This window comes from Bombyx mandarina, chromosome 08 (genome assembly GCF_030267445.1).
Source record: "Bombyx mandarina strain Sakado chromosome 08, ASM3026744v2".
In the NCBI taxonomy this organism is placed as follows: Eukaryota; Metazoa; Arthropoda; class Insecta; order Lepidoptera; family Bombycidae; genus Bombyx; species Bombyx mandarina.
The window spans coordinates 969408-1210401 of NC_143215.1; the positions used below are offsets into that span (position 1 = coordinate 969408).

General features: G+C 38.9%; 8 protein-coding genes and 5 long non-coding RNA genes across 21 annotated transcripts; 6 read left to right on the forward strand and 7 right to left on the reverse strand.

Moving 5' to 3' along the window:
- The first annotated feature begins 1840 nt into the window (after positions 1 to 1840).
- On the forward strand, positions 1841 to 72456 carry LOC114244964 (uncharacterized). Of its 6 annotated transcripts, none has more exons than XR_016323370.1 (21): positions 1848 to 2014; positions 2635 to 2814; positions 3909 to 4035; positions 4313 to 4419; positions 5096 to 5252; positions 5683 to 5796; positions 7132 to 7234; positions 7453 to 7576; positions 8228 to 8344; positions 9052 to 9204; positions 9815 to 9904; positions 11209 to 11296; positions 11937 to 12027; positions 12683 to 12781; positions 13554 to 13656; positions 19223 to 19344; positions 19607 to 19931; positions 59951 to 60024; positions 71080 to 71176; positions 71505 to 71744; positions 72288 to 72456. XR_016323370.1 is itself a non-coding variant. In XM_089728973.1 (21 exons), exons 2-21 carry the CDS (start codon positions 2752 to 2754, stop codon positions 72385 to 72387), a joined length of 2466 nt encoding a protein of 821 aa, XP_089585099.1. In that variant the 5' UTR covers positions 1857 to 2014; positions 2635 to 2751; the 3' UTR covers positions 72388 to 72456. The 6 variants fall into 6 exon arrangements, 3 of the variants coding, with proteins under 3 accessions (XP_089585101.1, XP_089585099.1, XP_089585100.1); XM_089728973.1 differs by having other exon boundaries at positions 1857 to 2014; positions 71533 to 71744; XM_089728974.1 differs by having other exon boundaries at positions 1857 to 2014; positions 2739 to 2814; positions 71533 to 71744.
- On the reverse strand, positions 20179 to 58340 carry LOC114244937 (transforming growth factor beta-1-induced transcript 1 protein). Of its 2 annotated transcripts, XM_028176897.2 has the most exons (7): positions 58185 to 58340; positions 37279 to 37338; positions 28668 to 28841; positions 24001 to 24096; positions 23390 to 23524; positions 22789 to 22823; positions 20179 to 21378 (listed from the first exon to the last, which is right to left on the reverse strand). In XM_028176897.2, exons 1-7 carry the CDS (start codon positions 58185 to 58187, stop codon positions 21360 to 21362), a joined length of 522 nt encoding a protein of 173 aa, XP_028032698.1. In that variant the 5' UTR covers positions 58188 to 58340; the 3' UTR covers positions 20179 to 21359. The 2 variants fall into 2 exon arrangements, with proteins under 2 accessions (XP_028032698.1, XP_028032697.1); XM_028176896.2 differs by lacking the exon at positions 22789 to 22823 and having other exon boundaries at positions 58185 to 58339.
- Positions 72457 to 74162: 1706 nt separating the features above from the next.
- LOC114244988 (cationic amino acid transporter 2) lies at positions 74163 to 97138 on the reverse strand. The gene is made up of 15 exons (XM_028176988.2): positions 97017 to 97138; positions 92589 to 92727; positions 91972 to 92123; positions 91465 to 91593; positions 87048 to 87203; positions 85945 to 86049; positions 85081 to 85238; positions 84677 to 84793; positions 83281 to 83378; positions 81203 to 81342; positions 79119 to 79221; positions 77784 to 77905; positions 76936 to 77078; positions 76139 to 76247; positions 74163 to 75720 (listed from the first exon to the last, which is right to left on the reverse strand). The coding sequence occupies exons 2-15, from the start codon at positions 92675 to 92677 to the stop codon at positions 74300 to 74302; spliced, it is 3042 nt and encodes a 1013-aa protein (XP_028032789.2). The 5' UTR covers positions 92678 to 92727; positions 97017 to 97138; the 3' UTR covers positions 74163 to 74299.
- A 576-nt stretch (positions 97139 to 97714) lies between these two features.
- Positions 97715 to 99083, forward strand: LOC149502402 (uncharacterized). Its single transcript, XR_016323377.1, has 3 exons — positions 97715 to 98023; positions 98266 to 98417; positions 98806 to 99083. It is a non-coding gene; the product is annotated as an uncharacterized LOC149502402 (long non-coding RNA).
- LOC149502403 (uncharacterized) lies at positions 99081 to 100006 on the reverse strand. Its single transcript, XR_016323375.1, has 3 exons — positions 99917 to 100006; positions 99586 to 99833; positions 99081 to 99481 (listed from the first exon to the last, which is right to left on the reverse strand). It is a non-coding gene; the product is annotated as an uncharacterized LOC149502403 (long non-coding RNA).
- A 31-nt stretch (positions 100007 to 100037) lies between these two features.
- LOC149502404 (uncharacterized) lies at positions 100038 to 101627 on the forward strand. Its single transcript, XR_016323376.1, has 3 exons — positions 100038 to 100580; positions 100826 to 100977; positions 101350 to 101627. It is a non-coding gene; the product is annotated as an uncharacterized LOC149502404 (long non-coding RNA).
- On the reverse strand, positions 101625 to 102592 carry LOC149502405 (uncharacterized). 2 transcript variants are annotated; one of them, XR_016323374.1, is made up of 3 exons: positions 102463 to 102592; positions 102132 to 102379; positions 101625 to 102027 (listed from the first exon to the last, which is right to left on the reverse strand). It is a non-coding gene; the product is annotated as an uncharacterized LOC149502405 (long non-coding RNA). The 2 variants fall into 2 exon arrangements; XR_016323373.1 differs by having other exon boundaries at positions 102132 to 102580.
- Positions 102593 to 114352: 11760 nt separating this feature from the next.
- On the forward strand, positions 114353 to 153860 carry LOC114244935 (cationic amino acid transporter 3). The gene is made up of 11 exons (XM_028176892.2): positions 114353 to 114508; positions 143382 to 143607; positions 144289 to 144573; positions 145305 to 145409; positions 148101 to 148387; positions 148885 to 149122; positions 149465 to 149567; positions 150055 to 150209; positions 150543 to 150700; positions 151310 to 151418; positions 151882 to 153860. The coding sequence occupies exons 2-11, from the start codon at positions 143382 to 143384 to the stop codon at positions 151980 to 151982; spliced, it is 1767 nt and encodes a 588-aa protein (XP_028032693.2). The 5' UTR covers positions 114353 to 114508; the 3' UTR covers positions 151983 to 153860.
- Positions 153861 to 159668: 5808 nt separating this feature from the next.
- On the forward strand, positions 159669 to 188323 carry LOC114244933 (cationic amino acid transporter 3-like). Its single transcript, XM_028176891.2, has 11 exons — positions 159669 to 159823; positions 172341 to 172572; positions 172951 to 173235; positions 173817 to 173921; positions 175153 to 175439; positions 176008 to 176245; positions 182742 to 182844; positions 183564 to 183718; positions 184187 to 184329; positions 185260 to 185368; positions 186482 to 188323. Exons 2-11 carry the CDS (start codon positions 172341 to 172343, stop codon positions 186589 to 186591), a joined length of 1767 nt encoding a protein of 588 aa, XP_028032692.2. The 5' UTR covers positions 159669 to 159823; the 3' UTR covers positions 186592 to 188323.
- A 3363-nt stretch (positions 188324 to 191686) lies between these two features.
- LOC114244992 (cationic amino acid transporter 2) lies at positions 191687 to 236145 on the reverse strand. Of its 2 annotated transcripts, none has more exons than XM_089728981.1 (14): positions 235856 to 236145; positions 222022 to 222270; positions 220099 to 220227; positions 218733 to 218888; positions 217319 to 217423; positions 216214 to 216351; positions 216000 to 216148; positions 215744 to 215841; positions 213148 to 213287; positions 212782 to 212884; positions 212509 to 212600; positions 211266 to 211432; positions 210515 to 210623; positions 191687 to 192905 (listed from the first exon to the last, which is right to left on the reverse strand). In XM_089728981.1, the coding sequence occupies exons 1-14, from the start codon at positions 235947 to 235949 to the stop codon at positions 192763 to 192765; spliced, it is 1872 nt and encodes a 623-aa protein (XP_089585107.1). In that variant the 5' UTR covers positions 235950 to 236145; the 3' UTR covers positions 191687 to 192762. The 2 variants fall into 2 exon arrangements, with proteins under 2 accessions (XP_089585107.1, XP_089585108.1); XM_089728982.1 differs by lacking the exon at positions 235856 to 236145 and adding an exon at positions 227791 to 227891.
- Positions 194018 to 195501, reverse strand: LOC114244993 (lipase 1). Its single transcript, XM_028176995.2, has one exon. It carries the CDS (start codon positions 195366 to 195368, stop codon positions 194148 to 194150), a length of 1221 nt encoding a protein of 406 aa, XP_028032796.2. The 5' UTR covers positions 195369 to 195501; the 3' UTR covers positions 194018 to 194147.
- Positions 205076 to 206508, forward strand: LOC114244994 (lipase 1). The gene has a single exon (XM_028176996.2). The coding sequence runs from the start codon at positions 205208 to 205210 to the stop codon at positions 206402 to 206404; it is 1197 nt and encodes a 398-aa protein (XP_028032797.2). The 5' UTR covers positions 205076 to 205207; the 3' UTR covers positions 206405 to 206508.
- LOC149502406 (uncharacterized) lies at positions 232652 to 234464 on the reverse strand. Its single transcript, XR_016323378.1, has 2 exons — positions 233618 to 234464; positions 232652 to 232725 (listed from the first exon to the last, which is right to left on the reverse strand). It is a non-coding gene; the product is annotated as an uncharacterized LOC149502406 (long non-coding RNA).
- Positions 236146 to 240994: the final 4849 nt, after the last annotated feature.

Below are 240994 nucleotides of genomic sequence, written 5' to 3' on the forward strand. Positions count from 1 at the left end.
GGTCGGGTATGTAGTTTCCAGCGGCTACGATGAGAGGGTTCTCATGTCGTGCCGCCTTCTCAAAATGACGCAGCGATGCCGACTGTAGATACTTACTAACTGAGTTGAGCTCCAGGTCATCGTGGAGATCCACGTTCCTCAGGAACCATGGTGCTCCGACGGCTATCCTGCAGAATCGGGATTGAATAACCTGAAGAGATTTCAAGTGGGCGCGGGCTACGTGAGCGAACACTACGCTTGCATACGTCATGAAGGGTGAGGATTAGTAATGACGTGTTTAGGGTGACGTCGACCGCTTACCATTCGGTCCACAGGATCGGGTATTTGTACCAAATAAAAGTTTTATAGTGCGAACGGTTAGCGTGGTATGGACATGTGGTGCATAGAAAGGAGATGCATGTGACTAGGAGATGTATGGCAATGGTAGTGCAAGATAGAGGGGGAAGAAGTCGAAGAAAACATGTATGGAGTGTGTGAATGATGATATGAGACAGAGAGAGGAGTGAGTCTTGAGATGACGGCTGATAGAAGAGAATGGAATAGAAAAATTCGCTGTACTGACCCCACCTAGTGGGATAAGGTGAGACAAAGACAAAATCTACAACGTAAATGCGCCACCCACCTCGAGATATAAGTTCTAAGGTATCAGTATAGTTACAACGGCTGCCTCGCCTTTCAAACCGAAACGCATTACTGCTTCACGGTAGAAATATATAGGGTGGTGGTACCTTTTTTTTTTTTTTTTTTTTCGCGTAGAGGGCCGAACCTCCTACGAGGTCCCCGCGCAAAAGGGGCGCGCGGGGTATGTGAGACTCAACGATCTGCATGGTGTTGTGAGCAGACCGCGGGCCCAAGGATTTTAGAGCCCACCCACTAAACGACTCCCCTGCACTCTTACACCCGACGTCCGATCCCCTCCGAGGTCAGAACCCGGATGAGGTAGGGGGGCTACCGCGGTCAACACTACAACCAGACGGCGCGGCTCACCCCAAGGACGCCCAGCCGACGGAGCCTTCGAGGCGAATCGAAGGCTCTGAAACGTCGGCCGTCTCGGTACGGCAGCCCGTCGGGCCGCCCAGACGGTGCCGCTGGTGTCCCGGAATACCCCGCTGGACCAGAACCAGCCAGCCGGGTCGGGACGCGATACACCGTCGACCGGTCGCTCTATTCACTCCACGGCAGCGCGCTAGAGTGCTGGTAGCGCGCCGCGCGGCCTCACCCCCTCAGGTCGCCCCTTGACCTTCACCGGGGGGGAGGCCACCACCTACAGGGGCCGGGACGTACGGGCGTATTCCCGCCTCCGTCCCGTTTTTTGATAACGCCATCTTGTTGTGTCTTTAAAGCGGTTAATTGTCTTCAATTAAGAAAAATATAATTATTATTCGCTAATAGATGTCGGGAAGAGCTCATTATTGAAAACACGAATAAAACAACATTTTCTAAAAATGAATCGTAGCTAGATCGATTTATCGCCCCCGAAATCCCCTGTATACTAAATTTAATGAAAATCGTTGGAGCCGTTTCCGAGATTCAGATTATATACATATATATTAAGATACAAGAATTGCTCGTTTAAAGGTATAAAATACAAAAAAGTATAGTTAAATATTTCGGTTCATTTGATTCACTAATTACTGGATTATTTATGTTCCTACTGACCGATGGAAAGATTAACGAGCAAATATTGAACCATTTCTATTCTATGTTATAGCTGAGTACACATAATCTGGTAGTTTTCAATAATTTTCAAGTAATCACTTTAACTGTAACATAACGATGTAAATTATGCACGCGCCACGCTGCCAATTGTCGTGGTTGCCTAGCAACAATGCTGTTTACATCATTGTTGTCATGGCAATGGTTACATACCACAAGCATTTTATTTTGCTTTTGTACTTTTTAGGCATCGAATACATTCCAGTCTTGAAGTAAAATATTATTAATTTTACAAAATGAAACTGTATATTATTTCTGTTTTAATTATTTATTAATACGAACAGAATCGTTTTTTGATGTGAGTAATTTTTATTATCACTTAAGTTCATTATTATTATTATTATATTATGTGACGTGTGTGGCCATCGTGAAATTATATATTTCTTTTTTAGATTAGTGGATCTAAACTTTTATTGGCCTTTAAAGGTCTGGTATCCGTCACCGCTGTCAATCTTTTAGCGATCTTTTGAGAAAGCGAAATTTCAATTGTTTTTTTTATCAATACTGTCTAATGGGCGAACCATTGATTGAAATTCGAAGACAAGCACTCACACTTCGTGATAGACTTAAAGTTCCTTGTAAAGTTGAACTTAAAGTTCGTCAATAATTATAAAAGAAAACAAAAAAAGAGAATATTTTCACGAATAAATCGTACTTAACTGCTTTGGTTTTGATTTAAGCTTTTCTCTTTAAAAAAAACTTCTCGGCTTCCTCGGGAAAGCTATAAGCACATTAGCACATTATTGTGTGCCTTGCGCCCTGTTGTAATTGTAGTTGTAATGTAATCTTATCAACATCAATTTATTAAAAAAATACAGTCTAGAGGTCGGGAACAGTTGGATGCAGCTACAAAAATTTTTTTTTATTTTTATAAACTGTTTTTTTTTTTTTCAAAAATTACATTCGACCTTCTTCCAGCTCCTGTCAAGAAATGAAAGTTGATTGACATTCAACGTACAGTATTTATAACGTATTTAATGACGTTTATCGAACATAATAATAAGAGCTATTAATTGATTCAGTATAATTTGGAGGATGGATACGTGTGTCAGAGGTTTCTCATTCATGCCTGAAGATAACGCAGCCAACGAGTTAAAGGTATGTTGTCTTTTTGCCTACTTCTTGCTAGTAGCCTCGACGAATTATAATAGGTTCTCCGAACTTGTAGGCCATCTCACAGAGTTCGGTCTGGAAGACTTTGATAACAGCTTGGTTTATTAAGAGTACTACTTCACCGAATTATTACTGATGGTAGGACGTCTTGTGAGTCCGCACGGGTAGGTACCACCACCCTGCTTATAAGCAGTAATGCATTTCGGTTTGAAGGCCGGGCAGCCGTTGTACTATCACAAGTGAGATCTTAAAACTCATGTCGCAAGATAGGTGGTGGCGTTTACGTTGTAGATGGCTCCTGTAACCACTCAACCCCACCTTTTTTTATTGCTTAGATGGGTGGACGAGCTCACAGCCCACCTGGTGTTAAGTGGTTACTGGAGCCCATAGACATCTACAGCCTAAATGCACCACCCACCTTGAGATATAAGTTCTAAGGTTTCAGTATAGTTACACTAAGAATCGGAGCTCAATGGTTCGAATGGACATCGTGAGTGCCAATAGTTGCTTTGCGAGATTTCGATCTCATCTCGAATAGTATTGTTAATGTAATGCCGTCCCGCCCTAAAAACTGCCAAACATTACTGTTCCGCTTCAAAAATAGTTGGGATAGTTGTCCGGTACCATGGCGGACTTACATTCATAAGCATAATCGTGTATATGAAGCAGATGATATGTATAAACCGGTTTTAAAAGAGCCTCAAAGGCATACATGTTAACGACACGACTAAGCCACAAAGCAACTTTGTGGATCTTCATTTGAATAATATATAATTAAGCGGGCTATAAACACCGTGGTATAGAGTGCAATCCAGAGCATGTTAGTTGCTTTCAAATATAGATAGGCCCTGCTTTGAATGATCATCACTTATGGTCAGATAACGAGGTGCGGGTTCCAACATGTTCGTTGGGTTCGGTCAAAGTTTGGTCATTATATTGTAGGTATTGTAGGTATATTATGGTATATCACATGGTATATATTGTAGGTATACCGCAGCTATAGCGTATAATGCAGATGTGATAGCGTTTCTCAAAGTAACCATAAATGAAATCGTCTTTGTAACTAATCTTTTTTCCAGTACATTGAAGGCGAAGAGTTAGAAAGAACCTGGAAGTCTACTAGAAGGTTACGAGTAAAGAAAAGAGAAGAAAAAATATGGGATGAATTCGTCAAAGAACAAGATATCGTGCATTCTGTGTGTGAAGGTAAATATTTAAAATTAATAAGAGCGGGGTAGTTGAGCTTACTCGTCGATCAACATTAATGATAGGTTAAGGTGAGATCAGAGAGTAAATTCCCTTTTGTTTTGTTCTATTCGTATTTATGTTATAATTATATTACTCTACTCAATTGCATCATAAACAGTACTAGAACTTAACTTCTTCTAAGTGGTTTTGTTAACCCACCGCTTTGTGACATCAAGCCACAGCTCCATTCTTATCTCAGACACTATTAATTTTATTTTATCTCTGAATATTTCAGATGATCCATATCAATTCTTAGAAGAACTTCCCGAAGAATGCTTGAAAGAACTAATGAAATCTGAACTGCAGAAAATGAAAAACGAACAAATTCTTGAAGAGCTTGAGGTATGGCAATAGCAGCATCGACTGAATTGCCTACTGATTTTGTTTTGTCGATTCTCCTCATGACTGTGTATAAAATGTTCCAAACACATACTCATGCTAAAATAACCAAGTCGGCTTAATCCATTTCACTATAATCTGAGACATAGAACAAATTTTATAAATAATTAAAGGCTTCGTCAAACAGAACGCGTAATTAGCGCGCGTCAGAGCGCTACGCTATGACGCCGAGATATTAGCGCTGGCGCTCTGATTGACGGTATGTTACCATAGTAGTACAACACATCGCGGCGTCATAGCGCGGCGTTAGTTTAGCGCTCTGGCGCGCGCTAATTACGCGTTCTGTTTGACGAAGGCTTTAGTAAATGTACAGTACAGTTAAATACAGTATACAAAGATCCAAATACAAAATGGCTTCCAGAGTCACGATGGACAACAATTTGTAGTGGTGTGTATGTGCACCTAAGCTTCAAGCATTTCTGATGCTAAACGACTAGCAAATACCATAGATAATGCAATGTGAAAATCGCCCCCTGCTGAATATCTCGATGATGGGTTATCATCTTCTAACTGAACTTTTTGACAAAAACACACCTAAGTCAAGTCGCGTCCTTCAAAATTAACTCTTACTATCCCCAAAAGCTTGCTACGACCATTAGAGAGAACGGATTTTCTGCAGGCCTTTCAATCTGATGATGCACAACAATACACGGTAGAAGATGACGTGCAAGCTCCACAACACGTAGAAGAAGTTCACCATATCAGTTACAATGAAGATGACGAGGGAGACGATGGAGTATTTCATATTTTCGATTCAGAAAAGGACGAAATTTCTGGTTACTATAGAATTACATACTTTTCTTTCTTCTAAAGGTATTTTTATTCTAAGGGTTGTGACTTCTCAGAGCTGCTTCTATTTCTAAACTAGTCTAATTAATCCCTAATTAGCCCTATCCAAACTCATGACACTGCATTAACATCCCCCACGATATTTAATTTTTACATGCTACATTTATCACATTACAATATTTACCGCCATATCGGATTACCGGATTTGTATAATTTTTACGTGTGTAATGCTTATTGTGATTGTAATGTTTATTCCTCATGTTCTCTTTCCGATGTGTTCATATTACTAGTAAGATGTGTATTAAATGTTTGGTCATGAAAATCTTGACAACGTTCTACTGAATTTGGCCAACACTGCTTATCTGCGTGCATATTGTTGTCTTTAGCAAATTGATTCCCAAAAACATTTTCTATTAGGCCAAGAAGACAATCAAATTGATTCCACGGGCAGTCCGTGCACAGTCCGCGAGAATAAAGACGACGCGCAGTCATCGACGGACTCTCCGGAACTTCGGTTATCCGGGAGAAAAGGTATAAATAAAACACCGATATAAAAATGAAAATACACCGTAATGTGCTTTTCATAAAGAGCAATTTGTAATGAAAGTCGGTAATCGTTATGTTATTTATACTGTTATATTATAAGTATAATAACTGATTTTGATTTAGAATCTCTAGATCTTCACCTCAAACCTTGAAACTGTTGGTTCCAGCGTTATGCCCATTTCTGCTATGAAGTATTCTCATCCAAATAACCTTAATTCTAAAATTTCCAGAATCGTCCAAAAATAGAATATTTAACTATGTTTATTTATTTGGTACGGTTGATATATTTGAACTGTTGCAATTTTGAACAGACTAAAAACCTGGTGCGCTATCTATTGTGAATTCATGATGCTAAGTCAGAAAATTTCACACAGTTATCAATTTTTACTATTAAAATGTACATATCTATGCATTAAGTGCACTATGCATCAACTGAGTGAGCCTTTGCTCGCCCACCTGCCCACCTGCCCTGGTGAAACTGAAAAGGCCTCCGGGCCACCAGTAGTCCCTCAATCCTAAAAAGAAAAGCTATGCATCAAAGATAGCGATCAGATATTACTTTATAAGAATAGCGGTTTTAAATTTTAAAATAAAGAATTATTTGGACTTAAAACGCTAATATGCACGCTGCGAAGCCGAATGTAAGTGGAAAACAATAAATGGCTGCCTATCACTAAAAGCTCTTCTGAAACAAGAAGGACTTTGGTACTCTACTGGTGGTAGGACCTCTTGTGAGTCCGCACGGGTAGGTACCACCACCCCACCTATTTCCGCCGTGAAGCAGTAATGCGTTTCGGTTCGAAGGGTGGGGTAGCCGTTGTAACTATACTGAGACCTTAGAACTTATATCTCGAGGTGGGTGGCGCATTTACGTTGTAGATGTCTATGGGCTCTAGTAACGACTTAACACCAGGTGGGCTGGGAGCTCGTCCATTCATGTAAGTAATAAAAAAAAAAAAAAAACTGTATGCTTATTGCGATTTTTTTAACGTTCTCGATAGCGTAAAAGTTAGCTCATATTTGTATGGAATGGGATCGTTTGCCTACGTTTGCCGCTAGGGGCGCTGTTCCAACTGCATACAAAATTAGGTTAACTTTTACGCTGTAGAGAACGTTAAGAAACTCGCACTAAGCACACTGATCATACTTACCAACCAGCCTTCTTGAAGAGTGGTGTCTTCGTCCTAAGAACTGTCATAGGTTTCGTCTGCTAAGCTCGATCATCCTATTCGCCCCTATGATATTTGACGATGGTGTCAATAATTGTGGCTTCTCCGACAAATACATAAAATGTCTAAGACACTGTTTCTTTTATTACAGAGAAACCGGCCGAGAATGTGGCCCACGTGATTGAGAGCAGCATCTACTGCGCCAAAGTTAAAGATTTAAGGACGAAATTATGTGAAGAACTCTCGTCTATAGTGTGAGCTCTTTATATTTCAGTACAACCTATTAGTACAAAAAAAGGTTTCTTGTTCCAACATAGCGTTTTCACTAAGGCCTTTTCTTCCATTTGCCAATGGCTCACCAAGAATTGTAATTACAGGAGCGGAGTTCATATGTTCCTAATGCCGAAGAGCCTTTAGTCGTTACGCCGATATAAAACATACAACTTTATTGACTGTTCTGTCTGTGCTTCAGAACCACGCTGGAGAACCAAGATCTATCGTCGATTGAGGGTAACGAGTTGGCCAGAATGTGCAAGAGGTCCAATGAATTCTGCATACGATTCAACAGAATACATATGTACCAGTTGCAGAGGCAGGTCAGTGGGTTCGATCATGATTCCATCTACCAAGTTCATTTCGCATGTTCTGCTAAGGCCTGGGATCTTGAGTCTTGTTCTCACGAGGGCGAAGTGAGGTCATCCGCCGTATATCCAATCATTGGGTTGCTTTCAGTTACTACTAGCCCGTTCTTGTCGTAAATCAGCCAAACGCCCCAAATTTGATAGGTATGTTTATATGGGTACATCCGTCTTAAAACACAGTTCAGACTTCATGCCTCGAACTGGGGTCAGCATCTAAATTGATGCTACCTATAGGTTCTGGTAACTACTTAACAAACTCACCGTAGTCAAACTATTCAGATAGACGAGCAGATAAGATTTACTGGTTGTAGGATCTGATTGTGAGTCCGCACGGATAGGTACCACCACCCTGCCTATTACTGCCGTGAAGCAGTACTGCGTTTCGGTTTGAAGGGTGGGGCAGCCGTTGTAACTATACTTGAGACCTTAGAACTTGTATCTCAAGGTGGGTGGCGCATCTACATTGTAGATGTGTATGGGCTCCAGTATCCACTTAACACCAGGTGGGCTGTGAGCTCGTCCACCCATGAAGCAATAAAAAAAAGGTGTGATCCGCTGGGTTAATTATACTTTTGATTATAAAGAAACTTAAATTTATTTATCCAGCTCCAAGACTTGAAACGTCACACGAAAAATGCTCTGCCGTTTGCCAAACACACCCAGTTTCAGTCATTGATGGTGAGGGTGGTGTCCCTGCATCAGAACATGTTTCAGGCTTACCAGGTGATTGTGCTTATCATTTTAAAGATCTAAATAACACTCAAATTCCTGGAATGCCCATTGGATGACCTCGTGGTACCACGGATATCTGTGGTGCTCAGGTCGCAGATTCTTAGCTGTAAAATGAATATAATGTTATCAGTTTATTATGTGTCGAAAACACGATATTAAAACGCAAAGATGAAAATCTCAATCACATTATCATAATGGGGAATTCCTATAAAATGCATGAAGACTTTGTGGCAGAAATAGGTAGGAAGCTGTTAATAGCTGTTACGAAGTTACGAAACATCAAGAGTCTTAATGTCTAGTCATTAACCTGTATGGCAAAGCAGCGTCAGCTCCTTAAGAAGCGTCAAGTGTTAACGTTGCACGCTCGCCTGCAAGTAGCTTCTCACAATTGCTGGATGTACCTTCCAGTGCAAGTTCACTACCCCCTATCGCTGATAAAAACTCCTTCCATTTGCTATAATTTCCAGCGGGCACGCTGATAAAAAAATTTTTTATTACTTAGAAGGGTGGACAAGATCACAGCCCACCCGGTATTAAGTGGTTACTGGAGCCCATAGACATCTACAACGTAAATGCGCCACCCACCTTGAGATATAAGTTCTAAGGTCTCAGTATAGTTACAACGGCTGCCCCACTCTTCAAACCGAAACGCATTACTGCAGTCTTATCCTTTAGGCCACGACGACACTTCTCTACAGGTCTTCAACAAGTCAATAGAGCAGACGGCTTGTCTACGTGAGAGTTCACAAGTGCTCGCATCGCTCATCCAGGCGACTAGACAAGCCTCTGACCTTTGCAAATGTGCACCAGTGCCCAAAGACTTCGCCGCCGTTACTGACCTCTATAATGACGTGAGTCTAAATTACTGATATTATTATCAGTGTCTTTTTATATTATTTATTTTCCTTGTTAACTTTTTTTTAAATGAATGCAAAAATGTATTTTTTTATTGCGTAGATGAGTAGATGAGCTCACAGCCCACCTGCTGTTAAGTGGTTACTGGAGCCCATAGGCATCTACAACGTAAATGCCGCCACCCACCTTGAAATATGAGCTCTAAGGTATCAGTATAGTTACAACGGCTACCCCACCCTTCAAAGCGAAACGCATTACTGCAGAAATAAGCAGGGCGGTGGCACCTACCCATGCAGGACTCACAAGAGGTCTTACCACCATTAATTACGCAATTTATAATATTTTTATTACACGATGTTATTCCTTCGCCGTGGAAGTCAATCGTGAACATTTTTTAAATGCGTATTTCATTAGAAAAATAAGTACCCGCCTGCGGGTATTCGAAGACCGGTACATCGCAAGATACGAATGCACCAGACGTCTTATCCTTTAGGCCACGACGACTTCAAGACTAACTAAGCTCAAAGCTGTGCTAGTGTAGATCGGATGCCTTAATGAACCGACATCGTGAATAACGAGGAATGATTCAGTATAAAACTTTGGCAGGAATTACTGGTGTCGTGCCACGAGTTAGAAGCATCGATGCATGTTTACAATTCAAAGGTCACGGAATACATGCAGGACAACGATACTAACGTAAGTTGCATGTTCGTGGGGATGTTGTGAGCGTAGGGCTTTTTATTTGCACTGTACGGGTGAACGATCTTACAGCGCACCTGTTGTTAAGTAATTACCGATGCCCATGGACATCAAAAAGTTATGGTGGTGGTGGGTAGCCATCATAGAATACAAGATATTTGACAGATGAAGAGAATCTCGCTTACGACATTTTCAAGATAAGCTTGCATTTTTTTTTTTTTTTTTTTATCGCTTAGATGGTATTGCATATATACAAGTTCCGAACAATATCATTCGGGGACACATCATTTCGGATCCTCCCGATCCACTAACAGTGCTTTTAGGTACCTCAAGCACCGGTCATCGTTCTCGTCGAACCCGTCGCTTGCGACGAAGTGCTCGAGTAAATTAACTCACAGACACAGCCCACCGAGTTTCTCGCCGGATCTTCCCAGTGGGTCGCGTTTCCGATCCGGTGGAAGATTCTGCGAAGCACGGCTCTTGCTAGGGTTCGTGTTAGTAACGTCGTCAGGTTTGAGCCCCGTGAGCTCACCTACTAGTTAAGGTTACGCTGAAATAGCCTCTCAAGGCTTCAGCTAGGTAGAAAAAAAAAACAACATTCGGATCGTCGGTCTACTGAGCAATATCACCCCTTCGTCGTTTAAGCCTTCCACAAAGTGAATACTACTACCACGTACCTTTAGATTCAAAGTTTCAATTTTAAAATCTAAAGTTTGTTCCATGCCATAGTACATTTCATACATTTTTTTTCACAGTAGCATGTCAAAGATGATTAAAAGTTAAAATGTTCTAAAATTTAAAGAAAAAAGATTGTTAATTTTATTTTGATTTTGGGACACCCTGTATGTAAGCTTATCTTATAGATGTCGTTAGCGCGATTCAAGTCTTTGGCTGACTTCTTCTATTCTAAAATGACTTATGTTAACCCACGCTTGTCTTGTTGTCCTGATTGTCAGGTGTCCCTCATGCTGGTTACTGAGTGATTCACAACCAAATCACTTAATATTAAGTAGACCGTCAGCTTCGTCTGAATATCTACAAATCTAATCTAAATCATAAAATGCTAATATTTCATCACATCACAACATTACTAGTCATCTCGTTGGCTCAAAGTGATAGCGGTTAGTAAGTACCATCGCATATTGACAGCGAAACTGTAAAGTCACTAAGTCTGAAGTATTAAAGATAATGATCATCGCTTAACAATTGAAGTAGGTAAGGTAATAAATTGAGAGAGACTCTTGAAAAACAAACTAAAAAATATCAATTGGATGATGTTTCGGAATAAAAAACCTTTGCAGAGCATAGCCACCTCAAGGAAGTCCAACAGAAAGTGTTTCGGGAAGAAATCAGGTGTCAGAGCTTGGTCGAAATCTGATCCCAGATCTGGTAATTTATTTCATTGACCTTAAAATAAAATATTTTAATTAGTCTCAATTAGATTTCCATGGGTAACTTAAATGTCACTAAATGTCCCAATGTCACTGCTATATACTTGTATCTTGAAAGCTAATTTACGTTTTTTTATTTTTTAAATGGGTGGATGAGCATACAGCTCACCTAGTCGTGAGGTGGGTTGTTGAGCGACAGGAGGTTTTAGTCGGTTCGACTCCGACATACCCCGCCCGCGATCCCCAGTGGAGGGTGGGAGTCCGGCGATTTCCTCCTGACCAAAAAAAAAGAAGGACGTTTTGGATTGGAAAAAATGGTGCCTACAAACAGGACTCGAACACAGGACAGTCGTTTCGCTGTATATAAATGCACCGGGCGTCGTAACCACAATGATATCGACACTTAGAACTTGGATTCGTTTGTGTAAAAGGCCGCTTTGACCTTACTAATTGAGGGATTGCCCATATAATTACTCAACACTTTGTTACTCTCTTATCCTACACACTTTCAACTCCAAACACCGCTCGCAATCATTTTGCCTTTAGAGACAAGAGCCTTAGTACGGATATTAGTCCACTTATGAACCGCGCAAGATTTTCAAAGTACTTGCGAATACAACTAACAAACTCATTTCCAGGTACAGAGGAAAGATTATCCATGTACTCTTTAGATACTATTCGTCACAACTTGAACGCTAAATCTTCTAGTTCAAGAGAAAATCAGTCCAGGTAAGATAATGCTAGCCGGTTCATTTGTTAATCTACACTAACGGAGCTCCGTCGCAAACTCTTTCCATGAAAGGGAATACTTTTTTTTTTATTGCCCTTGTAGGCAGACGAGCATACGGCCCATCTGATGGTAAGTGGTCACCGTCGCTCATGGACGTCAGCAAAGCCAGGAGCAGAGCCAAGCCGCTGCCTACCAAACGTTGAGTAGTAAGAATTTACTCTGCAAAATAAAATTTTATATTGTGCATTAACTTGTGGAAGTTCATATTATGAGTCCGCGTGCATGGCCGGCATATGATATTTTTTGTGTTCTGATTTTAGGAGTGGGATTATGTGGAGCCACTATGTTCTTGAGACTTTAACCTCATGTCCCAAGATCTCACTTTCAAATATTCAATGGAATGCTCTAGGCCTAACGATAGATCGTAACCATGTTCATGTAAGCCAATAAAAAGCAAAAGAAGCTTAAAATGTAGTTCCAAAGAGTATAACTATCATTACTGCTTCTAGAAAGATCTAAGACTATTGTAAAATTGGTGGACTAGTGCAAACAATATATCATCCAGGATATTACTAGTAGTGTTTTCAACAAAATTGCGGCCGTATTCTTGTGTTATTATTCGTAACTTTTTCTAATAAAGTATATTTATTTTAGAGGTACATCCAAAGTGCACATATCCAGTAATAATGTTGATGGAAAACAGACTAATCATAAAAGTGAAGGTGCAAACAAGACGAACAGGAAATCTCCCAGGTGCTATCGTAGAACTATTGATAAACAAAGTTAACAACTGGTAGGGTCGTATCAGCTTTTAGGAGTTATTTTGGTAGTGGTCAATAATGGTTCAGAGCGTTATCGGAAGTGAGATAATTAAATTTTACTGGTGGTAGGACCACTTGTGAGTCCGCACGGGTAGGTACCACCGCCCTGCCTATTTCTGCCGTGAAGCAGTAATGCGTTTCGGTTTCAAGGGTGGGGCAGCCGTTGTAACTATACTGAGATCTTAGGACTTATATCTCAAGATGGGTGGCGCATACATAACAACCTGTGTCCAGATAACAACATTACTAAATAATCAGTAATCCGGTTACCCCCCGGCAGTACTGAATTCCACGAGCGATGATAACCATTCGCCATCGGCTCAGTGAGCATACCACTTTCTGCCTTAGAAAGTGATCTAATTTCCTTTACCGCTGGATAGTTAGTGATAACGTCATCTCTAATATAGACTTTGTCCCAAAAAATATACTAAGCAAAAAAAGATCCATATTATATTAGATCGACGCAATACATTTCAAGTTTATCGGTTCCACAATCGATCCTTACTTTCATTTGTTCTTAGTGTGAGTTTTTTTAAACAGCGCCCCTAGCGGCAAACGTAGGCAAACGTCCCAACACCATACAAATATGAGTTAACTTTTACGCTGTCGAGAACGTTAAGAAACTCGCACTAAGCACACTGCACTTACTTCATATTTCAGTAAGTTGTCTTTCATAATGTTACGAGTACTGTATTTGTGTGCAGATTCCGCCGTCCGCTAATGCGAGATCCTCATCAGGGGAGGCCTCGTAGTCATAAACACCAGAAGGATACAGATATCCAAACCATGGTCGAAGCTGTTGAACCGGTAAAGTTTATGTGCCTTAGATTAACGTTGACGTCACACAGCGGTCGCATTATGACGAACTATAATATAATTGACGGCCATTTTTAATAAGCTTTTATATTATTATTAGCTTTAGACGTATGTATGTTAGTATGTAACGGAATCTATGAACATGATTTTGACCCCCTTCAAAATGACGGATTAACTCGAAATTTGGTATACTTATTAACGACCGATGACAATTCAATATTTAAAAAATATATGTAAAAATTGAAATTCAACTAAAAAATGAAATATAAATTATAGTTTTGTAGCGAGTCTGAGTGCGGCCCTGCGCTGAGTACGGCCCTGCGCTGGAGCATCGCACTTTATATAATATTCGTCGGTACTCGCAAAAGGTGGTCATTCGGTCGAGTTCGAGACAAAACATACGCTGGTGCTTCGCTATTAACATTTGTATTATTTGATCGCTATTTAATTAAATATAAAATTGTAATTAGTGGTATCATTTCACTGCAACAAAACCATAGTTGGTACCACAATTGGTGACGCCGAATACGAACACGGAACATGGAGCCACAACAAAGAAAGCAGCCAGCAGCGATGCCGGACGAATTTTTGGACACGGAGGGTACCTCATATGCTGCCTCGCTAGAAACGTCGAGAATCGGTTTCCGTCCACCCCCGTTTTGGCCAGAGGAACCAGAGCTATGGTTCGCGCAGGTGGAGGGCCAATTCGTGTTGGCGAATATCAAAACGGACTCCACAAAGTTTTATTCCGTCATCGCCGTTTTGGAGCACAGACACATATCGGAGGTAAAAGATATTATAACCAACCCTCCGACCGAAGAAAAATATAACAAACTGAAAACGGAATTAATTAAACGGTTATCTGCATCTCAAGAACGGAAGGTAAAACAATTATTAATGCATGAAGAGTTAGGGGACCGCAAACCGTCTCAGTTTTTGAGACATTTGAGTAACCTGGCAGGACCTTCAGTGCCGGACGATTTCGTGAAAACGTTGTGGTCGAGTCGATTGCCGAGTAATATACAGACTATTGTAGCTTCCCAGTCGGATCTTCCACTCGATAAGTTAGCTGACCTGGCGGATAAAATACACGAACTTGCACCCTCTGCACCATACCAGGTAGCGAGTACAGCCCACTCCGCGCCTACTTCAGCTCAAGGTATGCCCACAACAATTATTGAGACTATGGCCAACCAGATTAGTGAATTAACAAAGCAGGTAGCATTGCTCACTACAAACATGAACCGTGGTTATCATCATGCACGCCAACGGTCACGGAGTAGGCAGAAAAGGGATAGGTCTAGGTCACGGTCACGATTACGTCAGCCACCTGAAAACCACCCTCATTGTTGGTACCATTTTAATTTCTCTGGTCGAGCAACAAAATGCCGGAAGCCATGTCAATGGCAGTCGGAAAACTCCATGGACAGCCGGAAGTAGCGGCCTATGACTGTCCAACTAATTCAGGCCGACTTTTCATATCTGACCGACATTCTAAAATACAATTTTTGGTTGATACAGGGTCGGACCTGTGTGTGTATCCTAGATCAGCTATGAGAACACCCTGTACGCAAGCCAAGTATAGCTTAACTGCCGCAAATGGTTCAGTAATACATACCTATGGACAGATACATATAACATTAGATTTGGGACTGCGCCGTGCTTTCTCTTGGAAATTTACCAAGGCAGACATTGCAAAGCCAATTATTGGTATTGATTTTTTAAATTTTTACAACCTGCTAATTGACTGCCGTAATCACAGAATTATAGATGGGACTACTTCACTAGCTGTGCCAGCATCACATCAAAAAGTTCCGGATAGCGTGGCATCAGTCAAGACAATTTCTGGTGATTCAGTATTTCACCAGCTTCTACGTGAGTTCCCAGAAGTTACACGACCTGCGGGTACTGTAAGTACACCTAAGCATAACACTATGCACTTTATTAAAACTACGTCTGGACCACCAGTTACGAGTAGACCTAGACGGTTGGATCCCGAACGCTTGCGACACGCCAAGAAAGAATTTGACGACATGCTAGCATGTGGCACGGCAAGGCGTTCGTCAAGCCCATGGTCCTCACCGCTGCACTTGGTCAAAAAGAAGGATGATGGCTGGAGACCTTGTGGTGATTACCGTGCACTAAATGCTCGTACCGTGCCCGATCAATATCCTGTACGCCACATTCAGGACTTTAGTCAGCAGCTTTCTGGATGTACTATCTTTTCAAAAATTGATCTTATTAAAGCTTATAATCAGATTCCCGTAAATCCCTCTGACATACCCAAGACAGCGATCACCACACCCTTTGGCATGTTTGAGTTCCCGTACATGACATTTGGTCTAAGAAACGCAGCTCAAACTTTTCAGCGGTTTATTGATGAAGTGCTCACAGGCTTAAATGACTTCTGCTATGGGTTCATGGACGATTTGTTAATTTTTTCCGAGTCACGTGATCTTCACATGACCCATGTGCGACAGGTACTTGCCAGACTTAAGGAATATGGCGTTCTAATCAACCCAGCCAAATGTTCTTGGGGTAGAAATGAAGTCAGTTTCCTCGGATATCATGTTTCTGCTGAAGGTACACGTCCTCTTCAAGAGAAAGTCCGGGTTATCCAGGAATTTCCTGTACCACGAACAGTGAAGGAGCTCCGAAGGTTTCTCGGTATGTTGAATTTCTATAGAAGGTTCATTCCTGATGCAGCGACTATTGAAGCACCTCTACACAGTATGTTGGCAGGAGAGAAGGTAAAAGGGTCACAGCCTGTCCACATGACCCCACTACAGCTGGAAGCCTTCGAAGAATGCAAAAGAGCATTATCCAAGGCTACACTTCTGGTACATCCCAATATGCAAGCTGAGTTGTCTATAGTTACTGACGCATCTGACGTATCTATTGGAGCGACTTTGCAACAGCGTGTACAAGACCAATGGGAACCACTCGGGTTCTTCTCCAAAAAATTAAGTCCGAGTCAGAGGAAGTACAGTCCATATGACAGGGAGTTACTAGCGATATACGAAGCAATTAAATATTTTAGGCATATGGTAGAAGCTAGAAACTTTAGTATATACACCGACCACCGACCACTCGTTTACGCTTTCTCTAGGTCAAAAGATAATTGTTCTCCAAGACAGTACAGGTATTTTGATTTTATCGCACAGTTCACCACTGATATAAGGTACATACCTGGTACGCAGAATATTGTGGCAGACACGTTGTCACGTATAGAGGAGGTACAAGCCATTGACTTCCATCAGTTAGCCCTCTCACAGGAATCAGATCCCGAACTACAAAACCTACTCAGCAAGGGATCGTCACTAAAGCTACGGAAGATAGCTCCAGCTGGATCACACACGGAACTGTACTGTGACATGTCAGTGCAACCGCCAAGACCCTACGTCACACCTGATTTTCGGAAGCAAGTTTTCGACTCACTGCACTGTCTTAGCCATCCAGGTGGTGCTGCTACAGTCCGACTTGTGACCGAACGATTTGTATGGCCTGGAATACGTCGCGACTGCAGAGATTGGTCGAGGAATTGCTTGCACTGCCAGCGATGCAAAGTTACCCGTCACACAACAGCCCCACTTTCCCGTTTTCCTTTGACCACGTCGAGATTCTCCTGTATCCATCTCGACATTGTAGGACCACTAACCCCTTCTGCTAATTACAGATATTGCCTTACCGTCATCGACCGCTTTACGCGATGGCCTGAGGCAATACCGATGATGGAGATCACTGCTGAAGCTTGCGCAACTGCTCTCGTATCAGGATGGATATCAAGGTTCGGCTGTCCCACTCAAGTTACCACCGACCAGGGTCGGCAGTTCGAATCAGCTCTCTTCAAGTCCATCACGTCCATGGTGGGAGCCAGGCATTTCCGTACGACATCTTACCATCCTAGCTCTAACGGGATGATTGAGAGACTCCATCGCCAGCTGAAGGCAGCAATAATGTGCCACAGTACTAGCCAATGGACCGAAGCTTTACCACTGGTGCTGCTCGGCATCCGTACTTCTTGGAAGGAAGACATTCAATCTTCTGCTGCCGAGCTGGTGTATGGAGAACCTTTACGCTTACCTGGGCAATTTCTATTTCCATACGAAGATCACACTACCAGTGATGTTACTTCCTTCGCGGTACGTCTAGCTAAACAGATGTCTAGCCTTACACCTACACCAGCGGCATGGCATAGAAAAGGACCATTTTACGTACCAAGAGATCTGCAAACTTCTACCCATGTCTTCGTGAGACAGGACCATGTTCGCAGACCCCTTGAAGCGCCCTATTCTGGTCCACACAAAGTGTTGAAACGTTACGAAAAATTTTTTAAGGTTGAAGTCCACGGTAGAAAGGTCAATTTTTCATTAGATCGGCTGAAGCCAGTTTTTATAACTCGAGAAGCTATAAATGTTGCAGATACACCTCCTACTCCATCCCCAGCAGCCACTTTGTCACCTGCACCAGAGTCCGAGAAGAAGACAAGAAGTGGAAGACGAGTGCGATTCCCGGACTACTACCAGGGTTAGCTAGAGCAGAACTTCGATCGCCGTAGCGATCTCGGAGGGGAGTGCTGTAGCGAGTCTGAGTGCGGCCCTGCGCTGAGTACGGCCCTGCGCTGGAGCATCGCACTTTATATAATATTCGTCGGTACTCGCAAAAGGTGGTCATTCGGTCGAGTTCGAGACAAAACATACGCTGGTGCTTCGCTATTAACATTTGTATTATTTGATCGCTATTTAATTAAATATAAAATTGTAATTAGTGGTATCATTTCACTGCAACAAAACCATAGTTGGTACCACAGTTTAAAAACTAACAAAATACGCTTTTATAGAAAATCCAACTAAAAAATTAAAAATAAATTTTAATAAATTTTAATTAAAAATAGTGTAAGAAAAAATCATTTTACTGTAAAAAAATCATGGGGTGCATGGTATCAGTAGTTATAAATATTTTATGAACAAATATGAGTAGAAGGGTTATTTTGATAATTTCCTGAAAAGCAAATAATTATTAAAGCAAAAGCCAATTACTAAGTAATTGTCTTAATGAGAAGTGAGAATGAAACATGGTTTGACGGATATATGGACGACATTGAAGTGGCGAAAAATTACTTAATTTAAACAGAAAACAGTTATAATTTACTAAGCCACGGCCAAATAGCATATTTGTCAACTTAAGAGAAATGGTTCGCTGACTTTTCACCGTGCTCACAAAATAATTGAGCCTAACCTAAATGTTAGTTTTCGGGAGCTACTGCAGCTTTTTTTTATTGCTTAGATGGGTGGACGAGCTCACAGCCCACCTGGTATTAAGTGGTTACTGGAGCCCATAGACATCTACGACGTAAATGCGCCACCCACCTTGAGATATAAGTTATAAGGTCTCAGTATAGTTACAACAGCTGCCTCACCCTTCAAACCGAAATAGGCTGGGCAGCTTACTAAAGAACACACCCATTTTACTTTCTGATGAACAGGCTGCCTAGTAATAGAAAAACAATCGAATTTGAGAACCTCCTATATTTGAAGTCGTTCATGTAATGTTTTAGTGTGCTTCAAGTCACATCAGTCGCGAGGCGAGTCCCCAGACAACTCCTCAGGGTAGAAGCAACGAGACAACGCCTAGACTGAAAGAGCGCACGTGTCGAAACCCAAGCAAAGATCAGCAGAGGTTCGTAATTGAGATGCTGATGTAATCAATTTCTTGTACAAAGACTAAGTATTACTTCCTCTACTTCTATTTATAGAGCTACTGGCTATGAACTTGTCATTGTCTGGCTGTGGTCATCACTTTTAGACTCTTAATACTCACCGTGTGTATATAGCACCACAGTCTTGAACCCACGCTTTTGTTTTAAAGGCGTGCAAAATGCCCCTTATTTTACGGAATAGAGTAAAAATTTGATGTAAAAATATCGGCATTTTTTTTTCAGAAAATCTCAACCCCCTACTCCTCGTTCGAAGATTCTTCCACAAAGTCCTCAACTAAAGAACAACAGTGGAATCCGAAAAGCCGTTAATTCAAGTTCCAAAACAGCTCGAAATTCTACACAAACGCAAGAAACTGCAAGAAATGAAATTGAAAATATTCCTAGACTTAATTTAAAAAGTGGACGTGATTTAGATAAGGACGAAGGAAATAATACAACAGGGATTGATGACAAATCTCCTAAAGTGAAGACTGGAGAAGAGATTAGAAAAAACGGAGCTGGTGAAGATCTGATTTTGAAAGAGCAAAGAGCTAAAGGAGGAAATAAGGTAAGTGTGTAGTAGACTGTAGTAAGCCATGTTAGAAAGAGCTTGTAATGTTTGAGATCATTCAGAGATTGAGGTCAATTACATCTTAATACTATCTATCTGATAATACTTACTATCGAAAATTGTATGAAAGCTTCTGATACAGTTATTAATGGACAGCTAAGTTAGTTATAACCACAATGAGGTGAGCAAAGATTTACCTATCTATTAGTGTTCGGTAAATAAAATCAGTAACAAAAATAAAACATTTATTGTCGAACAAAAAAACATATTTATTTCAAAAACTTTATCGAAGCGTACAAAATGAATCTTAGCTTAGTAAAAAGTGAAACGAAAAACAAAAATTTAGCCCAAAGCTTATTAAGCATCACAGTGTGCTTTATTAATCACAAATATTTAAATTGTTTTCAATTTCTTATTCTAAAATTTTATGTCTTTGACATTAAAACAGTACAATTTTGTACTGGAACTTATAATTAATTGTTTGTAAAAAAAATTTCTTTTTTCACTATAATACGTTTATGGATTTTTAACGGATTGCTCTAAGAAAGTAAAGATTAGACACATCATTTACATAATTGTAAGTGAAATGCACTAGCGTCTCCACTGAACCCTGTTTATTTGGTGTCAATTCGCACAAACGTTTGTTTTTTTCATTATCTTGGATTTTAAGGACAAACCATATTTCTAATTGTCTGTAGTGCGAAAAAATAATATGCTTTGAAATGTAATAATAATGTAATACTAAAAGTTTATTTACACACGAAATATTGCGCGTGAGTAATTTATCTTTGGTGCGTTCTTTTTTTCGTTTGTTTATTGAATGACATAAATTCCAGAGAAAATCATCATAATTAAAGATATTTAAAAGTTTTCTATGAACTAAGACAGATTAAAATTATGTAGATAAAATATATTAATCACATCTTTAAAATTGAAAGTGACACAAAAGTTTTGCTTCAGCGTACCCTGATAACTGTCGCTAACAACTGTAAGGATGTCGATAAAATGGGGACTGAGCCTTATAGGTAGACCGATTAGCTGATTTTATAACTTGTAAATAATCATGTGACAGTGCAATTAATTTAAAAAATCTGACACATTACTTTTAGTTACCTAAGCTTAACTAAGCTCTTTTTTTATATATTATTTAATGTTGATGTGCAATTAGTGTGAAACATTACAAATAATCTTCATGTTGTTATTAGCGCAGTGCTATGTTTTACGGTAGCCCTGTCAGATTTCATGATATTTTTATTAATTCCAACATTAATTCACTATACATTTAAATAGTTACAATTTATGTCACATCAATTCTAAAAGTGTTACTATACATCTCGATGGGGGATTTTATTTAAATATTTGTGATGAATTAAGCGCATTTACCGCAGAGTGGCTGGTTTTCCATCACGGAGAATGTCGAATCGGTCACTGGATTCCTGCACTTCTGTAATTTATGAACATTTATAACGTTAATTTAATTCATAAATTTAAGAGGTTAAGTGTTAGTTTTCGTAAATAGCTTTTGTTAGGCTTTCAAATTTTAATTTTTGGGGAGATGCAGCCATTAGTTTCGCCAACTCTCCACAGATGTGATCTTCCACCGTACGATTTTCCTTAGTTAAAATTTGATAAGACACAATAGTATCTTGAAATATCAGGTACGAAGAAGCTTCAATTACATTTACTTATGGGAATAACGTCATAATATATGTTTTCTTCTTTAATTTGGAACGCGTGACGGTTCGCGACTAGAAAAATCCAGGAATATACGTATAAAGGTGGAATCAAGATAGGAATTAGTGGCGAATACGGCGGGAAAATAACGCGAAGTCCTGCGTCTGAATGGATAACGGGAGAGTAGTCGCTAAAAGAGACTTTCATATCTACTAAATAACAGTCAGAGAAATTATTATAATTTAGGATTCTTTCCTAATGTAAGAAGGTATTATAGACAGAGGAGAATACTTTCACATAAGACCTTTGAATACGGAGTACTGAACTTATAAAGAGAGCCAAAAATTTGCTTAAAATGCAGATTCTACTATATGTAACGCATTTCATATCTAAATATTATCTAAAATAGCAAAAAACGTGTGGATACTCAAAACCCTTGTGTGTGTTAGAAAATAGCGTATTATTGGAATTATTTAAAAAAAATGTTTCCTGTCTACCACCAAAAAAAAAATCGGCGCATTTCTTGATTTTAGTGCGTTGCTGATTTCAATGAAAAATATAATCTGCGTTTTATTAAACTAATGTTATTTTTCATTAAATTGCGTATCATTGAGTTATGGGATGTGTACTATACAGAGACAGCAGCGTGGCTTTAAAATTTAAAGTAATTTTATCGTCAATAGTATACATAGGCTACTGATCAATACATCAGCTTTCAATTTGCAGGGTAATTATTCATCTAACCACCATAACTTGAGACAAGAGTCCGAAATCTCCCACTGTTTGACGGCCGGCATAGATGTTACTACCGCAACTACCCTCTTACCCGTAGTTATGCCGTATCCATAAAATGTTTACATTCGTTTTTCATGCCGCGCCCACATACTCTATTTCTCCAAGATCATCTATTTTCCCACCTGATTCTCTAAATCCAATAAACCCTCAAGGAGACCTTGAACTCATCATAAGTCATCCAATATCACCACGCTGCCAAGATTTTGTCCAGAACGTATTATTATTTAGTACATCAAAACATAACTCATTGTTTTTATGTCTTTATTTTGGCAAGAGCGCAAAGTTCTATGTTATTGCCGAAGCTTTGGCTGTTTTAATGATGCCATTCGCATTTATTATCTGACACCGGTATGCTGTTTCGGAATTGCATTATGCCTCTACTCACTTTCTCTCAACGATCCGAATGTTGCTTCTATCCGCCTATCGAAAGATTGTTGATAAAGTATTTGAATAAATTCAGTTTGATGCAAAATTTACTATTTCTAAATTTCGAATTGGGGTTTGTTCCTTTTGTTTGTCACAAATACATACATTGTATTATAGCTAGGGGAAGACTGTGATGTTGCTTTACCATAAAACGTGGTACTTTTAATTTTTGCAGTATCTATTAGTTTCTTAACTAGCGAATTAACTAACTTCTTTGGCTTCAAATGTTGCCCATTACCGATTGGATTCACTCGAAGAGCTCTATGCGATCTCTAACTACTTCAGGATTATGTATATTTATCTGAAGTATGTCCGGCATTTCTAACAGAACCCATCAACCTTACGGCAAACAAAATGTCTACCAAGTATCATTATTTCCTCTGGTCAAGCATTAGACAACTGACTCCGGCAATACAATTACCTAGCTTTGGCTATAAGGTCGTTTGGAGCAACCAAGTTCAGGGAACATTATATTTGCTCATAAAAGGGCTTTAACTTTTACCGTTATCGTTGTAAGGAACAAACCCCTGCAATATATACACGTTAGAATGCATCGTTACCATGCACGTGAAGCAATCGCGGTGCCACTTAGCGTCAAGCGCGATGATGGCTTTATCGACGATTGGATTTCCGCACCCCTTGCAGCGAGTGGCGAACTTGTCTGCATAGCAATCGGAGCAATAGGGACGGCCAGCCTGGAAATTAACAATAGATTTATGGGTAGATGAATAGATGATAAAGGAGTCTCTGGTATGACCAGCATAAGGGTAGAGGTATATTTCAATTTGGTTCCTTCTACCGCAACCCCAAAGGTTCAATTTAATGGTTTCCTTATTTGGGAATTTTAAATATCAATTATATTTGTTGGTTTTAATCTAACTTCTTATCGCACCTTAGTAACGATTCGAAATTTTTCTAGTCAGGGTAAGTTTATCCCGAAAATTATTATATCAAGGCATAAATAGATCCTATTTTAGAATTAGAAATTAAACTTGGCTATAACTGCTTAATATTTGTTGTATCAAACATACAACAAGAGTGTCTAGCGGGTCGATTGTTCAAAACCCCATACCAATAATTTGTCTATAGTGGATGCCGAAACATCGCTTCAGGATTCGCTTATGTAAGATCAGCGATAAGTATCATAATACAAGGCACATATTAGGTATACCTGTTCCATGAACCCTCCACCGCCAAGCTCCTTCTTGCATCCACCGCAGACGAAGTGGTGAGCGTGCCACGACACGCCAAGAGCTTGGATCACACGCTGAAATGCAAAATTCTAAATTATTTCCACGAAGAGTAGTTTAGGATTATGAGTGGTCATGGAAACAGCCTTTATTTCTGCTATCAATCGGTATATGAGTATATCAACCAGTCTTTCGTCTACAGCATCCATTCCTAATAGTATATTTATACCCTAAACCATTTCCATATCTAACCAGCCATTATAATATATGTATATTATAATAAATTTAACGACAAAATGGAATACAAAATCTTCTATCAACCTTGTCTAGTTGAGTAAGGACAAACAGAAAAAGCTTTTTATTGGTGGGCAGACAATCTTACGTCACATCTGGATCGGAGCCCATGGACATGAACAACGTGAATGCCACCGCCCATCTTGGGAGATAAGGTCAAACTCTCAATTGTAATATATTATGCTGGTCCCATCCTTCAAACCGATGATCCATCCAACAGCTTCCCTGCAGCATATGTAAGTTAATAAAACCTCCCCCGTAACAGCACGCCTAAAACCCAATAAAGTTCTAAATCACTTTACATAATTATTATATATGCGTTATAAGCTGCTATTTCTCTGTCAACATTTCATGCTTACTAATAATATGCCAATTATCGACTTGCGGTCTCGCGTCGTTTGTTTTCTATAACTGTATTATGATGTCATTTTTGTAGACAATAGAAACGTATTGTTGGATCTAAAATACATACTACAGACATGTATGTATTTATTGTTACGTAAGGTACGCTATTGTAAACACGATTTACGACTGTGAAAGATACATTAGTGTTGTTTTCGATGGACTTCATGAAAGGAAGATTTTTGAGTATTTGAATGTGACTTTATGATTTATTAAGTAACCAGCATGAATTTGATAAAGATTTGACGTAGAGTCCTTAATGCATCGACGAATCATCGTAGATAAGCACTCCTTAGAGCATACAATGTTTCGATCTTTGCAATTGGTGAAAGATACGTATTTATAGTAACTGTCCACTTTGGGATATAAGATGTTCATTGAAACGTTGTCTCTTCGGTAAAAAGAAACTGGTGGGAACAAAGCGATGATATTACTCATGGTTCAAAACAAGCCGCGTGAGGATATTAGTTAGTTACTGGTAGGAGGGTACGTAGGGAGAGCCCTACATACCACCGTCCTGATTAATTTGAATTTTCTAAAATGGCAGTCATTTTAGTGCAACATAATCTTCGTCGTCACTTGTCGACGTCAGCTTTCGGCATTAAAGTTCTAGTAACGCCTGACTTCGGTTGGACATACCCTCCGACTGTTGACGGTGTTAAAAAAACTATATTTATTTCGTTTGTAAAGCATTCATCACGTATGTATCCCTCTTGATTGGGTCTAGTTTTATTTTCAACGAATGCCCTTGTGATCCTACCTAATTATACACTTGATGGATCTTCACGTCCCATTTACGGTAAGCGGAAGATGCATGAGTCACATTTAACTCTCATATAAGACCTTGGATGGTTCCGATACGATGTCAATTGGTCGTATGCTTGTTTTGTTTTTGAACTCAGATGTGTTTTACAAGTTATCATAATACAGTTTCAAAAATCTTAATTCAAATATATGTAATTATGAAATAATTAGGAAGCCAAACGGACGCATGGTCGTTTTAAAGGTGGATTTTTTTTTAATTGCTCTAAGCTTTATAATGTACTAGCGACCCGCCCTCGCTTCGCTTCGGAAACATTAAATTTTATTATTGATAGCTGAGTCTCGCGATGTTACCCGCGATTATTGTCGTACTGCAGGTGACGCCGCGGGGCGAAGCTAGTCTAAAAAAGTAGCCTAAGTTTCTCCTTATATCATCAGTTAACCTATCAGTGAAAGTCTCGTCAAAATCGGTCCAGCCATTCCAGAGATCAGCCGGAACAAACAGACAGACAGACAAAAATTATAAAAAATGTTATTTTGGTGTATGTACCGTATATATATTCATATGCATGTAGTAAAAAGCGGTTATTTCAATATTACAAACAGACTCTCCAATTTTATTTATATGTATAGATGACGGAATATAATGGAAATGTGTATTTTAAATATTTAATACAGCATTAGTTAGATACGCGATTTAAAAAAAAACGCATAGGAAAACGAATTTGCTTTCATTAAAGATAAAGAATTCTTAGTACGTAATGTCTATATTATATCTACCATCAACAGGAAATGACCTTCAAAAATAAATAATGTTTTTAAAGTTTTTCAAAGAAAATAGATTAAAGTATTATAAATCAGATTTGACTTATCCAGCTGATAGTGTTTGTCCTTGAGAAGAGGAAATAAACAAACAACAAACAAATAAAGGCATTAATGTTAAATGTAGATAACAGTATAAGACTATGTGAAGGTTTATAGGAAAATATATTGCTTGTTTTAGTCCTGCTCTCAAAGTTCGCTCACAGTTGAGGTTTATGAGCGTAACACTGGCCTCGATGAGTGGTCACCCCTTTTGACGATCAGTGTGCATAGTGCGAGTTTGTTAACGATTGCGATAACGTAAAAGTTAACTCAAATTTGTATGCAGTCGAAACAGCGCCCTAGCGGCAAACGTTCCAACTTCATACAAATTTGAGTTAACTTTTACGCTATCGAGAACGTTAAAACACTCGCACTGAGCACACAGTGCCACAGTGAAGCCCGGTAGTAATTACAGTGTCAAGTTGATCAGACACATGATCGGTCCATTTATCGGACTGCGCTTCTGGATATTTCTCCCCCTTTCATCACGCAATGTTTGTCCGATGTGAGATTCGAACCCAAAACTTTCGGTGAAAGATTCAGGAGCGCTCACTAATGCATCACCGAGTCGGTCTTATATTAGAATATAGAAATACCATACGTTGTTAGTTGCAAGCTTATATTTAAAACTAGCGACCCGCCCTCGCTTCGCTTTGGAAACATTAAATTTTATTATTGTAAACTGAGTCCCGCGATGTTACCCGCGGTTATTGTCGTAAGGCGGGTGACGCCGCGGGTCGAAGCTAGTCTAAAAAAGAGTAGCCTAAGTTACTCCTTATATCATCAGCTTCCTATCAGTGAAAGTCTCGTCAACATTTGTTTATATTGGTGAGGACCTTTAATTGGCTCTTTGTTTCTATTATTTGTTATATTAATACACTATGTTAGTTGGCTGTTGGTTCTCCTTGTATTAAATAAATAAATAAAATCGGTCCAGCCGTTCCAGAGATTAGCCGGGACAAACAGACAGACAGATTTGGTGTATGTACCGTATGTATATATGCATGTAATAAAAAGCGGTTATTTAAATATTACAAACAGACACTCCAAATTTATTTATATATATATATAGATGTTGCTAATCTAGCCTATACTTGGGATTGGAAATGACTACTAGCCGAGCAATAAATAGCTACGTGTTACGTGCATAGCTTACTAAATGAAATAAAAAATATAAAATACGTTTAAAATTTACAAAATATTTGTGTCTTTTATAATAATTAATTCATTTAAGGAAGACAAACGGTTTAATTATTACATTGCATAAATTATTGGACTGAGAGAGCATGATGAAGGTTTTCCCATGTAAAAATTACAATCTATATATATATAAATGAATTGCTGTTCGCTAGTCTCGCTAAAACTCGAGAACGGCTGGCCCGATTTGGCTAATTTTGGTCTTGAATTATTTGTAGAAATTCAGAGAAGGTTTAAAAGGTAGATAAATATGAAAATGCTCGGAATTAAATAAAAATAACAATTTTGTTTTTCCTTTGATGTGTCTCCCGTCGGACAGATTCCTTTTGTTTGTTTTAAGTTTATTTTATACAAAAGTTTAGGTCTTTAATTTATCGATTGAGGCACTACGAAGTCTGCCGGGTCAGCTAGTAATACAATAAATTTATTTCTGTCTAATTCCTATATTTGGTCTAAACGTGGAAGAACCTAATTAAGCTATTAAATTTTATGTAATAATATAATGTGTTAGGTAGCATCTAATGTCGCCAATATCATTCTACTGGTTCACATAGGTAGCTCTCTTCATTTATATACCGGAATAACTAGAGTGCAAATTCTCTTGAATAGATGCTGCCAATCGTATAATAATGTACTAATTGAGACGGGATGACGACATGCCATACATAGATTCTGTGACCGTATTTCTAAAAGCGCCCTTTAATCTAATTCAGGTTTTGTTCCAAAGTGATTCGGATGCTTAGATATTGGAGCGATGTGGAGTTCTAGTATGTTTTATTTCTACTATTTGCTGTCACATCCCCTCATGCAGACAGTGAGGCCATCCAATGATCGTCTCCTTAATGGTGGTAGGACCACTTGTGAGTCCGCACGAGTAGGTACCACCACCCCACCTGTTTCTGCCATGAAGAAGTAATTAATGCGTTTCGGTCTGAAGGGCGGGGCAGCCGTTGTAACTATATTGAGACCTTAGAACTGATATCTCAAGGTGGGTGGCGCATTTATATTGTAGATGTCTATGGACTCTGGTAACCACTTAACACCAGGTGGGCTTCCACCCATCTAAGAAATAAAAAATAAAAAGATACTAAAAAAATATCAAGTTTGATAGTGTGAAGGCATCACTTACGTCAGTGATGGGGTCACCGCATCCATGGCACCGCGGGCTGTGATGTTTGGTGAAGCAGGGCACGCAATGGACACCGTTGTTGTGCTGGTGGAACTTGGCTCCATCGATTGGCTTACGGCAGGTGTTGCAGACAAAGTGCTCGGGATGCCATTTTTTGTTCAGCGCCGTCACGATCTGTTGAAATAGAGAAGAATTAGTACGACTCAGTGTCGATTTTAGGTTTAAGTTGGATATTTTTGAAATGAGGTTGGTGACAGCGGCGATAACTTGACACATGCTATATCTACATTTTACGATGAGAGAAAGTGTCGAGCACTGCAGTTGAACACCACAAGCACCGGTCACCGTCCTCGTCGAACCCGTCGCTTGCGACAAAGGGCTCGACGAGCGAATTAACCCATAGACACAGCCCACTGAGTTTATCGCCGGATCTTCTCAGTGGGTCGCGTTTCCGATCCGGTGGTAGATTCTGCGAAGCACTGCTCTTGCTAGGGTCAGTGTTAGCAACTCTCCGGTTTGAGCCCCGTGAGCTCACCTACAAACGTTAGGGTGAAGCTGAAATAGCCTCTCCACGTTATCAGCATAGGTAGAAAGAAAAAAAAAAACCAGTTGAACTGGGAACTTTCCAGTTTGTTTTCCCTCTTAATATCACATGAAATATTCTTATGGTAAGGTCATGGCGAGAGTATTTTAGTAATTACGCGAGTGAAACGTTGAAACGAGGTGATGATCGCAGAGTGACGGAGCCCGGCTATTTCCGAATGCCGAGTAAAAATACAAAGCACGTGTTTTAGTGTATCAGTCTCGCAGTAGTACGTTTCACAGTGCAAAGTTTTGGTTTTTTTTTATTGCTTAGATGGGTGGACGAGCTCACAGCCCACCTGGTGTTTACTGTCTACGACGTGAATGCGCCACCCACCTTGAGATATAAGTTCTAAGGTCTCAGTATAGTTACAACGGCTACCCCACCCTTCAGAAACGCATTACTGTTTCACGGCAGAAATAGGCGAGGTGGTGGTACCTACCCGTGCGGACTCACAAGAGGTCCTACCACCAGTAATTACGCAAATTATAATTTTGCCGGTTTGATTTTTATTACACGATGTTATTCCTTCATCGTGGAAGTCAATCGTGAACAGTTGTCAAGTACGTATTTCATCAGAAAAATTGGTACCCGCCTGCGGGATTCGAACACCGGTGCATCTCTCGATACAAATGCACCGGACGTCTTATCTTTTAGGCCACGACGACTTCAAACGTAGTAGACTAGTACGTTTTACAGTGCACAGTTTTGGTTGAGACTGCTTTAATTAATTTCTTTCTAACTTGGCCTGTGCACTTAGCGAACATTGTCCAGTCTATGTGCACCGCGAAATCCATGCGTTTCAGTTTGTATTGAAGTCATATGTGACACATGTGAATGTTAATGTGAGCAGCAGTATCTACTGAGTTTCTCGTCGGATCTTCTCAGTGGGTCGCGTTTCCGATACGGTGGTAGATTCTGCGAAGCACTGCTCTTGCTAAGGTCAGTATTATCAAAAAAATCAAAATCAAAAGACTTACAAACTCAAAGAATCACAGACCGACAAAATCAAAGACCCTTACAAGCAGAAAAACGCGATCTTACAGCAAAAGAAAATAAAAAGCTGCATGTCCATACTTGGCACACAATGCGACTTGACCTCTCTAAAGAAACCGGTAACTGCGCAACTAGCAAGGCATTCCTTCATCGCGGAAGTTCATAGTGAGGATATCGGTACACCGGGCGCCTTCATTATTCCGCCGTGAGCACTTCACATTTTTTACACTGTGTAAATCTATAAAAATATTTAAAATTGGGTTTCTGGGCGAGATATTCGGTGGCGAATCTCTTTTTTATTGTGTATCTCACTATAATCTGAACATATATTTGGCACGTACTAATTTTATTTATATGAACGTAGGTATTTTGAATTGTTCTAAGAATACGTACGTAGGCGTTAGCGATAATGTAATGTTTTAAAAGAATTTTTTTGTTTCTAAAGCTGGCCAGACGAACTCACGGCCTGCCTGATGTGAAGTGGAACGGCAAAAGCAAAGATTGCTATACGTATAAAAAAAATAGCGTATCTACTAAAAAATGGAGCATATCTCCATAAAAAAACATAAGATTTTATAATTTATTAGCGACCCGCCCTCGCTTCGCTTCGGAAACTGTAATTTATTATTGATTTCTGCACTATTTAATGGATGTTATTATACATATAAATGTTCTTCTTCAATCACTCTATCTATTAAAAAAACCGCATCAAAATCCGTTGCGTATTTTAAAAGATTTAAGCATACATAGGGATATAGAGACAGAGAGAGCGACTTTGTTTTATGCTATGTAGTGATAAAAAAAGTGTAAATAAAAAACTGGGAAACGAAGTCATCATCGAATAGGCTAATGGAACCTAACGTGAAGACCTACGATTTTTAGCTTTAGCACTAGTCTATACTAATATTATAAAGAGGAAAGATTTGTTTGTTTGTTTGTTTGTTTCGAATAGACTCCGAAACTACTAGACCGATTTGAAAAATTCTTTTTCCATTAGAAGCCGACATTGTCCCTGATGAACATAGGCTACTTTTTATTATTTTTTTTATTATTTTTTTTTGGTTTCATGTGTGTTTTAATGTTTCCGAAGCGAAGCGAGGGCGGGTCGCTAGTAAATAAATAAAGAAATTAATTCAAGTTATCTAAATTTCTCTGCAATAAGTTTACAAAGTTATAATATTAGTTCCTTCATAGTGAATGGTTTTCGAGCCTCGAAGGGTTATCCTAGCTTCCCCGGATATGTGTGCGAGCTCAAGAGGCTTAGCCTGGCAACTTTGCTAACACTAGCCCTAACGAGAGTGAACGGATAGTTAGTCTGTGGATATTCTTTTTTTTTTTTTTTTATTGCCTTTGTAGGCAGACGGGCATACGGCCCACCTGATGATGAGTGGTTACCGTCGCCCATGGACTTCAGCAATGCCAGGGGCAGAGCCAAGCCGCTGCCTACCGCTTAATACTCTCCATAAGCCTCGTTTGAAGAAGGACATGTCATAGCGCTCGGGAAACACCGTGGAGGGGAGCTCATTCCATAGCCGGATGGTACGTGGCAAAAAAGATCTCTGGAAACGCACTGTGGATGACCGCAGTGGCTCCAGGTAGTATGGATGAACTCTACTCCGGTGGCGGGCGGTGCGATGGTAAAAACGAGATGCTGGTATCATCTCGAACAATTCCTCAGAGCACTCCCCATGGAACATACGGTACAAAATACAGAGGGAACCGAAGTCCCTCCGCAGACCCAGAGGCTCCAAACGATCCGAGAGAATGGGATTATCGACAATCCGAACGGCCCTCCTCTGTATGGAGTCAAATGGAAGAAGCTGGTATTTGGGAGCCCCGGCCCAGAGATGGGAGCAGTACTCCACGCGAGGCCGGACTTGTGCTTTATAAAGCAAAAGTCTTTGTCCAGGCGTGAAGTACCGCTTCGCTCTGTTGAGGACTCCCAGCATTTTGGACGCCAACTTGGCTTTGCCTTCCAAATGACTCCGAAACTGGACATCGCTCGAAATGTCGACCCCAAGTATCCCGATACTCTCGGAAGGTTGCAGGGATACTCCTTGGAATTGCGGCGCCATGACAAAGGGGTCCTTCTTCGCAGTGAACGCGCAAACCTGTGTCTTCAACGGGTTGAATTGAACTAAGTTCGATTCACCCCATTTGGAGACTCGCCCCAGAGAGTTCTCTACTTCAGACACAAGTTTTGATCGTCTCTCTTGCACCACGCTCCGAGAGAGACTCTGATGGCCGATATATCGCGCATCCCCCGTGCTATCATCTGCATAGCAATGCATGCCATCAATAGACAGCATGTCATTGATATACAGGATGAAAAGCGTGGGGGAGAGCACCGAACCTTGTGGAACGCCAGCGTTAATGGTCATGGTATCAGAACAGTCACCGTCTACAACGACCGTGATGCTCCGCCCATCCAAAAAGCTAGCGATCCACTTGCAGAGACCCTCGGGGATTCCGTAAGATGGTAACTTCGATAGAAGTGCCCTATGCCAGACCCTGTCGAAGGCCTTCGCGATATCAAGGCTCACAGCAAGAGCCTCGCCCTTGCTCTCCAAGGCTTCAGCCCACCTGTGAGTAAGGTATACAAGAAGATCGCCAGCTGAGCGACCGTGACGGAAACCGTACTGTCGGTCACTGATCAGCTGGCGATCTTCAAGATACTTCAGGAGTTGTGTATTTATAATTCGCTCCATTACCTTGGAAAGCAAGGAAGTTATCGCGATAGGCCTGTAGCTCGATGGGTCCGACCGGTCACCCTTCTTGGGGATAGGGTGGACGTGGGCGGTCTTCCATGAAGACGGAACCCTGTTAGTGCAATAAGAGAGGCGATACAAACGCGTTAGCGCAGGTGTCAGCTCAGGGGCACACGTTTTCAAAACCACTGCGGGGATGCCGTCTGGCCCACTCGACTTATGGACGTCCAGGAGTCTGAGCTCCCGCCTGACTGCACACTGTGTGAAGCAGATTTCCGGCAGGGAGCTATCACACCGGGGGATGTTCGGTGGTGTGGCACCCCCGTCGTCCACAGTCGAGTTCGAGGCGAAGAGTTTGACCAGAAGGTCAGCCTTCTCTTTCGCGCTGTGGGCCAGATTGTCATCGGACTTGCGCAGTGGTGGGAGACTAGACCTGCAGAAGTTTCCTTCTGCAGCTTTGGCGAGCGACCAAAAAGCACGGCTCCCGGAGGGATAGCTCTTCAATCGCTCGCCAACTCTAGCGACGTGCTCCGACTTCGCCTTGGCAATTACCTTCTTGTAGGACCTGGAAGCGGCGTTATATTTCCGCCTTTCCCCTGAGATGTTAGGATCCCGACGTCTCCTGGCATTATCCCATGCCACGTATGCGGACCGCTTGAGGTGTGCAGCATCCCTGCTGGCATTGTTATACCAGGGTCTGCTGCGACCCCCAACGGGCACTTCAGAGGAGGGAATAAACAATTCCATCCCCTGGAGCACCACGTCTTTAAGACGGTCCGCACAGACGTCAGGATCAGCAGAGGAAAAGCAGAACCGCCCCCATGGGTAGGATGCGTAAAATTCACGCAATCCATCCCAGTCTGCTGACATATACCGCCAAACTCTTCGATACCCGGTCGTCGTTCGACGATCAGGACGAGAGAGTGGTACGGCAGCACGAATAAGGCAGTGATCAGACGATCCAAGCGGAGCGTCGACCACCACACTGTATCCGGCCGGATCTGTGGTCAGCAGAAGGTCCAACAAAGAAGGCTCGTGCCCCTCGATATCTGGGACACGGGTGGGCTGTGTCACCAGCTGGGAGAAGCCGTAGGCCAAGGCGAAATCGTAGGCAGTCCGACCCGGGAGGTCAGTGGTTCTGGATCCCAACCACTCTTGGTGGTGAGCGTTAAAGTCTCCAAGAACCACCACCTCCGCAGATGGGTACTGCTCAAGCACGCGGTTAGTCCCCTCTTGCACATGCTCAAACAGAGCTGAACCTGCATCACTGCTGTGGGACCTGTACAGGCACGCGTAGATTCGGCTACGGCCCCCGTGATCTACGCGCAGCCACAAGAGGGACAGGTCCCGTTGTTCGAGGCCCCGAAGACGGCGACAACAGACATCAGCCCGGACGAATACGCACACCCCGGCTTTACGCAGGAAGTTGTGCTCCAATACGTAGCCGGGGTATTCAAGGTATGAGGTATCATCCGGAGCAGATATCTGCGTCTCCGTTAAAAAAAGCAGGGCAGGCTGCGCCGTCTCAAGGTGGTGGTGTACGGCGTCAAGGTTGCTATGTAGGCCCCTGACATTGCTGAAATCCACATTAAATGTGGAATGGGGGACCGCCTGTGAAACCCTTTTCTTTTTTTTCTTTTCATTATTCTAACGCGGGCGGACAGAATTTTGATCTCTATGAATTTAGGCGACTGCTGAACTTATGGATCTCTACATCACTGGATAATAGACAAAGTGAAAACGTAAAAGCTGTCCTTGTAGTAATCACAAAATGTCTGTTTGTTCGTAAGCCGTGCGTTCGAATATTACTTATCTGATGAAATTCAAACTCGACGCAATTGTTGTTGGTACTATCAGGAAACGTGTCAACACACGGCAGGTACTATTTTATTTTATTATTGCTTAGATGGGTGGACAAGCTCACAGCCCACCTGGTGTTAAGTGGTTACTGGAGCCCATAGACATCTACAACATAAATGCGCCACCCACCTTGAGATAAGTTCTAAGGTCTCAGTATAGTTACAACGGCTGCCCCACCCTTCAAACCGAAACACATTACTGCTTCACGGCAGAAATAGGTAGGGTGGTGGTACCTATCCGCGCGGACTCACAAGAGGTCCTACCACCATTATACGAGTAGTAAAAAATATATAACACATATATGAAACAAATTTTAATTTGTATTTACAATTTATTTCTAAATTATTTGAAATTTGTATTTACAATTTATTTCTAAATTATTTGAATTTGAAAAATTATTATGAATTTATTCATTATGGGGTAATGAATAAATTCATAATAATTTAGACAAATCGCTTAGTACAAATTTAATTAGCAAGATGTTGTCAACGGAGCGGACATACATTTTTGTGTTTTTCGATACGGTTTAGATTATACCATTGTAACATACGTCACATGTAACTTATCAACTTTACGTTATCACTGATAATACATTAATGCAATAACTCGATATCTGTATGAACGAGTCGGGAGTGATAGCTTATCGCGGGTACATTAATGGACATAAATGTAATGTTTCCGAAGTCAATGCGGACGTTGCAAGGACGATAAGTTTATATGGACATATATAATTTTGGATGTAAATATAGATTTTTTTATTGTCCTTGTAAGTGGACTTCCTGATGGTGAGTGGTTACCTTCGCCCATGGACGTCAGCAATGGCAGAGGCAAGCCGCTGCCTACCCTTAAGTACTCTCCACAAGCCTCGTTTATAGAAGCACTTGTCAAAGCGCTCGGGAAACACCGTAGAGAGGAGCGCATTCCAAAGCCGGATGGTACGTGGTAAAAAAAGTACTTAATTCCTGTTTTAAGCATTTTTGAGCTCTAAGTGGTGTTGGAGCTTTGGACATGATAACATCAAGTTTGAGGAAACTGCCAAAGACGATGCAAATACCAGAGAAGTTTTGTGACGAGATCGAAAAAAATAACGACATCGGCGGCAGACGAGTATAGGTTCTACCTGATGTTAAGTGGTTACAATCAACCATGAAAGTTGACAATGCCAGAGGTATAATTAATCTGCTACGTACCGAGACATAGTTTTTTTAAAACTGTTATAGCGCTCAGGTAATTATGTGGAGAGAAGGTCTTTGCAGACTCGGAATCTAAATAGCAAAAAAATTCTTTGGATTGACAATATGGATAAATGCAGCGGTATATACATGAGGAATTGGGACGAAGGATCGAAAGCCAATATAGATGGTGGTGACGCGACAATAAAATCGAATCGTCTGATTATTCAATTCCAATTATTTTTGAGTCACATTTAGTAACAATAGTTGACTAGATTATTAAGCAATGTTGTTACAAAAAATACCGTGACTACTGGGTAAATAGGAAGCATATAAGGAGGATTGGGCTCCAGACTATTTCATTACCTTCGGTTTTTTTTTTCAATCAATCAAATTCTAAAAGATTTTTTTTTTAAATCTAAATTCTCTTAAAAAACTATCTGTTAAGAAACCAGATATATACATATATAGATATGAATAATTACGAGTATAGGAATATAAAAAGACAAGACCGCTTAATTTTTTTTTCGCCGGTTCTTCTCAGGACTGTGTCTTTTTAGATCTGAAGGTAGGCATTCCCACCACCCCGCCTATTTCCGCCGTGAAGCAGTAATGCGTTTCGGTTCGAAGGGTGGCGTAGCCGTTGTAACTATACTGAGACCTTAGAACTTATATCTCGAGGTGGGTGGCGCATTTACGTTGTAGATGTCTATGGGCTCCAGTAACCACTTAACACCAGGTGGGCTGTGAGCTCGTCCATCCATCTAAGCAATAAAAAAAAAACATAACGTTTATGATTCGGATAACCAATCAGCGTTGTGATTGCTTGTAAATTGAATAATCGCGCCTATGAAATTACGGTCACATTGTGTGTTCTATTATCTATAGGTACTTCTATATCTATACTAATATATAAATCTACACTGGTTTGTGCGGATGTTCCGTTATAACTATTGAACCATGCATCCGAGTGACTTGAAACTTGGTATCCATGTAGAAAATACATGTACTTAATGGATAGGCTAATATTTATATGAGTGTTGGACTACCTACACCAGTTATGAGAATCTTTGTGGGGGTGACAAAATTATAATGTTAATTTTAAATTCCCAGCGAAGCGGATGAGTACAGCTATATAGTAATAATATAAAGCTACATATGTTCACGTGCTAAATAGCTGGCAAACTCGTTAGCAATGTATTAACATTGTTAATGGCTTTATATTTCAATCGTGGCGGCGCACTCGTCTGCTGTAAACTATGAGATGTAGTTAAATTCTGTTCTATACTTACTCTGCCTTGAATCACTTTGTCGCAGCTGTTACAGACGGCGGGGGCTTCAACCTTTGTTGACTGTAACAAAGAAACAACATGTTAATCTTTGATCTAAGCAATGAAATAAATGTTCATAGGTTGATAAATAAGACGGAAGGTGTAATTGTATTTAAATTTATATCGAGGGGTAAAATACTATTTGGTTTTAGCGCCATTTTTGCAACTTTACAGAATAGCCTTTTATTTGAGTATAAAATTTGAAAAAAAATATAACAGAAAAACTTCAGCTATTTGATTGGAGTAAAATTAATTGTACTGGTGGTAAAACCTCTTGTGAGTCCGCACTGGTAGGTACCGTCACCTTGCCTATTTCTGCCGTGAAGCAGTAATGCGTTTCGGTTTGAAGGGTGGGGTAGCCGTTGTAGCTATACTGAAACCTTAGAACTCATATCTCATGGTGAGTGGCGGCATTTACGTTGTAGATGTCTATGAGCTCCAGTAACCACTTAGCTGTGGGCTGTAAGCTTGTCCACTCATCTAAACCAAAAAGGGTGCGTGTACTTATGTACGCGCGTAAGAAGTTATACTTTGTTTTTATTAAATTTATTTCTTTTTGTTTAAATTTTAATCGATTTGAAAAAAATTGATAAAACAACTCAAACACGCATATTGGACATCCTTTTTCTTGACATCGTGTAAATTCGGTAATTCTCGGTACGGTTCTGAAAGTTCACCTGCGGCTATATTCAGACTCGCCAAGTTACGTCGGTCGCATTGTAATGAGCGATTTACTGGGCAACTTCATTTCTGTTAATTTTGTGTCACGGTGCGCGCGCATCGTAAATTTTCACTCTCATCAATTTTATGCGCGCCCAAAGAAGTACAACTTCAACAAAAAAAAATTGTAGTTCAATTAAAAACATCGAACTGTTGATTCTAATACCAAATAAAACGGATCTTTAAATACAAAGATAAATGTCGGGTATTCAAATCAAATCAAATCAAATCAAATCAAATCAAATCAAATCAAATATTAAGCGAAATGTCGCTTAAACCAAACAGTATTTTACCCCTCGATGTGTATATAGCCCTGAAATAACTCGAACAGTTGGATTGATCAGTTATCTTACTTAAGTGTTACGAGTCAGTCGTACGTTTTTTTTTATTGCTCTTGTAGGCAGACGAGCATACGGCCCACCTGATGGTAAGTGGTTACCGTCGCCCATGGACTTCAGCAATGCCAGGAGCAGAGCCGAGCCGCTGCCTACCTATGTCAGCTGGTATTCCAAATTAATGAAGTCATCGATCTCATAGCTCTGTATATTTATATAAATAAGAACGTTTGGAGCCATGAATGTAACAATACCGACGCCCGCTTTAACAAAAGGCACCAAATTCAGTGGAAGCCCTTTTTTGGATCTTAGATTTTCTCTCAAGAGGATTCAGTAAGCTTTACACATTTTAGGCAAGTAGGTACAAGCAGGCCTATATGTAGAGAAACTGTTTTCGACCAGTGTGCTTAGTGCGAGCTTCTTAACGTTCTCGATAGCGTAAAAGTTAACTCAAATTTTGTATGCAGTTGTAACAGCGCCCCTAGCGGCAAACATAGGCATACGTTCCAACTCCATGAAAATTTGAGTTAACTTTTACGCTATTAGGAACGTTCAAAAACTCGCATTAAGCATACAGGAATCAAAAGTAACCCAAATGTCACACATAAGGGAATCACTAACCAACAAAGCGATCGATAATTACTAAAGCATAGCTAAAGCATTAACGTTTTTACAGTAATTCAAATTGGAATCTTAGAGCACTTTATATTTAACAACGAAAGACTAAAAAATTGGTTACAAGTTTACAATAATCGCATGATGCGAAAATCGTTCCGTTTGTTTGTTCATATCTGATTTTTTTTATTTTTTTTTATTTTTATTGCTTAGGTGGGTGGACCTTGAGATATTAAGTTCTAAGGTCTCAGTATAGTAAATTGTTACTCGCGAGTATTCTTCGAACTTTATCATTTTATAAGATTAAATTTTAACTTGTGTTGGTAGTTATTGTCATTAGTTACTCAATTAACCTAAAGCAGGTGGCCGCGTTTAGTTTCAACAACAGTGTTTTTTTTACGCGACCTGAGATCAACAAATGAATAAATAATAGTTTTAAAAAACTAACAAAATACGCTTTTATAGAAAATCCAACTAAAAAATAGAAAATAAATTTGAATTAAAAATAGTATATGAAAAAATGATTTTATTGTTAAAAAGCGTGGGGTGCTTTTCAGGATATTATCATTAAATTTTTTAGATATTTTTCATTTTTAGTTGAATTTCAATTTTTCAATATTTTTTTTAAATTTTGAATTTTCATCGGTCCTTAATAAGTATATCTTTCGAGTTAATCCGACGTTTTGTAGGGGATCAAAATCATGTTCAAAGATTCCGTTACATACTAACTTATGTACGTCTGAAGCTAATAAAAGCGTATTAAAAACTAATTAATATTTTTATAATACACACATTTGTAAAACACATAAAAAGATTTAAAACATACTATTACTCTCTATTCTATCTACTCTCTGTGTTATGCTCATATGTAAAAAAGAAGCACGGATGAGGAGAGATTTTTGCGGATTAAGTTCTAAAACTATGATTGTGAAAATTCCATGAATTCACACAGAAAAGTGATTTACGTAAAAATCGAAATAAAAATTTTGTATTGCCAGTTTGTATGTCACTTTCTCCGTTTAATTATTTTAATATGTTTTATTGGACACATAAAAATTGCCAAAATTTTCGTGATTTCGTAATAATAAATTCACTGGAACCAATATCAGATCGGAAATATCGATTATATCACTAAAAATTCTCATATAAAGGAATCTAAATGCGTTCGGTAATTTATTATGTACAAATTTACAGACTGTGTGGGGTGAAAACATTATAGTTTTTATTCAACGTCGAACAGAAAGATATAGATAAAAACCAAGTGATACCACAATAAAAAGCTACTCAGCCACTGATGTGTATCATGCATTTATATGATGACATCATCTTGTTTATAAATAGGTCTCATACCTGTACTGTAGGCTCTCTCTGTATTTGGCCATGTTTTTGTTAAGCTATTCATAAGTGATTGCGATGGAGTCATTTCCTATGTCCGATGGTTTTTGAGACTCAACGACAGGATACATAATGATAATGTATTCCGTCTGTCTCTTGATACATTGTGATAGCATTGCGAAGGTCAAATTATCGTACTGGATAAGAGGCTGTTCGGTCATGAATTGGAATATACGTACATGACTGTTAATATAATAGACCCAAGACAAGGTGGAAGGATGTAGTGCTTTAGGACAAAAGAGAATGCAATGTTGCTGACGAGGATGTCGAAGACAGAGCGAAGTGGAGGAGTAAAGTGAAGAAAACTGAACCCACCACCATGTGGAATAAATAGCTGGGGAGAGAGAGAGAGAGAGAGAGAGAGAGAGAGAGAGAGAGAGAGAGAGAGAGAGAGAAAGAGAGAGAGAGTACATAAATGTGACTGCTCTCTCGAAATAACCACTATTGTCATATTTTCGGTTCGTAGTAGTAAATAGAATACCTTTAATTTATATTCTTTCTAAGCTAAATCTTCATTACTAAGAGCAGAGCTATTGATTCAATCTTGAACCTTTTTTTCATATTATAGTGATGTATTCAAATGTTGCTATGTCATATCTAAGGGTTCTGTGGTAGCAACTTTTCAGGGCTCAGGGTAATGGATGTACATTATGCGGAATGATGAGCACTGCTAATATCCGCATATCAAAGTACTAGAGTTAAAACAAAGCATTTACACTTAGATGATAATAAGAACAGAAATAAATGAACTAAATACGACAAAATATTGTGCCAGTGAAAAAAAAGGAAACTGTGGGCGAGATCCAGTTAATACTTGACCGGAGTGGCTTAAGTTGGATTAACAGAAATGAAGCTATTTTTTCTGTTGATTGTTCAATGAGAAAATAGCATTTTGCTAAAGAGCTACTAAGCATCAGCTCGGTTGATGCTCTCAGTCGTATGGACTCTTGGCAGAGTGGTCGTGGTCATCATTTCGGGTGGTGGTGCGCTGTTTCTTTTTTTTTTTTTTTTATTGCTGAGATGGATGGACGAGCTCACGGCCCACCTGGTGTTAAGTGGTTACTAAAGCTCATAGACATCTACAACGTAAATGCGCCACCCACTTTGAAATAAAAAAAAAAGTTGATACTAAGTAATAATAAATAAGGAAACTATCACGGATTATTCACGGAGTGTCGGAACACTTATATTAATTAATATAGATGTAATGCAATTTTAGTAGTGGTAGGTACTACTACATATTTTGGCCGCGGAGCAATCATGCATTCTGGTTTGAGGGATGAGGCAGCCAAGGAACAATACATTTGAAACTTCCACCTCATGTCATAAGATGGATAGCAAGGGGTATCCATCGTAAGCTTTGTTATGTATATAGACTCGAGTAAAGACTTGTCTCTAGGCTAGGCCGTGAAATCCTTGACCAACCGATGAAATCCAAAAATGGTACATTAGGCCATTCAGTGTTAATCAGTGTTTTAAACATAAAAATGAAATGTAGTTACATTAAGTTCATTGCATTCGCGGTAGAATTAGGCAGAGCCTGTGTACCTGCGGGCATAAAAACACACGTGATGGAATCAACAACTGCTTGTTATTATTTAATTTTCTTTTGTTACTCAAGGATTGCGCGCGTTCTAAATATAGGCATAGAACAACGTGATGCGACCAACGTTTATTACGAGAAACGTTCAAACTATTCTCGTGGCATTTTATATGTAATTGTCGCACGCGAGCGGGTTCAGTAATTAAATCGAATGTAATGACAATTATATGAGACAAGACTGACTCGGTGGTGCGGTAGCTGGCGCCCCGGACTGTTGCACCGAAGGTCGGGGATTCGTGTCCGTTCATTCTTCTCGTACTATTTATGTTAGTAAGATTTTTTTACGTATTGTTATGCCGGTAAGCGCAACGCAATTTATCATCAAATAGTAGAATATCAAAAGATCTAGTAAAATCGAGAACGCTCGAGAAGTACAACGCCATCTATTATCGAATAGCGGAAATCGAAACTACTCGACTTGTCAAGAATGTTCTCGATAATCCTAGGGATGTCGTATCGACGTAAGCGTTGCAGAGAAAACACAAAGGCAATAAGTAAGCGGTTCTAGTCGAAGCGAAACAGCGAACGGATCGCATGAAGCGAAGCGGAAGAAGTGAATTGAGAATTTTAAAGTGTTCTAAGTGGTAAAACAGATTCAATTTGGTCAAATTTTCATTTATCCCGAACCCTAGCGCGTATCATTGTATTCTATTCCAGATTTCCCCTAAAAACACTGTTTATTGATGTTTAATAGAAGCCATGTCGCAAACAGGGAAGCGACTTTGAAGTTTATCGACTACGGGCCCTTTTATAGGGCAGTGAAAACAAGTATTTAATTAATATTATGATCACGTTTATAAAGACCCACAACACAGCGGCATAAAACCGTCCAGCTGTGCACCGGCCCTTATTTAAGGACAAGACGAACTCGTTAGGAATCGTGTCACCGTCTTTATTCGGAAGCCGGATAACTCGTGCTATGAATATATTAACGTTTGTATTGATTAACAAGAGGTAGCGGATGATTCGAGTTTTAATAATTTCGGGCATGTTTTTTTGTGTTGTAATTATGAACGAATATTTATGCAACACGTAAAGAATAATTAAAAAAACGTATACGTAATCTTAATTTAAATAAGAAAAATAGTGTTATATTATTATACTTTTTAATTAATTGCCTCATTATTATGAGCTATTAAGGATTGAGTGTATATGAATAGACTACATAAAAGAAGACAGGTATTAGCGTTTTCGATCTATTAACGGTGCTTTTAGGTACCACAAGCACCGATCATAGTCCTCGTCGAACCCGCCGCTTGCGAACGGCGAACACTTGCGAACAAAGGGCTCGAAGAGTATATTAACCAATAGACACAGCCCACGGAGTTTTAATTACAACGCAAATTAATTTCGGTGTCACGAAGATGACTCTTTCTCTCCCTCTCTCTAACTACCACTGGTGGTAGGACTTCTTTTATGTATTCTATTTCGGCCGCGAACCAATATAGCGTTCCGGTTTGAAAGGTGGGGCGGCTTATAACGCTTCAGCTCATAACTTAGGGACGTTGTAGGGCGCGTTGCAAGGTCAAGGCTGACACAATCTCGACGATTTTAGATCGAATGAATTTGAGAAATGCTGTTTTATTATAATACACGACTTCTTGTATGTCTACAACACGTTAAAGATATTTTTAGTACGACAAAGGTAGCACGCCACGTTTAGGCATTATAACAATCGATGTTGATAGTATTGTAAAAGAAACTCAAACTAAAAGATGACTAATTTTATTTTATTTTTTCTATAATTAGATACAACCACATTTATTTACCCAAAACCTTAAAGTATTTTTTTTAAATTACGTTACTAGTCTAATAATAATTAAATAAAAGAACATTATTTTTGTTTGATAATTTTGGTTTCCTGTTATGTTCCTTATTTATTTTTTTATTTATTTTGAATTAGAATAACTTATCGCATAGTTAATGTGGCATAATAATTTGATATTAATTAATATTTTATTGAAAATGAAATCAAATAACACTATAGATATATTTTATTTTTATTGAATGAATAAACGTTTTGTATGAATGTAATACCATATTGAGAATTTTCATTAAAACATTGAGTTTATCCATAGCATAGATAACATTGTGTGTTTCACGATAATATAGCTTAACCCCCAATTTAATGTAAATTCGATTTTAATGTGAAAGTATTAAGGGCTTTGACGCTTGGCTGCCCTAATTGGATGGTTGGATATTACTACTTTAATTGGTTAATGGAGCTTACAGCTTTATTTTAGCTACATTATTATTATATTATAATACATTGTGTATTACTGTATATTTGGTACACCGCGCGTAGTTCGTTTCCAAACGATTCTTGTCCACCTGATGGTTGTCTGGAAGAGATCGCTCTTAGCGATAAGACCGCCAATTGTACTTTTTGTGTTTAATGTATCGCACTGTTTATTTGTTTTTTGGTGTACAATAAAGAATACTCTCTCTCTCTCTCTCTCTCTACAGCGTGCTTGATGTTGAGCTGTTACCGTAACCCGTAGACATGGCATCGTACGTATTGAAGCGTGAGGCCGAAAATTCCAGTACATTCCATTGGTGGTAAAACTATTGGCTGATAATACTTTATTTGGCCATAGACATAGTGGTCTGTTGCTGTACCTACTAGTATATGACACTTTCTACCACTAGAGAAAACCGAGATTTGATTTAGTGTTCCCCCAGTACTCGAAATTTGACTATAATTAATTGAAATTATAAGTTTGAACATTACCAAGGTTTCTAGCGTCAAAGACATGTTATACTTCTATAATCACAGATTCAAGACACACTATAGACAAACAATATTAATCTATTCTCAATTTGACCACAGACTTTAAACACTAACAAAAGATTGACAATATACATGGAGTATTTATATATCTATTGTGTCAAATACATTTGGTAATGTGTATAATATTTTTATGCATAATTAAAAAAATATTAGCATGCACTCCTTCTCTATATTGTCCATAAGTGTGGGAAATTTCATACTCCTCCCGTCTGCGCGATTTTCGTAAAAAGGGGTACAAAGTTTTTGCTTTACCTATTAATTATTATTGGTGGTATTGGTGACGAAAACACCATACTACGCATTCTAATGTTTTATAATATAAATATAAATGAATAAATGATATAAATTTGTCATGAAAATCTTTTTTTTCGCCCTACCTATTCGTTGGTAGCCTAAGGGACTATTCCAGCTTTTAAATATTACCTACCTAATTTTAAATCAGGGATAACTTAAATTATGCTTGACTGAATAACTTCAAGCTGCCGGTCATCTCACAGCACCGAATATAACTAGTCAGGTCATAAGTATTGTCACACAGTTAAAACTTTTCTTTTAGAATGCTGGCCACAAAAAAGTTTATTGAATTCGAATTTCGAATTGTTCATGAAAATAAAAATGTATACTTTTAGAATTTTACTCATTTTTAAATATGGAGTGGACGCTTAAAGAAGACCGTGTTGCAGTTATTGCGTTGCATCGTTCCGGTTACGCGCCAATTCAAATTTTTAACATACTGAAAAATTTGAATATAACCAAAAGATTCGTTTATCGTACCATCAAACGATACAATGAAGACTCTAGTGTAGATGACAGGTCAAGTAGTGGTCGCCCTCGGTCTGTTAGGACTCCAGCAGTGATAAAAGCTGTGAAGGCGCGAATTCAAAGAAATCCCAAACGTAAGCAGAAACTGTTGGCCCTTCAGATGGGGTTAAGCAGGACCACGGTGAAAAGGGTGTTAAATGAAGACTTAGGGCTTCGGGCATATCGAAGAAAAACAGGACATCGTTTGAATGCTCGTCTAATGGACCTGAGACTGAAGAGATGCCGCGCTTTGTTGAAGCGGTACGCGGGAAAAAAATATCGGGAAATTCTTTTTTCGGATGAAAAAATTTTTACCGTAGAAGAGAGCTACAACAAACAAAATGATAAGGTGTACGCACACAGTAGTGAAGAAGCGAGCAACCGTATTCCGCGAGTCCAACGAGGTCATTTTCCATCCTCGCTCATGGTATAGTGGGGAGTTTCTTATTGGGGCTTAACAGAGGTACATTTTTGTGAGAAAGGTGTAAAAACGAATGCAGTTGTGTATCAAAATACAGTCCTGACGAACCTTGTGGAACCTGTTTCTCATACCATGTTTAATAACAGGCACTGGGTATTCCAACAAGATTCAGCGCCAGCTCATAGAGCGAAGAGCACACAAGATTGGCTGGCGGCGCGTGAAATCGACTTCATCCGGCACGAAGACTGGCCCTCCTCCAGTCCAGATTTGAATCCGTTAGATTACAAGATATAGCAACACTTGGAGGAAAAGGCGTGCTCAAAGCCTCATCCCAATTTGGAGTCACTCAAGACATCCTTGATTAAGGCAGCCGCCGATATTGACATGGACCTCGTTCGTGCTGCGATAGACGACTGGCCGCGCAGATTGAAGGCCTGTATTCAAAATCACGGAGGTCATTTTGAATAAACTTTAGTGTCATAAGAATCTATGTTTTGTTAAGTTCATTTTGGTATATGAATGGTTACATAATGAATAAACTTGTTTCAGTTATTTTACATTAAACATGTGACAGAATTTATGACCTGACTAGGTACAGGGTGTATTATCCTCTTAGAATCGGTCGCTGTTTTTTTCTGTTATGAATCATAGGAAATGGTTTTCCAGTAATGTAATGATAACAATAATATAATCTTATCGTTCGTGTGTTTGTTGGATAAGTTATTTAATTTAGAGCTGTCGCAAACTGTCAGCAAATTCTAAATTGCATGGGGGTAGTGGAATTTCAAGGTGCGTGGCGACATTCGCGGTGATGTGATGTGGACTCTATCATTATATCGCCACAATAACTACAGCCGTCGAATATTAATAAAATCGCATTTTTATCGATTTAATCTTCTATCTATCTATATATATAAAAATGAATTGCTGTTCGTTAGTCTCGCTAAAACTCGAGAGCGGCTGGACCGATTTGGCTAATTTTGGTCTTGAATTATTCGTGGAAGTCCAGAGAAGGTATAAACGGTTTAAATAAATATGAAAATGCACGGAATTATATAAAAACAAACAATTTTGTTTTTCCTTTGATGTGTCCCCTGTCGGAATGATTCCTTTTGGTTTTTTTAAGTTAATTTTATACAAAAGCTTAGGTCTTTTATTTATCGATTGAGGCACTACGAAGTCTGCCGGGTCAGCTAGTTCTTAATGAAAAAGGTAATTTTAAAATATTGTCATTTATTGGATTCAAGATTTATTATCATAAGTTGGTCTTTGCTCTGTCGAAGGCTTGTATTTATAAAATAATTAACTCATTTTGAAGAGCTTTTTGTTCGCTAGTACAACAAGAACCCATAAAACATACAGTTGTCACCTATATAGAGGTCTATAAAAACTGTCAATAAACATATTTGTATAAGAGTAAAGTATATTATTGACTCGAACGATTATCTCACACATAGTAGGCGTTGTGGGATTTATGTGTTCACACAGAAACATTTCATTATAAAACTTTTGTATTTCCATTTTTTTCTTTTCAAATAAAAAGGTGTTAATTTGTTTTTAAAAGAATTAAAAGATAATGTGTAGTAATAAAAAAGCTATTTTATTTTATTGGAACCAGAGGTAGAGATGTTTTTCAACGAATTCGTGCTTTCTATACCCGCAATCTAAAGCAAAACCAGCAATCCTTCGTCCCACGAGGTCTTTGACCTTATGCATCAACTGATTTTCGATTGTGTTACATTGCGTGTGATGAAGAAAAAAGTTGATGAATTGCGTTTTTTTTTTTTCAAATAATATTCTTAAATTCATCTTTTATCACTGGTAACCGTACTCTTAAGCTCTTTATAATCGACGCATGTCTACTTACTAGGACCGCACACGATACTGTGAGGACTAAGCGAGTGATTGTACAAAGTATATTAAGTAAATGATTTACTGCACACATGGAACTGTGTGATGAATTAATGTATCATCAATTATATCGATGCCAGCATGTTTATCGCGTCATGCTTGATCATGCTGATGCTTGTGACAGCCGCATCGTTTCTCATGATATTACTGTGCTTACTTTCAATCACGAGTATGGTACAATTGTATAAATGACTCAATGATCTAGCTATCTTTATTTGGAAACAGGATATTGAGGAAATTTGAGAAATTGGAATTTGTTTAGCAGCATTTTGCTAAACAAAGAAACTGTCATTGGATAAGGGCTTTTGCAAGCTATATCTTTTCCCCTCAGATAAGCACTAATTGCAGATAATATACAGTTCATAAAAAATGGGATTTGGAGAAAATTGTGTGGCACGGCTATCTGATTCTCGTACCAAATTCACAAATACGACATTATCATCACAGTATCATACTAATACCTATCCAGAGAAGAATGAGTAGATGGGGACTATTTGCGGGCATAAAACAGACCTTGTGCCAACTGGTTTAAACCTCTATTACCTATATCGCTCTCAGTCAATACTCAATAATGCATAAAGGCCGATTCACACCAGAAAAGTTACGTCTGTACTATTTATATACTATGATAGAACTACGACTTATTGAGCGAAAACCAACTGTGATATTATGAGACTATTACGGTCATCACTTTTTCATCATAACACCTCTTAGAAGAGTTCATTGCGACTTGGAATTGTTACACTTGTGTGTGTGTGTGTGTGTGTGCCCCTAAAATTTCACCAATTTGTTCATCTTAGCTAAGGAATTTAAGGATGTTACGCAACGGTATTCGGTAACCACGCGATCAGTCATGAGACGATGTGAACAAAATAGACTTTGCGGGATGAAGAATTGTCGTATGCATTAAGAGTCCGACGAAGAGTTCGACATGCGAACTAGCCCTTAGACACGTCTTCTTTGCGCTAGGCAGGGGCTTGGCTCTGCCCCTGGCATTGCTGAAGTCCATGGGCGACGGTAACCACTCATCATCAGGTGGGCCATGTGCTCGTCTGCCTACAAGGGCAATAAAAAAAGTGTGTCGCAATTCCGATCCGGTTGTAGATTCAGCGAAGCACTGCTCTTGCTAGGGCTAGTGTTGGCAATTCTCTCAGGTTAAGCCCGTAAGCTCACCTACCGGTCCGCGCTAAGTTGGAATACTCCCTTAGGCTAGCGATTAGGTAGCGCATAAAAATAAAGAAGATCCGTCAGTACTCGCGTCTGATTTTACACTAAAGTATATTTTACTGTGTAGATCACAAGCGTAAATCTAAAAATGCAAACAAAAAAATAAACATTCAGATTACTCAGTTTTCGGTCGTTTCACACGACACCAATGTCGAATAGTGTAGCGTAACTATAATAGCGTCGGATCGCGATCCTGCTGTCGTGTCGGAGGAAAATAATTCGCTGTGTGCTTAGTCACCGGAGTGGTGCCGTGCTATTGGCTGACCACCTGCCCGTTTATCATTGAACTGTGTCAATATAGGGCTGCCAACTACTTAATGGATTTATTTTTTTACTTTTTGTGTATCTATATATTAATACGTGAAGGAAAAACTTTGTATCCCTTTTTACGAAAATTGCGCGGACGGAGGAGTATGAAATTTCCCACACTTATAGAGAATATAGAGAAGGAGTGCAGAATGTTAATATTTTTTTTAAATTACGCTTAAAAAATACATTAAATCAAATCAAAAAAATCAAAAAAAAATATTACACACACTAACATGTATTTGACGCACGCAATGCACACACGCATGCATACTATTTAGTTATTGTCAAACTTTTGTTCTTGACGTCTGTGGTCAAATTGACAATAGATTAAATATTGTTTGTCTTCATTAATATTTTTCTATAGTGTAGTATAGTGTAGTCTTGGCTTTGAAAATAGAATCATAATAGTGTACAGACTTATAATTTCAATTAATTATAGTCGAATTTCGACTACTGCGGGACCTCTAGTTCCATTAAATTCAATAATAAATAAGGCGTGTTGATGACTTGCGCGTATTATCTATCCGGTTTCATCGGAATCTACCGCAATATTAGCTTCGGTAACGACTGATTCTAGATAGGTCTTGTCATTATAACATATTATTATGATTGGATTCGAGGCAAATCGATTATTATTATCCGAAACAAAAGGCAAGGATTCGTCTTGCAGAAATCGTCACTTAAGGAAAAAGCGTTCTAAACCTCATCTATGCGAATTCCTCTCTATATAGATATATTTTTATATTGTCTATGTATGTAGATGTTTTTGCGTGAGATGAAATTCGAGCAAAAGATTATTGTGCTCTTACTTTGGTTGCATAATCAAAGTTTTATTTATAGCTTATTTTTTTATTACTTACAATGCGATATATTTTAATAAATTAATATTTCTCCTAAATAATAAAAACAACTTTTTCTTTCTTCATTTCTATCTCTCTTCTATCTTTTCGATAATAGACAAAAACTTTTTGATAATGGATGATCGACTGCACTTCTATTTTGGATTATACGATTTAGGAAATTTCAACCCTAAGAATCGAATAAATATAATCGAAAGTGGAACGATACTAACAAGTGGGTGCACGTGAGAGACGATGAAAATTTTGTAATTCTACGTAAATACTCGTACTAGGCGGAGTGAGTAACGCGAATTGAGTCATATACATGGACGATATTATACTTATACATCAATTACTATCATTATTTTTAGATTATCTCGAGACAAAAGATACTGTCACGTGCTGGGGTTCGGGATAAATAAATGCAAAGTACAACTAAAAACTGTAGGTATTCAACACTTAGAACAATTAAAACACTTCACAAACACTTTAAAACTCTCAATTCGCATCTTCGGCTTCGCTTCAGGTGATCCGTTCCCTGTTTCGCTTCGAGTTCCGATTACTAACTAACTGCGTGCCATCTCTGCAACGCTTTTATAGTCGATACCACATCCCTAGAATTAACGAGAATATTCCACACATCGCTAGTATTATGTTTCCGCTATCTGGCAATAGATGGCGTTGTACTTCTCGAGCATTCTAAGTGCTACTAGATCCTTCGATATTCGTTCGACTATTCGGCGATAGATGGCGTTACTCTTACCGACGTAACTATACTTTGTGGAAGAATGTAAAGTTTTACTTTTCCGTAAATAAGTTAAAACTATTACACCTTTAATAAATACTAGTGGTGACGCAGTAGTCAAAATTCGACTATAATTAATTGAAATTATAAGTTTAAACATTATTATGGTTCTATTGTTGAAAACTATTATACTTCTATAATATAATCAAGATTTCGCCAAAACTACATTAAAGATAAATGATATTAAAGACAAACAATATTAAATCTATTCTCAGTTTGACCGAAGACTTTAAGCAATAACAAAAGTTTGACAATAAAGTAAAATAAAGAGTTTATATTATGTTTGTGTGTTGTATCAAATACATGGTAGTGTGTGTAATGTTTTTTTTTATTGATTTAATGTATGTATTTTTTATGCATAATTTAAAAACATATGGACCTCTTGTGAGTCCGAGCGGGTAGGTACCACCACTCTGCCTATTTCTGCCATGAAGCAGTAATGCGTTTCGGTTTGAAGGGTGGGGTAGCCGTTGTAATTATACTGAGACCTTAGAACTTATATCTCAAGGTCGGTGGCGCATTTACTTTGTAGATGTCTATGGGCTCCAGTAACCACTTAACGCCAGGTGAACTGTGAGCTCATCCACCTATTTAACAATAAAAAAATACATATGTATGTATACATTAGGTAATTGAATTTTATTTTCCGTAAATCGCTACTATTATGAGTGAGTTAGAAACTCATTCATTCATACACGGCAACAACAAAAATAAAATATATTTTAGTACCGACGTGTGAATCGTCTTGCTAAGAATTGAATTTGTCTTATCTTAAGATTATTGGAAGTGAATCGATTTATCGTTGTTGCTAACGTCTGTATTACCTCATTCTGGAACGGGGTTCATCGATCAATGCTTTAGTGGTGGAACAGAAGTTGTAGGTCGTCAAATAGGATGTCACCAGTTCCGAATATATGTAGTTTTTAATGATTTTAATAATTTAACTGTCTATTAGATTATCTATACTAATATTATAAAGAGGAAAGATTTGTTTGTTCGTATTGAATAGGCTCCGAAACTACAGAACCGATTTGAAAAAATTATTTCACTGTTTGGAAGCTGCACTATTCCCGAGTGACATAAGCTATAATCTTTTTTGAAAAGATTAGAGATCCTTACTAAAACTCCAATTATGTAACCCAAGGTGTTAAAAAATTACCTATAATATTCTTTACATCGCGTGCCCTGTGAAAACTATTGATGATATAATATAATAATGTACTACGACTTTGTAGGAAACATTATTATTTACAAAAAGTGTCGCGACAGCATATATCTAAACATTATAGTTATGCCGTAATAAGTGTTCTTTTATTTAAAAAAATAAAACAATGTCAAATATCGTAGAAATTTTCGTTAAAGACCCGAGCGGAGCCGGAGCGCGCGGCTTGTTTTTAATAATTTAACTGTCTCATAGAAATAAGTTGAAAGATTTATGTTAGGTAGAGAGACGCATAGAAAGCACATTATATCCTTCTTAAAGAAAATTAAACGTAATCATTTGGTACAAAACTCTACGTAAAATTCATCGTATTTAATCAGCACAAGTATACCTACGTTCTGTTTATCTGCCTGGATTCGAGCAAACATTTGTATGTGATACGGTCTCAATAAACGGTTTATATGTCTCTCTATAAATTGTTAAAACTAGATGAACATTTGGAAATTAGAAACGAAATGTCAATTCCGTCTTTTTAACATTAATGCATTATTAGTTCGGACTGCCGTTGTATCCCTTCATACTCTGCACGAGGAGGTTGGATTGAACAAATAGCAACAGAATAGTAAAAGCCTATATTCTTCATTTTATCACCTGCGTGTGCTCTAAAAATACTGCTAGTTTCTTTCGGCTAGACTAATCATTATCTTTCTGCGGATACCGTAAAAGGCTACTAAAGGATTCGCTGGCGAATAGATATCATGTGCTTAGTGCCAGTTATTTAACGGTCTCGATAGCGTAAAAGTTAACTCAAATTTGTACGTAGTTGGAAAAGCCCCCTAGCGCGCAAACGTAGGAAATGTGATCGCCATACGGTGTAAACCAGTAGTAGTACAACGTAGTTTTGAAGTCAGCAACAGTATAAAACCACTATCTCCCAAATATCTGCCGCGAATTAGTCATGTGTTCAGTTTGAAGGGTAGGGCAGCCGCTAAAGTCAATAAATGGAGGCTTTCTAAATCGAAAATTTACTTTATTATTTATTATTTTTATTGAAACAAACAAACACAATTATATTACAAGGTAATTTAATAAGTTTATCGCTAATGGTGATTACATTAACCAACTATTATCTTTTATCGTTTCACTGACCGGATATTCTCCATTTAATGGAAATAAATAACAAACAATATTTTAAATTAGGTTTTAGGCATTATCGGTTGAAGTTAGTCACGACACGACCCACCTAGCGCTAAATGGTTATTGAAGCCTATAGATATCATAACGTGAAGCCGTCACCCAACCTTGAGATATGAGGTCGAGGACTCAATTGTAGTGTATAACGCCGTCTTGTCTTTAAAATTGGAATGTTATAATTTAGAGAAGAACTTACGTCGCCATCTTTGAAAACCCTTGCGAGTAGATCGTAAGGCCAGCAAAAGTAAACTGGCGCTCTTCAGTGCTATAAATACATTTAATGGATCTTATTGTTTTGGTTTAAAAATAAATGATTTCAGGAAAATTCCCGAAATGTCTCTGGTGTTTTATTTGCGATCTCATTTTCGTGAACTAGAAGAGAACATTAAATACTTTTTGTGTCCCAAATAAACAGGGATGTCCTCAAAAAAAAAACGAACATCAACTATCTAAATTATTGTTGTTTATGTTAAATTCGAAATGTTTTTTCTTTCTAAAAAATAACCGTATTCGTTTTTAATTTGACCGAGCCTACATAAATAATGAGTTATATGATTAAACATGATTAGATATGATTATATGATTAAAATATGATGAAATTAGAAGTACTTTTAAAGTTTATCTAACACCTGGAATTCTCTTATCGTCAAGATCAAACAAGCTATCAAACTTCAATATACAGTTAATTCTGTTTAAAAAAAATAAAACGTAAATCTCAAAAAAATATATAAAAAATTAGATATAATACTGTAGTTAGCACAATATTTAGATTTGAATAACACTTTAGTATAGTTCCGCCTCTTCCTTGGGTCGTTCTCCTCATTACTGAGGGTCGTGGACTCCCCAGCTGCATCACTCTCTCTTGTACGATCGTACTCCATCTGCTTGGCCTCGTGGAGGGCATCGTGCAGCTTGATCCAGACAAGCCCGAATCCTACCGTCTCCTGGGACCGCGTCCTCTGGGACGTTTGCCCTCTATCTTGCCCGTCACCATCAGCTGCTATCGAGCAATGTGTCCAAAGAGCTCCTTCTACGAATCAATATTGTGGAGAGTCTAGTAGTTTTAACATTAAGCTCCTTTTAGTACAGATAGGTAGAAGTTATATAGCTAATTTCGGTCACTTCCCCAGTTCAACTCTGTTTCTAATTGTCACGGTGTGTCGTGTGTGGCTATCATCTCAGCCTGTCCACTGTCTAATGCTGAACACAGGCGTCTCCAAGTGACCTCCAGTGCGGCCGGTCCGTTGCCACTGGTATCCAACGTGACCCAGCGATTCTCACTAGGTCGTCGGTCTATCTTGTGATACTGCCAGTACGTGGTCTCCACTTGAGGATCTTTCTGCCCCATCGGTCGTCCGATCTTCGCGCTTTGTGAACTGCTTTGGTTAACATAGCCGATCTTATTTCTAAACATTCGTGCACATTGCGAACAAGTGACCACACTCGTTGTTACTCGTACAGTAATTGTAAGAGATATCCGCACACACAGCCCACTGAGTTTCTCGCCGAATCTTCTCAGTGGGTCGCGTTTTCGATCCGGTGGTAGATTCTGCGAAGCACTGCTCTTGCTAGGGCCAGTGTTAGCAACACTCCGGTCTGAGCCCTGTGAGCTCACCTACACGTTAGGATGAAGCTGAAATAGCCTCTCAAGGCTATCAGCATAGGTAGAAAAAAAAGTAAGATATAGTACAAGGCGTAAGACGTAAAACATTACATTTTTCGAAGTACCTATGTCTGTTGAACGAGGTTTCCGTGATCTTTGTATTTTTGCAGCGGCGAACAGGAATCTAGAACCCTTAGTCAATTGACCACGGCCTGAGAATATCAAGTAACAGGTCACTATTGACCCTGCCTTTTTCTAATTCAGCATACAATGCATCGACACTATTACGTATTTAAATATAACCGCATTCAATCTATTTTTGTTTTGTTTTATTGTTTTCCTCTTTATTAATTTGCTATAAACTAAAGCGATGTTTTTTCGTGTGTGTGTTTGTGATGTCGTACGAAATTGAAAATATTTGTTGTTTTTTTTTTTAAACTTCATCGTTTCTTCGTGGGTTTTGTGATTAATTGTTTCATTTTCATAATTAAAATGTTAATGTCGAATTGTGTAATGTGAATTTTTGAGAGCGTTGAAGAGTGTTCTAGAACTTATTCGAAGTACGTGGCAAACTCAAAATATGGTAGGTATATGTTATTGAAAAATTTATGTTCACTTTCATAATGACGTTTTTGCCTATTTGACATAATTTTTTTCTGTGTAGACAAATACACGAAACCCACAATACCCTTAGGTGTCAACGTGAATGCCAACTTACTCGCAAAATTGAACTGCGTGTCTCAGTATTTCTGGGGCCATGGACAACTAAACCTACAAACGACGTATGCTTTATGTACAGCACATAGAGATAATACAGTTAATGGCGAGATAAAATCCTACCTAACCTGGTAGCCTTGAGAAACTATGCCAGCGTAACCTAACGAGTAGGTGAGCTTTAGGGGTCAAACCTGGGGACGTTGCTAACACTAGCCCTAGCAAGAGCAGCGTTTCGCTGAATCTACCACCGAATCGGAAACGCGACCCACTGAGAAGATTCGGCGATAAACTCAGTGAGCTGTGTCTATGGATTAGTTTACTCGCCGAACCCTTCATCGCAAGCGACGGATTCGACGAGAACGGTGACCGGTGCTTGATGTACCTAAAAGCACCGTTAATGGATCGGGAGGATTCGAAATGACGAGTTGTGTGGCGCCATCAGGACATAACACCGTAGAGACATGAAAGTCTTTTAATATAGTCAAATTAAATCTCGATATTAGTAAAGATTATATGAAATATTTTACTAATGAAAAGATAAATTGTCTTTTAAAGTGTGACATCATCTTTTGTGCCTTCCCTGAGGTTTGACAATAAGCCCTATCATGATTATCTTATTATTCACAGCAAATTTGGTTACAGCAATTTTAGATAACGGGTGTTAATAATGTTAATAACAACGCCCGATAATATCATAATGGACTAATCGTGTTGATTTCTAAGTGGTTGTGATAAAGCTTTGTCGTTGCCAAAACAATTGAGACTTCGAACATGTCCTAGTACCGGCTGATAGACGACGTGGACCATAAAGTGTAACCGCTAATATTGAACAGTAACAAAATGCTGTCGGGAAGGCAGCCGCAGTTCTGACCACCGATAGTCGTCGTAGCCTATAGGATAAGACATCCGGTGCATTCGTGTTGAGCGATGCACCGGTGTTCGAATGCCAGGCGGGTACCAATTTTTCTAATGAAATACGTACTCAAAAAATGTTCACGATTGACTTCCACGGTGAAGGAATCACATCGTGTAATAAAAATCAAACCCACAAAAATTTAAATTTGCGTAATCACTGGTGGTAGGACCTCTTGTGAGTCCGCACGGGTAGGTACCACCACCCTGCCTATTTCTGCCGTGAAGCAGTAATGCGTTTCGGTTTGAAGAGTGGGGTAGCCGTTGAAAGAGTTAAATTGATTTCTACAAAAGAGAAGAACGGTGTTGTTTCAAAAAAATATACGTTATTTTAATTATAACTATACTTGAGACCTTATAACTTACATCTCAAGGTGGGAGGTGCATTTACTTTGTAGATGTATATGGGCTCCAGTAACCACTTAACACCAGGTGGGCTGTGAGCTCGTCCATGCAGCTAAGCAATAAAAAAAATGGATTAGGTACTAACAGAAATCAATATAATTACTTCAGTGCGCCACATAGGCTACCGATGACCTACACGGCAGTCAAAGGGTTAAACAGGCATATTTAAAAACATCGTATAAATAATAAATAAACACGTCTAGTTTCTGATATTCTATTCTTCTTCTAGTTCTCAGTGCAGCTGATCTCATGCTCCAAAGTGGAGTTCGGCCTTGGCCTGGCTGTACCGTGAACTTCGTGCATCAGAATCTACACAGACGGGTGCAACCGCATACCCGCCACACGTCATTACGGATCTTCCCGATTCATTAACGGTGCTTTTAGGTACCACAAGCACCGGTCACCGTCCTCGTCGAACCCGTCGCTTACGACGAAGGGCTCGACGAGCGAATTAACCCACAGACACAGCCCACTGAGTTTCTCGCTGGATCTTCTCAGCCTTTCCGATCCAGTGGTAGATTCTGCGAAGCACTACTCTTACTAGGGTCAGTGTTAGCATCACTCCAGTTTGAGTCCTGTGAGCTCACTATCCTACGCACCTACTAGGTAAGGTTACGCTGAAATAGCCTCTAAAGGCTATCAGCTTAGATAGGAAAAAAAAAACCCGCTATTTTATACTCCCAAATCGCGTTTGACTCCTGTGTCCCGCGTGCTATCGATGACCGCTTTTAAAAATAAAACTAAAAAGAATGCAGTTATGTACTGCCCACAACATTGACGAATCTATTTCTTTTTTTGTGTATTACGTTAAATTTATTGAGCGTGAGAATTTCTTCTTCGTTTAAGAATAAAAAAAATAACGCGCTTTAATTATTACGAAACTAAAATAATCTCTAAAAGTAACGCATACCTACTAAATTTAAAGAATCGTCGAGAAAAATATAAGCGAAAAAACTGCATGAAATCTCGAATTTCTAAACAATCTAAACATAGAACATTCGTTTATATTTTTTTTTGTTTTTTTTAAAACAATTTATAAATTTTCGTGAGTTTTGTGAGGATTAAAAATAACAAATTTGAAAATAGAAGTTTAAAAACTCACCATGATTGTACCGGTGATTGTTTTTATATTTTTTTACTTTCGTGTTGTGTTGTGTTATTTTGAAATCCGCGTACGTTTTGTCCGATGTCGCGTCGCGTACTGAAGGATCGTGCCGCGCCAGTAGCCGAGCTCCATATACGTGGTCGTCGCTCTGTTATCGAGGGGTGACGTAACCCTGCCCTCCTCACGTACGGTTGTTTTGGTCGTAACCGTCTCTGATCCTTTGGCAGGCTAATTATTATCGCGATCTCATGTGTAATGGGCGTTCTAAGCAACCGAATGTCATCAACTTTTAATTGTATCATCTTAATTGTGTGTCGTTTAGAGAATACCTACATTTGTTTGGTATTATTGAGCTTAATATATCGGATGGTACGACGGATCTGCAACGAGTCCTGTACAATTAGTAGTTTGGTCTTTTTTTATGTTTGAGGGATTACTGGTGGTCCGGAGGCCTCTCCAGTTTCACCAGGACAGGTGGGCGAGCAAAGGCTCAACCAGCGCCTCCAAAGGCGACCTAACAACTCAAGGGCAGCTGCTTCGCGAATGAATCTACTACCGGATCGGAATCGCCAACCGCTGAGATGATCCCGCGAGAAACTCAGAGGGCAGATGGTTAAGTTAGGTTGCACGTCGAACTCTTTGCCGAGTTCGACGAGTACGGTTACCAGGGTCCCTAAGTCTGCTTCTAGTGTTAGAGCTGAAGGCGTCATTTTGGTCTTTGGAGACGCGAGGAATGTTATTATACTTTACACTTAAATTATGATTTTAGTGATACTAGCAATACGTTTTGCTTGTGTACGTTTTTTATTCGCAGATGGGCGGACGAGCTCACGGACCACCTGGTGGTACGTAGTTATCGGAGCCCATTGACATCTGCAACGTAAATGCCGCCACCCACCTTAAAACACGAGTTCTAAGGTGTCAATTTTAACAGTACTATTGTTTTGTTTTTATACTGTATTGTAAGCCTGTAATAATTTATATTATTTTTTCTTTAAACCGACTTCCTAATGACAGAGGAACATTACTCATATACAGTGTACTAGTATCGATATCATGCGACTGTGTCCCGCATGCGTTTACATAAATCGTCACGTGATGAGCCTGCACGGGTATGTACAACCATCCCGACTATTTCTGCCACGAAGCAGACATGCAGCGTTAAATGATAGGATCCATCATGCCATTGCGACTTTGGTTCCTCTCACATATGGTTTAAGGACTGAAGTAGCCTCATCGTAAGGTGGGCTGTGGGATCATAAACAATAATAACAGTTTCACGATTCAATAGTCCATGTGTTTTTTTCTTTTAATCTTTGTAAAACGCTTCCGCCAATTCTGAACCGTTTTTTGCTGGTGGTTTTGATTCGGTAAGGCTGTTCTGCGAAGTACGTATTTTAATTTAGTCATGATCGGATCATTGCCCTAGCAACCTAAGAATCGGTATTCCGTTCCACATTATCGGCAGCATTGTAGCCGGCTCAGAATCCAATATAATGTTATTATATTAATGATATTGTAGTCCATTCTCCAAGAGCACATGACCACGCAACCCACCCTGTAACAAGTCAATGTCAGGGACACAGCCAACGCGGCGACGCTGCCTATCTTCGCTTAGCTCCCCTTAATGTATTATTTCTATAACTCTATTGGTTGTACACAAATATATACATATACAGATAAGTCTCCATAATAAGACTAGTAGCATCGAACAAAATATTAACTTGGTATGATATAATTTTTAATATATCACTTCGTTCCAGATACCAAACGCGATACCCACAGGTTGTGAAGTAACACGTCTCTTAAAGCAGCTGTGCAGTGGAGACAAGGCTGGGTTCGTATTGAGATTTATTAGCTAATGCGGGTAGATATCAGGGCCAGTCTAGTATTCAACGGCTACCATTGCTGAGAGACAATACGGAATGACGTCACAACACGAGGCCAGGCTCTCCATTTTATTGTGTAACCGCTGTCCTAACCTTCAATCGGGATGACTTCTTCCAGGCAGATAAGCTGGGTTCGTATTTAGATTTATTAGCTAATGCGGGTAGATATCAGGGCCCGTCTGGTATTCTGCGGCTACCATTACCGAGAGACAATACGGAATGACGTCACAACACGAGCCTGAGCTCTCCATTTTATTGTGTAACCGCTGTCCTAACCAAGCTGGATGACTGCTTCCCACCAGAAGTACGAGTATGGTAGACAGGATAGTGGTACCCATCGGGCAGTTAATTTAATTTCCAGACTTAATTTCTCAAGATGTAGTTATTGCTTTACGTTTGGTGTCCTTCATGAACACTTGTAATCCACTTAGAGATCTCTTAGTTTCTAGAATCTACTTAGTATTTTATATTAAGTTTAGTTTTCGCAGTCGTCGTGTCCTAAAGGATAAGACGTCCGGTGCATTCGTGTTGAGCAATGCACCGGTGTTCGAATTCCAGGCGGGTACCAATTATTCTAATGAAATACGTAATCAACAAATGTTCACGATTGCCTTCCACGGTGAAGGAATAACATCGCGTAATAAAAATCAAACCCGCAAAATTATAATTGGCGTAATTACTGGTGGCAGGACCTCTTGTGAGTCCGCGCGGGTAAGTACCACCACCCTGCCTATTTCTGCCGTGACGCAGTAATGCGTTTCGGTTTTAAGGGTGGGGCAGCCGTTGTAACTATACTTGAGACCTTAGAACTTATATCTCAAGGTGGGTGGCGCATTTACGTCGTTAATGTCTATGGTCTCTAGTACCCACTTAACACCAGGTGGGCTGTGAGCTCGTCCAACCATCTCAGTAATAAAAAATATATATAAAAGCCCGCCGAGTTCATCAAAGCTAGGGGCATATTCTGGCATAAGAGGAAACGTTTGAATTGAGTTGTTTAGTCGAAGTGTGGCCGATACCTTAGCGAATAGACCATGCGCACAACACTGCTACTAGATACCATTTTCTATGTTGTTTTATTTATTTAATTTGTCCATAAAAATCTCTATTCGAACACCAAATCCGGTTGAGCATGACCGGATGATTGTAAGGTCAAAATACAAATGATCAAATAAACATTTATTAATACAAAAGCCCTCTCTCGCATACTTGATGCGAGTGAATGTTCTGAAAGACCACCCACATGACGACCCTCTTATGGGGAACAGTGACTAATTGAACTGAGGTACTTGTCCGAACCGAACGGTAGACTAAATTTGGCAAAGCTACGGTCTTTCGTGTTGATCGTGGTGCGTGGGAGTTTCTCTGAGTCATTTAAAAAAAATGACGGGTTTTACCATAGGTAGCATCGGCGCTAATGGCTCTATGGCTCTCTTTAATTATTCACATCGATACGATATAGGGAGCGTTTTGATTTTGGACTTGTTTCACCCATACCTTAACTAACAAGTTCCATGAGCAAAATTAGATAACGTTGACATGTCCATATATACGGAACAGGTGTAGCAGTCGTTCGTTCCTTTTTGAAGAATGGAACAACCATAATTTGTTACATCTAGGACTTCTTCCTCATATCTCCAGGTGGTATACTCGTTTTGTCTACCAATGGACTAAGTTTTTTTTACCACGATAGACGACCATACTGCCCACCTAATGGTGAGTGGCTACCTTCGCCCAGGGACGTCAGCAATGCCAGGGGCAGAGCCAAGCGGCACCCTAGAAAGTGCAATGAACCAATGAAATCAAAAGACTCATAATTTAGTAATTATACCAGTTACTGTAACTTTGTAAGACTGTCATAGACTGTGACGTAGGAAGCTACATCTAATTTGTTGCTCTGTTAGTAACGTGCGATATTAATTTATTACAAAAATTAGATTTGACACTCATAAAATCTATGCGGCCAAAAATCTATGAAGCCAGATCTAGTAACGCTTATCTTGCCGCAATTTGCTTACGGACCTCAACAAATGTTCGCATGCATGGGGCTTAGCAACCTTGTTCTAGTGCCAACATCTAGGGAAGATTATTAATATTTAAACTTCAAATTTGTGTCTCATTGAAAGAGCAGGCGGCAGTATTCAAAATTTGTTGCCCTCGAATACCTCTAAAGCCTCTTAACACTGAGTGAGCTGATAAAATCATCAATGATTCTATCATTTCCTGATATGTCACGTTTCCGAACAACATCCACATCCTAACAACCTCCCTAATATAATAGAAATATTAAGTTAATACCATTACTAAAACCCAACATGTACCAAAAAAAAACCAAAACCCAATTATCTCAATATTAAAACTCGCAAACCTTCCTTAAGTGAAACGGTTAGGTAGACCTTTGTGTTATGGGTAGTCAGCTCTTTTAGTTTTGGGACAATCCTGCATTGTTCTAGTTTAAATAATAACCATTTCTTCAAATGAAAATATAGACTTCATGCTCAAGATTGACGATGTAATGTAGATCGGTAGTATTTAGTATCCTCTCTGGTTCTAGGCAAGCTTCATTCGTGTGTGTGCACTGTTATGAACCTTAAAACAAAAACAAAAAACAAAAGCCATGACTATAGTTCAGCGTTGCAGTACCAGCCCGTGTCAGTCCCGCTATCCCCTATCGACTTGGAATCTCTACTTTCCGCGTGCGTCCTTGGCCAGGTCGACGGTAATGGAACAAATGATGTCACGCTTATTTCAGTGGTTTCCGTGACCGCATGCAGTTTGTGGAATATCTTTTAAAATAGATTGAACGATGACTCCGTAATTGATATGGTTGTGTAAGGACTTGTGAAATTGATACGAATGGATTAAGTTGTTGTTGTGATGGTTGGGCGAATTTTGAACCTTATTGGAGAGATACCTTATCTTACATTTTTCTACCAAGAGGTAATGATACATACCGGTTCTAAGGGTGTCCAGTTTATTAAATAAATTTGTAGTTTGTTGCTAGGTTTGCTAGGGTTGCTAGGTTTAAACATTTTTATGTTGTTACTTTTGTTGGAAGTAATTTGCTAGCAAATACTATAAAGGGAACGTATCTGTTTTAAAAAATCTATGTTTTTTTTTTGCTTAGATGGGTGGACGATCTTACAGCTCACCTGGTGTTAAGTGGTTGGTACCCGCCTGGGATTCAAATACTGGTGCATCGCGCAACACCAATGCACCGGACGTCTTATCCTTTCATCTTTCATTCTTTTTGTTTGTTATTTGCTATTTGTGTATTTTATAAAAGTTTATTTTGTTCCTGATATTCGCTAGATCCCACCCGTAGTTGACATATACTGGTAATAGGTAGATTAACATCGTTAGCAAAATTAACATCGTTGTCACACCTAAATCTGCAGAGTAAAATTTTAAATAAAATAATTTTTAATAATGCTTGGAGTCACATAGCAGTCTCTTTATACGAAAGTTTAGTTAAAAGACTATTCGTTATAATCAAAATGAAGATTATTGGTTTGACACGTGCCATCCGGCTCTGGAATGAATTCTTCCCCACGGTGTTTTTATTTTTTATTGCTTAGATGGGTGGACGAGCTCACAGCCCACTGGTGTTAAGTGGTTACTGGAGCCCATAGACATCTACAACGTAAATGCGCCACCCATCTTGAGATAATAATATGAGTTCTAAGGTTTCAGTATGGTTACAACGGCTGCCCCACCTTTCAAACCGAATCGCATTACTGCTTCACGGCAGAAATAGGCGGGGTGGTGGTACCTACCCGCGCGGACTCACAAGAGATCTTACCACCAAGAATTATAAACCAAAGAATTATAGCTCAGAGCGCTTTATTTCTTTTTATCTAATAACAATCATAAATAATAATTATCGATCGGTCGCATCTTTGGTTGCTCCACAGAGTTTACTGTGACCCAGACCTCACATAAATAAAAACAACACCAGCCTTTACGTGTCTTCGCTTTTGGAGATAGCCCGTTCACAGTCTGTGGAAGTGGGTGTTGTGCATGACAGAACACAACGTACATCCATCCCGTATAATATTACACATATTATGATCTGAAATATCCTCGTAAAGATGATTGAAGTTAAACTTTTGATGCCCCGGTGACATCAGCTGAGACGAGGCCGACTTAATGTAAGATGCATTTAGAGAATCACATGCCTTGATTATCTTTTGTGATAAACGCTATTATTAAATCTGTGATGAACTGATGTACCAAGTTCTGAGGAAAATTATATTTCAGTGGCGGGTAGCAGACGGCACAGAAGGTAAATAGATAGTCAATAAACAAACCTGCCTATTTCTGCTGTGAAGCAGTAATCGTTTCGGTTTGAAGGGTGGGACAGCCGTTGTAACTATAATTGAGATCTTAGAACTTATATCTCAAGGTGGGTGGCGCATTTACGTTGTAGATGCCTATGGGCTCCAGTAACCACTTAACACCAGGTGGGCTGTGAGCTCGTCCATCCATCTAAGCAATAAAAAAAAAAGTAAAACCTATTGTGTAGTTTTCGTGGGCCGCTAATTGCGATTGTTATATTTTTTTTTTTATGATTGAAAGATTACTGGTGGCCCGGAGGCCTTTCCAGTTTCACCAGGACACGTGGGCGAGCAAAGGCTCAGCCAGGAGGGGTGGGATTTGCTAACAGCTACCCGAGCGCCTCCGAAGGAGACCTAACAGCTCAAGAGCAGCTGCTTCGCGAATGAATCTACTACCGGATCGGAATCGCGACCCGCTGAGAAGATCCGGCGAGAAACTCGGCGAGCTGATTCATGGGTTAGGTTGCACGGCGAACTCTTTGTCGAGTTCGACGAGTACGGTTACCGGGGTCCCTAAGCCTGCTCCTAATGTTAGAGCTGAAGGCGTCTAATGCAAAGGTTATTGGATCTCATGGATCCGTAAGGACGTGTCTAGGGCGTCGACGGTGACTGGCTCCTGCGTGATCAGGATTCGGGGAGTAGTCAGCGGCGGCAACGATAAGGCGATTATCATGACGCATAGCCTTATCGAAGTACCGTTCCGACGCTGACTTCATGTATTTCTGGATAGATTCGAGGCCCAGGTCGTCGTGTAGGTCAACGTTCCTCACGAACCACGGAGCTCCGACGGCTAACCTACAAAAGCGGGATTGTAGAGATTGGAGGGTGTCTATGTGTGTGCGGGCCGCGTGAACGAACACCACACTCGCGTAAGTCATGACGGGCCTTATGCAAGTTTTGTAAAGTGTCACCTTGTTCCGAAGGGACATTTCACTCCGCTTACAGATCATGGGGTAGAATCTACCGAGAATAAACGCGGCACGGTCACTGACTGATTTTATATGCGGGCGGAATGTCATCGATGCATCCAGGGTAACACCCAGGTACTTGACCTTCCTCGCCCAGGGTATGGGTTGTCTAAAGAGAGTAATCGGGGGTATTGTTATATTAATAGTATCATCGTGTCAGTCATATCGTAATGCTCTATATATTTCGTGCTAACGTATCAAATGCGATTGGATTACAGACTTAATGTAAGGAATGCCAGGAAAGACCTTCCCATAGGTCAAAGTATCGGCTACTTGTATGAACAGATCCGAATCTCAAGATCCCCCGAATAACCACGCGTTCCATTGAATGATCGTTATAAAACTCATTGTGCTATTAGCAATACAATACGTATGTAGTAGGTATACGAACACAGCAATAACTATTAATATTCGACAAGATCGTCTTTATATTATTTATTACGCTTCATGTAAAATTTACATTGGCGGACTTAATGCCTAAGGCATTCTCTACCAGTCAACCAAAGGTAGTGCAGACTAAATAGTGGTAGTTGCAATGAAATTTATATTAACTTACAAATACATACACTAAAAAGTATATAAATAGATATATACACAATCACATATACATACATACATACATACTTCCATATATACATACATACATACATACATATATACATGTAATAGTTTATACAGTATTAAAAGGAATATATTAATAAATTCCCTTGACAAATAACTTCATATTATTTTATATTATTTACTATTATTTTATTTTATACTTTATACTTTCAACATATTATTTTATACTTTATATTATTTTCCAAATTTTTTTCCACCGAGCACCGTCCTGTTGTGATATTTCCAAGCAACGAATTTCTAAAATGCAACCAAAGTCGAAAACTTAAATGCGGAAAAGAGTAAATAAAATCTTTTTGAGTAATATTTAGATCTTTGATTTCAATAATACCTCTAAATAGAAACCAGTTAGTTAGTAAAAGATAGTCGATTAAAATTTTTGTTGTGCGACTTTAAAACACTTAGTGGGTCACATACGTACGATATTATTACTTCAAAGGGTATATGTTCTCCACTCTGTTCCTAAACTTATATAAAACAATAATATTTAATATATTTTTTCGTACATTATAAGCTTTTCACATGACACGTCTAGACGACGCGCCCCTGCGGTGCCACCCCTACGCGTCTGTGTTAGGGCTGCTTACATACATAGAAATGTATTGAAACTTCGAGTTAATAATCGCTCAATATCAGTTGACAGAATTTGGGATTCTGTAAAACTTTTCTGTTGTCTTTACTTTGACAGACCAATTGTGGGATTCGAATGGTTACCTCGCATGGTTGTTCGTTGTCTTGTTTATATTAGGAATGATATCAACATCGTACTTGGTATAGTCAGTACTGGGTATAGTAACTGTTACTAGGTATAATGACTGTCGTGAGCAGTAACTAATTTTTAACAGGATTTTCTTATCTTGACTAGTGTGTATGTATTTAGCGGAACCTTTCATTGGAATTTTCCCCAACTTGAAGCCGTCTGGTTAAATTGAAAATTTGCTAACGCATCAAGAAGAGATGACTACAATAATACGTAATATATGTATTAATGGTTCGTTTGGATAGATGGACTAAACGAAACACTAAAAAAGGAAGAAAAACCCATCGCAGCCGTGCCATGGCACATTGCAATGGATATATTATGGATACAACCCAAGAAAGGTTCACGTATGACTGGCGGTTGGTCATGAAACTCATGCCAAATTCCTATTCTTAAGAGAGCATGCTGCATCAACCCTACATAATATGAGATAATAAGGACACTAAGAAGAATTTTGATTTGGTTTTTAAACACGTGTATTTAAAAACCAAACTATTTCATTAGTATTTTGGACGAATGGTAGTGATGGTAGGACCTCTTATAAGTCCGAACGGGTAGATACCACCACCCTGTCTATTCTGAAGGGTGGGGCAGCCGTTGTAACTATATTTGAGATCTTAGAACTTATATCTCAAGGTGGGTGGCGCATTTACGTTGTGGATGTCTATGGGCTCCAGTAACCACTTAACACCAGGTGGGCTGTGAGCTTGTCCACCTATCTAAGCAATAAAAAAAAAGAATGACGTTCGAATTACTTAAAAAGGCGAATAGCAGAACTTACCGCGCGAACTCATAGTACTCTTTCATTAGTTGCTATTAATAATAAACTCTTCATCTCAGTCTACTGGCTGAAGACTGTACGGCGGGATTTGAATTCGATTCCGGGTCGAAATGAAAAGTTTTCCTAAGGGTAATCGTGGTTCGAGAGTGCTTGTGTTTAGTTTGTGTTTACGGTGCCCTAAAGGGTTCTAGAAGAAGAGAAAGTCCTAGTTTGGTGCCGGTGCGGGTGGAACGTCAATCCACGGCCTCGTCATTTCCTATTTTTATATTCATTATCAAAACTCCTAAACTTTACCCCAATATAATTAAAGTTCTTGAAGTGAATCACAATTGTTTCCGGCTATATTTCGATAATTTTTTTATGCGTCAACTTAAAGTAAAAAAAACACTACAGCTAGTTTATTTTATCGTAAAATTAATAGATATTATCTACTCACTAAATTACTCATAATATACCTACATGATATATCATTATAAATGTTTCGTTTGAAAGTTCGAGAATTATTTTCATTAATTTTCCCTGAACTGGACTGCTTGGGAGCATCGATTGCTTCTCCTTGACAGAAAATGTTACAAGTTTAGAGACACTTTTTTCCCCTCCTACCTATGCTGATAGCCTTGAGAGGCTATTTCAGCGTAACCTTAGCTAGTAGGTGAGCTCACGGGGCTCAAACCGAAGTGTTGCTAACACGAACCCTAGCAAGAGCAGTGCTTCGCAGAATCTACCACCGAATCGGAAACGTGGTCCACTGAGAAGATTCTGCGAGAAACTCAGTGGGCTGTGTCTATAGGTTAATTCACTCATCGAGCCTTTCGTCTCAAGCGACGGGTTTGGCGAGGACGGATTTAGTGACCCTAATGTCTACTCCTCACTATGCAACTGGACGACAGAAATTTTGATCGGTGTAAGCATAGAACACTTATCTGATGAATATCTTCCCTTGATAAATTTTCCGTCGAGTTGATAGAACTGTTGCCGTCCATGACCGTACGTAATTACTTCCCATTAATTAGACTGTGGGTCTGTCTTCCTGCGAAGACAATTAAGTAAGCGCTTACGATTAATTAGTTTTTGACGCTACTGTTGGCAGAAATAGTTATTGATTAAATAGCTAATAGTCGTCGTGGCCTAAAGGATAAGACGTCCGGTGCATTCGTATCGAGCGATGCACCGGTGTTCGAATCCCGCTGGCGGGTACAAATTTTTCTAATGAAATACGTACTCAACAAATGTTCACGATTGACTTCCACGGTGAAGGAATAACATCGTGCAATAAAAATGAAACCCGCAAAATTATAAATTTCGTAATTACTGGTGGTAGGACCTCTTGTGAGTTCGCACGGGTAGGTACCACCTCCCTGGCTATTTCAGCCGTGAAGCAGTAATACGTTTCGGTTTGAAGGGTGGGGCAGCTGTTGTAACTATACTGAGACCTTAGAACTTATATCGCAAGGTGCGTGGCGCATTTACGTTGTAGATGTCTATGGGCTCCAGTTACCACTTAACACCAGGTGGGCTGTAAGCTCGTCCACTCATATAAGCAATAAAAAAAAAACTGAATAAATTGTCCAAATATGATTTAATAAAGCTATGCTAATTTAATGAACGGACAACCCTATCTCATGGTGACATTGTTAGTCCCCTAACGATATAATACATTTGATATATTATGCTAGCAGCTATTACTTTTGTCTGTGTCAATAACTATCGGTACTGTGGCGTGAAATTATAGAATCTTGATTTGATCATCACGTTGATAATCGAACCTAGAATCTTTGGGTACTACGTGGTTCGTAGCAGTTCTGACTGACTTCTGTACCATGATGACCGGGTTCGATCCCGACCGGATTATATTATTGTAGAAGATTTCTTCACTTCTCTAGATGGATGAATGAACTCACGGCAAAACTGCTGCTAAATGGTTCCTATAGATTTAGGAACGGAACGGAGCGATATGGATGAATGACAGATATGGAGCATGACTGAGTGAGAGAAATAGGAGATGTCGTGTTAGGAAGTAAGAAAGACGGCGAATGAGTGCGGAACACACGACGGCAAACCCGGAAGGCGAAAGATGTTTATATTTGAGTTACTTATAATAAAACGAAATAAAGCATCAAATTGTTGTGAAATGATCAACAGTTTCACTGGCCCACCATAAATATAAAACCCCACATAGATATCACACAACATGAATGCCGACACCCACTTTGGAACTTTGATCAGATTCTCAATCTTAATGCATGAAGCGGCACAAAAACCCATCACTAAATAAAAACATATGTTAAATCGGTTTTTCTCAGCTATGATGTCATCGTATTACCAATTGTATTACAGTAATCAATGATGTCAATTTATTTCTTGTTCAATAATTTATTGAAAATATAAGTACCTACTTACATACATAGTCTCATACTAATACTATTTAGAAGTATGAAACTGTTTGTCTTTGACGTTCTCTCACGTGGAAATGAAGGATCGACATAATATTTTTAAATTAAATAGGTCTTAGGTCAAGAAAATAGCATTGGCTACCACTTATCCCGAAAAAACACCGCATTCCTAATGCTGGAAACTGTTTTATTTTCTGTAAAAACATTACGTGACACTAGAGAAAATATATTGACACGTTTTTATGAGCACGCGGGTGAAGCCGCGGGCAACAACTAATATTATACCTTTAAACGAGCAATTATTGTATATATATAGATATATATATATATAGGTATAATCTGAATCTCGGAAGCGGCTCCAACGATTTTCATAAAATTTTGTATACAGGCGATTTGGGGGAATCGATCTAGCTACGATTTATTTTCAGAAAATGTTGTTTTATTCGTGTTTTCAATAATCAACTCTTCCCGACATCTATTGGCAAATAATAATACTATTTTTCTTAATTGAGGGCAACTAACCGCTTTAAAGACACAACAGGAAAGCGTTATCAAAAAAAAAACCGAGCAAAGTTCGGTCATCATCTAGTAATATTATAATTGCGTAGCGGACTGTGTTACGCTCTTATGTCTTAATTAGGTTCGGGTTAGGAATACTTTTTCTGGACTGTTTGCTGTCCAGAACACAAAATTAAAGCCTAATTTGAGGCCGTAACACTAATAACACCGCTACGTATCCCCACGCCATTACGGATCCTCCCGATCCATTAACGGTGCTTTTAGGCACCACAAGCACCAGTCACCGTCCTCGTCGAACCTGTCGCTTGCGACGAAGGGCTCGACGAGCGAATTAACCCATAGACACAGCCCACTGAGTTTCTAGCCGGATCTTCTCAGTGGGTCGCGTTTCCAATCCAGTGGTAGATTCTGCGAAGCACTTCGTTTGCTAGGGTCAGTACTAGCAACACTCCGGTTTGAGCCTACACACGTTAGGGTGAAGCTGAAATAGCCTCTCAAGGGTATCAGCATAGGTAGGCGAAAAAAAATACGAATCCCTAAGAACATGTTATACTCAACGACCTTGGGTTTGCGATAGTGACCTCTACCTCATTCTATGAACCTATTACAATTACAAAAACCTTTCAGAGGGAGACACGAACGCGTCAGTGGAACTAAAAACGCCCAGCTGGTCTGCGTAAGCGGCGGGAGTCCACGTCAGCCCAACACCCCTCAATTATTGAAGGTAAATTTAAAGACACCGAATGAGTAATAAAACGCACAGATTAAGCCTGGGCGACTCTCTTACTGAGCATTAAATGATACTATAATTAGGTAGCCACCGGTCATCTTGATGGTATTGACCGGCAAAGACACCGGCTTTTAGGCAGCGGCTTGGCTCTGCCCCTGGCATTGCTGAAGTCCATGGGCGACAGTAACCACTCACCATCAGGTGGGTTTTATGCTCGTCTGCCTACAAGTGCAATAAAAATATATCTTGACTGACAATTATAACATTTTGCAATGACGGACGACATTCAGAGTAAACATGACCACGGTACCAATCCGTACAGAATTGCAACCTGATCACATCACCCTCAGATCCTAGAAGAAACAATACAGAAAAAAACTCCGAGATCGTTGTGCCAAAGGCCGTCACCAAAGGACGTGGACAGGTTCCGCTTGACCTTCAACATTGATGAGCAGACGACCAACAATCTGTTCCAGTACAGAACCAAATTCGTCCAGCACATGCTGACGAGTCCTATGTATGCTAACAGCACTATTGGAAAACCCTGGGAGACTATTGGCAGGCGAGTGATTTAAGAGTTGATCTTGTTTGTTACATTTAAGAGTTTGGATGGGTGGACGAGCTTATGGCCTTCTCGGTGTTAAGTGGTTTCTGCACCTGATAGACATCAAGGACGTAAATGGCGCCATTTGGCTTGAGTGAGACATTAGTTCTAAGTCTTTGTTCTATAGTACGGTCGCCCCATCCTTTAAGCCGAAATGTTACTCCTTCGCGATAATACGCCTAACAGTTTGTTAATGCCATATTATATGCCATTTAAAAAGATATTCTGAACTGAAGAACAATTTAGTCAGTAAGCCAATTTAAAACACATTTGCCATGCGTTTTTTATTTTTTTTTATTGCCTTTGTAGGCAGATGAGCATACGGCCCACCTGATGGTAAGTGGTCACCGTCGCTCATGGACGTCAGCAATGCCAGGGGCAGAGCCAAGCCGCTGCCTACCAATTTCATATTAAACTCTCAGCTGTTCCAAAAAGAGTCACTATTCTGAGACGAACTGGCGCAATAAATCCTTATAACTATTAAGAATTACCATTTTTCAGTATATCAGAGAAGATTATAGATGAACTTCTGTTAAACTGCGCCAAGGAAATGGAGATACGTAACTTTGTCGATGAAATATACAAATTTGAGACTTCTTGAGATTATCTAAGTTTTGTAACTGTTATTGAATTTTTAAATGGGTATTAATTAAATTTGGTTTTGGGAAAACCATGTTTCATTTTAGTACATACTTAAGTTACATACTTATTCGTAGCTATTAGTACCGATTTTTGGCTTAAAATGATTTTGACCGTGGCCCGTGAGAAAATGGTGTTATTTTTTTACTTTTATGATAACCGGAGTTGCGGCAAGTTCAAGTTAAATTTATCCTTTAAATCGGAATACACTATCGCATAGCCGCTGAATTAAGCAACTCAATAGTACCGTTAAACCAATAATACTAATATCAGTCACTATTAGGATCTGACAATTAGAGTGGCCTACGCACGCAATGAAATCCTCCACCACTAGAAATGTGAAAGCTCTCTTTGCAACCATCGGTGAAGGAAGACTTCAAGTATTGTTTTTATTTTATGCCGTTTATTTAAAACAGTTTTTTTTATTGCTTAGATGGGTGGACGGGCTCACAGCCCACCTGTAATTGTTAAGCGGTTACTGGAGCAGATAGACATCTACAACGTAAATGCCGTCATCCACCTTGAGATATAAGTTCTAAGGTCTCAGTATAGTCACCGAAACGCATTAGGGCTTCACGGCAGAAACAGGCAGGGTGATGGTACCTACCCGTGCGGACTCACAAGAGATCCTACCACCAGTAATTACGCAAATTATAGTTTTACGGGTTTGATTTTTATTACAAGATTTTATTCCTTCACCGTGGAAGTCAATCGTGAAGAGTTGCTAAGTATGTATTTCATTACAAAAATTGGTACCTGCCTACAGGATTCGAACACCGGTGCATCGCAAGGTACAAATGCACCAGACGTCTTATCCTTTAGACCACGACTTCAAATTTAATCTGACTAATGGAAATTCTTCTTTAAGAATTGAGTGTATTTCTTTTAAACATATTGCTCCATTCATTTGAAAGGTAGGTATATCTTTGAGACCTAACTATATCTTTGGAAATTTAAATCAAAAACAGATCTTCATTATCAAAAAAGTGATAACATTAGAGTCGAATCCGAGCGATATAAACAAGACTTAACGTACTCAGTTTGGTTACGATGGAAAATTAAAAAAGCCTACTTAAAAAAGGCGGGATGCGTTCCCAATTGAATACCTCCTCATTGTCTGTGAATGGGTATAAACTACTCACTTTAAGATTCAGGGTACTACACTTTCCTGCCTTCGATGACAGTAATAAGCATAGAATATTTCAGACATATGATAGTGTTGACAAACTTACTAAATATAGCTTTTGAGGACTTTTAAATGAATTAAAACACGAGAAAAATAATGTAACAATGTTTTATTACAGTGATTTTTGAATTACCAATTAGATTTATATTAATAATTAACGCGAAATTACTAAATGTTTTAAATAACGCGAAAATATATAAAGTTGCTTGTGACAATTCAGTCTTTGGCAAAATGGCTTACTAAATAGTTATACCTATATAACAAACGATAGAACTTAAAAACTAACTCGTGTCATTATTATCTATGGTTAGTCACTGTACATGATAAATAAGGCACTTGGCTTAGTCTTATAATAATAAATAGTTTGCTGCGTTAACCCAGACTTGGAACTGGGATCATATCATTGCGTAGTATGTTCGTTGGACAGCATCTTCAAGTAAAACATGCTGTTGATCTGGTAAGTGTAAGTATTTCCGTCACTCTTCGAAGTTCCTGCAAAACTCTCCAGGTATCCCAGTAGATTGCAACGATAAGTTTGAGTTGCCTGACAATAAAATTTGCTGCTTACGTAAAAGTATTTTTAATTATATTTACGAGTCGCGAAAACCAAACTACCACATGTTTTTCTATACAATTTCGTAGATCCTCAACGAATGGACGACCGAGCAACTAAGACGCTAGTCATTCCTCAAACTGCATCGTCTTTGTTAAAACTGAGCCTAAAGGAATTCAATACTTCACCGAACTTAGCTTTTTGACGTTTTAAAGTATCATTTTTGTCCAACTTCGCTAATTTGGCAATACTTTCTGTGCTCGATGTATCAGTTTGATATGCTTCTTCAGGTGTAGGAGGATTAGATTTCATCAGCCTAGGTTTCAATAGTTGAGGGCCGCCCGCAGCGAATATATTCTCTAACTTAGATTTTAAATCTGCTCTTGTCAATTGTTTGTCTTCTTCTGTTGATTCTTCTTCGGTTTTCGTCTCGTCTGGATTGACAGGACGCAAATTCTGAGCCACTTCACGAGAGACAATCTCCTTTTTCAAATCTAGGAATATAGATGGACGACTTACAGTGAAAGTGTTGTCTTCAGGTGCATTTCCAGTCGACTGGGATCTTTTTCTTGGTTCTTCATCATCATCCTGGTTATTCGTTATCTTGTTTTGAAATATATCGTTTAGCTTACTCATGAAATGTTTTTGTCTATCACTACCAAACGTAATATTGTCATCGCTATGAGAGTTATTCGACTGAACGCTTTGTCTTGGAATCTCTTCTGCTTCTTCGGACATTTCTTTTTTTAAAGGTCTCGATGAAATTGTATAAGATTTCTTAAAATTTGGACTTCTAAAAAAATTTTCATCTAATGGCGGTGGCACTGGTATATTAGGAGCCTCTTCTTCATCCCTGTCCTCTTTCTCTTCAAGAGACTCACTGAAAGGATTTCTATCTAACGTGTCAGAATATCCAGATTCATCGGTCCTTGAATTGGTCTCACTGTCATTAAAAGCAGTGATTTGCTCGTGTTGTTCTGTTTCTTGTTCTAGATCATCGTCATCATCTCTTTTTTCTTCTTCTTCTTCAGTAACCTTAGGCAGATCCTCTCTGTGGACCTGCGCTATTACATCATATTTAGATAATACTTGATTACCTGATGATACATCAGACCCTGCGTCAGAAAGCTCGCCTAGTGATTTTCTGTGGATAACTTCTTTGACATCAGGAGCTTCTTCTATATTTTGGTCTTTCAGACTGATAGCTTCTCCGTATGTTTCTTCTTCAGCTTGCAGGACTTGATCTAACAGGTCTATTATTTTAGCTTCCTTTTCTTCATTATTCTCAATAACCACTTGATGTTTGATTTCCTCGATATTGGATGTTTCATTTCTGACATTACGTATTTGATCGCTACTTTGTTCGTTCTCTTCCAGTATAGTATTGTCTCCGTGGCTACCAATTCTATTAATACTATCAGGCGGCGTAGGTGATTCTACTACTATTTGTACAGGTAGTGGTTTCCCATTCTCATCGGAGTGTGGCATAACTATATCCTTTTCTTCTTTGTCTTTCTTTTTGAAACAACATAATCCTAATAAGTAGACTGGTATACCTAAAAAGTTTATTACTTCTATTATTTCATTTATTTCATTTGGAATAGTATCAAGGCAATCGAGTCTCTTAGTAGAATGGGTGTCCGTAAGTGGCTTAAAGTAAAAATCATAGTATGACACTTCATAGCTACGAGTAACAAGAGTAACGGTAGTCAGAATCTTATGGGCAAGGTGTTGACGACATTCCCAGCCTGAACCAAGATGGTACTGAGTACATTTTAATCACGTTGCTAGTGCATACGAGTTTAAGTTATAAAAACAAAATATAGTTACATCTACTAAAACTTTCTTAAATAAAGAAGTTCTCTAAAAACACTCTAAACCTAAACAAGGTGCTGTTTTAATTTACTGATATTAATTCCATCAATACCGTTTTCAATTTTATGTAATTAAAATAATATATGTAATTATCCTCACCTATGGCAAGCCAAATCAGGACTCTAATCCAAGTCTGAAGTTTGATGAGCGCCATCAAGTGCACGTTCACGTATATGCTCAGACAGGGAATCAAAGGCACCAGAGGAGTCTAGAAAACAAAGATGATTTCCGATTTGGAATCAATAAGGCTCCTTTTCTAAAAGCTTTACTTAAGCCATTCTTAATGTTCTTAAAAACATATTTATATTATATATACGTATTATATATTACGTATGGTAGGGCGTATCGTGAGCAGGCTCATTTAGGTATCACTATTCTGCTTTTATCTGCCACAAAGCAGTCATTCCAGGTCGAAGGTACCCCGCGAGCCCCTAAGGCGCGGGGACCTCGTAGGAGGTTCGGCCCCCGGCCCGAAAAAAATAAAAATTAAAAAAAGGTCGAAGGGTACTACAGCCTTTCGACAATACAATTGAGACTTGGATCACGTGTATCAAGGCAAGGAAGGCGTTCACATGGTAATATCTATGGACTGTGAAGTAGTTCATCCATCCCGATTTTGAGGCCATAAAATTAGGTATCACTACTTTATTTATTTCCAGCGTGAAGCAGTTAATACATTCTAGCTAGGAAGGGTGAGACAACATTTTCCAACACAATTGATACCTCAGCGAATTAGCGGCGTGACTTCTACCAGCTCCGATAACAAGATAGGCCCATGCGAACCAAATGTCCAACTAACGGAAAAAAAATCAATGGAGTGGCACACATTTTAAGACCACTACTATTCCGTGCGTTCGCGTTACTAAACGGTTCTCTAAGCTATTATATGAACTTACCTTAAAAGCTACCTCCTCCTTCGCTTTAGGCTGAAGCGACATAATAATGACCAGCATCAAAGCCAGCACGTGTAGTACCAGCAGTGGTACGAGAGGCCTTTCCACGTGAGTCAAGATGAGTACCATAGAGACACATAAGCTTACTGAAAAAAATCATGAAAACTTAGAATAGGATATTAACCTTATGAAATATTTGCAACAAATTATGCCATAGCGCATCGGTTGGACAAATACTACTTTGGTATAAACATGGTATGAAAAAAGGCAAATCAATGCGCTTGAAAAAGACTGATTAAGGAGATTGCCCCAGACTCGCATGATATGTGACAGAAACAATACCAAGAAACGCATTTAGTAACATAAACGTTGGAAGGATATAACCAAATCGAACAATTCATTAAATCTCTCACCGTGACATAATTAATGTACAGATAGCTTTTTTTATTATTTAAAGATTACTGGTGGCCCGGAAGCCTTTCCAGTTTCAACAGGATAGGTGGGCGAGCAAAGGCTCACCCAGGAGGGGTGGGATTTGCAAACAACTGCCCGAGCGCCTCCGAAGGAAACCTAACAACTCATGAGCAATTGCTTCGCGAATGAATCTACCACCGGATCGGAATTGCGACCCACTGAGAAGATCCGGCGAGAAACTCAGCGGGCTGATGCATGGGTTAGGTTGCACGTCGACCTTCTATGTCGAGTTCGACGAGTACGGTTACCGGAGTTCCTAAGCCTACTCCTAGTGTTAGAGCTGAATACAGATAACTGAAAGTGAATCGCCTCCATTAGTTAACTTTTAGTTCTCCTTACGTAATTCTTTGACTTAATCTCGTGTGTAAAATACGTACTAAATAGAAACAAAACTGCGTAAACGATCCTGGCAGTGCTACGTGTGGCGAGCTTGAAGCCACAGCCGAAGACTTCTTTGAAGAACCCTGGAGACGATTGAGGAGCGTATTCTGAACGAAACCTATAAATAGTAAATAGATATTATATTTCGTTGCTCTGATAGATAAACAATGTTGTTTAATTTAACCATAGTTTGTGCCTTTCGTACGACAGACGAGCTCACAGTTCTGCTTCGCGGTCAGAAAATCTATGTTGTTCTGGTTATAATGCCATTCAGATTCTACCTATGATATTCGAAAACTACTGCTACTCCACTTCCTTATATCATTCGTAGTAAGAGCCCCTCTCCACCCCTTTAGCTGAGCCTTTGCTCGCCCACCAATTCTGGTGAAACTGGAAAGGCCTCTGGGCCACCAACAACCATTCAATCGTTATAAATATATAAAGCCCCTCTTCACAAAATTCTGGTGGTAGGACCTCTTGTGAGTCTGCACGGGTAGGTACCACCACCCTGCCTATTTCTGCCGTGAAGCAGTAATGCGTTTCGGTTTGAAGGGTGGGGCAACCGTTGTAACTATACTGAGACCTTAGAATTCATATCTCAAGGTAGTTTGCGGTATTTACATTACAGATGCCTATATACACCGGTAACCACTTAACACCAGATGGGCTGTGAGCTTGTCCAATAAAAAAAATGTGAAAATTAAATATTCTCCTTCGCAATTTTTCCTACGCTCCAGTTCGTTTTTTCCGTTCCTAACCGCTGATAGTCTACTAATCGGCTACTAACGGACTGGTAGGTTAGCTCACGAACTCGACCTGAGATAATTTACTAAGACGTGCCCTAATAAAGCCAGTGCGTCGCTGAATCTACCATTGGATCGGAATAGTACTCCACTCCAGACAACATCCACTGCGCTACATTCTCTTCAGAAAAAGGACTTTAAATATTATCAAGGCAGAAGAGGGATTATTGAAAAAAAAAAACTATCATGATACATATTTAATAAGTATACCAAATTTCGAGTTAATCCGACGTTTTGAAGGGGGTCAAAATTATGTTCAAAGACTCCGTTACATACTAATATAGATACGTCTGAAGCTAATCGGTAAGAAAGCGGTAGGCAGCGGCTTTAGCCGTAGGCAGCGGCTTAGCTCTGCCCCTGGCATTGCTGAAGTCCATGGGCGATGGTAACCACTCACCATCAGGTGGGCCGTATGCTCGTCTGCCTACAAGGGCAATAAAAAAATATACAGATAATAATAATCAAAGCGTATTTATTATACACAGATCATGTGGTAAGCGATATGCGGTAAGCACTTTGAATATTTACCTTAATACGATCACACAGACAGCCACTACGGTGTAAGAGAGCAGCGTTGCAATGCAGAGCATCAGTATGAGTTGTTCTAGCTCCAAAATTCCAGCAAGTATGGCTGAAATACACACGAATATATTAATTAACTAACTGAATGACAAAGTGTGCCGTGTTCATTGCGAATTTGTTTACAATTATCGAGACAAATTTTCACAAAAAAAATTGTTGACAACTCCATTCTATTGCATATGTTTATAAAACACCATACCCATTTATGTTATGGGCTATTTCATAGTTTTTATCGCGGGCTTTAAGCGCTGCGACCGAACCAAGAAATTCCGTAACGAAAATAAAACCTAACACCCCCCACTCCGCCTACCATGTAGCTCGCGTTCAACATATTCACATGTTGCGCTTCTGTATAATAGCCGGCAAACTTCTTGAGCATTTGTTGACGTAGTGGGGGTAAGTTCGCGCATGGTACACTCACGTGCAAAAACATTCTTTACTCTGCGTCATAATGCAATTAAATTATTAAAATCAACATATGTATTTATTTATATATTATTAGAACATCAACAAAAAATATAGTTTAATAATTGTAATAATTTAATCTTGGGGTAAAATAGATATTCCTTCTATTAAGTCAAAACTAGAGCTGTTGCCAGGTCTTGGCTCAGTTGAAGCGAAGCTAGTATTTGTAATTTTTTTTCGTTATCATAATCTTGACCATCACCATCATCACTGTTTTCACCACCCGAGTCGCCATCATCGTGATGAGTCGACATAGGGCTCATCGGTGTAGCTTACAACTCGGTCGGCTCGATCTTCTTTTTTGTCTATAATTGATTATTTTTTGAAGATATTCGATTCGTAGTAATCGAATGTTACTTTTTTCAATTACCAGCTTCTGATTATTTTCTGTTTTTTTTTCCATCTGAAGCCTAGCTCTTTCATAATTCGTCGTAAACTTCATTCCGAGCCATTAAAATGTATATCTTCTTGAAATTTTTCGAAGCCTTTCTACGGTACGGAGTTTCGCTGCTTGTTATGTAGTTATTATGATTACATCTTTTTATTACAGATTGAACGAAACTATTCATTCCGGTAACTTTTTCTTCCCTGATTTTTTCTTACCCGGAGTCCCAAACACGGCGAGCAAGCCAGAGCCTTTAGCTTCGTTAATAGTGCACCTAACAGTACTCACTGATGTTTTTGTTGCTTCCGAAGTCTGTTTTACTTTTTCCATATCATTCTTCCCCTGTTTTATAATGAAGCAATATACGTCGTACACAATTTTTCTACCCTTTCCTTTGAATACTACACCAGTTTGTCGCGGCATAGTGTATTTTTTATAAAAAATCAACAAACACTCAACAAATAGCAATGGCAACAAAGTCAACAAGCAATTATAACAAATAACTTAACGATTAATAACGATAGACTTTTAACTGTACGCAAGCGTACTTTTGGGAGCAAGCGGAACGAGGGTGCGGTGCGGGGCGCAAGGTTCGACTGATCTACCAATAACGCGGTCGATACGATTTCCCCTGCCGTCGCGCCTCACCCTCACCACCAAAGTGATCTAAAATTCGGTTCTGCGCAGTCAAGGTCATTTGCTCAAGATGTTTGCCGGTTACTATACCTAGTGTTTGTGAATAAGCGCGCGGCGTAACGTCGCACTGCATGCGCATCATGAAAAATCTGCCCATCTCTCTCTCGAGCAGTCTAGCTTATGAGTGTGAAGGGGACAGTTAATGTTTTGCTTTTGTTAATGTTTGTAAATATAGCGTGGTCTTACTTTATTATTGTTTTAATATTAAATTATTATTGTCTAATGTATTAATTGCATAAGTCGATAAAAATGCTATACAATAGCTTTACCGCCCAGTCCCCGAGTGCCACACGTGTTTTTTTTTAATTATTATTAAGTCTCCACGCCACCCCATAACTTGACAATTCTATTGTGGGATTTGTATTCTGCATTTTCATATCTAGCCTTAGAGCTCAAACGCTCACAGCTCATAATCCGCCTGGGCGACCAATTTGTTTTTGTAAATGTGAGATCCGGTTAAAACTAGATATCAAAACATACAAACCGACAACAGCAGCTGATGAAACCGTGGCAAAAACAGGAGACTTGCGCGACGAAGTTAACTTCGAAAACCAACTGACCAATAAGCCGTCTGAGGACATCGCGTACAACAGCCGCGGGAGAGGCAGCAAGGCCCCAAATAAACTGGAAATACAATGCAAGCATTCAAATCATTTGAATTTAGAACTTTTTTTTTTTTTTTCGGGTAGTGGGCCGAACCTCCTACGAGGTCTCCGCGCAAAAAGGGCGCGCGGGGTATGTGAGACTCAACGATCTGCATGGTTTTGTGAGCAGACCGCGGGCCCAAGGATTTTAGGGCCCACCCACTAAACAACTCCCCTGCACTCTTACACCCGACGTCCGATACCCTCCGAGGTCATAACCCGGATGAGGTAGGGGGGCTACCGCGGTCAACACTACAACCAGAAGGCGCGGCTCGCCCCAAGGACGCCCAGCCGACGGAGCCTTCGAGGCGAATCGAAGGCTCTGAAACGTCGGCCGTCTCGGTACGGCAGCCCGTCGGGCCGCCCAGACGGTGCCGCTGGTGTCCCGGAATACCCCGCTGGACCAGAACCAGCCTGCCGGGTCGGGACGCGATACACCGTCGACCGGTCGCTCTAATCACTCCACGGCAGCGCGCTAGAGTGCTGGTAGCGCGCCGCGCGGCCTCACCCCCTCAGGTCGCCCCTTGACCTTCACCGGGGGGAGGCCGCCACCTACAGGGGCCGGGACGTACGGGCGTATTCCCGCCTCCGGCCCCCGGCTCGACGGCGACGGATCGGTGCGGAAAGGGAAGAGCTCTCCCTCTCTCGCTCCGCCGCCTCCTTCTGCGATATGGTGGACTCGCAGAAGTCGAGCATCGCCTTCCAGGACGCGTCGCTGCCGAGCATCGTAGCCACGACGCGCGGCAGCGAGAGGTCCTCTCCAATGACCGCGACGAGGGCGGCGCGTTGCTCGTCGAATCCAGAGCAACGCGCCAGCGTGTGTTCCGCTGTGTCATCCTCGTCGCGGTCCGCGCAGTGGTGGCACTGCGCCGTCGGTTCCCTTCCGGCTATCTTATGCAAGTACCGGCCGAAACATCCGTGGCCGGTAAGCATTTGCGTCAGCCGGAAGGTGAGGCATCCGCGGTCGCGGCCCACCCAGTCCGCGAGAACCGGGCGGACCGCCTCGACGGTACGGAGGCCGGCCGACGGGTCCGCCAAGCGGCGAGACCACGCCTCCAGCACGGACCGCCGAGATTGGAGCCTCCGCGCAATTGAATTTAGACCTAAATTAAACTTTTTTTGAATTTAGACTAGACTAGATTTGAATTTAGACCTAAATTAAACTTTTTTTTTGTAGTGAAACTTCTTTAGAATCGTTGTGATTTCAAACTCGATGAAACGAAAAAATAAGTCCATAGAGACACAAACACATAAATGTATAGGATTCAGCCGGCGAGAGAACGAGATAGAACACATTAGACGTTCTCGGTCTCCTCTTTGTGCGACTCTTCGTAGCATCCCCACTATCGACTACTAAATATTGTCCATATCTATGCTCCTGTGTAGTGGGATAGTCAGTATATTAGTTATTCATAAGTTTCACTTCTACCGTATGGACTTGCACACACACACCTGCCCACCTGGTGTTAAGTGGTTACTGGAGCCCATTGACATCTACAACGTAAATGCGCCACCCAGCTTGAGATATAAGTTCTAAGGTCTCAGTATAGCTACAACGGCTGCCCCGTCCTTCAAACCGAAACGCATTACTGCTTCACGGCAAAAATAGACGGGGTAATGGTACCTACCCGTGCGGACTCACAAGAGGTCCAACCACCAGTAATTAAATGTAAGTAATTGTAAGTTTTTTAATTACGTCTTAAACAAATTACAGTTAATGTTTTTTTTGTCTGAAGTCTCATATTTTTTGAGCTTTTCTTTTTTATTGCTTAGGAAAAGCTCACGGCCTTATATTAGACTGTTATCGGAGTCCGCAGACATCAAGAACGTAAATGTAGCTGCAATCAAAAAGAACCTTATCGCGTTCTTTGAAGAACTTTAAAACTATTTTTAAGTCAGTTAACAAATTTCAAGTAACCTGGCAAGGATCCCAGCAAAGGCACCAACAAATACCACCCACTTCATCCACTCCCATCCGATGAAAATGAACGCTGACCCAATAGCATCGGTGGAGTTCTGTAATTTAGTTGAAGGCATTTTAAATTAAAATCACACAACACTTTATTTGTTACTAGTATCTATCTAGTCTATATATTAATACATGAAGCAAAAACTTTGTAGCCCTTTTTACAAAAATTGCGCGGACGGAGGAGTATGAAATATCCTATACTTATAGAGAATATAGAGAAGTGCAGAATACTATTTTTTTTTAATTATGCTTAAATAATACACTAAATCAATAAAAAAAGCATTACACACACTACCATGTATTTGACACAACACATATATAAAAATATACTCTTTGTCTACTGTCAATTGTGAAACTTTTGTTATTGTTTAAAGTTTGGCGAACACTGTGATTGTATTATCGAATTATAATAGTCTTTGACAATAGAACCATAATAATGTTTAAACTTATAATTTCAATTAATTATAGTTGAATTTCGACTACTGCGGGACCACCAGTTATTATAAAAATGCTATTTCCATAATATCGTCGTGGCCTTAAGGATAAGACGCCCGGTGCATTTATATCGAGTGATGCGACTGTTCCGATGTTCGAATCTCGCTGGCGGGTGCCAATTTTTCTAATAAAATACGTACTTAAGAAATGTTCACAATTTACTTTCACGGTGAAGGAATAACATCGTGTAATAAAATCAAACAAGCAAAAATTATAATTTGCGTAATTACTGGCGGTAGGACCTCTTGTGAGTCCGCACGGGTAGGTACCACCACCCTGCCTATTTCTGCCGTAAAGCAGTAATGCGTTTCGTTATGAAGGGCGGGGCAGCCGTTGTACTGTAAAACTGAGACTCAGAAGTCACCTGTCACGCCACGTTAACTGGTTCCGTGATAAGTTCGTAAAGAACTTGTGTTAGAGGTACCAGATAACGGAAATAAATGTAAGATTTTTATTATACACATACATATATTTAATATACATCCATAACCCTAGAAAAGACATTTATATTTATCATACAAATATCTTCCCTTGGTGGGATTCGAACCCGCGACCCCCTTGTGTAGAGACCATGTCACTTACCACTACACCAGTCGGCCGTTTGAAAAAATGTATTGTAAATTGAATTTAACATGACATTTTAGTGTCTCTTTTTTAAACGCCGTATGTATATCATTATTAAAACATTTTAAACGCAAAAAAAAATTATAAAATTTAAAAAAACGAATGAATGCCTGACATCTGCCAATCTACATAAGAATGAAATGCGACAGATAATTGGAAATTGAATGGCCGAAACGAAATAAAAATGATTGAAATTCTCTAATAATTGTTTAATAATCCAAATTACCTGCAGATAGTATGGCACCATCATTGTCAAAACAATAGAAGTTCCGCAATAACAAACAAATGCAGTAAGCAGAACTATCAATATTACCATTGGAATGGCTTCTTGAGGTTTTCGAACCTGGAACATAAAAATACACAATCTATATCTATACTAATATTATAAAGAGGAAAGATTTGTTTGTTTGTTTGTTTCGAATAGGCTCCGAAACTACTGGACCGATTTGAAAAATTCTTTTTCCATTAGAAGCCGACATTGTCCCTGATGAACATAGGCTACTTTTTTTTTTATTTTTTTTTTGTTTCATATGTGTTTTAATGTTTCCGAAGCGAAGCGAGGGCGGGTCGCTAGTTATCAATAATTAAATTCAAAATTACTCCCCTGCAAATTACTTTAAACAAATTTACCTCTTCGGCCGCAGCGTTAATGGTATCGAATCCAACAAAACCATAAAAGCAAATCGCAGCGCCCTTCAGTGTGCCCCATACGCCGTATGGGAAGAATCCTCCAGAGCCACTACCTTGCGGAACGTCCGTGGATGGGATACTCCAGTTAGCTGAATCGGCTAGAATGAATAATTGCAAAGGTGGATGAGCTTAACATTCTCCTCTAAAACGGCTATTATCACTACAACTCAATGCCACTGGTCATCTCTAAAAATAAGATCGAAGCTTTTATTGCATTCAAATTAGAGCTATATTTCTTTTCAATTTAGAAGGCAAGATTAGTTTTCCCGTAGGCTTGTGATAGGGAAAGTGGCAGTACTGACCCGTGCGGCTTCACAATTAACGACAACTCGCATTATCAACTATAAAAAACTAATCTTATGTCCCGCTATGTATGTACCATAACCCGTCTACTTAGCATCAGCACATTTTGTCTTAATAAACGGCTCAAATGACTTTAGTTCGTTTAAGGCATATATATATATATTTTTTTTATTGCTTAGATGAGTGGACGAGCTCACAGCCCACCTGGTGTTAAGTGGTTACTGAAGCCCATAGACATCTACGACGTAAATGCGCCACCCACCTTGAGATATAAGTTCTAAGGTCTCAGTATAGTTACAACGGCTACCCCACCCTTCAAACTTTATCCCTATTTTGATCCCTATCTTTCCCTATTTTGAATCTCTTTTCTTTAAGAAGCATAAGACCCATTTTTTTAACTTTTGTTAAGCATTTGGAAGTCACGAGGACTTTCAAAAATACACCATCTAAAAACAATTGAATAATAAATAGCACGTACAGCAAATGGCACAAGAAACTTACCATTGATAGCTCCAACGATGACAACAAGTATAATCACTAACAAGTTCAGCAAGACAAACGCCATGTTCACGGCGGACGACTCTCGACCACCCACTGTTAGCAGTACTGTAACGATACGTTTTATTAGTGTTCTTTCTTAGCGACCAAACTATGCCACAAAGATGAGAATTGAAAAATAAACTGAAAATATATTGGTAATTCAAATCAGCGATTACCTTACAGCAAAAACAGATGAGGGATGGAACTAACTCGGGCGGGCTTAAGACATATCAGTCTTTTTTTTTCCTACTTATGCTGATAGCCTTGAGATGCTATTTCAGCTTCTCGTTGACGTGTAGGTGAGCTCACGGGGCTCAAACCAGGAGTGATGCTAGCACTGGCCCTAGCAAGAGCAGTGCTTCGCAGAGTCTACCATCGGATCGGAAACGCGACCCACTGAGAAAATCCGGCGAAAAACTCAGTGGACTAATATCAATCATTAACTAGTGCGCACTATTGTTAGTCGGGGAAGAACTAAAAGCTATGTAGGAAAGCTTATGAAGCAGTATTGGTCGCGTTATCTTATCTGCTGATCAAGATTCAATCACAATAGCATCATAAAAATCCACACCCTTTACATGTTAATGCCGAAGGCGCTGTATACTCTAGCGATCCAAGATGGCTTACAACAAATGCCACTACATATGCTCAAGTCGAGTTAAAGTAAATTGAAACCATGCGCGAAGAGGAAGTAAAAGTAATCTTCTTCGACCCGTGTCCGTGTCCACCCAATGCTGAGTGTAGTTTTTTTTTTATGTTTGGAAGATTACTGGTGGCCTGGAGGCCTTTACGGTTTTACCAGAGCAGGTGGGCGAGCAAGGGCTCAGCCAGGAGGGGTGGGATTTGCTAAGAGCTACCCGAGTGCCTTCAAAGGAGACCTAACAACTCAAGAGGAGCTGCTTCGCGAATGAATCTACTACCGGATCGGAATCGCAACCCGCTGAGAAGATCCAGCGAGAAACTCAACTGTCAGGGGGACGGTATATGTGGCCGGCCTAAAGTATTATTATTATATTATTATTATTACGAGTATAATATTAATATCAAAAGTAATGAATACATACCTCCAATGACAAGAACAAACGCAAACGCCAGCAGATCAAAGTACGGTGACAAGAATGAGGAAGAGATCGGCATTGTAACTGTTGCCCATTCTAATATTGAATTGTTGCACATCCCGTCCACGTACATGCTGAGACCGCGGCCCAAGCTCGCTGCGCCTGTGGAGTATACATCAGGAATAAGAGTGTGAAGAAATAAGAAGCTACGTTATGTACCTCAACTAATAAACAAGGAACTTGTCCTTGTTCAAACGAGGCTTGTGGAGGGTACTCAACGGGAGGCAGCGGCTTGGCTCTGTCACTGGCATTGCTGAAATCCATGGGCGACGGTAACCACTCACCATCAGGTGGGCCGTATGCTCGTCTGCCTACAAGGGTAATAAAAAAAATGGAAATATAGCCGAACAAGGAAGAGGAGAAATTATTGTAGCCAGTTGTAACGTTTGGTTTTGGCTTTATTAGTTAATTAGTTTTATATAAATATAATGATGGTAAGGCGGTTTGAAAGCCCGTGGGGGTGGGTACTACTGCCCTTTTTTTTTTTTTTTTGGTCAGGAGGAAATCGCCGGACTTCCGCCCTTTTCTGGGGATACTGGGCGGGGTATGTCAGAGTCGAACTGAATAAAACCTCCTGTCGCTCAACAACCAACGTCCAAACCTCGCATGAGACAGAACTCATGACAAGGCAAAGGGGGGAAAGTGAAGCGTTTAGTGCGGAGCACATCTCTCCCATCACCCTCCCCCTCGGGACGCCGGACTGGCGGTCGTCGGCGCCACGACCACCAGCCCTCTCGGTCGGCAGACTGTCCGAAGCCCGCCTAGATGGCGCCGGTTAGAGTGGGTTACCCTACGGAATACCCCGCTGGGCCAGAACCAGCGTGGGTCGAGGATAGCCGGCCTTCCATCACCCGGATGCTCTTGCGTAAAACGCGTGCAGAGCAGCTTGCACGTCGTCTTCTTAGGCCCCCCTCGCCGGTCCCCAGACCGACATGTGAGGGGGACCCGAAACACTTAGAGGGCCAGGGCTTGGGCGAGATCCGCCTCCCTGGCCCCCGCTCGACGGCGGCGGGATTGTGCGTCTCTCACGCACCCCGCCGCCTCCTTCTGCGAGATGGTGCACTCGCAGAAGTCGAGCATCGCCTTCCACGACTCGTCGTCGCCGAGCATCGATGCCACAACACTCGGCAACGACAAGTCGGTTCCTATTTTTGCGACGAGGACACGGCGCCACCCCTCCCATGCGGGGCAGGCGACGAGCGTATGCTCTGCCGTGTCCAAGTCGCAACCACAATGGTGGCACTCTGCCGTCGGCTCGGCTGTGATCCGGTGCAGGAACTCACCGAAACGGTACTACTGCCCTACTGATTTCTGCCGTGGAGAATGCAATTTGCGCATGCGTAATGCGTTTCAGATTAAGGATGGTGCAGCCATTATAATATAAAACTGAGACTTAGAACGCATGTCTGAAAGTGGGTGGCGACATTTATATTGCTAATGTCTATAGGCTTCGGTAACAACTTAATACTAGATGGTTCGTCGACGCATATAAGCAAAGAAAAAAAATACAGGGTTCGGGTTTGGTTACTAGTACGAGTCCGTCTTTGACGTCCGAATGTACAAAATGTTTTTATTATGTAGATTTACAAATGTGTTTTTATAACACAGGAGAAAATGCTAGCTTGGATTTTTAATTATAATTAAAATAGAGACACTGATAAGTTTCAATAGTCTCATAGAGGCAGATGATGCTACACTCATGGAAATCATTAATGCCAGTTGAACCAAGCCGCTACCTACTTTCTGTAATTCTAGGTATAATATTTATGTCGACCAGCACACTGCCGCCCGAGACATTGCACCGGGTGGTCGGGGGTCTATTTCCGGACTCATCCCGAACGGCCTTCATCCCCCCTGTAATGGCAACGGCGCAGGTCGCTGACGGCGGAGAGCTGGAAGGTGTGTCCCAGGCGGAATTTGAGGCGGCAGTGGCGAGGATGCGCGTGAAGCGTACAGCACCAGGCCCCGACGGCCTGTCGAGTCGAGCATGGGCTCTCGCTTTAACTGAGGATGGTTTGGGACCTGCACTTCGAAGGCTGTTTAGCAGGTGCCTCCGCGAGGGCAGGTTCCCGGAGCCGTGGCGCACGGGCCGGCTGGTGCTTATCCCGAAGGACGGTCGCCCTAGAGACGAGCCCTCCGGGTATCGCCCGATAGTAGTGTTGGACGAGGCCGGTAAGCTCCTTGAGCGTGTGGTTGCCGGGCGTCTTGTTCAGCACCTGGAGAACATTGGGCCGGATCTCGCGTCCAACCAATATGGCTTCCGGAGAGGTCGGTCGACCGTGGACGCGGTCTTACGGGTCCGCGATCTTTCCGACCAGGCGTGCTCTGGGGGAGGTGTACTGTTGGCTGTATCGATTGATATTGCCAACGCTTTCAACACGATCCCCTGGAGCACGATCGTGGAGTCATTACGGTTTCACCGCGTCCCCACCGGTCTCCGTAATTTGATTGTGGATTATCTCTCAGGGCGGGCGGTGATCTTCCCCGAGCGGAGTGGGTGGGGACGAAAAACAGTGTCGCGTGGGGTTCCACAAGGGTCGGTACTGGGTCCACTCCTTTGGAATATAGGCTTTGACTGGGTCCTCCGCGGGGCTAACCTGCCTGGCGTCGAAGTGGTTTGCTACGCTGACGACACGCTGGTGACGGCTCGCGGAGACGACTACCGGTCAGCAGCCGTCCTGGTTGTGGCTGCAGTGGCAACTGTGGTAAGACGAATAAAGAGACTCGGCCTCGAGGTGGCCCTCCAAAAATCCGAAGCAGTGTGCTTCCACTCAGCTCGGAAAGGGCCACCTCAAGGCGCGAATCTCGTAGTCGGGGGTGTCACCATTGCTGTCCAGCCGAAGCTCAAGTATTTGGGCCTCGTGCTGGACAGCAAATGGAGATTCGACCACCATTTTAAGGCGCTGGTTCCGAGGCTCATGGGGGCGGCAGGTGCGTTGACCCGTCTTCTTCCCAACGTCGGAGGATGCAGCGCCGGTACTCGGCGACTGTACCTTGGGGTGGTGCGCAGTATGGCCCTGTACGGTGCTCCCGTGTGGTCGCCCGCACTCTCCGCGAGAAACGCGGCTCTGCTGCATAGAGCTCAGCGGGCGCTTGCGGTGAGGGTCATCAGGGGGTACCGCACCATCTCTCAAGATGTGGCCTGCGCTCTCGCCGGATCCCTACCCTGGGACCTCGAGGCCGAAATCTTGGCTGCGGTATATCGGCGTAAGGCGCAGGCCTTGAGTCGGAGGCGGTCGCCCGGCCCGTCGGCTGTCGGTCGGTGGAAGCGTGCTGCGCGTCATGTAGCATACGCTAAGTGGAGAGAGCGATTGCTGAAAGAGCTTGGCCAAACTTCGGCCACCCGCCGGCGCACCCTCGGGGCCCTGGTGCCCGTGCTGGAGGCATGGTCGGATCGGCGTCACGGCGTACTCTCCTTTCACCTTGCGCAGGTCCTCTCGGGACATGGCTGTTTCGGGAGGTACCTGTGGAAGGTCTGCAGGAGAGAGCCACACCCGGGCTGCCACCAGTGCGGGCACCCGGACGATGACGCGCAGCACGCGCTCGAAACGTGCCCGCGTTGGGAGCACTCGCGGCGAGATCTCGTCGCGGTGCTGGGGAGAAACCTCTCCCTGCGGGCTGTCGTCGCCCGCATGTTAGAGGATCAGGGCTCGTGGGAGGCCATGGCCAGGTTTTGTGACCTGGTAATGGCGTCCCGTGAGGCTGAGGAGCGTGAAAGGGAGTGGGATCCCTCTTCAGCACCTCAGCGCAGAAGGCGGGATGGCCGGCGCGGGCGTGAAGCTCCCGCTCAGCCCCCGTAGGGACTATCAGGTGGCGGGTGCGGGGGCGCCCGGTACTCGACTGTCGGTCCAGTGGTGGGGCGGTGCAAGGTGGCTCCTGTGCGCCGCCCACGGTGTATCTCCCGAAATGACGTCCTTCGGGATTATCCCGGAGATGAAATCCCGTCTTATCATCAGGACGGGTACCGGCGAAGGCAGACTTTCGGCGCGCACTGCGGTACCGTATGTCTGGTGTAGCCGGTGTGGTGGAGCTCGATGGGGTTTAGTCGGTAGTCGTTCTGCGGGGCAAGTGCTTCGCGCGCCTTTTTCAAGGCGTAGTCTCTTGCGAGGAATTCGGGGAGGTGGAGGACCTTCTCGTCCCCCTCTTCCTCTCAGGAGGCGCCGGAGTCCGACATAACACGGTTCGTTACCCCCCGGACCGGGTATCCGTAAATGGATTCCCCAGCGTTAAAAAAAAAAAAAAAAAAAAAAAAAAAAAAAAAAAAAAAAAAAAAAAAAAAAAAAAAAAAAAAAAAAAAAAAAAAAAAAAAAAGGTATAATATTTATGTAATGAATAGGCATCTAAGCCATGTGACTCAACTTACCCATTGCTGCTTCAAGAATATTGCACCAACCAATAAAGAAAGCCACCGCCTCCCCAATGGCCACGTAGCTGTAAACATATGCTGAACCAGCTCTCGGTACTCTGGCTCCAAATTCAGCGTAACACAAACCTGAAAGTAACATGCAAGACGATCAATCTAAATGTTTGGTTAATTTTTTCTCCGTTAGGCATACTGGTGGTAGGACCTCTTGTGAGTCTGCGCGGGTAGGTACCACCAGCCCACCTATTTCTGCCGTGAAGCAGTAATGCGTTTCGGTTTGAATTATGGGGCAGCCGTTGTAACTATACTGAGACCTTAGAACTTATATCTCAAGGTGGGCGGGGAATTTACGTCGTAGATGTCTATGGACCCCAGTAACCACTTAACACCAGATGGACTCGTCCACCCATCTAAGTAATAAAAAATAAAAAAGCATAAGGTTCCGTGAGGTATAAACTATGACAACACAACTGTTAATATAATTTTCTAAATAACAGTGAAACTTACCGGAAAATAAAGCCGCAACTCCAGCTATCAGGAACGAGAGCACAATTGAAGGTCCTGCGTAGTTGAAGGCTGCATAACCGATAATGACGTAGACACCAGCTCCGAGAGTACTGCCCACCCCAAGGGCTGTCACGTCCCAAAGACTCAGGCATCTAGAAGGGAATAACAAAAGTAAGAAATGGAAAGAGTTTACGATGGTAAAATTGATATAATATTTTTTTTATTTCCCTTGTAGGCAGACGTGTATACGGCCCACCTGATGGTGAGTGGTTACCGTTATCCCTGGACTTCAGCAATGCCAGGGGCAGAGCCAAACCGCTGCCTACTGTAAATACTAAGAATAGAAGAAAGTGTCTTATGGGTCAATATTGCAGAATGTATAGTCATGATATTTGAAAGAAAATAGACTCGCACAGACAATAATTTCGTTAAGTCTCGTCCATTACACAAACTTTATACCTGAGGTTTTTCTGGTCAAAAACGGCTCTATTCCTTTATAATGCTTTGTATTCTTAAATACAACCTAAGCCACTTCGTACGCGTACTTGTATTTTGATAGACTTTAGCTCGTTTAAGATCGTGAGGTTGAAATCTACGTAAATTATAAGATTGCAGACCTTTTCAAATTTCCAGCTTCAAGCTGATGAGGCTGTAAAATCTTCCTCCGGCGCACGACGTCGCAAAACGTCCACTTCCCACCAGCCATTGGTCATCTGCGCGTTCTCTCCACCCTCATCCCCCAACGCAACCGCGCACCTGCAACACCAAAACATATTATAAAATTAATTTGAAATTAGAAGTCGTCGTGGCCTAGAAGATAAGACGTCCGGTGCATTCGTATGTGGCGATGCACCGGTGTTCGAATCCCGCAGGCAGATCATTTTTCTAATGAGGTACGTAATTAACAAATGTTCACGATTGACTTCCACGGTGAAAGAATAACATCGTGTAATAAAAATCAAACACGGAAAATTACAATTTGGTAGGACGTCTTTGTGAGTTCGCGCGGGTAGGTACCACCACCCTGCCTTTTCTGCCGTGAAGCAGTAACGCGTTTCGAAGGGCGGGGCAGCCGTTGTACTGTTAAAATTCAAGGTAAGTGGCGGCATGGCGGCATTTACGTTGTAGATGTCTATGGGCTCCGGTAACCACTTAACATCAGGTGGGCCGTGAGCTCGTCCACTCATCTAAGCAATAAAAAAACGGCATATCGAAAATTGAAATACTTTTTATAACATATTTTCTTTTTATTAATTTGCAAGGGAACGAAAATTGTACATTTAGGAAAGTACTATGCTGTAAATTTATACATACAGCCATGTCTATGTTTACATTGCCAAGTTAAAGGTAGTAATTATGATGCCAAAAAATTTGTTGCTACATCCAAGCTTGGCCAATATTATTATTATTATGATTAAAGTACCGTCTGAGGAACTATTGCATATTTTTCTCTACCTTTTACCGATATGTATTTTTATTTTATTTACCCATTTATTATAGATTTCCCATAGTCCCACAAACAAGTCATAAATAGTCCTTAATATCTCGGACCTAATTACAGACAAACACAGCATTCTTGATTAACTAGTTTATAATATGTATTACCTATGCTCTTGATCATACTGTTTTTTTTTATTTCTTTTTATTGCTTAGATGGGTGGACGAGGTCACAGCCCACCTGGTGTTAAGTGGTTACTGGAGCCCATAGACATCCACAACGTAAATGCGCCACCCACCTTGAGATATAAGTTTTAAGGTCTCAGTATAGTTACAACGGCTGCCCCACCTTTCAAACCGAAACGCATTACTGCTTCACGGCAGAAATAGGCAGGGCGGTGGTACCCACCCGCGCGGACTCACAAGAGGTCCTACCACCAGTTATTACGCAAATTATAATTTTGCGGGTTTCATTTTTATTACACGATGTTATTCCTTCACCGTGGAAGTCAATCGTGAACATTTGTTGAGTACGTATTTCATTAGAAAAATTGGTACCCGCCTGAGATTCGAACACCGGTGCATCGCTCAACACGAATGCAACGGACGTCTTATCCGTTAGGCCACGACGACTTCGAAATCGTGGTTAGCGCAGGTTTTTGTCGAATTTCTTCTATTTTATTACGGCTGTCGTCACACCCATTTGTTTGTTCAATCTAATTCGACAAGTGCAACTCGAAACTTATTTGCGCAGCTACTTTATTACACACTAACTATGACTTTACTCATTACGTCACATTGTAAAGAATTATTCGAAAAGAAGCAACGATTCACTCAGTCAATATTTGTATTAATTCACCTTCGAATACAGTACAGATACAGCTTAAAATTCATTTATCAGTTTAACGCAGAATCCGCAACGTTCGTAATCTCAGTTAAATCTTATCAAACAGTTAACCATGAGTCTCTTACACAACCACGCTATCAAAAGATGCTTTTGGAACTAAAGTTACCTCCAATCTCTGTCGTATCTAATGTCTTTAATATCTCGATGCCGAAGGTTTTTCGAGGATATTTGAATTAGCCAGAAATTATTTTCCACCAAGAAATATACTAAAGCTAGCCCCCTATGCGAGATAAATGCTCGTATCAAAGGTTATACGGCACGTCTAGTTTATTTCAGTTATTTTCATAGTGTTATGTCCTATGGCATTTTGCTATGGGGCAATGCTGCCGATGTCGAAACGATTTTCATCCTGCAGAAGAGGGCTATTCGTGCTATTTATAATATGCACCGAGGGAATCCTTGAGGGACAAGTTTAAGGAAATCAAAATTCTAACTTTAGCGTCCAAATACATTTTTGAAAATTTATTGTACGTGCGTAAAAACATTGTAGATAGAATTCCCCAGAGTCTGCGATTTGCACAATGTGAACACTAGGAACAAACATAGGCTTGCGTTGCCGGCGGCTCGAATTAAGAAAATAAGCAACTCTTTCAGGGGGCTGGGTGTACAATTTTTCAACAAGATCCCACAAAACGTTCAACTACTACCTGTTCATAGATTTAAGAAAACTGTCAAGGAACGTTTGTGCAACAAGGCATATTATAAAGTTAAGGATTTTTTACTAGATGGCACTACGTGGGAATGAGGCGTTCGCTCCTGGCCTTTTCATTTTTCATTATTATTATTATTTATTTGAATTGTATTTTTTTTCGTATACTGTAAATATGTTTTCTTGTTTAAAAAAAAAAAGAAAATATTTGAGCAAACCCAAAAAAAAAAAAAAAAAGCCCGCTGAGATTGTTTCGCCGGTTCTTCTCAGGACTGTGGCTTTTTTTGGAACCGGTGGTAGAGTTAACATTTTCTTTTACATTTTGACATTCAACAAGTGTGTTTTTGATGACATCCAAGTTTAAATAAATGATTTTGAATTTGAATTTGATTGAGTCCATCATTTGATGAAGTTTGTTTATTGACAGTAGACACCATCTTGGCTCTGCCCCTGACATTATTGACGTCTATGGGTAACAGTAGCTATTCACCATCAGGTGGGACGTATGATAGTCTGCCTACAAGGGCAATAAAAAAATTAAAAAATTATGCTGCTGTTTCGAATTTCGCCATTAGAAAGACAAAATTTAAGACACACGATTTATAACTCTTTTTATGGTGGTACTGATCTGAAACTGTAAATGGACTTAGTCTTAGTGTTTTTGATAAATTTTGACTACTTTTAGAATTAGTGTACTGAGAGTTACTCTTTTAATTTGTAACCTGAAATTTGTAACTCAGGTTACTTGAGACTCTAACGAAATTACGAAGGTATTCCTACCAATTTTATTTTTAGATTTAGCTATGAGAAACAGATCAAGAGGTAGATCCGACCCTAGTATCGTTCTGTAGTTTTCTTCAGCAACACTGTATGTGATAGTTTCTGACGTTGAGAACTGTTTGCTTGCTTGCTTGATAATATTGCTTTTATAATGACATATACAATTTTTACTGGTGGAAGGACCTCTTGTGAGTCCACACGGGTAAGTACCACCACACTGCCTATTTCTGCCGTGAAGCAGTAATGCGTTTCGGTTTGAAGGGTGGGGCAGTCGTTGTAACTATACTGAGACCTTAGAACTTATATCTCAAGGTGAGTGGCGCATTTACGTCGTAGATGTCTATGGGCTCCCGTAACCACTTGACACCAGGTGGGCTGCTAGCTCGTCCACCCATTTAAGCGATAAAAAAATATAAAAAGAACTACAAATCTAGCATTCTGGATCAAAACGGATCTTTATTAAAAAGCAGTTTCGAAGTCTATAAAATTTTGTTGTTTTAAAATTGGCGCATCAAACACTTCGCTTCTGATTTTTATGATATTTGTGATTGTCATCCTATCCAAGAGCGGCGAATTCTAATCTATAGTTAATGAATGACTCATAGTTGTAACTGTTGTGAATGGGTGAGCATTTGTTTGTTTGTTTGCCCTTCAATCACACAGTAGACATGAATCCTTGCAAAAAATTAATTTCCGGACCAGAGAGTCATATAGGCTACAATTTATTCCAGAAAATGAGACTTGTGCGAAATAATAAGTTTTTACGACGTCGACAATATCTTACCGGCAGGGCGTGTTGTAAGCACGCATGAGTAACATCACCTCACAATGTGGGTGACGGCATTCCTGTTGTGATGTCTATGGATCACCGTGATCACTTAACTCCAGATAGACCGTAAGCTCGTTTATCCATCTATGCATTAAAAATGAAAAAAAACTCTCGACAAAAACTCAATATTTTTAAAGAATTTGACATATGTAGGTAATTATGTATATTAACATTCTAATCACGTGTTTGTTAATTGATATTATTCAATTGCCCGATATTTCGATTAGTTTTCATATTCAAAGAAGAGAGAAAATATTTTTTCACGATCTAAAACCGTTGAAGAATTTTAATTGCGTGAAATTTTAATATAATTAGGGCAAGACGAATTCGTCTACAACCATGTGACTGAGTTTGTCTCGCCCATATGATCACGGCTTCGCTCCTCAATCACAGACAGAGACACAAAACTTACGAACAAGAAATACAATAATGTTTCCACTCACCGAAAAGATTTTATGACGCGAACAAATCCATTTTAAGTCAAGTGCACGTTATACTTTGCTCTTAGAGGTTAATTAATTGGTTCACACGGCTTGGTACAATGGTTCTGTGCGCCTTACTAAACAGATAACGTGTTTTCACGGCGAGATAAGATAATGGAATTTCATATCGAATGATCATAGCCACTTGTGACAATGTTAGTGTTTTTTTAGTGTTTGATAAAACGTTTCGCTCGCCTTCTCTGAAAGCGTTTTTTTTGTCATTCGAACACTGAACAAGTGTTATTTGGCACAAAACTTTTATGTACTTTATTCAATCTATACTAATATATAAATCTACGGTGGTTTTTATGGATGTTCCGTTATAACTACTGAACCATGCATCCGATTGACTTGAAACTTGTTATCCATGTAGAAAATACATTAACGGCCGTTTTCAATAACCTATCTATCCCTAGTTTCGGTTACTAAAGATAGACAAATCTATATTTTTGTCCTTACTTACGTTCCAATAACCTATCGACGGGCAGCAGTTCCTATCGGATTTATCTATCCATCGTCGGGAGGACGGATAGCCTGCTAAAGATAGAACGCTCATACAAATCGTGCTTACTTCCGTTTCAATATGAGTTTTAAGTAACTCTCCGGTAGGCGGCGCTATCTCTAGTATGGGCATCACTGAAGTAGGAAACTTATTCGCTTATCTGTCAAAATCGGCCGGTTACATGTTTATCTTTCGAAAGTAAATCGCTATAATTTAATAATTGTTTCTCTTCATATTGGCATATTGTAGCAGTGATGATAGTGATATGGAATTATTTCAAATGATAATGGATTGTGATGCAGATAGTGATAGTGAGGCCGATATCATATGGTTAGGAAAATAAAGATCGTCTGAATTACATGGCGAAGATCAATAATTACGAATTTGACTATAGATTTCTGAGCAAAGGTGTTGTGAATGAATTGATTAATTTAATGAGACCATATTTGAGTGTAACGTCAAAAAGGTAAGATAAATTTTAACCATAAAAGTACTCGTTATTACAACTTATATTTGTTTATAGCAATAGCAAAATTATACCTAATTTTTGTTGTGTTACAAAATCACACTCAACAGGAATTCTATAATACTGCTGGATTCCCATGGTGCCCTAAATGACATTCATATACTAATACTATAACCTGGTAGGCTATTTACCTTCATTCTTATTACACACTGATACCTCTACATTTTATATTTGTGTTACAGATTCAAATATAGGAGAGGAATTTAGAAATAGAAAAAGAGTATTTTGAATGGGTAATTTGTGTGCAATGCATCATTGATGTTTCAAAATGTTGTTGCTTGATAGCCTGGGTCTACTCATGATACAACTATAATTAACCATTCCGATTGAAAAGGTATTTCTTATTTATATTACCTTATTTATATTATTATTATTATATATTATTATTATTATATTTTTATTTATTTATATTATATATTTAGGTGTTTATATGAATTTAATATTACACTATCATAATAAATTATCTACATATCAAGAGAACATTGATAACAAGGTGGACTTGGAAATTGCTATTTGCTTGCCGATAGAGGCTATCCCCACAACCCTATCTTTTAACGTGATTAATTAACCCACATACTCGATCGGAACGATTTAAAATGAATCACATATTAAAACAAGAAATACTATAGAGAGGTAATCTTTTTTTTTAGTTAAGAGCTTGTTTTAGTTATACAGTATAACAAGCAGTACAATACAGTATAAGAATAATGTATAATTTTCAGATGCATTGGTGTTTGTAAAAGAAGACTCCCTGTATATCATTGAAAAGTAGATTAAAACTAGAAAATATGCAAGCTGTTATTATAGCTGCCATGCTGCATAATATCGTCAGAAGTATGAATTTAGGAGAATTAGAATCAGAAATTTCAGTCGCAGATACATTACAGGAAAATAATATAATCGTTCGTAACAATTTTTCAAAACTTACATCTGAAATACAACTATGTACTTATAAATAATTGCTTCCAAAGATAATTTATAAAATAAACTCCAAAGATAATTTGACTATTTTTTATTTTCCAAAATGATAATTACATGGTAGTTAGTACATGCAAGATATTTAATTTAGAATTTGTACATATACTTAAAAAACTATCTAACATAAAATTATTATTGCCTACTTAATTTATGAAATTTAATATTCCTTTTAAGTAATTTTTAATTTTTTAAATTATCTAAATCTAACTTAACTTTTGCTACCCTTTTCTTTATTTTCCAAGTCAAGTCTCTTTTTTGCTATTAGATATTCTGCGAATGCATTGTCCCTATGCTAGCCTTGCATTTCTTTTCTTCCATCTTGTTTCCGCTTGGCTGTAAAAGTGTTAAAAATATTATGTGACCTACAACAATGTGCATGCTTTATCCAAAATTTCATCTGCAATCCTTACCACCTCCAGCCTGTAACAAAGAGCATAATTATTTCAAATACTACGGCAACCTGAAGAAAAAATCATGTTTATCAATGTGTTATTAGAGACAAACAATCAACTAATTATACTAACCTTACTAAGGTTGTTTCTTATGTTGCCGTAGCGTTCTTTAAGTTTTCCCATTTTAGTCGAAGCTGCGATGGAGTTCGTGGGAAACGACGAATCGACGAATTAAAATCATTTACAAGGGTTTGCCAAGCCTGCTCCTTCAATTTATTGTTTGTGGCATTTGTTGCCTTATTATTGAAATGTTTTTTCGCCGCCACAAGTTCTGCTAGAATCATCGTCTCATCTTTTGTCATGGGTGCTGCCTTTCTTGACTGAAAAAGATATATTTTCTAAACTTGAACTCAAAGTTTTCAAAGTAAAATTATTATTATCAATGTAGTTCATAGATACTTACAGAATTCATTTTATTTCACTGTAGCTCTTTAATTATAAACACACTTAGAATTATAAACGAAAGTTTTAAAGCGTTTTGGAGGTAAGTCATCATCTGATATACGGCCGTTTTCAATAACCTATCTATCCCTAGTTTCGGTTACTAAAGATAGACAAATCTATATTTTTGTCCTTACTTACGTTCCAATAACCTATCGACGGGCAGCAGTTCCTATCGGATTTATCTATCCATCGTCGGGAGGACGGATAACCTGCTAAAGATAGAACGCTCATACAAATCGTGCTTACTTCCGTTTCAATATGAGTTTTAAGTAACTCTCCGGTAGGCGGCGCTATCTCTAGTATGGGCATTCGCTTATCTGTCAAAATCGGCCGGTTACATGTTTATCTTTCGAAAGTAAATCGCTATAATTTAATAATTGTTTCTCTTCATATTGGCATATTGTAGCAGTGATGACAGTCATATGGAATTATTTCAAATGATAATGGATTGTGATGCAGATAGTGATAGTGAGGCCGATATCATATGGTTAGGAAAATAAAGATCGTCTGAATTACATGGCGAAGATCAATAATTACGAATTTGACTATAGATTTCTGAGCAAAGGTGTTGTGAATGAATTGATTAATTTAATGAGACCATATTTGAGTGTAACGTCAAAAAGGTAAGATAAATTTTAACCATAAAAGTACTCGTTATTACAACTTATATAATTTGTTTATAGCAATAGCAAAATTATACCTAATTTTTGTTGTGTTACAAAATCACACTCAACAGGAATTCTATAATACTGCTGGATTCCCATGGTGCCCTAAATGACATTCATATACTAATACAATAACCTGGTAGGCTATTTACCTTCATTCTTATTACACACTAATACCTCTACATTTTATATTTGTGTTACAGATTCAAATATAGGAGAGGAATTTAGAAATAGAAAAAGAGTATTTTGAATGTGTAATTTGTGTGCAATGCATCATTGATGTTTCAAAATGTTGTTGCTTGATGGCCTGGGTCTACTCATGATACAACTATAATTAACCATTCCGATTGAAAAGGTATTTCTTATTTATATTACCTTATTTATATTATTATTATTATATATTATTATTATATTTTTATTTATTTATATTATATATTTAGGTGTTTATATGAATTTAATATGACACTATTATAATAAATCATCTACATATCAAGAGAACATTGATAACAAGGTGGACTTGGAAATTGCTATTTGCTTGCCGATAGAGGCTATCCCCACAACCCTATCTTTTAATGTGATTAATTAACCCACATACTCAATCGGAACGATTTAAAATGAATCACATATTAAAACAAGAAATACTATAGAGAGGTAATCTTTTTTTTTAGTTAAGAACTTGTTATACTGTATTGTAAAATAATTTAAGCGAATAATGTATAATTTTCAGATGCATTGGTGTTTGTAAAAGAAGACTCCCTGTATATCATTGAAAAGTAGATTAAAACTAGAAAATATGCAAGCTGTTATTATAGCTGCCATGCTGCATAATATCGTCAGAAGTATGAATTTAGAAGAATTAGAATCAGAAATTTCAGTCGCAGATACATTACAGGAAAATAATATAATTGTTCATAACAATTTTTCAAAACTTACATCTGAAATACAACTATGTACTTATAAATAATTGCTTCCAAAGATAATTTATAAAATAAACTCCAAAGATAATTTGACTATTTTTTATTTTCCAAAATGATAATTACATGGTAGTTAGTACATGCAAGATATTTAATTTAGAATTTGTACATATACTTAAAAAACTATCTAACATAAAATTATTATTGCCTACTTAATTTATGAAATTTAATATTCCTTTTAAGTAATTTTTAATTTTTTAAATTATCTAAATCTAACTTAACTTTTGCTACCCTTTTCTTTATTTTCCAAGTCAAGTCTCTTTTTTGCTATTAGATATTCTGTTAATGCATTGTCCCTATGCTAGCCTTGCATTTCTTTTCTTCCATCTTGTTTCCGCTTGGCTGTAAAAGTGTTAAAAATATTATATGTGACCTACAACAATGTGCATGCTTTATCCAAAATTTCATCTGCAATCCTTACCACCTCCAGCCTGTAACAAAGAGCATAATTATTTCAAATACTACGGCAACCTGAAGAAAAAATCATGTTTATCAATGTGTTATTAGAGACAAACAATCAACTAGTTATACTAACCTTACTAAGGTTGTTTCTTATGTTGCCGTAGCGTTCTTTAAGTTTTCCCATTTTAGTCGAAGCTGCGATGGAGTTCGTGGGAAACGACGAATCGACGAATTAAAATCATTTACAAGGGTTTGCCAAGCCTGCTCCTTCAATTTATTGTTTGTGGCATTTGTTGCCTTATTATTGAAATGTTTTTTCGCCGCCACAAGTTCTGCTAGAATCATCGTCTCATCTTTTGTCATGGGTGCTGCCTTTCTTGACTGAAAAAGATATATTTTCTAAACTTGAACTCAAAGTTTTCAAAGTAAAATTATTATTATCAATGTAGTTCATAGATACTTACAGAATTCATTTTATTTCACTGTAGCTCTTTAATTATAAACACACTTAGAATTATGAACGAAAGTTTTAAAGCGTTTTGGAGGTAAGTCATCATCTAATATAGTAGGTAAACAATAGAAAAACCAATGAAGTAGGAAACCTATGGAAATGAAACGTCAACCAAAATTTCGTGCCACTGTGACGTCATCTGGCCACAAAACATGGCGGCTTTAGTGCTGTACAAAAGATTTCAATGTTATCAGGTTTTATCGATAAACGTTCTTGGCTCATTTTATTTTAAATATTGTTGAGTATTATTTATTTGTAGAATTGTGCAAATATGATATGATTTAGATGGGTGAAATCTAAGACAAGTTCGTCCTTCGAATTTGCCAAGTAAACGATATGATGATTTTTAAAAGTTGCTACACTGATTTTATAAAGTTGTCGTTTGTCGCAAAACATAAAGATATGGCGTAGTTCAAAGCCATCAGCCCATTTCCAGCATGCTAAATGTTATCGTATTTTGAGTACGTGTTTTTCTTAGACTATTACAATCTATTTTAATTGTTTTGCTGACTCTAAAGTCCGTAACATACTACCGCAGCGCACCTCAAGGAAGGTGCGCCGCACCCTTTGAATCACTTTCGCTTGAGAGTGATTCAAATTTTAAACTTATCAAGGGACCGCGTGAAAAAAAAAACACCTACAGAACATTTATTCATTAATTACAAACGTCATTCCTTGTGACTTCCTCTCTAAAATCACTTAATTATTAAATATTTAACAAATTTACAATAGTGTTTTACTCACTGCGGAATAAAACTATTTTATTTAAATAGTTCCGAAGAGATTTTGTCGGTAGCCTTTTTCCCGAAATATCTAAACAGAATGTCTAAATATGTTTTGATGACATATTTTAAAGTGGTATTTATGATTAGTGTCATGATCAATAGATTCCGACCGAAAAATGGATTTTTCGGATGAGGGCTCCATAATTAATTTAAATACATATAGATAATAGTTTTAGGACATCGACTTTCTTGAGATCCTATAAAATAAGTTTTAATAATTATTTTTGTATGTTTTAAGCATGATAAATTATGAAATTTTATATAATCAATCATATTAAATCGATATCATAGTCAATAAATAATGTACAACCCAAAACAGACGGCCGAACTGACGTAACAATGACATTTGGCGCGCTAAACATGGCGGATTTTCGGCCTCATTAGACGGAGACGGAGATATTTACGTATATTCATGTTTCATTTTATGTACGCACTGAAATACTGTTATATTGTTTTCCTGCGAGTTAAAGTGCTGAGTAAGAACGAGATAGATATATATTTATGTATGTGCCTTCAAAATGGGTGCTATTTATATAAGCAATTGTACGTATAGAACAATATGTCGTGTCCCTACTATATAGGTCTATGAGAAAAACAAATAAAAGAAACTGATCACTGCTTATTGGCAAACGGACTGTCAAAACGTTTCGTTTCATAATTTCGATTAGGATAAAAATAGCAATACGTCCAATTTAAAAAAATCTACATATGTTTTTATTACTTTTTGTTATAAACAAATGTGTTTATGATAGTCTACAATATGCTGGTTAAATTATAGTTATAATTTAGAATAAAATAAAATAAGTCTTGATCCTGATGTTGTTTCGTATTTGTAGTAGAACGAAACGTATCAAGAGGCTCGGATAAATCGGAGGGAAGAAGCTATCTACTGTTGGTTAAAGAGAGATAGCACTTATCCGTGATTGTGAAACGCAAACTAAGGATAGATACGCTCTTGCTGATATTCGGAGATAGCTATCTATCCGAAAACTCAGATACGTTATTGAAAACGGCCGATAGTAGGTAAACAATAGAAAAACAAACAAAAGAAACTGATCACTGCTTATTGGCAAACGGACTGTCAAAACGTTTCGTTTCATAATTTCGACTAGGATAAAAATAGCAATACGTCCAATTTAAAAAAATCTACATATGTTTTTATTACTTTTTGTTATAAACAAATGTGTTTATGATAGTCTACAATATGCTGGTTAAATTATAGTTATAATTTAGAATAAAATAAAATAAGTCTTGATTCTGATGTTGTTTCGTATTTGTAGTAGAACGAAACGTATCAAGAGGCTCGGATAAATCGGAGGGAAGAAGCTATCTACTGTTGGTTAAAGAGAGATAGCACTTATCCGTGATTGTGAAACGCAAACTAAGGATAGATACGCTCTTGCTGATATTCGGAGATAGCTATCTATCCGAAAACTCAGATACGTTATTGAAAACGGCCGTAAAAGTACATTAATGGATAGGCTAATATTTATATGAATGTTGGACTCCCCAATAATAATGATAATAAATAATAATGTTAATTTTAAATGCCCAGCGACGCGGGCGAGTACGGCTAGTATGTAGCTTTAAATTTATTTGAGACGATTATGATTAATAGTAGTAAATCTTTGGTTGCTCGTAGTTGTAAAACTACTCATCACCGGCAAAGTGGAAGAAAAGAGGCCTAGATGACGTAATCCCATGAGCTGGTCAGCGCTGAGGAACACAACGCAATGAGGAGGATACTGCTAGATACAACAGCCTCGTCTGTATTCTGCTACAGCCGTGGGTTCCCATAATATAACGATCTATTACAATACAATTAACACTTATCATACCAACACTTACTGGTAACTATTTCTAACATAACGGGTAGACCAGGTGGGCTGTGAGCTCGTCCACCCATCTACCGATCGAGCTTTGCTCGGCATTTTTTTTTTTTTGTTTTGTTAAATTGTGTTTTTTAGAAGTAGAATTTATATTTAAATACGAATTACATATTGATAAAATGATGAAATATTCCAAGATCGTTTAGGCATTTTTAAGTGAACACGTGAGTTAAAAAGATACAAATATTATAAATAAACAATTAATTTTCTTGGTCTAACCTTAAACCAAACACTCATTGGCTTCGGGTGGCTTAACAACGCCATCTACTGAAATAGCTTTAGTGTTATTGTGTCTTTAAAGCAGTTAGTTGCTCTCAATTATGAAAAACAGTATTATTATTCGCCAATAGATGTCGGGAAGAGTCATAAAATTGATTATTGAAAGCACGAATAAAACAACATTTTCTGAAAATTAATCGTAGCTACATCGATTTATCGCCCCCGAAATCCCCTGTATACGTAATTTTATAAAAATCGTTGGAGCCGTTTCCGAGATTCAGATTATATATAATTATATATACAAGAATTGCTCGTTTAAAGGTATAAGAAAGATAAGATAACGGTTCGTCCACCCATCTAAGCAATAAAAAAATAAAAAAAACCTAGTGGATAAGATGAAGACAAAAAGAAGAAGTAGAGACAATCGTTAAAACAATACAGCTGTTCCAATTCAAGTGTCAAAAAAAACTCTTCAATCTCAATTCTGCCTATAGAATAAGTAATGAATCACCTTCACCTTGAGAAGACAAGTAGTTAAATCGATCTACTAACATGAGAAGTAAGGTTTACGTGTTGCTATCTGAGTCATGTTCTGATATGGACACAGCGTGTCAACAACAAACACTCAGGAGGTGTTGCTTCAAAAAGAATATTGTTTTTTTTATTGCTTAGATGGATGGACGAGCTCACAGCCCACCTGGTGCTAAGTGGTTACTGTAGCCCATAGACATCTACAACGTAAATGCGCCACCCACCTTGAGATATAAGTTTTAAAATCTCAAGTATAGTTACAACGGCTGCCCCACCATTCAAACCGAAATGCATTACTGCTTCACGGCAGAAATAGGCAGGGTGGAGGTACCTACCCGCGCGGACTCACAAGACATCCTACCACCAGTAATTACGCAAATTATAATGTTTGCGGGTTTGATTTTATTACACGATGTTATTCCTTCACCGTGGAAGTCAATCGTGAACATTTGTTGAGTACTTATTTCATTACAAAAATTGGTACCCGCCTGAGACTGAGATGAGAACACCGGTGCATCGCTACATACGAATGCACCGGACATCTTATCCTTTAGGTCACGACGACTTCAAAACTTTTATCACCGGAACCCCACACTATTTAGACAGGGTCCTAATGGCCCCTGTCGAGACTACCTACCTACCATAGACGGGTTTCACACAATTATATAGAAACAAACATCAAATCTTATCGAAGAGCGTCATATTGATTAACATAAAATTATCACGGAACTATCGGTACAATAAATTCCTTTGTACTACTGATATAGATACGTAGATTACATTATGACGGACGAGTAAGCCTATTTATTGCTGATGAGAGTAGTGGAGCTTTTGGCAAAGTTATGTAGGCACAGGATACTAAAGCTAAAGGCATTGCCAAGCTGAGACCTTAAATAATTGATTGAATGATTTTAAATGTGTAAATTTAATTTTTTTTCCATTTACTTCTGGTTTGACGTAATGACGATTTACGATTTACGTAATGACGTCAGAACTTATGCGGAGTTCTATGTCAGAAAGAGTTTGAATATTTTGTGGTTTAAATACGATACGACTCCATTGATTAAGAACCTTTTTTGTTGAAAAGTTAACACAAATAACTTTAACTTTAATTATTAAAAATATACATTTTATATATACGTTGAGGGCAAATAGTGAAAGTTTGAAAATTTAGTTTAATGGAACAACAAAAGTTATACTCTGAAGTGACGTATTAACACCAGTGTGCTTCGTGCGGGTTTTTGAACGGTCTCGATAGCGTAAAAGTTAACTCAAATTTTAATTTGTATGCAATTGGAACAATGCTCCTAGCGGCAAACGTAGGCAAACGGCAATGATAAACAAATCGTAAATAGAAAGTAGCAAAGCAAATAATAACATATTGCCTGTGAATTTTATCAGGAGTTTTCGTTTCATCTGTAGTTCATTTGTAATCTAAGAAAATAGAATTAATACAAGGCCAAGATGACGGGCAATGACACAACCTACTGAGTTTCTCACCAGGTTATCATCGTGAGTCGCATTTTCGATCCGTTGGTAGATTCAGCGAAGCACTAGCTCTTGCTAGAGCAGATGTTAGCAATTTCTCTCAAGCTAGTAAGCCCCATGAGGTCCCCTACCACCTCGAATAACCCTCGAAGTTACCGACGATTAGGTAGGAGAAATTTGTTTAACCAAAAGTATATGCAGCTGTTCCATTAAAGAAGATTAAACAATATAGTATAAATGCAAGTGCTAGAATGTCAGAGTTTTAACGTGATTTTTTTTATATTGCCCGTGTAAGCAAGCGAGCACACGGCCCATCTGATGGTGAGTGGTTACCGTCACCCGTTGACTGTAGCAATGCCAGAGGCAGAGCCAAGCCGCTGCCTACCGTTAAGTACTCTCCACAAGCCTCGTTTGAAGAATGACATGTCATAGCGCTCGGGAAGCACCATGAAGTGGAACTCATTACAAAGCCGGATGGTACGTGGCAAAAAAGAACTCTGGAAATGCAGTGTGAATAAATGCAGTGGCTCCAGGTCGATTTTATTGTTCTGCCCACTTAAATTTGAAATCTAATGAATACTACTCGATGCATAACATTTTGTTTTGAAACCAACAAACTTCCGGTATATTGACTCATTTCCACTTTGATATAACATCGAAATTAGTTATTTCCTTACGAGAGGCAGGATCTTATATTATAAGTGTAGATTTTTTTTAGGATATGGATGAGATTTATCGGAGCGATATATCCACGAGGTGAAAAAATCTTGAAAAAAGAGAATAGCAATAGTGAAAAATAGCAAGTACAATAGCTTTTTTTCTGCAGGCAGAGAAAATCGCCGGATCCCCACCTGGCACGGCCGGTGGGGGGGGAATGTGGGTGTTGAGCCGCACTAAAAACTTCTGCCACTCACAGCCGGCGCCCTACACCGGACCGGGCCGGAGCCCAGTCGGGGCTATTGAGACGGCGGGACAGGGTCGACGCAGAGCATATTACATCCATCCCGTTTCCGCAGGCATAATATTTGTTAGAGCATATCGAAGTTTAACAACACGTTTTAAATCTCTGATAAAGCAGTAATAATTAAAGGTAGGCTTGTTGCAACGATAGGGACGCCTGCCGGCTAAAAGCCCAGCATTTCCTTTCCCTCCCCTCCCAAAAATCCCTCTCAGAAACACCCCTACCAAAAAACTTCGAATAGCCATGTCGAGCGGGGATACAGAGCTCGGTCTGTGCGTACTAGCATCGACTTCGACCGTGGCCCAGATTATCAGCCTCTGTACGGACGCAGCGGAAAGATCAACGCACGCAACACCTAAAAATTTTATTGCACTAATAAATTAAAACTCATTGTTGGATGCTTGGGTCTCTTCAATAAAACTCCCAAAATCGATTTTGTGCTTGTATTTTCTTTATACAGGTTTTTGTTAAATTTTACGTTGCGAACAAGTTAGCTTGGCACGGCCATTAATTGAAGTGTGTAAAAATTGTGTCGGTGAACATAAATAAAAATTTAACATTGCTCAGTAAAATTTCGTAGGCGTTAACATCCTCCCCCCGTTGAAAGTCGATTCTTCGGGTTTCAACCCTCTAGTTCTTCTGCGGTAGGCAAAGCACACAGACGAACCAACGGGCGGCGCACGCAGCCTCTAGAAGTATTGACGTCAGCGACTCGAGGTACTCCATCATTTGGACCATAAAATAGTCTGGATATGCGTCCAAGTCTCCAGCAGAGAGGAGGAACATCATCTTCTTGCAACAGTACCAAATCTCCTACATTTGGTTTTGAAGAATTGGTCTTCCACTTGTGGCGTTGTTGAAGCTCAGCAATATATTCACGCTGCCAGCGCTGCCAAAAATGTTGATATATTTGCTGTAATCGAGCGTAGCGTTGCAAATTATTGTAGTTGCAGTTTTCCAGCACAGGCGAAGGAAGAGCAGTGAGAGCCCGGCCAATGAGAAAGCTCCCGGGAGTCAGGCAAAGGAGGTCATCAGGAGAGGGTGACATAGGACATAATGGACGGCTATTCAATATAGCCTCTACTTGTGCGAAAAGAGTAGATATTTCTTCGAATGTTAAGTGTGAATTACCCATAACGCGCTTAATGTGAAATTTTGCGGATTTTATTCCGGCCTCAAAGATTCCGCCAAAGTGAGGAGCATAAGTTGGAGAAAATACAAATTTTATTCCATCCTCACTTGCAGAATCAGATAAAGATTTAGAGTTTATTTTGAAAAAATGGTTAATTTCTTTAGAACCTGCTACAAAATTGCGTCCGTTATCACAGAACACCTCAGTTGGCCGGCCCCGGCGTGACACGAATCTGCGAAATGTCATGAGGAAAGCGTCTTTTGATAAGTCACTAACGGCTTCAAGGTGTACACATTTGTAACGTAAGCAAATGAAAAGGCAAAGGTAACATTTAATAATAATGGCACCGCGGCCCTTCCTATTAACAATAAAGAATGGTCCGGCAAAGTCTAAACCCACAGTTTTGAATGGGAAACTTGGCGTAACGCGTTGCGATGGTAAGTCTCCCATAATGGGCTGCATAGTTCGTCCTTGTAATCGTCTACATTTAAAACAATTACGAAACGTACGTCGAGCTAGCTGTCTTCCGTTAGTGGGCCACACGAATTCACGAATTATAGCTAGTAACAACTGTGGTCCAGCATGAAGGTTGCGCTTGTGTTCGTGTTCAAATAAAAGTTTCGTAAAATGATGTGAAGCATCTAAAAGCACTGGATGTTTCTTATCAAAATTAAAATCAGATGCATCCAATCGACCACCTACTCGTATAATCAACTCATTATGAAAGAATGGAGTTAATGATAAAATATGTGACTTTGGACTTAGAGATTTATTGTTAGCTAGTAACTCATACTCAAGCGGAAATGATGTTTGTAATAAATAACTGCTCAATGTCATCTCGCTCATCAACCTCGTTTGTCAAATCACTACGATTCAAAACCTCTATCTGAGTCTGCAAGTCGTCAAATCGATTTGACAGTGACTCAAATTTGCTAAGCTTAAGTGTCAATTCAGCAAGTTCAAGAGAAGTTAGTGTTTCTTTTGAGCTTGTTTGAGTTAAATAGTTCCGAAATTTAGTTATTTGCCCCTTTATGGAGCTACGTTTAACAAAAAGATCCAGCAAATCTTGAGAGTCTTTTGCACTAGTTTCACCTCCCATGATAAATAAAAATTGTAAGTTTCTAATATATTAAGTAAAAAGTTTGTAAATTAATTTAATATAATTATTATTTGTAACTGGTAAAAGAAGCAATAAGAAAAGCAAAGTCTAGTACTACAGATAATGAAATGAATGCAAAAATAGAATAAAATCTGTTTAGTTAATTAATAAATTAAAAATATTAAAGTTATCTCACGCTCCTCGACTAGACGTGACCTGCACTGGAGTCCGGCCCTGCTGCACTCTCACCCGGAACCCTGGGACACAGCGGGGCTGAACTCGTTTATCGCAGCCAGTCGGTAACGTGCGAAGGCGCACCGTTTGTCTGGAATGTTCGGCTAAATCGTGTGAATTGATTGCAAAAACAACAATGCAAGAAAGGATAAAAAATAATAATTAGGCACAGTGGGTATTCAGTTATTTAAAGAACTATCTAGCAAAATTTGTACCTAGCGACAGTACCCGCTTATTGTTGGGTGGCCTTCCGCTTGTCTTCCTTTGTTAGTAATATAAATATAATTACTCAATGTAGAAAATAATAACGAAAATTAAGAAACACTTTTTTGGTTTGGATATTTTTATGATGTGGGTAAGACTCACTATGATAAAAACTAAAATGAATTGAAATTATATTGAAAAGATAAAAAACACTGTATAAAGATAATTAGCACAAGTAAAGACTAATCGATTTGGGTAAATAAGAAAAATGATATTGGAATTTAGGTTGGTGTGATTATATAGACGGGAAAGTAATGGGAAGGGCACTTAGCTGCATTGGCCTGGGCTGCGGCTCGATGCTGATTGCTGATCGATGACCGGCGATGGCTGCAATGGCTTGAGCTCCAAGATCCCGTGGATACAGTTGAGGACGGCAGCTGGTTTCGGCGAATACGTTTCTGACCGATACTATGACTTGACCATCCGATTGAAAAAATGTTCTTTTCCGAAGAATTTTGAAGGTTCTTTTGACGGTCGCCAGATGTTGGATGCTTGGGTCTCTTCAATAAAACTCCCAAAATCGATTTTGTGCTTGTATTTTCTTTATACAGGTTTTTGTTAAATTTTACGTTGCGAACAAGTTAGCTTGGCACGGCCATTAATTGAAGTGTGTAAAAATTGTGTCGGTGAACATAAATAAAAATTTAACATTGCTCAGTAAAATTTCGTAGGCGTTAACACTCATATCAGGTATTAACTGAGATTTTTTTCCTACCTAATCTGATGGTTATGAGGGACCATTTCAGCGTAACCCTAACTAGTAGTTGAGCTCACGGGGCTCAAACCTGACGACGTTGCTAACACTAACCCTAGCAAGAGCAGTGCTTCGCAGAATCTACCACCGAAACGGAAACGCGACCCAATGAGAAGATCCAGCGAGAAACTCAGTGGGCTGTGTCTGTGGGTTAATTTTCTCGTCAAGCCCTTCGTCGCAAGCGACAAGTTCGACGGGAACGATGACCGGATTAACTGAGACATCACACTGTGAATAACTCAGCAGTGTCTGTGCTCCCATACTGACACCGAAGACCTTTTCGTTTTCTTCCTTACTCGTACTCTTCGTATACTTTTGAGCACATGCAAACCGTGCTTCCTCGATTGCTCGACTGCCTCCTTCACAAGATGATGATCTCACAAAAGAAGGGCATTGCCTTCCAAAACACATCGCTCCCGACCACCGCACGCCCGATGAGTGACAGCAATAGGTCAACCACGATCACTCCCTTCCACTCTCGCTCAAACAACCTAACATCGCCCAGGAACCCGATGAGATAGCGACCACGCCTAAGAGCTCAAAACATACTCCTCCGACCCAACCCTAGAACTAGAATAATAAGCAAGATAGAAGACGAATTATTCTAGTTTTTATTTAGCCTCCTAATTAAAATACTTACGTCAGTTTTCATTGTTTACTTGAACAATGAGAATAAAACAAATATAAAACCCGTCTATATGGCATTGATTTATAAACATAGCAATATTCTAATGTTGTTTTGTTTTTCTATTTCATTCAAAGATCAACGACCCAGTTTCTGTGCCCACAGTCAAAGCAGCTCATCCCTACAGAACCATCAACTATAATGAAACTGAGTAAGTGTACTAATTTTTTTTAATTGCCTATGTCGGTGGACGAGATGGCAGCCCACCTGGTGCTAAGTGGTTACTGGAGCCCATAGACATCTACAACGTAAATGCGCCACCCACCTTGAGATATAAGTTCTAAGGTCTCAGGTACAGTTACAACAGCTACCCCACCCTTCAAACCGAAATTGTTTGAATACTTTTTACGGTGCATGAGAATAATCAAATGCTTTTTGAGGCTCTTTAATTTACTGTGCCTGAAATACCACGATTCCCGGTCGTAGTCACTATCTTTGACGTCATGGTCTAAAGGATAAGACGAAATACTCGTACCTGCATGAAAAGCGTTTACAAAGGACTTCCACTATGAAAGAAAACCACCGTGTAAAATCAGAACTAAGCGAACTGAACTCCTCCGAAGGAGACCTGTTAGCTCAAGAGCAGCTGCTTCTAAATTGCATCAACTACCGCTCGCTGAGAAGATCCGACGATAAGCTCAGTGGGCTGGTGTTATGGGATAAGTTTCATGTCAACCTTCATTTTTATTTTTATTTTTATTAATTAGACAGACATCTACAACGTAAATGCGCCACTCACCTTGAAAAATAAGTTCTAAGGTCTCTAGTGTAGTTAAAACGGCTGCCCTACCCTTCTAACGGAAGCGCATTACTGCTTCACAGCAGAAATAGGCAGGGTGGTGGTACCTACCCGTGCGGACTTACAAGAGGTCCTACCACCAGTTAAAAAATTTCTATAAACGTGACAAATAATAAAATTATTTCTTTTAATTATTACTTTTTTATTGTCCTTGTAGGCAGACGAGCATACCTCCTACCTGTTGATGAGTGGCTACCGTTACTTATTGATATCAGCAATGCCAGGGACATAGCCAAACCACTGCCTACCGTTATCATATTCTTGACAGTATACCTAGCTAGTTTAGTTAGTTCGAATATCAAATCTTTCTTCCATTCCTTCTTTAATTCCAATCTTAGTAAGAACTGTGTGTAAATTTATTAGAATGACCTAAAAATTATAATCCTGTGATTGAAGTTGAAACCCCATATAATAGAGAATGAAAAACCCGCAATTTACTCATGGTAGAAGTATTCAATAGCTCTCGCAGGCAAAATCCTATCGTTTATCATTGGATTATATTACTGGCGTAGTAGTAGTATCTCAATGTCGTTTATAGTTATACAAATGGCAGCGATGCTAAAGAAATGTTGACTTCAAAAACTATATACGTTTTAGTGATCTTTACAAAATCTAGAACCGACCTTATGCCTCTGACAGTCTGAGAACAATCAATGAATCAATCGCATTGCAACCAACATCTTCACGGTCACGGCTTAATAAGTAATGTAATGAAATTTTAAAGCAAATACAAAACGAGATATTTTGTAAATACTTCAATGTGATTTACAAATTACGATTATTGGCAAACAATATTTATTGTTTACATTAATTTGTCGGTTGATTGGACACGAGACAATTCGTTTCACACTGCGCCAGCGCAGCGAATACTTCCATATTAAGTAGATACGTTTATTAGAAGACATCGTATTAGATCGGAGACCGTAGAATAGTGGCTGCTCAACACAGTTGCGGATTTGGTTCTGTTCACAATATCACAATTCCATTTCATTCAATTTTCATTCAGTGTCCGATAGAAATTAGCGCGTGTCGGTTGTGTGTTTAACATGGTGGTATTGTGTTTATAAATATTCTATCGTGTTTTAGCCAGCGTCTGTGCATTTAGCAAACATAGTTTTTTGTAGTTGTGAATTTTGTGATTTACTAAAGACTTTTTAAGGTGAGTTTTAAAAACCGCAAAGATAATATTTTTGCAACACTTTTTTTTATGCTTTTTTCTAGAATGGCCAAACAAGTATTTTAGTTTTATATCGAAAAAAAATGATTGAGTTATGAGTGATTGGACGATTTGATTTAACTATCCAATATGCATACCAGAGATTAGGGTAATTGGATTTTTTTTGTTTAATGATTAAAAATAGATTAATGCACATAAATAAATTAGCACAATATACTAGCTTACAATACATACTTTATTTAGTAATAAGTAGTACTAATAGTAATAACAGCCGAAGATCGTGAAAATCTTTAGTATATTAAATAAGGTTAAATGAAGATAATGAAAAACACGAGTAAGCAGGTCAGGCGATGGAAAGTTATCATTGACCGTCGCCACAACAAAAACAAGCGTTAGCTGAAATGAATCTAAAATAAAAAATTCGAAATTTCTTAAAACATTTTTTTTTATCTAAGTTGAAGACTATCTGACTGCATCTGCAAAGGGAATTTATACAAAAAGGCATCCTTATTTAAATCCAAGCACTATTTTTTCATAATTATTATTTTATTATTATATCATATTATTATAACCATAATGCGATCCTCCGCCTTCCGCGTCCAACGACTTCCCGCCGTGCACACTAAGTCGTCAGTCCACCTGGTTGGAGGACGCCCCACGCTCCTAGTACCCATCCGTGGCCTCCATTCGAGGACTTTCCTTCCCCACCTGGCGTCGCTGGCTCGACAGATGTGACCGGCCCATTGTCACTTCAGCCTGCTAACTTTGAGAGCTATGTCGTCGACTTTGGTTCTCCGTCGAATTTCTTCGTTCCGGATTTTGTCCCTTAGAGAAATACCGAGCATAGCTCTCTCCATCGCCCGCTGTGCGACTTTTAACTTATGGGCCAGCCCTGCCGTCAGTGTACAGGTTTCCGCGCCGTAGGTCATCGCGGGGAGAACGCACTGGTTAAAGACTTTTGTCTTCAGGCATTGAGGAATTTGCGACGTGAGGATTGCACGGAATTTCCCAAATGCCGACCAACCCAGTCGTATGCGTCTCTGTATTGTGTACGGAAGGCGGAGGATCGCATTATGTGGAAGGCATTGGGGAAATCCTAAGTCCAGCAGTGGGCAGATAAAGGCTGATGATGATGATGATGATGATGATTATAACCATACTATAATATTTGCTTTTAACTTATTTCAATTAGTACATAAAATCACTGTAACTACAGTTTATTTTGATGCAATGCCTTTTTTTCTACCTATTCGCTAGTAGCTTATGCGACTATTACAGCTACGCCCGGACATGTAGGGGGTTCAATCTGAGAGAATGCTAACACTGACCCTAGCAAGAGCAGTGCTTCGCTGAATCAATCACCGGATCGGAATCGCGACCCACTGAGAAGATCCGGCGAGATGCAATGCCTCCTCATTTTTGACGCTTTTTAAAATTTCTGTAGTCTATTTGTGTGTTGACACGTGAGGTTTGAGTTTATTATAATTACTAGATCTAACTAATAAAATTAATGTAAATTTCATTGCACCTACCACTATACTACCACTATTACTCTGCACTACCTTTGGTTGACTTGTAGAGAATGCCTTAGGCATTAAGTCCGCCAATGTAATTTTTACATGAAGTGTAATAAATAAATAACAAGATTACTAATTCAGGTAGAATTAGTAGAATTCTTTGATTAGGTTTTCGAATTTAATCATAATTTTAAGATAATAATCGATAATCATAATCGATAGAGTATTCGATTTAAACATAATTTTAACTATAAAACATTTAACAAACGGTCTTAAAGATTTTATTTGGAAATATCCCTACTGCGAAAACAAAAAGTGACAATTGAAATATTATAAGGGCAATGGTACAGTGTAATGTGGCGTAATTTTTTTTGTCTTACATCTGTTTTATTGCAAATAGCCATTCGATTGCGAAGAGATCTCCAACTGGTCAAGTCGCCATCAAAGTCGTGGACCAAAATATTATGGACGGACCTTTAGTAGACTTTATGCAGATTCCAACCCCAACACACGAGAAGCGATCAAAGAACAATTCTCCTGAAAGTACTTAATGGTAGGCAGCGGCTTGAGTCTCCCCGTGACATTGCTGAAGTCCATGGGCGACGGTAACCACTCACCATCAGGTGGGCCGTATGCTCGTCTGCCTAGACGGGCATTAAAAGAAAAAGCTCTCGTTGGACTCTGGGTGTTTTAAATCTTCATAATAACGCTCCTAACCACCGCTCAGAAGCTCCGATTAAAGCTCTCCAGTGGCGGTCACTGAAAATGCTTTCGCGAAATTTATGACTTATGTGAACATTCTCATAGATATTTTTATTGTGATTGTAAGTACTCTTTTAAAAATATTTTAGTACCTATACATATTGTAACAGATGTGTACGCAATGATATAATTAAGTACATATAAGAATAAAAACAATAAATATTATTCGTATCGAATGATAGAAATGAAATACAGTAGATTGGAGGGAATCGGGACATTTTGCAATTCCAACACAAATTTTCAGCGGTTTTTCTTAGAATAATACAATAACATTAAGATTAAAATAGTTCCGGAGACTTAAATTTTCATATGCGATGTATTAGCTCATTGCAAAATATAGACAAAAACTTAAAAACTAGCTTGGCCCGATTCGCCCCAAAGTCAACGTGAATCGGGTCGCGAATAGGGACAACAGTTTTTCGATAGGGCTGGCACTGTTTAGTTTTTAGTAGATACCTACCTATCTGCCCGATATGCATATGAACCAAAAGTAAGAAAGAAGAAGCCAAAAGAAGTAGAACTTCAGAAAAACTATCTAGGATGAATTCTGTATTAATCAAACATAAGTAGGTATGTAACTATGTAATCTTAAATAAATCATCTAAGCGCAAAATGTTTATTGGTCGTAGAAAATCCAATTCACTATTCGAGAAATAGAATATAGTACCAACAATAATAAAATATTAACCAAATATTGGTGTTGTGACAACCCAGATTTGTCCCTATTCTACCCCAGTCCCTGTTCCCCCAAATTTAAGTTTCTACCGAATCTCTGATCCAGCGCTGCCCGACTGTGACGGCCTGCGACTATCAGCAGGTCGTCTTAACACCTTCTACAACTGGATCCTACACATGTTAAATCATTAAATGTACCACAGTAATAATTTTAACAATATCCTTACAATACCATGTGATTGCGATGGAGTTGTAACCTTATTTTTCCTAGTCCGGTTTGTCACTTATTTAAGTTTCCAATAAATCTCACATCACAGGAAACATATTTTCTTGTTATTGCTTAGATGAGTGGACGAGCTCACTGCCTAGCTTATGTTAAGTGGTTGTCGAAGCCCATAGACATCAACAACACAAATGCCGCCACCCGGCTTGAAACATGAGTTCTGTGGTTCAGTTTTATAGCAAGATAGGCCCTTCAAACTCAAACTCAGCGAGCCGAAATAAAAATGAAAAGTTTTTCCCGATATTGGTCACGACATTTGGCAAAAGAACCAAAACTATTGGCACTGTCGTTATCATTGACTAGCTTTTGCCCGCGACTTCATCCGCGTGGAATAGTCACTTTGGCATAATGCTAAATTTTACCCGCCTCTTCATTTACGCAGAAAGTGAAAATATTTGAAGATACCAAAATCACGCTTTTTAACCGACTTGTATTGGTCTTAGCGTGATGTTATATAGCCTATAGCCTTCCTCGATAAATGTGCTATCTAAGTTATCTAACACTGAAAGAATTTTTCAAATCGGACCAGTACTTCCTGAGATTAGCGCGTTCAAACAAACAAACTCTTCAGCTTTATAATATTAGTATAGATATAGATATTGTGCAAATCTGCACCTTAATAGAACGGCTTAAACAAACTGAAAATTGAAACGAATGCAATTGCTTTGAACTATTCCGCTACCTAAATTATTTTCCCTTCCTACCTTTTCTTTTATCTAGATACTACATATTTCCTTTGAAAGTTTTGCATCTGTCTGCAGAATCCTACGATTCCTTTAGGTCACGAGCGGTACAAAGAATTTTTCCTAACATTGCATAGCAGCACTCATCTAATATTACTGTGTCTGGTCACGAACCTGGGACCTCGGGTTAACGAGGAGCACGTGCTTGCGCTCGGCCGCGTGCAGGCTTGTAATGTAACCTTAAGTTTTGTAACCGACATGCCCTATGCCTTCAAAGGTATTTTAACATTTCAAAACATACGTAGTCAATACGCTAAAGAAGTTGATTTATTTTGAAAATTATTTTAACTAAAGCTTTTCTTATTGCACAGATTTTTTATTGCGTCTGCCCAGACGAGCTCACAGCCCACCTGGTGTTAAGTGGTTACCGGAACTCATAGACATCTATAACGTAAATGCCGCCACCCACCTTGAGATATGAGGTCTCAGTATAGCTACAACGGCTGCCCCACTCTTCAAACCGCAACGCATTACTGCTTCTACTCGTCGAACTCGGTAAAGAGTTCGTCGTACAACCTAACCCATGCATCAGCCCGCTGAGTTTCTCGCCGGATCTTCTCAACGAGTCACGATTCCGATCCGGTAGTAGATTCATTCGCGAAGCAGTTGCTCTTGAGTTGTTAGGTCTCCTTTGTAGGCGCTCGGGCAGCTGTTAGCAAATCCCACCCCTCCTAGCTGAGCTTTTGCTTGCCCATCTGTCCTGGTGAAACTGGAAAGGCCTCTGGGACACCAGTAATCCCTTATTCATAAAAAAGATCCTGCGCTAAACTCAAAGGCTCTGAAGATTGGTGTCGACAATCACTGCAATTACTGTTAACTTCATTAGCTGCCACATCCGATATTTAGTGAAACATAAGTGAAGCCTGTTTTTTTTTTACGCCATCACTTGCATATAATTAAGCACAGTACATAATTAGGCTCTAATGTGCGTGTCGTACATATAAGGCAGCAACCACTTCTAAAAACCCTAATCGCCAAGCCAAGATAAGCTGGAAATTGGTTGTACAACGATGTAATAATTAAGACCCGCATTACGGATTTCATTAGGCAGGTACAAGGATAATTATCTTCAGAAGCTCGGTCATATTGATTTAGGTCGATGATAATGTAATGTCGGGGCTTATTAGTTTGCGCCGGTAGAGACTGGTTTGCAACTTCTCGTTCGCCTTTAAGACCATAATAATATGGAATGTTAAAATTCTATGTGTATGCGCGTACCCATCGGACGGAAGTGATCGTGCTATAAGAAACTACCCAATGATTATTTCGCATATTTTAATAAAAAATAAAAAAATTGACTATCTGTAAAGTCGGTTTACGGACGATAGTATTACGTGATAACGTCACTAACTATTCGAACTGCTAGCTCTGACGTCACGCGAGAAGAGAGATAAATGTGTCACAAGCCAAGGCTTGGGCCGATCGTGCCTCTCTTTCTCTTTTTCTGCGCTCTCACTTGCACGCACAGCCTCAGGCGGAACGTGACACTTTTTCGTGAATGCTCATTGATTTGTAAGACTTGATCAACTTCAAGAACCCTTGAACTGTAATAAGTTAACAATCACCATATTTATATAAATAAAATCTTAATAGAATCCAATAAAGTTCGGAAAAGTATCTTACCTTTTAATAAATATATGTTCACGACGCTTTCAGTGCAAATAAGACTTAGTAAGTCTCCGACCTCATGTGTCGAAGTAAATGGCGACAGTAATGGTATCTATCAGCTACGGTCACCATTTCATATGAAATTGGCCAAGGTAAAGTACTTCATATAAATAATAATAACTAACTAACTATAACCAATAAAACTGAGAATAAGTGAGCTCAAAATTTTGGTGAGAATTAGAAGAGAACTTTTCCTAACCACGACGCAGTGTTGTTTTAGTTGTGCGTCTTCTGAACGATGACGTCATTGTGCAAATCCATGAACGCAGTTTAAAATACTAATAACCCTTCGATTTTTAAGAGATTTTAATTTTGTTATCATCTCCACACCAAAATTTCATATTGAACCGGCTAGTTCATGGAGACATTTAGAATCAAGATAATTTTCATTTATCAATAACCATAGTTAAAATTAAAAACAGTGTCACAAATATGTTATCTATATGTAAACATTACAAAACAAAATATTGTTTTCGTTTTCACATTTAACATAATTTCGTGTAACAAATTTCATTTCGCAAGTAAAATCGTTTTTATCTTTCAAATAATACCTACTATATTACTGCAACAGATAAACTGTGGAATGCAGTTTTTAAGGGCCCTAACATAATTGTAGCGAGAAGCGATGGAATAAAGTAGAACAAAGTGGTATTGAGGAATTACCACTAATATAGGTACTATGCGTTATTGCTATCTATGTATTTAATATTTTTATTTTATCCTGGTGATAGTCTTGTGAGCTCGTAGATGTACGTATCACTTATTTCTGGCACGAAGCAGCTATTGATAAGTGCGACACACATAATATATATATTTAATATTTATTAACAATCACGCCACTTTAACTGGTCCCGTGATAAGTTCGTAAAGAACTTGTGTTACAGGTACCAGATAACGGAAATAAATGTAAGATTTTTATTATACACACAAACATATATTTAATATACATCCATAACCCTGGAAAAGACATTTATATTTATCATATAAATATCTTCCCTTGGCGGGATTCGAACCCGCGACCCTCTTGTGTAGTGACCATGTCACGTACCACTACACCAGACGGCCGTTTACCACTAATATAGGTACTATGCGTTATTGCTATGTATTTAATATTTTTATTTTATCCTGGTGATAGTCTTGTTAGGTCGCAGATGTGGGTACCACCTATTTCTGGCACGAAGCAGCTGTTGATAAGTGCGACACCCATAATACATTGCAATTGAGAACTTCATGTCTCAAGGTGGGTGGTTGCATCCACTTTGTGTTGTCTCCGGTGACTACTTAATATCCGTAAACTCCTTCGCTCACCTATGCAACAAAAAGGTACAATTTTCCCGCATTCCGATTACTATAGATATAGGCACGAACAAAAAAGCTATTGCGCTACCATCATGGTTGTATCAGCCAAAAATTACTGCTTTTTTATTTATATTTTATTGCTTAGATGCGTGGACGAGCTCACAGCCCACCTGGTGTTAAGTGGTTACTTGAGCTCACAGACATCTAAAACGTAAATGCCGCCACCCACCTTGAGATATAAGTTCTGAGGTCTCAGTATAGTTACAACGTTTGCCCCACCCTTCAAACCGAATCATGAGGTCTAGCAGAAAGTTTAACTTAAGAAGATCCTAGATGTTATAATAGATAAACGCCAAACGCCTCTCAATTGAACTTTATTTTAGCATACTTGGAATTAACTTGATACATTAAAAACCACAATATTCATAAGCGATATAACATCTCAATATATGTCCTCCTAACGGCTTTTGTTCAGTGTTTAGCATCACAACTGCTATTGCTTATAGTTGATATTGTAACAGAACCCGTACAATAAAACAAAGCTGTATAATATTTTGTTTCCAGATTTTAAAAGAATTTCTTGCAATTTTAAAAGAATTTGTTTGCTTGAGATGATATCATCGTCTCGTTTTTACCATCGCACCGCCCGCCATCTGAGTAGAGTTCATCCATACTACCTGGAACCACTGCGTTCATGCACAGTGCGTTTCCAGAGATCTTTTTTAGCTACGTACCATCCGGCTTTGGAATGAGCTCCCCTCCAAGGTGTTTCCCGAGCGCTATGACATGTCCTTCTTCAAACGAGGCTTGTGGAGAGTATTAAACTGATGCTGACTCGTTTCTGACGTCCATGAGCGACGGTAACCACTCACCATCAGGTGGGCTGTATGCTCATCTGCTCATAAGACAACAACAAAAATAGATATTGCAAGTGCTTGTATGAAACAAGTGTTGGTTCATCTTATTAACATCGACAAACTTATCTCTGTTTTCGTACATAGGCTTAGAAGTCCACGTATTACTCAGTTTGCTTAGTGCGATTTTTTAACGTTCTCGATAACGTAAAAGTTAACTCAAATTTGTATGCAGTTGGAACAGCGCCCCTCGCGGCAAACGTAGGCAAACATTCCAACTCCATACAGATTTGAGTTAACTTTTACGCTATCGAGAACGTTAAAAAACTCGCACTAAGCACACGGATTGGAAACGAAATGTCAGCGCTGGGGAATTACCGACGTGGGGAATTTTGTTACAGAATGATGTAGCTATTTCAAATAATTCCTCGTGCCTATTGGTTTCCAAATGGGCTGATTGCGCGATACTGTGCATAAGAATAAAAAAGAAATTGCTTATTTTTGTTTGTCGCATAGATGAGTGCGGGCTCACAGCCAGTGTTAAACGGAAGCCCATACATTAATATTATATATCCAGAGATAAGAGGCTATTGGTTTAAGCCATATATTTGCAACTTTGCAGGAGAGCCAGATAATGTTTAAAATTTGGAAAAAAATATCATAATAAAGAAACTTTTTCAACCATCAGAATCGGGTAAACTTAATTGAAGTTCAATTAAAAACATCGAACTGTTGATGCTAAAACCAAATAAAACGGATCTTTAATTACAAAGATAAATGTCGCTTATAACAAATAGCCAATTACTGGTGGTAGGACCTCTTGTGAGTCCGAACGGGTAGGTACCACCAGCCCGCCTATTTCTACCGTGAAGCAGCAATGCGTTTCGGTTTGAAGGGTGGGGCAGGCATTGTAACTATACTGAGACCTTAGAACTTATATCTCAAGGTGGGTGGCGCATTTACGTTGTATATGTCTATGGACTCCAGCAACCACTTAACACCAGGTGGGCAGCGAGCTCGTCCCCCCATCAAAGCAATAAAAAAAAGCCTTTCATCCTTTGATAAGTTAATCGAACAAATATGGATAAATAGAAAAAGTCATAAGATATAATAAGTAGGTAGTCGTAGTGCTGTAATTTTTCGCGTGTCACGCAATCACGCATTCCAGTTTCGAAATACATTTGAGACTTAGATTAGGTATTCCAAGATGAGTGTCGGTATTCAAATTGTAATGTGAATCGGTCCGGTAACCACTTATCACCCTGTGGGTAATGAGCTCATACTCCTGTACGTGCGATGAAAAAATTAATAAAAAATAAAAACTATACGGCCATGAATTCTTAAGATTCAAATATGTATTGGGTTTTATATTTGAAACGTCAAGCAGGAAATTTACGAATAAATTTTTTGTATTCTATTTTTTGGTTTTCCCCAAACTGTGTATTTTATTTTATACAACAAATATGAGTGCAAGTTCAATGAACTAACTGCTGTTCTTACAATTGGAATTCGATTATTACAAATAACTGAATTCGAAATAATAACTAACTTAACGAGTGTTCGGGAGCCCACTGAGTTTCTCGCCGAATCTTCTCAGTGTGTCGCGTTTCCGATCCGGTGGTAGATTCTGCGAAGCACTGCTCTTGCTAGAGCCAGTGTTAGCAACGTCGCCAGATTAGAGCCCCGTGAGCTCATCTACTCGCTCTGTGAATCAAGTATAACCCCTCGAGGTTACTAGAATAGGTAGGAATAAAAGTGTTCGATTCGGAGTGTGTATTTTTAGGGTTTCGCTCCATAAAATTGGAAAAAAAACGAAAACGGAATACTGATTGGATAAATTCGTTGTCCCGTATATCTGTCTCTCTGACACTTAAGATGATTTCTCTCTGGAACGGATTGAACAAATTGAACTTGGTATCGAGCTCTACGACGAAAGAAAGAGAAAGGCCACGCCTTAAAAAGAAAGCTGATAAAGAAATTCCCGTCAGCTTGCTCATCTCACAGTCCTGCTGACTCCTGGACGAGGTCATCCACGCAGACACGTGATGTAACAAACACGAAGAGTGGTTGCAAATAATTAGTCTACATAACATTCACGATGTCAATGGGTCTGCTATTGCGAAGAAGGTCCGGTGGCTAGTTGAAAATATGAAAAATTGTACTCACGTCTCCCACTGATTATTGGAATTAGAAAAGACGTAGTATAAAGAGTGACGTGCTTTCGCGGCAAATATTAAGCCCACGTGCTTTTTTTATTCCTTATCTAAGCTGATAGCCTTCAGAGGCTATTTTTATTTAATTCCGAGCATTTTCATATTTATCTACCTTTTAAACCTTCTCTGGACTTCCACAAATAATTCAAGACCAAAATTGGCCAAGTCGGTCCAGCCGTTCTCGAGTTTTAGCGAGACTAACGAACAGCAATTCATTTTTATACATATAGATATATTAACTTAATAATGATAAAAAATATATAAATTGTAACTATACTTGAGACCTTAGAACTTATAACTCAAGGTGGGCGGCGCATTTACGTTATAGATGTCTATGGGCTCCGATACCCACTTAACATCAGGTGGGCTGTGAGTTCGTCCACCCATCTATGCAATAAAAAAGTTTCGGTAACTTCCCACACCCTACCCCCCAATTGCAAAACGCTAAACTCGATTTTAGCTCCATACTGAGTAACTCCATTAGGTCGACTATTGTCCTTAGTCGACAATAACTCGTTAACTCTAAGAGTTTAGGCTAAGATCCGCTTATAAAATCTTAACAATGATTGTTCGAGGAAATGTTTGAAAATAAAACGTGAAAGTAGGTACATATACGTAGTTGGACTGAATTATAACCAGTTTATTAACGGTTCAATGTCGCATTTATTGTTTCCATTTTATTATTTACATCCTTTCGAATGACCTAAAGTTTCCATGGTCACGGACGACTATTTTATTATTGTTTGCTTTTATTGTTATTCAATGCTGTTTGAACACTACCGGCTAAATTTAATAAATAAAAAGTTATTGAAATTTACATTCCATTGCGCGCAGAAAGAACTACCAGCATCTTCAGGTCTAACAGTTTGTTTGACTGAACAATTTCATTAATAATAACAGGTGGTATGTTTTTTTAATCTTTTTTTATTGCCTTTGTAGGCAGACGAGCATACGGTCCATCTGATGGTAAGTGGTCACCGTCTCTCATGGAAGTCAGCAATGCCAGGGGCAGAGCTAAGTCGCTGCCTCCCATGTAAAATGTTAAATAGAATAAAACATAATTTCGGGGATTAATTTAAGATGTTAGCAAAAACAAAACATAATATCTTAGAGTTGCTCTCGTCATTCGTGCTGTTACATCACAGATATATCTGTGTTGGACTATTACCGCGTAATATCAGGTAGTATCTAGACGTCAACAGTGATAAACCTTCACAAGCGTACGTAAACTGAATGAATCGATGGAATCTAAGTCTAACATATCATTAAGATTTTTCTCTTACCGAGTCTTAAGACTTGTTAAAACACATAGGGAGTAGACCATGGACTCATTCAAAGATATATTGCAATAAAAAACAAATCGAAGCCGATTATTCTTAGTATACAAAAAATTACGCAATAATATTACAAAATCATTTATATAATTTGGACTATTAATAGGATAAATTGCGTATGTGTAATAAATAATCAATGCCTTTCACTCGCAACTGGGCCTTGATTAAGTTCGGTCACCTCACTTCTAATTACCGCCTTGGCCACGGTCTGGTCTGCAAGACCGCTCCAAATATACACTAGTGATATCTGCACTTTGTGATTCCATCGGCGAGACATCCGTTATATGTAGAAATGCGATTGAAACTTCAACCTGATGATTCATTGTCGTAAAACATCTAACATCTGGTAGCCGAGAAACTTGTTCAATCAAAAAACAAAAAAAAAAGATGTGCGGTGTCGTTGGACACCGGATAGGAACGAAGTTCCTTATTACAAAAATATTAATTTTAAGTTCTATTCGAGGTATAAAGAAAATAAAACTGGAGGTTTCGCACAACCCACGGTCATTCGGTAACGTGCGAACTTATTGTGGTACACTTCATTCACAGTTGTTTGCATAAGAGTTAGTGTATTATGCAAATGAACGCTCTGAGATCGTGGTCAATGAATGATAGAAAAATATGTAATTTTTTGTACGCTATTACAAAGTTAAGTCGTGCACTGTGTGCATTACCAATTTGTACGTTATTACAAAGTTAAGTCGTAGACTGTGTGCATTACTAATAAAAATCTTACGTTACGGACGTTTTTTCCCGGTTAGGGTACCCTGCGCATCGTCAAATAAGGAGCTTCGTTCCAAAAACAAAATTCATAAGTACTCACACATGGCAGCTATTAACAACATGAGTCTCGTTCGTGATCCCACCGAAACTGAATTACGATCAAAAGGCAATTAAAATTATATATAAGTAACACACACATGAATGGTAAATTAACACTAAAAAAATTATTAAAATGTTAACATTGCCGATAAGAAATGTCAATGCTAGTTTGAATGAGGAAAATTGGATCGTCCTCGCTTCGCAGCCTTAGTAATAACTACACGTCTGTTATAACAGCTACACAATTCACGAAGCTACAGTGCGCGGTTACATTATGTTCCCCATATCGTCTTTTAGAGAACAATCCTCAATATTGCCTGGCCATATTCAGTCTAATGTCATCTAAAATCGTTTATTACCGTTCGCTTATAAGGGAAACGCGTACAGTAAACAAATAACATACAAAAACAAGCTAAATATAAGTTCGAAGTGAAAAATTGGGGATATTTGGGACAGCATTTCCCTATGGCCATACCAGTTTTGCCGCGGTGTTTAGTGAAATTTAAACCAATAAGAGACCGTAAATATTACTTTAAAACTTTAAATGCAGTGGTTAACAAAAAAGAAACACACTCTTATTAAAATAGGCAGTATTTCTATATCATATACTTTACAATTTATATTTCTTAAACCCCTTCAACTCATAATGTGTGCAAGGATTATACCCCCTGTATATCCGTTTTCTAGAATAATTTCCTAAAATAATAATATTTAATCAGCCGTTTGGTGTAGTGGTAAGTGACACGGTCACTAATCCTTATAGCGGAAGTGAATTATTATTACGATCGATTTTCTGTCTCTTTCTATAGCACGAAGTACATTAAGGAATCGCAGTGTAGGTATTTAAATTTAATTATCTCGAGTCGACTCGAAGGTAACAATGATTGCATCATTTTAAATGCAGGTGCGCACTATGATTAAACAGAAAATTAAACTATATGACATTGGAATTAAAACACACTTTTGTTTTTTCCTGGCTTGTATAAAATTTTTGTAACAAAATAAAACTATTGCTTTTTGATCTTAAGCTTGTATGGCCTTCTAAAGTTTATAGATGTTAAAGGAAAAAAAAGTAATATTATAATCATTCGAGTTATACACGAATCATTATTTGCCGATTTTCCCGTAATCATTGATTATTCGCAGATAGTTATTAGTTATATAATAATAATATAATAAGCCTTTATTGCTGTTTTACTTACTAATTACTAACTTAATACATTACTTAATAATAAATTAAATTTAAATGCAACTTATAATCAACTAGCGACCCGCCCTCGCTTCGCTTCGGAAATATTAAAACACAAATGAAACCAAAAAAAAATATTTAAAAAAAATTAAAAAAAGTAGCCTATGTTCATCAGGGACAATGTCAGCTTCTAATGGAAAAAGAATTTTTCAAATCGGTCCAGTAGTTTCAGAGCCTATCCGAAACAAACAAACAAACAAATCTTTCCTCTTTATAATATTAGTATAGATTATTCCGTTCGGCGTTCGGTGTGGTTTTCAAAACAGCTTGTCTCTCGGCAAAGGCCTCCTCTAAAGATTAGTTATTAGTCATATTGTATTAAATGGCCGGTTTAGTTATCCACGAGGAATTTTTAGACCTTACATTCCGGTTGCTTGAAGGTTTAGTTAATGTTATCTATGGTACCTTTTCCACCTTGAGCGGTTTGCTCATTGATGCGCGTCGTAACGAAATCGACTGAGCTTGATGATTTGTCACCAGTTTTGATGATCATGGGCAAAATATCGTGCGTCACTGATTTCCCGGTTAGTTGTTCTGAGAATCAATCGTCCCAACTTCCTTAGATCTGTTCCTCCACTTTCCTGGTCATAGTCTTTATTTCTAAATAGGTCACGTGCTTTACCGCAATGTTACCAAATTCTTGAAGACTATTCGGAATTGCGCCTGATCCCGATATTTTTTTCTCAAGATTGGATACATTCGTGTTTGGTTCTACCATGGTTCTGACAATCAGCATTTTCGCTTTTTCAATTACCTGCAACACGTATTTGGATGCTATTTACAAATTGGCAATCCCCATATCTAATTAGATCCATGCACGATTCAATGTATATTTAGTTTGCTTCCGTGTTCTATTTTTAGTGCCATTTTACGATGCTGTTTTATAAAGCATACAACAGTTGCACTGCGACATTTTGAGACAACCGATTCTTGGATTGCATATCTCAAAATGGCGGAATTCACGATGCAATTTCTATTCATCCACAGTGCGTTTCCAGAGGTCTTTTTTGCCACGTACCATCCGGCTATGGAATGAGCTCCCCTCCACGGTGTTTCCCGAGCACTATGACATGTCCTTCTTCAAACAAGGCTTGTGGAGAATATTAAGCAGTAGGCAGCGGCTTGGCTCTGCTCCTGGCATTGCTGAAGTCCATGGGCGCCGGTAACCACTTACCATCAGGTGGGCCGTACGCTCCTCTGCCTACAAAGGCAATAAAAAAAATAAAAAATCTCTGATAATTGCGTTATGCCAATACGTACATCAGTCACCGATTTATTTTACTATTCCTATAGCATTTCAAAGCAATATAAACCATTATTGCTTCTTTTTATAAATAAGACACTATCGCTGAAAATACTTTCGTAAAAACTCAATGACTCAATTGACATGTATCAATTGAAACTACGCGGAGTTAAACATTCGTTGGAGACGAGTGTCCAAGGTCGTTCGAGATTGGCACTAGACCCGAGTGAAAATTGGTATTAATATCTCATTGGTAATTCGAAAAATTATAGAATTTAAAATACAGCGGAATTTAGGTAAGCTTGAGAAATCGATCTATTAATTAATACAAATTCCGAAGTCATTAAAACATTGTAGTTCGATTATTGTACTCATTATTTAATCATTGCGTGTTTTAGTACTAGACATTAACGTATTAAAGAAATAAATACAATAAAATCAAAAGCATTTATACAATTTATTTATAATTTAATACTTATTAAAAACACTACTAGGATCATTTTCCGCTTAACTGTTTTGATAAACATATTTTAAACGCTTTAGAATTGGGGTCCATAAAATTAAATACATACAGATCTTTTGGTTTTTTTTTACACTAGTCAGACTAACCTGCAAAATGCATTAACTATCCCTATTGGCAAAACTATTAGAGCTTACAAGTAACTTAATAATTATAACCAATGAGGGCGGTGTACTGAATTGCCTTCGCCTTTTACATCGCAATACAGGCGACATATTGTTAATTATTTATTAATCACGATCCTCCAACTAAATATGCTACGATAATACAGAATCCATTTTTTTTTATAAATACATGTACATAAGATCCAGACAAAGAGCCGATAACACAATACTACGGAGAATTCATCCTTAGTGAATCGTTCATGAGTTCTGACAACTATCTAAGACACCCGTGTTCTTAGTTCGAGTTTTTTAACGTTCTCGATAGCGTAAAAGTTAACTGAAATTTGTATGCAGTTGGAACAGCGCCCTTAGCGACAAACGTAGGCAAACGTTCCAACTGCATACAAATTTCAGTTAACTTTTACGCTATCGACAACGTTAAAAAACTCACACTAAGCACATTGATGGGTCTCATAACCGCCTGTAACTAATATGTAGAATCATTAGCAGCAGTTTGGTTTTGTCATTGAATAATGAGAGTCAACAGTATGATGACATGAAAAATGATTGTCCTTCTGAGTTTCCAGTTTGTAATACAAACGTCAAACGTTATTTGACGTGCATTCAGCATTGATCAAAACAATGTTTCATTCACAGTAGCGCTGTGGTTACGCTGTGCAATTGCTGAATGACAGTCAGCACTGTATGACTGTCGCATTTTACAAAGCTTGTTATTTCCAGTGTGTGTAATGTTGTTTTTTCATCGGCAATGCCAGAGTTAGTCAAGGTGCTATGTACCGCGTTTTTTTTTTTTTAATTTATGAAATACAATCAAAGTCATAAAAGTTATAAACAGAATGCGGAATCAATAATATTATTATGTAAAATATAGGTTCCCTAATGAATTATAGAAACGCGGTAATACATATTACATAAGAAAATATGTTAAGGTTTCCGAAGCTGCGTGGCTTGGCTTCCGTCAACTAATTATATTATTATTATGCTTATAATTGTGACCCAAACAGGATGTTCTAACCGTGGGAATAAAAGACTTAATTTGTTTTATGAATTAGGTAGTTTTTTCACCGACATCATTCTTGTTTATTCAAATCAAATCATAAATTTTTTATTCAACATAAATGATGACATACTTGTTGAACGTCAAAAAGAACTACCGCCAATTCCCAAAAACTAGCCTCCCTCCTGAGAAGAACTGGCAAGAAACTCAGCGGGCATGTCTTTTTTTTTTTTATATTAGTTTTTTTTTTATATTCATTTTTACAATGAGTATTATAACGTAACAATTATTGCAATATTGAAATGCCCGGAGCGAGCACCTCATTCCCACTTCTGCTTAACCCCATCTGAAGGGCCAACAGTTTCTGGTTACGTTTGGGATTTCTTTGAATGCGCGCCTTCACAGCTTTTATCACTGCTGGAATCCTAACAGACCGAGGGCGACCACTTCTTGACCTGTCATCTACACTAGAGTCTTCATTGTATGGTTTGATGGTACGATAAACGAATCTTTTGGTTATATTCAAAATTTTCAGTATGTTAAAAATTTGAATTGGCGCGTAACCGCAACGATGCAACGCAATAACTGCAACACGGTCTTCTTTAAGCGTCCACTCCATATTTAAAAATGAGTAAAATTCTAAATGTATACTATTTTTATTTTCATGAACAATTCGAAATTCGAATTCAATAAACTTTTTTGTGGCCAACATTCTAAAAGAAAAGTTTTTACTGTGTGACAATACTTATGACCTGACTAGGTATGTAGGTTCTAGACATATTGTGGGATTTTGTTATACAGGCGCACAGACAAACACCCGAATGAATTTCGTATCTTATGTAACCTACTCATCGGCACAACAAGCCTGTGTTTGTTCCTAGTATTTCTATTATGTATGTCCGACTTTTTTGGAAACTCCTCAATATGTTTACGAACATGCATCAAATTTTCAAAAGTGTGCTGGGATGCCATAGTGAGAACTTTAATTTCTATCCAGAGATCTTACTAGATGATAAAAATCACCAAGTTAGATAAAACTTTATGACGTGCAGAGTCAGATGATGGTACAGTCGCTAACATCTGACAGTTATTTAATAGAATCTGCATTAGAACCATACAACCTAATTTCTAACATATAAACAGCCCTTCAAATTATGATCATAAAATAATTATAGACAACGCGACCTTAAGAAAGAGATAAAACGAGACAAAGAAAGTAGATTCGACTTCAAATAAATAAATGATATGAATATAATATAATTTAATTCATATGAGTAAATGAAACAAATTAAAATTAAATCTAATTTAATTGGCTTCGTTGAGAATACACAAAGGAATATATACCTACATATTTCATTTATTTCACAATGTGAGAAATTATTATTTTTTTCTCGGAAATTATTATTATTATTATTTGAGGAACGGTCCGTGTGACAGAATATATTTAAAAGACGATTGTGAGTGCAGAATAGACATATGATAGTACTGAATGAAAACTGAGGAGATGCTGCGGCCACCCTACATCACTTGGGATAAGAGCAAAAAGAAAAAGAATTCATTTCTTTCAAAATTATTCAATTTGATCAATAATTGTAACGATTGCTATTGTATTGTACTTTTAAAATACTTTTTTTTATTTTTTAGATTAGTGGACGAACTTACGGCTCACCTGGTTTTAAGTTATTACTGGAGCCCATAGACACCTACAACGTAAATGCCGCCACTCACCTTGAGACAAGAGTTCTAAGGTCTCAGTAAAGTTACAACGGCTACCCCACCCTTCAAACCGAAACGCATTACTGCTTCACGCCAAAAATAGGCAGTCTTCTTGACTAATTTCATTCGGGAAGTAATGATTTAATCTGAGCGACGTATGCTCCAAACAAATATGTCTAATCATTTCAAATTCAAAACTCGTTTGCAGTGAAAGTGTTGCGTTTCGGATCACAATGCTCTATAAATACTTCATATAACTATATATTTGTATTTTTAGATCGCTCCTCGTATAGTTAAGCTAGTATTTATTGTAAATAAGTAATATTATTTTTTTATTAATAAAAATTTTGTTCGCTATATGTATATAGAAGTCGTCGTGGCCTAAAGGATAAGACGTCCGGTGCATTCGTAGCGATGCAACGGTGTTCGAATTCCGCAGGCGGGTACCAATTTTTCTACCGAAATACGTACTTAGCAATTGTTCACGATTGACTTCCACGGTGAAGGAATAACATCGTGTAATAAAAATAAAACCTGCAAAATTATAATTTGCGTAATTACTGGTGGTAGGACCTCTTGTGAGTCCGCACGGGTAGGTACCACCACCCTGCCTATTTCTGCCGTGAAGCAGTAATGCGTTTCGGTTTGAAGTGTGGGGCAGCCGTTGTAACTATACTGAGACCTTAGAACTTCTATCTCAAGGTGTGTGGCGCATTTACGTTGTAGATGTCTATGGGTTCCAGTAACCACTTAACACCAGGTGGGCTGTGAGTTCGTCCACACATATAGGCAATAAAAAAAAAAATTGGTATTTAGTGACCATCACGTGAACCCTTCGTGAACAACGCTCATCTTGAGACACGAGGATGATAAAAGGATGATGACAAGTCACCCTCAGGCACCGGACCCCTAAGTAGGATTTCCTGTACTATAGGAACCGGAGATTGACGTACACACGGAAATATTTTTAAATATTTACATATTAAAGACCCAGTTTGCTATCAGAAGGTTCTTGGTTACTTTGGTCACATTGCTCGGCGGCCAGCAGACAACCTTGAAAAATTGACTGTGGTGGCCAAGGTAGAAGGAAAAAGACCCGCCGGCCGGATCAGATAACTGCGCTCAATGGACTCTCTGTTGCGACCGCCCTGAGAGAAGCCGAGGACCGAAGGAAGGAAGCTGATGGTACATAAAGCCACGAAGGGCTTTCAGAGACACGGCATTCAGCAATGAAGTATGCGACTAAGAAGAAGAAGAAAGACCCGGACAAAGAACAACAGACCTGTACCACACATGAATGTTTTACCGCATGGATCCATCAGATCAAAAAACCGTTGCATTAGATGCCTTTCGCTCTAACACCAGGAGCAGGCTTAGGGACCCCAATAACCATACTTGTGCAACCTAACATAAACATCAGCCCGCTGAGTTTCTCGTCAGGTCTTCTTGGCGGCTCGCGATTCCGATCCGGTGTACATTCATTGGTGAACCAGTTACTCTTGAGTTGTTAGGTCTCCTTTGGAGGCGCGCTCGGGTAGCTGTTAGCAAATCCCACCCCTCCTGGCTGAGCGTTTGCTCGCCTACCTGTGCTGGCATAAATAGAAAGGCCTCCGGGCCACCAGTAATCCGTCATTCATAAAAAAAGGATCGAACTCACGACCGGCCCAGCCGTCAGGGGGCATTGTATTCATTGCACTGTGAGTGGTAGCACTGGTGGTGAGAGTCATCGACGAAGCGTTTTGTCTGGCTGAATATGTTGAGGCGCGAGTGCAAAACAGAGTAAAGTGAAGAGAGCTTGTGAAGACCCTATCTGAGAGCTGGGCACCTTAGGACTGCAACAACAGCCAGCAGCTAGTGTTATTCGATTTTTTTATTGCTTATAGGGTGGACGAGCTCACAGCCCACCTAGTGTTTAGTGGTTACTAGAGCCTATAGACATCTACAACGTAAATACGCCACCCACCTTGAGATATAAGTTCTAAGGTCTCAAGTATAGTTCTAACGGCTACCCCACCCTTCAAAGCGAAACTCATTACTACTTCACGACAGAAATAGACAGGGCGGTGGTACCTTCCCGCACGCACTCACAAGAGGTCCTACCAACAGAAAAAAACCGATAAGTTCCTCAATAAACATACAGCATTCTTAGTGCACACTTTCGAGTCACGTCCACTTTTTCCTGTAAGTTAGGGGAAGAGGGGAAGTATTGAAATACTAAAAGGGAATTAAAAAGAAACTCTTCAACTTATCTTTTAACATAGCGAAATCGGCAGGTTTATATTTCGAGTGTGGTACATTTGCATACGCAATTCGTAAACTGTCGAAACACCAAACAAAAAATTTTTTTTGGGTCTCATCAATCGTCTCGAAAATACCATGTTTTATTTTGGGTCATTGAGAAAACTTGATATTATGACCAAAATTTAAAAAATTCATTGTTATTATTGCTATATAAACTCCAAAACAGGAGAATCGTGCCAAGGCGAGCGGAGTTCTGGTGTAAAATACAACATTTAAAAAAGTTAAGTTGTAAGTAATTATAGAAGATAGATTTTGGCTATGTGATGTCAACCTTTTTTTTAACACTGGGTAATCCATTTATTAATAATTCAATAATTCATCCAATAATTCGCTGTTCCGGCTGGCTGCTGATAGAGATGAATACAGGAAGCTAACGGTCAACCTTCAGGATTGAAGAGGTACTGGAAGAAGAAGAAGAAGAAGAATCCATTTACTGATGCCCGGTTGAGGGGGGTAATGGACCGAGCTATGTCGGACTCCGGTGCCTCAGAGAGGAAGACGGGGAGTAGAGAAGGACTGAGGTCCTCAACCTCCCCCAATTTCTCACAGGAGACAACGCCTTGAAAAAGGCGCGAGAGGCAATTGCCCCGCAGAACCGACTACCGACTAAACCCCATCGAGCTCCACCACACCGACTACACATGTGTGATGTCGGCCTACAATAGTCCCACCCCTTTCCTGTAGGCGTTATAAGAGGCGACTAAGGAATATACAGGAGAATAGGCAACAGCATTCTCTGTGTATTATAAAATCGCCAACTGATATTTATGGCGGTTAGGTGACTTGACAGCCAACACGATTAGGTATCATCAATCTGAGACGTGACAAGTTAAAGATAAAATAAACTTTGATGTTTAAGTACTATGTTACCGCCAATTTATGTCACCGTCTAACTATAATTTGTTTTATATGCTTACTCTGTACATGTGGTGTCAAATAAAGAGTTATATTTATTATTATTACTATGCGTTAAAGTCTATTATACTCTTTGAATTGTATTTACTATTATACAAAAAACTATTTTTACCCACAAAATTTTGTATAGAGCGGTTTTTAATTAAATTGATTCTTTAAGAGTAAGTAAATTCTCAAAAAATCATTTAAACAATCGTACATGTTAATATACCTACGTGTGTTACTGTTATCAACGAGACAGGTATTTCGATAAGGAAAATCATCTTCAAATAATGAATCGAGGGGTATCGTTGCAGTTTCTTTTTGTTTTGTCTCACGGCTTACTGTGTAGTATATATAGGTATAGTGCTGATATAACCTTATTGCCCATTAAACATTAGTGGTTTTTAAATTGCCAAAACACAAACTTTTAGCAAATTTTAGTGAACTAAAAATCAGAAGCAAGTGTTCTGAAGTACTACCAAATGTCCATCTGCAATCGCTTCACCTTAGAGCTGGAATATGAAGTGATCTACACGAATAAACTTCTACTAGCCTTCTTCTTCAAGACTGGTTTCTTCTTCAACTCGTGTCCACCCAAAGCTGAGTGTAGGTCTCTTCGAAGGCACCCCATTCTGTTCGGTGTCTTGCCATTCGCAACCAGCCCCTACCAACCACTTTTAACAACTACTGGTGGTCCAACTAAAGCTTTTGCAGTTAGATTGTTGATACCGTTACGCTGGTAAGAGTAACGCCATCTATCGTCGAATAGTCGAACGAATTTCGAGTTCGAAGGATCTAGTAGCACTTAGCACGCTCGAGAAGTACAACGCCATCTAGTGTCAGATAGCGGAAATACAATACTAGAAATGTGTGGAATCTTCTCGATAAATCTAGGGATGAGGTATCGGCTATAAAAGCGGTGTAGAGATGGCACGTCAGTTAGTAATCGGAACTCCTCGAAGCGAAACAGCGAACGCATCACCTGAAGCGAAGCGGAAGAAGCGAATTGAGAATTTTAAAGTGTTTGTGAAGTGTTTTAAGTGTTGAATACAGTTTTTAGTTGTACATACTTTGGTAGAATTTTTATTTACCCCGAACCCCAGTGCGTAATAATACAATAACGTACAATTTGTAAATAATCTAATTTCTGCTAGATTGATGTCGTGCTTCTGGAAAGGGTCCTCCTGGGAAAATCGAAAGATATGTCGAAATAATTGCTTAATGTGCTAATAATACTACCTCCAATCTTCTTCAAATACAATTTTTTTTCGGCTTCCTTCTTCGTCACGAGATCAAATAAGCTTACAGAACCACCAGGTAATAAACAGAACTAAAATCAAATTATTCAAAACATTCGAAAATTGACATCAAGAATCAAAATCTATATATTAATACGTGAAGCAAAAACTTTGTATCCCTTTTTACGAAAATTGCGCGGACGGAGGAGTATGAAATTTTCCATACTTATAGGAAATATAGAGAAGAAGTGCACAATGATAATTTTTTTTTCAAATAATGCATAAAAGATACATTAAATCAATAAAGAAAACATTACACACACTACATACCATGTATTTGACGCACACACGCATGCATACCTACTATTTATTGTCAAACTTTTGTTCTTGACATCTGTTGTCAAATTGAGAATAGAATAAATATTGTTTGTCTTTATTAATATTTTTCTATAGTGTAGTCTTGGCGAAATTTGTGATTATAGAAGTATAATAGTCTTTTAAAATACAATCATAATAGTGTACAAACTTACAATTCCAATTAATTATAGTCGAATTTCGACTCCTGCGGGACCTCTAGTTAAGATAAAAATGTAGGTAAATTCTAACAGCTAAATTCTTTATTAAATTCATTTTGACAAGTTTTTTTTATTGCTTAGATAGTCGGACGAGCTCACAGCCCACCTAGTGTTAAGTGGTTACCGGAGCCCATAGACATCTACAACGTAGGTGCCGCCACCCACCTTGAGACATGAGTTCCAAGGTCTCACTTTTTTTAACAGTCCATGTTATGATGTCTATATGGATTATGGTCCATGTCATGATATGTACATATATGGTTGTATATATTCATAATATTAACGTTTATGATAAATTGAAAAATGATCGACAGTGCATATGTGTCAGTAAAAGCTACGCCGGCGAAGCTTTCTTCGAAATTTGATTCCAGGCCTTGATTCAATATATTATACCAGAGCGGTAAAAGACATTGGTATAAACAAGTTAATCATCTTTTCTACATGGTACTGCCGTGTTAATGGTAAGATCAGTCCACAGGCGTGACAATTGCAATGATAGGATCGGTAAATTTGAGATTTTAACGGACGTGACGTCTGCAGCCACGCCCGACCACCAGCCAAAGCCAACGAAGAGGGGATAGTGTCAATAAAACAAGCCTTGTCAGCCATTTCTACCCGCATTCTGCTTTCTCGCACAAATAAAAGAACTTGTCGTTACGCGGCTGGTTTTTATATTGCATCATTTACAACAGATTTGATACGGGCTTCATTTTCTCGACAGTCATCAGTACGACGACCACTCTACCTTTTCAAACTAGAGAAAGAAGTTTTGGACAAAACCTCGCCAAATCGTGCGTCACAAATGTTGATAAACCTACTTCAAAATATCTAGTTGAATCATTCTAAACCATTTATCTGTTTACAAACAAATCTAGTTTAATGGTCTAAGATATGACTCTTCAGTTTAGTTTGCAGAATCATCATATACTTAAGATAAGATTGAAGCCATTTATTTGTGTGCTAATTTAATTTTCAGAAACAATAAAGTGTTGTTTTATTTCCACGTGCACTATACTTTTTTTTCTTGCTTTCATAAAAATATGATAACAAATTAATACTTTAATTATACTCTACTTCTTATAATTCTCAATATAATTTTCTCTTTTTCTCTTAAAATTAAAATATATTTTGTGAATTAGAGTTCGCGCGCAAACGTAATGTCTATTTTTTTTCTACCTATTTTCTGGTAGCCTAGGGAGTTATTCCAGCTACGGGCGGACGTGTAGGTGAGCTCACGAGATCAACCTAAGAGAATCTGCTAACACTAGCCCTAGCAAGAGCAGCGCTTCGCTGAATCTACCACCAAATAGGAATCGCGAGTCACTGAGAAAATCCGACGAGAAACTCAGTGGGCTGATGTCTATAATATGACACCTCTGTAGTAGAAGCCAGTATTTTGTAGTCGTTTGAAGTTGTAGCTCATCACACTCGAATATATCTTCTGAAGAAAGTCTGGTGCTTTTGAAACCAGATATAGACAAAAGACTTGACCATCCGTACACAAACAAAAAACATAATTCGCTGCGCGCCGAAGATTCAAGATTTAATTTGTAGATACGGGTAAACAGTTCCATCGTACCTATTTCTTTAGCTTGGAGGAACGCAGAGGTACCAAGTATAATACGTTGATGATAAAAAAATATACCTAGAAATGATGATGAGAACTATTTCAGCGGCAGTTAGGAAAAGATCACACAGGACACAAGGAGATCTAGTAAAAGTAAACAAAGCTGAATAAATAATAAAAATGTAATGAACATTGAAATTGATTACGCCAACTTAGTTATAAATAGTATGCACACTTAGAAACTACGTTATTGTTGTCTTCAACAAGCCTTGAGTAATTTTACATAATTTAAACTACTTTTAATGTTTCATTTCGGCTTTAATATTTTCGTTTCACGACCAAATGCCCGATGTATTCCTATCTATGCGACTGTGCCAATGTTCGAATCTAGCAGACAAGCACCAATTTCTCTGATAAAATACGCACTCAATAAATATTCACGAATGACTTCCACGGTGAAGGAACATCATCGTGTTATAAATCAATCAAACACGCAAAATTTATAATTTGCGTAATTACTGGTGGTAGGACCTCTTCTGAGTCCACACGGGCAGGTACCACCACCCTGCCTATTTCGGCCGTGAAGCAGTAATGCGTTTCGGTTTGAAGGGTGGGGCAGCCGTTGTATTGTAAAAAACTGAGCAATAGAATTGATGTCGCGAAGTAAGGGTGCCATTTACGTTCTTAATGTCTTTGAGCTCCGATATCCACTGAACACCATCAAGTGGGCCGTGAACTCATACTCCTATCTATACTTTTTCTATACTAATATTATAAAGAGGAAAGATTTGTTTGTTTGTTTGTTTCGAATAGGCTCCGAAACTACTGGACCGATTTGAAAAATTCTTTTTCCCTTAGAAGCCGACATTGTCCCTGATGAACATAGGCTACTTTTTTTAATTTTTTTTTTATTTTTTTTTTTGGTTTCATGTGTGTTTTAATGTTTCCGAAGCGAAGCGAGGGCGGGTCGCTAGTAATATTATAAAGCTGAAGAGTTTGTTTGTTTGAACGCGCTAATCTCAGGAACTACTAGTCCGATTTGAAAAATTCTTTCAGTGTTGAGGAAGGCTATAGGATATATAACATCACGCTAACATAACAGCACCAATAAAGAATGTTTCAAAATAGGGGTTTAAATAGCTCCTTAACATTCTATAATTCAAAAATATTTTTACTTTCTACGTAAATGAAGTGGAGGTAAAATTTAGCGTTATGCCAAAGTAACTATTCCATGCGGACGGAGTCGCAGGATAAAGTTAGTCATTCATATAATCGAGAAAAATTGTTTTTCGAAGCCCTCAATGTTTCAACCTTGTGTCTAGAGGCCATCAGCTCACGAGTAAGGAACGGATGACACGTAATCAAGAGATAAATTTACTATTCAGGAAAATAACGTACAAATTCTCGGCATGAAACGTATGATAAATCCTCTTCAAATGACCTTAACTAATAATGTGTTTCTGTGTCACCGTAATGTGTTTTGTTGCGTTATCATTAAGACAGACGATTTGAAGCTCATCAGCATTGTCCCTGACTGAATTATTTGCTTAACCTATCTGCCACTAGCCTCAATTGGATATTCTGGCTACAACATGACTAGTAGGCAGCGGCTTGGCTCTGCTCCTGGCATTGCTGAAGTTCATGGGCGACGATAACCACTTACCATCAGGTGGGCCGTACGCTCGTCTGCCTACAAAGGCAATAAAGAATAAATAAATAAAAAAGTAGGCAAACATAAGGGGCTCAGTCTGGGAAGGCTTGCCAACATATATTGTCCTAGCAAGAGCAATGTTTCGCTGAATCTACCACGGGATAGGAATCACAACCCACTGAGAAAATCCGGCGAGAAAATTAGTGGGTTGTGTCTGTGGGTGCCAGATTGAAAACTTCTGGATCTCAGAATAGCCAAAGCCTTCCGGAGGTTTGAACTGTATCAGACAAAGGCCTCATGGCCAAAACTAACGATCTAAACGAAATTATAAAAGATACTACGGAAGGGCAGTCCACTGAATTAGTAAAGCGGAAATGTAGACTAGACTTAGAAATAGCTTAAAAGAAACAGTTGTAGCAGTAACTATCACAGAACAAAAGATATCAGACATATGCCTGACGACATTTTAAATATATTATCAATAAATATTTAAATTAAACAAGATTCGAACATTCGAGCCATCAGTCTATCAAACGAAATCACCCGATCGGTGGATGATCTTCTCTTTTTCTTGATCGACAAATCTTGAAGTAGATTCCTCTAAATCTGCACTCAAATAACTATTCTGAATGAACATTAGTTACAGCTACCCGAACTAACACACGCTTTATCTATTGTATTTCAATTTTAAAATTTCAAATCTCCAAACCGTTTTTAATAATAAATGTAACAAGTGACAGATCATTTGAGTTGACTACAAAAATCGGAGAAGGTTCTAGTTTCGATTGTATGTATTCGTATTAGGGATTAAACTATGAAATTGTCGATTTGTACTAAAAAATTGAAATGCGTTTTTTTTTTTCATTTGACATCTTTATTTAATCAAAATATCTACTAATATTATCTACTTATACACATTGCTGCCATCTAATAGGAAGGTAATTTATCCTTTGCAATAGAACTCTGTTGATCTAGATTCAACAAACTGTGTGAAAGCATTTTTTGCTGCCTCCTGGGAAGAAAACTTACTATCGCGTAGGAAATTGTCCATTCAAAAATCACTCGAATTTACGAAGTATCCATCTCTCTTGTCTCGTTGTCTCAGCTGAATAAAAAAACAACTGAAAGTCGATTATCGAATGATGCACATTTTTTTAAAAAAGAACCCCATAGATACCTCATACCATGAAAAAAGTTTCATTCAAAAATCTCAAACCATGAAGGTTCTATGCCAATTCGAAGTACCTATGACAATAAAACGGCAATTTCATACTTTAGCCACTATTATTTTTAGTGTATGTACATCGATATTTCCTTCATTTTATTCATAAAATTCTTATCTTTTTCCCATTGAAAACGTATACCGCTCGGAATAATCCTATTATTAAGTTTTATGGATGTATTTCAATGAAAATAATATATAATATTTTTAAATCTTCGGACTTGTAAGAGTCGTTATTGAATGCAGTAACCGTGACAATCGTAACAATAAAAAATGAAAATTAAATGGTGTTGATTGACGTTACAAAGGTTTGAACGTGGACTGTTTGGGTAGATTGAATATAAATTAAATCTATATATATATATATATATATATATATATATAATTGCTGTTCGTTAGTCTCGCTAAAACTCTAGAACGGCTGGACCGATTTGGCTAATTTTGGTCCTGAATTATTTGTGGAAGTCCAGAGAAGGTTTAAAAGGTAGATAAATATGATAATGCTCGAAATTAAATAAAAATAACAATTTTGTTTTTACTTTGATGTGTCCCCCGTCGGACAGATTGCTTTTGTTTGTTTTAAGTTTATTTTATACAAAAGTTTAGATATTTTATTTATCGATTGAGGCACTACGAAGCCTGCTGGGTCAGCTAGGAAAAAATTAAAATCGAAATTAAAACAATAAAGTTTTTTGTTATTGACAAGAAGGTAGATTGGACGACTGGTGGTAGGACATATTGTGAGTCCGCACGGGTCCTTCACTGCCGTGAAGCAGTAACGCGTTTCGGTTTGAAGGACGGGGCACTATACTGTCACAAGTGAGCCCTTCAAACTCATGTCTCAAGGTGGGTAGGGGCATTTACGTTGTAGATGTCTATGGGCTCGGGTAACCACTCAACACTAGGTGGGCTGTGGCCTCGTCCACCCATCTAAGCAATAAAAAAAATATGTTATCAGCGTGCCCGCTGGAAATTATAGCAAATGGAAGGAGTTTTTATCCGCGATAGGGGGTAGTGAACTTGCACTGAAAGGAACATCCAGCAATTGTAAGAAGCCACTTGCAGGCGAGCATGCAACATTAACGCTTCGCCATATTGTGTAAACATCATCATCAGTGTAAACATCCAGAAACGTCGTATTGTCTATAGCTTACAAAGTATATTGAATAAGCTTCGTAAATTGTTTATTGTATAGCGAGACACGAATTAGTAGTTAGCATCAATTATCATTTGCGATGCGAAATACTAAAATAGTATTGCGATACTAATTGCATTGGCAGGCCACACCGTGAAGTTCTAACGTGAAGTTCTTATTTATATGCGGTTTGTCTCGGATTAAAACTTGATTACATTTACTCTACGCTACAATTTCAATCATCCACAGATGAGTAAGATCTTCGCGGCGCTACGTCGCTGCAAAAAGCTGGACGACAACGACAACACCACCCAGTTGTCCAGATGCCTTGGACTATTCGACCTCACCTCGCTAGGAGTCGGGAGTACCCTCGGTCTAGGAGTGTACGTGCTAGCCGGTGCTGTCGCCAAAACCGTTGCTGGACCGGCGGTTACCCTCAGCTTTTTGGTGGCAGCCATTGCTTCTGCTTTTGCTGGTGAGTGTGAGCAAACAAGCGAGTCTAAGCAAAGAGCCCACTAGTTCTAATAACTGTTATCCTTAATACTTGCTCATTCTAAGTGTGATATAAAATATTTTTAAAAATGGTTGGAACATGTGGTTGGAACAAGTCGTTGTGGCCTAAAGGATAAGACATCCGGTGCATTCGTATGTAGCGATGCACCGGTGTTCGAATCCCGCAGGCGGGTACCAATTTTTCTAATGAAATACGTACTCAACAAATGTTCACGATTGACTGCCACGGTGAAGGAATAACATCGTGTAATAAAAATCAAACCCGCAAAATTATAACTTGCGTAATCACTGGTGGTAGGATCTCTTGGGAGTCCGCACGGGTAGGTACCACCACCCCGCCTATTTCCGCCGTGAAGCAGTAATGCGTTTCTGTTCGAAGGGTGGGGTAGCCGTTGTAACTATACTGAGATCTTAGAACTTATATCTCGAGGTGGGTGGCGCATTTACGTTGTAGATATCTATGGGCTCCAGTAACCACTTAACACCAGGTGGGCTATGAGCTCGTCCATCCATCTTAGCAATAAAAAAAAAAAAAAATGTGGCGACTCCTCGAAGATAAGCGCAGAGAAAATTTAAAACCAAAAGTAAATTAACAGTCCAGCGTTCCTCCCACAGAATTAAAAACAACTTCTCTTTCCCCCAGGGCTATGTTACGCAGAATTCGCTTCAAGAGTTCCGAAAGCCGGTTCGGCTTACATCTACAGTTACGTAAGCGTCGGGGAGTTCATCGCGTTCACGATTGGTTGGAACCTGATTCTGGAGTACGCTATAGGAACAGCCAGCGTCGCCAAAGGCATGGCGGTCTACATTGACACCCTCTTCAATAACACCATGGCGAGGACGATGACGGCCGCAGCTCCGATCAATGTGTCCTTCTTGGCTGACTACCCTGATTTCTTTGCGTTTGGTCTAGTTATTTTAATAACTGGTGAGTAACTTTTTACAATTTTTTATCGATAAAATATCAATGAAATGGTTGTTATTATCCCTCAAAATACTTCCTTTCCTTCCAAGCTGCCTTTGCCTTAAATATAGTTAGAGATAGACTAGATTTAGATAGATAGTGGTACTGATTCTCATATTCAAATTTATAGTCGTAAGAAAAATATGTCACATATATTTTTATAACCTGAATTTGTGTATCTATTTCTACTGTATTCCACATGGTAATTACTACAATCCGACTAAGACTTGAACCACATTTCTCAAACTAGGTGTTGACATTCAAGACGCATTGTTTCAAGGTTGTGATCACTAAAGAGCATTGAGATAACTCTTGCATCAGCTCTAACGCTAGAACCAGATTTAGGGACTCCAATTACCTTACTCGTCGAACTCGGCAAAGAGTTCGACGTGCAACCTAACCCATGTATCAGTCCGCTGAGTTTCTCGCCGGATCTTCTCAGCGGGTTACGATTCCGATCCGGTAGTAGATTCATTCGCGAAGCAGCTGCTCTTGAGTTGTTAGGTATCCTTTGAAGGTGCTTGGGCAGCTTTGAGCATCACTCTTCATGTCCTGATGAAACTGGAAAGGCCTCTGGGCCACCAGTAATCCCTCATTCATAAAAAAAGGACTGAGATCTGCCCATACAAAACCGCAAAAAATTGAATCAGAATTGATAGAAGTAAGCTGTAATGTTATTCAAATGTCTCTTCTAGTCCTGCTTGGTATCGGAGTTAGCGAATCTACGAAACTGAACAACGTGTTCACAGCCCTCAATATGATAACCGTCATAATTGTGGTCGTCGCTGGAGCTATCAAAAGTAAATATACATCATTTCTTGTTATTCTTATTATTATTGGTGGTTTTTCAATCAGTATTTTTAAAGCAGTCGATCGTTTTTTATTTATTTATTTAATAGCTACTTTAATTTTGTTAAGTTGCTAGGAATTTACGAGTTTTGGGATGAATGGAAACAACTTTATTTTAACTTTTACAAGTTTTTTTTATTAAAAATAGAATATGTATTTAATTCATGAAATGAACCGTAACGTTGAGATGTCAGGGATTATGGTAGATCCTCGATCGTTGATTTGCTCATTTTTACAACTACCACATGGCGGACACTTGAACCTAGTTCGTAATTTTAGTGAATACGTAATGAAAATCGTTGAATTATAATTTCCTTTATCTAAATTACAAAAAAATCGACCAAAATCCAGATGCAGTGACATAATTCTATTATAATACTTAATATTATAAAGCTGAAGAGTGTGTTTGTTTGAACGCGCTAATCTCAGGAATGACTGGGCCAATTTGAAAAATTCTTTCAGTGTTAGATAGCCCATTCATTGAGGAAGGCTGTAGGTTATATAACTTCACGGTAAGGCCAATACAAGTGGAGCACCATTAAAGAATGTTTCAAAATAGGGGGTTAAATAGCTCCATAACATTCTATAATTCAAATGTATTTTGACTTTCTACGTGGAGTGTAGGTAACATTTTGCGTTATGCCAAAGTAACTATTCCACGCGGACGGAGTCGCGGGCAAAAGCTAGTTATAATATATACGGTGTATGTAAAACTATACTTAAACAATTCTTAACTTTTTTTCATAAAAATTTTAATCTCGTACTAATTACATTAGTATCTATGTTACTCTATTAGCTACAACGTATTCTTCTATACATTTTTTTAAGTTTGATGAAGGCTTTGTCACTACTCTATGGAAAGCTTAACTATCAATTAACATCAGAAATCACGTTGCTTATCTAAACCATAAAACACTATCAAACACTTTTAAAAGTGGTTTCTGATGGTGTAAGAGAATTAAACGAAAATTTCCGTCACATAAAAAAAGAACAATGGGAAACATTTTTAATTTAAATTTTCTGCTTATCTCAACTTTATTTTCATATTTTTAAATCAATTCAATAATATTATCTACACATTAAAAAACAAAATAACATTTCTCACTAACACATTTATCTAAATACAGCAATGATGCCAAACTGTCTGTAAAGTATGCTGATTTGTAATAAAACATTATCTTATCGGATTTTAATGTCCATAATGTAAGATTCTAGTTTTCAATCTTGTTTTCTTCTTTCGTAGATAATATTTAACTCGCTTTTTCTAGCTAATATTAAAAGGTTTGATTATTATTTATTTGATTAATATTAGATTATTGGAATGTTTATTTATTTTTGGAAACACGTCAAGGAAGGTTTTAGAGGAAGAGGTAGACCTATGAAAAAATGATGGATTGCGTGAAAGACGATATGTGTAAGAGAGGAGTGAGCGAAGAAATTGTATATGATAGAGGAGTATGAAAGGAGAAAACATGTTGCGCCGACCCTAGGTGATTGGGAGAAGGACAGGAGAATGATGATGATGGAAACGCTTAAAAAAATGCTAAGCAGAATTGAGCTGACTGAAAGCTAGCGAAGCCGTTACCAATAAATATACATCGTTAGTCGTTACAACACATGAAGTCGTCGCGGCCTAACAGATAGCATCCGGTGCATTTGTGTTGAGCGATGCAACAGTGTTCGAATCTCAGGCGGGTACCAATTTTTCTAATGAAATACGTACTCAACAAATGTTCACGATTGACTTCCACGGTGAAGGAATAACATCGTGTAATAAAAATGAAACCCGCAAAATTATAATTTGCGTAATTACTGGTGGTAGGACCTCTCGTGAGTCCGCGCGGGTGGGTACCACCACACTGCCTATTTCTGCCGTGAAGCAGTAATGCGTTTCGGTTCGAAGGGTAGGGCAGCCGTTGTAACTATACTTGAGACCTTAGAACTTATATCTCAAGGTGGGTGGCGCATTTACGTTGTGTATGTCTATGGGCTCCAGTAACCACTTAACACCAGGTGGGCTGTGAGCTCGTCCTCACATCTAGGCAATAAAAAATAAAACAACGCCTTGAGAGAAATGACTGAGGTCGGAACGGTAATGGAAATGATGTCGTGCTTATGACGTCAATCGCTAATTGAAGTAATAATTACCTATATGATTTAAGTAATTGCAATTTTAATTGACTAGTAAAGATCCGAAAAATATACAAATATACAGCTTTTGGCGTAGAAAAACTTTTAGTATTTTTGTTTAGGGCGAATATGAAAAATGTCGTCGTTATTCAATATAGTGTGCTCTCTATATATTGTGAAAATGGAAGGCTTTTTTTTGACCGCGAAATAGGTTTACATTTGTTTTTGATAGGACAAAAATGACAGTCAGCACGTTAGTTTTATTTAAAATCACTAGGCTATCCTACCATTCAAACCAAAACAATAGAGGGCATATCAATAACACTCGAACTATTTTCCTGATTGAGACGCACATAAATTTTAGGCAGCGGCTTGTCTCTGCCCCTGGCATTGTTGACGTCAATGAGCGACGGTGACCACTTACCATCAGGTGGGCCGTACGCTCGTCTGCCTACAAAGGCAATAAAAAAAACACGCGATCCTCGTGATAATAAAATAATAATTTGCACCAGGTAACCCAGCTAACTGGAACATCAAGCTGACCGATATCCCACCCGAGTACCTGAGTCAAGCCGGCGAAGGAGGCTTCATGCCGTGGGGGGTGGCGGGCGTCATGGCGGGGGCGGCTAAATGCTTCTTCGGCTTCGTCGGCTTCGACTGCGTAGCCACCACCGGAGAAGAAGCCAAGAACCCGAAAAGAGACATACCTCTATCAATAGTTCTGTCTCTGATCATAATCTTCTTGTCATATTTCTCCATCGCCACAGTGCTCACCATGATGCTGCCCTATTATTTGCAGGTGAGGATTTTCAATCGGTCAATTCATACGTGCTATTACATTAGGTCCATATTACCCTATCGTAACGATCGACGATCCCAGGAAATCAGTTATTTTGCGCGGTATTAGGTTTCATTTTGTATTTTTCATAGTGAATGTTGCAAAAATCATTGAAAAGGCCTCAATCCTAGCCTTTTCTTTTTCGAGGAAATATATAATTTATTTAGCAGTGGACGTTAGAAGACTGATGTGATGATCTAGGGTCCAACCTAATTTAGAATTAAATAGAATTAAGGATTAGATCGTGCATGATTATCCCAGCGATAACCAACATGATTCCGGGAACTAAACAATGTCCCGGTTACTTACTGATGACATTCAAATCTCGTACAATACTTTAAACCTGCCCTGCATGCCGCTTTGGTGAATGACGGAGACAAGTTGACTTAGTAGTGTGATGCTCTGTTACTTCCTCTACAGAAACCAAATTTTAATTTCACTGTTGTCAAATTTAACAGGACGCGGAGGCTCCATTCCCGTATGTATTCGAACAAGCCAACCTACCAGTGATCAAATGGATAGTGACAGTGGGCGCTATATTTGCTTTGTGCACGAGCCTCCTCGGTGCCATGTTCCCACTCCCGCGGGTGCTGTACGCCATGGCGAGTGACGGGGTGCTGTTCCGACCACTAGCCGCCATAGAACCGAGGACCAAGACCCCATTGTTGGCCACTGCGATTAGCGGATTTCTTTCAGGTTTGAATTTATTTTTCCCCTATTTTTCCCCTTCAAAATTTTAAAAAGTCTTATATAATATAAAACCTAGATCGGCTAAATAACATAGAATTGTAGAAACACGAATAATCAAGCAGTAAACTTAGAGGTCCAAGGGGCTTTGATGATTGAAACTCTTCTTGAAATACCTCACTATCACATGGAATAACGACTGAACCTTACACGGTTCATAAACCAAAAAAGAAACCATTACACCGAACTTCCTACCACAACTAGAAGAATATAATATATCTTCTTGCTCTTAGACAGGCCTTACACACTTATTTCGTACATATTGTAACACTGAAATGTTATCTTTTCCAGCAATAATGGCAGCTATGTTCAATCTGAATCAGTTGATTGACATGATGTCGATTGGCACCTTGCTTGCATACACCATCGTCGCAACAAGCGTTCTCATACTCAGGTACGTCAGGTTACGTAGGAAACTTCTAATGTGACTTCCAACAAGGTTGCGTTAAATGCTTGACGCTACCATGGAATAGAAAGAGACAGAGCGAGGGTGAACGCGTGGCACTAGAACGCATGCGCGTAGTATATCTGTTACAAGCCAGCGCGAGCGTTAGCAACGAGTAGCGTCCAATATTTTAATGTAGTATTTAAAATATATATTTATTTTTCTATTTATAATTTAAAATATATAATAATAATATATAATACTCGTAATATAAATGTTGAAGATGTCCCATCTCTTATACACACCATTACATTTACCATTACAAGAGCAATCTGATTTAAGGATGAAAAATGAAGAAAACCACAATACTAAATACACATCGAAAAAGAAGTTTCACTTCATTCACGTGCACGATCGCCGTTTTTTCGTAAATGATATTTTGTAGCTTTTATAGAGAAATCAATATTTTTTGACAATAAGAGCATTCTCGGTCCAGGTACGAGGAAGAAGATGTATCCGTTGGCACGGAGAAGGTGTCGACTAGCGCGGGCGGTCTGGGCGCGGCGCTGCGTCAGGGTTGCAACCTGCTCGGACTTAAGTACCCCACGCAACTCTCCTCCACCATCGCCAAGACTACAATCGCTCTCTTCTGTGAGTTCACCTCAAAATCCTTGAAACCACAGAATTGGCTGTAATGTGGTGTATTCAGAGACATTCAGAGACATTCGTAATTCCGTAGATCACTACTGACGTCACGCACCTCCTTTTTTTCCCTAGCTAAGCTGATAGCCTTGAGAAGCTATTTCAGCGTGACCTTAGCTAATAGGTGAGCTCACGGGGCTCAAACCGGAGTGATGCTAACACTGACCCTAGCAAGAGCAGTGCTTCGCAGAATCTAGCACCGGATCAGAAACGCAACCCACTGAGAAGATCCGGCGAGAAACTCAGTGGGCGCACCTCTTTGATGTTCATTATGTAACACAGTTGTAGTGGCGCTGGCGGCGTGCGTAGTGTTCCGTGTGGGGGACGAAGTGGGACCGGGAGGCGCAGTGGTGGGAGCGGCACTGGGTGCGGCCCTGGTGGCATTACTGGTTGTACTCTACCGGCAACCAACTAATAACGTCACACATCTCTCATTCAAGGTAATTACCGTCACAAGGTAATGATTAATATTTCCCCACTTATTAGTGGGATCTGTAAATGTAGCTTTCTGTCAAGCAATTATTATAAAGTGCAAAAAACATATTCGTTTCCTACATATTATAAACCACACAAAACAAAGAAAAACACGCGGGGACTGTTGCGGTAAAGCTATTGCATAGCATTTTTTATCAACTTATGCAATTATAATTAGACAATAATAATTTAATATTAAAACAATAATAAAATAAGACCACGCTATATTTATAAACATTAACAAAAGCAAATCATTAGCTGTCCCCTTCACACTCATAAGCTAGACCGCGCGAGAGAGAGATGAGCAGACTTTTCATGATGCACGTGCAGTGCGACGTCACGCCGCGCGCTTATTCACAAACACTACACAAGCGCAACGTGTGAATGTGTTGAACGCGAGCTACATGGTAGGCGAAGTGGGAAGTGTTTGGTTTTATTTTCGTTACGGAATTTCTTGATTCGGTCGCCGCGCTAAAAGTCCGGGATAAAAGCTATGCAATAGCTTATTTAATGATATTAATAATATGTACCACAATTCCACGTTCTTTGTTCAAAATACTGAATTATGTTTGAAGGTGCCGCTAGTCCCACTTGTCCCATACCTGAGCGTCTGCATGAACGTGTATCTCATGGTCCAATTGGACTACCAGACCTGGGTTCGGTTCATCATATGGCTTGTAATCGGTAAGTTATATCTAATAGTGAAGTGGTAATATATATCTAAAATGTCAATTTAAGAGTCGAGGGTTAAAATTCATTTTAAAGGTTTCTTTCGTGTCTGGATACTCTGACGCTTTATTTAGTTTCTCTTAAAGGACGAACTCCTTAAGGATACGCCGCATCCTATGTTTAATTACCGCCGCAAATGAACAACAGCAATAACGATGGTACAACTAAGTCACTGCCATCGCTAAAATGTCTACTTTCTTACCAAGCAAGAATACCGTGAATCTTTAACTAAGCGTCATACGGCGAGTTCATTGCCCCACGTTTCGGCTGAAGCTTCCATTGCGTGCAATGTAATAGAACAATACTCATTCAGATTTGTATAGTAACATAGTTATTGTATAGTCACCAACACTACCGACCTGTCTCTGGGACAATTTCAACTAAACTTTATATTAACTGATTTTACTCTTTATTCCAGGTTACCTAATTTATTTCTTCTATGGAATCCGTAACAGTTCACTCAATGCTTCGCCGCCCGCCGGTGACAAGGATAAAACACAAGTCGTAACAAAGTTTTGATCTGTATTGCTGGAACACAAGGTTTAATTTGGCTTGGAGGACCGATTTAATTGTTGAAAAACTGAATGTTGCAGATATGTACATAATAACTATAATATTAATCCTGTGATTGTTGGACAAGTTAAGTTTGTTCATCTGTGTATTTAGAATTACTTAATTTAATTTTTATGAAATACTAAATCAAGCTTTATCACTGCAGACTACAGGGTACTTAAGGCATCTTATAGTGTGGTTATCAGAAACTTTCAAAAATCGCCAATGTGTCTCCTAGAACCTTCACTAATATCTGGACACGACTGTCCAAAAGTGAATGCAATGCTTCGAAGAATCACATACGTGGCTTTATTAATTCCACCATAACCTTATCATGTTGACTGCCGTGTAGGTCACCGGTGCCCTACGCGGCGCTCTGAAGTAATTATGTCGATTTGTATTACTAAGCGTCTGGATTGCCTAACTTTGCCTTCTTTTGTTTTTAATATATGAACGCTTGAAAGGCAAACGTGACTAAGCGACAATGCGTGAACTTTACAGTAGACTAATTTAAAGTTGAAATACCTGAAATAAATTATACTTTAATGAATCTAGCTGTAGGATTGAAATGATTATAATAGACCTAGAAATATATTTTTTTTGCGCATCGAATATGGTTATTGCCTATCATTTATGTACAAAGCCGTTACTGTCGCTTAGTCACATTTGCCTTTCAAGCGTCGATATGTTCTAATCTCTAGTCTCTTAGAAATATAATCATTCTCAGATCTTCGAATTCGTCTTTCCCAGAGTCTACTAGATATTCCGGCGCCTTAGTAACGGAAATCGACTTAATTACTTCAGTCAACCTGTTAAATATCTGAACAGATTTGGATGTACGGAACATCCGTAAAACATTAAGTGGAAATTGGTTTTAAGTTTATGACGGAGCAGTCGTGTTTTTTAGTTTTATAATTATTTATGGGCGCGTTTGCAACGAAATAGTGCAACAGGCAGCTCCTATTTTTCACTGAACGCATCTTTATTACGTGTGACGTCATTTGAGGCCAAAATATATGGCGAGTTGACCATCGATCATCTACTAATAAACACGGATTAGTTTGTGACAATTTATGTTGTGATTGTTGGTTAAATATAGATTTCATTTAAAACATTTACTGGTTCGAAAAAGTAGTTTCGATTGACGTTTTAATATGATTAGAATTATGTATTTAGAATTTTTTGTTATTTTTTTATTGCGTATTCGGACAAAATCCAAGAATATTGTAAAACATATTATAGCACTATTCCAATCTAATCAGTCACTGCCTCGATTGATTGCCTTACATAACCTTATAAATATTGTGATTTACTTCTAATAATCAAAAATATTACAGGCATATGCAAAACGCACACAGCATACATAAATGTACATAAGATACAACGCGGTATTCAATTTCATATCAATATCCATATTTGTATCTATGATTTAAATATTTAGTGGCAAATAAGACTAGATGCTCTGTCCCTTTCTAGCATGTAAGGCGTGACGTCATATCTGTCTACGATGAAATCAACTTCCGTATCTGCGATCGAAATTTCGTCTTATAAGCTTTAGTACGACCACTGATCGTTTGAAATCCACTAGTGCTAATGCGTCGGCGGGATGGATGTAATATGCTTTGCATAAGCCCTGTCTCATTAACTCCGACTGGGCTCCGGCCCGGTCCGGGGTAGGGCGCCAGCTGTGAGCGGCAGGAGTTTTAGTGTGGTTCAACTCCTACATAACCCACCCGCTGCGCGGATGGGGATCCAGCGATTTTCTCCTGTGGAAATAAGTGCGTATCGAACCTGAACTTGTTGTTACCACCATCTTCCTTCCAATTTCTGCCACAAAGCATCGGTTCGAAAATGAGACAAATTTTAAACAAAACAATGAAGAGTTGTGTTTCAAACTGAGTGACGATATTCACGCATATATGTCGGTAACCATTCAACACTAGGTAAGAACGACTTGTGCCTTTTTTTCCGGGCTGAAGGCCTATGGGGCGCGCGGGGTATGTGAGACTCAACGATCTGCAGGTGTTGAGAGCAGACCGCGGGCCCAAGGATTTTAGGGCCCACCCACTAAACGACTCCCCTGCACTCTTACACCCGACGTCCGATCTCCGTCCGGGGTCCCCAGAGTAGGGGAGGCGCGACTTGTGCCTAACCTATCTATGCAATTCTTTTGACACTACAAATAATCTGACATAACGGAACGTCAAATGTCAATTTATATAGTTGTAAGATTAATTTTATTAGTAGCCATACATTATATGTGATTCTGAAATGTGATTTTGTAACGTGTGAAAGTTATAGGTTAATATATATTTTTTTCTATTTTTGATTACCTACCTACTCAGAGTGCATGCGTCACGCTGTAGGGGAACCGATCCCGAAACTAAAATAGTGACCTGTGTGCTTAGTGCGAGTTTTTTAACGTTCTCGATAGCGTAAAAGTTAACTCAGCTGGAACGTTTGCCTACGTTTCCTCTAGGGGCGCTGTCCCAACTGCATACAAATTTAAGTTAACTTTTACGTGATCGAGAAGTTAAAAAAAACTCGCACTAAGCACAAAGCATCTATTACTGGTGGTACCTGACTCTGCACGGGTAGGTACCACCACCCTGCCTATTTCTGTTGTGAAGCAGTAATGCTTTTTTGTTTGAAGGGTGGGGCAGCCGTTGTAACTATAGGTACTGAGACCTTAGAACTCATGTCACAAGGTGGGTGGCGGCATTTACGTTGTAGATCTCTATATGCCCCGGTAACCGCTTAACACCAGTTGGGCTGTGAGCTCATCCACCATCTATGCTATAAAAAAAACCTTGATGTACGATGAAGGGAAAACCACGTTCACTGTCTAAACGAAACATAGTTTTTCTCGATACTCATTGCTGGCTCACAAAATAACTAAACCCCCCAAACGATACATTAGCGAATACGAATGCGAGTTATTCGGTTTCCGGAACGATTCTCTTACGCTTATCTGTATATCAGTATCTATTTATTGTACGGTATCAAAAACGTAAATACAAAGCCATTCAAACTTAGATTAAAGCATAGAGTGTCACAAGACCTGTTTTGAAGTAGTCTAGAAAAGCCGTGGCAGGTCATTGGCCCGGCTCCTCGCACGTCGCCTATGTCAATTTTGACAAGTGATCTCTATACTGACTGCGAAACGAAAAGAAAAGAAAAAAAGTGTGGCACTCAGGGACTGCCGCGGTAAAGCTATTGCATAGCATTTTTTATCAACTTATGCAATTATAATTCGACAATAATAATTTAATATTAAAACAATAATAAAATATGACCACGCTATATTTATAAACACTAACGAAATCAAAACATCAGACTCATAAGCTAAACCGCGCGAGAGAGAGATGGGCAGATTTTCATGATGCTCATGCAGTGCGACGTCACGCCGCGTGCTCATTCACAAACACTACACAAGCGCAACGTGTGAATGTGTTGAACGCAAGCTACATGGTAGGCGGAGTGGGGGTGTTAGGTTTTTTCGTTACGGAATTTCATGAATTCGGTCGCCGCGCTCAAGGCCCGCGATAAAAGCTATGCAATAGCTTAAAAATACATATTGTACTTAACAAGAACATTAAATAAATCTGTATATGACTAAATCTTAAAATGAAAATTATCTAACCTAATTACTTAAAATTAAATTTGATTACGTTGTTTTAATTCTACAATGTCGATAATTATGTAATTTATATAACTATATAGGATATATAAGCACAGTTGAGGATTTGCTCAAATTACTTTCCTATCTTTCCGCGAGTAGAATGATATTAGCATTAAAATTAAAATTAGCATAATAATAAACAATAACCGTCTATATATTGAGTTTACACGTTTATATTTTAGATTTACTTAATAATAATAAACAATATATTACAGGGATGAATGTGATACAAAATATATTTTGTTATTTAAAAGACGTATGAGACGTATTTGTATGAAGTTGAGAAAGTTATTTGTTATATTTACCCAATTATACTATGTTAATGTTACGCGCTAGGGTTAAAGATAAATTAAAAAAATCTACCGAAATATAAATTAAAACTGTATTCAACACTTAGAACACTCATAGAACACTTTAAAATTCTCAATTCACTTCTTCCGCTTCGCTTCAGGTGACCCGTTCGCTGTTTCGAGTAGTTCCAATTACTAACTGACGCTTTTATAGTCGATACAACATCCCTAGAATCGTCGAGAACATTCCTCACAATTCGAGTACCTTCGATGGGCGTTTCCGCTATCTGACAATAGATGGCGTTGTACTTCTCGAGCTTTCTAGATGTTACTGGATCCTTCGATATTCGTTCGGCTATTCGGCGATAGATGCTGTTAGTCTTGCCGGCGTAACAATAAGATTTGAGGTATTTATCTGTTCCCGGTGACTACATTTTATTAATTATCCTGCATATTAGGGGTTAAAAAATTAGTTAAACTATAGTAACTATAAAACTATAGATGTTTCGGCTATATATTCATAATTAACTTTAATTACTCAATCATTATTTGTGTGCATGTGTCTTAGTGAACTTAGTGTGAACTTAGATACAATGATGTTTATTTTATGTTGTTTAATTAATAAATTTATTAAATATTTATTTTGATATCATTTTAAAAAGGTACACCACTAAGTATGCTTATGTTTGTATTTATATTTTACATGTATATTACGACCGTTCAATGATTTCTTCGTTATTTATGGAGAGATTTCGAAAAAGTTTATTATTATTATGGATAGCTGTAAATAAATGTTAACTTTTATTTTATTGTATTTTAATTTAGTTTTTTTTTTCGATTTTATAATACAGCCATCTGTTAAAAATAATATATTTCTTTTTTCGTTAAAACTAATAATTATGTTTAACAATTAGCTGTCTCGAATACCAAACCTGATTTATTTCAATTCTTATTTATCCACCATTGGTTATAATTTTAATATGAAATCTTTTTATCTTTAGTAATGCGAAAGATACGTGCGAATGGTTTGTAACCCGAATGCATTTTTTATGTCTATTTTACAAACAATATTCTGTGATCTAAAAACAAAAATAAAAGAATTAAGCATTAACATTAACAAGCTTACTTTTATTTTAACCCTCAACCAAATAAATGCAGTTAATGAATATCTTAAATAAAGTAACAGTAGACGAAATTACTAAGTTGTTCAAAGATAAGTGTCTAAGATAATGTAATCTGTTTCTATCTACCTTATGTCTGCGTTCCAATTATAGTCCAGAATTAAACTGTTTAATTCGTTATTACTTAAAATATTCGAAGAATATCTTGAAACTTCGCCAATGGGACTGTAGGACGTTGATTCCGCAAGTGGCGGATGCTAGTTAACCCTACGAAAAGCATCGTTGTTCTAATTTAAAGGAGAGCTTTTTTTTATTGCTTATATGGGTGGACGAACTCACAGCCTACCTGGTGTTAAGTGGTAACTGGAGCCCATAGACATGTACAACTTAAATGCGCCATCCACCTTGAGATATAAGTTCTAAGGTCTCAGTATAATTACAACGGCTGCCCCACCCTTCAAACCAAAACGAATTACTGCTTCACGGTAGAAATAGGCAGGGCGGTGGTACCTACCCGTGCGGACTCACAAGGGGTCCTACCACCAGTTAAGAGCTCGACGCAAATTTCCTCAACTCTGTGAAGCAGTCCCAGAAAGATCAGGGTAACTGCGAGTCGTCCTCGATAGAGAATGGCCTTCCGAAGCCACATAAAATCAGTACAGGATTGGGCTGCGTTCATCCTCCGCTGATTCTACATCATGATGTGCAAGCGGAGTAAACCGCTCTTTCTTAATTACCACCGATGCTCACGCACCCTTCACCCAAATAGACACCCCGACAAACATATCAATTTCACTTCCTTAGGTTAGCCATCGAAGCGCCATGGTACGTGAGGAATGACGATCTAAAGCTTGAACCAATTCGTGGGCATACTGACACAGCGTCAGCATGCCGCTTTATGCAATGAAGGTGACGATTTTCAATACTCACAGGCAATAAAAATACGTGCAATTTTTTTTATTGCGTTTATGGGCGGACGAGCTCACAGCCCACCTGGTTTTAAATGGTTACGGGAGCCCATTGATATCTACAATGCCGCCTTGAGACATGAGTTTTAAGGTCTCAGTATAGTTACAACGGCTGCCCCACCCTTCAAAGCGATACGCATTACTGCTTCACGGCAGAAATAGGCAGAGTGATGGTAATTACCCGTGCGGACTTACAAGACATCCTACCACCAATAATTACGTTTATAATTTTGCGGGTTTGATTTTTACTACACGATGTTATTCCTTCACCGTGGAAGGCAATCGTGAACTTCTGTTAAGTATTTCATTAAAAAAATTGGTACCCGCCAGCGGGAGTAAAACATCGGTGCATGGCAAGATACGAATGCACCGGACGTCTTATCCTTTAGGCTACGGTAACTTCAAACCAGTAAATACCCATTGGCGATTGCAGAACCTAGATACTCAGAGCATGTTGTTGCCTATTCTATGTTTTTTTTTTTTTATTATTCCTTAGGTGAGTGGAGGAGCTCACAGCCCACCTGATGTTAAGCGGCCACCGGAGCCCATAGACATCCACAACGTAAATGCGCCACCCACCTTGAGATATAAGTTCTAAGGTCTCAATTATAGTTACAACGGCTGCCCCATCCTTCAAACCGAAACGCATTACTGCTTCACGGCAGAAATAGGCAGGGTGGTGGTACCTACCCGTGCGGACTCACAAGAGGTCCTACCACCAGTAAAAATCTATGTCGATTCTCTTAATCATGTTTCGCAACATGCACGGGAAGAGGTGTGGTATTCTCGGCTACAACACCAGACAGCCATTAATTAGAATCTGCTACAAGTTTTCGCAATAATTCGAGCTATTTAATCGCAATAGGATCATTGCAAAACCCCAACCGATCTCAGATAAGTCGTAAACGTACTTTGTGAGCTTTCTCGGCAAACAGAGCACGTAGCAATTTGAATTTGAATTGTTCGAGATGATACCGGCATCTCGTTTTTACCATCACACCGCCCGCCACCGGAGTAGAGTTCATCCATACTACCTGGAGCCACTGCGGTCATCCACAGTGCGTTTCCAGAGATCTTTTTTGCCACGTACCATCCGTCTATGGAATGAGCTCCTCTCCACGGTGTTTCCCGAGCGCTATGACATGTCCTTCTTCAAACGAGGCTTGTGGAGAGTATTAAGCGGTAGTCAGCAGCTTGGCTCTGGCCCTGGCATTGCTGAAGTCCATGGGCAACGGTAACCACTCACCATCAGGTGGGCCGTATGCTCATCTGCCTACAAGGGCAATAAAAAAAATAAAAATAAAACACAAAGGTAATGTAAAACACAAGTCATTTTGTAAATATTTTCATATAATTAACAAATTGTAATTATTGGTAAGCAATATTTACGATTTACATAAATTTGTCGGTTGATTGGATACGATACAATTCGTTTCGCAGTGCCAGCGCAGCGAATGCTTCCATATTAAGTAGATACCTTTATTATAAGATATCTTTTTAGATCGGAGACCGTAGATTAGTGGCTGCTCAACACAGTTGCGGACTTGGTTCTGTTCACAATATCACAATTTCATTTCTTTCAATTTTCATTCAGTGTCCGACAGAAATTAGCGCGCGTCGGTTGTGTGTTTAACATGATGGAATTGTTTTTAAAGTAATTCTCTTTCGTGTTTGTGGAGATCTTTTTTTAAATTTATACATTGTTTTTGGGGTCGTGAACTTTGTGATTTAATAAGGATTTTTAAAGGTGAGTTTTAAAATTAGCTCTCCCCGCTTGTGTAGCGCCAAGCACTGGACCTCACTAGCGGACGATAGATGAGGCATTGCACACTTTAAGTTATAGTGCTAGGGATATATGGTGCTCAATCCTTAGACTATCTTCCATACGAATGCGTTCATCCTGAAGGATCGCAAAAAGGACAACAGGCTTTCCACGGTAGGCACGGATTATTTCGGGCCTATTGCAAGAAAGCAAGAATTTTACAAAAAATATTTTTAACGTTGGAGGGAAATGGATCCAGGGGTCAGAACCTGAGGAATTTAGACCGATCCATAGAAAGTACAAGTGTAAAAGCAACTTGACACGAAAATCAATGACACGCTTCACTTAGCCAATGACAGTCAAAACTTGCGATAAATCGTCTAGTCTCAGTGGAATTGAACACAGTGAGCGCGGCAAGGCGAGCCTTAAGGAGAATGTGTTGTAGAAACAGTTTCTACAACGCTTTATTAAGCCTTACATAACATTGTCAAAATCTTCAAACAACCGGTATAAACAAGAGATGATGCAACCCGTACTGTTAAAATTGTACATGAGACGTTTTCTCTCTTTTTTTTATTCCTTAGATGGGTGGACGAGCTCACAGCCCACCTGGTGTTAAATGGTCACTGGAACCCAGAGACATCTACAACGTAAATGCGCCACCCACCTTGAGATATAAGTTCTAAGGTCTCAAGTATAGTTACAACGGTTGCTTCACCCTTCAAACCGAAACGCATTACTGCTTCACGGCAGAAATAAGCAGGGCGGTGGTACCTACTCGCACGGACTCACAAGAGGTCCTACCACCAGTTATTACGTAAATTATAATTTTGTGGGTTTGATTTTTATTACACAATGTTATTCCTTCACCGTGGAAGTCAATCGTGAACATTTGTCGAGTACGTATTTCATTAGAAAAGTTGGTACACGCCTGGGATTCGAACACCGGGTCATAGCTCAACACGAATGCAGCGGACGTCTTATCCCTTAGGCCACGACGACTTCAAGTCTATCAGTCTAGTCTAGTCTAGCTTCAAAGTTCCAAATAAACTACGTGGCTAAACCGGTTCTTTTGTCGGCCATGAACAGTTAAATAAACAATTAATAAATAAAGTAACCATATAAAAAAGTAAATCAAACAAAGTCTGTCTGTCTGCGAATAATTACAGTAAAATCCACTAATACAATACAAACATGTCATTGTACAAAGTAAACACGCATGATACAGATCGTAAGAAATATACGTGTTTTTTATCATTAGCATTTGAAGTACAGGTGTGCAGACTTGCTCAATTCCGTCTCGTCTCACTTGTGTTAGGACTTATACTTGTGGCAAAGCAAACCATTCATATACCAATTTCTTGCCTGTTTCTATTGCGAAAAACTCATGTCTTCTGATTTTAAGGTTTGTTTTAGGCATCGTACAATTTAAGGAAGATCCAATTAACTCGATAGAAAGCATTATCAATGTAACTTTTTATAAAACTGATGCGGAGGATATATTTAGTTAGAACTACTGGTTTACTGGTGGTAGGACCTCTTGTGAGTCCGCACGGGTAGGTACCACCGCCCCGCTTATTTCTGCCGTGAAGCAGTAATGCGTTTCGGTTTGAAGGGTGGGGCAGCCGTTGTAACTATACTGAGACCTTATTTTTTTTTTTTTTTTTTTTATTGCTTAGATGAGTGGACGAGCTCACAGCCCACCTGGTGTTAAGTGGTTACTGGAGCCCATAGACATCTACAACGTAAATGCGCCACCCACCTTGAGATATAAGTTCTAAGGTCTCAATTATAGTTACAACGGCTGCCCCACCCTTCAAACCGAAACGCATTACTGCTTCACGGCAGAAATAGGCAGGGTGGTGGTACCTACCCGTGCGGACTCACAAGAGGTCCTACCACCAGTAATTACGCAAATTATAATTTTGCGGGTTTAGAAAATTAGAACTTATATCTCAAGGTGTTTGGCGCATTTACGTTGTAGATGTCTATGGGTTCCAGTAATCACTTAACACCAGGTGGGCTGTGAGCTCGTCCACATATCTAGGCAATAAAAAAAAAACTCCGGTTCATCAACTAAAACATCCATAGACGTCGAGTTTTCCACGGTACTAAAAAAGGAAGTTGTAATCAACACAGTGAAATAACTCAGACATACATACACCTGTCCCTTCTATTTCGCTTTCATATTTTTTGTTACCTCCACCACTAACACTCCACACGGATATACACATTATTATATATTATTTAGCTAGCACACGTAACTTTACTAAATATATTCACATACATTTAGCCATTCAAATACAAATATTAAACTTCAAATCTGTATAAAAAGAATGATCGAGTAGAGATACTATGTTATTGTAATTCACGCAAAGCCTATTGGATTTGTGTTTTATTGGTATCACTTCTAAGACGCATGATCCCACAGACATAGCCCACTGAGTTTCTCGCCGGATCTTCTCAGCGAGTCGCGTTTCCGATCCTGTGGTAGATTCTGCGAAGCACTGCTCTTGCTAGGGCCAGTGTTAGCATCACTCCGGTTTGAGCACCGTGAGCTCACCTACTAGCTAAGGTTACGCTGAAATAGCCTCTCAAGGCTATCAGATTAGGTAGGAAAAAACTCATAATTCTCATCTAAAGAAACTCATCATTATTATCTTCATTTAATCTTCGTTTGTAAGTTATATGATGTGAAAGTAATCACAAGCCAAATATTCGTATCCAACCTAACGCGACTTCATAATGTATGTTTAAATATATATAACTATACTATACTATATATTATCGTATGATGCCGTGAATGGTTGATTGTTCCCTCCCGGCTGAGCTTGTGCTCGCCCTCCTGTCCTGGTAAAACTGGAAAGGCCACCGAGCCACCAGTAATCCATCAATCATAAAAAAAAATTGGTTGTATTATCTATGTTCAAAAACATACCTGGCTGCCTAGAGACAGTCCATTTATCCATAAAGGCCACTCAATGGATAAAAACAGTATGCAAATTGACTTAAATAGTTAAATTAAAATAAAAAATTCAGAAACAAGTCCATATGAGTACATATAATAATTGTTATATTGTTAAAGAAATAATTAATTTTGTTTAATATACATTAATATTAAATAAATATAATTAATGAAACCATTTCAGAATCAACAGAAATCGACCCCGATGACATAACATTTTTAACTACTCCAATAGTAACATAAAATAATTCATTTTTTCCCTACCTATACCCTTTTTTTTCTACCTATGCTGATAGCCTTGAGAGGCTATTTCAGATTCGGCTTGACGTGTAAGTGAGCTCACGGGACTCAAACCGCGAGTGTTACTAACACTGACCCTAGCAAGAGCAGTGCTTCGCAGAATCTACCACCGCATCAGAAACGTGACCCACTGAGAAGATCCGGCGAGAAACTCAGTGGGCTGTGTATATGGGTTAATTTACTCGTCGAACTCTTCGTCGCAAGCGACGGGTTCGGCTCGAACGGTGACCGGTGCTTGAGGTACCTAAAAGCACCGTTAATGGATCGGGAGGATCCGTAATGACGTGTTCAGGGTCCTATTCGTTGGTAGTCTAAGGAAATATTCGAGCGACGCTGTGTCCACTAGGTGAGCGAATAACGCTTAATATTAAATGTATTTATCGTAGCTTAGACGACTGTTCGTTTTAGAAAAACCCGTTAGAATTGCTATAAATTAACTATAAACAGGATGTTCGCTGTCTCACCACTAGTCTTAGTAACAAATTGATAATTAAATACTTTAGACTTTAGACTTTTATTATACTACTATCCATAATCATTAAAAAAATTCACACGTATTGAGAAAACGACATTTATTGGTTAGTTAGAAGTTTAGACATGTTATGTTTTGTATATACAGTATAGATATAGTAACTATAATAATAATAAATAAATAAATAATAAATAAATATTTTACTAACAATCACGCCACGTTAACTGGCCCCGTGATAAGTTCGTAAAGAACTTGTGTTACAGGTACCAGATAACGGATATAAATGTAAGATTTTTAATTACACACATACATATATTTAATATACATCCATAACCCAGGAATAGACATTTATATTTATCATACAAATATCTTCCCTTGGCGGGATTCGAACCCGCGATCCCCTTGTGTAGTGACCATGTCACTTACCACTACACCAGACGGCCGACTATACTGAGACCTTAGAACTCATATCTCAAGGTGGGTGGCGGCATTTACGTTGTAGATGTCTATGGGCTCCGGTAACCTCTTAACACCAGTTGGGCCGTGAACTCGTCCACCAACGTAAGCAATAACAAAAAAAATGTATATTTATAACCTCAGGGCCCTAAGTCACAGGAAGTCCTGGAATAGAGTTTCAAGGACAGTCGTTAACCATAAGCCCGTGCTGGATCAAGTTCTGTCAAGAAGATATAAGCCGCTACAACCAACGGTGATGGAACCATTACTAATATCGTCATCGAGTTTTGAAATTGCTTCTGTGGGCTACAAACTTATTTTTCTGACGAGTAATATCTTACAAAATAATATGCTTTACAAACAAAAAAAAACAATAAATTCAAGAGCATTCGGTTCGAATTTGCTAATGACGCAAATGTCCAAATCCCTCCTTTTGTTTCTGAACCACCGACGCTATACAAACACACAATATATTCTCATAATATTTAGTTCACAAAACTGAGAAGTAGTTCCATCCAGTGATACAGCTCAGAAACAATCATTAGAACATTACATTTTCAAACGGTGTAGTTAGAAAATAAAACCCCAACTCTTCAGGGATTGTAAAGAACAATCTCTGAATTTTTTATTCCCTGATTTTTCTCTAATCAAACTAAAATTAAATAATTGTGTAGTTTTGAGCAAAGCTGTATGACAGTCCCAAAAAACTTGCAAATTAGCCACGAAAAAACCGGTCTAACGCTTCCATTATTATATATATTATACTACCTACTACATATTATATACATCTTATAACCTTTAGATCATTCATTTACAACACATCAAATACTTTCAGTTCAGACACGGAAGCTTAAAGACAAAACTAGTTTGTTGATGTTTTTTTGTTTGTGTTTTAACACATAAACACCTAACGGTTTCTTAGGCTTCAAAGGTGAACAAGTTTTTGCTTATTTATCAGTACTATGGCCTCCCAGCAGTCGAAATTCGACTATAATTAATTTAAATTAAAAGTTTGAACATTATTCAGGTTCTGTCAGGTTCTAATACATACTTCTATAATCACAGATTTCGCCAAGACCACACTATAAACAAATAACATTAAAGACAAACACTATTAATTTGTTCTCAATTTGACCACAGACTTGAAACAATAACAAAAGTTTGACAATAAACAAAGAGTATAATATATGTGTTGAGTTAAATACATGGTAGTGTGTGTAATGTTTTAGTATTGATTTAATTTATTTTTATGCATAATTTAAAAAAATATTAACATTCTCCATTCCTTCTCTATATTCTCTATAAGTGTTGGTATTTTCCTAATCCTCCGACCGCGCAATTTTCGTAAAAAGGGGTACAAAGTTTTTGCTTCGCGTATTAATCTAATATATAAAATTCTCGTGTCACGGTGTGCGTGATTGAACTCCTCCGAAACGGCTCGACCGATTTTCGTGAATTTTAGTGTGGATATCGGCCAGGGTAGAGAATCAAACAACATCTATTTTTCATACCCCTAAGTGATAAAGGTTGTCCACCCCAAACATTTATTTTTTATTTTTATTTTTTGGATAATTTTTTATTTGTTATAATGAGGTATTATGTGGTTGAATGAGGTCTTTCAGAATTTTATATATTAGTCTAGAATTTCCCTAGAAATCTTATTTAAGGCTACACAACGTTTGCCGGGTCAGCTAGTATATTATAAGATCAGTTTGGTCGGCCCCTTTGAGTCTGCTAGAGCATTATTCGGCAAATACTTTATTCTCCGGGCACGTCAAACGTCAACTATTTCGTGTAATCAAGGACAGTCGCAGTCGACACGTAATGTGTTACTAGATTGCAACAGTCGGTATACTATTCGCAAGCCCACGCTCAACATTAGAATTCAAATTTTTTTCCTCTCTCCAAGTCAATCGTTTTATGCAAATTAATACTTTAATATTAGAACCGAGGCCACTGTCTTTAATCTAAGAAAATAATTGGCGATCATAAACAACACAGAGTCTAGAACCTGTGGTTTTATGGAGACGAAACTCCGTTTTATTAACAAACACTAACTACTAGGTACTTTAAAATTGTACATAAAATCGTTAAGGTCACGAAAAACAAATCCGACTGAACATTTTTTACATACTGGATTTGGATTTTTTAATAAATCAGGTTTTCGTAACCGGCCAGAAACTCACAGATATTATAAAGAAAACTTGCGACTTATCCCATCTTTAATGTTTTATTTGATTTATCCAAATTCTAGCCTACTGAGTTTCTCGCCGGATCTTCTCACTGGGTCGGGTTTCCGATCCGGTGATGGATTCTGCGAAGCACTACTCTTGCTAAGGGCCGGTATTAATAACACACAGCGGCTTGAGCACCGAGAGCTCACTTACAAGCTAGGGTAACGCTGATATAGCCTCTCAAGGCTATCAGCATAGGTAGGGAAAAAATCCCAAAATCATGTGATATGTGTAATTGTAACTACAGTAACTTCAAGAGCTCGGCATTAAGCAGCGTTTATCGTCTTCGGTACAGTCTCATATCCTCACCCTTTTAGTCACATATGCCACCAAGGGTAGGGCCACGAAGAAGATCGCTTATAAGGTGGAATGATCAGATAAAAGCGGCAGTAAATGGCTCATTATCACTACACGAATGCACGAGGAGGGCAACCATCAGAGAAGAGTGGCGGCGTCTTGTGAAGCTTGCCACCAACAACTGAAGCGATGGCCACATTTACTCTGGCAAGAGTGATACCGACAAAGAAAAACAACTAGAGTAATCGGAACTCAAGTCACAAGTTCGGATGGCACCTACTTCAAACGCTGATTGAAGTCGTCGTGGCCCAAAGGATAAGACGTCCGGTGCATTCGTATCGAGCGATGCAACGGTGTTCGAATCCCGCAGGCGGGTACCAATTTTTCTAATGAAATACGTACTTAACAACTGTTCACGATTTACTTCCACGGTGAAGGAATAACATCGTGTAATAAAAATTAAACCCGCAAAATTATAATATGCGTAATTATTGGTGGTAGGACCTCTTGTGAGTCCGCACGGGTAGGTACCACCGCCCCGCCTATTTCTGCAGTAATGCGTTTCGGTTTGAAGTGTGGGGCAGCCGTTGTAACTATACTGAGACCTTAGAACTTATATCTCAAGGTGGGTGGCGCATTTACGTTGTAGATGTCTATGGGCTCCAGTAACCACTTAACACCAGGTGGGCTGTGAGCTCGTACACCCATCTAAGCAATAAAAAAAAACGCTCTTGTTAAATCTCTATGTCAACGCTCCACATCATTAAAATATAATAATAAGGATAAGTAAATTCAGTCTAAGACAAACGTCATTGGAAAATTTAAATGGCGCTATTTTTTGCTTCCTATTATAATTGAAAGTCAAACAAAACATTCCTTAAACAAACGTTTCCCTCTAAACTAGGACATTGAATGCTTTAGATGATTATTTAGTTGGATCTTAAAAAGAATTATTTTTCGAAAAAAAAATCACCAAATTATACGACATAACGTTGATAAACTGAAATATTTTAAACCTTTTATCCGTTTACAAACAAATCCAGTTTAATGATCTAAGATATGACTCTTCAGTTTAGTTTGCGGAATCATCATAATAATATACTTAAGATAAGACTGAAGCCATCTTTGTACTAATTCAGGTTTCAGTTGGAATGTCATTTGTATTACAAAATAAATATTAGGTCTTTACGTTTGACGTTTTTATGTATGGCTAATAATAAAATTAAAAATTCTAAAGAATTTAATTTAAAAAAAAATTTAGTTCTGTTCTCCAATTCAGTCATTTGTTTATTGACTAGTGTTATTTTTTCATAAAATTCAAAATTCAAATTCAAAATCATTTATTTCAACTTAGATGTCAGTATAACACACTTGTTGAATGTCAAAATATAAATAACAATGTTAACTCTACCACCGGTTCCAAAAAAAGCCACAGTCCTGAGAAGAACCGGCGAAACAAACTCAGCGGGCTTTTTTTTTTGCTTTTTTCTCATATTTTTTTTTAAAATAAGTAATAATATTTGCAATAAACGAATTGACGAACGAATATGGACATATACTTAAAAGACTAGTAATTATTGAATAAGAGTTCCGTCGCGGTTAAAATGTCGGACAAGCGACTCACAACATTAATGAAATATACAGAGTGAACACTACCAACGAACGCATCACTCGTGACTGCCTAGAATTCTTCCAGCATGGAATGTATACCTTAAAAATGAAATCCGTGGTAGCAAGAAAACAAAAGTCAACAACGACGAATGAAATGCGACTGTGACAGCTGACGATACTCATTCTACCGTTGAGCTAAGAGTAGCTTTCAATGCTAGCATAAAAACAATATTGGTCCATAAGCGTCAAATTGGCAGGGTACAAGATGCTTAACAGGCACAGAAACAAAAAGATTTTTGAACCGCATTGTCACTTGCGATGAAAAATGAATTATTTTTGATAATCATAAGCGGTCATCGTGTTGGTTAAACCCTGGTTCAGCAGCTAGGGAATGCCCTGCCGTTGTAACTATACTGAGACCTTAGAACTTATATCTCAAGGTGAGTGGTGGCATTTACGTTGTAGATGTCGATGGGCTCCAGTAACCACTTAACACCAGGTGGGCTGTGAGCTCGTCCACACATCTAAGCAATAAAAAAAATGCAACATAATTCGTTTTAAATAATGTTAGCATTTGAAACTACGTCAAAATTCTATATATAGAATAGCTGTCTTCAATAATAGATTGACACTTAAATATTCTCTTTGTTCGAGTTGCTTCAAATAAGAGACGACAAGCAAAATCGGTTTTGCATTTTGTAACAAAGTTAAAATACGTTATTTCTAAAGACAGTACTTTGTTAAATTATACATATATTTCTTTATTTCGTTATCTCTACTAATGTATAAATCTACAACGCTTTTTACGGATGTTCCGTTATAACTACTGAACCATGTATCCGATTGACTTGAAACTTGGTATCCATGTAGAAAATACATGTACTTAATGGATAGGCTAATATTTATATGAATGTTGGATTCGCTACACCAGTTGCAGGGGCGGTAATGATGAGAATCTTTGTGGGTATGAGAAATAATAATGTTAATTTTAAATTCACGGCGAAGCGGATGGGTACAGCTAGTTGTGTATATTTTTATAATACTAGAGGTCCCGCAGTAGTCGAAATTCGATTATAACTAATTGGTATTGTAAGTTTGTACACTACTATATATTAACAAAGACAAACAATATTTAATCTCAATTTGACAACAGACGTCACGAACAAAAGTTTGACAATAAACAGTATGGATGCGTGTGTGCGTCAAATACATGGTATGTAGTGTGTGTAATGTTTTCTTTATTGATTTAATGTATGATACTATTCATTATTAAAAAAAAAATTAGCATTGTGCACTTCTTCTCTATATTCTCTATAAGTGTGGAAATTTTCATACTCCTCCGTCCGCGCAATTTTCGTAAAAAGGGATACAAAGTTTTTGCTTCACGTATTAATATATAGATTATAACAGTTTTGTTTGACAAATTTAACAATTTTTTTCTTTGAGTTTTAGTCATAGTTTAATTGAAGGCAGTGTCCGTGACGGCCTTCACACTGGAAAATTATTCGCAAACGGTAATGACTGGCGTTTCAAAGTTTTGATTGCGGGTATGTTATAGCGGAATTAAAACAAATTAAATCACAGAAACCCTAACGGAATGCAAACGAGGATTCAGCGTATCCGCTGGAAATAGTAATAACCGGATGAAGTTTTTTTATCAGTAGGGTGAAGTGAGCACGAAAGCGAAGATCCCACTGATACATTCTACTGAGTTTCTCGCAGGATCTTCTCAGTGGGTCGCGATTTCGATTCAGTGGTAGATTCTGCGAAGCACTGCTCTTACTAGGGCTAGTGTTTTTTTTTTATTGCTTAGATGAGTGGACGATCTCGCAGCCCACCTGGTGTTAAGTGGTTACTGGAGCCCATAGACATCTACAACGTAAATGCGCCATCCACCTTGAGATATAAGTTCTAAGATCTCAGTATAGTTACAAGGGCTGCCCTACCCTACCAACAATCCGGTCTGTTTGTTCCGTGATTCAAGACTCCCGGTTTGAATGGTGGCCCATTATGTTACAGCGGCTCTGAACTGCCGACAGAGCCTCACAACAACAGCAATACAATTGTGATTGAAACCTCGCGTCTCAAGGTTAGAGACGCCATTATAAATACGATTGGAACTTGTCTACTCATTCTAGCAAAAAAAAAGTTAGATATATAATTATCTGCAGATGATCAGACGGATTTGGGTTTTGGCGGCAGAACGCTTATAGTGTTTTTGTTGTATACTAAATACGGTGTGAATCAATAATATAACTATTTTACATTTAAAACAATTTTTTGCGGTTTCATTTCGGGTTTTTATTGTAATTTTATTACTTTCGACATTTCGAATCTTTATAGTTTTCCTGTTCATGGACGACTAAGGTCTAGATCAGTGATTCTCAACCATTTTTCAACCAAATTTCAAAAGTGTGCCGCCAAATTTTGCGATTATATAATAATGTTAATATTATTAAATTATATAATTTAAAAAAAAAAATATTTTAAACATGAATACATATATATTTAAATCCACAAAAAAAATTATAGTATATTTTAGTTTATTTCGTATATTAAAATTTTTTGATAACTATTTATGCAGTGTGTTGTAGTAAATAAATAATTTTTATCTTTTTTTTGTGTGCCGTCAAATTTTGAAATCGTTAAATATGTGCCGCAACAAAAAAAATGTTGAGAATCACTGGTCTAGATCCTTAAAATAGAAAATTAGATACAGTGAATATTAAACAATTTTAATTATATCTACGATTCACAAAAGCCAAAATAAACAACTGTTGATCTATTACAATATATAACAAAGCAATTAAAAATCAAATTTGAATCATAATGGAAAAAAGATTATTTTTATAATACTAATTGAACAGACATTGCAATAAATCGTGTTTGTATCGAACGATCATTTTAACGCCCCCTTCACCTTAAGACTCCGGTATAGAACACTCGTATTCTAAGACATTAGTTCGACCTCGACTTCATCGAGGTTACATTACTAAACACCTTGAGGAACCCTCGAAATCTGTGTTCTAGACGTAGCTTGGTCTTGTAATGAGGCTGTCTTGACCTCTTGACTTAACTTGATCAATACTAGTAGGCAGCGAGCGACTCAACTGCGTCTATGAGCATCGACCCTGACTATTAAGACATTTTCTCTATTCAAAAAAATGCCCAGTGAAGCAAACTTTTTCATACTTTGACTCGAGGAGTTCTCGAGTAATTATTTTGTTACTTTGATTATGGCGAGGTCGCGAAAGTTTCAAGGCTAACATCTAACTATACACTGATGATTGATTCATCAACGCGGAGCCTAAACCGCTTTTATATACTTCTGCAGCTGAAGGTTTTATGCCGTAAGTTCCCACTGAGAGGGTAAATAAGGGTAAATCGGGTAATTATCGGGTTGCTAGCGACCCGCCCTCGCTTCGCTTCGGAAAAATTATATTTTATTATTGATAGCTTAGTCCCGCGATGTTATGATGTTTTAATGTCCTGTCGTACCGCGGGTGACGCCGCGGGGCGAAGCTAGTCTAAAAAAAGTAAAGCCTAAGTTACTCCTTATATCATCAGCTACCTATCAATGAAAGTTCCTTCAAAATCGGTCCAGCCGTTCCAGAGATTAGCCGGAACAAACAGACAGACAGAGAGACAAAAATTGTAAAAAATGCTATTTTGGTGTATGTACCGTATGCCTATTCATATGCCTGTAGTAAAAAGCGGTTATTTCAATATTACAAACAGACACTCTAATTTTATTTATATGTATAGATTTAAAAGTAAGAAACATAAATGTAAAAAAAAACATACATACATCTATTTATAAATAAATGTATGCATTTATTAGGGTATTTCAAAAGTTAAGAGGTTTGAGCCCCTTAAGAAGGTTAAATAGGGGTGAAAAGTTTATATGGGAATTACATTTACTGACAAGTGTGGCGATAGCCATCATAGAATCTAAGCTTTTTGACAGATTCCTGAATCTCATTTGGACCAATTTGGAGAAATTTCACACCCTGGGTAGAAGATCTTTCTTTTTTCCATTACCAATGTTCTGTTAAATGTTACAATTACAAAAAGGCCTGGACGTCTTTAAAGCTTTGAGTGACGAAAGTTTTTCGTGTTTAATAATCTTTAATAGTCTACGCTAAATTAAAATTATATCTCCCACAGATGGGCTGCGGTAAGATCTTCGCGACGCTACGTCGGTGCAAAAAAATTGATTATGACGACGACACCACCCAGTTGTCTAGATGTCTTGGACTATTCGACCTCACCTCGCTCGGAGTCGGGAGTACCCTCGGTCTAGGAGTGTACGTGCTGGCCGGCGCTGTCGCCAAGACTGTTGCTGGACCGGCGGTTGCCATCAGCTTTTTGGTGGCAGCCATTTCTTCCGTATTTGCTGGTGAGTGTGACAATCTTTCTTCGGATGCCACTGTATTAATTAATTTCGTCTGTCAGCACCATTTGCTTTTGCTTGTGTAGAACAAGTCGAAACAGCTGATTACATCAAATTGCTAAAGCTGTTTATTTTAGGTCTTCTCGACTTCTTTGAATAGAGATACATTGTAAGTAAGAGTACTGAAAACCCACTTCACACAGCAATAATGAAAAACTATAGACATTTGTAAATATTGTCACCGTTGACAAAAACCGAAAAATGAAACCATTCCATCAGTATTTTCTTATGACGTTGTCACGTTCAACTATCGTCAGTAAAACGACTTTACAGACCACCGATTTTTTTTTTCCAACTATTGTGAACAATATTTCTCTCCCCCAGGGTTATGTTACGCAGAATTCGCTTCAAGAGTCCCAAAAGCCGGTTCAGGCTATAACTACAGTTACGTGAGCGTCGGGGAGTTCATCGCGTTCACGATTGGTTGGAACCTGATCTTGGAGTACGCTATAGGAACAGCCAGCGTCGCCAAAGGCATGGCGGTCTACATTGACACCCTCTTCAATAACACGATGGCGAAAACCTTGACCGCTGCTACTCCGATCAATGTGTCCTTCTTGGCTGACTACCCTGATTTCTTTGCATTTGGTCTAGTTCTTTTGGTAACTAGTGAGTATATATCTTTTACTTTTGTTTTCCTTAGATGGGAAGATGATACCAGAATTGAAAGACAGTCCTATCTTTGGAATCGGAGCCTAGTTTACGTCACACTAGACATAGGGGGAAGATGGTATTGACTCGTGCCATTTCCCACCATGCCCTATTTGGGGTTTTAATTTTATTACATGATGTGTTTTTCCTTCATCATATTCGTTAATAAGCACATGCTAGATATTTAATTATGTAGAATTGGTTATTGCCTAAAAAAAGGATAAGGGCTTCAAGCCATAGTAAAATAGTGTACAATCACAGGCGGCAGAGTCGTTCTGTGACCCCGCTTGAGTATCGATACAGGCGGTAGAACTGTTCTATAACGCCGCTTCGATGTCGATACCATCAACTTGTCTAATTCTACTTCAAAGCAGTCACGCATTCCAAAGTCACGTCATGATCTCCATGTGCCCAATACCTGCATAATACTATGGATTTCCAATATAAACACAAAAAGAAAATACCTTATATTTTTATTTTTATTGCAATTAAGTGTGTTGGAAGTTTAATGCAATGATTTTCTCAAATATCTCTTCTAGTCCTGCTCGGTATTGGAGTTAGCGAATCTGCGAAAATGAATAACGTATTCACGGCCCTCAATGTATTAACTGTCACAGTTGTTGTCGTCGCGGGCGCTGTCAAAAGTAAGTACACCCTTCCTTTCTCATTTTTCATTTCCTCATTCATTTGTTTCTGAGAGATTCCAATCCGCATTAAACCAATTTCCAATATTACCCCGATAAAATACGTTCATTCGACGTAAAAGATGTTTACATACTTAACACCTTGACTGCTTTTTGCGGTTTAAAAAGCTCAACGTGGGGCAGTCAAAACCGTGCTCTTTCGCTTGGTGCGGGGGCAACTGTGTGCATATTTCTATTGGTTTGGGTATCAGGGCCTATCAGGTCTCATAGCTTTTGGACAGTAACATTCAAAATGACATTTGACGCCAACTGCTGCACCCGGAATTCGGCGATTGCACTGTCCAAAGGATAACTGTAAAGAAGCCCAATCTTGGAACGAAAAGACCTCATACGCACTCGCTGAAAGTCAAGAATGATCCCACAGTCAACATGTTTTTCTTTTTTTATTGCTTAGAAGGGTGAATAAGCTCACAGCCCACCTGGTGTTAAGTGGTTACTGGAGCCCACAGACATCTATGACGTAAATGCGCCACCCACCTTGAGATACAAGTTCTAAGGCCTCAAGTATACCTAGTTACAATGGCTGCCCCACCCTTCAAACCAAAACGCATTACTGCTTCACGGCAGAATTAGGCAGGGTGGTGGTACCTACCCGTACGGACTCACAAGAGGTCCTAAATGTTTTTGTTTTGTCATAAACTTTATTTTTCTTATTAATAACTTGATAAGCTTCTACGTCGTCTTAAGTTAGTGAGAGTAACGATATGATAATGTCCACTTAGTACATAAAAATAATTTGATAAAGTATTATAACTTTTTTTTGGTAAACGCTCGTTGCCTGACATATGCATACAATCGTTCAATCTACCAATCCTTCTATGAAGGTATATTAAGACACTCTTAATTAAATACACTAGGCTGTACCAGCTCGTGTTGCCTTCGGATATCAATAAAACTCGAACCAATGTCTTGATTGAAACACACGTAAAATATCAGCCTAATGAGTTTCTCGCCGGATCTTATCAGTGGGTCGCTATTCCGATGCGGTGGTAGATTCAGCGAATCACTGCTCCTGCTAGGGCTAGTGTTAGCAAATTCCCTCAGGTTGAGCCCGTGAGTTCACCTACCCGTCCGGGCGTATCCAGAATACACTCTTGGGCTACCAGCGAATAGGTATTTATAGTAAAATACCACGCGATCTTCATTATAATTAAATTATAATTTGCACCAGGTAACCCAGCTAACTGGAACATCAAACTAGCCGATATTCCACCCGAGTACGTGAGTCAAGCCGGGGAAGGAGGCTTTATGCCGTGGGGGGTGGCGGGCGTCATGGCGGGGGCGGCTAAATGCTTCTTCGGCTTCGTTGGCTTCGACTGCGTGGCCACCACGGGGGAAGAGGCTAAAAACCCAAAAAGAGACATACCTCTATCAATAGTTCTGTCTCTGATCATAATCTTCTTGTCATATTTCTCCATCGCGACAGTGCTGACCATGATGCTGCCTTATTATATGCAGGTGAGGATTTTCAACCATCACTCAAAATACCCGCGTCTTTAGGTCCATGTCGTTGTAATGTGGTTTAAAGGTAAGGTAAGAGCCCCACGTTCCCTATAGAGCTTATTGTGTTCCATTGAGTACCAAATATAGCTAGATCCTTATTTTGATTGCTACCTTACTAGGAATCGATGTTTACCAACACTTTTACCTTTTTCGGGAAGATTACCTTTACAGCTGGAATCTGGCATGATCAATAATTAGCAATGGATATTATTATGGCTGATATTATGTTTATCTAGGATTCAACCCAATTTCGAATTAAGTATATAATATTAAAGATAAAATCATACGTGTGTACGGCCACTAATGGCCTTAGATATTAGGGGACTGAAATATGTCCCGCTTACTTACTGATGACATTCAAATCTCATACGAAAGTTTGAACATGCGACAAGTGAGTGATGGAGACGTGTTCACTTCGGAGCGTGATGCTCTGGGTTGTGTTTATATGATCTAAGTTATATATAGTTGTGTTTCTCCCTTTACGGAAACCAAACTTTAATTTCATGGTTGTCATATTTAACAGGACGCGGAGGCCCCATTCCCCTACGTATTCGAACAGGTTAACTTACCGGTGATCAAGTGGGTGGTGACAGTGGGTGCTATATTCGCTTTATGCACGAGTCTGCTCGGCACCATGTTCCCACTCCCGCGGGTGCTGTACGCTATGGCGTGTGACGGGGTGCTGTTCCGACCACTAGCCGCCATTCACCCGAAGACCAAGACCCCATTGTTGGCCACTGCGATTAGTGGATTTCTTTCGGGTGTGTATAACCAACTTTTTTTTCCCGATTATTTAATGGAGATAGGTCATGTTTGTCGCCATATTTCTATGGGTTCTACAGACTATTAACCGTTACCGCTAACTACCACTTCCTGGGACAAAATGGGCACAAGTGAAGATTGAATTACTCAATCAGTAGAGAAGTAGTTATTGATGGACGGTGTCTATGCTCACATGTCTATGCGCACAAAAACTACCAAAAAAAAGAAATCGGTCAACGAGCACTACTGCAACCGCACCGACACTTCTCTCGCAGCAACCTTACGCACAACACCTATGTACCTGTATATTGTCACGGCCGTTATTTTAAATATACTTTAGAAGGAAAAAATAAAATATTAATTTCGTCTGTACACCACTGCTTGCCTCCTCTTCCTCGCCAACATTGGTCCATCGAGCCGAATAATTTCATCCACCATACGAAGACGGATCAGCTTTCCACCGCCAGAGAACAGAGTGATCAGCATCGCAAACGGTGTATTTCGGTAAGACGGCCACTAGTTTCCTTCCCATCCTCATTGCCTACCTGTGCTAATAGCGTTCTATCTGCAGATTCCAGTGTTAATTGCGTCTACGGGTCGCCATTTTGTCGTGGCTACCTACCGTGCAGAACTTACTACACGTAGTTTACCTAGAACGAAAACCGTAAGTACTCCGTGTTTTTCTATCACCCACCAAAATGAGCACCGAGAAATTAATGATTCCAGAAAAATCTCCCAAAAGTCCAATTTCAAAAAGCAATGACCCTCTATCCATTTTAATTAAAAAAAGAGGTATTATTAGAGGCAGATTAACAGTTTTAACGAAACAAATTAATAGCTTGGATCAGAACTCACTAGTTTCATGTACAAATAAACGCGCAGAATTAGAATTACGACTTTCGACGGCTTCTAAAATGTTTAATGAGTTCAGTGAAATACAAAGCGAGATTGAACTATCAGTCAACGATCATGATCTTTTACAACAACTGGAATTACGCGAAGGCTTTGAAAGTGCTTACTACACCATTATAGCTCAAGCTAAAGGCTTACTTTCATCTGGTGAGGTTGCTCCAAGCTCACATCCAGGCTCACACGCTGTAAAACTGCCTACCATAGCTATGCCTACTTTTGACGGATCATATGAGCACTGGCTGGAGTACAGGGACACCTTTCTCTCTTTAGTACACAACAATGCGGATATTACTCCAATCCAAAAGTTTCATTACCTAAAATCTTCATTAAAAAGCGTTGCGGCATTGGTTATTGATTCTTTGGAATTCTCCTCTAATAATTACACAGTAGCATGGGATTTAATTTGTAACAGGTACAACAACACTAGGTTGCTAGTTCACAATCATGTTAAAGCCCTATTTTCTATTCAAAATCTAGTTAAAGAGTCACCTACTCATATTCGTAAATTAATAGACACTATCTTGAAAAACTTACGCGCTTTAAAACTACTTAACGAACCGGTAGAAACGTGGGATACACTCATCATATATATGGTGGTTTGTAAATTAGATAGCACCACCGAACGAGAATGGGAGCAATACCGAAGTTCCATTCCCGCCGTAAGCAGTGGCGACACTTCCAAACAAACTACACCGGCAGTTAAGGTAGATAATTTAATAACTTTTCTCAAAAATAGGGCAGACATGTTAGAAACATTATTGGTTACACATAGCACTAACAATAAAGCGAATAAACAAGTGCCTACGTCTAAGGTCCACTGCCATGTGTCTCCAGTATCACTCACTACAAATAGTTCACAACAACAATATAAAAAACCACGCGCTTGCTTATTATGCGATAATTATCATCCACTATACACTTGTCAATCTTTTATTGACTTTAATTTACAAAAAAAACTGAAATTCGTTCAGGACAATAACTTGTGTCCTAATTGTTTACGAACAGGACATTCAGTATCAAACTGCAGGTTCGGTTCATGTCGTAAATGTAATAAACGGCATCACACAATGATTCATACGGATCAATCGGTCGCCGCTGCCGCGACCATTTCTAGCGATAACAAACCGGTTTCTCTAAGCGTAAACAACTCCTCCGATGCGAACGCCGTTGCAAGTTATACATACGCGCATACTTCACACTTAGATACACGAAGCGAGCAATTAACTAGTGTGAATCTTGTATTATTGTCAACGGCTCAGGTGGAGATAGTATCCAACGACGGTAAACGTCACATCGCGCGCGCTCTGCTCGATTGTGGAAGCGAGCGATGTTTCATCACAAAGCGATTATGCGATTTACTTAGTATTCCTACCATACAGTCCACTACTCACATCAAAGGTGTCGGAAATTCTATAACTCACAGTGCGCAATCATGTGAAGTTGAAATAAAAGCGATAGCTGGCACTTTTATTACGCGCTTACAATGCTTCGTGCTGCCCGAGATAACTTCTTCGTTGCCACCCGTTTATATACAATGCGAACTTTTACAATTACCTAACAACATTCAGTTAGCCGATGCGCACTTTAATGAAAGTCAACAAATAGATATTTTAATCGGTGCGGACATGTTTTGGGACTTGTTAAGTGAAGGAAGGATGCGCTTGCAAAATGGACCTTTCCTTCAAAATACAAAGTTAGGGTGGATTATTTCGGGACTTATGCACTCTAATAATTTAAAATGCGACAATTTAATTCATTGCAATTTTACACAAGCTATCGACAATCAATTAAGGATGTTTTGGGAACTTGAGGAGCTACCAAAGGCTAATTTATTAAGCGATGATGAGATTGCATGCGAAGAGCATTTCATCAAAAATACGAGGCGAACAGCTGATGGTAGATTTTGCGTCAAAATACCTCTCAAACGTTCTCCAGACATTTTAGGTGATACATACACGATAGCTGAACAACAATTTTTATCACTTGAAAAACGATTACAGCGCAACCCTTTATTTAAAAAGATGTACACCGAGTTCATGAACGAGTACTGCAGTCTAGGGCACATGACTCGTGTAGACTTATACGGTACGCCACATTATATCATGCCGCATCACGGCGTTCTTCGTAATCACAGCACCACAACCAAGCTGCGCGTTGTATTCAATGGTAGTCAAAAATCGAGCTCCAACATATCACTTAACGAGTTGCAGTTAGTCGGCCCACCTATTCAGGGCGATTTATTTTCTATATTGTTAAGATTTAGACAGCACAAGTTTGTAGCCTGCGCTGATATCGAGAAGGCATACAGACAAGTATTAGTCGATGAACAGCAGCGGGAACTTCAAATGATCTTATGGCGCGAAAATCCAAGTGATCGTCTCGAGTGCTACAAGTTAAACACGGTCACATATGGTACTGCCTCTGCTGCATTCCTCACTGTGAGGTGTTTAAAGCAGTTAGCAGCAGAGTGCAGTGACTTGGATGTTCAATGGGTCATCAATAATGATTTTTACGTTGATGATATGATCACAGGGTCCGATTCCATAGAACATATTTTACGTTTGTGTCACGAAACAAAGAAAGTCCTAGAATCTGGTTGTTTTCCACTACGCAAGTGGACATTCAACTTTAATGCGAATGACTGCAACTTAAATAATATTAACATAAATCAAAATAACATAGATCTATCATTGGGTGAAAACGTTAACTGTCGTACACTAGGCCTGGGTTGGAATTATTTCACCGATGAACTGTATTATCACACTCAGTTCAAAAGTGATAATAAAAAAATTACTAAGCGTTTTATACTTTCTAGTGTCTCTCAAATATTCGATCCACTTGGTCTACTTAGTCCTTTTATAATGATGGGGAAAATATTATTACAAAAAATGTGGTTACACAAACAAGACTGGGATGAACCCGTTCCCAGCGACATATTAACGTCTTGGAACCAATTCGAAAAATCGCTTTCGATTCTGAACACTTTACGAGTGCCGCGACTCGTTATTGGCTCCAACCCTAGTTATTTAGAACTGCATATATTTAGCGATGCCTCGCAGTTGGGCTACGGCGCTTGCGCATACATTCGAACTATACATACAGACTTTACGATTAGTGTTAAACTTTTGTGTTCAAAGGGTAAAGTAGCTCCTATCAAACCAGTCAGTATTCCCCGATTGGAACTATGTGGGGCTTTATTGAGTGCTAAATTATATAATAAAATTACACAATCACTGCGTTGTACTTTTCATCAGGTTTATTTTTGGACAGACTCCACAATTGTCCTAGGATGGCTACGTATGACACCAAGTTTGTTAAAAACCTTTGTTCAGAATAGGACTGTGGAGATACGCGAGCTCACGAAGGAATACCCATGGCGCCATGTTTGTAGCAAGGATAACCCAGCGGACCTCGTTTCACGAGGATTAGCGTTAGATTCGCTAAGTATTTCTAAGCTGTGGTGGGAGGGCCCGGAGTTCCTCCGTGATCTCGATCTAACTTACAACAATAGTAGCTCTGACATCCCTCTCACAGAACCTGAAGTACTACCTGAAGTTAAAAATATTCGTTCATACGTAATTTCTAATAACAATAAAGCATTTAAGTTTCCCTTTGAAAGATTTTCTAATTTAACTAGACTGATTCGTGCGGTTACCCGTTTGAAGCGCGTTGCATATAACAAACACCATGCGAATGACTCACGGACAGGGCCCGTGAGTGCAAATGAATTTGAACAATCATTCAATTTTTTAATTCACTTAGTTCAACAAGAATCATTTAGCGATGTTTACGATTTCTTGACTAATAACAAAGCGTTACCTAGTAAACATAAATTGTCAAATTTAAATTTATTTATAGATGAAAATCAAATTATTCGAGTTGGGGGTCGGCTCAATAATTCATTAGAATTCAATTACAATAAAAAACATCCAATTTTAATTTCATGCAAACATCATTTTACCGTTACACTTTTTCGTTGTGAACATAACAAACTTCTACACGCTGCACCTCAGTTATTGCTTTACACATTGAGAGAAAAATGGTGGCCACTAGGGGGACGCAACTTAGCCCGGAAGGTATTCCACGACTGTGTGTTGTGTGCACGATTGCGAGGCAAAACGCCACAACCTATCATGGGCGATTTACCTCCCGAACGGTTGCATCCAGGCTATCCGTTCATACACTGTGGTGTAGACTACGCCGGTCCAGTGCTCATATTGAATAGAAAAGGCAAAGGAGCTAAAACTGTCAAAGCTTACATTTGTTTATTTGTATGTTTTACCACTCGCGCTGTGCACTTGGAGCTGGTTAGCGATCTCACTACGGATGCTTACTGTCTAGCATTAAAAAGATTTATCTCTAGGCGTTCAAAACCTTCAATAATTTATTCTGATAATGGAAAATGGTTTGTAGGACTCATGAACGAATTTACAAAATTTTTATCAAATTGTTCAGGTGATATTGTTGATTATGTCACTAGTCAAAATATTACTTTTAAATTTATTCCCCCTTACGCGCCTCATTTTGGTGGATTATGGGAAGCCGGAGTAAAGAGCTGTAAATATCACCTCCGGCGTGTGTTAGGTAATGCGCATTTAACCTTTGAAGAGTTGAGTACGTCACTGGCTCAGATAGAGGCTGTAATGAACTCCCGACCTCTCACCCCTCTTTCCTCACATCCACACGACCTCTCCCCTCTTTGTCCTGCTCATTTTCTAGTTGGTCGTCCGCTGACTGCACCTGTTTGCGCTGACCTGCAAGAGAGACAACTGTCCAGTCTGACCCGGTACCAGCGAGTCGAACAAATACGCCAACATTTTTGGAACCGCTGGTCCAAGGAGTACGTCAGCGAGATGCAGACCAGAACAAAATGGAAGTCCAATCACTCAGACCTGAAACTGAATACGTTAGTGGTAATCAAGGACACCAACTCTCCGCCACTCAAGTGGACTCTTGGCAGAGTCACATCGGTCCTACCTGGCCAAGACGGCGTGTCAAGAGTTGCCGAAATCCGCACTGCCACAGGAACCATTAAGAGGGCATTTTCTAAGATATGTCCGCTTCCAGTTGAAGTATGATTAACATTGAAAGCGACCCTGCAGTCTGTCAGCTTCCAAGGCCGGGGGCATGTCTATGCTCACATGTCTATGCGCACAAAAACTACCAAAAAAAGAAATCGGTCAACGAGCACTACTGCAACCGCACCGACACTTCTCTCGCAGCAACCTTACGCACAACACCTATGTACCTGTATATTGTCACGGCCGTTATTTTAAATATACTTTAGAAGGAAAAAATAAAATATTAATTTCGTCTGTACACCACTGCTTGCCTCCTCTTCCTCGCCAACAGACGGTCTTTGATTTTAGAAAATTATTATTATTTTAATTAAGTGCCTTGGAAAACCAACAATCCTATGCGGGTCCACAATAAGTCATGCTACTAAGAACACATGTGCAGCTGTACCTAATTAAAAAACTTTCTAATTCGATTCAATCTTTACTAACGTAGTTCTTACTCTGAGACAGACTTTAGGCACTTATCTCCTATATATTTTAACATTGAAATCCTTTTCTTTTTCAGCAATAATGGCAGCCATGTTCAATCTGAAACAACTGATAGACATGGTGTCTATTGGGACTTTGCTAGCGTACACCATCGTGGCAACAAGCGTTCTCATACTTAGGTAAGTTCTCGTAAACATGTTTCTTTTTTTCAACTCTATCCGAATTAAGAAGCATTATTTTTAATCACAGTCTGCCTCAAATAGATTATATTGCCTTGATTTTTTTATTTAACAACAACTATGAATGAACAATATAACGTTTAATCTATTCACAATTCAACTTATCGCGAATTAAAATGCAAATGTAGATGTTTTGAAGGTTTGATTTTTTGTGCGCCGGTTTTTACGAGTATTTTGTGAAGGTCAGTCAGCACGCCACTAAGGCGATACGCGATATATATAGTTATAATGTAATAATTCTTTAATTTATAAACGAAGAAAATCAATCTCATAAAGGACGCGGGTACGAGACTTCGTCCAGTGAAAGCTGGGGCAGCCGTTGTAACAATACTGAGACCTTAGAACTTATATCTCAAGGTGGGTGGCGCATTCACGTCATAGATGTCTATGGGCACCAGTAACCACTAAACACCAGGTGGGCAGTTTTTTTTTGCCCTTGTAGGCAGACGAGCATACGGCCCACTGATGGTGAGTTGTTACCGTCGCCCATGGACTTCAGCAATGCCAGTAGCAGAACCAAGCCGCTGCCTACCAAAATTGGCTGTGAGCTCGTCCACCCATCTTAGCAATAAATAAAAAATGACAGAAATTTACGGGAGAGGCCTGGAGCAGTAGACTTTTCGTGGCTCGTGTGATGATACAGAGCTTTCTCGATCCAGATACGAGGAGGAGGATGTATCTGTTGGCACGGAAAAAATATCTGCACGCGGGAGGGGAGCGTTAGCAGTGCTACGCCAGGGTTGCAACCTGCTCGGACTCAAGAACCCCACGCAACTCTCCTCCACCATCGCCAAGATTACCATCGCTGTCCTCTGTAAGTTCACCTTCAAACTTTTGAAGAACTATTATTTATTTATTTATTTTTATTTTATTTTATTTGTGAAATTTACATTGGCGGACTGAATGCCCAAGGCATTCTCTACCAGTCAACCAAAGGTAGTGCAGAGTAAATAGTGGTAGGTGCAATGAAATTTATATTAAATTACAAATACATACACAATATATATATATACACAATCACACATACATACATAGACACATATATACATGCATATAATACTTTATAAAGTATTATTAGTGTCAGTAAAAATAGTCCTCCTAGAAGCAATTGGTTATCATGTTTCATGTAACGTATGTACATCTACGTTCATGAGAAGTCTAAATGAAATCTGATATTACTCGTGGCATTAGGAGTTCCATGTGGGGGGGGATGACGTCACTAGTGTACCATCAGCTCACTACTGACGGCACGGCCCTTCCTCATGTTCGTTATGTGATACAGTCGTGGTGGCGCTGGCGACGTGCGTAGTATTGAGTGTGGACGGCGGCGCGGTGGCAGGAGCAATACTGGGGGCGATCCTGGTGGTATTACTGGTGGTGTTATACCGACAACCCACTAATGACGTCTCCCATCTCTCATTCAAGGTAATTACTTTAGACAAATTTGGTAAAGCAAAGGAGGTTCTGAAGTGAAACTTTAAATCAACATCTATACTAATATTATAAAGCTGAAGAGTTTGTTTGTTGGAACGCACTAATCTCAGGAACTACTGGTCCGATTTGAAAAACTCTTTCAATACTTATTAGATAGCTCATTTATTGAGGAAGGCTATAGGCTTCCTCGATATATAACATCACGGTAAGGCCAATACAAGTGGAGCACCAATGAAGAATGTTTCAAAATAGTGGTTTAAATAGCTCCTTAACATTATATAATTCAAAAACATTTTCACTTTCTACGTAAATGAAGTAATGAAGAAGGGGGTAAAATTTAACGTTATGCCAAAGTGACAATTCCACGCGGACGGAGTCGCGGGCAAAAGCTAGTTTAGTTATAATTTGGTATTTTCAAAGAATCGCAGGTCAATGTTAATAAGAAGCAGGAGAGAGTCACATGTAGAACATGAGAGACATCGTAAAACAGGACTGTTGAAAGACAAAATATCTAATACTTACATAAGTTTAGGCAAGTTAATGATTGTTAAAATCATGGCAATTATTGATATTGAAATTCTTATTCGTCGTCTGTGTGGCGGGTAGCCATCATACAACGCAAGATAATTGACAGATGCCTGAATCTCGCCTACGACATTTTCAAGATAAAGCGCATATATACAAGTTCCGAACAACAACATTCGGACCGTCGGTCTGCCAAGCAATATCACCCGCTCGGTGGAAGATCTTCCCTTTGTCGTATACCTACAGTCTGTGCGCTTAGTGTGAGTTTTTTAACGTTCTCGATAGCGTAAAAGTTAAATCACCGGTCAGCGCGAAGCTGGAATAGCCCCTTAGGCTACCAACGATTAGGTAGGGGAAAAATAGTAATTTATGCATAATACTGGAATATGTTTGTAGGTGCCGCTAGTCCCACTTGTCCCATACCTGAGCGTCTGCATGAACGTGTATCTGATGGTCCAGTTGGACTACCAGACGTGGGTTCGGTTTTTCATATGGCTTGTAATCGGTAAGTTACTTCAAATATTCTCCCCACTTTTTTTCCACAAGGAAGAAAATTAATTTCAAAATATTGTCCCGTGTCTTGTTCACACCGATACTTTTTTCATTTCTATTTTAATATCTGAACAAGCTTATTACCCAAATTTTGTTTGGTAATTGCAGCCGCTCACGGAAATAAGGCAATGCTACATGATAATCACCTTATCGTTGCCGAATCCTGATCACGCAGGAGCCAGTCACCGTCGTTGCCCTAGGCAAATCCTTACGGATCCATCAGACCCAATAACTCTTGCATTTTACGCCTTCAGCTCTAACACTAGGAGCAGGCTTAGGAACCCCGGTAACCGTACTCGTCGAACTCGACAAAGAGGTCGACGTGCAACATAATCCATGCATCAGCCCGCTGAGTTTCTCGCCGGATCTTCTCAGCGGGTCGCGATTCCGATCCGGTAGTAGATTCGCGAAGCAGCTACTCTTGAGTTGTTAGGTCTCCCTTGGGGTCGGGTAGCTGTTAGCAAATCCCACCAAGGAGGCTGAGCCCTTGTTCGCCCACCTATCGTTGTGAAACTGGAAAGGCCTCTGGGCAACCAGTAATCCTTCGTTCATAAAAAAGTGAAGTCTGAAAGTCGTCGTGGCCTAAAGGATAAGACGTCCAGTGCATTCGTGTGTAGCGATGCACCGGTGTTCGAATCCCGCAGGCGGGTACCAATTTTTCTAATGAAATACGTACTCAACAAATGTTCACGATTGACTTCCACGGTGAAGGAATAACATCGTGTAATAAAAATCAAACCCGCAAAATTATAATTTGCGTAATCACTGGTGGTAGGACCTCTTGGGAGTCCGCACAGGTAGGTACCACCGCCCCGCCTATTTCCGCCGTGAAGCAGTTAATGCGTTTCGGTTCGAAGGGTGGGGTAGCCGTTGTAACTATACTGAGACCTTAGAACTTATATCTCATGGTGGGTGGCGCATTTACGTTGTAGATGTCTATGGGCTCCAGTAACCACTTAACACCAGGTGGGCTGTGAGCTGGTCCACCCATATAAGCAATAAAAAAAATAAAAAAAAGAGTATTTCCACTAAACGATATATTAACTGATTTTACTCTTTATTCCAGGTTACCTAATTTACTTCTTGTATGGAATCCGTAACAGTTCACTCAATGCTTCACCGCCCACCGGTAAAGTCGATGACAAGGATAAATCACAAGTCGTAACAAAGTTTTGATCTGTAATACCAGATTAGGCGTAATGTGTCTTACGTGTTGAATAACTGGATATTGTTGTGTATATAATAGTTATAATATTAATCCTGTGATTGTTGGACAGTTAAGGTTGTGAGTGAAAAGCATCACAAGACTATAGATTACTTAGTGTTTTTTATTTATTTATATGAGATACAAAACTGTGCGTAATAATACAGCTCTCACCTCTGAGCCGGGGCTCCCAAAGATCAGCTCTTTCTCTTGGACTCCCTGCACAAGCAAGTCTTTCGAATCATCTAGAATCCTAGTCATCGGATCTCCGATTAAGCGTTCCAGTGTTCAAAGAACCTTTCCCAATTGACACAACCTTCGCATCATCGTCAAGACGCCGTTATAAAGTTCAAAAGTTCAGTCACTACGCCATCAAGAGGCCACTTACAGATGCTATTTCTCTTCTTGATTCACTTGTCACTACCGCCCGTAATAATTTTATTGGGATCTCTTACGTTTTTTTTTAGATTGTTTGTCTGTGTTGCCTATTCCAAAACATAACAAAATTTCGATAGCATTCATCTCCCGATTGCATGCCGATTTGCAACATTCTGTTTATATCTCAAATAAAGTACTCCCGCTCAGTATAATAGTTCACTGTTGTTGTCAATTAACCTGTAAAAATAAAGGTATCATAGAGAAAAATAATCTTTGTTCCTTACCTACTTATGCTTACATTTTTTGTAGGGACTAAAGGCAGGTCTGAGATTCACTGGCGGTCACTAGACCCTTACGGTTAGTCGATTATTTTGTGAAAGATTGTTAAATTTACTTCTCTAACCCTAGAGTATTTTTTAACTCGAATCATATGTCAATGTTAAACAAAAAAAAACACCGATTTTTATATGTGATTTACTTAATTAAAAATCAATTAATGTTGCCATAAATAAATTGAATTGAAGGCCTAGTTAAAAATGGTAATTATTGATTTTAATTATTGTAAACAGTTACAAATTGTTGCTAACTTTAAGGATTATCCTACGATTGTTCAAAGTACATAATATTATTACTCTAAAATTATGAAAACTTCATTCTAAAAATATTGCTGCACTCCAGTTAGTATCCGTAATTTTAAACTGGGAATTGGAAACGAGAACTCCTTCAGTTATTTCTGTACCAGTCCAATGAAATAAATAAATGTCATACGAATGTAAACTAGAGATTTTAGATTTTATGCCTTATAACATTACGGGCTAATGATGTTAAGATTATTATTAAAAATAAAATATTCCCGAATATTTTTTACATATCTTTAAATTAAGCAAAACAACGGGTACAGGTACTTCCAAGCTGCCATACAGGGTGTCTCATTTATGAAACCACCCAATAATTTTAACGACAACTGTGCTTCAAATAAACTTCGACATTCAAGCTATTTAAAATAATTAATTGGTCACAGCAATTTGTTGTAAATTTAATTTCGTTCTCAATTCAAAGCCATGAAGAATGTCTGTGATTAAGGATGTAACAAAATAGTAAATTATTATTTTATTAATTATATATATGTATCGAATTTAGGACTTTTCTTTTCAATCGATAAGTTTGATAATTTAACTATGAAATCCTTAGTCCTAGTCCTTAGCGCGCAAGATATTATTATGTTGAATGTATGGTAACATGAATGCATTATTTGTCTATTTTACATACAATATTCTGTGATCTAATAATAGAAATGTTAATTAAAATAAAACAAAAAAAATAAAAGCGTAACTTTATTTTATCATTAAACAAATAAATACTGCAACTTAATTTCTATAAATAATAACAAACGGAACATTTTTTCTTTAATAATATTAGCCTTAATTTTTAACTTCGTGTGAGTGTAAGTGATACTAATACCAATAGTTACAGAGAATCAAAAAGTCTGATATTTTCGCAACTTTTGATACCCACCATATGCAAAGAGAATGTCAAAATGCGTTTAATACTTTTAAATACTAATATAGTTAGTTTAACAGTAGGTACGTTATGTTTTGACGCCCATACCGCTGTACTGATTTTGACCAATTCAATATACATAGAAACAGTTTAAGCCCTGGAAAAGAATATAGGCATTTTTTTACCCAGTTTTGAATACCGTGTGCTTAGTGCGAGTTTTTTAACGCTCTCGATAGGGTAAAAGTTAATTTAAATTTGTATGGAGTTGGAACTTTTGCCTACGTTTGCCGCCAGGGGCGTTGTTCCAACTGCATACAAATTATTATTAAAAGTCAACTTTTACGCTATCGAGAACGTAAAAAACTCGGATTAAGCACACAGGTCTCGGTCCAAGGGGAGTCCACGCAACGTAATCAACGTATTGCTCAAACCAGCACAAGTAATTCTCTTCTTTCGCTTTCTCGCTCTGTCATTTAAACATATTTCGAGCTCGAGTCTCTGCAGCTAAGGTATCAATACCAAAAATGCCGGAAAAATGCAGCGAACAGTATGTACAGTCAGCTATAAAAACGGATGGTAGTACTGTGTGCTTACAGCGCCCCTAGCGGCACACGTAGGCAAAAGGTTCCAACTGCATCCAAATTTGAGTTAACTTTTACGGTATCGAGAACAATATAAAACTCGCACTAAGCACAAAGAATAATCCTTGGTCGTCACCCACTATACATGCAGCGAATGAAACCACCAGCGCCATCTAGTTTATTTCCTTTCAAATACGATTTAATCTCTCCCAGGATTACAGAACCGAGGCGCCGGTGGCAATCTGCAGCTGATCGTTCTATTTTTTGACAGCTACACTGACAGGTCCTCGACATTGGCAATGACAAGAACAGCTGTCTTACAAACACTACTGCGTCAAAGTCTACAAGTATAATTTCAATTTTCAGATCACTATTATAATACATATGCGTCAAGGAAGCGATTTAAATTAAAAAAAGAAACAAAACAATTGAAAGTTGTTATTCATAACAATGTAAAATAATGTCTTGTAGTAAGTTTTATCGGATAACAGGAAAATAAAGATTGAATGAAAAATGATCAAGATCCAGGATCCCGATTCACGCTGATATTTCTATATAATTTTGGAAAAAATCGATCCAGTTGGCTTTATAAATTGCTTCCCACTTATGTCTTGTGTACAGAATAATATTTTGAGGACAGCAGCATTTTAGCGCGGCGGGAGCACACCCTATGGTCTCTCCTCCTGGTCTGTTTATCTTTCGTCCAATAAGTTTAGTCTTCGCGTAAACATTTGGACACTATAGTCGTAAAAACCGCCCTCATCGCTCGAATTTAATGCAATCAATTGTGAATCAAATCAATTGTGATTTAACATTACAGTTTATCAGTCATTATAGTATTATTTTTAAAGTTCATTCATTCATTACAGTTTATTAGTCATTATATTATTATGTAAGTATTATCTTTAATAATGTGTTGTTAATAGTACGCCGCAACATACCTGCTGTATCTTTATCTGTCCAGAATTTCGGGTAATTAAACGGCTGTCTGGCAGAGATCGCTTCTAGCGATAAGACCGCCTATTGTACAAAACGTATCTGTTTGTTGACTGTGTTTTGATGTTAATTGTGTTTTGGTGTGCAATAAACTATGTTCTCTCTATAGTCTAAAGTATTATAAGCATCGTCAATCTGTTGCTAAGTATTTCTTGAAATAATCGATAAAAAAATATGAAAATATACGGAAAACCAAATCTACAGAATCTACAGATCGGTGTGTAAGGTAGATCCGACGTCATGCCTCTGAGCGCTACCGGTCGCGGCGCACCCCGGAGCTCGCTGTAGGCGGACATGGCAATGTCCTAGTCGTGTGACGTTAATCGATCAAAATGCGAAATTTATTTAAATTAAGACCACCGTTTTATATTTCAAGTTACATATTAGGGTACAACGAGAGAACGCCACGCCCCTGATCTCTCTTTGCTCAGCCCACACCCTGGACACGAAGGTCAAGTATCTAGGAGTCCCGGTATTAACCATCCGCGACCGAGCCGCGTCCACACTCGGCCGACCCCACGATTTGCAAGCAAAGTAAACTGTCCCTTCCTAACAAGACGACACTATACTAAGTTAATTATTATTACGTTACATTGTGTATCTGTATGTATATATCGACGCTTGAAAGGCAAACGTGACTAAGGGACAATGCGTGAACTTTACAGTAGACTAATTTAAAGTTGAAATACCTGAAAACAAAATTTATTTTAAGGAATCTAGCTGTAGTAGAATCTAGTTAGTAGCTGTAGGATTGAAATGTTTTTAATAGACCTAGAAATATATTTTTTTTGCGCATTGATTATGGTTATTGCCTATCATTTATGTACAATGCAGTTATTGTCGCTTAGTCACGTTTGCCTTTCAAGCGTCGATATGTAAGGTATATGTATATATGTATGTATATATGTATGTATATATGTATGTGTGTATATATTTAAATTGATTGGTACACCGCGTGTAATTCGTTTCCAAACGATTCTTTTCCGGCTTGTCTGTTCAAAATTTTTAAACTTCACCTACTGATTTATAATCCGGTCCGATCCGGTTGTAGGGCTGTCCGGTGTCGGTTTCTCAATATCAAAATTCCCGAACATGAACGAGTCTGAAAAGGATATCTGTGGCTGGGGGGAGGGGCGTCCCCGGGGGGTCTCCCCCGCACGACTCCCCGCACCCGCCTGCCTCAGTACCGACATCCGCATCCGTACGATTCTAACCTAATCACGATATAGGAACTAAAAATTATAATAGCAATAAAACTATGTAGGATGTAAAGGAACTCAGAGCTCAAAGATAATCACAGCTTCACATAGAAAAGCGAAATTTCCGAATCTGCTACATCAGTGTGCTTAATGCGAGTTTTAAACGTTCTCGATCGCGTAAAAGTTAACTCAAATTCGTATACAGTTGGAACAGCGCCCCTAGCGGCAAACGTACTAGCTCCATACAGATTTGAGTTAACTTTTTCGCTATCGAGAACGTTAAACAAACTCTCACTAAGCACACTGAGCAACCGGGGGATTACTACCGCACCTGCATCTCCCAGGTCAAAGTTCGACCGATGGTCGGTTTTCCTGATAATTCTATTAATAACCCATTACATTAAAGAAAAACATTAAAACAAAAAAATGTATTTATCAAAAGCCCCTGGGTTCCATTGCACCCGACATAATTCAAAACAACCACAGCCTCTCGCGACAATACTGAGCGATATATATCATTTAAGTACCTACGAGACAAATAGCCCAGTCCCACGCGTGGGCTGCAGGGGTGACCCACGCGTGGGACCCTGTGGCCTTGTCCATGACATCCCCGACACGTCACTTTCATCTAATGTTAATAACCGGAAACACGTCAAAATGCATTATCCTGGCCTCCTTTGCATTCAATTGCAAATTTTGCATTATCCTGGCCTCCTCTACGTAACAATGCTCTAATAACTCTATATCAACTACAAATGAATGCTTTTCAATACGATATATTTATTTTCGACTGTAAATAATACTTGAATAGAACCGAGATTCATTTGAAACGTTTTGGTTGAGTTTAAGGATCTTTGTTACATCATTATTCGAAACTCTACATCTATATTATTCATCTTAATGAGTTTAAGGTTCACTGACAGCGAGTTGTATATCTGGTTAAATGTACTCACACTCATCGGTCCCGTTGAGCTCAACTAACAGACTCAAAAAGTCCACCGAGCAGCAGACGGTCCGCAGAAGATCCTCCCTTTATATTTGGGAACGATGTTGATATGCGGCATCAGAGTACCCCACCCCCTCTCTCCTACCCCCTTCCCCCGCCCCCGTATAGGCAGTTTCACACTTAACTACTATCGAGCTAAAATGTCAATCAGCAGATTATTCATTCCAGAGATTACACAGTAATCCAGAGATTCCGTACTTAAGTTATATCTTGATATTGTATGACATGATGTTTCAGTATTCATTTATTTTTCTAAGCTTAAACTTTAGAAAATTCAACTCGACATGTTAATTCTTGAATGTCTTAAGCTCAAACCAAACCAAAACGTTTCAATACCTTACCTAAAACTAGCACATTTTTAATGGTACATTTTCCTTTAAGAACAGCGCGAATTGTTTCCTACCCTCCCAACGTTCAGATACTAGATATAAAGGACACGACGGTGTTGCTGGGGCTGACGACGTCGTCACCCTCGGCGTCGGGTCAGCCCAGCGCGTGGGTCAGCCCAGAGTGGTTCAGCAGGGCGGTGTGGCCGTCGATGATCTGATCCGCCAGCTGGATCGAATCCATGGTCCGACGGCGTTCAGTGCTGTTCCACATGCCGTAGGAGAAGTAGATCACGAGACCTGGAAATCGGAAGAACGTCATTTTAAATTTCAAAGTTCTGAACAGATTTATTTAGCTGACGCTTATTTCTGCCGTGAAGCAGTAATGCGTTTCGGTTTGAAGGGTGGGGCAGCCGTTGTAACTTACATTGAGACCTTAGAACTTATGTCTCAAGGTGGGTGACGCATTTACGTTGTAGATGTCTATGGGCTCCAGATGGGTGGACGAACTCACAGCCCACCTGGTGTTAAGTAGTTAAGCCGTCACCCTCTTTGAGATGTAAGAATTCTTGCCGAATTAGTTATTTGTGTTTAGTTTAAAAACAACTCTAGCCGTTGGCAAAGCGACATTACCTGTGCTCTGAGAGCAGTGTGGTTCACAGGAAATCTCATCCAGAATCTCAACAATAGGTTAGGTTACAGATCTTATAGTATAGGATAGTAATAAAGATTTTTATAGAATAATCAAAATCCGATTGAACTACGCAATAAACGTTGAAACAATTGTTTCCTGGACATTTATCTCAAGGCAATTTCAATTGGATTACAAATAAACCATAAAAGTTTACACATGCAAATATTATTGTGATATAGCACGCATATTCGTGCGTTCGTTGCTTAAATACGTTCAAATAGAGTTTCTATTTGAATACGGATAAGCCCCACAATCGTTATCAACTTTCACGGTACTCTTAGAGCAATAATTATGTAAGGACCCGAACACTTAAAATTTTCACTTATACTATGATTTGTAAAAAAAACATTCAGAAGATGAATAATAATATAGAACCGCCATTATTTTTAAGCTTCTTTTTATTGCTTAGATGGGTGGACGAGCTCAAAGCCCACCTGGTTTTAAGTGGTTACTGGAGCCCATAGACATCTACGACGTAAATGCGCCACCCAACTTGAGATATAAGTTCTATGGTCTCAAGTATAGTTACATAAGCTTTAGCCAGGGAAGGCTATCAAACACCAATAGCAGTGCCTTGACACAAATGGTACTCAACACTGATGCTGCACCAGATGTGGAAACCGCTGTATGCTCCTCAACGTTCTACTAGAATGAGTCGGTAAAGCAGCATCCTAGTTCTGTAAAACTTACGACTACTGTTCCAGTATACCACTTTTAAATACTAGAAATAAACACTCTGATATGTTTCTTTTGATAATTTATTGGTTCATTTCATTAATAAATATCTCTGAGCGTTATTTAATGCCGTGTAGTAATTCAGAGAATACTAAAAACTGTTCTGATCGAACTTAATGACTATTGTATCTCTTCAAAGTCTCTAAAACGTATGGATAAGAAATCGCGTAACTGTTACGACCCCACAGGTGGTCTAAATGGTTGAAATAGTCCGGCTCAAGGATCATGTGATCCTTCACATTGACCAGGTTTTGTTTTAGTAGCTCCATGTCCTTCAGAGTCGATATTCTATCGTTCTTCCCCGACACTAATATTGTATCGAATGTGACCTTTCTCAAATCGTAATTGGGTGGTGTGAACGCTTTGTATTTGTACAAATTCTTTGTAGTCCCGTAATCGTAATTACTGAAAGATCTCCTGCTGCCGATCTGGGCGAAATGCACTAAATTCTTCCACGACGTGCCCGACGGGAAATGGGCCATGATGATGGGAAAAAAATCAGGGTCCATTTCATCTGATTTCGTGCCAATTAATGGCGCTAAAACTGCTCCCATGCACAGCTCGTAGCTGATCGGCAATTGTGTGCAGAGCATATTCATAATTCCTTTTGTAAGAGAGCTATAGCCGGATATTTCGTAGAGATCAAATGGCATCGCAGCCTTGTCTATTACGTTACCGAATGTGATTAATGACGCGATCGGTCCTCTCGTGTTCTGCAGATGACAAACCGGTGCTAGGGCTATGAAAACATTGACTTTCTCGTTGTATTCCGGTCTGGTTGCACCCAAAATAAGTGTCATCGTTGTCCCTTGAGAAAATCCGACTATATTAACCTTCGACTGCCCTGTCGCATTCAAAACATAGTCGATATTAGCGGGTAGATCATAATATCCAAACTCGTGTATGCTGTAGTCCCAGAAGGCGAAATCATCGTCTGGATTTAGTGTCATGTGTTTCCTGGTGTATCTCGTTCCCCTCACATTTATAGCCCAGACATCGTAGCCCGATGCTGCAAGTATGATAGCCAAAGAAGTGTTTCCTCTTATGACGTAGTCATCAGCAGTTCCAAATATCCCGGGTAAGAGTAGCACGGGTCTAGTTTTGTCGCCTGGTATGTTGAATAGCTTCAGAATATATCCATCGCTAGTGATGACATCGTGCTCTTCGACTTCATACCCATATTTTTGGACAAGTTCAGTGAAGTTCATTAACCCTTCCACTGGTACCTTCGTTAATGTGGCCGTTATGTTCCGAACGGTCTGTGACGTCACTGCGCTTATTATCGCCAATACTAGACATATCCGAAAAAAACACAACATTTTGCGTTCACTCATATACGCAGTGCAAAGTTTGTGTGAATAATTCTAATTAAAAACATATATTTATAGGTACATTTTTATCAATAGCAATTCAAAGAGTTTTTTTATTTTGTCGAAACAGTTGAAAATTGGGTGATTTAATTCAATCGGGGCGCCCGCAGTCGATATTTTCTAGACGAAAATCAAACAGCTAGGTCATTTCGACTAATTTATTAAGGTAATTTACTTCGAATGCATACTCATTAGTGTAATTTGTTGACCCGCATTCGTGCCTAAATTATATCTAGATCGCGTACTCACAATATGAAAATCATACTCGTATAACTAATAAATACATTTGTGATAAACAGACAACGGATCAATTTTGTATTTTCTTCCATTTTCGCGATGCGTAGACATAATTGTAACTGTGTAGGTATGTGTGTTTTTTATCATCATATTTCTGTGATGCATTGAAAACTTCGGAAATCATATTTTATAATTACACGAATAAAAAGATGTGTGATCGTGGGACACCGGATAGGAACGAAGTTCCTTATTATAAAAATATTAATTTTAAGTTCTATTCGAGGTATGAGCTCATGAGAACCCTTATCTTCTCCATATTCTTGTACGCTTCTGAGACGTGGACCCTCAAGGGCCGTACCCGATCGAGAATTGACGCATTTGAAATGTGGTGTTGGCGCAAAATGTTGGGCGTATCATGGACGGAGCGCCGAACAAATGTGTCAATTCTCGAGGAGCTAAACGTCAAGACCCGTCTATCTGCAATTTGTATGCAGCGTCTCCTCAAGTACTTCGGACACGTGGCCCGACAAAATCCTGAGAACTTGGAAAAATTAATAGTTGTAGGTCATGTGGAAGGAAAGAGAAGTCGAGGAAGATTGCCAACCAGGTGGACGGACATTATCAGGGAGGCCACAAACACCAGCGTCCCGGGCGCCATTAAGTAGGCCGAATGCAGGCAGCATTGGAGGAAGCTGGTGCAAAAACTGGACCAAGGTGGTCACGACCCTCAGTAATGAGGAAACGACAGAGAAGAAGAAGAAGAAGAAGATTCGAGGTATAAAGAAAATCATACTGGAGGTTTCGCAACAACCCACGGTCATTCGGTAACGTGCGAACTTATTGTGGTACACTTCATTCACCGTTGTTTGCATAAGAGTTAGTATATTGCGCAAACGAACGCTCTGAGATCGTGGTCAATGAATGATAAAAAAATATGTTATTTTTTGTACGTTATTACAAAGTTAAGTCGTACACTGTGTCATTAGTAATAAGAATCTTACGTTACGGACGTTTTTTCCCGGTTAGGGTACCCCTCCGCATCGTCCCATAAGGAACTTCGTTCGAAAAACCGACATTAAACCATACAACAGCACGGGAGTCCATGATTATCACTTCACGATTTCCACTGCGGAAATAAGCAGGAAAGTGGGGACTATCCGTGAAGGCCCATGCTTGCTTGAATTATGCTTTCACAATATAGTCAGAGAACACTACTCTGTTTGTTCTTCAACGAATCCTTTAATTGCCTTTCGCCTTAGCTATTGACTTATGGAGAAGTATCACTCGAGTTAAAACTTCTACCACCATACCTTCTTATTTATTTATTGCTTCGATGGGTGGACGAGCTCACGGCCCACCTGGTGTTAAGTGGTTACCGGAGCCCATAGACATCTACAACATAAATGCCGCCACCCACCTAGAGACATGATTTCTAAGTCTCAGTTTTTACAGTACAACGGCTGCCCCACCCATCAAACCGAAACGCATTACTGCTTCACGGCAGAAATAGGCAGGGTGGTGGTACCTACCCGTGCGGACTCAAGACTTCCTACCACCATTTACGCAAATTATAATTTTGCGGATTTAATTTTTATTACACGATGTTATTCCTTCACCGTAGAAGACAATCATGAACATTTGTTAAGTACGTATTTCATTACAAAAATTGGTACCCGCCTGGGATTCGAACACCGATGCACCACTACATACGAATACACCGGACGTCTTGTCCTTTAGACCACGACGACTTCTCGCCGAATTTGTTCTTTGTGTTTAGCTTAAAAACAACTCTAGCCGTTGGCAGATCGACATTACCTGTGCTCTGAGAGCAGTGTAGAGTGGTTCACAAGAAGTCTTATCCAGAATCCCAACAATAGGTTAGGTTACAGATCATTATAGGATAGTAATAAGGATTTTTACAAAAATCCGATTGAACTACGCAATAAACGCAGAAACAATTGTTTCCTGGATCCTACATACGAATACACCGGACGTCTTATCCTTTAGGCCACGATGATTTCAAACTTCGACCTGTGGGCCCAACGCATAACGCATAACGTCCTGCGATTTCTCGTGACCCAAAAAAAGGTCGTACAACTGCCTCATTCAACAACAGCAGGAAGTTTGCACATGAAATCGCGGACCCTTTTACGTGCAACGAATTACCCATTCGAAGCGCTAAATTTCATACGCGACTTTGCTTGCGTATCATTCTCAAATCTCCAATAATTTAGGTAATTAAGTAATCCAGCAAAATTTCAAAAAAATATATTCATATTTTAACTAAAACAAAAACTATTGGTCCGTCATCGTGTGTTCACGAGACGTTTATCCGAAGTATTTATCGAAGAAAAAAACCGAAAAACCCCAACTCATAAAATGCCAACTTTCCATCGAAATCAAAGATTTCAGAGAAATAAACCGTAACTTAAACTGTTGAAACCTACTTGTAAGTTGGAACGGTAATCTTGATTATTTATTGAGGAAACATTTATTTTTCTTACTATTAAATGTGTTGTGATGATCATAAAAAATCTCATTTACGACACCAAGACAATTCGAAGTGACACTACGAGGGCTGCACTAAAAGTATCGGGAATGGAATATTTCCACTGTTCCTGTCATATTAAAATCTTTTTAATTGAAAACTTCATGGTTTTAAAAATCGAATACCATTTATTTATTTAAAAAAAGATTTTCGGTCTTGTCACGAGGTTTTGTCAAACTTGTTTAGTCGTTGAGAAAATGGAATTGACTCGAGAAAATTCAACAGCGATGATTTATTATGACTTTCGAAGTGGTTTAACACAAAAACAGTGTGTTGACCGGATGATTTCTGCATTTGGTGATGAAGCCCCATCCAAAACCACAATTTATCGCTGGTTTGCTGAGTTTCAACGTGGACGCGTCAAGCTCAGTGATGATCCCCGTCAAGCTCGTCCAAAAACTGCAGTCACCCAAGAAAACGTTGATGCTGTGCGTAAGCTGATTGAAGAAGATCGACATGTGACATACCGCGAAATTCAGGCAACTTTAGACATTGGCATGAGTCAAATACAAATAATCTTGCATGAACAATTAGGTGTAAAAAAGTTGATTTCCCGATGGATACCGCATTCGCTCTGTGAAGAGCAAAAAGCGGCTCGCGTTACTTGGTGCGTCAGAACTCTCGAAAGAATCCACGCAGGATCCTCAAATTCTGTATACAACATTGTATCAGGTGACGAATCCTGGATATACGCGTACGAACCCGAAACAAAAAACCAGTCACGAGTTTGGGTGTTCGAAAATGAGTTAAAGCCAACAAAAATTGTTCGTTCACGGAGTGTTGCAAAAAAAATTGTGGCCACGTTTGTCTCCAAAACCGGCCATGTTACGACTATTCCTCTTGAGGGACAAAGAACGGTTAATGCAAAATGGTATGCTAGCATTTGTTTGCCACAGGTCGTTTCTGAACTCCGTAAAGAGAACTGCAACCGCCGTATCATCCTCCATCACGACAATGCGAGTTATCACACCGCGCACAGAACAAAAGAGTTTTTAGAGCAAGAAAACATAGAATTATTAGACCATCCGTCGTACAGCCCCGACCTAAGCCCTAATGATTTCTATACTTTCCCTAAAATAAAGAATAAATTGCGTGGACAGAGATTTTCATCACCTGAAGAAGCTGTGGACGCCTACAAAACGGCCATTTTGGAGACCCCAACTTCCGAATGGAATGGTTGCTTCAATGATTGGTTCCATCGTATGGAAAAAGGTGTCAAATTTCGCGGAGAATACTTCGAAAAGCAATAAATACATTTTTAAATAGTAATGTTGTGTCACTTCGTTAATTCCCGAAATTTTCAGTGCCGCCTATGTACTTTGTTATGTATTATTCGGTATATGGCCCATCTAGAAAGTTCCTACCATAATTGAAGCTATATCATGGTAGAAACGTAATAAAACTGTCTTCAATGACAGCGAGAATCGTGCCAATAGATCCGACAGACAAAATCGGGCGGATTATATTATTATTTTAAATGACGCGTGAGCTACATGCTCCAACGCTACTGGTTTGTTTGTGCTGATAAGGGTTACAGTACCAATAATAGGAACAACTGCGATCTCCAATATCCTGTTTGCTGACACGAGTCATAAGGAAATTTCAAACCAAAACCTATTACGGTCGTTTAGATTAATTAAACGCTCTCTCGTAAACAAACAGACGATCTAACTTCCGTCAGTACGTCAACACTGAGAAATCGCCCGGGAGACCTTGACATTCGCGGTTGACACATTGACCCACTCGTCACGATGGTTTGCATTCAAGCGACAGATAAACCTTCGACTTTCTGACAATTACATTAAATTGTTGTACAGTTTGAAAGGCAAATAGTCGACACCGCCTATGGTAAGAACTACAAAACAAAAATCGTAGTTATAATATGAATTTTTATGTTATTTATTTTCGTTAGTTATAATTTATAAGAGACCTAATGCCAATTCCTAAATTTATCGTATTTTGTCATAGCAATTTAGGATCTATTTCCACTGAGTTTCTCGCCGGATCTTCTCAGTGGGTCCGTTTTCGATCCGATGGTAGATTCCGGTAAGCACTGCTCTTGCTAGGGCTAGTATTAGCAAATTCGTCAAGTTTGAGGCCCGTGAGCTTATCCGAGCGAGTAGCTGGATGAATCTAGTATAGAGATCGGCAAAGTGCGGCTCTTTGAACTCTTGAGTGTGGCTCTGGCACAAATATCCTACGGGCTTGCCCGGCCTCTAATATCCGACTGTAAACGAATAAGCCGGCTAATAGTATGTAAGGTCATTTAATATCAGCACCCCTGACTGATGTCGATTATTATATATTATTCGATTATATAATAATCGAAGCAGTATACAATATAGCATTTATTTTATAATTTGCAATAATAATTTATTCCAAAAAAATTTATTATTTCAAGAAAAATATATCTTTTTAATATTAAATAATTCTTATGGATTATTATAAATGAAATGTTGGCTCTTTAGCTAATAAGTTTGCCGACCACTGATCTAGTACGACCACTCGAGGTCATACCTACAATAGGTAGGGGAAACAAAATAGATACTATAAGGAACAAACCTACACAATGTCAGAATTAAAGTCGGATCCAATTTAAAAAAAAAGCTTTATATAAATTCTTGTGTATTTTGTTTATCTTTTCGGAACGACGTTCCTTAACGTGACTAGCGGTAGCAGTTAACTGATAACAATCGTCACGTAACTAAAAAGCGTTATACCCCCTCTAGGCGATAGAAAGAGATAGCTCTTCTATTATTTTATTTGTTGTTTCGTTGTGGGCTGCCTACGGGGTGTTGTTACTGTGTGCTTATTATGTTTTGTATTCGGGTTCACAATTTAATTTGATTTTTGTTTTGTTTTTTTTTCTTAAATTTTTATTATTTACTAGTTTTACTAATTTATACCATATTCTAAGTATGTACACACGTAATTAGCCTTCATTCCCGCAAAGAACCAGGGGGAAACGGGGGTGACTGAAAATCAGCGCTGTTCGATTTATCAACCTCGAACAGCAATAGCTGAGCCACCTCCTTTTGCCTTTTTCTCTTTTTTTTTTTCTTTTCTTTTATTTGTATTCCATTTTATTTTCTGTGATGTGAAAGGCAATAAATGATTTTTATTATTATTATTATTATTATTATTACATGCAAGTGTACGTGCAAGTTTGGAGATTCAAGTACATATTACATGGGGCAGTTTATACAAATAGCCTCAATATTCTATTTAGGATTTTATTTTATAAACTACTAACGACCCGCCCTTGCTTTGCTTCGGAAACTGTAATTTATTATTGATTTCTCCACTATTTAATGAATGTTATTATATATATAAACCTTCCTCTTCAATCACTCTATCTATCATCATCAAAATCCGTTGCGTAGTTTTGAAGATTTAAGCATACATAGGGATATAGGGACCGAGAAAGCGACTTTGTTTTATACTATGTTACTATTAAGGGAACCTTTTTGATTAAGGATACCTATCTAACAAAGTTATCTCGATCGCGCACTTTTTTTTCTCTCCTATTTTATACTACCGAAGTAATAAACTAAAATTAGTGACTTAACGATACACATAATTGGGCTTTGCAGTAAACCCGAAGATCTATATGTCTGAACGAATACATATCTGAAGCGTAATTTTAGTGCGGTTATTCGCAGATACATACACATAGGTGCAGTTATACCCAGGCTTTGCTGAGCCCTTGCTCGCCCACCTACCCTGGTAAAACTGGAAAGGCCTCCGGGCCACCAGTAATCTCTCAAACATAAAAAAATTAAATACCTTTAACAAAAAACTACTGAATCTAATTTACCGTAGGAGACAATGCTTAGGATTCTACAGCTCAAACCAGATCGCTTCAATGCCAGATATACTTATAAGGGTATTTAGGCCAGCAATGTTCTCTCAGATTCTTTATTGTTTAATCATCTATTATTTTTAAGGACATGTTGACTATTTAACTCGTTTATTCAGCTTTCACCCGACGCAGAGACGGCGCGTGGGTAATCTCGAAACAATGGAATTCCTACACATTCGGCATTGTGGGAAAGCGAAGTCGATTTTACGTTCGGTGGTTTAGTTTCTGTTTGTTTACATTCTCACATGATGGAATCACTGATTGGAGTAGTGGGGCGTATTGAGAGTCCGCACGTGTGGGTACCACCACCCGGCCTGTTTCTGAAGTGAAGCTGCTATACAATACAATTGAGACTTTTTTTATTTATTGCCCTTGTAGGCAGACGAGCACACGGCCCACCTAATGGTGAGTGGTTACCGTTGCCCATGGACTTCAGCAATGTCAGGGGCAGAGCCAAGCCGCTGCCTACACTAACTTCGCAAATGTCTCAAGATCAGTAAGGGCATTCACGTATGGGCTCTAGTATTTAACCAGCTTACTGTCACAGCAACTCTGAGTGTCTCTTCCAGATGTTTTTTGCCACCGACCATCCGACTCAGGATTTAAGCCACGGCGTTTCCAGAGCATTGTGTTGATGGTGTTCGGATATCTATACATGACGCTGACACTCACCATCAGGCCGTAAGCTCGTCCGCCTTCGTGGGTAATAAATATAGGCTAAAACCAAATCCACGATTCGCTATTCATGAGGTGTATCACACGGCAGGTCCGCCGACGCGTTAATTACCAAGTTACGTTGACCTCGGCACCGACTCTAACATTGAACTGTACATTCTCATAATTACTAATTACACTTCCTATTTTTGAGACTTCTCTTATTTGTTTGAAACTTGAAGATGTTTTTTTTGCCCTACCTAAGCTGATAGCCTTGAGAGGCTATGTCAGCGTAATCTTAACGTGTAGGTAAGCTCTCGAGGCTCAAACCAGGCCCTGGGAAGAGCAGCGCTTCGCAGAATCTACCACCGGATCGGAAACGCGACCCACTGAGAAGATCCAGCGAGAAGCTCAATGGGCTGTTATTTATCTATATATTGCCATGAATTCTGGCATTAGACACTAAAAGTGCCCAGAGAGAATTTATTTATTACAAAACTAGCTGACCCGGACTTCGTAGTGCCTCAATCGACAAATAAAACACCTAAACTTTTGTATAAAATAAACTTAAAACAAACAAAAGGAATCCGTCCGATGAGGGACACATCAAAGGGAAAACAAAATTGTTATTTTTATTTGATTCCGAGCATTTTCATATTTATCAAACCTTTTAAACCTTCTCTGGACTTCCACAAATAATTCAAGACCAAAATTAGCCAAATCGGTCCAGCCGTTCTCGATTTTTAGCGAGACTAACGAACAGCAATTCATTTTTATATAATATATAGATTATGGCATACTTACAAAATAACCAACCAAAGGGACTGATCATATTTTAGACTTCAACTAAGCAGTTTATATCGGTAATTAAAAAAAACTTCCAATAAGATCTCGATACTATTCCAAGTAGAAGCAACAAACAATAAAAAAATACAATGCAGTTTTTAAATTTAGCGCAGAAATTCTAAATGATTCCGGGATTAAAATGTGTCCGTCCAAAAATTTTAAGAGACATATCTTACATAAGAAAGAAATTAAAAGCTCGAATTTTAGTTCCAATCGAGTGTAAATTAAAATTTGAACTTAAACAAAACATTTCTATCAAAATCACAAACAGACACTCCAATATGAACTATATATATGTGAATAGAGAAATACAATACAGTTAGGAGGAGGTACCAATAACTCTTCTGTTTGTCAGCCACTTTCATTTTTTTTTGTTTAATAGCTACGAATGTACCTAAATGTTTGCCGGAAAAATGTAACATAACAAAGGAGAAAACGTAATACAAAAGACGAATTTATATCTTGCGTTATCCGAAATTATGGTCGAATTTAGAACGGCGAACGCTGGTTTGTATAATTGAATGAAATTTACATATAAATGCTCAATAGTTGCAGATTACAAACAACAATAATCAAATTCACTGTCTCACTCACTCATGTCACATGACACGTTTGTGATCACGAAAAACTTCAAGTATTTTTTTATTTATTGCTTCGATGTGTGAACGAGCTCACAGCCCACCCGGTGTTAAGTGGTTGCTGGAGCCCATAGACATCTACAACGTAAATGTGCCACCCACCTTGAGATATAGTTCTAAGGTCTCAGTATAGTCACAACGGCTGCCCCACCCTTGAAACCGAAACGCATTACTGCTTCACGGCAGAAATAGGCGGGGCGGTGCTACCTACCCGTGCGGACTCACCAGAGGTCCTACCATCAGTATACAGTATTAAACGTAATCGTATTGGAAATGCAAGAAAAGATTAAGCTAAATAAATTTAATTAATAAAATGAACCACAGAGTACTGTATTCGTTGTGTAAATTAAATATTTTTAATATTGTACAATCAGAGCAGTCGACCAGTATGACCAGTTAACCTTGTCTGCAAATGGTAACGGCGATTTAAAAAAAAAAAACATTTCCTAAGCAGGCACTAACTTATTCAAAAAATGCAACATCCTGAGACCTCAATAATAAACTCATATTCAGTTTGTAATTGTCATTGTGATTTTTTTATTTCGAGTAAGGAATAATAACCCAATGTCATCGAAAAGTAAGGACTAAAGAATTCGAAATGTTAATGGCGTCATCCATCCTAATGTAGGTCGCATCGTAATCCACTCTCTACCACACAACATTATAAACAGTTATTAAATCTACAACCTCGTATCAACCGGTATTCACTGTGACCGCAACTTTAGTAAATAGTGGCTTTGAAAATCTACGCAAAAATTGCGTTTAAAACCCGCAAAGGGTGATTCATATTAACGTTTCGTTTTTACATATAAAAATTTATTAACGTCCGTTCAAACAATTGTGAAATCTAAGATCAGTACGTTAAGTATCAGAATCGATTGCCAAACGGAATTAGTTTGCATAAAACAAAAAAAAAACGCTTCTCGGCATAGTTACGTTTCGCGGTTCGATGTGTGTGCACACATTACGAAAATTTAGCTGTCATATTTAATCCGGTGTTTTTCCTTAAATATTTATAATGTCGATAGTCAAATCGATATTTTTCCTTACGTTAATGATAATCGATAAGCCAGTGACACTATCGATAAACATTACCTCGACTCTAATCGGGCTACCAGAAGACGCAAGATTGAACTTCACGCAACTGGCTTACAAATATGGACTCGTCGTTAGAGAATATGAGGTGATCACTGAAGACGGATATATATTGAAACTCTTCAACATACAAGGGAATAAGAAACGACCTGTTTTACTTGCACACGGTATATTTGGAACAGCTGATATTTATCTGCTAAGAGGCAAGACGTCGTTAGGGTACATCCTAGCAAAACAGGGTTATGATGTGTGGGCACTTAATGTGCGAGGATCGAGGTATTCCAGGAAACATTTGACACTAGACCCCGATAAGGACAAGGCATTTTGGAACTTCAGCTTCCACGAGCACGGCTATTACGACTTACCGGCGAACATCGACTTCATCTTGCAATCAACCGGCCAAAACCAGCTCAGCATTATCGGTATTTCTGAAGGGACCACCATAACTTTCGTACTGGCGAGTATGAGACCGGAATACAACGAAAAAATTAATGTATTCCTGGCTTTAGCGCCGGTTGTGTATCTACAGAATTTGGAGCCTCCCTCTTCTATACTACTGCAATTCAGCGCAGAGATCAACGACCTTCTAACCGTATTGGGCTTCGAGGAGCTCTTTGGCTATAACTCAATATTTAAGGCGATTTACAACATAATCTGCGGTCAGAGAATCGGATACGACTTGTGTCTGAAAATAGGATTCTTCCCGGTAACCGGGGCGGATGCGGACGAACTCGAACCTGAGTTCTACTACACTACAATAGGACAGTTCCCGGACGGAACTTCGAGGAAGAATTTGGCTCATTACACACAGGTGGGTAGGAGAAGGATTTTCGCGCAATACGACTACGGGAGAAGGATGAACTTAGACATGTACCAGTCCGCTGCGCCGCCGGAGTACCCTTTAAACAGGGTGACAATCAAAGTGGTGCTTATTTGTGGGAAAAATGACAAACTGTCCACGTTAAAAGACGTTCAGATATTGAAGGATAGACTCCCTAATGTTATAGGTTTTCGTGTCATGGAATCGAATACGTTCAACCATTTGGATCACGTTTGGGGACGTAACGTACACAAAGTCTCTTATCCGTTTATCATTAAAACGCTAAGAAAGTTTAATTGAATTTAGTGAATTATAATAATTATTAAAACAATGAATTAGTACAAAAATATCGATTAATTGGTGAGTGTATTTTTTTAATCTTATCCGGTATATAGAAATATTGTGAGTCCGCACAGGTAGGTACCACAATACCACCTTTTTTATATTTTTTTGCATTATTGGGAGAATGAGCTCACGGCCCACCTGATGTTAAATGGTTACCTGAGCCCATAGACATATATAACGTAAATGCCGCCACCCACCTTGAGATATGAGTTCTAAGGTCTCAGTATGGTTACAACGGCTACCCCACCCTTTAAACCGAAACGCATTACTGCTTCACGGCTGCAATAGGAAGGTTGATGGTACCTACCCGTGCGGACTCATAAGACGTCCTACAACCAGTAAAACCCTACCTACTTCTGTCGTGAAGCGTTCTGGCTCGAATTGTAAGATAGACGTTATACAATACAATAGACTTCGATGTAATGTTTCACTATCGGCATTCACAACATCTGTGGGCTCCAATAACCACTTAGCATCAGAGGGCGATCGTGAGTTCATGCATGGAATTCTTCTAAAGACTTATGCATATTAATTGCGTTTGTTTATTCATAAAACGAACTAAATTGCTTTATTATATGAGAAAGTAGATCATTCTTGATTTAATCGAATCCATCAAACTTTATTTAAGACTAGCTTGTTCCGCGACGCCGTTCGCGTGAAATAGCTACTTTGGCAAAACGCTAAATCTTACTTCCACTTCATTTACGTAGAAAGTGTAAATATTTTTGAATTGCTGAAGTCCATGGGCGACGGTAACCACTCACCATCAGGTGGGCCGGTATGCTCGTCTGCCTACAAGGGCAATAAAAAAAATTTATATAATGTTAAGGAGCTATTTAAATCCCTATTTTGAAACATTCTTTATTGGTGCTCCACTTGTATTGACCTTACCGTGATGTTATATAGCCTATAGCCTTCCTCAATAAATGGGTTATCTAAAACTGAAAGAATTTTTGAAATCGCACTGGTAGTTCCTGAGATTAGCGCGTTCAAACAAACAAACTCTTCAGCTTTATAATATTAGTATAGATAAATAATACTTTATATTCAAATGGTTTTAAGGTTATTGCGATTTCGAAAGCTAGAGAAATAACGTTTCACATTTGAATGTTATCAACGCGTAAGCTGCGTTAGTTAAATTAATAAAGTTTTTATTAAATTATTATAATTATTACGAGCGGCAGGCAGCAGCTCGCCTGCGCCCCTGGCGTTGCTGATGTCCTTGAGCATTAGCGACTGCTCAACATCGAATTGACTGTATGCTCCTCTGCCTACTAAAGCAGTCAAATCCTTAAAACATAGTCAGTCAATTTGTTTCGTAATTTTTTATTGCATAGATTTTTTCCCTACCTATGCTAATAGCCTTGAAAGGCTATTTCAGCTTCGCCCTAACATGTCACTCACGGAGCTCAAACCGGAATGTTGCTAACACTGACCCTAGCAAGAGCAGTGCTTCGCAGAATCTACCACCGGATCGGAAACGCGACCCACTAAGAAGATCCGGCGAGAAACTCAGTGGGCTGTGTCTATGGGATCGGATTGATGGACGAGCTTACAGCCCACCTCGTGTTAAGTGGTTACCGGAGCCCATAGACATTTACAACGTAAATGCGCTACCCACCTTGAGATATTAGTTTTAAGGCCTCAGTATAGTTACAACGGCTGCCTTACCCTTCAAACCAAAACGCATTACTGCTTCACGGTAGAAATAGGCAGGGTGGTGGTACCTACCCGTGCGGACTCACAAGAGGTCCTACCACTAGTAATGTAAAATGTTTTCACTTGAATTTTAGAGGACTGTGACGTAACATTTTTTTATATTTGTAATATTCGCTTGCTGAAATTGCTTCATGGCATAAACAGACTGGACAGTGGTGCCTGATCGTGTGAGCTTACTATATATACGTCCTGACACTAATAAATACCTAAATTAGGTCTGTCTTGTTATCCTTTGGCTTACCAAAACTTACTGGCTGACTTATTGAAGCGATTTATTATCTATCTATTAATTCGTGAAGCAAAAAATTTGTAGCACTTTTTACAAAAATTACGCAGACGGAGGACTATGAAATTTCCCACACTTATAGAGAATTATACATAGATACTACATTAAATCAATAAAAAAATCATTACACACACTACCATGTATTTGATACAACACATATGTGTATACATATATGTGGGATGGTATGGCGAAATCTAGTGGATATTTAGTTTAACAACAAAATCTTTTATTCTTTCAAAAAAAATACTATCCGTAACATCGTTACGTCAATTTGTTATCTGTCATTTATATTTTCTTCTTTTAAAATAAAACTAGTGTGCCAGTGTGAATTAATCAAAAAGTACCGATCTCCCCACTTATATACTCTTTGTTTATTGTCAAACTTTTGTTATTCTTTAAAGTCTGTGGTCAAATTGAGTATAAATTAATGTTTGTCTTTAAGTCTTACTTGTTATAGTGTAGTCTTCAGTCAAGTTACTTGTCTATAGTGTAGTCTTGGCGAAATCTGTGAGAAGTATAATTAGTCTTTGACAATAGAACCATAATAATGTTCAAACTTATAATTTCAATTACTTATAGTCAAATGTCGACTACTGAGGGGACCACTAGTTATCAATAAAACAAAAGAGAAAACTGTAATGAATAAACAAGTCTAAGCTTTGTGACCACTATTTAAGGTCGAATTTCGATTATCCCCCGAACACTTGTCAATACAATCAGGTGACAATTAGAGGTGAAGTTTGATCGTGCTATGGTTTATAATTGTATTGTGAAGTATGCTTGGAATCACATTTCTTGTTCTATTTTATGTATAGTAATTGATTTACTAGAGATCCCGCAGTAGTAGAAATTCGACTATAATTAATTGGAATTGTAAGTTTGTACACTATTATAATTGTATTTTATACTTCTATTTACAAATACAAATTTCGCAAAGACTACACTATAAAAAATAATAACAAAGACAAACAATATTTAATCTATTCTCAATTTGACAACAGACGTCAAGAACAAAAGTTTGACAATACATAGTATGTAGTGTGTGTAAAGTTTTCTTTATTGATTTAATGTATCTTTTATGCATTATTTAAAAAAATATTAGCATTGTGCACTTCTTCTCTATATTCTCTATAAGTGTAGAAAATTTCGTACTCCTCCGTCCGCGCAATTTTCGTAAAAAGGGATACAAAGTTTTTGCTTCACGTATTAATATATAGATAATACGACGAACGTCTTATCCTTTTAGGCCACGACGACTTCGAACTTATTTTTACTCTCAGTAAAAGTTTTGATTATTCACTAAGACTTTTTCAGTGAACTTGTAGAAAGAACACAAGTTAATAAGCCACCGTTATGACACATTTAAACCTGAAGAAACACTAAATTCACTAAATAAAACATTTCACACAACCTCGCTTTTCGCGTTCCCGCCAAATATTTAGAATCACGTTTTTTCTCTTTGCAAATGTACCTACACGTAAAACCATATGTAAATCAAATTTTATATTAGTAATTTAATAGCGTTATAATTACGTGTTCCGGAATCAAACCCACTTATAACTATTAGAGGGTACAAGTAATAACTTCGGTTTGCAGAGTCATGTGAGAATCGGTCGAGTTATGCAAAATGCGACATCCGAGGTCCTTACAATATTGGCTGTATGGACCGAGTTTCCTTTGCTTGAACCAGGACGAAAAAAAACTGTAGTGCTGGTATTTTTAACCTACCGCTGACCTATTTCCATTTGTTTGTGTGCAGCGCAGATAGAAGAAAACTCTACCTTTCCCCCTTACTACCTTACCCCTCCCCCGCACTAGGAGCAGCTACCTGCGGCACCTCACTACCATTGAGTTATTCCCGTCTTTTATTTCTCCACGCTTGTTCAGATACCTCATTTTATTTAAGACATACATAAAAACAGCTGCAATAAGTACATGTATAAAAAATGTATACTAATAAGTGTTTAATTGTAAAAATTTGCCAATCTTGACTTCCAGTTCTGAGCTCGACGCTCCGTCGCTAAGCTAAGCCTAAATATGTTGTAATTATATTTACTTACCGGCTACAATCCAGACGCCGAACCGAACCCACGTCATGTAGTCTAGGTTCAACATCAGATACACGTTGATTAATATGCTGAGGCCGGGCAGCCACGGCACCAGCGGCACCTGCGACCAAGCAGACCAACGCACTGTCATACACAGCACCGAGAGAACAAAGCATAGGGACCTGCAGTAGACCACAGGGACCTGCAGTAGACAACAGAGACCTACAGTAGACAACAGGAACCTGCAGTAGACCACAGGGGCCTGCAGTAGACAACAGGGACCTGCAGTAGACCACAGACTTGTAGTAGACAGCAGACCTGCAGTAGACAGCAAGGATATGCAGTAGACAACAGTGGACAGCAGTAGACACTATTGTCTACTGCTGTCCGTCTACTCCAATCCTCTATAGGATTGGAGTAGACGACAGTGAATTGCAGTAGCTTTCATGGAGTACCCTAGAGTTAAACCCTACTTACTGTAACGGATTGATGACAGCGCCATTTAGTTTCGTGTCTAGTGATTTTTTTTAATGAGATTTTATTACTTGGTAACTAAGACCTTTAAGTCATGTCTTATTTTAATTTATATTCTTATTTTTATGCAAAATGATAATATGCAGTGAAATGAAATGAAAATGATTAATTAGAATTTGTAAAATTACCCGGTTACTTACTGTAACCGGATTAGTAAACTAACTATTAGTGAACTAATCCGGTTACAGTAACGTTGTTGAGTGGAATGGAGTGATATAAAAAATCATACGGAAAAAGCGAGTTTCTTCTCGGACACCGGCTGCCTCGAGATGCAGCACAGCGTGGCCACCACCAGCGCCGTGGCCAGCAGCAGCAGCGCCGTGTACCCGCCGTGCCCCTCCAGGACCCGGTCGCCGTAGCTATTGACGCACCACATCATCAAAAAGCACCATATCCCTGAAATCAATTCACCAATCAACATCGGAATCGTCTTTTACTCTACCATAACTATACCGTGGATTGTTTTTAGTGTCTATGGGCAAAAATTCTTCAGAGAGACTTGGTATCAGCTGCTGGACAAAGATGTAATATGAATGACCACCGCAATCCCCGCCCGAGACGAGGCGGATCCCCTAACGGTGCTTTTAGGTACCACAAGCAACGGTCACCACCCTCGTCGAACCCGTCGCTTGCGACGAAGGGCTCGAGGAGTACACTAACCCACAGACACAGCCCACTGAGTTTCTCACCGGATCTTTTCAGTGGGTCGCGTTTCCGATCCGGTGATAGTCTGCGAAGCACGGCTCTTGTTAGGGCCAGTGTTAGCAACGATCTCTGATTAGAGCCCCGTGCATAGGGCCCTGAAACTGCGATACTTGAAAACAATATTTTTTTGTATGGAAACTAGCGACATCTTGTAGCGAATGCCCCTAAACTTATACGTTGGCAAAATTAAGGCATTTAATTATTGTAAAACTAAACTCAAAAAATAAAAAAAAGAATTAATAAATCATACAACTACTTACTTGTTATAGACAAATAGATTAAATTTTACCAATTTGTGGTTTCTGAAAATTTACATCATCCTTCATTTAAAAATAAAATATAGGATAGATAATATTATGTTACTGCCATCTACAGAAGCAATGAGAAACTAATCGAAGCGAGGTCATCTAGTGGCCGACGCCCGTAAACATTTTTGTTGAGTGCTTGATTTGCTTATCTATAACTGATTTATCTAACTATAACTGATCTATGCCCTATCTATCTAACGTACCTATCTATATAATATCTATATGCTATATCTATCTATATACTTTACCTATCTATATACCTACCTATCTCAAGGTGGGTGGCGCATTTACGTTGTAGATGTCTATCGGCTCCAGTAACCACTTAACACCAGGTGGGCTGTGAACTCGTCCACCCATCTAAGCAATAATAAAAAAAATGCCCGTGAGCTCACCTACTTGCTCGGTCAAATTAGTATGACCTCTCGAGGTCACTATAATAGGTTGGAAAAAACCAGTTACCGTAGAGCGTGACCAGCACGGTGACGGTGGTGGCGGTGCGACGCGAGGGCGCGGCTCGCTCGGCGCCGGCGCGCTGCGGACTCGCCTCGTATCTGTACAATCACATCATGTCACTCACACGACACTAGATGGCGCTGTCGTCAACTTTTCTAATAAAACATTTTTGCGTACTAGATGGCGCTGTTATCAATATATTTTGTTTAATATCAAAAATTTGTCTTGTGTTAGAAAACATGTATAATAAAATTTAAAAAAAGATTTCTTTATTCTCACCTAAGTAGTAAAACGCAGGATGCGACCATTGAATACGCCAGTAAGGTGCCGATGGACATCATGTGAATCAGCTGCTCCAGTTTGAATATCATGGCCAACGTACCTGATTTTCAAACTGATTGTTAGCAATATTTAAAAAAAATTATCTGCAAAATCAAATATTTTGGTCAATTGCTACAAATATTGTGCTCTATTTATATTCATTGGTTCACAAACTTTTTTGTACGTTGTTGTAGTTTGTAACCTGTTAGGCGGGGTACATTCAGAATAGTTGAGCTCCTCAACCTGGGAGATCACCTTTGAAACCACACCCTGTATCATTTAGAGTCCTGGAGAACGCTGAATGCCAGCAGTGGGTACACTGACCGGTGAGGAAGCCGGCCGTGATGGTCCCGACGAGCGGCGTCTGGTACTTCTCGTTGACGCGGCCCAGCCACCGGAACAGCAGCCCGTCCGACGCCATCGCGTAGATGATCCGCGGCAGCGGGAACACCGCGCCCATCAAACTGAACCACACAACACACGTTGTCATGTCAGCGCACTAAGCACGACAGGCACATTGTCATGTTAGTACACTAAACCGGCATCTCGTTTTTACCATCGCACCGCCCGCCACCGGAGTAGAGTTCATCCATACTACCTGGAGGCACTGCGGTCAACCACAGTGCGTTTCCAGAGGTCTTTTTTGCCAAGTACCATCCGGCTATGGAATGATCTCCCCTCCACGGTGCGAGCGCTATGACATGTCCTTCTTCAAACGAAACTTGTGGAGAGTACTTAAAGGTAGGCAGCGGCTTGGCTCTGGCCCTGGCATTGCTGAAGTCCATGGGCGACGGTAACCACTCACCATCAGGTGGGCTGTATGCTCGTCTGCCTAGAAGGGTAATAAAAAAATAAAAACTAAGCACGACAGGCACATTGTCATGTCAGCACACTGGGAACGTCGCTAGTCGTTCAGTTCTTAATCAGTGTAGTAATACTACTCAACGGTGGGCTGATGTTGCTTTACACTCTCTGCTAGCACTGACATATTTTGATCAAAATGTCTATTAATAATTTTATGAAAAATAAACGTTTCGCTAATTAATATTGCGTAATAAGCGAACCCGACGTGCCCCTAGTGGCAAGCTCAAACAAACTATGTTCCAAAGGACAATGCCCAAAAGTGGGCCAACTTTATGTCAAAACTATTTGTACTTGAAAAACTATGCCTTATTTTTTCACGTTGTTTAGTTTATGTATCAACATTTCTTCCAACCTGGCATTGTTTTACAAAAAAATAAATTACTTATTTGATAACATCCCAAAACTGAGTGCCATAGTTTTTAAATTCGCCAATAGACAAAGGGCTTATAGTAAACATTTAAACTGCCAAACGAGAGAGTTGTCTGTGACTTGAACAACAATTTATAAAAAATTAGCTAATGGTTATAATTCAGACTTTTTAGTTTATTTTTGTTCAATTCAATATTTATATATTGTAATAATAATTATTACTTAAAACCATTAATTATTTAACATTTTTAGATATTATTGATTCCATTAGTAAAAATCTCAATGGCCTACCATTACTCTATTCTTATATATGATCAGAGAGTTTTGGCAGCAACCCGAGTGAAGCGTCACTTGAAGTTTTATTTTAATGTTTTTTAATAGTTTATTGTGATGTATAATATATAGATTGGGTGTTGTTTTGAGTATTAAACGTCAATAATCGTTGTTCACGATTATTGAGGCATTGGAATAAAACTGTGGCTAACATAGCAGTGACTGTTTTTTTTTTAAGATAAAAGGTCTGCGGAAATTCACCCTCACTCAATGTGCTATTCATCGAGTTGACGTCAAAACTCCCAAAAAGCAATAAAAAGAAATACACCAGTTGGTTACGCGCGGATTTAGTAATGGGATGCTAATGAATTATTGGGATGGCGCCACCTTTGGAGTTTGTCAGTTACTAATTACCGCGAGCGTAATTTAATCCAAAGCGTGGTGTTAGCTCCCGATCGATAACGCTTCACCGCTAGCTGCCTAGATGGCGGCACATGTACCGTAGTGCACGTAGTGCTTGTGCTTACGAAAAGCTACGTGAGCTTCGCCCCCCTCCCGCCGCCCGCGCGCTTCCATCGCCGAAGCCCGCACCACAGTCACTGGCAAGGTCTACAGGTGAGTGCAAGTTCTTTTAATTTATTGCCATTTTATTGCTGCTTCCGTGTAATCATTCGCCCGCCCGCTCGCTTATGTGTATTTAATTTATATCTTTAGTTTGATTACTAGCTTTTGTTTACCGCTATATAGTTTTACCGCTCCGCTAATTATAAGTGACAAACATTTGTCACATACCGCTTAGGACGGCTATTTACACGCCTTTCTACAACCCCGCTTTATATGCTCCCGCCGCAGGAGGGCTATTTACACGCCCCCTTGCTACCCCACCAGTTTTTTATTGAAAAAAAATAATTAAATAACTACGACAGACTAGGCTGTATAGGCTACGTTCTTTGCTTGCTTATTGGCGAATTTAAAAACAACAACAACAACAATATCGTTGCCGGCTTCCGGATTTTCATTTCATTTTATTATTATTAAGAGGGTATTATAATAATAAAATGTACGTAAGGGCTTATTTCTAACAACATTAACCACAATTAACTTATTTAATACTGTAAATAATGATGAGAGCGATTATTGATTTCGAAGAAAACAATTAACAACTTAATTTTAGCTGCAGAAAGAAACAGATTTCTCATAAACCTGGGTGAGAATATAATAATCGTTTTCTGAATATGAAACGATATTTCTTTGTCTATCAAATTAAGTTAAAACCATCATGACCCGACAACTTTTTTTAGGGGCCCAAACGCCTTAAGAAAATGGGCATTGTCCTTTGGAAAAGATATAAAGAATTATTTATTTTGAATTATTTTATATATAATTAAAGAATAAGAAAAATGCATCTTATTACCTTGAACACAGGGCGCATATGGCTCCAACACTGACCGCATACTTAGCCCACGGCCAGCCTAGACGATCGTATACAAAGGGGAATGGCGCTTTTTCGTCCTAAAAAAATAGCAATTTTTTGGTACAAGACACAGAATGTATTTAACAGTGGCGAGGGGAGCGCGGGAGGGGGGCGCAAGAGGGGGCGCGGGAGGGGGGCGCAAGAGGGGTCGCGGGAGAGGGGCGCAAGAGGGGGCGCGGGAGGGGGGCGCGGGTACCTGCAGGTAGTAGGGCAGCACGAGCGTGAGCACGCAGGACACGCCGCAGTAGGCCAGGAACACGACGAGCAGCGAGCCCGCCACGGCCGCCGGGATGCTGCGCTGCGGGCGCCGCGCCTCCTCGCCCGCCGTGGCCACGCAGTCGAACCCTGCACAGCGCCGCCGTGAGAGCGCGCCCGTCCCGCGCGGGGGCGGGCGCGCTGCTGTACCGTACCGATGAACCCGTAGAAGCAGACGGCGGCGCCCCGGATGATGCCGGCGAGTCCGTAGGGCGCGAACCCCCCCGTGCCGTAGCTGCGCCCTTCGTCCTTGGGCACCTCCGACTCCGGAATGCGCCAGTTGCTCGTGTCCGCTGCGAGCACAACATTTATATTTACATATTCATTTGAATAAGCTCTGACGTGGTTTAAGCCTTTGATTATTACCCAAAGTACGAGGTCAATGCCCTCGCGATTTTGAAGTGAAAGTTCTTTAGGCGCATGAGGGTAAAAATTTTACATATGTAACGTCACGCAGGTAGGTATGCAACGGAAGTGTCGAAAAAGAGAGAGAGAGCGATCGAGACCGATTGAGCGAGAGCGATTGAGAGAGTAAGACAGGGCGAACGTAGCATGAACGGAGCAAGCAAGTGAAAAATCGAAAGAAAAAGTGAGACAGAATGCTCAGTTCCTACATACTTTAAAACATACGTATAAAGTATTTTATTTTTAATACAGCGCCATCTGTGAGATGTTTTAATACTAACGTGTGTATGAAACCTCTTGTAGTGAATTTCAATTTAGGATATACGTGAAGTTAAAATATCAATTCACAGAGGGCGCTACCTCATACTATAAAAGGTGATTTACAATTATTTACTAATGACAAAATTTTACTAACAATATACTTAGACATTTAGGATAATTGTATTTTAATTTTTGAAGGTTAGGTACGGTAGGCAGCGGCTTGGTACGATAGGCAGCGGCTTGGCTCTGCCCCTGGCATTGCTGAAGTCCATGGGCGTCGGTAACCACTCACCATCAGGTGGGCCGCATGCTCGTCAGCCTACAAGGGCAATAAAAAAAAAAGGTTTCACTTCTAACACGTGTGAATTGCATACATGTTATTTTTTTTTGCTATACTTTGCTGGCTCCCTAAATAGACTTACTTAGGCTTAAAAAAAATCTAGATTGGCAAACGGATGTCGCTTTCTGATTATTTTGAATTAATATTATCCTTACAGCTTCCATTGTGTGCGTCAGCAGATTTAGCTTAGATCTTGTTGGAATATTAGTTTCTCTATGAGCACATTGACTCTATGTGTTTATATGTAGAGTTACCCTTGAGCGAGCCGGAAACGATGACGAAGAGCACGACGCAGAGGTTGATGGCGGTGCACACGTTGTTGAACTTCGTGGACTCCTTCACGCCGAACGACAGCGCCACTGCGCACGCACAAACAGACGCACTTAGTATTGCGACATGTTTATAGACATATATCAATCGACTGTTGGTTTGTTCCGTCGATCGTTACCGAGAGTCTTTGAACTCGGTGATGCAGTTTTCATTAGTACAGACTTAACCCTTTGACCGCTGTGTAAGTCACCAGTGCCCTACGCGGCGCATTGAAGTACTTATATCGATTTTTGTTACTAAGTCGCCTGGATTGCCTAACTTTGCCTTTTTTGATTGTTTATGTACATTTTAGTCTTTTAGAAATAAATTCTCAGTATCTTCGAACTGGTCTTTCCTAGACTCTACTAGATATTCCGGCGCCTTAGTAACAGAAATCGACATAGTTACTTCAGTGCGCCGCATAGGGCACCGGTGACGTACATGGCAGTCAAACAGGTATGATAAGTACGTATTAGAATATTTTGGATCTGTCTGCGGGATTCGAACGCCGGTAATCGCGTTACTAGATATGGGCACTGCGATCGCCTTATCCTTCAGGCCAGAACTTGTCAATAGTGTGTTGTGACTCCAGTGCGCCTCTCACGAGTCGTAGCGGAGAGGGGGAAGAAGTCCTTGGTGACATATCTCGCCCAACGTAACATTGGGGCAGAAGCCGGCGAAGACGGGCCCGTGGCGCGCACATTATGGTACCTGGGTCCCGCTCAGCCGGAGTAAAGTGGCTCGATAGGGTTTAGTCGGTAATCGATCAGCCGGGCGGGATTGGCGAGAGCTGAGCTCAACTCAGCGCGCCATCCTAAAAGCGTAGTCTCCTATGACCAATTGGGAGAGAGCGACGACTTCTTCGGTCCGCGACCTCTTTTTCACAAGAGGCGCAGAGTTCGACACAACCCGGCACCCACCCCTGTCGGCCGGGTATCCGTAAAGTGAGATTCCCCAAAGTTAAAAAAAGGTCTAAGCTAAAAATATCAGCGTCACCGGGCTAGTAGATGAGCTCACGGGGCTCAGAGCTGACGATGTTACTAACACGAACTCTAGCAAGAGCCGTGCTTCGCCGAATCTACCACCGGATTAGAAACGCGACCCATTGTGTGCTCAGTGCGAGCTTTTTAACGTTCTCGATAGCGTGAAAGTTAACTCATATTTGTATGGAATGGGATCGTTTGCGTGCGTTTGCCGCTAGGGGTGCTGTTCCAACTGCATACAAAATTGGCTTAACTTTTATGCTATCAAGAACGTTAAGAAACTCTCACTAAGCACACTGGGAAGATCCGGCGAGAAACTCAGTGGGCTGTGTCTGTGGGTTAATTTACTCGCCGAGCCCTTCGACGAGATCCTCACCAGAGAAAGCCATAATGACGGAGAAGGCGAAGACGTCGGGGTAGTCGGCCAGGTGCGGCGAGTCGATGGGCAGCGCCGCCTCCAGATGCGACGAGATCGCCTTGTTCAGCAATGAGTCCAGGTACTCGCTCAGCGCCTTCACCACTGACGCCGCGCCTAACGCGTCACCAACCAATACATCCAACACTTTCAACAACTACCGTCTAATATTATAAATTACTAAATGTTACAATTAAAAAAACACTCTTAAAAACCAACCCTTGTTTGACTGAGATTGTGGTGAATGCTTTTGTGTCCCTAAACTTTTTTTTATTGCTTAGATGGGTGGACGAACTCACAGCCCACCTAGTGTTAAGTGATTACTGGAGCCCATAGACATCTACAACGTAAATTCGCCACCCTCCTTGAGATATAAGTTCTAAGATCTCAGTATAGTTACAACGGCTGCCCCACTCTTCAAACCGAAACGCATTACTGCTTCACTGCAGAAATAGGCAGAGCGGTGGTACCTATCTGCGCGGACTCACAAGAGGTCCTACCACCAGTAAGCATTGTAATTCTATTTAGTAATTTATTTAAGTCGTTCGAATCTAGTGATCTAGTGATGTGACAAAGTTAATGAACACATAACATTACACATAAAACGACCCAAATCGACGATTTCCATTTAACTTCGGTGTGTCGAGAACACATAGGACGGTAAAAAAATTACACTGATAATACCTAAATTTCGCTTAGATAGGGGACCAAGCTCGCAGCTCTACTGATGTCTAGTGGTTATTGGAGCCCATAGACTTCATAACGTAAATGCAGCCACCAGGTCTCAACTACATACATTGTACATTGGTCTTCAAGCACTCTTCAAATCGGAGCGGATAACTGCCTTACAGCAATCTCCTTCACAAAGCTACTCCGACTGGGATACGATAACGAAAACTAACCTAACTTGTAAATGCCAAAACCGTGCAATATAAGTTGTCCCTATGCAGTCCCTGACATATACCAAGGATCGATTACTTATTTTTTTTCCTACCTATGCTGATAGCCTTGAGAGGCTATTACAGCGTAACCTTAACTAGTAGGTGAGCTCACGGGGCTCAAACCAGGAGGTGTTGCTAACACTGGCCCTAGCAAGAGCAGTGCTTCGCAGAATCTACGACCGGATCGGAAACGCGACCCACTGAGAAGATCCGGCGAGAAACTCAGTGGGCTGTGTCTGAGGGTTAATTCGCTCGTCGAGCCCTTCGTCGCAAGCGACGGGTTCGACGAGAACGGTGACCGGTGCTTGTGGTACCTAAAAGCACCGTTAAGGATCGGGAGGATCCGTAATTACCGGCGACCACGAAAAGAGGATTCGATGACTTACCTATAATATATTCGAGTATGAGATTCCATCCTATTATGAAAGCTATGAACTCGCCCACGCACACGTAGCTGTACACGTAAGCAGAACCAGCCTTTGGCACGCGAGCACCGAACTCAGCATAGCACAAGCCTGGAAATTAAAAAAACAAATGTCTAATAAAATCTCAAAATCTAATAAATAATGTTTCATGACTCTAAGACTCTGCCTTAAAGACACTGAAACTTTATTAAATAACTTTTAATATTTTTTTATTACACACACATGCCCTCTTACTCTCACTCGTTACACACAGAGGGTAATGTAATACAATCATTCCAATATCACACTTTTGTTATTTGTAATAAGCTCACATATTGTCACTTTTGGGCAATTTATGAATTTCAGTGTAATTTTTGTCTAGTAATTTTGTATTTTTGTGTATTGTATTGTATTATTTTGTATATTTTGTATCTGAAGATTCTTAAGTAAAGCTGATGTTTTCTCTGAACGAGGAGCACTGTTGCTTGAGATACAGGTTTTACCACCTAGCTCAAGCACAGATGCAAATTATGATTGTGTTTCTACTTTTATGCTAACAATAAATAAATAAATATTTAAAATAAAAAACGTTTTAAGACTTTAAGTAGAACTTTTCAATTACAATTGGTATTTTGGAAATGGAATTTTCAATTAAATTAAAATTAGTTTTTCTAAACTTCAAACTGAAAGGTACCGTAAGCTCTGACAGATAGGACCACAATTACCCTGACCGTTTTTGCCGCCAAGAAGTTATTTAATTCCACTTGGAATGAGGGACCGTAGTTTTAAAATATAAAAATTAATTGCTGTTCGTTAGTCTCGCTAAAACTCGAGAACGGCTGGACCGATTTGGCTAATTTTGGTCTTAAATTATTTGTGGAAGTCCAGAGAAGGCTTAAAAGGTAGATAAATATGAAAATGCTCGGAATTCAATAAAAATAACAATTTTGTTTTACCTTTGATGTGTCCCGCTTCGGACGGATTCCTTTGGTTTGTTTTAAGTTTATTTTATACAAAAGCTTAGGCCTTTTATTTATCGATTGAGGCACTACAAAGTCTGCTGGGTCAGCTAGTTTTAAAATAAAACTAAAATATCGACCATATTTCTCAAGACAGCAACCACGTTGTAAATTTTATGGGCTACAGTACTTATAACAAGACAAGCTGCGAGCTCGCCCACCCGCCAAACAAAAATTAACATCACTAGACAATGAATTGAATTTTCGTTTTATCCTACCGCCTCCAATTAACTTCAGTTCAGTCTATGGTCTTGTAATTAATGTGGACAGCGGAAATTACAACAACATATCTTAATCACGCATCGAGAGTAATTGATAGAGTCAGTAAAATATATTCCACCGCTCAGGATGTTTGCTTGCTCTACATACGCTCCGAATGTGGTTGTTCGGAACTTGTATAAATGCAAGATTATCGTGTAGTTAGCCCGAATCAGGCTTCTGTCGGATATCCAACACTCTATGATAACTATCGCTTGAATAATATGATGATGATGAACTCTTTGACAGCAATCTTTCTACGTAGAGTATTAGCCCTTCACTATTCCATTACGATCCGCAACTCTTCATACCACAGCCACGAGTTTCAATACCAGCGGCGGTCAAACCACACTCCTATACCACTTTTGACCTAAAGTTCAAATACCACCCGTATTTTGAAATAAACTGTGGTAACGAGATGCAAAGTCCCTTTTTTTTAATTGCTTATATGGGTGGACGAGCTCACAGCCCACCTGGTGTTAAGTGGTTACTGGAGCCCATAGACATCTACAACGTAAATGTGCCACCCAGCTTGAGATATAAGTTCTAAGGTCTCAGTATAGTATACATACATATTAGTCCCTTTACCCATCCTTCGTAAATTGTAAGATCACACTCGAAATCTCACCTGCAAACACACTAGCCACTGCCGCCAGCAAGAATGATATGACCACAGCCGGTCCAGCATAGTTCTTGGCCACGTCACCAGCCAGCACGTACACTCCGACTCCTAGAGTGCTGCCGACCCCTAACGCTGTCAGATCGAAGGCAGTCAAGACTCTTGCCAGTCTGGCCGCGCCTTCCTCGGCAACCTTACGTCGAGAGAGGACCTGGTACGCGAGCCGGGCTGCATGAGTCGCCCCGGCTTTTATACCACCTAGAAGCAAAAAAGAACTTCAGTAAATTTTGGAAGACTTTATAACCTTTATTTATTTATTGCTTAGGTGGTTAGACGAGCTCACGGCCCACCTGATATTAAGTGGTTACCGAAGTCCATAGACATCTACAACGTAAATGCCGCCACCTACCTTGAGATATGAGTTCTAAGGTCTCAAGTATAGTTACAACGGCTGCCCCGCCCTTCAAAACGAAACGCATTACTGATTCACGGCAGAAACAGGCAGAGCGGTGGTACCTACCCATGCGAACTCACAGTATGTACTACCACCACTAAGACTTTTAAGACTAAGACCACTAAGATTTTACACAAATCTCAAACATGTGTTGGACATCCCACTATCTAGAAAATAATATATTGATACCGACCATATTATGAATGTATTCACTGGAAAATTTGTAGTAATATTTCAATATGGTTCGTTTATTATTTTACAAGCGCAATAATAACTTATTTAACTAACTTAACTAAAAATGACACGAGTACGCATATTTTAACAACATGTTCCACATATTATACTAATTGAAAAAGTACAAAAAAACCACAAAGTGACAATGACATTGTATATAACCACCGTCATTAAAAGAGGAAAAAAACGCTGTATACATAAAGTTTTCATCAACTAAAATATAGTTATAAAGATTGTGACGTCATGTCAGTACTGGCAATGTAAAGGGGCTTAAGTCGCATCAATTCCTGAACCTCTCTTGAACACTTTCATGTACATACAATTGATAGTTTGTTTAGAAATCAAGTCACAAAGTAATCATGGCAATCAATAATAGCCTTTCACTTGTCCGTTAAAAAACTTTTGAACACTAAATAAAGTGTCTTTTAACAAAAATCAAGCGAAACGGCACACTTTCGTTACGACCATAACATAGTTTCTACAGATAAAAACGGTGACTAATATTTTTAGCAATGAGAAGTAGACGATGGGTTGTTGATCTCGAATGTTCCACCTGACATTCCGAAACTCGTACAGTTTACGATGTGGATTTCCACCACCCTTGGACTAAGTACAGTCTCGAATGAATCAACCTGATGATTTTATGCTTGCCCTAATTCTTCGTTTTGTCCTTCAAGAAGAAACACTGTCGATGATTTCTTTATACTTCACCACACGCCCTTTCACCAGCATTAATGTACTTGCTCCAAAACATATTTTTTTCTAACCACAAGTTATATTTTGTTTTGGTTTGAAAAAGCAGGCATAAGTCTCCTTAAAGATTAAAAATTTCTAAGCTACACAATGCGATTATTATTTCTAGAAAAGTTAGTTTATGGTAAATTCTTCTTCGTGCATTTATAAATCGTTCTTAGCGGCAGAATGTTGCCGGGATATGCCTATATAGGAGCGCATCATCTACATCAGCTTTTTTTTTTCTACCTATGCTGATAGCCTTGAGAGGCTATTTCAGCTTCGCCCTAATGTTTGTAGGTGAGCTCACGGGGCTCAAACCGGAGAGTTGCTAACACTGACCCTAGCAAGAGCAGTGCTTCGCAGAATCTACCACCGGATCGGAAATGCGACCCACTAAGATCCGGCGAGAAACTCAGAAAAATACTTTACATTATCTTAAAATATTATATGAAGCACACCGAAAAATAGTTAATAATGTAATAAATTCAGAATTAAAACTACTTTTAGAAGAAATAAAGTTATTCAAACGTATTGTAACAAAACAGACGGTAGTTAGCAAAATATTCAATTGTCGACGAAGAACAGACAACGCAACGACAGAAACAATGTGATGGCAATAAGAAACGCCAATATAAGCCGTGAAATTTTTGTAAGATTCGTGAAAACCGAATAATAATATTATACAAGTAATACTATTATATAATAAATACTTTACATAACATTGGATCATTACAAATCTATGTTTTTTTTTTTTTTTTTATTGCTTTGCTGTGTGGACGAGCTCACAGCCCACCTGATGTTAAGTGGTTACTGGAGCCCATAGACATCTACAACGTAAATGCGCCACACACCTTGAGATATAGTTCTAAGGTCTCATATAGTCACAACGGCTGCCCCACCCTTCAAACCGAAACGCATTAGGGTAAAACCTGGATAGATGCCGCAGCGGGATAGATGCCTCATGTTCTAAAAACCTAACTTCCCGCACTCATGACAAAAAATTAATTTAATAAGTAGGAACCACAGTCACCCTATACCTTATCTACCATTTGACAATCGCGTGGTGACGAAGTGTTTTCCTCGTGCACATAATTTTCTCCGCGCGGAATTTCACGAACACGTCAAAGATTGAAAGGTTAGCATTTAGCGTGGTATAACTTTATAATTAGTGTAAAATTCCATTATATTTTTTGCTACGTGAATATATTGGTTCATTGAGTCTGCATCTAGGTGTAAATAAATGCTATTAAGTTTATAATTTATTTACAAAAAATTTGGGCATCTATCCTTATCACAAAGGATAATTGCCCTGATTTTTTGGGGTATAGGTGCCTTTAGAGGCATCTATCCCTCCATACTCTGCCATTTCAGAATACAGCAGAAATATGCCACGAAAACATAAAACACAAACAACTGATTTACAGTTCAAGCAGCGAAGATGAAGACAACCCACTTAACTATAAAATGAAAGGAAATAAAACAATAGATTTGCCCCTAAAGAAATCTAAGGGATAACCCTAAAACGCATGTAATAATATCTGCATTGAATGTTTTGAAAACTATAAAAATACGAAGTCGTAATCCGACTGAATTCAATGTTTAGTGTTTCAGAACTAGCTACATGAAACGTGTTTTTCAGAAATTATGTAGAAGATGTGGAAAATTTAAAGCACTATCCAGTTAAACTTCAATTGGACAAAATAATAAAGATATCTTTATTGTGTTAATTTAATATAAAAAATATGATTTTGCAATGTACACATTGACACTTAATGTGAATATTTTATAAACAATTAATTGTTTAAACTCTTGAGAGTTTATATTTTTGTTGAATAAATATATGTAAAATTTAATTTCATAAAAAAATAGGATAATGCATGTTGAAACTAAAAAAATTGAAGTTTAGCTTACGCTTACTTAACGCTTTAAAAATTTAATTATGATCATTTGTGTGATATGAGAACTATCTTTTAATTATAAACATTCATAGACTTAAAAAATACAAAATATTTTTTATTATTATGACCCATGTTTCTTGGAGACAATTATTGCTCTGTTAGGAATAGAACTTCTTAATATTTGGTTTGGTTTTTACATTTTCACGATATAAAGGGCATCTATCCTGCACGGCAGGCATCTATCCTACTCAGTATTTTCTTGGTGGGGCAACTATCCATACAGTTAGGCATCTATCCTCCAAAAAAAGGTTCTACAAAAAACGAATTTCTGCAAAATCTGTATTTGATTGGTTAAAAAAATTTTATACTAATTAAACATAAGGGATTGAGCTAACTACATTAATAGAAATTATTCGAATAAAATTTATATTTTCAAAATTACATGACTATTTCAAAAAGTGGGGCATCTATCTCGGCTTTACCCTACTGCTTCACGGCAGAAATAGGCGGGGTGGTGGTACCTACCCGTGCGGACTCACAAGAGGTCCTACCACCAGTAAAAAAAAATTTTGTGTAAATTTAGTACGTCCAAGAAACAAAATGAAAATACTATTTCAATGCGTTACAAATATGATTTAACGCCTTCATAGGCGTATCTATTTTACCGGACAAATGCGGCAGCCTTAATATAGGTTTGTATGTTAGACGTGTATATTTTATGTATATTATGGGTATGTTCATAGAATTTTGATATCGTCGTGGCCTAAAGGATAAAATGTTCGGTGCATTCGTATCTAGCGATGCATCGCTGTTCGAATACCCGGCCAGTACCATTTTTTCTAATGAAATACGTACTCAACAAATGTTCACGATTGACTTCCACGGTGAAGGAATAACATCGTGTAATAAAAATCAAACCCGCAAAATTATAATTTGCGTAATTAGGTACTGGTGGTAGGACCTCTTGTGTTTCCGCACAGGTAAGTACTACCACCCTACCTATTTCTGCCGTGAAGCAGTAATGCGTTTCAGTTTGAAGGGTGGGGCCGTTGTAAATATACTGAGACCTTAGAACTCATATCTCAAGATGAATGGCGGCATTTGTAGATGTCTATGGGCTCCGGTAACCACTTAATATCAGGTGGGCCGTGATGTCGTTCACACATTATAGTAAAAAAAAATATTATTGATCTTATTTATCAATATATTTTTTAAACCTATGGAACATTGGTTCTTTTTCCCTACCTGTTCACTATTAGCCAAGGGACTATTCCGAATACGCGCAGATATATTTCTAATGTTAAACACAAAATTAAATCATTAGACCCCTAAGCACCGGTCACCTTCCTTGTCGAGCTGTCGAGCGAACTAATCCATAGACACATCCCACTGAGTTTCTCACCGGATTTTCTCAGTGAGTCGCGATTCCCATCCGGTGGTAGATTCAGCGAGGCACTACTGTTGCTAGGGTTAGTGTTAGCAAATTCTCTAAGGTTGAGCCCGTGAGCTCACCTACCCGTCCAGGCTGGAATAGCCTCTTAGGCGAATAGTTAGGGAAAAAAAGACATGTGATGCGTTTTTAAAATTCAGTTTAAAACCTCATATTGTAATAAAATCAGTCGTAAACTTTATAAATTTGCGTAATCACAGATGGTGGCTCTGCATCATAGGATCGTGAATATTCGAATAAAACTGAGGCATTCACGATTATGTTCGTGACTGTCCGCTTAGCAACAGAACGTTTGCGACATTAATTAACAAACCATTCGTTTTAATCATAAATATTATCAACTAGATATTAAAGAACACAAGATCAGTTGTAACAGAAAATGAATCCGTTCAGATTACAACACCGATTCTTCTTAGAACTGTGGCTCTTTGTGGAACCAGTAGTTGTTTTGATATTCATACATGTTATGATTACATTTCTTAGAAGTTGAAATAAAATTAATATGAACTTGAATACAATATAAAAATATTATAAAACTGATGAAGAGTTTGTTTGTTTGTTTGAACGCGCTAATCTCAGGAACTCCTGGTCCGATTTGAGAAATTCTTTCAGTGTTAGATAGCTCATTTATTGAGGAAGGCTATATAACATCACGCTAAGACCCATCATCAGATCTTGATGATTACAGGAACATTCGGGAAGTCTACCCTTTCAAAAAAAAAAAGAAAAAAAGAATCGGTTCAAGCACTTTCGAGAAATCGGTGAACATACATAAATAAAAAAATTATGGTCGAATTAATAACTTCTTCTTTTGAAGTCTGTTAAAAAGCGTGATTTCAGTAACTTAAATAGCTCCTTAACATTCTACAAAAATATTTTCACTTTATACGTAAATGAAGAGGTGGGTACAATTTAGCGTTATGCCAAAGTAACTATTCCACGGGGACGAAGTCACGGGCAAAAACTAGTACACTATAAATGTTAAGAGAAAAAACACTGAAACTTACGTATTAAAAACCGCATCGCGCTAGCTCTTCACGCAAATATATCGTTAATACTGTTGACAAGGAACAGCGAAGAGAAACGTACTCTTCATTATAGTTTAGCGATATCCCAGTAACTACACTACATTTATCTATACTAATATATAAATCTACAGTGGTTTTTACGGATGTTCCGTTATGACTACTGAACCATGCATCCGATTGACTTGAAACTTGGTATCCATGTAGTAAATACATGTACTTAATGGATAGGCCAATATTTATATGAGTGTTGGACTCCCTACATCAGTTGGGGGGGCGTTAATGATGAGAATCTTAGTGGGGGTGAGAAATAATAATGTCAATTTTAAATGCCCAGCGAAGCGGGCGAGTACCGCTGGATCGTATATAAAGTTTTAGAGGAATTTTGTGTAACAAATTAATAAAAATATGCAAGTCGAAAGAATCGTTGACAATGAAAAACTACAGTTATCATATTGCTATACATACGCCAAATGATGATCAACATTGCAAATAATAGGAGTTAAAGGATGAAATTGCCGTTTTATTGTAATAGGTACTTCGAATTGACATAGAACCTTCATGGTTCGAGATTTTTGAGTGAAGCTCTTCTTTTAAAAAATGTGCAACATTCGATTATCGACGTTCAGTTGTTTTTTTTATTCATCTTCTTCATCAAAATGAAGGAATATTGGATCGAATTGTGACATGTGATGAAAAGTGGATTCTTTACGATAACCGTAAGCGAAAAAGCAATGGCTGACCCCAGGTCAAACGCCGCAACAGTGTCCTAAAGCAAAGCTTACCAATAAAAAGGCAATGGTAACTGTTTGGTGATCTCAGCATTGTGTTATTCACTATATCTTTCTCCGATCTGGTCAAACAATTCCTCCTTCGTCGTGGAAGTCAATCGTGAACATTTGTTAAGTACGTATTTCATTAGAAAAATTGGTACCTACCTGCGTGATTCGAACACCGGTCCATCACAAATTACGAATGTACCGGACGTCTTATCCTTTAGGCCGCAACGACTTCAATCATGTGAATATGCCGGTATTTAAACCCCGCAAGTAATAAGGACCTACATTGTTAAATTAAATTCCCGATTTTTATATAGGTGTGTCATTAATGATGGTGAGGCTAGTTGTGGGCTCACACAGACAGATACTGTAATTGCGTCTATCTCTACACCGAAATTAATGTAATTCATTTCAGCAATTGAATGAATTTTAAGGACAGACAAATTAGGTCAGAATTAACAGTCGATGGGAAATAACAAAGGAATGGCTTTCTATAGGTCAGGAAATACTGCTTGGTAGACCAACATCCTAATGTTATTGTTTCGAACAGATAGCACAACTAAACTTTTCATCCAATAAGTTCCATTCTATGATAGCTGCTACAATAATAATTTCAGACAGTGAAGAGACAAGACAATATGAATGCCATATTGATGTGCCTTTGGAAAACATACAGCATTGTATTATGAAGAAGCAGTGTGTACTTAGCTTAAATTCCTTGTCTATGTCCAACCATAGACAGTCAATTTAGTTCCATCTTTAGCCGCTAGGTGCTGCCAGCAAGTATAAAGGAAGCGCAGCCATCTTTGATCTTCATAGCGTTGTGTACTTTCGTACTGTGAAGTCGCAAATCCACAAATATTTATTCGACTTCTTATTAATTGCAAAAAATATTTATTTTGTGTTTCTATGAGTGTTATTTTGCAATCATTACGAGTATTATTTACCAATCCTATCATCGGACGCCATGAATCACGCGTCATCTGTTGGAGATGATGTTGAGTCAAGCTCCATAATTTCCGAGAGGGAAGATGTCCAGGCGAGACGCGATGGAGACGCCTCGCGTTCGAACAGCTCGTCAAGCGAAAAAGAACAAAAGGAGTCTCTGCGTAAGAAACGACGGGATTCAAAGGTAACGGTCGATCTTCGAATCGGCTCGTTATCCCACCAGGTCAGTGACGTTGTAAATCTAATAATGCATCAACTGTGTGTAACAATTGAATGTAACGAAAATTGTTGTAAACAAATTGATCTCGTCAATACGGAAATTTTGACAAAAACACAACAGATTTAAACTAATAATCTTTGTAACATAATTACTGAAAACTTTGGCAAATCGTCGTACAAGTTATCCGTAAAAGCGTCTTAAATTGTATGCGGAAAAAAGGGCCGTATGGATAAAAATAAGACGTCAAAGTTTAATTTCCGTGATCTCTAACAAAGTATCCTGTTGCCAACGCACCACTCATTGAGGAATTTTTGTTTGATAATACTAAATTGAAATCTATTCAGTCCCTCGGAGGGCTACAATCCTATTTGTCACAACCTCGTACAAAAGGCAAGCCAAACATGATAAACAATTATAGTCTGTAACATCTGGCACAATCCAGAGGGGGCAATTGAAGACACCGACGGGAGGCACTGAGTGCCACCAAAATTGTAATAATTTGTAAACCATGTATGATTACCAAATAACGTAAAAAAAAAAAAAAAATCCTTTTTCTGCGGAAGAAAAGCGACGGATCAATGCGTCCAATTTTCGATTTTCGAGAGTTGAACAAGGTCGTAAAGATAAAACACCTAACTGTTTTCGGACACCTCGGTACCAAACTTTCCCCACCCAGGGGACTGGATGATAAAATTGAACATTTCTCAGGAATATTTTTCTAGTATAGGTCGCAAAATTTCGTCGATACTTCTTGAGGATCAGTACCTTCAGGAAGGAATCGGTACCTTCTTATGAGTTAGTATGAAATGACATGCCTACCCTTCGGTCTGGCTTCAGAGCCACACCTTTTTGCTTCTATAACATGCGGGTCGCAGAGACCTTGCGTGCAAAGGGAACTCGAGTGCTAGTGTCTACTAGACGACTTCCTTTTGGTCGACCAAGACAAATCCAAGTTGAAACTTCGGGCTGCAGAAGCTGTGAAGCTTTTGGATTAACCTTTTTTGCTTCCATAACATGCTGGGTCGCAGAGACCTTGCGTGCAAAAGGAACTCGAGTGCTAGTCTACCTAGACGACTTCCTTTTGGTCGACCAAGACAAATCCAAGTTGAAACTTCAGGCTGCAGAAGCCGTGAAGATTTTGGATTATCTGGGCTGGCATGTCAATTTCCATTATGTAGGGTGCTCGGTCGCTCGGTCGCGGAGACATTGCGTGCAAAGTAGAGTGCTAGCTTACCTACACGACTTAATCTTGTTTCACCAAGACAAATAAACGTTTTTGTTCCCATAGCATGCTCGGTCGCGGAGACCTTGCGTACATAGGGAAGTCAAATGTTAACGTACCTACGCGACTTTCTCTTGGTCCTTGAAGACAAATACACCTTTTTGCTTCCATAGCATGCTCGGTCGCGGAGACATTGCGTGCAAAGTCGAAGTGCTAGCTTACCTACACGACTTGATCTTGTTTCACCAAGACAAATAAACTTTTTTGCTCCCATAAAATGCTCGGTCGCGAAGACCTTACGTACATAGGGAAGTCAAATGTTAACCTACCTACGCGACTTTCTCTTGGTCCATGAAGACAAATACACCTTTTTTGCTTGCATAGCATGCTCAGTCACGGAAACATTGCGTGCAAAGGGATGTTGAGTGTTATCCCACCTACGCAAGTCCCTCCTGGTCCATCAAAAAAAGTCCAAGTTGAGTCTTCAGGCCACATAAGCTGTGAAGCTCTTTGATTATTTGGGCTGCCAAGTCAGCCTTACAAAAAATCAATTAGTACACTGGTTCAAGAGATGACATGGCTAGGGATTCGATGAAAAATTGCGAGAAATAAAGTGGCCACTCAACAACATTCTAGCTCAAACTCTGACGGAATTACATCACTCTATGTTAACTTGCAAATTTTCTTGCGAAGTTTCAAGATAAAACACCCCCGTAAAAAACAGGCCATCCTGCATGTGTCAACAATTAAATGCAGTGCTGACGCGGAGCCACATGTCAGACATTGCCGATACACAAAACCAACCATTTCCTGGCAACGGAAGCTTCGGACATGTGTACGGGTTACAAATGCAGTGCTGACGCGGAGCCACATGTGAAACATTGCCGAGACACAAAACCAACCATTTCCTGGCAACGGAAGCTTCGGATATGGGTAGGGGTTACAATTAGACAAAATATTAACGTCCTGTCTATGGTCAGCTCAACAACTGAAACGGCTCAACCACAAAAGAGCTATTTGCAATGGTAGTGACAATCAAAATGAATCTGAAAGTATTTCACTAGCGGTTGACCTTTCGATTTTTTAAACTAAGCGATAAGTTCAAGATAACTGTCAGCTTATAATCTCTCGGGGAGGTACAACATCGTAGCCGATAGGCTATCACGAGGAAATCAACCTGCGAAATGGCACTTTTTACCACAAGTGACCACAAAAGTTTTTCGAAAGTGGGGTCATCCGGATATAAACCCATTCGCCGACCAAGATTGGATACCTTCAGCAGACCGTAGAGGATGCAACTAGCATGGAGAATTCCTCCTCTCAACCTTTTCCCCAGAGTACTGACTCACTTCAACAGTGTCTAGGGGACCTACCTGGTAGTGTTTCCAGACTGAGCGAAAGCATTTGGGTTTCCAAGCCCTCAGATCCCGAACGCTAGATAACTCGCACGAAATCCAAAACCTGCCTCCTCCACAGGGTAAACATTAACCCTGAAAGCTTAGAAACGGGGGGGGGGGGAGGTTGTACAAATAATAGACTGTCTACACAGGAGAAGATTTATTGAAAATTAGCTGGTGTCAATCCACTTTGCCAGCATACTTACCAGCAACTAGAAGATGGTGCATATGGTGCTACAGTCTTAAAATTGATCCTAAGTCTGCAGATGTTGCCAAATTCTTTTTTCTTTTCCAAAAAGAAAATTTTGCCTGTAAAACAATCCTTCTGCATAAAGCAGCGCTGTCGACTTTCTGTGGACAACATACATGTAGGACAGCAAACATTCTCAAGCTCTCTAATAAAAATTGCTATTCTAAAAAAGCCATCGGAATAACTAAACAAAATTCAACTACTTATTACAACTTTACTAAGTATAATCCCATTCACATGAGATCCGAGAATAGTTCTAAATTGGTTTTCTTCAAACCCAACCACCAGATCACGCCTCAAGGTAGCTTGAAGGACACCAACAACCATGTTGCTGGCTACTGGACGCAGAGTTAATAACCTTACTTTGCTCAACATTTCTAAAGACAGGTTCTTTGATAACAGAGAAAGACATCTTTCTGATACCAGTCTTTGGGTCTAAAATTGAAATCCATTTTCGTCAATAATCTGCATAAGTGCTTTTTAAACATGAAACTAAAGACATGCCCAGTAAGATTCGTAAGGACTTTTTTCCAACTATGTGTGTTGTCACAAAAGCGGCATACCGTACTGTAATTGGAAACTGGTCTTCGTTCAACCTTACGAGGTAGTGGCATCAACCCATCTCTAAGAAGTTGTAGATCAGCAGTAGCCTCTGAGATGGATTGATAATGAACCAATAGACGAAATACTTTCTAGAGGCAATTGCAAATCATCCAAACGTTTAGAATAATTATTGCCGAATAATAGAGCTTCCTAAAGATCCTCACGATTCTTTTTTTTCAAAACATTTACTCATCATTTACTCATGTTGTATATACATCATTTATACAATTTATACATTTTCTTGTGTATACAAGATAAAATGTTTATTACAAACTTATAAATATTTTTTAATTATTGAATTAACATGAAAGTTAACAGCTGTGTTTTTTCGATTTAATAATTATATAAATTATGAACATTATCATTGCGCTTCATAATTTTATAGCTTACCTATTTCATCATAGCGTTGTGCTTAATAATTTCACCAGCAGATAACAAACACGTCTTCATAATACAATGCTGTATGTTTTCCAAAGGCACATCAATATTACGGTTTTACATAACAATAAAACCGATATTATGTGCCGAGAAGGAAAACATACAGCATTGCAGGAAGTTCTTCCTGGTGAAGACTATGAAGATCAAAGATGGCTGCGCTTCCTTTATACTTGCTGGCAGCACCTAGCGGCTAAAGATGGAACTAAATTGACTGTCTATGGTTGGACATAGACAAGGAATTTAAGCTAAGTACACACTGCTTCTTCATAATACAATGCTGTATGTTTTCCTTCTCGGCACATAATATCGGTTTTATTGTTATGTAAAACCGTAATATTATAAATATTACTGACCCGTAATATCACTGAAGTATCTCTATACTGTGTCACAAGCTGAAATTAATTGAGCATTGAGACATTTGAATTGGTATGTTAACGGTTACCAATGTCCCAATTGATTGAATAGCACTTTAAACGAGTACACAGACTTTATTTATGGCCAGAAATGTTCATAAGCACACTCTAATTGTATTTCCAGAATAATCCAGAATAACATTATGTAGTATATTAAATCAATCTATTTGCCTACTAAAACTACAAAAGACCCTTTTAGTGACACTGGAAACCTTAGTTTATAGTTATTGTTTTCCTATCAGTGAATCAATGTATTTTCCTCCTGGAAAGAGAAAGATCAAACTCATGTTCCGAAGATGATCTGAATAGTTTTAAGTTTTCAATTCCTAACCCTCTAAGGCCTAATGAAATAACTTATACACTACATTCAAGTGACACTCTCTTTTGACTCTTAGTAACTTTGAGATGTTCTTTACTTTAACAAAACTACAGACTAATAAAAACTACCGTTAACAAATTGAAGCAACACACAGGCAGGAAGAAATTTTATTATCTTTTACATTTATTATCTTTTATTATCTTTTATATTATTATCTTTAACTTGGTTGAAAATATGTAACTTTTCAGATAACTCTTTACAGTTTATGAATTTATTATTAATGGCAATTCGAAACAATCTTTTATTCATTTTATGTTTCGTGTAGATGATGTAAATTACTTTTTACCAGTTTTAGTTTTTACCAGTAACAGTATGCAGGTGGGAGCCCTTGGTAAGTCTTATTAGGGTGAACCTAAAAAACATTGCATGTGGAAATAATATTACTATTCTTTTTTTGCTTTAACTCAGCCAATAAACACAGCCTAACTAGTGTTTACCAGACATCAATGTGAATACTGCCCAATCAAACTGAAACATGAGAGCCAAGTTTCCAATTATATTGAGTAGCAGCTATCTCATTTTTCAAGCTTAACAATACTGGCAAGATATAATATAATGTCACCATTATTTATTAAAAGTTATAGATAACATAGGATTCCCTTCTTTTTGTCATCCCTTAATTTTTCTGATAAAATTTGGGTTAAGGCTGAATACCACATATAGAATAATTTTTATCTATTATATTACAGAAATATTAATAATTATTATGTCTATATTTTATGTCTTACAGCACAACAAAATGACTTTTATAAGTATTCAGGCTCTTTAAGAACAGCTAAATTCTTTTCGTTAATTCAAAAAGCCGTTGGCACTTCATGTGGACTGTGATCAAAATTGGCAGCTTGATCAGCTACTTGTATTCATCTGCCATCAAGTTCTAATAATAATTATATCATTGAAGTAAAAAATATTGAAGTCCAGTGTGTTGTCTATAAAGTTCTTTTTTTTTTATTAGGACACTAATTATCAAGAATAAGTTTCCAAATTCTAGATAGCTTTTAAGCACTTATATTTATAATGAATATTAATAGAAATGCAACTAATAATATAATGAATATCCATATTTATATTCTATAAGATAAATCTTTATGAAGCCATTAATATAAAATTATTTCTGAATATTACTGTATATATTCTCAAATTTTAGATTAATATTAATACAATATTAAACTCAAAGTACTTATTTTTTTGTAATCTAGATTTGTCAAAGGTATTAAAACATGTTACAAAATGTATTCTAACCAATTTAACTTAATAACTAAGGCGTATTCTCCATGACGTGGCTTAAATTTTACCTTGAATTAATGCTCTGATGCAAAATTTCAAATCTGAAATAACATTCTATACACGAGGTAGATGACGCAACTCCAAATTTGAAATAATAAATTAAATACTCACCATTTTCAAAAGATCTCCGCACCGAAGAGTCTCGGTCACCAAATCCACGTATACTTTCATAGTTTCTACCTATATTTTCAGCAGGATATGACATTTTTCAGTGCCGAACTTTAATGCATTAACCTAATCTTCAAGAATTATTTCAGCATTTATTTAAGAATTATAATTTAACTCCGTCCCAATTTTACACTTTAAAATTAATTTCGATTACAATGTCTTAATTTTTAATTAATTAAACTCAAAGTTTAATGCACATATTTGCTTTGCACATGTTTGAATTATTTATATTCAAGCGGAATTTTATCAGTAGAAAATGAACTTGAGCAAAGTGACAGCTGACGTTTATATAAACGTTATGTTATAGCAGTCAGTGAAGTAAGGCTTTTGAGTGGGAGTATAAAATTTACATTTATTGGGATTTAGAAACTATCTTAATATTATATTACTATGTGCCAATAACAATACCATTAACGGTAACCTTTACTACTACACAAGTCAACATTGAAAAACATTGGAATACAATTTCTCGAATGGTTTGAATTTTGAGTAATCAGTTTATATGCTCTCCAAATTTTAGACAAGTAAGCTCTTCCTGAATTTTCAAAAGTCCATGGACATGTCTAGTTTTTTTGACGTCCTTCTATTGTATGTCGTTTAAATCACACCGTTTTTTGAAGTTATACTTCTTTAGGCGCGTTATGAAAAATTTATGAGAGTGAAATTTTACGATGCGCGCGCACCGTGACACAAAATTAACAGAAATGAAGTTGTCCACTAAATCGCTCATTACAATACGACCGACATAACTTGGCGAGTCTGAATATATCCGCAGGTTAACTTTCGCGCATGTACACTCGTTAAAAAAAGTGTTATTAGCATTCATTTTTTAACGTCAAATATTTATTATTAAATTATTTAATATATATAAAAAAAAAAAATTAATAAAAATAAAGTATAACTTCTTACGCGCGTACATAAGTACACCCACCCTTTTTTTATTGCCCCTGTAGGCAAACGAGCATACGTGATACGGCCCACCTGATGGTGAACGGTTACCGTCGCCCATGTACTTCAGCAATGCCAGGGGCAGAGCCAAGCCGCTGCCTACCGCTTAATACTCTCCACAAGCCTCTTTTGAAGAAGGACATGTCATAGCGCTCGGGAAACACCGTGGAGGGGAGCTCATTTACACCTCATTACATACACCATTTACATCTGGTAGATCATGATTATTTTTCACGAGGTTTTAAGATCCCTGTGCTAAATTGATGGTTTTTTGAATCAATTAAAAGAAATATACAACAGGTATGTACATAGTTCTAAATGTAATATTTGCTACTATTTATTTAAGAGTTTTTCATAAGTTTCGAGTACCGGAGCACTTACAGAACTAGACAGGGAGAAAGATCCCGATCTCACTCACACAGAGGTGATAAACTTGCACAAAGTCAAAGTTAAGCTTTTAGCTCAGTGTCTGTCATATGTCTGTGTCATTTCACTCGCGGTCGCAAGTGGGTGCTAAACCAGTGTAAATCAACTGTAAAATTGAGCAGAGCGGAGCGGATAGTGTATGCTAAATGTATACATACATTATACCTACATACTCGTCAAGTATTAAAATATTGATCATTGATTTCACCAAGAAGTGGTATAAAAAGATTTTTACTTCATGTACCTAATGGTTATTTTATTTCACATTTTTAGGTGTTTGATTTTCCTTCTACGACAATTAAGTGAATAAAAATTATGATGAATAATGAAAACCATTAATGGAAATCAAACTGAGAGAAGGGCTTCCAATAGTCGTTGGCGACGTATTGATGTGATGATTATAAAATGTACTTAAATTCCGTTTAAAATTACTACCACCTTCCCTTAGTGTATTAATAATAAAAAATTGCACCCGTACCATTCATCATAAATAGGGGCATATTACAATGACAAAACTAAGGCAGATTAACTACGGGAAGTTAAGGGAAATAAAAAAAATTCGTAAAAAACAAAAAAGTATGAATAAATATGTAACCTATTTATTTCATAGCAAGACCTATTTTACATTAGAGATTTAATTCTGGATACACTCCACCGTTTTACTCCGACATTCCGACTGGTGGACATTATTGTGAGTGGCCTACATTATTAAAGTTCATACAGCGGTAGAGTAACGACCCGATTCTGAAAAAGAATCAACTAGAGCACTAACCTAAACAAATAGCTTCAACTTACTGATTAGTTTAATTTTTCAATATATTAGCAGATGAAAACTAGATAGATTTAAGAAAACTGTCAAGGAACGTTTGTGCAACAAGGCATATTATAAAGTTAAGGATTATTTACTACATGGCACTACGTGGGAATGACGCGTTCGCTCCTGGTTTTTTCATTTTTCATTATTATTATTATTTTAATTGTATTTTTTGACTTGTTTTTTCCTTTATTGTAAATATTTTTATTTATTAAAAAAAAAGGAAATATTTGAGACAAAACAAACAAAAAAAAGCCCGCTGAGTTTGTTTCGCCGGTTCTTCTTAGGACTGTGGCTTTTTTTGGAACCGGTGGTAGAGTTAACATTGTTATTGATATTTTGACATTCAACAAGTGTGATAAACTGATATATAAGTTGAAATAAATGATTTTGAATTTGAATTTGAATTTGAGATTAAAATTTTGCGAACTGGCAATGCATTGTGAAGGGAGCTGTGTGCTTATTGCGAGTTTTTACCGTTCTCGATAGCGTAAAAGTTAACTCAAATTTGTATAGAGTTGGAACACTCGCCTACGTTTGCCGTTAGGGGATCTGTACCAACTCCATACAAATTTGAGTTAACTTTTACGCGATCGAGAACGTTAAAAAATTCGCACTAAGCACACTGGTGTCGGTGACCATTATGTTGTGGCGTTCCCGGATCACATCATGTATCGTGATAAAAGCTATACTACGTTATGCTACATAAGCTATAAAATATATTTTAAGTGAAACTTCATTAAAGCCCGTTCCGCTATTTTTATTACATGATATACTTCTTCCTAGTCGGTAGCGCTGTAGACAGAGCGGTCGTAGTCATTGCTTCAGGCTTCATAACACACCATCACTCCTCTCTAACATTGAATATTTTAAAAGCGTTAACAAATACAATCTTTTTTTCTTCTTCAAAAACATAATAATAACTAATCAGGCAAAAGTGACACACGGTTCATATGACTCCAAACTAATTCCCTGTATTTTTGGAACCAAATACTGATACAGGGACATACTTATTTATATATACTTATGGATATTAAACACCGTGGTAAGTCGTCGTGGCCTAAAGGATAAGACGTCCGGTGCATTCGTTGTTGCGATGCACCGGTGTTCGAATCCCGCAGGCGGGTACAAATTTTTTTAATGAAATACGTACTTAACAAATGTTCACGATTGACTTCCACGGTGAAGGAATAACATCGTGTAATGAAAGTCAAACCCGCAAAATTATAATTTGCGTAATCACTGGTGGTAAGACCTCTAGTGAGTGAGTCCGCGCGGGTGAGTACCACTACCCTGCCTATTTCTGCCGTGAAGCAATAATGCATTTCGGTTTGAAGGGTGGGGCAGCCGTTGTAACTTACTTGAGACCTTAGAACTCATATCTCAAGGTGGGTGGCGCATTTACGTTGTGGATGTCTATGGGCTCTAGTAACCACTTAAGACCGGGCGGGCTGTGAGATCGTCCACTCTTCTAAGCAATAAAAAAAAAAACACGAATTACTGAAAAGCAAAATGAAATTACTATTTTAAGTTTAGCATTTAGTTCAGGGACTGAATGTCGGTGGTTAAATTAGGACAAGGTCGTTCAGTGAACCGGACCCCGAATGTGGTAGGTACAGGCGTTCGCATTGCCCAAATAGACCTGCATCTGCCGAACTAGGTCAACTGCATGGACTTGGAATGCTATCGTGTAAGCTTTCATACAATTTGTCAAGTACATGTTATGAATGTTGTCCGACCTTTATCTTGTATTCTGAATGACAAAGTCGATCTCTCTTTCTCTCAAGGTTGAGAGATTGAGAAGAAAATTAAGAGAATTGAGAGATTCGTGTAAAATTTACGGCAACCTCCTCTTTAATCTATTGAATGTTACATAAATCTTAATACAATTTTAATAAGAAATAAATACATTTTAACAAGATTTACATCACGTGATCATCATCATCATCAAAGAGAATATTACTGTCGAAGTAAAAACTTAGAGATCGGTTGTCAGCTGATGCGATCTACACTATCTGATTTTAATCTAATTTTAATTTAATTTTAGCAGTCGTCGTGGCCTAAAGGATAAGACGTCCGGTGCGTTCGTGTTGAGCGATGCACCGGTGTTCGAGTCCCGGAGGCGGGTGTCAATTTTTATATCGAAATACGTACTCAACGAATGTTCACGATTGACTTCAATGGTGAAGGAACAACATCGTGTAATAAAAATCAAACCTGCAAAATTATAATTTGCGTAATTACTGGTGGTTGGACCACTTGTGAGTCCGCGCTGGTAGGTACCACCACCCTGCCTATTTCTGCCTTGAAGCAGTAATGCGTTTCGATTTGAATGGTGGAGCAGTCGTTGTAGCTATACTGAGACCTTGGAACTTATATCTCAAGGTGGGTGGCGCATTTACGTTGTAGATGTCTATGGGCTCTAGTTACCACTTAACACCAGGTGGGCTGTGAGCTCTTCCACCCATATAAGAAATAAAAGAAATTAAAAAAAAGGTACGGAGATGAAGGAAGCTGTGCTTGTATCAATAATATGACACTTAACAATAATGTTACCTATGCTTTTAACTAACATACTTCTTGTTCTATTTTACCACTTTAGAAAGTAGACAGGACGACTGATATAGTCACAGAGGCACATGAACAGCAACAATGCCGGGCCAGGCCAACGCCTGCAGCAGAGGATTCTTCAAAAGATATCCCATTTTTTATTTCAATTACTTAAAAATTACTGCGTTATTACTTAACAGTTAAAATTCAAATCAAACCAATACAATATTAAATTAGGCTGGCTATCCGACTGCGCGTAGGTGTAATAGCCGTTTAGGCTACCAACCAATAGGTAGAGAGAAAAACCACCACCAATTTCTGAAATGATTCTTATTCACCTGATT

Coding starts and splice junctions, on each gene's coding strand:
- LOC114244988 (XM_028176988.2), bottom strand. CDS start 92,677: ATGGCTGGTGGGAAGTGGACGTTTTGCGACGTCGTGCGCCGGAGGAAG. Junction 86,050..87,047: donor GTTTGTTCTTGTCATTGGAG/GTATGTATTCAT, acceptor GTATCGTTACAG/TACTGCTAACAGTGGGTGGT. Junction 76,248..76,935: donor AGGAGGAGGTAGCTTTTAAG/GTAAGTTCATAT, acceptor TTTGTTTTCTAG/ACTCCTCTGGTGCCTTTGAT.
- LOC114244992 (XM_089728981.1), bottom strand. CDS start 235,949: ATGTCATATCCTGCTGAAAATATAGGTAGAAACTATGAAAGTATACGT. Junction 213,288..215,743: donor ATATGCGCCCTGTGTTCAAG/GTAATAAGATGC, acceptor TGTGTGGTTCAG/TTTGATGGGCGCGGTGTTCC. Junction 211,433..212,508: donor CGTGCTGGTCACGCTCTACG/GTAACTGGTTTT, acceptor AATTGATTTCAG/GGATATGGTGCTTTTTGATG.
- LOC114244964 (XM_089728973.1), top strand. CDS start 2,752: ATGGATACGTGTGTCAGAGGTTTCTCATTCATGCCTGAAGATAACGCA. Junction 12,028..12,682: donor TCAAGAGAAAATCAGTCCAG/GTAAGATAATGC, acceptor TATTTATTTTAG/AGGTACATCCAAAGTGCACA. Junction 71,177..71,532: donor ACACCCCTCAATTATTGAAG/GTAAATTTAAAG, acceptor CATCACCCTCAG/ATCCTAGAAGAAACAATACA.
- LOC114244993 (XM_028176995.2), bottom strand. CDS start 195,368: ATGAGTGAACGCAAAATGTTGTGTTTTTTTCGGATATGTCTAGTATTG.
- LOC114244937 (XM_028176896.2), bottom strand. Junction 24,097..28,667: donor GCGGTGACCCCATCACTGAC/GTAAGTGATGCC, acceptor TTTGCATTTCAG/CGTGTGATCCAAGCTCTTGG. Junction 21,379..23,389: donor GCGATTGCTTCACGTGCATG/GTAACGATGCAT, acceptor CATAAATTACAG/AAGTGCAGGAATCCAGTGAC.
- LOC114244994 (XM_028176996.2), top strand. CDS start 205,208: ATGTCGATAGTCAAATCGATATTTTTCCTTACGTTAATGATAATCGAT.
- LOC114244933 (XM_028176891.2), top strand. CDS start 172,341: ATGGGCTGCGGTAAGATCTTCGCGACGCTACGTCGGTGCAAAAAAATT. Junction 183,719..184,186: donor GATTACCATCGCTGTCCTCT/GTAAGTTCACCT, acceptor TATGTGATACAG/TCGTGGTGGCGCTGGCGACG. Junction 184,330..185,259: donor TCTCCCATCTCTCATTCAAG/GTAATTACTTTA, acceptor ATATGTTTGTAG/GTGCCGCTAGTCCCACTTGT.
- LOC114244935 (XM_028176892.2), top strand. CDS start 143,382: ATGAGTAAGATCTTCGCGGCGCTACGTCGCTGCAAAAAGCTGGACGAC. Junction 144,574..145,304: donor TCTAGTTATTTTAATAACTG/GTGAGTAACTTT, acceptor TGTCTCTTCTAG/TCCTGCTTGGTATCGGAGTT. Junction 145,410..148,100: donor CGTCGCTGGAGCTATCAAAA/GTAAATATACAT, acceptor AATTTGCACCAG/GTAACCCAGCTAACTGGAAC.